Source organism: Cheilinus undulatus, linkage group 16, assembly GCF_018320785.1.
Source record: "Cheilinus undulatus linkage group 16, ASM1832078v1, whole genome shotgun sequence".
NCBI classification, from domain to species: Eukaryota; Metazoa; Chordata; class Actinopteri; order Labriformes; family Labridae; genus Cheilinus; species Cheilinus undulatus.
Window position 1 is genome coordinate 22,112,883 of NC_054880.1, and position 250,101 is coordinate 22,362,983.

The following is a 250,101-nucleotide window of genomic DNA, read 5'->3' on the forward strand; positions in this document are numbered from 1 at the left end:
AATCTCTATTGAAATAAAAATGGATTAGAAAAAATACAAGATTAGATAGCAGAGATCACTTCCGTTTTTAAAGTAAATAATTTATAAAAGGAATTCACATCTCTGACCCTACAAATCATAATGTTGGCCAGCTTTGTTAATGATAGTGAGGACTTTAAAAAATAGTCCCTATAAGTCACACAAGATGTTGTCTTGAAGGAACTAGGCCCGAATGTGAAAAGGAAAACCCAAGAGGTAATTTATTTATTAAAACATTATCTGTTTTTAGAGGGAAATCAGCATTTTATGCACTTCACAGTATATTCTAATGCAACAGTCATTCAAAAAACAAAGAAGTGCATCTTGCTTTAAAAAATAATCTCAGCTTATTTTATGAAATAAAATGAAATACCCTCACAAGGTTTCACACTGCACAGCAGGACTACAAAATGCCCACTGTCTTCCATATACACAATATTGATTGGATGTCAAGCTGAAGCCATCCACCGAAAATAAAAAAAAACATCTATAGTACAAAAAACATAATTAAATCATTTTTTATGCTGACATGCTGTGCTTTTGACAAACCCTGAGCCATCATTATAAGAAACAGTCAAACTCATAGAAACAAATTCCAGCATCTCAAGTTACTTCATAAACTGGCATTAATTTCCAGTGTTCCCACCACAAAGTAACAGCTAGGACTTGGCAACCTACACATCCTCTATTTCTCAATGTAAAGCCACATTACATATTTGGTAATAATATTATATATATATATATATATATATATATATATATATATATATATATATATATATATATATATATATATATATATTATTATTATTATTATTATTATTATTTATTATTTATTATTTATATTACATATATGGTATAATATATATATATATATATATATATATATATATATATATATATATATATATACTTCAGGCTGTCAGAATTTGATCTCAATTACACCCATTACTCAAAACAATAACTGAAAATCTACTCTGTTGGATGACATTATAATTTTCCATATTTGGCAGCTTACAGATACTTAGTTGAAATTATATTACTAGTCTTAAAAGTATAATTAATGCCCTCTTCACTATGAAGCCAACCCACCCTCACCTGGTTCAAATCAAATAATCACCAAATCTGGAAAAACAAGACACCAAGATCCAAAACCTACAGAAACACAAAAAAACAGGACTGTTCACACCAAGATTTTTCTGTATGTTTAAGCAAATTGTTCAAGCATATTCAAATGGATCTATCCTCATCAATTAGACAATATACATGGTGAAATATTAAATGAAAAACTTAAAATTGCCATCTCAAATTAACCATTTCTCAGTCAATCTATTAAACTCCATCCCTGTCTTAAAACAGTCAGCAATTCTGAAGTCCTGGTAAACCCTTAAAATCACAAACTCCACCCTGGTACCATTTTATCTGAAATAACTCCAGTTTTCTTAGCAACAAAAAAACATTTTCCTTCTGCTCATGGTTGAATAACAGCATAACACATTCACAACATATAGTTTCTATCAAAGTAAAACGCTGGTCTTAATGTCCAACCTGGTCCAAGAGCATGGCTCTAATCATCAAGTTCTGAAATATTTACAGCTAAAATCATCAATTCAAGTCACATGAAACATCACAACCCCATCTCCCCCCATCAAGCTCAGATTTTAATCTGATCAACAAAAATCCTTCCAAAATAAACAGAATAATTTCAAAATCTGATCAAATTCTGGTCTATTTGACCATAAAATGGGAAGAAGCTGCATGGAACCAAGTCTGCAAAGTGTTTACCTGATGTAAAAAATGCCGATCTAAAACTAAGACAATGCAGGATACTTCTAAGACCTTACCTGAGTAGTCAGAAAATGGGATTCTCCTCTTAAACTTCAACTACCTGAATTTGAAATTCACATTCGATGACACCAGCTGTCACCACGCATCTGTTCAGTCATTTTGGAATGAAGTCACAAAGTTACTCTCTGTTGTCACTTTTTGCTACACGCAACTACCCCCGTAGCTCTGTTTATGCCACATTGACAGCAAACTTGAGCAGATCATCACAAAACAATACAAACACTACACCATAGAACAAAATTAAGTGATGGAGCACTTCTTAATCCCAATACTTGTTAACCCACGTCCAACATTCTACAATAAAAACCCCTTTCCATGTGGTCCTCTTGCATTAATTTCCTACAAACCTCTCCTCATTTATTGTCTTTAACCGAACAACATCCCATCATCTCACTGTTTATTCATTCATTAGTCTGCTTTCTTTTCCCTTCTTGCTTTCCTTGTTGTCTGAGAACCGATAACATCCCCCTCCCCTCATGAAAATATATCCTTATAATATACACTAATATATGCAAACATACATGCATAAAATGGATCAAAACAAGAAAAAGTCATTTACAGCTTTATTACTGACAATGTATTTTTAACACATTTTTCTAACTTTTACCAACTATCCAGTTATGGTTGTTGTTACATGTATATGTCATAATTACTCAAATAAGTTGTCTGATAACGGCAGGGAAGTCTTATATGTCGTCTTGTATGAGGGCAGATCAGTTCATTATTAAAAAAATAATACATTAATAGAAGGAATTTTAACTTTGGTTCTCTTCTCTAACTTGTATGACCCTAATGATTCGCCAGATTTGTTAATGACAACGAGGACTTTAGAAAAAACAGTTCACACAAGTCAAACAAGATGTTAGTGTCTTAACAAAACTGGGCCCAAATGTAGAGGTGTAAAACCAGAGGTAACTTTATTTTCTAATAACATAACAAAACATTACACTTTAAAGTAGATTCTAATGTAACAGCTAATAAATAAAAACAAAGATGTGTTCTTCACATTAAAAATTTATGTCAGCTTGTTTTATATCCAAATTTGTTCACAGGCCAGTGATTTCATAATACAACGATCAGCTGAATAATCACAGAGATTATGGCAGATCCTAAGACTACACTGCAAAAACAAACAAACAGAGATGATAACTTGTTTTAAAAACTAACAGGTTAAAACTTACAACTACAGGGGGATTTCACTGTTATTTTGGTTTGATTTCATTGGGGATAGACTGGCCGTTCACTACAGCCACTGCGTTTTCCACCATCCTCTGAACCATCTTTTTTGTTGTTTTGTACGTGTTGGTGCCAACATGGGGAGTGATCAGCACATTAGGAAGATGGAGGAGAGGATGATCCCTGTACAAGAAGAAGAAGGGGAGCTGTTAGGAAGAAGTGAGATGTTTGTATGTTTCAAATTTGCCTTTTTAATACTTTACATAAAGCAGTGAAATTATCTTCAAATCTTCAGCTTCTTAGTTACACGGTCTCACTTTAACAAAATATATTATTCTGGTTGAAGAGTGTGCAAGAGACCTGGGTAAAGGTTCAGGGTGGGTCACGTCTAATGCTGCCGCTTTAATTGTTCCAGACTGTAGAGCTCCAACTAAAGCATCCTGGTCCACCACCAGACCTGAGGTATGAAGACAAATAAGATTGCAGATTCAGAATAACTACCTCACTTCTGTAGTTGTGTGAATGTTTTCTAACCTCTGCTGATGTTCACTAGTGTTGCTGTAGGTTTCATGAGGGACAGTTCTCTATGGCTGATCAGGTTTGTGGTTTCTGGGGTCAGGTTGACTGCCAGCATTACAAAGTCTGACTTTCGCAGCAGGTCGTCTATGTTCACACAGTAAGTTGCCTCGACTGCCTGCTCGTCTTCAATGCTCCTGAAAAGCACAGAGAAAACATAAAGCTGTAAATGTATATCTACGTTATCACTCCAAACTGCCCCCCAAATGTCTCCTCCTTCATGCAGCTGCCCTGAGTGAACCAGATGTTGTTTAACCAAGAGCTTCTCAAGCTCAAAATTATATTCAACCTCTAATGTGGTCAAACATTTACCTCCTGTTCCTGTTGTGATACAGGATCTTCATGTCAAACCCCCTGGCTCTCCGAGCAATTTTATAGCCGATGTCTCCCATTCCAATAATCCCCACAGTTGACCCTGTGACTTCAATTCCCATCAGGTCTTGTGGTATGTGAGTGGTCTGTGGATCTGTGGCTATTTGATGACCTAAAAACACAAAACCTTGTTCAGACAAAGATGGATTCAGTAGCATGGAGGGTAGTTAGTTAGCTGTTCAACTTGTTCTCTGTTGTATAAATCCCAGAAGTTTGGAATGACAAAACCCAAAAAACAACCCTTAAAATCTAAACATTAAGTTGACCACTTTGGTTATTTAATACCAGTTGGCTTGCAGAGTTACATCATCTATACCAGTGTTTGTCTTTGTGAAAAAAATCATCAAAGGCACTCTTATAAGTAATGGTAAAACTTGCTCATATTAGAAAAACTGTGGTGATTGGTTGACTTTACTCAGGCAAGACAGAAATTTGCTTGAAATAAAGGGGAACCAGACATATCTGCAAGATAAATACATATTAGAGATTCCAAGTTACACAGTAATGTGCACTTGATACTCAAATATTTTTAAATATGAAATGACAGTACTAATTACTATCATAGTGAACATAATATAGGCTGACACTGAGTGGTGAACCTACTGAAAGACTTTAAACAGGTTCTTCAACTCTTTTAGGAAAATTTAGCCACAGAAACAGAGCTGACTTAAGTTGACTCACCCTGAACAATTTTTCGTGCTGATCCCAGAAGCAGAGCCATTGCAATATCTGCAGTTGCATCGCTCACCACACCAGGTGTGTTGGTCACCTTCACTCCCAGGCTGTTTATATATGGCACATCCAGGTGGTCGATGCCCACTCCTCCATTGGCGACCACCTTCAGAGAGGGGAGCAAGCTGAGAAGAGAAGGCTCAGCTGTGGGGAGGGTGAACCACAAGAACATGGCCTGGATTTTAGGCCCATACAGCTGAGAGTTCTGGAGGAAGTCTTTGTGGCAGATGATGTTGAAGTGTTGTTTCATTTTGTCAGTCATTTCTTCCAGGTAACCATTTTCGCCCACCTCTGAGAACAGAGCCCATGGTTTGTTGTCCTCCATTGCCTGCAGATATAAATCAAGTTGACAAGGATGAACTCACCTAATATTGCTGCAATGAACATAAACGGTAATCATAAAAAATCTATAATCTAAATTTGTGGTAGTGTAATGCCGTTCTACACGGTGGTTGTCACACTCATATACACTGAAATATATGTAATATAATACATATTTGAGAAATAAGTTGGGACAATCAATATCACATTCATGTTTTTAGAATAAATCTAAGCCCGCAGGGCTAACCGACCCCTCTGTTTACATTATATCCTAAGCTAAGCTAGCATAAGTGGTTTGATTTCGCTTTATCTTTACAAAAGAGGAGCAGCAATTTAAAACACTCTTACAAACAGTAACGTCTGTTGCCAAAAAATGTCAGCTATTCATTTGAGGGTACAACTGCATAATTGCACCTGAATACGTTTTAGAGGCGCTAAATTATAATGTAAATTGACAGCTTTACTATTCATATTCTTACCGTCTACATTAGGTATTTCACTATATCAACATTTTATGCAACACGTGCTTGATATAGAAAAGGGGATCTACTCCATTTTGCAAAAACGGTGTCTGACATTTCAAAGATGACTTCGCCTGAATTGAATTGATATAACTGAAGTTTAAACAATAAATACCACTGGTATATTTCAAGTTAACACAATAATAGCTCGATAATGCAGCAAGAACTCTGCAGAGACTGGAAACCAACCGGGATCTACTTAAAAGTTTCTCTCCTTTCGAACCAGGAAGGACAACACAGCGGGTTGTCTGAGATTTCAAAATAAGAGCCTGTCTTTTCTTACAATAACATTGGCACTACCACGGCAACTTTAACTTCATTTTAGCAAAAAACAAACAAAAAACTGGCTATCAAATCCCGGGCTGCCCACAGGATTGGCGTGGCCCCTGATAAACTCAGAGAAGGGGCCTTCCCCAGTTGTGATACTGATGATAACAATGCATGTGTGTTGGATGTTTAGAATTGGTGCTAGCATCCAGGCTTAGAGCAGCCTCATTCTGGACATGAAAATGTGTCAAACTATTCTGGGTTCTGATGTTGAAATTATTTATCATTGTGATACTACCCTTTACCCCTTTTCAACAATGTTAATGCTAATTTTTGCAACTTTTTTTTTTGCCATTTCTAACCCATTTAGCCTGTCTTTTGCCCTTTTTGTGACTTTTAAACCAATTTTTGATGCTATTTGCCCATTTTTGCCGTTTAATCAATTTCCCCCTGTATTTTACCATTTATTTTCGCTCTTTTAATAATAATAATAATAATAATATCTTGAATTTATATAGCACCTTTCAAGAAACCCAAGGACACTTTACAGGAACACATATACATGGACAAACTATGTGAGGGGTAGGATGAGTGTAAGGGGTGGTTTAGTAAAGACTGTAGGCTGTGGTGAACAGCGTATACCCATTTTTGCCACTTTTTGCCCATTTTAGTTGCTATTTAGTCATTTTTGCCATTCTTTGACATTTTTTGACAGTTTTTCCCCCCATTTTTGCTGCTTTTTGGCCAGTTTCACCACTTTTCCCACCATTTTTGTTGCCATACTTACCTGTTTTTCTTCTTTCATCTATTTTACTATCATGTAATTTTTTTCTGTGAAAGTTGTCACAGCTTTCTCTGATTTCTTTTTCGGGCATCCTGACGTTTAAGTGCACATGGCCTATAGCTTCAAGATCTTGCATTACTTTTCAAATGTTTTCATTCAGTGAGCTCATCCACATTGTTAACTTTCCTCGTAAAAGTTTTTTTTTATTAAGAAAAGGGGTTTATACTTTGAAAATGGTGTATTTCTACCACAGCATAAATCCATAAAATTCGTGTTTTCTTTCTTCAATCACAGACGTCATTATTCAGGTTGAAAATAAGAAATAGTTATCACAGCTTAACTTAACAGTGAACTGTTATTTTGCTGACTTCCATGAGCCCTCAGTTTGACTATGCCCCAGAAAGCTCTCCCTTTTATACCCTCTTTTGGGTCAGTCTTGATCAAATCATTTTTTCTTAATACAAGCTTTTATTAATAGTTTGCTTTGTTTCAGTTTTTCACATCTGTTGTACTTAGCCTGTTTATGTGAAAAAAAAGTCAAGCCAACTAAAATCCAGAAATCCAGAAGAAGGGACAGATTTGGATGAACCTTTTGCCCCTCTGTATGCTGGGAGGCCTTTACTACATATTTACAGATATGTAGGTCAGGCAGGTAAGCAAGACCATCCTGTTTAATAGCTAACCTACAGTGTTTGAAATTTATGCTCAACCCAAACAGAAGGCTGGGAAAATGTGAACTTTGGACTCTAAACCATGTCCTAATCCAAGGTTTTCTCTATTCTCTATGTATTATCAATTGTCTGAAAAATTGACTGTATATTTATGTATGTTTTAATGTAATGTGCTTATCTCTCCTCATATTTGACATTTTTCATTTGATCCTTACAGATTGTAAAATGCTATTAGTTGTCATTGCATGGGTCAAAATCCTTAAACACTGAAACTCACACTTCTCTCAGCTGGGTTCTCAGAAGTCCAGGAGGAATCGTTTCCGCATAGGAAAATTTCTGTGATCAGTGCACCGTCGCTGATTTATTTGCACTACATAGATCATATTAATTGTATCTAGAATAAATCAGTTCATCAATAAAATATTAAACATTTAATATTACTTTTGTCCTTAACACTTTCCCTTTAACTTTGTAATGTTCAACTTGAAATTCATCTGCAGCCCAGCGGTACTATCCCCTCCTTTGTCAGCAGCTTTTTAAGTTTTTGCAATTAATTTCCTTTAACAAGTTACACAAATACCTTTTTGTGTTGCATTTGAAATGCAGATCTGTGAAGGTTAGCTGCTCTCAGAAGTCTGTTTGCTTTTGTTGGATCCCATGGTCTCTTCAGATTTTGGACATAGCAGAGACCTCTCATTCTGCCCTGCAAATAAGACTACGTTAACCATTTTAAAAGTCTTTCTAATGTTACTCAAAAAAACACAATTAAAATCAGAATGAAAGTAAGTCAAATAGCCATAAACAAATGATTGGAATGAAACTTGCTTGTCAGCTAAGGAGTATAGATTCAAGTGTGCTCAGAGAGCGAGAGAGAGAGAGCATTAAATCTTTACTTACAGCTGGTTAAGTTCTTCCTGGTAGCTGAAAGTTGAGGAGTGTCCTGACTGTCAACTATTGGTAGAATCTTAAGAGGAAGTCATTTAGCCGCTCTTAGTGCTATCTGACCTCCTGTTTTACTTTAGATTAAGTTTAAGCACTAACTGTTGTCTGCTCTGCAGCAAGTAGCTAAAACAGGAGGAAGACAAGTCCATTCACCCACAGTGACTGGGCTGGCAGAACTTCAGGCTGGTGATTGCGCAAGACTGAACTAAGCGACCAATAGTCACACAGGCTCCTTCTACTCATAAAGAGTCAGTAGGCTAGGAGAGGTCTAAGCCTAGAGGCCTAGCCCTAAATATGTAAGTTCATGTTATCTTATATTTTTCCCTGCTATTTTACTCCATTTATTTGTTTGTAAGTGTTATCATGTTCTCTGTCCTGATTCTGATTGGATTTGAGAAAACTAATTATCCCCACAGGGGAAGTCAAGCAATTGTAACAGCAAATAATTATTGGAATTGCAGGAGCATGTAATTGGATTTGAATGCATCTCACTGGAAGCTAAGCAACAAAATATATATCCAACTAAAAAATCTTTTCCTAAGTACTAATGCAAATTGTATTAACTGGAAAAATAGGATTGTAAACAAAGGGCTAAAATACATATGAGGGAAAATGTGTTCAGATTTAAATATTCAGTTGTATTAGAAGATTTGTATCAAAGACCCAACTACTGCCTCTTTGTGCATTGTACACTTGCAAGATGTGTCTTCTGGATTCTTTGAGACTCTACAGGAAGCATGATTTTGTCATTTTGCCATTTTGGAACAAGTGCCCTCCCAGTGGAAAATTTTTGAAGAGAGATTATCTAACATCCCCATAAAGGCAAACAAAAAGGCAGACAAAAATGTACAAAGTTAAAAATACCCTTGACAACCCATGGATGAAGCAGACTCCCAGAATGTGGAAAACTATCATGAGAAATTAGTAACTAGAGAGATATTGCAGTGCTCAGTGGTGTGCTTAAGATTTGGACTTTACACAGAATTAAACAGGGTGTTGGATTCAAGGAATGGACAGTTTAAAGCAGGGGTGTCCAAACTGTGGCCTGGGGGCCAAATGCGGTCCATGGTCCATTTTTGATCGGCCCACAGCAAATTTGAGAAATAAAATGAAATATGGCCATGCCTTGATCTGAAAGCTTATGCTTGACTGTACAAAAGCACAAAGTGGTGATACTGTTCTGATTTTGTCAGAGTTTGTTTTTTTCGTGACTAATTGAGACAACACTGTAAATAGCAAACATACTGGCAAGCAAAAAAATTACTATAACTTGATTTATAAAGCTATTCTTGATTACGGCAGCTAATAGCAGTACCACTATCATTCCAGAGGTGGAGCCAGTGGCCCCCTGAAATCTGACTGGCACCCCCAAAATCCATTAAACGATTGGCTATTTGCCTTGTCAGCCATTATAGCCATTTAGGCATACCCAATCACTTAGCATATCTTATCCTACATTGGCTTTACTAACTTTGATATCCTCAAGGCGAGGTATGTGAGTGCACACCATCCTTACATATTTCTGTATGTGGCCCTCCGTGGGAAAAGTTTGGACACTCCTGGGTTAAGGGGGTTACAGTTCTGTGAACCATATTGGAAAGCTTAGTAATGAAATGCAAAAAAATAAACATCCAAGACTTTTACTGATACCTCCAGATGGGAAATTACTTTGAAATGCTTATGGGAGAGTTACCTAACACAAATACATATCTAGAAGAGCTGATTCAAAATCCTACAGCTCAGATCCAGGATGTAGAATCACCTTATTTCATATCTAAAAACACATTTGGCTTCTAACATAAGAACAAAAAAGAAAGGCAGATGAGTGTTTCAGAGGAGGAATGGATAAGAAAACTGATTTTTAAATGAAGGTACTTGATTACACCATCTAAGAAGTCTCTTTATCATCATAATCTCCCTGATGCTGGAGGAAATGTGGAAATTAAAATGCAAACCATTACCATATTCTGACTCTAATTTTATCAAGGACTACTGGATAAGAAAACAAGGCAAGAAATTTTTAACGTAAAATTATTTTTTACTGTAGACCATTTACCTCAAATGTAGAACTGTGAAAAAAGCAAATAGCCTCTGAATGTTCTCCTTGTAGCTGGTAAAGTTATTTTAACTATGGCTATCACAGGAGAGCTAACTCTAAATACATGGATGGAAATTATGATGGGACTATTTCAAATGGAAATGATTACCACATTTGTCAATCATTAACTGGAACAATTGACTTCATTTCAAGGGGAAATGCATATGTAACCTATTGTAGGCCTGAATTATAGAAATTGGTAACTGTGTTGTAAAGGATCTCTCCCTATTTGAAATTTTTTTAATCCTTATTGTTTTCCTGCCCTACATATATACCTCTGTTAGATATTTCTGAGACTTCAACTGAATGTGACCTAGTTTGTTATGATGTTTGCCAAACATCAATAAATAGATACCTTGACAAGTATTCTCCAGATGGATTGGACTGTCCTGTAGGTGTATGATGTTGTAAACAAGTCATTTTGTGCAGACTATTCCCGGATAAAACAAGGGAAGAAAAAATCCTTTAAAGTCACTCAGAGTTTCAAGAACAGATATGCCTTTTATACAAACAACCACTAGATGGCAGTAATGGAATAAGATGTGCCTGTTTTGAAGCTCTAGTTGATGCAGCTGCTGGTACTAATTCTTGAAAACTGTGGCTCTCCCTGCAGAATTGCTGCTTACATATCAAAAAAACACATATGCAGACAACACTGTGTAGGACAACTTTTTACAACATGCCATGTCTCTTTTCCTTGTGATGCATTAGAATAAAACATATGTGCAGGTATTTCATTTATTTGGAGATGGGAGTTACTTAAAGTTCACATGATGTTAGATCATAGGAGGTTTTACAGAAAAGGACGATAAATATTAATTTTAATAGATCAAGCAGAGTAAAAGACAGTTTTAAACAAACAAAATAATCTTGCCTTGTAACACAGCATGATCTTATCTGTCAAAAGTCTTATTTAGGCATTAATTTATCACTCTGCTATAAATGATGCAACTTGTAAGAATGGAGAAGTATTCTTTCCGCAAACAGTTTTGGGTGTGATGTATTTTTTAAGATGTCTACAGGAGTTTGAATGTAACTTCTTTAAATCTTGGAGCAAGAAACAGCCAGTTTTTAAAATCCTTTACTTTTCTCAAAATATGCCATATTAAAATGATTTTTATTGCATCATTTTTGCAGAATCTAGATAGTATGCATACAATTTTCAATTCAGATGCATGCATTTATTCATAAGTCTGTCATTAGAGATTTTCTACTGTGGTTTCTTTTGTGATACTTCACTTGAATATTATGCCGAACACTGGATTTTTATACTGCAGGCTCCTCTGGCACTTGATAAAAATTGTTGACAATTAGTCAGAGGTCATGTTATTGTCTATGTATGCATGTTACTGTGGTGTGGGTGCGTGTGTACTTGTGCCTGAGTGTTCCTGCAGCAATACAGAGCATCAGTGAAAGCCATGTGTGCAAGGCAGCTGCAGATCAGCAGCTTACCTACTCTTCACTATTGCATAACTTCACCACCTTATTTAATCTGCAACGCCTCTCCTCCCTCCTACTCCTCACTCCTCCCTCTGTCTTCTCACTCCCCCCACACCTGAATCTATCGTTTCTCTTCACCTCTCTTCATCCCTCTTCATCCCTCCTGTCAACCATCCCAAACGTTAAGGATCAGGATTCATCAAGGCGTCTATTAAGCCAGTTAAGATCACCAGACAGTCTCTAGTTACTGTTCATCTGCAGCAACAACCAACAGCAGGAGCATTTTAAACATATTGCTGATTCACAAAGAGGATGATTTTTTTTTATTGCAACTTGATTCATTATATTCACACGAGGACTACTTCCCTTAGATATTACGCTCAGTTTGGAAAGCTCAAATACAATTTTAATGTCATACTACTGTGTTTAAGGTTTCAAATTTCCATCCTTCCTAGGTCAACCATCAACTTAAAAGAGAGCAGTGAAAAAAATACAAGAAGTTAAAACAAAAATTTGATGATCCCAACAGTATAAGCAAACATTAGCATTAACTGCCTCCTGTACTTTATATTTGAATGTTACGCAAAAGGAATACAGCAAATTCTTTAGCATTATTTGCCTACCTAATATAACAATTTGAGGCATACATTTTAGCTAACATTGCCTCCTATAGCTTAATTAACTATTTGAGCATTACACAAAAAGAGCAGATTCCTAGTTAACACAATCATCAACTGTTCATGGCGCTGTTAATAGGCTATTCCACAAATTACTGAAGTCTTAGCTAACATTAGCATAAGCCACCTCCTATACCATTTTCGTGTTACACAGGTGTTAATTTTTTTTTAGCTAACAATGCCTGACCTGGCATAATTTACTGTTTGATGGTTAGACTGGAGAAGCTTTCTTGCTAACATTAGCACCCTCTGCATAGCTAATGTTACCATTTGAGGCTTAGATTTCTTGCTAACACTACAAAAAGATTGAATTCCTAGCCAACATTAGTGTGAGCTGCCTCTTATACTTCACTGTTTGTTTGCTACACAAAAAGGTGTCAGTTTCTTGCTAAGACTGGCTCATATTTTACTGTTTGATAGTTACACTAAAGAAATCAATTCTTAGCTTACATTAGCATCAACTACCTCCTATAGCTTAATTTACTGTACGAGTGTCACACCAAACATATGAATTTCTTGCTAATATGAACAGTACCCAACACCTATAGCTTATGCTACACTTTAAAGTTGCACAAAAGGTGTAAAATTTTAGCTAACATTAGTGCAGCTTACTTATCAGGTAAGTTATTACAGTTTTATTTTTAAAATAAATGATGAGGCAATTAGATTAAACTCAACCAACATTTCTATTGTTTTGAAACCTGAAATCTTGTGTAACATTTTATGAATGTCTTGCGCAGAAGGAGTTGAACATTTAGGTGTTTTCTTATTGTAGCTAACAATTGTCAAATATGTTTTGAACTTAAAAATGATAGTGATTATTGCTTTTGTCTTTTATGAATCGAAAGTGGCTATCAATTCTTAGCTAGCGTTAGCATTAGCATGGTCTATAGCAGTGTTAGTGTGTTGGCTTGTTAATTTGGTAGGCTACGTTATGCTTCCCCTGTCAGAAATATTAGATGAGTCATTGAGATAATTAAATAAATAGGTAGATAACATTTTATGGAAACATTTTTGTAGCCGCTCATACTTTGTGTGATGCTTTTAACTGTCAAAGATTTAGTGTTTGAATGCTAATGCTAGCTGTTGTCTTATGGTAGCTAGATATTCACCCTCCCTCACACATCCTTAATATACCAGAGGAAGCTATGTTTGTGAAGGCAAACAGCTGAATTTTTTTTTAACTCAGACTTTACCCTGAGTTTTCCCCTCCTCCACACCTCAATTCATTGAGAGGCAAACCCAGGAAAATTTCCTGCTGTAAAGAAAAGTGTAACAGAGAACAAACAAGGGAGCATATAAGGGAAACCTAGCCATAATGTCAGCATCTGTTGTCTTTCAGTGTAGTGGTGAAATAAACAACATTCATCCGAATCTGCAGGGACTGTGGGACAGAGCAATTCATTACAGCAGCATTTGAGCTCTGCATGAATTTGACATCAGTGGAAACTTGCTTTTGTGTGAGTATGGTCAAATCTAAGCCTTTGGGTGTTGTTAATCATACCATTCTCTAATTAAAAGAGATCCTCACATGAGGTCAAAGGATAGGTTGTTTGTATATTAAGTTAAATGTATCCACAAGACATTTGCTCAAAATATACAGCTCAATACCTACCTTACTTTCATTTCCTTTTCAATAAGATGAGGACATTATATTGCATGTCCTGGTGTCATGTTTGCAAACAGGTGAGGAATCCCTGTGAGGAATCCCTGTGTACCTGAACCAGCGGTGTCACACTTGTCACGGTACAGCATGTAGGAGACACTAAGTGAAAAAGTACTTAAGTAAACTCGGCCTCTCCATAATAGATTGCTGACGTGAGTCCACAGCCTGACTCAGCTTATCAGTGCTACAGAGCTGTTTGAAGTCAAGGTGTAGCTGCTACTCACTCGGCCTCCTCCAGGCAGATAAAAATAAAACTCCAAACAATGAAGATGACTAGGCTGTACCTTTTATAAATGGTGTCTGTGTTGCTCTGTCAAGTCTGCTTCCTTGTATTTTCTGGCAGAAAAAAAACAGAGAGACAAGACCGTGCAAAAATTCAGTTTATTCCAGAAGAAGTTTATATATACTTCTTTCTTTATTTCTAACAGTCAAGGACAATACAAAAAGTGAACTGTAAAAATTAGAAATGAAGCAGATTAAAGCCAAAAGTTACAGCCATGATTACCGAGAATAAACAAACCAAATGAGTCATTCAGCAGAATGGCTATTAACATAAATCATTTGGGGTTTTTACGTAGAAATACGTTACTTTTAAATCATTATATTTCATCAATTTGTTAGCTATTGCAATGTGCTTTAATGAGTGTTCACTTCATCTCAACTCATTTGTTAAAGTTTTTGTCATTGCTGCAGTAATATTTTACTCTACTCATTTAACAATGAGGAAGTATTCTGACAATAAGCCTTTTTTATTCACAAAATCTAAGTTTTAAAATGCATTCAGGTACCACTTGTCCCTTTGCGTACAAAACAATGCTTTATGATTGAATCTGAGCACACTTGTCATGCTAAAGGCAGTTTATCTATTATGTAATATGTCTGTAATGTAATGTAATGTCAAACAATGACTTAAACACTTGAGTGCTGCCAATTGCTGAGTAACAGAGAACCGTATTGAAAGGGACATTGGGCTGTAATTCATAGTAAATGACCCATAGCTGTTAAGCAAAAAGTAATGTTAGCAACCATTCTCTTTTAAACTAGCATTATGTTAGATAGTATCCATCTACCAATCCAGTAGCAAGAAATTAAGATATTTGTTTAGTAATGTAACACTACCAATGCTAATATAAACATTCAGCCACTTTCTGGCTACCAAGGGTACAAAAGAGTTAGCGTTTCCTGAGGAGCTCCAGGAGAGGTACAACTTCCTCCAGAAAGTAACCAGGCAATACCTTGCGTTTTGCACAAGCTGTAGGTGTCCATTTTCACTGGCCTATGGTGGAAAAGCCAACTACAAACCCATATTTAATTCAAGCAAACACCAACAGTGGATACAGTACTGTAAGTAGTAACATTAGGACCCACTTTGGGGCGGTATGATTGTGGGAGACATGTTTCACCCACTGAGGCACTTTCCATGGGTATGGAGAATCCAGTCATATTTGGCAAAATAAATTTGTCCCTATTTGGAGGTTTGAAAATATATTCAATCTAGGATCACAATCTAGGAACAGTGTGTTATCCAAACATATTTATTTATTAATGTTGTGAGTCCACCTAAGACAAGGTTATATGATTCACTTATTTCCATACATGTAAAGAAAAACAATAATGGTTTTGCATTGTTGTGTCTGTTTTGTACAAGTAACTGAGAAATGTCCTAAACAGTGCTCCAATGCTGAACCATTTAAAGCCTTCTGCAACTGATAGTGGGTGTTGGCAGGACAATTCATCAGTGACTCAGTCCCCCTTCCCCCCCAGGGGTTTCTTCCCTGGGCTTTTCTCGGATGTGTTCAGAGGATTCCCCTCCTGCAGGTGCCTGTTATCTTGCAGGAATACAGTGGGGACCACAAACACACAGAGACACAGTTCACACCTATGTCTGTCTAATTATTCTGGAGACGCAGAACACGCAACCCTCAGCATGTCCTGGTTGAGAATAAATTCACCTGCTGGGTAATCCAGTGAGCCTGAGCATTAGTGTGCTGCTCATGACGCACAGCAACGAAGTCATAGGTCGACTCATAAGGGCTGGCCTTGTTTTCTGACTCCTGGGGGATCACTTGCTTCTCTCTGGTGTCCAGTAGTCCATACTTTTACCCATTTTTAATGCAAGAGATCCCTCTAACATACACTGTAGAATAACCTATTATCACACTGGATTATGATGCTTTATACATTTTTAAGTTATTTCCCAGTCAGTAGATAATCATTAAACATTAGGGCAGGAACAGAAAGTGTGAAAAAGTCATTTTTGTTTCAGTCTGACAGGGGAATTTCAAAGTGGAGGACTTCTGAATGGGTTACCTTCAGTAGCATTTTCTCAATAAGATCATATCCCTCTGCCAAGAAACCATTGCCAGTAAACTAAGCTCACCTCAACACATTGGCCACACTCCCTGGCAAGTTCAGAACAACACAAGGTTAGCTCTACAGGTTAGGTAACAGATAATCAGTGAGAAGAGGCTGCTGCTCCTCTACTTTGCAGCTCAGTGACTCCTCCATCCAGCACCAGCTTCTTAGCCTCGTCTCGTCTCTAAAGCCTCTGTTACCTAATGACGAAGCCCGTGTAGAGCCATGGGGCTGGCTGATTTCAAAGTTGGCTCTGTAGTTCAAAGCCTCTCACTGATGTGCATATAGGTACTTTATGTTTGTGTGTATGGAGGGGGTGAGTGTGGAGTTGCTCTTCAGTGGAGAACCAGTCAGATCAATGTTATGCAAACCTATTAGTCAGAGGTTGCAGAGCTAGCTCAACAGCACTCAGAAACTCTCTCTCAGGGTCAAACCCACTGATGAGCTCTCACTTTTCTAAAAGGTGAATAAAAATGTGTGTTTACTGGTTTTAAACCAAAGGCAGACTCAAAGCCTTGCTATGAAGCAGGATGTTCAGCCTGGGTCTGCATCAGTACAAGCCACAGAGGTTAATGATCTTTGTTTGAGCACTTAACACCGATCAAAGAAATGTTTCACTATCTTTTGCATGGACTATTTTAGGCATGCAGTATTGTTTAAAATCTGCAAATTTGTTGCTTTGCTTAATTTATACAGAGCATCCATACATTTTCTGTACCGCTTATCCCATTAAGGGTCTCTTGGGGCTGTAGCCTATCCCAGCTGAGACATGGGGTACAGTCTGGACTGGTCACCAGTCTAATGCAGGGCTGACATGTAGAGACAAACAACCAGGCACACTCACACCTATGGGGAATTTGGAGCCACCAATTCACCTAACAGACATGCTTTTTGGTGGTGAGAAGAGAACCCATTCATGCACAGGGGGAGAATGTAAACTCTGCTCAGGCCCTGTGACTAGGATTCAAATGAAGAACCTTCTTGCTGTGAGGCAACAGCACTAACCCCTGTACCTTATGCAGAGCAAAAAACAGGGGGCACAAGCTGGCTTTGTATGTTGAAAGCTTTCAGCACTTTGGACCATTATGACCACAGAATGAAAACATTTATTGCTTTTACATTATTGTCTTAGAAGTCTTGATTTTTTTCCTAATGTGAGAAAAGTTCTAGGGATTATTTATGAAATATTGTATTTTAGATGTTGACAAAAGATCCTCTGCTTATAACTAGCCAGGGATCATTGCTGCAACTTGCTCTTTATGTTCCCATTCATCCCTCTTTCTCTCATTATTTTTTCAGAATGAACCCCTCCAATTTAATAATGCAATTTCAAAAGACATTGGTTCTGAGTGCCTCCTTGCACCCCTGAGATATAACCTTTTTATAGCTATTAGAAATTGTTAGACATTAACTTGTGCAACAAACAAAGAGGCTGTGATGATACCTGCATGCATTTATCATGCATTTTGTTTCTAACATTTAAACTTTAATATTTTACCTTATAAATGCAGTGAAAATATCTATCTGTCTGTGCAGGATTTTGCTGACTCAACAGCTAGTAGAAGTTCTCAATGTACTCCATAAGGCCATTAAGAAAATGCACCCTGGAACATCGACTGAATAAGCACTGTGGCTTTGACTTCCACTAATCATCTTAGGCAAAGCATGGCTCCCAATGTGCCTGCATGAGAACACTTGTACTGGGCCCCAGCAAATGCATGGTGGGTTATCATCACCATAATCCCTCTCATCATCATCATCATCAGCATGCAATACTCAGAAATATGTAAGCGCATTATGTTGTAGGGTATATGGAATGGAGAAAATATAATGGAATGCAAGAGATGATACTCTAAAGGAAATGTGCAACTGTTGACCTATGTTATTTAAATTCCTGCAGAGGATTAAGTTGCATATGTCCATCACTGGGGAAAACAGCAAGGCAAATGAGATGCACATAAAGCATGCAAATCTATAGGCAGAAAATGCATTTGCATGACATAACATTTGCATTTAACCTCATCATAAAAGACAGACATTTAGTTTGTTGTTACCTTGGGACACTTGAAGTAAATTGCTGCATTTTATGCATCATTTGTGCATTATAGAAATCACCACACAAGTAAAGACAAGCACTAAATGATCTGTAAGTGGCAGAAACCTAATAAAAGCAGGATTAAGAAAACTTAAATCTGTGAAATCAGCCAAGAAAATTTAAAATTGATAATGATTGGTATGATTGGTGCAGATAAAATTAATGCAGGAATGTAGCCTGTTCAGTGACAAGAAATGGGAATGATATCGGTAATATGTACTCAAGGCTACTGTACTTCTTAAAAACAGCAACTTTACAGTTATTTTCTTGATTTTCCACCTATATTTAGAAAGATGACATCAAACACATCACCTTTAAGTATTATAACTAAATCTAAGTGATCATTTCTAATTTACTCTGTGTTGGATCATTTATTGGTTAGGAATTAGCTAATGTCTGTTCAATTTTGTACATGCCAATAATTTCTTTGCCGGACTCTGGTTGCCAGGACAACGTGGCTTCCCATTGGCCGCTGCTGAGCCATGTGACGCTCTTTCTTGACGTCACGACGAGAGGTTGTGGGAGCTAACCGGAGTCTGTGCAGCGGCTCAGGGAAAAAGCTTGGCAGAGTTTGGACAGAGAACAGCCGGGAAACTCCAGCTCCTGTGTGGCTCCTGCAACCTGTTGTCCCGCCAGTTGCTGTCACTGAACATTTCACCGTTCACTCCAGGTTATGGACTACTAGAGAGACTTTTTAACAGGACCTCCACAGCAACTTTATAGCGAGGTAAGTTGTCGCTAACGTTGTGTCCGTCCCTCCCTCACAGTTTGTCCGCTTCCTGTTACTTCTGTTTTTTTTTTTTTGTTGTTGCCTGCCGTTCAGGTGCTGTGGCTTCACAGGTTGAAGCTGTTACCCGAAAGCTTAAAACTCTTACTGACATCCGCATTTGTATCTAAGATTTAACAGGAATAAGCGTTGTCACTCATTTCTCCCATAACTTTGCAGCGCAGCAGCGTTACAAGATGCTAGCAGCGGATAAAGCTTTACCTACATGTCTAATCGGATGAGGCTGTTTTTCCTGTCCTAAATGGACCCCCAGGGGAGCCGTGAAGACGGCTTCTTGTCTTCTTATGTGCTTTTTGGCTTTGCACATGCTCATTATTAAATTGTTAAAGGGTTGGGGACAGGAAGTGAAAAGGAGTCCTGCTTCCAGCCATGGCTGAGTGAGTTAGGGGGATCTTATTTCAGCAAATACACATCAGTCAGTCAGTGGATTAAAGCAGGAGAGAGTAGACAGCACTATTGTACTGTGAGGAGGTGAGTTAAAATTGTGGTTTTACTCTGAGAGTACACTTTGCTACACTTTTCAGCATATACCCCAAAAGTCCACAATAGCAGTGCAGCATCTGTCAGATAACGCAGGATATATTCACTCAGATGGACTGACAGTGTTACAGATTTTAGTCTTTACAGGTTATACAAAAGCTGTCAGAGAGATGGAAGAAGATCAGACAGTTGGCAGTGCATAATCTTCTTTTTACTTTGCATTTAAGTCTTAAAACCCTCTGCAGTTTCTCAGATAAACGTACACATATATAAATTAAGTTTAACTTTTTACTCACATTTCATCATTCTCTAATGTGCAAATTATCCATCATTTGTTTTAAAAAAATAGAAACATTAGATTCCCCTGTTTACTTGATGTATTTGCAAAAAAAAGTGACATTTCCTCATTCTTAAATGTTAGCACAATATCAGAATTACTGTAATCTTGTAAATTGTACATTATTTTTAAAATTCCGGTCTATAAGCATTGAAATCAGAGACAGGTAAGTCATTTGCCGTCTAACAAACATTTGCCTAAACTAACACATTCTTACATTAACATTTGTTAGTGTAAGGATATGCTGGTTTTACATAGGCAACTCTTGTTTTGCAGTTAACTGACCAAAAATATGGAAGTAGTCATCAGTTGGAGCCCTGTGTAAATAGCTTTAAATATGTTTTTGACTAAGAATTAAACAATCCAAATAAAAGCTTCGACTTGTGGAGTAAAGAGACCTCACTGTTCAAATTTACTTTCTTTGTCCGGTGCCGAGAGGACCTCACTGATAAACACACACGCTAAAACCCTCTAAGCTTTCTCCGTTTTTGAAGCTTTGCAGCTTTCAAGCATTTGACATCTTTTTAAACAACCAAAACTTGCATTGAAAAAACTCCTCAATGCTTCAGAAAGCCAAGACAAGAAGATTTAAAGACCTGTGGAGGTGCTGACCGAAGGGTGGAGTCAAGATAATAGCCCCCTTGCTGTCAAAAGCATCCCTCCAAACATTTCAAGATGCTGAACCCGTACAAGTATGCGCTAAATTTGAACAGATGTTCTATTTTCATCTGCGTGGGTGTATTGTGGGTTTGTTTTGGGCCAGACTGACCGCAGCGGCAGCATCCTTTGTAGTTGTTCACGTCTGGGCAGCAGCAGTTTTTGAATTGAATTAGATCTTTTTAGAGGAAGCAGAGGGGAGAGTGACTGGGAGAAAGCAATGATAAGTGGAAGATAAAACAGAATACAAGGAGGAGTTTAAAAAAAAAAGTTAGATGCTGAGATGAATGCTGCTGCAAAAATGCAGAGATTCCGGCCTGTTTCAAAGAAATTTTTTGGATAGAAAGCTTCATTTTCATGCTGTGCAGTAGAAATGCCTTGCAGAGATGGGATGGGGTGGGAGGTGTTTAGTCATCAGACAGATTGACATTTCCATTTCTGCAGCCTTTTGTCTTTAAAACAGGCTGTTTCAGAGTGAGGCGCAGTTAGATATTCAGTGCAAAGTAAACAGCAGCCCCCCTCATGCAATCAGTGACAGTTTCCTGTGAGAATGTGTGAGAGAGAGTGTTTGTCCAATCCAGAGTCTGTTTTGCAGCCCTGCCTGCCTCTTTGCAGTTGTTTTCAGTGACATGTTTTTATCTTGTTCTCATTCGCTGCCTCATAATGGCTTCTCTGTCATGATTGTGGTTTTCTGCAGCGTCTTGACGCACAAGGCTCTTGGGCTGACAATGGGAGCTCATGTGTGCTGCATTATGATGAAGTTGCTGCCTCAGGTTTCTCACGATGGAGTAGGATGTTAACCAACATTTAGAGAAGACATTTTAAGGGAAAATGATTTGAAGAGTTGTTTCAACTTGTAGTATTGCTGCCACTTTTACCTGTATTTGATTCAGTGTAACTTTTGTTGCAGCATTTAGACTCCATTGAAGAAATATGCACTAGCAGTTTGAGGCTGTAATAAAGGCTGTATTGCAATTAAGACAAACATTAGTTCAAGGGATGTTGTGGCTATTTTTGGTCTGAAAAAAGGTCCTATGTTTGCACTCTTCTGCAGGATGCTGTAAAAGTAGAGTGAGTTGAAATTGCAGATTTAACTGTTAAGCTGAATATTGTATTCTTGAATAATAAATTCTCCAAAAATGTCAAGATATTGTGAAAATTAAGACAAAGGTGATGTCTTCATTTTGATTTCTTGTCTGATCAGCAGTAAAAGACCCAAAGATGGTCAATTCTGTATGCTGTATTATATTATAAAAAGAAGATATTAGTAGCAGAATAATCTTATTTCATTGTTTCTTTATAACTTTCTAAAGTTTCTTCCCATACTTCATGATAAAAATGCCGCTGTTAATTGCTCTAACCACCATCCATTACTGGTGGTTTTTGAGTCCTGTTTTCACAGACAGCATCAGAACAAACCTTCTGCAGCAGAGGAGCAACTCCAACCTCAAACCAAATATCACCAGAGATAGAATTGCAGTCAGATATTCAAGGAGCCACTAAAACATCCTACACATAACAGCACTCGCTCGTCACGATACTTGTAATGTGAGCACAAGTGCTCCCAAAGCTATGCCTTGCTGCTGCAGCAACTTTGATGGTGCTTTGAAATGTGCTGCAGATCAGCCATGGGATCATAAACATGACTGCCAGGAGATGTTTGGAGATGGTTTCAGATAGATAGATACTTCTTCCAAACTGGAAGAAGTCGGAGACCAGGACGTCACTTCATGTTTTGTTCATTTTTAGCGAGTTTAGAGGCCAGGTTTAGGCTGTAAGAGTAATGGCTTTTCCATGACTTTTATATGCTAGTGTTTGATTGGTTCAGCTTTTCATACAGCAGCAGATCTTTATCTCGACTTTGGACTCTGGCATGCTGCAATATCCGAGTGGTGCTAGAGTTGCTACCATTACAGGAACATCCAACTTGACTTTTATGTCACTGATTTTGATCTTTTACAAGGTTTCACTTGTGTGTATAGAGGATCTGCTGCTCTGCTGATTTGTATGGTAGTACATTTCCATGAACAGTTCAGTTATTAGAAATAAAATGTTGGCAGTGGGGATGAGATGCACTGAAATGTGTGCAGGTCTGCAGGACTTGTCACTTATTTGAGCTGCTCCATTTGAGTGGATGCAGTAGCTATTGAGAAACTCACCACAAACCTTTAAAAAAGCCAGTTCCCATTATTTATTACAGATTTTTTTTTAAGTAGATTCAATCATTTTAATATTAAATATTTGTGACAAATGATAACTGGAAATTACTTCCATAATGAAACAAATTTGGCAGTTGCAGATGTGTCAAGGGCTCACAGTGTGCACAGAAACCTTTTTCATCTGTTATTTATTTGAACTTTAAATAATTGACACACTTCAGTGTCAAATAAAACGCATTGAGAGTAATTTCTTTTCTTCTTTTTTAGTGCCTTAGCTAGAAAACTGGAAATATCTCTTAATTAGCAGACACGAGAAAAATAGTAAAGATCCGTCTTAAATAATAGCCATTAAAATAAATTAAACATTGGTTGTCACCCCAGAAAACTTTATAAGCTATGTACAGAAATCTTCAAAGAGATAGATGAAGTGAGTAGGGCTGACTGATTTAGGAAAAAAAATCTAATTGCATTTTTTTTTCCAATTTTATGATTACAATTTCATATGTGATTATTCTTTAAGTTCCTTACTTTATGTGTTCAACTGACACAATAAATAAAACATTGTATATTGTTACTGAAATGGGATTGGATAGATCAAAGTAGTGCTGAAGGATTTTGACAATGTACCTCATTGTGATTATTATGACTCGTATTGCAAATTCAATATGAATTGCACTGAAGGGAATGATCATTTTCATTTAAATTAAGAAAAACAGATATCAAAACAAAGACAGTATCATAAAAAATGTATTAAACTGGTATTTTGTCACACTTCTTAGGTTTAATGAATATTGAACCGTCTGTGTCTTGACAGTTGTAGAGGGATATGCTGCAATTTGATCTAAATTTTGATTAATTGTTCAGCCGAAGAAGTGAAACACAAATACATACATACTGCACTTAACCAAACCAAGCCAGACAGCTTGTTAGAAGGACATCTATAGAGGACAAAAACATAGTTTAAATATGTTTTGTGTCATTTCCTCACACAGATGTCAGGCTGTCAGCATTAATCTATTAATCTTGATGTGATTAAGGTCTATAATCAGTGCATTCCTTTTTTTTAAAATTTGTATTTACCAAATGCTTTATTTTCCCTTTCAGCAATCTTTGGTTAAGACACTGCAGCATCTCCCTGCAGCAACAGTGATATAAAATAAAGACACCACTGCTCTTTTATTTCCTTTTCAAGCCATAACAAGTTCCTTCTTATGTGATAAAGTTCATGTCACAATCTCAGATCTACCTGGAGTTAATTTAAAGCAGGTCTGTTTGCAAACAGGAAGTCAGTTATGCTCAGTTTAAGACAACAGTACTACAACATGGTAGAATTTTAAAATGTGTCAAGACAGTAAATTAATTGATATTAACTACAGAAATTCTGAGATTAATCGCAATGAAAAATATGTATATTTTCAATCCTTTTATTAAATAAAATGAACAGATCAAAAAATTGACATAATAAATTGATCAACCTAACAAAAGTTAGTTATTTTGTTCCTATTTTAAACTCTTTTCAACCTAAGTGTGAAATGCTGAACAGAGATAGTGATTAATAACAGAGAAGAGCGATGGTGGCCATAGTGTGTCTTAGGTTCCCTCTCTAATTTGTGAAAGCCTAGTTTTTGTTTTGCTATATTATCACACATTAGGTTAAATATAATTATCTAATTTTCACCTGTGTGTAAGTATCATATTCCATCTTATAAGGTCCTATAATTACTCTCATGTTAGACAGAGGGATGCTGCCCTCAGCTCTGCAGGCTGGTCACAGAAGGATCATATTTCATTATGAATGTATCATTCATAAACTCACTACTTGACATGGACTCTCTTTCATTCACTCTGGATCTCAGCGGGCCTCCCTCCTGCTTTCTCCTGCTCTCCCTGTCTCTGGATTATCCGTGGGACTCTTGAGTTAAGATTTACCTGCAGGATATAAATGGAGACTGCTGCTTGTTACGTAAACAGACAACAAGATGTTCTAGGATGAACGTCTCGTGGAGGGCCTCTGATTCAAGCAGCAAACATGAGTCCATGTTCAGATGCTGCAGGATTATTTGAGCATGTCCAGTGATGAGCATACAGGTGTGTTGGAGTTTGTCTTCTTGATGCTTCATGCATGGAGGAAAACAAAAGGAGGACTATATTTTGAAAATTAAATAGTCATGTTCAGTGAATGCAAAGGCTGAATATCAGACATCATCATTTATGGTTTACATGTGACTACAACACTTAATATGGACAATTGTCATGCCTTAATCAGATACTTAGATTCTCAGAGTGGTTTATTCACAAGTTTTTTTATTTTTTGACCAGTTTTTCCTCTGGATTTCTTGCTTGATCCAAGCCCAATTTTGTATTTCATTTTCTGTCACTAAAGGTAAGAAAATACAAGAAAGAAAACATGTCAGCATTTTTAAAATTCCTGCAGTCTGCTTATTGACTGATGGATCCTTTAACCAGTTTTCAAGGTTTTCTCATGAGCTTGACGAAGAAAAAACCTTTGCTTTTTTCTCCTTGGACCTGGAATAATTTGCAGAAGCATCTAGTCCCACTGCATCATGTTAAAGCCATGTTAGCTAGTATTTCCCACAGAAAGACACCATACTTGTGTGGTTGTGGGGGTCATCCCACCTGCCTCATTTTATAGGCTTATTTTTTGTGTATTTTTTCTCTTTTGACAGTTTTCATCATCAGGAGTATTTATATAAGGACCCTAAAAATATCACTCACCATTTTAAATGTTTTACTTGATATTACTTGATATATGTCTAAATGCTTATGGATGATGAGGTATCATGTGGCAGCCATCATCCTAGGACGCAGTAGTACCCGATGATACCAACAGCAAACAGCTGGAGAAAAATGTTAAAATGATAGTATTAGAAGCTAGATGCCTCTCTCTCATGCATGAAAAGTGATTGTATATAGATTTTAGAAGAATAAGAAAAACTGGTCAACAAATATGCCTGGGTGGCTGTAAATATACTTGGGTGGCCCACGTCAGTATGGTTTATGAGTGAGAAACACTTTTATAACAGTCAGTTTAACTGAAATATTAGATTTCCTTGTTGTAGGGATGCACAGATACAGATGTTTAAGTACTCATGCTGTATTAGATGTTATTTCACATCATAATGTTTCCTTCATTATTGGAGCAGGTTGGCAAAGTTGGAGCCATGTGTGTGGTTTGGTGATATTTTATCATAAATGAGGATGACAAAAGTAAAGCAGACTGTGAACTATGAATGACTAGATTGTCGAGAGAAGGTTTCAGGAGCGTCAGATGAAAATAAAGAACACTTTTAAGATAATTTTGAGAACTGTTATGATATTATTCATATTTGTACTCAGTTTGTTCTTATATTTGGTCTGGAAAAAGTGTTACTGGTGCATCCCTTCCTTGTTTTGTCCATATTTGCGTGTCCTGTTCTTGAATGATTATGTTTCACTGTCTTGGCTCAATCTTTCTCTAAAATGGATACCTGTGCAAAAAAGATTGAATAAATGATTTTTGATAAAGATTAGATTTTGGGCTTGTTGCCTCTATACAGATAGGAGAGCTTAAAAGGGACTGGAAATATTGGGAGAGAAAATGGGGGAAGACATGCACCAAACAGGGTAGAGACTGGGAATCGATCCCTCGACGAGTGCAATGAGAACTCAAAACTCTGCATATGAGTGCCCACTCTAACAACTGGGCTAAACTGGTGCCCACAAATAAAAAATAAAAATAAAGACACCTTTTTACTAATTAACTCCAAATTTATTGTAAAATATATGGCATCTTATATTTTTGTGCACAACTCCAAATGATTTTTACAAGAAATTTTCGAACCAAATATTTAATTTGGGCAGCATTTTTGAACACTTACATCCTAAGCAGTTTTGTAGGGTTAAAGCAAAAATATAGGATGTTCCAGGTCACATGCATTTTTATAATAACAGCAATGCACCAACTCATTGGTTTAACAGCAGATATTAGCCATGTAACAAACATCAGAAAATAATGCGACATGGAAGTGATATCTGATTTGTACAATCAGTTTATTGCTGACATCTAGCACAGGGATTCTCACTGGCAGGATGAAGTCACTTGTTGGACAAACTTCGATCTGTTTTTAAGGTGAAACATGACAGAAAATGTTTACATACTGGTAGTCATAAACTGAAGAATCAGGGTGCACCATATTGTATTTTTACAAATATCTAATATGCCAGTATTTCCAAACTCATTTTAGCCAATATTGATACACACATCTCTAACTTTAAAGAACACTAAGTGTTTCCTGTCCAAAGAGAGGCTGAGCCAAGCAGACATGAACGAGATATAGGGGAGTAGTCAGTCTGGTAGTTGATGTATGTTTGGGGCCTTAGTTTAAAATATTAAGAGCTCACGGTGGACCTAAGACACCACCTGTATGTGATTGTTGACTGGTATATTTTACCCTTGATATTTGAAACAGAATCAGCTTTATTTTCCAAGTTTACTTTTACAAATTTGACTCTGGTTAGCTTTGCTCTCAGTGTACAGGAATTAAACATTAGATAAAAAATAATTAAATGTTGTTTTGTTTAATAAAGAGATAAATATGTACAGGATCTTGTTAGGTATATATTTCTCTTTTATAAAAGTCCATGTGCATTGATAGTATGGTTGCAAGATGTGCAAAAAGTGCAAGGATATACATGGTCAGAAGTATAAAATATGCATGGGTCTAAAGACCGAATATGATTTATAAGGCCGATATACAGTATTTAACTTTTTAAGCTAATACCTGCTGATTCCAATATCATGCCAATAATATTGTGAATTTTTTTGAAAAAGTATTAAAAACATTGGTATCGTCATCAGAATCGGTGAAATTGTAAATGTAAATACCTTAATCAGTATCTGCCCTGAATTTTATAATTGTTGCATCTCTGAATTATAACAGTTCATCCATTAAAAATAAAAGACTGGATATGATAGTTTCAGAAAGAATGGACAGAAAAATATTTAGTGCTTTGATACCATTCTAATATTTTCTGAGTAAAACTGCCTGAAAGGGACTGCCTCTACATGCTTTCTCTTGACTGTAAATTCAGGCCTGCGTATAGTTATTTAGGTTTTGGGGTGTTGCTGCATCATAACTATGCATTTGAGGACTACATCTTAAAAACTTGTTTTTAAGTATTGTTTCAGCTAGTGTGCCGTAAAGCATGCAGTCATCAGTGATATGATAATAATCCTCCAAAAAGTCTTCTATGAAGACAATAATTTGCCGCGGGTTTGCATATTTTAGCAAATGAAATGCTCATGTTTAATCCAAACAAAGATATTGGATATTTTTTCCCAAGTATGTACTAGTGATGCACGAGAAGTATTTTTTTGAACCAATAATTTACTACTCCTGATGGCCGCTAACCGATAATAACCAATAATTTTTTTCAATTGTTGATTAAACAAAAGAAGTTTATTTGATGTGTTTATGCACATCTGGGGGTAAGAAGGGGTTAATATGTAGTGAGCAAAGATATTTATAGCTAATTCTTACCAATATCACTCATGTTTTTCAAAAAACAAAGAACTACTCTAACTTCACAACTGCTATTATAGTTACCTTTTTTTTTTAGTTAAACATTTGTGTACCAAGTACAACATACACAAACAACTGACATAGGTTTCCCCCTTTTCTCTTGAATTTAATCTAAGTATCTTGGCAAGAGGTCAAATCTGACATTTCAGTAAACTAAACAAGAATTCAGCAGACTTATGTCAAATCAGACACGAAACCAAATGGTAACAGGCTGTCATGCTTAACAAATGCTGGGGATTGGCCGATAATTTATCAATACCGATAATTATCGGCCGATCCCTAATATGTACCAAAACTTATGTGGCACCAAAAAGGACATATTTAAACCAAGCCTTTCTTTTTTGTATTGCATTATTTGTCAAGACTGCAGAGCTGTTTGGATGTTGTGTTTTTTATTATGATAGAAATTTTCTATCTGACTCTTGGGTTAGACCTCAGGTTTGTTGGTGAGTAATCTTGTTGTCTGCTGGTTATTCGTATGATGCTGAGGAGCACACTGTTGGTTGTAGGTGTTAATTCTGTCACAGGTCGAGCTTTTGTGTACCATTAGTGTCTTTAGAAAGTGAAAGTGACAGCCTGTTCTCCTCTCACTAATACCTGCACACCGACTCTCAGGCCTGTTCTTTCAGACGCTCTCAGAGGGTTAAAACAGTCGGTGCCCGGTGCTCATTTGCTCACTTGTCTTGACCTTAGAAGTTGGTTCAAGGAGGTAGAAAGTTGGCTCATCGTGTGACCTGTCCACTAGTCCAAGCCTGGGTTATGTAACAGAGCCATCGGAGGTCTGGCAGCAGCAGCAGGTAAGAGCCTTAGCGGTTAATTGTAGGCTGTGATCTGTGAGAGACAAAAATAGACGCTTCTTAGGGTGACTATTTGAAGGGGATGTTCACTGGAGGTCTGAGCTCTCATCTCATCAATTCTTCTCTAAAAATATACACTGAAACCGTCATCCAGAAGAGAGAGGAAGGAGGGGTTCCAGTGTTGGCATTCAATACATTCTGTCACACAAATGAGTCTGAAACATCTTATCCTAACATAAACTACATATGGAGCAGTTTGAATTTCTGCCATGGAACTTTTTTATGTGTTTGATTAAATAGAAAATAAAAGAAGTTGGAAACACTTAATTTTACCCCTCCTATGGAGCATTTACTCGTACTACATGAAGATTTCATGTTTGTTTTTATAGCTCACTGTCATGCAGCTGAGTACACTTGGTAAGTGAAGAGATATCCTGCATGACTTAGGCATGTCCTATCATTATTGTCTATTATATTTATGATGCACAAAGAAACACATTAGACTGGTAGCTACCCAGTGTGCAATGCACACTTTGTAGTGATGTCAAAAGGCTGCATTGCTCATTTTTCTCTATTGGTATCATTAAATCTGAATATTTCTGTTTATACTCACAGCTTATCTATCAGCAGTAAATGTCAGAATGGATTAATGTGCCACATTGCTTCACTTTTTAAGGTGCATGCTTCCTCATCTTAAGTATTTTTCTTTTTCAACATCATACCTTGAAGAATGCTTTCAGGACTAAAGTAATTTTGTGCACCTGAGAAGAAAGGTGTTTTTTCTCAGTTATCTTAAGCACTTTGTCTGGATTGCCTCAGGCAACCACCCACTGTTAAACCTGTTAAATTAAGATAAGTGAAGTGGTTTAATGTGAAAGAATAAGCCCCTTAAAGGGTCATATTGTTTTTTAAAGCTTGACAGATTTCACATTCAGTCAACAGGTTGTTTCAGTGCTGTTTGTAGTGCTCAGAAAGGCAGATGAGGCTTGGTTTTGCTATTACTTTAAAAATACAATTTGCATTTATTGTACTTGTAGTCAGAGATGCACGATATTGTTTTTTTTGCCAATATGCGATGTGCCAATTTTTACAAAATGATTTAACCGATACCCATATCAGCTCTAATTTAAAAATACATCAGACCTAACACTTCAGTCTTTAAAACACACTTTTTAGAGCTTGAGGAAGAACAAATACATACAATTCAGTCCTTAAAACAGACTTGAAAGTGTAAGGAATGATAATGAATAAAGAAAAATACTAATACCTTTAACTTGTGTGTTCATACTGCCAATATTTACAGCTGATGTCGATTTTTAGAGTCCAATTTTGGTTGTAAATATCATAAACATTTTTATATCTGCCAACATTGACTTTTTAGGCAAATATCTGCCAGTATATCATACTGATAATTATGGTTACTGAAAAACATCTTTGCTTTTTACTAGCCAGGATCTGTGTTTGACAAAGATAACGCTTATCATTTGTTGGTTTGTCTTGTTTTATGTCTGCTTCTTCAACAAATAGACTGTCAAAATAAGATTTCTAGTAAGGGAGAGACCAGGTGATCTTTAAAATTAAAATATGTTTAATTGGTATCAGCTGAAATGAGTTTGGAAATGTCAGCATCCTTACCCTCCATGTCTAAAAGTTGCTTTGTTGAAAGCTGAAATTTTAAAAGATTATAACAATTAAAACATGTCTGCTAATGAGAACCTGTAGTATTGAAAGTTACTTTTAATTCAGAAACACTTAAAATGTCTCTTAATGGCCTCACCACTTCTTCTTTAGACAAATGTAAAAAAATATATATGATAACCACTCTGCTTTTAAGAGTTAAAAAGAAAAGGTTACAATTTTGCCAGGCTAAATTGAGAAAGGCAGACATTTACTCTTATAGGCCTCCTGTTATGGACGAGAGTCATCAACAGTGAAATTTTTTACTCACCTGCATGTCTGCGGTCTGTGGGAGGAAACAAAAACCCACAGGGAGCGTCATGCAAAAATGACATTACCTACAACCAGCAGCAGTGCTGCTTTAAAAACATGAAAAATGAATGACACCTTCTCTTTAATTATATATTGTTTTGAATGGATTTATTTAACTAACAGGCATCACAGCTGCCAAAGAGATGGTTGGTTTATACCAAAATTAGTGAATGAGGCTCAGTGGACCGACATATGTACTGTGATTAATGATTTGTTGCTGCATCGAGTAGGAAAGAAGTGAGGAATGTAGCTGCTAGTTAATGTGATGAAATATTGGTGATTCAAACATTTTGCCACAATGTCGTGTACCCCTTGTTTTCAGTGATTGTTGTTTGCATCGCGTTTTGTCTGCTTGTACCTAAATTGAAGCGTTACCTTGAAGGCCTAGCATTCAATGCATTGCTAGTATTTTTTTGTTAAACTTTTGAATGCAATGACATGCTTCTTACCAGGGGTGTGCAGGGAAAATTAGCCCTAAAAGACACTGGCAATTATTTGAAGATAGTTCAGAGATGTTAATGGATGGACTGGGATGTACACCTAAATTTGTTAGCTTGATACTAACACATGTTGCCTTAAATTGGCTTACAAATTTAGCATTGCTTTTTGCTTTATTTAACTAAAGGAAATTATTTTTTCTCTTAAAAATATTTGGATAAACTGAGCCGTGGATCACTAACATGAAAGTGTTTGGTAAGAAAGATAGTTTATTTTTTTAAGAAATTAATTTGTGTCACGAGACATTACTGCTTTCTTCTTTTGTTGTTTAATGCAGGGGTTCTTAAACTTTTCAGCCTGCGACACCCCAAAATAAAGCCATATGACTTTAACATTTAACTTATTTATACATGTATTTTTATTTTAAAAATCAGTAAAATATACCATTTGAAATCGTTTTAAATTTTTTTAATGCATCTGGTGACCCTGTCTTAGTGTCTTGTGACCCTTAAGGAAGACCTGAACCTCAGGCTGAGAACAACTTTAAGACATGCTACAGCCAACATCTGGTGGTGTGCTGCTATAGAACCATGAATCACTGAAAATATCCCCAAAAATCAAACCCCAGAAGGACGTGATCAGTATCCAGTGTGGGTGCTTGGGCAAGGTCCTTAATGCCATTAACACTTGTCCTTTATGTACGTCCCTTTGGACAAAGTGTCTGCTAAATGACATTGTAACGTTGCAGTTAAATTAAGGTAAAAGTCACATTAAATATTAGATTTTTTTTTTAGGTAAATTAATGCTTGTTTTAATATTTAAAAATCATTTCCTATCCCTGCAACTTACCTGTTTTAGGATATCAGAGCACTGCATTAATATTTTTAGTGCCTTGGTTCTGGCGGTTTGGGACCCAGAAGTGAGATGAAAACTATTTTCCATGAGTTTTACATTTGTGCCTGGAAAAGAAAAACTTGGCAGAAAGGCAATGATGTGCTTTTATTTTGAAGGGCATGTCTCACATGTTTTATTCCATCTCAAGTCCAAACTGCTATATTTTGTTCATTAAAAACATTTAGTTATGATTGAGAATTTCAAGAAATGTTGATTTGCTAGAGCTGGGTCCTAAAGTTTGACTAGTTTAGAACCGCTGTTTTAGTGTGTCAGTAAGAAGAAAGACATTGACTTTGTTGTGATCTTGGAGCTTCACTTGTCAATCTGATAAAACTGAATCAATGAATACAGAAAATAATTTAAATGACATTTACAGATGCATCAAACTGATGACAAGAAATAAAATTTCTTTTAATTCATGATGTATTGTGTTAAACAAGTAAAAACATGAGTAAGTCCTCTCTTTTGAATTTATTGAAACAGTAAGAAAAAAATTAATTTTGCTCTATTCTCCCAGAACAAAGCTAAATAAGCCTACATTAAAGGAGCCAGTGTTACTCAGAGAGCAGCTAAATGAACCCATTAAATACATGAAGGTTCATTATGCCTTATTGTGAATCAGAGATGCTGTATTAAGGAAAATGTTTTTGGCAGCGTTTGACAAAAACAAGATGGAAGAAAAAAAGAGCAGTTGTGCAGGCCCGTTGTCATGACAACAGAGCCTTGGTAATTACAGGAACGCTCCACAAATCCATTAAGAAATTAAAATTCAGACCGCAAACTGCAGTGTGTGTGCAGATCACAAAAACACAACAGAGTTTATGAATGAAGAGAGGAAGTGGGGACGGCGTGGGCTTGTTGATTAGCAGAATGACAGCGTGTGAGGACATGCATAGTGTAATTTGAGTCGACCTCCAACATGATTTATTTATTAATAGTAGTGAGGCAGGCTTATAATGAGATGAGGAGAGTTTTTAATGCTGTATATCACATAGGAGATGGTTAATTGGAAGGGATGTTTAGCCAACTTTGTTGTAATGCTCATGTTAAATAAGTCTATGAGAGAATCAAAATAACCTGAAGATAGCTACATGAATATGTTTGTTATAAACTACTGAAGAAAAGTTCTGTAGCAGAAAACCAAATTAAATTTGCTCTTCCTAGTGAACAACTTCCTATCTGCACTCCTTTGAGTAAAAAAAAAAGACTAACTAAATGAAGAAATTCAGATGTTTGTAGTGGTAGGCATGGTGGTGCACTTTGATTTGCATGTATTTAACGTAAACATGTCTTAATTCAGACTGCATTTCAATACAGAAAATCTTAAATTGCATGCCAAAGCAGTGTTGTCCTGTACTTTTGTTTGTTGAAAATGAAAACAACCTGTTGAATCTTTCCTGAAAATGTCCCTTTGGGAAGTTTTTGATGTTCATGAAAGAAGACGCACAAAAAAGAGACAAAGATAATGTGACAAAGAAAAGCTTGTTAAAGAGTAAGATTATAAATGTTTGACTAAATGAAGATTGGTTGTTTTAGTGCTTTTCCACCTGTGAGTACTGGTAAACCACATTATGCAGATTGTGTACAACCAACAATATCAACAAGATTTAGTTTTCTCTCAGTAGGATTACATGCACTGTTAAGTTGAGCTTCAGTTATGGCTTGGTTAGACCCTTATACATGCACATGATAATTGATTTATTGACTGAAACATATCTGCCTTTGCTACAGTAGATGGTGATATTCCCCCTTTCAGCTAGCTACTACAGACCTTCTTCTGGGTTACAATGTTAGCAAGTTAATGTTCATACTCCAGGCCATACTTTTGGAGTAAATGCAATGTAGGTACTTAATCTCTCTAGCGCCCAAGATCTCAGGAGGGGTGCAAGGTTTTGTCTGCTCTGTGTTTGTCAAAAGTAGATTGGCATATATTAACTAAGATCCTGTCCAAACACTACCTGAATAGTTTATACAAATGTCTTTTGGTATGATAAACATATATTGACCTATTTTCGTAGGATTTTGTCCACGAAACAATTGAAATTGATGTTGATTTTTGACAGCAGTCTATAACTTTTTAATCCCTGTGGGCTGGGGGCTCTGGTCTGTTACACTTGTTATGGGCCTCCAGGTAAAAGCAAAGTGTGGAAACCCATAGTCCAGCCTAGTTCAGTCCTTGTCCAGAGTAAATCGAGCTCCTACTACATTTTCTGTGTTAGTCAGACTTTTAAAAGGTTGATTTAGTATGCTTTCAGTCTTCCATGAATTTTAGTTGGACCAACACAATAATCTGACTCATACTGACTATATGCTTTGACTTGTTTGTTTTATGTATTTTTATCTTATATTTAAAGTATTTGATTATGTTTTGGAGTATTTTTTGTTTGGATGTGTGAGCTTTAAGCTGGCTGTGAGATAGATTCCCCTCATGGGTAGGTAAAGTCTAAGCTTAATAATCTTTGGCATATAAATGAACCTTTGTGTAATCTTATATTATTTGAAATGTGCACAAAGCTTCTATTGTGATCATTCAGAAATGAACTGAACACATAATTATTTCAGTTGTTAAATCTGCTTGCTCACTCTTGTTGTTTTAAAAACTGACTAAAAGAACAACAAAGACCCGTGGCCAGGGTCTTGATGCTGTTCATGATGACGGCTGATTTAAATAAACACGTTCAGCTGAACACTGCACTGAAAAATCAGCACATTATGTGATTTTTTTTTGTAGTGAATAGTTAACGTGTTTTGCTGAGCCCTGGTTAGATATCATGCTAAACCAAAGTTGGTATTTTAAAAACAGCTGTATTGTAGTGACCCACTTGCACTGAAAAAGGAGTCATTTTTGATTAAAGTGTGCATTACAATTGAAGCAGCATTTCAGATGTAAATTTGCAGAAACAACCCATCAGGACAAGGTGGTGTTGTTAAAAGAGATTTATTTTGGCGCTGCTATGCCTTATTTCACAGGACAGCGGGTAGATTAAGAAATTGAGGGGGGAAAGAGTGAGCAATGGCTAAGTAGCAACCTCTGGAGTTAAAAAAAGGAAGCGTCCGCTCTAGGCTGGCTGAAGATGCACTACAAGTTACAAACACACCTGTGTTAAAATGTCTGTTTTAACTTTTTATGTTTTTACATAACCATTTTTGAAGCCTGGTTCAAAAAATGATTTTGGTCAGAATAGTTTTTTATTGGCACACAGGGGTCTGATGATTTTATACCGTTTACATTTTGGTTTTAAGAAAGATATGAGTTATAGTAACAAGTCAGCCCATTGTAGCTGTACGTCATGAGGCTTAAGTTTAATGTTTTTATTGAGTTTTAGGTAGAACAATGTGAACAATGTCATGACTGTAATACAAAGGGAAAAATAAATAAAGTACAGAAAACAAACAGGAAGAAAGAAAAGCTCTACTGTGTGCTGCACTTGAGTATAACACTTCTGTGAGAATATGTTGCATGCTTACTTGCTTAATATTTGTATTTGCAGTTACAACAATATGAATAAATATGACAAGATCAGGACGCTTAAGGACTGCCTCATCTCTACCTCTATGTCTGTTTGTAGATTGACTGAAAGCCAGTTTGAGTCAGCCTTATAAATATGGTAGCTGCTGTGGTATGACTTTAAAAGCCCCCGTCTTTGACCAAATGGATGACGACACTCGGGTTTCATCTTAACTTTTCTGCATTTTATGTGCTGATTTTTTTTAGTATGCCTTGATTTAGTTGGAGAAACAGAATTGCAGAATTGTACCTGTAAAAACCCCACCAACACATGAGCAAGAAGATTAAAAGATGACTTTCTACAATCAATATAATTGACTGGCAGGAAAGAGTGTGACCTAAACGCTGCAGCACCTCAGTGCTCAAATGTTTTATGTGCCACTGTTGATTTATCTCTCCTTCAATAATCAAAAGAAAAAGAAACATAAAAAAAAGTCACATTTAAGAACCTACTTTTGTTTGAAAAGTATTGCTGAATGTAATTGATCAATTAATTAACTTTTTTAAAATATATGGATTTTAAAGGCAAACAAAACAAATAGCACTGATAACAAATCATACTATATTGTGTCTTACTTTTGATTATTTTCTCTGCTGCAGCTCTGACACACACAGTATTGTGAAAATAGTTGATTATAAGCATGTGATCACTTGTTGGTTATTAGTTGAGGTTTTATTGTCGTAATGTAAACACTCTCTACACCCCTCTCTGCTTTGGGCTGTTTGCATTTGATGATAATAAAAGCAGACACACTTCTCTCATCAGACGCCCGCTGTGTGTCTTTGCTGCTGTGTTTTGTTCCAGTTGTATGATTGTGTAAACAGGTGCTAATAACTTCTCGTGCCGCTCCAGCATTCACACTCTCATTGAGGTGAAATAAAGGCAGCAGCAGGGGAGGCTTTTTAGACGTTGATGCCCCATTGCCAGTGTGTAGTGTTTACTCTGAGTTAGTTAAAGGATTATAGCTGGCTGTTTATGAAACGTGTGAGTGTGAAATACAGACAAAGGCTGAGTCTTTGCATTAGCTGTTAGCAACTTTAATGGAAGCTGAAATGGCAAACTAATTATTTCAAACAATTTCAGTGTAAAAGCCTAAATTGCTGAATTGATTAGTGTAGACTAGTCCTGTATGTGCGTGCTTTCCTCTGCAGAAACACCTCCATTCATGATCAGTTCATTCACTGAAGCAGCCACTTCATGGTTAATGATGGAAGCTACATTTTAATCCTCATTGATTATTTAATGGATTAGTGGAGGTGGTGACGTCAGACTACTCAAGTAGGGTCATAAAGTCTACATTTCTAAACACTGCTAAATTAATCATTTCAGATTCATTAAGTAGTTAATTAATCAATAAATAGGATTACACCAGCTCTTGGCCTATTTGTTCTTCTTTTTGATTCATCCTTTTCATATTTGATCTCTGTAGAAAATAAGAGACCACCAGCATTACCTGGAAACACAGATTTAACAGATCACTCCTCCCTTTACTGGAACAAACTACCTGTACAGTAATTTTCTTTGCCCTGACCTGACATGGCTGATTTATATCTGTCATTATCCTCACCTAGGCTTAGAATAGCCTACCTCTTGTATTTAGCAGAGTGAGCAGCTAGTGAAGAAAGTGCCAAATGCATTATCTGCAGGGTTAGATGATGAACCACATCCTCTGTTGACTGTTAGAGCTCCCTGCTCACTTTCTGCAAAATAAAATTTGTTCTCAAGGAACGTGATTATACACTTGGAAACCATAAAGCTAATTAGACTTGGCAACATTATTGTCCATCTTTTGTGCAGCTTTTATTTCAAAGGGATCGTCAAAACCCAAATGAGCTCAATAAAACAGCTCAATCTGTAATATGAAGAGCATGTTTGTGAGTTTAGAGGCCTCAGTGCTGAAGCTGCTGCAGGAAATGGAAGATGCATCTGCAGTGATGCGCTCTGATATATCAGCATGCATTCAGCTTATCAGCAGAACTTGTTTTACTTTGAAAGGGTGGGTCTGGCTGTGCATGAAAACATTCGTCGGTCTTGTATTGCAGGTGCAGAGGAAACTTGCTTTATTGTCCTCCACTTTAGTGTGCTTGTGTTCAGGCTTTTATGATAACATTCATCGGTAAGCCATAAACCTGAATGAAAAAGGTCACTGTGGTCAGCCAGAACCATTATTGAAGCTTACACCACACTCTCATATCAGTTATTGCCTCAGAAGGCACAAAGTGAAAGGAAAAATACAGATTTAATTGCTTCTAAGGAGGTTTGCAGCTCCTTGTGATGTTAACAGCCAGAGTAGATCCTAAAACTTCTAAAAGCCAGAAAATTAATAAATACTGATTGGGAGCCAAGCAGACCCTGTCCCTTCTTGTGTTGTGACCCAGTTTATTCTGCAATACTATTAACCATTCAGGAAATTTGCTGTGTTGCATAGTCCTTTTTAAAAAGTTAAAGCTGCTATAATTTCTTCAAATATTTCTTAAATTAACAGAGTGAAATAATCCTCAGACAATAATAACCTGTCTTTGTGTCTAGATGGAGAGTTCAAGCACCTCTCAACTACTGCTGCTTTAATTTTCTACTCTAAACCACATTATTAATCTTGTTTAAAGCTAAAAAGGAACATTTTACAGGTATATCTTCACCTGTTGCAGGTTAAAAATTGTCTTAAAGGGGACATATCATGAATACATTTTACAACACATCCCCCTAAATATAATGTTGGTGCCTTGTTTTGGTCAAATATAATATGAATCAAACACCAGAGGAGAGTTTTGACCCTGTATAAACCAGCTCTGAATGCTCTGTTATGGTGTTTGTCTCTTTTAATACAAGTGAGCTCCTCCTATTTCCACCCCTCTCTTCTTCTGTGGGGTATGCTCACACCTCTGTGTGAGCTTCCATGGCTGTGGGACCGTGAACAAATATTGGTTTGACTTTTTTCACATTTTTGAATCAGTTAATACTCCAGAAATTGAGATATATGCACAAAAATACAAAAAAGTGTTTTTTTTATCATGATATTTTTCCTTAAAAGTCTGTTTCTATGCCCCAAAGAACTGAATGTCATCCTTTAAAATTAATTAAAAAAATGCCTTGTAAGTGCATTTATCACTGTGTATTATAAGGAAAGCAATAATGTTGGATTTAAATGCCTCAAAATTGCTTCTTCTTTTGAGTTGCATCCTTATGAGAGAATGAAAGTGAAGTAAGATTATATAGATATTTTTCCTCTTTAGACCAATATTTGACTTCGACTTCCTTTCTCTTCCTTCTACTTCTTGAAAACGTCTAGAAGATTCCAGGACAGCCTGCTCTTAAAATCTTATTGAGTTGCGTGAACCTCAAACAAAAAAAAGGCCAAGCAGGAAGGCTCAGATGGAAAGGCTTGATGTTAAAAGGATGCAGAGGAAATCTAATGTGATAAAAGAGGCAACTAAGTTACACAAAATGACTTATTTTGTCTTTATATCAACGCTTCTTATAAGAAAAACTCACAGTATCAACAAAGAAAAGATTAAGATGTAAAAGAAGATACTCGTTAGCAGCATTCTGCCCTCTCGCATACATGTACAGCTCACCCTTTTAAATTTTGGCCCATTTAGATTATTTCTAACAACCTTTTCCTCTCTCTTTTTCCTCCACAGTCTAAATCGCAGCGGTCCGTTACCTACAGCCTCCACACGAACAGCAACCATGGGTAAACAGAACAGCAAGCTCCGTCCTGACGTCATGCAAGACTTGATGGAGAACACAGACTTCACCGAGCATGAGATCACCGAGTGGTACAAGGGCTTCTTGCGGGACTGCCCCAGCGGTGCACTCTCCATGGAGGAGTTCAAGAAGATCTACGCCAACTTCTTCCCGTATGGAGACGCCTCCAAGTTCGCCGAGCATGTCTTCCGTACGTTTGACGCCAACGGAGACGGGACTATAGACTTCAGGGAGTTCATCATCGCCTTGAGTGTGACCTCTCGCGGTCGGCTGGACCAGAAGTTGAAGTGGGCGTTCAGTATGTATGATCTGGACGGGAACGGATACATTAGCAAGGCAGAGATGCTGGAGATTGTAACGGTGGGTTTGATGTTTTGTTTTGTATTCCCATTACACGCCATCATTGTAACATTATTTTCTGCAGTGTTGTAACATTTGCTCAGCCATCCACAGCAGTTGCTGCATCATGTATCCATCTGTCTCCAAGTTATGTTTGATTCAACTGCAGGAAAACCAGCTGCTGTGTAATTTTAGAAACCAGCAGCTCCTCTCTGATGTCTAAAAAAGAGCCGTCTGTGGTGACTCCTCTGATCGTCATGTTGACTCAGCACTGCATCCAATAACTGCAGGTTTAGAAAAAAGCAGCTCAGCTCTCACTGATCCCTCAGCAGCGTCAGTGTTTTTTCACAACAAACAGCCTCTCACAGATTTGTTGTCTTATTGGATAAATGGTTCAGGAGCTTCACACACACACAGGCAACGCAATCCTCCACACATGTTGTTACATCACACATCATGGTGCTAAAGTGAGATAAGTGCCAAAGACTCTAATCCTATTGTCAAAGTCAGACTTCTTTAGCTTTTTTAGTCTTTTTTGAGACTTTTTGTATGCCTGTTATGGAGTTACATCAATTTCTTTTATTTATTCATGTTTCAGCTCTTATTTCCATTATCTTGGATATTTTTGAAGTAGCAATGTTTGAAGTGGATCAGAGAGCGGACTGACAGGGATGCCCTGATAGGGTTTATTGCTCATCGTTCACCCACGAGTGAGATCAGCCAGTACCTGTCATATTATGTGTTTTGTAAAAGCAGCTGGTTCAGTGGTTAGTCAGTCTTATTTTAGCTTTGGTGTGTACTGTGAGCTCATACAGGTGACAGTGTAACTACACCACAATGCTGATGTGCTTAATCCTTATTGGCTGATGGTTAAATCATCTAATTACGCTACAGCGCACACACACTGCTGATCTCAGTCTAAATTTGAACCACAGAGCAAGGGATCAAGGCTGTAACCACTGAATCAGATGTATATTTTCAATAAAAATCAGATGATAGTGATTGGTTACCATTGAGTCATGGTATCTCTAATACAGTGACTTTATACTGAATTCTTGGCTGCTTTCTGTTTTGCATTCATTAAATTATCTGTGTTTTTAAAATATAAAATTCACATTTAGACATTTATAAAAGGCATATCTCCTATAGTTATTATTGTTAAATTCCTATTTCAAAGACATTTTACACCACATGAAGAGCAAACAATCCCCAAGAGGCCCTGCCAGAAGTGACAGAAAATCTTAAGTGAAAAATTAAGGAAAAAAGAGGAAATACGATTATTAAACCTGTGACATGCTCATCATAAGTAGTTCATAGTGATGCAGAGCAGTTATGCTAAAAATCTTTCAAAGGGCAAACATATATGCATATGAACAACAAACTAATAAACCTTTTTGTTCTCTCTGTATCTGACTAGATTAAATTTTAATTTGTCTATCTGACAGGGGGTCAGTCCGTTTAATGTACAAAGTTTGGGAAGCATCACTTTGAGGAGATACTGATGATCATTTAGATTACTGGATAACAAAACAGCTTTTTACTGCAACACCTCATCTAAATTTCAATGTTAAAACAAAAACAACAAACATGAATTAAATGTTTTATTTTAACCCATGGTTTTTATTTTGCCTGGTTGTCACATTGAAATGTATTTCCCAGATTTTTTTCTAGATTTCAGGAAGATAAATGTCTTTGGTTTGTTTGTAGAGGTAAACAATCCAGTAATCAGTTGTTATTTGGTCAGACCTTTAATTTTCAATTTTTTTGAAGCCTTGTCTTTGCTGTGACATGGTATTATTGCTTCCTGAACTGCTAAAACGCTTTTCTTTGTTCTGCAAGTTCATTTGATCTACTCATCATTGTAGCTGTTAATCTGATTGTTCATAGGACTGTAGGAGCTGGGGAAATAGTCTGATGCAATTTTTTTGTCCAATATTGCAATTGCGATTTAATATGCAATTGTTTTTATAAGTTTCTCATTGTATTTGTTTTTCAACAAACACAATAAATCATGATATATTATAACCAACACACTATTTGATAGATTAAAACACTGGTCTCTATGTTAAGATGATGCATGAATCAATATGATTTACATATTTTATTTACTTCAATCACGAGAATAAATTGAATTATTTGTTTAACTTGCAGTCTTTAAGACAATCATCATGACAACTAGGGCTGAACAGTTAATAAATAATAAATAAACAACTGCTACATTTTTGTAGCATACAAAAATGAGAAGAGTTTTCTAGAAAAAAATGACACCTCAGTATTTGCATGATGTGTAGAGCATAACATCTCTGCAGCAAAATAATGTATTAAACTGGTATTTTGTCACTCATTTCAGGTTAAAGCAAGCTTCCGTGGTAGGCCATTTAGGCAATTTAATCTAAATTTTTAGGAACTGCCCAGCCTTAATTGTTAATTTTGTTGACTTTTGCCAGTGTTATTGTCATAAACATAGCTGTCAGGACTGCAAAAGGACAACAAAACATGCTCTAAAAATCATGATTGTGTATGACTCCTGCCCTCACATATGGGTCCCTTTTATGCCAATAACTGACACATTTATTTACTGTTCAACAGAAGCCCTATTAATTATTATGACCCCTTCCTTCATCTACTAAAGTACAAAACATTTCCTTTCTCAAAGGCTATGTTCTGCTCATTCAATTTCTTGACATGCTTTTATATACCTTAAGCCTTTGTAGTTGTCTTTTAGATTTGATTAGTTCAGTATCTTGCTCCATGTGTGACTGATGCATAAACTTGCACTCCTCTCAATTCGAACATCTTCTTCATGACATTTCTCGAGCATGAATGCTTTCTGTTTCCAAAACAGGGGCACCAAAGTCTTTATCTCCCTCCCTCTTAGAGGAGATAACACGGTTGATGGGTAGTGCATTTATTTACTTCCTTCACTTTGCTAAAACTGATGCAACATTTCATTGCATAACCTTACAGCTCTTCTGCTTTTGGTCACTATATCTGATGAAGTGCCTTATCGAATTAACCAATCTTCATAGCTGTTCTTATCACTTTTACACTTAGCAATGACGGGACGATGCGATAACATTTTTTACTGAGCGAACTACTTTTTCAAGCCTTTTTAGACAAATTAAACAATCAGGAAGTATAATAACTTGAAATGTATCTCCAAACAAAGGTTTTTGCAGATGTTTAATTTTGCACTAATTTCTCTCATTGTCCTCTTCATCTTCAGGCTATTTACAAGATGGTTTCCTCTGTGATGAAGATGCCTGAGGATGAGTCAACACCTGAGAAGCGCACAGATAAGATCTTCAGGCAGATGGACACAAATAGAGATGGTGAGCTAAACTTTGTAATTTGTAAAATCTAGTATTTAAAACAGTGATGCATGGGATATCTCTCTGTTCATGGTTGCTAGTTCTGCACTTTTTAACAGTATTAGTGTAGTGGCATTTGATATAAAGGACCTTGAATGAGCCCACTTTGTCCAACCCACTTTAAACAGATAGAATCTTTTGAACCACTTTAGAAATGTTTAGACAAATAACTTGGATTAGCTAGTTATTAAACTGTGCTGTAAAGTTACACACTAAAAATAAGAAATTAACTTTTAAAACAAGATACAATATCTAACACTTCAAATTACGTTTGTGGGCAGTTTTTCCATTTGAAGGTGTTACAAACCCTCTGCTCCTGTCTTTTTCTACCTTTCAAAACAATAGTCCATGACAGCTGAATTATACAGAGGAATTAACACCTACTAGGAGGTAGTTTGTAAGATTTAAGTTAAAACATATGCCAATGTCAGAACTATAATTTGAATGTTAATATATCGTAAACTTTGTGGTTAATTAAAAATAACATCAAACTCCTGGTTGGTGAATAATAAACATCATTTTCTACACGGTGAGCCGAGTGACTGCATGCAAATCTCAGTAATGCCAAATAGTTTGAATTCAGGTTGATTTGTTGTATTAAAGCCAAGTTTTTCTTTATGATTAAAACCCCCATGATCACGAGAGTCATGAAGCCTCCAAACTTTATAAAAAACCCCTGAATTAACTAATGTGGCTGAAGAAGTAAAGACAAACAAAACAAATAAACTCTCATCTCTGTTTGTGTGTGTCTCAGGTAAACTGTCCCTGGAGGAATTTGTGGAGGGAGCAAAGAATGACCCGTCCATCGTGCGACTGCTTCAGTGTGATCCTAGCAGTGCTGGGCAGTAGAAAACTGGACTTTTCTTCCCCATCGCAGTTTAATTGAACGCATCTTCATAAGCCCTTCCCATCTGACCCATCTGAGATTATTGACATTTGATCACTTGAGCTATAGAGGCACATGCACACAAACACATACACACATACATATTTTTAATTATAGACATCATGCAACTGTACATGCTACAAATACCACATCTAGTCTTTCAGACACCCACAAGCACACACTGTACATGTGCCTCTATGTCTGGTGAAAAGCTCCAGACAACTCGGGTCTTGTATACGGTACAAATATAACCCAAAGGACTGAAATCCCATCAAAGACTTGTTAAACACTGAATGAAAGCTGTGCTGTCTCTGTCTGAGGAGGACGGCCAACATGGATAATCCAACAGATTTGTGAGGTACACCGAGCCGCATCCAAGTTTGCTGTTTCTTCCTGTTCTTTTCTTTGTTGTTTTTAATAGCATTATTCCGTTTTTAAAGGGAATCATGCTCATTTTATGTTTTGCTTTAACCATCTCGGGTTGTGTGTCAGAACTTCACAGAGTATTGCCGTCAAATTCCAAACCTGCACTGAATGAAGTAAAGTATGTGAGTCTGGGACGAGTGTTCAAAGCTGACAGTATGGCTCATGTAGACGGGAGTTCTGGGAAATGTAGTTTTTAACTTTTGAAGACTTTTAGAGAGGATTTTTTTAGTGTGTATATCGGAGGATTGTTACATCAAACCAAAACTGACTCAGATGTCTTACTGAAGGGGATTATTTTGACTACAAATTACAATCATCTGTTCTTTTGAAAGTGACTTTTTCTGCCAAGTTCTGTGTCCACACACACACACAAATCCACACATTTATTTTTAGTGATGACACATGAACTTGACATATGATTTAAACTGAGCTGTGATTCTTTTTCTTCAACTTTTATTTAACAAGCGTATCAGTAAAAGAAAAAAAGAGAAGTTAGATATTATATGAATATATAGTATGTGCTTATATATTCTTTTACTCTGTGATAACATTGTGGCGATTTGCCACAATCGAAGATTTCATTTAAAATTTTGACATATAAATTATTGGAATGTGATGATAAACATTTTATTTTGTTTTACTTGACAAATATGAAAGAAAGATGTATATTCACTTATATTTATGCTAGAGAGGTTAGAAAGGAGAGGACCACACATATTGCTATTGCTTTTTTCATCTTAAGAGACGATTTAGCTTCAGATCTCAGAAATCATTGGCAGTCATTGCTTTTTACCTTGAATCGAGTGCTGCAGGGATGTTTTATTTTGTAGGCTCACTTCTGAGTTAGGAATGCCTGACTTCCCTAGACAAAAGTCTGTGGGAATTTTCCTTTTATTTAAATTTTTCTAGAAAATAAGCTCCCCAGCAAACTGAAATTTATATTTCCTGCTTTGCAAGATTAGCTTCACAAGCAGACACCACCTTAAATATTTTTAAGCTTTCCTTTCCCTCCACTGAGCCTCAAGCTGGTCTTGGATTGAAGGAAAATACACCAGACCAACTCTGTGGTCATTGAGATGTTTGTTGGCAACTAATGATGACAGCAAGCAGATAATAGTTTACGTATAATATATACTCATACACAACTGATAAATCCCACTGGCTTTCAGACTAAGGGACTAATAATACAAAAACCTAGCTAGTTTCCAGGTTTTAGGATCATTCCCTTCAGCATTCTTCTCGAAACAGTGCAAGCGTCATTTACGTGCAATGCTAACATCTGCAATACTCAAATGTGACTTCACATCCAAGCGTAGGCCTCAAGCACAGCTGCAATTGTAGGACAGTTTGAGTGCTACTGTGACTATATTTGATATTTCTGATCTTTACATGACTCTATCACAGACTCTTAAACTGACCAAACAAAGCTCTGACCTTGTAGTGAGTTTCAGCAGCCTCCACCTGATCTCAATTTGTTTTTGCAGGAAAACTTCAATTCTCCTTTATTTTTACGTACTTGGCCCTCCTGCTTCGAAGACATCATAATATAACCCGGCTATCTTCTCGCGCAGATGTACGATGACTTTTTGAGAGAAAACACTGATGCTTAAATTCTCTGGGCTTCTGCATCCGGTACTTCAGTCCCACATTTCACTTCAATAGCATCTTGTGGTCAAGTGCCAAATATAGATGAATAAAATAAAGAAGAAAACAGTATTGCATCCATTTATACTGTACAGTTGTTACCTGTCGAACAAAAACAACTTTGTCACTGTATCATTTTGTAGATTTTGTATTGTTAACTTGCATAATGTGTACTGTGTAGGATGTCCATTTTGTTATTCAAATAAATGCAAAATGGGAAAAATGGCTTGTTACAGTTACTTTTTCCCAACCATAAAATTTGGTATATCTTTACATTTTTCTATGACACTGACAATCCCTTGACCCTTTATCAAGCCCTCCTTAGTTACACTTTCTAGATTAGACAAAGTCTTTCCTCTTTAAAGCAACTGAAATTACCTCACAGTTTGAATACATTTTACTTCTATTTTAGATGTATTATTTTTATAAACTTGGATTTGATGAAAGAATAAAGACATACAGTGGGGTATATGAGGAGAACTCGAACTCTTCAAAAACTTAAAAACTGTTGAAAATGTAATTGATGTCTGATGCTAGTGGTGAAAAAATGAATAGACCTAAGACTGTTGGGCTGGTAGACTCCTACATTATTGCAGCTTTGTGAGATCTTGTAGCGTACTTCACTTTGTCTAACAGGTTCTTTTTAAGTGATTTCTTGATTCCACAAATCTGGCAGTAATCAGGCTTGGGTGTGGTCAGTGAGATTAAACTCAGCTTTCCAAGAACTGTGGTTAAGCACAGTTAACTCATGATTTAACAAGGGTGGGGGGGGGGCATGTTAGTTTTTCACATAGGGCCAGATAGGTTTGGATTTTTCCCCTTAATAAATAAAATCATCATTTAGAAACTGCATTTTGTATTTGCTTTGGTTGTCTTTGTGAGATATCAAAATTGGTTTGACGATCTGAAAAATTTAAGTGTGATAAATATGCAAAAAACTCAGGAATCAGAAAGGGGGCAAATACTTTTATTACAGCACTGTAAATACTGATTTGCCATTTTTTGGCTCCTTGCAGCCCATTTTTGCCTCTTCTTTTTGCCACTTTTAACCCATTACTGACATGTTTCACTCCTCTTTTTGGCCTATTTTCCCAAATATTATTATTTTCCATTTAAGTTGTCTCAGTTGTCTCTACTTTATTTCCTGGCATCCTGATGTTTGTGCACCTTATGGCTAAGCTACACTAAATTGCCAAAAGTATTTGCTCACCTGCCTTGACTCATATATGACCTTAAGTGACATCCCATTCTTAATCCATAGGGTTTAATATGACGTCGGTCCACCCTTTGCTGCTATAACAGCTTCAACTCTTCTGGGAAGGTTTTCCACAAGGTTTAGAAGCGTGTTTATGGGAATTTTTGACCATTCTTCCAAAAGCACATTTGTGAGGTCACACACTGATGTTGGACGAGAAGGCCTGGCTCTCAGTCTCCGCTCAAATTCATCCCAAAGGTGTTCTATCAGGTTGAGGTCAGGACTCTGTGCAGGCCAGTCAAGTTCATCCACACCAAACCCTCTCATCCATGTCTTTATGGACCTTGCTTTGTGCACTGGTGCACAGTCATGTTGGAACAGGAAGGGGCCATCCCCAAACTGTTCCCACAAAGTTGGGAACATGGAATTGTCCAAAACCTCTTGGTATGCTGAAGCATTCAGAGTTCCTTTCACTGGAACTAAGGGGCCCAGCCCAGCTCCTGAAAAACAACCCCACACCATAATCCCTCCTCCACCAAACGTTACACTTTGTACAGTGCAGTCAGACAAGTTCCGTTCTCCTGGCAACTGCCAAACCCAGACTCGTCCATCAGATTGCCAGATGGAGAAGCGCGATTCGTCACTCCAGAGAATGTGTTTCCACTGCTCTAGAGTCCAGTGGCAGCATGCTTTATACCACTGCATCCGACGCTTTGCATTGCACTTGGTGATGTATGGCTTGGATGCAGCTGCTCGGCCATGGAAACCCGTTCCAGGAAGCTCTCTACGCACTGTTCTTGAGCTAATCTAAAGGCCATGTAAAGTTTGAAGGTCTGTAGCAATTGACTCTGCAGAAAGTTGGCCACCTCGGCGCTCTATGCGCCTCATCATCCGCTAACCCCACTCCATTATTTTACGTGGCCTACCACTTCTTGGCTGAGTTGCTGTCGTTTCCAATTGCTTTCACCTTGTTACAATACCACTGACAGTTGACTGTGGAATATTTAGGAGCGAGAAAATTTCACGACTGGACTGCACAGGTGGCATCCTATCACAGTACTACACTGGAATTCACTGAGCTCCTGAGAGTGACCCATTCTTTCACAAATGTTTGTAGAAACAGTCTGCATGCCTTGGTGCTTGATTTTATACACCTGTGGCCATGGAAGTGATTGGAGCACCTGGTTTCAATTATTTGGATGGTGAGTGAATACCTTTGGCAATGTAGTGTATCAAGTCTGACATTACTTTCCTAATGGTTTAGTACAGTGCCAACTCACATAGTTGATAATACATAAAAATGCTGTTTTATGAAAAGGGGTTTACAATTTGAAAAATGTTATTAACCACAGCATAAATACATAGAATTCATTTTTGTTGCTTTGATAAGATTGGTTATTATTCAGGCTAAATATAAAATATAGTTATCACAACTTAAGTTTATAATGGATCATGATTTTGCTGACCTCCATGGGCCCTCAATTTGGCTGGACTCCAGAGAGCTCTCCCCTTTATAGGTGGCCTTGCCCCCAGGTCATCCAGACGCCACTTTGGGAAGCATCATGCTTACTAACTCTTCAGCTTTGTAGGATAGTCGACCTCTGCAACACTGTGTTGTACGCACATTAGCACGTATGCTTTGAGGACAGTACAGGACTTGTTGAAGACTCATACTTTAAAAAAATAACATTTCTGTGTTTACATCTTTATTCCCTTTTTCAACAGCCAAGCACATGAGCGCTACACAACCAAGTGCCATTTGTCAACCCTCAGAAGTTGTTTACAGCATTTATCATCTCATTTAAGGTCCTAAATAAAACACTTGAGCTATATGTTGACTTGTTAATAGAACAAAACGGCTGTGAATAGAGCCATTTAAAAACTCCTTGAGTACTCATAAAGAGGGTGACTGTGAGAAAGTCACTGAAATGTAAAGTACTTGAAATCCTTGGATAAAGAAATGCAAAACATGGACATAGATAATAAATAAAAACACAACTAACAAAAACAAGCTGGTATGCAGAGACGATGCTATGCCACTTAGGACCGACTAATTCAAGCTACATACAAAACATCAGCTATTTCACAAGGCTACACCTGATGTGTCATTTGGCAAAAACACAGGACTGTACATACTGAGGATAAAAGTCCAAATTCTTTTATACAATAAAAGTATTCTGGAAAAGTGGAAGATGTTGGTCCATTTTTTTCACCTCATAATAAAGAGGATGGGTACAACAAGCAGTTATATATGACCAGTTTCAGATTATTTCTACAATATCCATATTTATATTTATCCTCCTGCACAGAGGATGCAGCTGTCTTCAGAGTAACGGTGTCAGAGTAGGATCAGTGAGAGCATCAGACCAGACATTGACAGACTGTCTTCAATACTGTCAATCAGCTTAACAGCCAATCGGTAGCAGCCTTTGCGTATTTCAGCCAACCAGCAGTCACAGCTTCTCTCTTTGTGTCAGCCTTCAGTCCTTAAGGTCGTCTGAGGAGCTGTCAGATCTCCGTCAGTGTGATCTTGTAGGCCTCTGCGTAGCTCTCAATGTTTAGGATGAAGGTGTCCTCATTGGAGTAATGCTCAATGATGTTGTCGTCCATGTTCACCAGGATCCTGACAACAAAAACAGTTCAATATTTACATTTACATGTCAGGAACATGAAGCTTGATAAAGGCAGAAAATTACAATCTCCCTCCTCACTCACCCTTTTTTACTTTTCTTGTACACTTTGGCTATCCTCTCTGTGGGCACGCCGTACTTCTCAGATATCTACAAGTGACAAATAAAAGCAGGTTTATAAAGGAAAAATTAGAGCTCCTTTGACTCTCCCTCAAACATATAATCAGAGAGGCATCACTCACAGCATCCATCAGGCCTCGGAGCGTGGGAGACTTCAGCATCAGAGCATCAAACACCTCGTCTGCCTCCTTTCTTACATACAAAAGCACTGAACAGAGAGGGGGAAGAAAAAGCATTAAGAGAGAGATTTAACAGCCACACTGGCAGGAAGACTTCTTTACATGTTTGTCAGATTCACTTTATGAGGACTGCGTCTTATGTCTGTAATGTTGTTACTTATGATCATTTTAGTTTTATCATCCAAGTCCACACAATGCAATAGAAAATACACACAATGAAATATGTAGGATTATTATACAACAGAGACAAACACCAGGGCAAATTTCAGTAATGAAAAAGTGCAAAGTGAATCAAATCCAGTCCAAATCATAAAAAACTGAGCAGTAATCTCTGCTCTGGGAGGCTGTGGATGTGCTGATTAAAGGACCTGAAATGATGCCTACAAGCAGAAAAGATGTGCTTCCCTCATCTGTCAAAAAATGCTAAAACCTGACAATGGAGGCGGGTTCATCTGGCTGTTTGATTGGACATGTCCGAGGCGTAGTTTACTAACAAATTGTCATATTGAAACTTCTAGAAAGTCACGAACGAGTGTCAGAACCAAAGATTTTAGACTGCTAAGTGCTGTTGCATAACTGTAAAGTTAAGGGAGTGGGTTTGGTACATTTCTAGACCAATTTCTGATTTGCTTTATAGACTTTTACTAATTTGTTTTAACACTCCAGCATATTAATTAAGGGAAGCTGTGGATTAATGGTAGAGTTGGTTGTTTCTCAAATAAGAGGTCAAGGGTCCAATCCCCAGCTAATGCAGCCAAGTGAGAAGTGCTCCGAACTCAGGTTGTGGATGTTGCCAGCACAGATGTAAAAAAAAAAAAAAAACACCTGAATGACTGCTTGATATCAAATGAGGAGGATTTTGTCACATAATCAAAAACATGATTTAAATGTCTCTCCTTGCCAAATATTAAGGTAAAAAAATGAACCGTCAACCTCATCGTTTAGGATGACATAAATGAATGAAAGTCCCTAAAGTACAGGGAAAAATGTAGTTTCAAACTAAAACCATTAAATGATGACCTGGCAAACTCTGCCTGCGACTACAGATGATGTGACAATAACTAGAGCTTCACATGACACAGCCATCTCCTACCTCTTTTGTGTGTCTCCTCTTTGATCTGCTTGTGAGGTGACGGACACAGATCTTCATCTGACGCCCTGAACATCCTCTTCACCAGCACGCTCCTGAAAGAACAGACAAAAGCATGTGTCATGTACCTTACACATACATAGTCTGCACTGTGTTTGCCTTTGTGGCAACCCTCTTCCATACAGCTCACATATGACCCTGCTAACATTTCCATCTTTTATTCTTCAGTACATAGACGTAGATGAGTAAAAGCTCTTTTCCTGTTGATGCACTCACCCCTCTCTCTCGATCTCCTCTGTGTTGAAGGTAAAGACCTGGAAATTAATCATAAGGTTTCATGTTATTTTAAGACATTATGCATGAGTTTAAAAAAGGAAACTGTATGAAGTTGGTGTACCTGTCCTGCTCTCTGCAGGTTTCCAAAATGAACGTCCGGGATGAAGAGGACAGGCTGAGCCTCCAGGTCGGTCATGGTCTTGAAAAAAGTGGTGTCAGACCTCTTGGGGACAGTTATCACACCTACGCCATCTTTTCCTGAACATTAAAAAAGAGGATTTAATGACAAAAAGCAAGAATCGTGATGCTCAAATGTCAGTTAAATTCTTAAAGAACTAAATACTGTAGTGTATTTTTTGTACAGCTGAGCATAGATGGTGCGATTTCAAGCTGGCTCTGACACCATTTTTGAGCCCTATGACTGGTTTTAAAGCCTGGCATTTGTCGTGCGGTGTACAAAAGGCCACGATGGACAATCAGGGTTTGGCAGGATTTTACATGCATAGAAAACCATAGAAAAATACCTGCTCCCTTTATAATGGTTTCAGTCTCAAGGTCAGAGAAGTAAAGGAAAATTACATTTGTTGTTAAAAAGTGCCATTAAAGGGAATTAGAAACACTGTGTATGGAAGGAAGTCACAGCTGTGTTTAACAGTGATCTTGCAGACAAATCAACTCCAGCTGATATTAGAATATCCGCAAAGCGAGTCCACACTGAGTTTTCGTATCACATGCTCATGTTCAGATTGATAAATGCTGATCTGTGCAGGGAAATGACCACACATACTTTTGATAAATGAGGGCAGCACCACGACCTGATTCCCTATCTTCAGGTCTTCTTTTCCTGACTGTGTCTACCAAGGTTGACAGCATCTGTAAGCACCACTGCAGCAGCAGCATGCCTGTTTGATGTGTCTTCCCCTGCTATCATGAAAGAATGAATGAGCAGGAAATATCTTCAGACCTCCAGCTGACAGAGAATACTTGTTATGATTTAGCCTAGTTGTGTTTGTTGGGGAAGCTGTGTGTGATCGATGAAAGATAGAAAGTGTTTTTTTGTCTGTGTTTTAAGCTATTTGAGTGGTGCACGGCACTTTAGAAATGGTCTACAAATAGACTTGACTTCGACTTCTCAGGTCGTGGCTGACCATCAGACTGTAGTGTGAGCACATAAATCGTGACTGCTGGCCATGCATTGTAAATTAATCAGTCACACATGTAAGCTTAGGTCCCAACACGACTGTAGTAGAATCAGCTTGAAACTATGTAGAGCACACCAGGCTTATGGGAACTAAATTCTTATCAAGACAATTATTTATATTTATTTTAATATAACTCAAACCTTTTGACTTTTTGCGAAACAGTTTTCTCTCCTCATCTCTTATTTTTCTCTCCGCTCCCTGAAAAAAACACAACAACAGAGAAACAGTCACCGTCCAGTTTACTGAAATGTTGCAAACCTCCTTTGGATACACTCAAAGATGAGCAGGTGTTCCTGCAGGCTCAGTGTGCAGGTGAGACCACTAGAGGGAGAACTGATCTCACTATTTCACTCCCTCTCTCCACCTACCAGGAACTTTGTGCAGTTCGGCTTAAAGTGTTTTATTAACATGGTAACTGCAGATGAATAAGTTCCTGGTGTGTGAAGAGGAAGAAATAAGGCAGCATACAACACTTTGGTGTGATGAAACACTGCAAATGGGATCAAAATAGACAAACATAATGACCTCAGGGAGCTCAGCAGTCTGGGAACTACTAAATTTGTCCAAAAGGAATGCAAATTGGTCCTTGTTTACAGCATATTGCTGCATCTATTTGTTATATATCTGTAAGAAAACAAAGTTAAAATACTGAACAAACAGATGAATAACACCAGCAGTTTTCATTCATTTTGCTTCTAAGTAAATTTGAACATTTGAGGATGAATAAATGATCTAATTAAGAAGATAGGAATAAATCATAAATAATTATAAATGATTAGCTACAGATTTATTGTAGTGAAAAATTATGATTATTTTTCAGAAATGACAATAAGGATAATCCAGCACCACTCAAGTGTTAATCCACATCCACACGTTTTCACTGAACGATGAACAGACAGTCCTTGGATTCTCACCTTGTCACAGAAGACCTTGATCTCTGAGTACGCTCTGTGCAATGGTTTGTTGCTGCGGTTGTTGTAGCTGTACGTGTCAATCTGGATCATCAGAGGAAGACCCTTCACCCCCTTCTGAGAGGAGAAGTCTGTGCTCAGACAGTTCACTGTGATGAAGATCTGCCAGGGACAGAGATGAACATAAACGAGTGTTACACAGCACAGTTGGACAGATGTTTTTACTCAGAGACATACAGCTGCATTTTATAGCGCATTTCCACCAAGTAGTCTACTTCAGTGAAGTGTGGTACTGCTGGGTACAGTAAACTCTCATCCTGGTTGTATTTCCACAGCTAATGTTGGACAGGTCATTCGGCTCAGTTCAGGATAAGAGCCCATCCTTCAGGTCTCAAACAGCTCTTTATTTGGTACCATTTTGGCTTATTTATGTCTATTTAACAACAAAAAAATGGAAAAAGGGGACATGAGGGCTCCAGCTCCTGTCATTCATATAATGCACAAATGACAAATCACTATCCCTAATATTTTATCGTCTTAAGTTGAGCTGTCATTTCAATCTAGCCAGTACCCCACAATATTTATTTGTTAAATGGTACAAGTAATTACTGTTTTTTTTCAATGCATGTTTATGACAAAATGAGGTAGAAAAGCTAAACATGGCATATTTTGTGTTTGTCAGTAAGTGAAGATTCTTTCGACCGATCAGTGAACTGCATGAGTCTGTCTCCCAACAGAAAGGTGCCAAAAAGTGAAAAGCTGTCACAAACCGAACCAACTTTAACCAGACTGTTTGGTGGTATAAACAAATGCGGTACTTTACATATCCACCAAAGAATTCAAGAAAACACTGGAACTATGCTGTATAATTTGTGGAGTTTTGAATGTTTCTATAAAATATTCAGAAATCTCAAAATCCCAAAGGATGAAAATCTAAAACACATGTCACAGCATATTTACATAAAAGATGATTGTGTAACCAAAGATCAATTAACACAGCTGACATTATCTGCATAGAGCAGTGAGTGTGTTTCTGTTTTCGCTCAATAAATCTGACTGATTCAACTTTGGCAAACTTTGGCAGTGTCTCATCGATGCATCCTGAGACGATTTATATATTGTATCATAATAAATATTATTATACCAGATTTTAAGACTTCACAATGATTCTAGCAGAGATAAAATTATATTAATACCTGTTTTGACACCAGAGCAACAACAGCTGAAGTCCTTGGCAACTTCTATTGTTATTCATTTTTAATTTCTAAAGAAAAATAATCAAACTCCTGTCTGTCTAAAAGACAGAAATGCATTAGCAAGGGTGCAGATGGCCTAGTGCTTAGGGTACACCCCATGTACATGGTGGCCCGGGTTTAGGTATGACCTTACATTACAACGCCTGGTGGTATAATGTGGAGCCTTAAGGCTCATTTATGCTCTACGCATGTAAGAAAATAGATTTGTGTGTTTAAGATATTACCACCATCTCTCATGGAGCTACACAACTACTTTGAAGCTGCCTTATCCATCCCGTAGACTGAAGAAATAACGGTCTGTCCTCTGCTCAGCTGTGCTCGTGTAGCTGTCTGCCTTTGTGCTCAGGTGAGCTAACATCATTGACATGTTTGTAATTTCAAACAACTTGCTCAATAATCATATATTTCCTAAAAAAATGATTCTTCTTCATTGTGTTTTACTTCTCTGGGCTGAACTGTTTGCTGCATTGCTCAGCAAAACTAGTGGTGGTGTTGCCATGTTTGGTCCTTATCCGTATGCCTAGAGAGAATGGGCGAAGTGCAGGCAGAATACAGACAGAAAGGTCTGTCCGTATCCACATGCGTTTCAATCAAGAGCATAAATAAGGCTTTACTTCTGAGCAATATCTACAACTCATTCAACTCAGTAAGATCCACACTCAAATATCCCTGATGAAGAAGAATATTCAGTATGTTTTGTCTTTCTTTTGACACTAATACAACATTTTGAAGAAAATAATTTTAGTTGCTACTTTTGATGGAAACCTCTCAGTGTGAGTTTTTTTCATGCCACAAACTTCTCCAGTGCCTGATAGAAAAACAAAGGCAATGTCATTTTAAAAATGAACACCACAGTGCAATTGTGCTGAACAGTCTCTGCTTTGTCTGCACTCCATTGGGTTCAATTATCAAATGTTTTCTTGTGTTTCATTCCTGAAAACCAGACAAAAAATTAAAAGGTCTAGATATCTCCTCCAAGGATTTAGAGCTACTATTTTTCAGGTGACATTAATTACCCATTTGCACATTAACCGCTCATAGAAATGGATACTGATTTTAAGAAAGACTCCATCACATCCTTTAAAGACCTAGAACCGTAGACTCTGTAGTCTTCAGTAAACCACCTGAACATTACACCTGCTCCTGACATACTGAGGCTCAATAATCTCACATGTGAAGGGAAAGAGAGGCAGAGATGTAGAGGGAGAGAAAAAGTCAATATTGGCCCAGAGAAGTGTTCTTGGATCTCCTCCAGCATCTTTGTCCCCGGAGCTGTCATGACAATGAAAAGAGCCACACATGTAGAGACTGACTCACTCACACATCGTCTCATTCACACAGAAATGAGGGCAAAACAAACAGCAGTGGGTGTGGACAAGAATTGGTGTGTGTTGGCCCTTGGGGGCCTCTGGAGTTCAAACAGTGTCGTGGCTCAATTTAAGGAGTGGTCACAAAGGAGTGGGCTTCACAAAGACAAAGAGGAAAAACTGAGCAAAAGTACACAACTCTGTTAAACAGCTCTGGGACAACAACTGCTTTCAGGTTTAAATTCTAGCATTTTAAACACATTTTGATTATTTAATTTGCCTATTTCTTCAGAGCTTTTGAGAGTCGTTCATCTTCACATAAGAAACTTTCATCACAGTCGATTAATTTGCCGAGTGCAGTTGTTTGCCAACACTTGAATCAGCACTAAAAAAACCTGTCCCACTGCTTTTCAACATCTACACACCTCCAGCGAGAGTAAATACAGGCGACCGGTTTCTGTGAAAATTACAGTGACATTTAAACGGCTGTAGTATTTTGGTTAGTACCTTTGCCTCTTCATTTACATCCCATGTGAAGGAAATGGCGTTGTAGGCGATTTCCTCAATGTTTCCAATCGTGTTGAAGCTCTCCTTGTAATCAGCTGTGAGGACAGAAAAAAACATTGTTATTCATGAAAAAAAAATAAAATGACAAAAGCACAATCTTAAAATGTCCCTTCATTTTTCAATCTGCCAAGCTTCCTTGCATTTACTAAATTTGCTTCATGAAAACCCCCTCATATCAGCTTCTATACAAGCCTGAATTGGTTAATAAATGACAAAAGCAAGTAGCTATTGTAAGTTGAGATAAGCAATCAGATGGCACGCTTCAGTTTTATAAGATAAACCCTTATCTGCTTGAGCAAACAAGCTTTTAAAGGCTTCAAAGTGAGCCGGGGGGACATAGGAGGCAATCTGGCTGGAAAGAGGGTATTAAAAGCCAGTCAGGTGAGTGCATCAGCCGTATTTGTTGACCTGTGTGACTACACACTGGAGAGGTTTTAAATGTGGGAAAAAAGCTTTCAGTATGTTTTGTATAAAAGCACAAGCTACAACTGATGTAAGTCATCTAGAAGGGATAAAATCATATCACAACTGTGGGCGTGAAATTTCGTTTGTTAAGATTTTGGAGATAAGCAGTTCTCAAGAAGAAAAAAGTCGTGTATGTTTTGAGCAGTGTTTGCTCACAAGAATGAACCGGTACAGAGTTGATAGAGATCAAACTCAAGTCTGTTGGTTTTTAAAACTTATTTAAAGAATCAGGCTTCTGATAATCTAATCATTTACAAAACCCCATGAAGAACAAAAGTAACAATTATCTGATATTACAAGCCAGAGCCTGGTTTACCTCGGTTGCCTGTGCACATAACTCTACTGTTGTCCACATACTTTAAACACACAAAAGATAATTGCACTGGCTGGTCTGACTCTTTACTAAATCTTTTTTTTTTTCCACATGAAACTCAAGAAACACTCTCCCCTCACTGTGGGTGTCCTGCTGCACCAATTATTGAATTATTGGCTTGCAACCAATCACTACCAATCAAGGCAATGCATTTAAACATGACATCTCTGTCAGTGATCTCTGCTTCACCAACACTGAGCTACAGCTGACAAATCTTTACCTTCTCAACTGCTGTCTCCTCGTTTTTAGCCCAAAGCTTTTGTTGCACCGCTATTATCACTTTTATGCTACTAAGCAGTGTATTGCTGCCAAACTAAATTCCCTTGTATTTCTATCTGGCATGCAATGAAATTCATGTGTCTATCTATGTATATGGGATTTCTAGCACTGTGCTCACTGTAAAGTCAAAGCATGCTGATTCGCTAACCCAGGCAGCATCTTTCAAGCTGAACATGCATCAAAAAGCAAAAATGTATGTCCATTTTGCAATAAATGTCATAAATATATGACAACGTGTCCCTGACTTTAGTATGAGCCCCAGTTGCAAGAAAAACTTTATTGACCCTTCATGTAATGAAAGTAACATCTAAAATTACAAGCCAGCTGTTTTATATTAAACTGGACCTGTACATGGTTGTAAAATGGGCTCGTATTGCAGGAATAAGGACTAACACATCATTTACCTCTTTTTTGTCTTTTAATGACAGTTTTTTGGCCTTTTTGCCCATATTAGAGGACAGCTAGACAGACAGGAAATTTCTCCAAAGACAGGCTGGCTGCGGGCTGTTCATCTGAGATGTCGAATATCTCAGAATGGAAATACAAGCTAAAACTTTCAAAATAAAATTAGATTCAACTTCTGTTTAGAGTTAGGGTGAGAGCTAAGGTCACAGATAAGATAAAAGTTAAAAACCTGACCCGGGAAACCTGATCACAAGACATTTGCTAAATAAACAGTCTGCGTACAGGAAAAAGCTCAACCTCTATGAAAACATTCCAGGGCAGTAAATCTAGTTTACATAGCTGTGTAAGCTGCGTAAGCTATGTAGAAAACAGAGCTACTCAGATAACGCAGCTAAAGCTAGGCTCACAAAGTAGCCATGTAAGCTACCTAGACATATTATCTATGTGGCTACGTTAGCCTTAGCTATGTTTGCTAAAGCTCATGATGCTAAATGTAACTTAGCTTTAGAAAATGGAGCTTAATGTAGTTAAAATAACGCTCACAAAGCAACTATGTAAGCTATGTACTGTAGCTAAATAGCTACATAGGTACGTTAGCTTAGCCATATTTGCTAATGCTCATGATGCTAAAGGTAACTTAGCTTTAGAAAATGGAGCTTGATGTTGCAAAAACTAAGCCCACAAAGCAGCCATGTAAGCTACCCAGATTATCTGCGTAGCTATGTTAGTTTTAGCCACATTTTTAATGCTCATGTTGCTAAAGCTATCTTAGCTATAGATAATGGAGCTTAATGGGGCGCAGGTGGCCGAGTGATTGAGGCGTGCCCCATATGCGCGGATGGCCTGGGTTCGGGTCCGGCCTGGGGCCCTTTGCTGCATGTCTCTCCCCCGCTCTTGTCCCTGTTTCTGACTCTGTCCACTGTCCTCCTCTATCAAATGAAGGCACAAAAATGGCCAAAATAAACCTTCAAAAAAGAAAAAAAAAAAGATAATTGAGCTTAATGGGGCTAAAGCTAACGGAGAAGCTATGTAAGCTATGTAGATACATTGATACATGTATGGTCTGCAGCCAGACCCCTTTTGTATTGGTCAACGTTACTGAAAAATGATACCTTTACTGTCAAGTTATGAACAATGCTGGCAAGGACCGAGTTGGAAAAAAAAGAAAGAAAAAACAAGCTTAATGGAGCACAACTGACCAGAAATGGACGTGTAAGCTACATGCCCCTCTAATTTAACAATGTAAAGATGAATCAGGGAGTTTTTTTGTAAATCATTCAACCATCCAGCAAGTCTTTTAAAGTTGTCTGCTGGCAGCTGTACCTTCTTCTACTTGAAGTTTTTATAAAGAAAATTAAAGTTTGCCCCAAATGACGACACAAAAGCATTTATTAGTCCACTCTACAACCTGTCAGCTGTTCATGTCTCAGAGCATCATCGTTTAACCTCCTCCATCATCCTAACCCACCGTTACAGCGACACTTATTGGTTCCTTGATTAGCAGGTGCACAAAGCAGCAGGACAAGCAGCAACATGTCCCCCTGCCAGTACTCCGTCATTAAACAGCCCCACTGAAATGATCCATTCTGTGACATGGCCCAGGGGCACGATAACCCCCACCCCCAAAACACACAGACACACACAGGAACCCTCCACCGCTATTCAAATCAGCTCTCAGGACAGCATCAGGTTACAGGCTGCATCCAGCGACAGCCTGACCTGGATATGAGGAGCTGGGTGGAGGGGTCTGCCACCTGACCTGCAGAGCTCTTTGTGATGAGATTTACCACCGACACATAGCCATGCACGCATAAAGAGAGGATTTGTCAATAAAACGAGGACTGTCTATGTTAGCCTTCTAAGATTTGATTCTTCGTTTTTAATGCTATTGAACTAAACACCTGTCCATTTTTGTCTGTCTTGGAATAGGAAATAATAAACTGAGAAAAAAAAAACATCACAAATTAAGTCCTAAGTGACAGAATTATCAGTTGCAGGATGAATTAAAAGGAATTAACCCCTTTTTCTTTAGCCTTTTTTGTATTCCCACATCCTCTGTACTTGCAAACTATAACTTCATGTTTATCATTACACAGATAGAGATCTACAAGTTCACCTGTATGTATCAGTGTGATGGAAAATAACTTTTATCTATTTCTGGATCAAGTGCACAAACAAATCTGCCAAACAGGATGCAAAGGGAAATGCTAATAATAATAATAATTCTAGATACTCACTTATTTACATCTTTAAATCATGTAAATAGTATCAAAACTAAGACTATTTTGGAGAAAAGAAGTAAACTTAGTTTGAGTATTGCCATTCTTGATTATGTTGCCCGGTGGGACCAAAAAGTGGGTGGCGAAGCTACTTCCAGTGGGTCAGGAATATGTGCTTGGGTAACAATTATCAGAGTTTATAAAACATTTAAAAAATTCTCTGCAGTTTCAGATTTTGATAAGAGAAAACAAACAAAGTGTTTGGCAAATTTTCTTTTTATCATGTATGAATTTCCATCATGAATTTTCCTGAAATCTTTTGGGAAGGTTCCCTGTAGACATTTCCTCAATATTGGGGGGTTTTCTGTCGAAATTTTTCCCATAAATTTTTGGTACATTTTTATGGGACTTGTCCTGTAAATGTAAAGAAATTTTACAGGAAACTTGTAACCTTCAACACTGATTACAAAGACTTTTCAAAGAGCCTTTCAGCCATCTACTCCAGGATGTCTACAGGAAAATTTAAATTTTAACTTGAAACATCAGGGAATTTTTGGGGACCTTCCTGAAACCTGGAATTTTATCTGTCTCAGACGCTTTCAGGAATCTTCTTCAATGCTTTCCCAGAAACTTTGGGGTGTTTTCTTCAGTCTCTATGTGCCAACATGCAAACAGGAAAGAAAGGAAAAACAGTGCGCATGCTTCTTTTTTCTCTCTCTTTTTGTGGCCACAAGAGAAAGAATTTGGTTAGGCTATAAAAATGTAACTGATATTGGATTACTTGAATTAGCTAAAGTAACTTGTTACAAGAAAAAGCAATCCACTGCAATCCACTCCAACGGATTACTTTGTATTGCATTTCCACCCATCACTGCCCAAAAGTGGGTCCCAGGTGTGTACCTAAAAACCATGGGGCAAAAAATCACTGAGATTTTATTTTGAAGGATACTGTATGTATTCTTTATCTAACCTTTATCTAACAAGGAAAAACCTCATTGAGATTAATCATTTCTTTTTCAAGAGTGGTAGTGGCACAGTTAACAAATAAACAGACAAACAATAAGGAGCCGTACATACAAACATAACAGCATACTAGAAGCACTAAATAAATAAGTAAATATTTGTCAAGATTGGACAACCATCATAAAAACCCCTACTGACCAGTCCTTTTAGAAGAGTCCAATGAGACCGAGTAATTGAGCTAAAGGTTCTTTTGTAATTCAAAAGATGAATATGTCTCCATCTCTTTGTTCTGTCACATATTTTATTTTGTTAAAAACCGCCTGATTTCTAATTGAAGACATTTGGTTATGATAGAAAAATTGAAGGAATCTGGATTTTAAATATATGGATGAAGTCCTAAATATGGTAATTCTATGTTACATTTAAATATTTCATCAACTCATATGTTTTATCCATCCATTATCTATACTGCTTACCCCATTTGGGTTCACACCTCTTGCCCACTCCCAGCTTTCATTGGACGAGAGGCGGGGTACACCCTGAACCAACCACAGGGCTGAGAGATAAACAACAAGTCACACCCACACTCACACCTATGGGCAATTTAGATTCCCTATTCAGCATGTTAGGACTGTGGGAGGAGGCCTAAGCACCTGCAGAGAACCTGCATGCACAGGGGCAACAAACTTCACACAGAGAGCCCTGTTCGATGGGGATTCAAACCAGGAACCATGCTGTGAGACAGCAACACTAACCACTGCACCATGCGCAACCAAATTTGTATTAGAATATACATTCGTTTTAATCAAATGCTGTTTTAATTATTCTTTTTTTATTTTCTTTGGCAATATGTGGCAGAACACTTCAATGAAAAAGCGCAAGAGGAAAAGAGAAGCTTAATCGGTGCTGCTAAATGTTGTATTTCCCTTATTCCTGTCACTGTGCCCTACTCATAACTGCTTGACATGATCTTACAGTGCCCAGGGTACTTTAGTTGTAGCAGATACAAAGATCTGTGAGTATAATAGATGATTAGGATTTGTCTCGGTTCGCGTAAATACAGGATTTAAGAAGATCTAAATTGAGCGAGAATTACTTTCAACGGACCAAAACAGGCCGAGCTAACAGTGTGACTAGCATTCCTCTCCCTGTCCCAACAAGCTGTGTATAGGTGTGTATATAGGTGTGTGTTTGTGTGTGACTCCCATCCACCTCCACTCTCCCACATACCTCTGACTCTCCACCTAGGCTAGCAGGCCTGAGCTTGTCAAACATAAACCGCCTACAAGCTTCTCACACACTCATTCAACATTGTGTAAAAAAGCTTGGTTCACATTCAAATCCATCAACTGACAACACCACAACGGACTAAAGGTTGAAGGTTTAAGGTACAAGCGTGACACTTCAGTCTACAGTCTACACCTGTGGGAAATACTGACAGGAAAAGTGAAAGCTGTCACGTTGTTTCGGATAATAGGGTTTTTCTAGTATGACTGTTTTGCTCAATCTCACAGGCAATGTCGCAGAGATTATGGGATTTAGGCTGTGTGTCTCAGCAACACCTAGACATTAAGAGATTCAGGTGTGTGTGTGTGGGGGGGTGTGTGGGTGTGTGTGTGTGTGTGTGTGAGAGGGTGATGGTGGGCAGCTGAACAGCCTTGGGGCAGACGGTTGGGTGGGGGCTTGTTTGCTCTCAGTTTGGTCATGCCTTGTTTATTAGCTGAGTGCATTCCAGTGTTTGGAATAACATAAATCTGTCATTGTCTTTTTGTTTGTGTTTTTAAACCATTAATTCGACCACTGAAGAATTCAGTGCTGGTCACATTCAAGGCAGGTTTTGAAAGCTGTAATTCTTACCGATGTCTAAGACTCTCTGTTTGGCCGTGTGCTGTCGAGAGTGCCAGTACTTCCAATATTTGAGTTGCTCATCTCGGTTCTTGTCTTGGCTGAACACCACCATGATTACACTCTGAAAAAGAAATGAAAGGATTAACCTCTGCCACATGATGGTGAGCTAGGGACAGAGCCATTTATAGTTCAATAATATAACACTACATTCCTTTGAGGTTGTTTATTAGTGTTAACTATAGAAAGTAATGGATGATGCCTGAGTAACATCAGCTATTTTGGTTCCTAAAGGCCCATCTACAGTAAACTGTGTCACAAACTAACTTAGTAACAAGACAAAGAGGTGGAGCTGAGGTGGTCTTAAGCCTCCTGACAAACAGCTTCAATGCCCTGTCTTGCAGTTATATTAGCCATGCACCCTTTACTCATAACTTCTATCCTTCTTAAGACCAAAATGGATGGGTAATAACAAAAAAATGCCCCCCACAGTATGTGTCTAAGGCTATATTCACACTGCGGTTAAAAGTGACTTAGTGACAATCTTGACATCGAGAGTGGATGCCACAGACAAAGCCCTGAAGAAGAAAGACAGTGCACCCGCTGCAGCCAACAGGAGGTGGAAACAGAGCTGCTCTTTCTAACCACCTGTCTTTTATACGTGGACTTCAGAGACAAGTTCTTCCAACTTTTCACCAGCAGACAAAAACAATTCACCAGGCATTGAAACTGTTTGTTTCCAAGCCAACAAAGCAAACTGAAGTGAACTGAGTTAAAAGTGACTCAAATCAGATTTTTTTTCTGACAGTGTAAACAGCACAAGTCACAGTGAATCAGATCTTTTTTATATAAGATTCAGGCCTCCTTCGCATGTGGTACTAAATCAGATACACATCTGATCTTTAGAAACTTGACCGCAGCCTGAATGGCCAGGTCACACCGACTGCAACTTTGGCGTCATCCGAAAGCATCACATATCACAATCCTTCGTTTGCCAGGCAACAGAATCAGCGGAGGTGGGAGTCTCATGCTCAATTCAAACTAACACTGGAGACGTTTTTTAATTAATTTCTTAAATGAAACAAACGTTGAAGTTCACAGACTGCCTCCATGTCAGTGGAGGGACCTTGAGGTGTTAGACCTCACAAGTGTTTGGGCTTCTGTACAAACACAACTTGAGAGGTTGTAAAGCATTAAAGCTAAATTTAAAGAGGCTAAAGACTCTAATCAATGTGGAAGTCAGATCACAGGTCTGTCTTAAAAGCTGGACTGTGTTTTGGTGAATAAACCCAGCTGTTCATCTTTTTAAGACCTTGGCCTGCTTACATGGCAGTCAGTAAATAGGCTATAATCAAAATGTAAGTAGACAAACAAAAATCAGATCAGAGTAAAACAATCAGAACTGAGCATTAACTGAGCATCTTTGAACTACGCTGTAATTGAAACCAATGTTGAACTGATGCATTGGTGCATCAACATGTCTGGCTACCTATATAAATAAGCAACTAGGTCGTTTAGGTATCCAGCTTGATAAATGCAATCCAGTGTTCACTCTTCTTAGCTTTGTTTCTGGTCTTTATCAGCTAGCTGGAGATAAGCTCTATCTTCTGCTCACTGATAGGACACATGAGATGAAAAATGTCAATGCACACGTGTTTGCTTGGGAGTCAAGGTCAAGCTTGGCAGCATCTCTTTAGTCTGGGCCTTTTCACTCCTGGTGACAGGCCTGGAGACTGTTGGTGGTTTTCAGGCCCTTGGGACAACCATAGCACAATCAGGGGCTTGTGGCAGCCTTAGGTACCCTAGGTCGTGCTTACTCGCCAATTCCAACCCTTACTCTACCCTTAAGGTGTGGACTTTGTTATATTTTTAAAAGATTATTTTACCATGCCCCTCTTAATATGCAAGGACATCCAGAGCATGACTGGGGTTGTGTCAGTTCTCCTTTCTGCCTAATGGTGCCCTCAGGCAACTTACCTCAGATTCAATTTTTGACCCAAACATACCTTAAAGTTCTGCACAGGACTGTATATACTTCATATGAGTTAGAAAATAATTCAGTTGGAAATTCAATGATTACAGCTGGTAATAGAATTATAGCTAAATAAAGAGCAACTGGTATCATGCCATTTCATTAAAAATCATTTAAGGGCCACTTTAAGGGCAGTGATAATGAAGAAAAAGTCATGTACTGATTGGCTTACCCGGACTTTGCTGATTGGGTGACGGAGGCGTTTGTTGGCACTGAGCTCATTGAGAGTCACAGCGTAAAACTGGCCTTTGTTCAGGTACGTCATGGGTCCCTCACCTTGTTTCTGACGCAGCGAGCGAGTGGCATCCAGTGTGTACTGGAAACTGTCACTATACACACATAAAAACACACAATAAGAATAGCATGTGATTAGACACAACACTGAGGGATGGGGGAGTCAAACTCTAATAATTTTTTTTTAATTATGGATCATCTTAAGTCAGGTTTTTACTTTTAAATAGCAGATATTTGTCACATTTATACAGATAAATGTATTTAAGTAACTTACATTCCCTCCTGGTGAAATAAAAAGTCATCTGTAGACAGAGAGGAAGGTGTGTGATACTTCTGTTGAGTTCGCTGAAAGTACACAGAAAGAGGAAATTATTTACCAAGAAAATGAAGTTTGAGAGGAACTGATTAAACAATGCTGTAAATGAGAACAAAAAACAACAGTTCAGCAACAGACATGAAAAATTAGGGGAAAATTTGACAACATGATGATCACAACCCAGAGCACGTAAACTCTTGTTCAGGTGACCTTTGTAGTATCAGTAAATCATAATTAAACACTTATCTGTCTTCTCAGATATTTACACAGCAACTCCACCCTTACATGAGCTGTTAGAGATCATCAATGTGTGGCATTAAGTCTTCTAGTGCTGTAATTTTCCTCCATTGTATTTACATTATCAGCCTTTGATTTTACTACATTTCCCAGAATGCATCTAAACAACCCCTGAGATGACTCTGATCACTCATTTACTCACAGAGGAGGAAAGGGTAATACATTACTAAAAAGACTCCCTACATAAGCAGATGATATTTGACCTCACAGAATCTGCAACATTATAAATATGCACCGCGTACCATGCACCAAAAAAACTGGTCTAATCAACAATTTATGCACAAAATAGAGCAATTGATATATTTTTTTTCAGTGTTTTCCTAGGGCTGTTGTGCTGCCCATCACTCCATTTTGATGTAAACATGCTGTGTTCTGATTGGTGGAAAATCTGTGCAGGAAACAGGTGTTTGGTGTTTATTTTTATTCATTGATATTGTACTCGTAAAGACTCTGATGTAGAAAGTTGATGCAAAAATGGCTGATTTAATCAAAATAGCTGAATTGTATTGGTTTATCATGAATAATGTTTATCAGTGGCCGACAGGTAACCTTGCAAAGCAGATGGATATGCCCGTTTTTGTGTTTCTCGCTGGCGAATCCATCTTGCAAAGCTCCCATCTTGGGCCCGGTTAGAAAGTGACAGGACCAATCAGCATCGAGGGGCAGTACTTTTGGGTGAGACGGAGACGTGACATAAGCAAGCAGCAACAAAAGGCTGGTGCAATTATGGCGGAAGACATTAGCATGGATGCTGCTAAAGCGCCAGTTTTATCAGAACTTGATGACTTTTCTTCATTAAAATAGGAACAAAGAACAGCCTTGAGTTGTTTTCTTTTCAAAAACGAAAAAAATCATGTACTAGCATGTCTACAGTCGTCATGGTTCGCGTTACAACAGCTCTCTATAGAGTTTACTCCCTCGGTTGGGGCGCAGCTTGGTAGCGGCTACATCACGTGTTTTGTTGCTCTGATTGGCCCGTAAAGATGTGACAGACAGAACGTTCATCCAATCACGCTCCAAGTTTTTTTTCAAAGGCTCTGCCCTTTCCCAAACGCTGTCTATGAGTGGTTTACCAGATGGATGTGCGAAACAAATCCATCTGACGTGCCAGGTTAGCCTGACAGGTGGATTTATGTAACATATCAAACACTGAGTCATTCCTGATAAAACTGTTCCAATTTCAACATTTTTGGGGCTGCTTTAATAGCTGTGGGGATATAAAAAAGGATGGCGGGCAGTGTTAGGGGGCCTCATACCAGAGTCTGCTTAGGGCCTCACTTGGGCCAGGGGCGGCCCTGACTGATCCAGTACTGTTACTGATTTCAGTGTTAAAGATGCCAGTGGATTGGTCTGCATAGCCCTGGATTATTAACAACGTAGTAATGATGATGGCCCAATTCTAAAGCCATGATTTAGTTCAATGAGGTTATTCTGCTTTTCTCTTCAATCTCATGAGATTCTAAAATAAGAGCAACATTAGCTTCACTGGCTTACCCATGACAACATGTTAAAACTGCAACATATGATTTAGATTTCTCCACCTTAGAAATCAATCATGTAGAATTGAAATGAAGTAAAGAAAACCTCTAAAGTCTGCTAGTCTGGATGCACTGTAGAGAAGATTAGTACAACGGCAGAAGGTCAAATCTCATTTGGTGAGACACCATGAGGAAACCTGTGCTAGGAATACTAGAATTAGCAATCAGTAGCACAAGCAGACTAAACTATTAAACACTTCAAGTAACAACTTAAAGAAAAATGTTTAACATGGCATTTTAAGCCTGTTTTATTTCTAAGGTGAATGAACTGAATTGTTTTATATTCAGAAAATCCTCCTTAAACTGAGATTAGATTCTCTCATAAAAGTGAAATGCACACCCCAAGAGTAAATGTTTAAATGTCTTTCCTTTATCCTTGTAGCTTTTCAATTTTCTATACAGTGCAGTTTTTCTCACCGCTTCTCTCTCCTCATCGTACGGGCTGTCAGGTGGACTCTGCTGGTCTTCTTTCACATACGAGCTGTGGCTGACAGTGGTCACCTCATATGGACTCTGCTCATAAATCACCCTCGCTGGCTCTTCCCCCTCCACCCTGTAGTGAAGCCCCACCCCTGTCATGAACACCGGCGCGTACATCTCGGCCTTCACCACAGCAACAGCCGGTGAGGCTCCGTCTCCTGAAGCTGATGTTGCTGTCGCCCCGGTCGAGCTGCTGAACTGCTCCCGTTTGGCCTCCTGGTGCTCCGTGTTCAGTGACAGGTTAACAGGGACGGATTTGAGGACCTGGACTCGGTTGTCCACCGTCTCTGCCTCACTCTGGCTGCTGGGATTGTTCGGCAAAGTAGACCTGAAAAATACATGGACACGTGGATTTTATGTCTCAGAGAGACACATGGAGAAGCAAAAGCAATACCAAAAAGGAGTCCGCATTAAAGCACTTCATGATGCTGGATGGTCTTTGAGACAAATAGGGAAAGACATAAAGTGTTCTCACAGTGTGGTCAAGTATGTTTTGGAGTCAATTGCAGAGACTGGTTACAAAATGCACCAAGGAAGAGGCAGGAAACCAAAGTTAACTGAAGCAGATGTCAGACACCTCAAGATTTGAAGTACTAGAGACAGAGGGAAGACCACGATGATCTTCAGGCAGAGATGAATGCTTCTAGATCAGAGTCTGAGAAAGTCTCCAGCATGAATATAAGCAGACGACTGACAGAACAAGGCTTAAAGGGAAGAATAGCTGCTAAGAAGCCATTATTGAGGCCTGCAAACATCCAGAAATGCCTCAGATTTGCCAGGGAGCACAAACACTCGACTGTTGATGACTGGAAGAAGGTACTTTGGACGGACAAGTCCAAGTTTGAACTCTTTGGTCAGCATCGTCATGTTTATGTCCGCAGAAAAGCTGGAGAACGTTTTGATGCCAGATGCATTGCACCCACAGTGAAACACGGTTGAGATTCCATTATGGTATGGGGTTCCATTTATGGATACGGCGTGGGCAAATGAATGAAAATGGACGGTATCATGAACAAGAACGTCTACCACAACATCTTAGTGCATCATGGAATCCCTTCTGGACTGAATCTGATTGGTCGTGGGTTCATATACCAACAAGACAATGACCCCAAGCATACTTCAAAGCTGTGCAGACACTATTTGACCAAGAAAAAGGAATCTGGAGTACTGGAACTGATGGACTGGCCAAGTCAAAGTCCGGATTTGAATCCTATTGAACAAATTTGGGATTTAGTAGATTCAAAGGCACAAAAGTTTCATCTAAAGCAAGTCTGTGGGAACAGCTAGAAACTATTTGGAACTCAATAATAAAAGAGACTGTGGAAAAGTACATAAAAACAATGCCAGCAAGAACGCAAGCTGTTATCAAGGCCAAAGGAGGCCATACAAAATATGAAGTTTTTTGGTTGTTATGTGTGAAAAAGGACTATTTAGTTGTTTCAGTTTGTTATTTTCCAAGTAAATAACAATTACATTTTTAGTTTTAAACAAGTTTTTGAAAGATTTCTCAAATATTTATGTTTTCTCGTTTTTATGACAGGTAGTCTAATAAATTTGTTAAGCACTGTATCTTCCTCAAAAATAGTCAAATGTAATCTTTTTTGAGTGTTGTTTTTTTTTTTTTTTTTTTACCAGCTGCCAGAGTTGGAGCAAAAACACAAATGACATTTTTCTGGAGTAAAACTTTAACCAAATCCACTTCTTAAATGTCAGTTCAGCTGCCATCACACAACTTTCATACTGGAAGGAGTTGGCTGAGAAACAACACAGGTTGATGACTTTTCTTAATATAATTTGTAATAAAACGTTATTTTAGTGAATCATATAACGCAGACATGGGAGCGCAGATGGTCGAGTGGTTTAAGGCACTACCCTTGTACATGGGCAACCCGGGTTCGAATCCAGCCTGTGTCTCTCCCCACTCTGTTCCCTGTTTCTGAATCTATCCACTGTCCTTCCTCTGTCAAATAAAGGTATGAAAGAGCCCAAAAATAAATCGTTAAAAAAAGTATATATATAATGCAGACATAAGGTGTTGACTTTACATTAAGCCTGAGCTAAAAAGCTGAAAGTTTAATCTATTTCAGAGCACTGTTGCCATGGTTGATCTTCTGTGTTCTTCTGTTTAGGTGATTCTCCATGTTTATATTGTTGTTTTTGTGTTAGAGAGATGTCTTACTGTCTCTGACTGTAGGCTCATTAGTGAGGGAGAGAGCACTGGGCAGTTAAAATGGCAGCTAGTCCTTGGAAATCAAGATCTCTTTTTAATTTCCTTGTGTTGAACCCTTAGACACCAGAGGATACTACAGCTTCCAGTGTGGTAACCTGGCCCCTCATTAACCTTGAAATTTAGGGAATTTTCAGTGAGTTATTTGCCTTATCTAACACCTTTTTGTCCTCCTCTTTTGCAGTGCCTCCATCTCTCTGCTAGTGCTTCTGCCAACCACCAGCCACTACACTCACCATTGTTTGCAAAATTGTTGTTGTGGAATAAACTTGTTTATCTTTGTTACCTCATCTCACCCATTCATTGATGATGGTAGATGCTGTGTAAAGGGTCCATTTAAAAAAAAAATCATTTAAACATATTCTTACTCCACTGATGCAGCAGTGGGAGAAAACTGAAGTTAAGTGTCTTGCTCAAGGACACTTTGATGTATGATTGCAGGAGCTGGAGATCAAACCCCTGACCTTCCAGTGAAGAGATGACCAACTCTACCACTGATCCACTGCTGACTCATGGACATATTTACAAATAAGCAACTAAAAAAATACTAAGACACATTATATTATGGCGCTGTTAACTGACCTTAGAGCGACCTCTGAATCATCAGTTTAAGTGAAATAAGATTCACTTGTCTGTGCTTTGCACACATGCAAGCTAAATTTACTTTTCTAACCTTTCTAATCACGTTCAACCTTACAAGTTTATTCTCACTACAAAAGCTGCAAATATCTAACACTAACTCATTTCCAACACTACCAATCACTGGGAAAGGTGTGCTAACATTTACATTTCTGGCATTCTTCCTTGTCTTTTGTCCGTACATGTACAACTTGAATTTGACACTGTGAGACTAAAATTCACTGACCTCTTCTCCTGCTCCTCTGTCATTTCAGGGACTTTGGGGACCGGCAAAAGTCTCTTCTCTTTAGGTACCTAAAAAAAAGATGAGAATTGAATGTGCCATTGAACTATAGGTTTGATGTATAGCTGAGGTCAGTCAGCAACAAAATAAGTAACTCTATAGAAAAGACCTAAAATATCAAGACTTGTTGAAATTTTTTTAAATCTAACCTCAGCGCACAGTCCACTTTACATAAGTAAATTCTTCCAAAGTTTAAAGCTATAGAAAATTTCTGTTTCTAAAAAGTGACAGAAAGTAGCTCAAGACTCTAATAAATTATTTCTATTTCATTATTCATGAAGTCTTAAAGCTCTTAGATGAGAAAGAAAATTTTATAAAATTATGATGTACAATTTCCCTTAGCCAAAGGAGAAGTTTGTTTGTCCAACGCATGCAATTATTCATTTAATTATCATAAAACAAAAAAGGAACATAAGACGCTCCCATTAGGAAGTGGTAAACAGCATATAGGGTAGATATTAAAAAGAGGAAAGCTATAATTAATTCATCTTTTTATCTTTTGACTGATAAGATAATTAAGTGATAAAATCAGCTAAATTCACATCTGTTTTTCTGTGAGGCATATATGGACCTGGTCATTAACAGCACTCTCTTCTTCTAATGTCTACAAATTTAAATGGGGATATTTTATGTCAGACCTTGTAGTAGTCATAGAGCAGGCCGAGGGCGTTGGCACTGTCCTCGTCCCCATTGATGCTCATCATGGCCTTGGTGGCAGCTGTGAGTGGATTCTCCAGGTACGACCTCCATGCTTCGTCCTCACTGGTGTAAGAACGCCGCACTGCAGGGAAGGAGCTCTCGTTTGGAACGACCACAACCAGACGCTTACTGATGGACACAGAGACATTGAAATGTGGGAGATCTGTTAACTTATAATGCTGATTTTTGCCTTCTAATTGATCTATACAGCTTAAAAATCTACATACTTATTGCATTAAAAAAGGCCATTGCCATTACTCGAACATTTTTCTAATATCAGGTGATAACATTGACACTAAGGACTTATTTACAGCTGTAAGGTGTGTGTTCAGGGTTTTGTCTCTATTCTCTTTAGGCCCACTTAAGTCGAGATCACAGACCAGTTAAACTCCCTCTGTTGTGACAACATCTCTTTGAACTCGATCTCTGAGAGGCTCTGAACGTCTCAGCTCACTGTACTTTCTCCAACTTCATGCAAAGTTTTGATATTGCAGCCTTGTGACAGTTTGTGTTTACTTCGTTGTACTTAATGATTGTGTTACTAAGACTGCTCATGTAGTGACACACTATTTTGATAGTCAATTATTTGGTTTGATTCCCTTTCAAGAAAAAGTGACAAAAAAAATCTCAGATTGTACAGTAAGCAGAATTGGGATTCTTGTGAGAAGCTTTTAAGCTAATGGACTGCACATTTTTTGACTGTGGAACAAACAAGAGGGGATCATTTTTTATTCTAGGAAACACTGTTAAAACTTACTTTTTATTTTAGACAATTTATAACCACAGACATAGTGTGGATTCATTACTAATAATAAAACCCTGAAAAAGTGCTTTATATCAGTAGGTAAGGATATTCAAAGATTTTTGACATTTAATAATAGTTTGTTTCTCAAATTGTAATAAACTTCTGTCTGCTGAATTGAACACACATGTTTATCCTGCTATTCTGTGATGTACAAACATTTCTGTAACAATGTGTGATGGTGGAAAATGCAGAAACAAGTGAGAAGAAGCTGCATAAATGCTACAGCAAAATACATTTTTGGCATTGCTTTTGCAATTTTTAATAAAGTATATTTTCAGACAGCTTCTTAATGGGAGCTGTGCCTCTTGGTAGGTAATTGACATGCAGGGATATATGATTTCTACATTTGATGATGTTTAATTAAAAGCTTTTCTCTGATTGTTTTCAGTCCATACTGAAGCTGCCTTTAGTTAAAGTGTTTATTTATGTCTCTACTGCAGTGCAGCAGATTGACCAACGTTACAAATCACCAAATTTATTGGCCATAGACATTAGGCTACTTTATAAATTAGACACAAACTACTCACAACTTTATACGATGTAAACCACAACTAGATACTGTATAGTAGTATCCTATACTACTATATAGTACTGTATATAGTGTGTAATATAGCAGTGTACTATTAGCTACTATGTCTACTACACTACTACTACTACTACTACCAATATTATTATTATTATTATTATTAATAATAATAGTAATGATAATAACAACAATAATAATAAGTGGAACAATGCCCTAATTCAAAATAATCCACTGAAGAAGCATCAGAAATGAAGAATTCAGATCAGTAAAAGTCTGCAGCTATTCCCAGAAATATTTAGATAATATACATTTTTGCTCATACGAAAAAATACAGATTTTGCAATATCTTGACATGTGTTTAACATAAAAAAGCTGAGTAAAAAGCTTTCAAAAAAACTCAGTCCGTTTAAAAAATGATGATAGCGGAGTAACAGAGCGTTTCTGGTTCTCGTAAAAATTTGGCTAGTTCATTTAGCCTGTTTATACCGTCATGTTTTATTTCTTTACATTAAATAAAGGAGTTCCTGGAACTTAATAACAAAAGACCAACAAGAACCGCCAACAGTCCTAGTTCACAGGAACACCCTCTCTGTCTGAAGGCCTTAAAACATCAAAAGCCATCCCAGAGTAAAGCTAAAACTTCAAAATTCATTCAGAGACATCAAAGTGTTTGAGGTATCCAGTCGGTGCACTTTGAAGACTTTTCCATCATCAAGTCAAAAATGGCGAATTCAGCTCCACCGCGCCAAGACGTTTACCAGACAACTTTCGTCCAAGAAAAGTTTTCAAAATATCAGAAATTTCCCAATAAAGTTAAAGAATCTACGAATTGCACCATTTGCTACAGCTTATACCGAACTGTCTTAATTTATTGAGTAAGCAGAAAATGTTCAAAATAAAAAATGTGTTTCTCCTTGGAGTGAAATGATCAAAGATCGCCTCCGCTGGCTCGATTACTTACTTGTCTGTCTCCTGTGACATATTTTGCTTCCTCTCCGGTTCTTCCTTGTGAAACTGGACTTTCAAGTCGGAGCAGGTAATAGAGTGCGCGAGCTGCCAGAAGTTGGGCTACAGGTAAGTCAACTTTTCTCGCCCCGCTTCTTTTCCTCCCTTCTCCTCTGACTGTCTCTCCTCCGCCTCACTCACCTGGCAGGTGAGGCCTCCTTTGTCTCAAGCAGCCAATCACTCTGCCTTTCTCTTGCACGCTGAGCACACAGATTGTCACATACATCAACATATCCTGCTCCCACGAATTACTATATTTGCCTTGGGTTTTGCTTTGATAATGGCAGCGGGTCAACTTTGGCTGAAATTCTTTCACTGAAGAAGAACTGAGGGTGAGGGCGAGACGGCCGGTGATTGGCTGCTGCAGAGCGGAGCAGGGCTCTAATTGGCTGGACGATCGGCAAGGCAGGTAGAGGCCCACCTCACCTGCTAGGGAAGGAAAAGACGGGATTGAGGACATCATTGTGACACAGAGAACAGGGAAACACATGCAAATAGTGAGTGCATACGTTTGGAGAACTTTAAACATGTAGGTTGTATTAGCCTATAAGAAAACGAGTCGCTTTTGTTTCGTGCTAAATGTTATCACACACTTGAAGGTCCTCCACAGATTAGATCTGTCCCCTCTAAATGTTCATAATGAGTCGTCTGTGCGTGTGTCTCAGGTAATCTCAGAGCAGACAGAAGGCAGGGAGGAGCCCCGTCGTTAAAGGACACAATACTATTGTCCCTTTAATGAAGCCATTGTATGAGGAGATCCCAGTGTTTGGGATTACCCTGCCAGAGCAAACAATGTGTGTGTTTGTGTGTCACACAATACTGAAGCACTGCTGAGGTGGGGCACAGTTTGTGACTACTGACCCTAAATAGCCAAGATGTTTTTCTTCACTGTTGTTGAAAACTTCAGAGGTAATTTGACACAACTCTATTAGTCTTAAGGGTTTTCCTCAAAGGATTTACATGGTCAGCTGTAGACACACAAAAAAAAAACTAAATAAACTTTTGAATAATAAACTTGCTTATATATGACTTGGATTTGAACTGCTTTAAGTCACTGTGGATCATTTGATTCTATAACTTAATGTGTAATAAACATTAATTAAGGGATTCCTTCAAACTGACAGGAAACAACATTATTTTTTGCCAAAAAGTGCAGAACAACAGTAACCCACAGTAGCAGAAAAAGGACAGCGGCATTTTGGATTCATTTTTTAAAAGAAATACAGCACGCCATTCATAATTAACTAAAAGACTAACTGTAGGGAGGCATAATGAGTTAATAGATTAGGGTTTGAGTCGTGATTTATTCAGAGAAAACAGGCCAATTTATGTAAAAAAAAGTAGTCATTAAACACTCCCCTATAGCTGAGATGGAATAATTCTTGTCTCATAAACATGTTTGACTATGAGATTGACAGTAGAATAAGGCCTGTCCAAACAAATTGTCGGAAGTTTGACTGTTTGGGGTCACTTATTATTATTCTCTAAAGGAAAATTGTAAAGAGATTGAGTAATGAAGAAAGGAATAAAATAAGACAAATAGGCTCTACAATCTGATGTAGAAATTTAACCCAAACTAAAAATACGACTACATTTTAAGTGTCAGTAATTTTCTGTTTATGATTATTTGGAGAAATATTATTCCATTTTCTTCCGGTCATCAGGACTGTAATGCCATTGTATTCAAATGCATGTACTTTAATATGGAGTTGCCCCTCATTTGCAGCTATAACAGCCTCCTCTCATCTCAGAAGGCTTTCCATAAAACTTGGAGCGTTTCTGAGGGAATTTGTGCTCATTCATTCTGTAGAGCATTTATGAGATCAGGCACTGATATTGGATGAGAAGGCCTGGCTCGCAATCTCCATTCAGCTCATCCCAGTGGTGCTCAGTGAGGTTGAGGTCAGGGCTGTCCCAGCATCCGTCAAACCCAGACTCCCCCATCTGACTGCTAAACACAGAAGCATGACAGCAGTGGCATGCACAGAAGTTCTCAAGGGCAGGGGCGAAAAGAAAAAAATGGGCACATACAGCGCGTTCTCGCCACTGAAGAGGGAACTAAGTTTTGTGTGTTCTCGAGGGCAATTTAGACATATGTTATACAAATAGCACATTATATAGCCTTAAAACAGACTAACTAGACAGACTAGTTAGTTTGTAGGTTTGATCAGCATCCACAAGAACTGTGTAGATTCAACACTGGACTGTGAAGGACACACAGAAATAAATCAATAAATCCCTAGGGGTATGAGGGTCTTCCCCTAGAACATTTTCAATTAAGTAGATGCCATTTCCTGTATTCTAGTGCATTTTAACACCATATTAGCACCAGATAATCCAAACTGGTTCGGTGATATAGTTTTGGCTCAATGTAGATCAAAAAAGGGTCCAACATAAAAGTCATTGCAACAGTAATGATTCATATTTCTTGGTCCTAATGGTCTTCTGGAGTTTAGTGTGTTTTTTCCACCCAAGAGGGCAGTTAAGTGTGTTTTGCCAACCAGGAGGGCACTTCAGCATGTGTTTTGGCTCTCAAGGACACTTTAGCACGTGTTTTGGCTCTTGAGGGCACTTTAGCATGTGTTTTGGCTCTCGAGGGCACTTTAGCCCTCATTTTGGCTTTAGAGGGCACTTTGGCACGTGTTTTGCTCTTGAGGGCACTTTAGCACGTGTTTTGGCTCTCGAGGGCACTTTAGCACGTGTTTTGGCTCTTGGAGGCACTTTAGCACACATTTTGGCTCTTGAGGGCACTTTAGCATGTATTTTGGCTCCGGAGGGCACTTTAGCACGCATTTTGGCTCTCGGGGGCACTCTAGCATGTGTTTTGGCTCTCGAGGGCACTTTAGCGTGCATTTTGGCTCTCGAGGGCACTTTAGCACATGTTTTGGCCCTCGAGGGCACTTTAGCACATGTTTTGGCTCTCGAGGGCACTTTAGCATGTGTTTTGGCTCACAAGAGGGCACTTTTACATGCGTTTTGCCTCCCAAAAGGGCAATTTAGCGCACGTTTTGGCTCTAGAGGGCACTTTAGCACATTTTTTGGCTCTCGAGGGCACTTAAGCACGTGTTTTGGCTCTCGAGGGCACTTTAGCATGTGTTTTGGCTCTCAAGGCCACCTTAGCATGCATTTTGGCCCTTGAGGGCACTTTAGCACGCATTTTGGCTCTCGAAGGTACTTTAGCGCGCGTTTTGCCTCCCAAGAGGGCAGTTTAGCGTGCGTTTTGCCTCCTAAGAGGGTACTTTAGCTCGTGTTTTTCAACAATTGGACCACGAGGGGGGGCGACCACTCCCCCTGCCCCCCCTTGTGCACACCACTGCTCCACAGAACATATATCCACTGCTCTACAGGCCAGTGATGGTGTCCTTTGCACCACTCCATCCAATGCTTGGCATTAGACTTGGCGATGTAAGGCATGAATGTAGCTTTTCGGCCAAGGAAACCCCATTCCATGGCGCTCCTGCTACACAGTTTCTCTGGTTACATTAATGCCAGTGGAAGTTCAGAACCCTTCAGCTCTGGAATCAGCTGGCTGTTGGAGACTTTGATGCAGCATGCACCTCAGCAGACATTGACCCAGCTCTGTGATTTGATATGGTCTTCCTCTTTGTGGCTTAGCTAACTGCTTTATCATGGTTTTAGTCGATATTTGCAATAATAATTTTGGCAGCTTTAGAACAGACAAAGTTTGGGACCCCCCCATAAGATCTTTGGATGCTGGTAGCCTGGCGGTTATGCCCACACCTCATGTCCAGCCTATGGCTCTTTTCCTGCATGTCATTTCCCATTCTTTCCATTTTCCTATTAGAATAAAGGCATACAAGCTCAAAAATATAATCGGAAAATAGTTACAACTTAATTTTCCTGATAATGTCATGTATTAAAAAATGTATAAACATGGTGCTGTATGCAGTTGTACAGTACAAATTGAATACATCTTCAGCCCCAGTACGACTATGAAAAGTCAAACTCCCCCTGAGTTGTATTTTCAAAACCACTCAGCTGCAGTTTCCAAACTAGTTTGATGTCTTGTGAAGATGTTTGCATGACACAATGCGGGCCTTTTGCTTATGAATGCCTTCAGGCACTCGTGTATGGAAATCTAAAAATTACGTTAGAAGTTCAGTTTAACCGTCAGTGGGGCTGTGTGTGTGCTTGTTTGTGTGTCTGTGCCTACCTGTGATAATGAGTGTATTGCATACTCTATGGATGATCATTGTTGTCCTCTCCATTATGATCCTCCCTTGTCTAATTTGCTTTACAGAGCACCTGTACCTTTGCCGATCTCTGTGTATGTTTGTGTGTAAATGGGATTGGTAGATAAATACAGGTGGAGTCCTTTTCTTCCAACAGCACACAGACAGAGAAATGAACAAAAGGGACAGAGAGAAGGTAAAACAAACAATAATGATGGAAAAGAGGAAAAAGGCAAAAAAAAAAAAAATAACAGAAAAATCTTGTGACTGCAAGTTAGGCGCCTGTTTAAAATACAAGTTAAGATTTCTAATAGGAATTTTAAAGGCAAACAAACAATCATTCAGAGAGACAAAACTACCATAAGTCGCAAAAACACCACAAAGGGAATAAAAGATAGCATTTTGAGAGAAATATGCAACAAATAGACACCAAGATAACAGACAGTGACTACTGTTCAGGTACAAAGAACAACAGAAAAGAGACAAACTACTATTAAGAGACATGTCTTGGCACAGGGGCCTGCTGTCTAAAACAAAGTAAGAAGTATGTTTGGATTGTGTTAATCATGATAATGGTTGTATATAATCTTTTCTCTTATTTTCCCTGAATGACTTCTCCGTGCAGGAATGTCTGCCATGTGAAGGTCTGACAGCTGAAACAGTGAGGAGGCTACTGTACAAGCTGCCACAAGCAGGCGTGGGCAAGACTGGAAAGTCAGGGGCCACAGAATACCTCTGTTTTTGAGAGAGAGTGTGTATGTGTCCCATTCAGGTGAGCAATGTCTCCTACATACCTGGAGTTTTTTCACAGGGAGAAGCAGCTTGTCTGGACTTGGCCGGGATTAAGAGTCTGAGTTTACCTGTGTCAGTACAGAAACTTACAGCTGAGAGTCTGAGAGGGGTGGGAGAGGGGTGTGTTGTCCAGGTGGGAAAACTGTGAGTAAAAGGAGAATATGGGGGAGGAAGATGAGAAAGGAAAGCTATAACAGGAGTAAACTAGCATGGAAACATAAAACAGCAGGTTAATATTATATCTTCTTTCTAATTCATCAAAAATAAGTTCACTCAACTGGAATCATGTCATTTTCATACTCATCCAACTATGAGTGTGAACATGATGTCATCTATGAACACATCTGCATCCTTTGCACAGTCTTATATTCAAGTTTTCCCTTAATTTTTTTAAATCTCTTTTGAGTGCATTGACTTGCATTGCTGAAGTGTAAATGGTCACCTTAGTTTTGCATTTTTCACAATAATCCAGTGCAGTGCTGCAAGAAAATCCTCCTTACCCAACTCATACATAAACACATTGCACACATTTGCAAGAAAAACCTTTAAATCTTTGGATAAATTAAGTTATATACATGAGATTTTGTAAAACAAACAAATGCATGCATGGCTTGGCCCTGCTTTTCTAAAGAAAGCATCAGAAAAAAATAATGTTTTTTTCTTTTAAGATTTTTAAATTATTTTGTAGCATTTACTATGGAAGAGGACAGTGGATAGAGTCAGATGCAGTATGAGAGCATGGTGCCCAAGTTTAGAGCCAAATCTCATCCACTCACCTGGAGCAGTGGTACCCAAAGTGTGGGTTGGGACCTCTTAGAGCAGGGGTTTCAAACTAAATCACAGCAGGGGCCTGATTCTGGATTCAGGACTAACCTGAGGGCCTAAAAGTGTCACCTTTTTAATCATAAACTGTCAGCCTTGTGTCACCGGTAATGAAATATAAAAGTTAAAAACTTAACACTGATGATGAACAATTTTGACATTTAAAAAGTTAAAAAGATAAGTTCAAAGGCTCACAATCTGAGAAAAGTAAATTCATTAGTTCAAAAAGGTCAAAACATGAAATTGAAATTGAAAAATAATGGTTTTTAATGGCAAATATATTAGAGTGAAAGTCAAAATCATGAGTTTAAAAGGTCAAAATATGAAATAAAATTTGTAATCCTGAAATTAAAAGTCAAAATATGCTTCAAAATTTTAAATTGTGAGTCTAAAAGGTCAAACTATGGGACTATGGGATGGGATCAAAGTTCGGAGTTGAAAATATGAGGTAAAATACAAAATAATTAGTTAAAAAGGGGAAAATATCACTTAAAAATTAGAATGATGAACCTTAAAGTTGAAAATATTCTATGAGAACTTAAAATTATGAGTTGAAATGCTCAAAGTATGAAATAAAAAGTCCAGATCCTAAGTTTGAGTCCAAATTGTGAGATGCTAAATTGAAAATGTGAAATTAAAAGACAAATTAATTTCTTTTCCCACATTCCTGACTTCTTATCTAAACTTTTTTACTCCTATTTTTTCAGATTTTGTAACTTAACAAGGATATCTTAAATCATCAAGGATAAAATCACACTTCTGCAGACCTCATACTGATGGGCGAGTTATAACAGAAATATGAGATCATCTTGCGGGCCTGGATTTAACTGTTCCACGGGCCGGATTTGGCCCCCGGGCCTTGAGTTTGACACCTGTGTCTTGGAGGGTCCATAGATACTAAGGGGGTTGCAGGATGCTTTAAAAAAAAAAAAAAGAAAGAAAGACATTAAAAATGACCTAAAGTGATAGATTTTCTCAATTATTGTAAAAAAAAAAAAATCCTTAACTTCAATTTAGATATGAGGACGAGGACTACACTATCGCTTCTGTGCACGGGACACGCCACTTAACCTAGTCAGAGCCCCATTTGTTATGCCTCTGTGCTGGTGATAGCTGAGGCCGAAGACATTATGTGCTCGAGTTGTCCTTCCAAAGTATTCCTGTGAGCTCAGTTTTCCAAGAATCATTCAAGCTATTTCTTCAAACTTTGGCTCAAGTATGAACTGTTTTGATGCTCAAAGGTCAAGGTCATTTGAACAAATGTTCAAGCCTCTGCTTGTGAACACGTTGAAGGAAGGTTTCTTCACACTTGGCACAAAAGTCCACTCTGATACAAAGACTGTCCAACTCTACGTCTGAAAAGTTTACGCCCATGCAGCTTGGTGTGAATGTCGCACATGAATATACAGTGCATTCAGAAAGTATTCAGACCCCATTCATTTTTCCCTCATTAACCTCCTAAGACCCTGTGTACACATATGAGTACATCACATTCTGGCTCTCCTAAAACATAGTAAAAATTAATAAGATTAGAATTTTTGAGAAAACTATTCAGACTGTCCACTGAAGTTTAAGTAAATCCCTCAAATACTGAGAGACTTTACTATGAAATTTTCAGGAGTTTTCCTTGATATTTTTTTGATATATGTGGGACATTTTCAAGAATTTTCATGGAAATTTTGGTATGTTATTGTATATAAAAGAGAGGTTCATTAGAGTTTTTTAGTATGGGCATGAACAAGTTGGGATTTTTTTTACATTTGGGGGATGTTTTGTGAATTTAAGTAATTTTGTGTTAGTTTGGGAAAAGTATTTGTGATTTTTGGGAAATTTTATTTGATTTTTTTTTGGATGGAAAAATGCATCAGAATTTTTAGGTATGCTCATGGAAATTTATCTTTTAATTTTGGGAACTGATTGTGCGGTACCCTTTGGATTTTTTTTTTCCATTTTTCATGGAACCTTGAGGGATATATTTGTATGTTTTAGGGAATTTGTTTTGTAATTTTTGGGAATTATTTGAAATTTTCCTGAAGTTTAAATAGGACTTTTTAGGGATTTTGAAAAATAAAGATTCTGGCAATATGATAAAGTTTCATTTAAATTTTTGAAGAAAGTTTGGGGTACTTTTTTTGGGAAACTTTGAAAAAGTGTTTAAGAATTTTTCACAGAAATTTTAGGTAGTTTCTTTTCAATTTTAGGGAAATTGTGTTGATAAGATTTCATTTTTGGTCAAAATTAATTCCTGTTCAAAGACAACGCTGATCTTTTAAACTTAGCAGGTCCTACTAGTTTCAAACAGTGAATAAATACAGGTTGACTTAAAATGAAACATACCTTAAATTACATAACACTTGTCTCTGTATTCAGTGCATTCAGTTAGAGCCACTGTAACTGAGCGCTGTCACCACCTTCACAATCAACCTCTGTCTGCCCAACAACACACCTCACCTCTACCTCAGTCACACTCTACATGTACAACTGTGTCACTGTGTGGGAGTGTGGAAGTAAGAAATTAACTTTTTCCTCCCTGAAGGCATGGTTTGCCTTCTTGATGGGATTTCTTCTGGCATCTCAGGGTCAGATTTAATAAAACAAAGAACGTGTGCTTATGTTTGATTTGACTTATTCTCCCTTTAAAGATTAAATAATACACACATCAAGTTGAATTTATTTTCCATGTAATTAGATTTTCCTCTCCCAAATACATTGTAAAAACTCTGCTGTTTACTGCTTCAATAAACACTGCAGGTGCATGCATATGTACAGGGCTGCCCACAGAATTTCTCCGGGCCCCTGAAAAACACAGAGAACAGGCCCTCCCCAGAGGGATTTATGTGATGATATCAATACATGTGTGCTGGATCAGTAGCATTGGTGCTAGCGTCCTGGCTGACTGTTAAACCATTTTGGAGCTGAAAATTGTGTCAAGCCATTATAAGGTTCTGATGTTCAAATTATTTATTTGTGCCACTTTTTAAGCCCTTTTCATCGCTGTTTCTGCCCATTTTACCGTCTTTGTTTTCACATTACACACATTTTTGCCGCTTACAACTCTTTTCACTACGTTAACTACCCATTTCTGCCACTTTATATTCACTTTTCAACATTTTTACTGCCCATTTTTTGCCCCTTAAGCCAAATTTTGCCATTTTTTAAACTCTTTACCCATTTTTACTGCCTACTTTGCCACTTTTTTCCTTTTACCCAAAATTGCTGTTTTATCCCCCTTTTGCTTCTTTTTCCACCAATTTTTGTGTTCATATTCAACCCAATTTTACCACTTCAGCCAAATCTTGCGACCCTCACCCAGTTTGCCTCTTTTTTACCATTTTTTTCCACTTAAAACCACTTTTCACTATTTTTACTGCCCATTTTTGCCACCCTAAGATATTTTCCTTGTGATTTTAGACCCATTTTTGCCCGTTTACCCAATATTTGCCACTTTGCACCAATTTTTCTGCCTCTTTTCTGTCACTTTGAACCCATTGTGCCACTTTTAAACCTCATTATACCATTTTTACCCCCCATTTTTGCTGCTTTTTTCTTTTTACCTATATTTGCTGCTCGCTCTCTCTTTTTTTAATCTATTTTGATCTATTTTTGCCTATTTCATCCAATTTTTGCCACTCTTTCCCCACTTTTAATCTCTCAGTTCTTCCAATGTTTGCCACAAATTCTTGCCTCTGTTAGGCACTTGTTTGATTTTTTTTCTCGTTAAGTTTTTTCAAATCCTTCTACTTTATTTTCAGGTGTCCTGATATTTGTTCACATCTTGGCTTAGCTAAGCAGTCTGATAGTAATTTCCAAATAGTTTAGTTAAGTGTGGCTCTCCACATTGTCAACATTACAAATAAATAGGTAATTATGAGAAAAGGCGTTTACATTTTGAACATGCTATATTGTACTAGAGAAAAAAAAATAAAAGTAATTTTGTCACTTTGATAGAAGTAGTGGTTATTCGGGTTAAATATAAAATTTGGTTACCACAGATTAACTTTATAATGGACCATGATTTTGCTGACCACCATGCCCGCCCCAATTTGACTGGGCCTTTGAAAGCCTTCCCCTTTGACAGCCTTGTGTATGTATGCATTGTGGGCTGTATGTCAATCATCTCATGTAGTGCGAGGCCTCTTAAGGCAGCAGGGAAAGTTACCAGCATGTGGGGTTTGTTGTGACCGTGTCACGGCTCGTGTGTTTACAGTCCGACTGGTCTGGCAGCATTGTGGCAGCGTGTCACTGTGGTGCAGCAGCAGCAGTGGACTGTGGCAAAACCTGTTTGGAAAAAAAACAGGAAAGCGTAAAGGAGGGCGATGGAGGAAGTGGCCGATGAGGAAGATGAAATCCAACTTCCTCTTCCTTCAACAGCTCACTCATCTCTCTGACAGATACTTTTTCTCACTTTTTAGTCAATTTTTTTTTAGAACCAAGTAATATACTTGGATTTGACCTCTTGAAAGGAATTTCTCTCTCTTTCTTGACAGTTTAAAGATAATTTACAACAAAAAAGATCTGTCAGAAACAACCTTCCTGAGTCAACCTGAGAGCCCTCGTAGTCAGAGGAAAAGACTCAAATGGGGGAAAAAAATCTCAGGCTGTCTGCGGCAAACCCCTGCTCATTCATTCACACAATACCCAGCCATATAATATTCTCCTCCACTATTGAATAGCTGACACCTGGAAGATTTGCTTTCACACAGACCCCTCAGGCTGCACAACCTCACCCCAAAAACCTAAAGCTAACAAGTCCCTGCACAACATCCTGTAGGGTGGGGGAACTTGAGCAATGTGTGGCTTTTGTCATCCCACCCCTCTCTTTTCCTTTCTTTCTTTTTTTAAAAACTTTTTTGCCCCTCCACTGAAAGTATAATCACACCCTTCTCCCCTGAGAGATATTTCCCCCTGCTCACAAAAGACTGAAAGGCTTTTCTCTTTTTTATGATGAGGAGAAAAAGAGGAGGAAGGTGCAGTGGGGGCGATACAATGGCCAACAGGAGACTTTTCTCACAATGATAATATTTCTCTTAAGGAAGTCATGACACCTTACTGTCAGGATGCCTTCCAATAAATACAACAGAAATAAATACTTATGCATTGCTTCCTGGACCTTTTTCATACTTCTTCTTACTACTGTTCTCTTATAAAGACTGACTAAACAATGCAACTTATATGTTTTTATTATATATTCTAAGACTGATTGATATTTCATATAGGACACTGTATTTTTATCATCTGATAACAAAAGTTGCATTTCATTTGCATATTAGCTGAATGTAGTCAAATACAGAGACAAGATGAACAGCATCACTGTTCTCAGCTGACAGCAACACCACAGTTACAGACAGAAAAGATAAATGCTGTCCCATAATTCACTGAGGCCACAGAAGATCATGATGTGTTTGTGCAGCTGTAATTGCAATGAGAATAAGAGCTAAAAATCACAACAAATTACAGCAAGCCTTACATTTGTTATCAAGATCATACAGCTGTTTTAGTATCAATTCTTGAATTGATGTATATTGAAAAAAACTGCTCTAGTTCATATCAACATGGGCCGAATGCCACACAGACACTTAAGTAAACAGCCAGCTGCACAATAACAACACATATATGGAAAATAATACAAGAATAAACAGATTTCTGATAGATTTTCTTGTAGTCGACAAACTAGAGTAAGTGGTTATTACTGTAAACAATGTTTTTAGCTTGTTTGTTTATGTCCAAATTAAAATCATTATGAAAAAAAATCAACATAAATATTGTAACCCACTGGTGGACCTAGAGGGCTACTTTTGGAGCCTCCTGAAAGGACTGAATTTGACATAGTGCCTTCTTTAATGCCCTCTTAAACTTAAAATGCCCTCTTTGGTGTCTTCCATGTGGACAAAATTCAACAGTGGTCAATGTGGTGCCCCATTGAAGGTCTAAATTTGACATAGTGCCCTCCTTGGAGCCTTCTAAGTCCTTCCTGAGTTCTGCCGAAGTGCACAGAGCAATGCACTGAGCCCCCAACAGCTCCTGAGAGGGGCAAGGCCATCACTCTGGCATCTCTTCAATTGTGCATGTCCATAGGGATCCTGTTTTCACATGTGTATTTGCATGTAATTCAGCCTATGTGTGTGTAGCATGTTCAACAATAGAGTGTAAAACTGTGCATTTCCCTTCAGGGATTAATAAAGTATGTCTTCTTCTTAAAAAAGACACATTCAGCCAAAGTGTCCTCATTATTGTACTAAACTATACTATTAAAATAATTCTCACTTCAGACACAGGCGCCATCGTGAGGAGGAATGCAGGCAGTGAATAAGCCTGCCACTAGAGGGCAGGCGTTCCAATATCATATCTGCAACCTAGCCATGGCTATGTTCAGGGGCTCCTCCGTGATCGTAAATCCCGGATATCCTCGGATATTTCTATGGTTAATTAAACTATTAAATTACTTATTGATACATTAAATTTCAGTGATTTTGATGATGAAAACTATTTCTTCAACAAAACGTCTGTCATTAGTTATCAATGCAATCGTTTAATTCTGCTGTTATCTGCTTTTTTGTCAATCGCAGAAAGCGCCGTTTGAATCCACGAACCTCAATGAGAGCCGCTAAAGCCAACTCCTCCGACTGTCAATGAACGCACCAGTCGCCTTCAGCTGTCTGAGAACTGAGCAGCTGTCACTCGATTTTGTGTACCCAGCTAACAGACACGTACTATTAGTTCAAGTGGTAAGTGTTCTTAATTTTAAAGTGTTAAAAGCTTTGACGTGTAAGTGATACTTCTCATGGATTAGCTTTAACCACTGTCGGTAAGAATTAACCCGCTGCTAAGTTAGCCGGTTAGCTAACGGTTTAGCCTAGTAAGCTGTAGCTAGGCTAACCCACGTTATTTACCGTTATTGTCACCTGCTGTTCAGCTCCGGGTTAAAACTGGATTAATCTCCCAGAAAATGACCCAGATGTGTTTTAAAACAACTGCTCTCAGGTTTTGTCTCAAGGAACCGAGCATGAATTTCTTGTAGCACTACATGTGCAGGCTGAAATGATAGTACAGAAGTTAAAGTTAGCTCATTGTTTACTAGATTATTGGTCTTATTTTATCGTTTTCATATATCTGAAGACTGTTAGCAGCTACATTACTTGAAACCCTTATGAAATGGTATTTCTCTTGCTCTAAGAACTAGTAAAACCGGTGTGTGGATGGGCAAAGCATAAGAATGCTGTCGACATCTGCTTACCTATGAATGACAGTGAATTAACCAGATTTCAGAAAGGTAATCAACGCCAGTAATCTGACGATATTGTACAGCTGACTTACCCTTTACTATTTATAGAGGTTGCTGGTAAAGCAAGTCCAGATTAACAGGAGGGCAAAGGTGTCCCCAGACCCACAGGGGCCTCGAAAGCCTCAGGATCACTCTCTTAAACAGAGATGGATAGTTTTGGTTTACTCCAGTGTAGTGTAGAAACTGACGAGTAAGGTACCTCAGGCTATTTGTACTCATTGCCTATTTGTCCCCCTGGATAACACATCTTTTACTACAAACTGCTACCCAAAAGTGGTTAACAAAACAAGCTCCAACATGTCTGTTTCAAAGTATGTGTGCTTAATGAGATGACATCCCTCAAGGACCAAATGTGGGATCATCACACTCACAATACGGTAATTATGGGGTGAAAAGGTAGCAAAAATAGAAGTGGGAAAAATGGGTGACAAAGATACCAAAATGTCTTATTTGTGGAAAACATTTGGCTGAAATGGTCAGAAACAGTGATAAAAATGTGTTAAAAGTGGCAAGGATAAGGAAATCTAAAGTCAAAGTCAATAATAGCTTGACACTATTTTCAGCTCTAAAATAAAGTTAATGTTAGCCAGGATATTAGCACCAATGCCACTGATCCAACAAATCACAACTGGGTAGGTTCCTGGGCTTAGGCAATTCTTTGGGCAGGGCTGGTTGGTATCTTTTTTTTTTTTTTCCATTGTATTACAATTTGATGTCTGTGGTGGATCGCTTGTCTCCTTACTGCTACCTAAACCTATTTTAAAGGTGCAGTGTGTAATATTTAGCCTTGTAGCATTTAGCTGAACAAACTGGGTAAAATAAAGCAAAACATTTCTAAGACGGTCTATCTAAATAAGTGTTTAGTCATCTAAATTTAAAAATAGCTATTTTGAAAAAAAAAAAAACAACTCAGAATAAACCTTTAATTCATACATAGGGAGGGTCCTTTCCCTTCCCTTCCCTTGCATTTTTAAATGTTTCCATGGTAACAAAGAGGAAAAAAGGATAAATAAAGTTATTGTATTGTATTGTATTGTATTCATATTACAGCTACACATTAAATTCAACTGGTTCCAACAGTTTCCAGCAGAGAAATGCAATCTAGAACCCACTTCTGGATGTTGATATTCAGTTTTACACACTGCACCTTTAATTCTATGGTTCAGGACTCACATGAGATTTAACTATTCTCTTGAAATTTCTTTCACAGAGACTCTCTTTTAAATGCTTGTCTAATCAGGTGTTAACGTTAACACTTGGCCCCACTATTTACAACAGATAACCTGTCCCAAAACTCAAATTATAGTAGACTTTCCTTATTCATATATTTGTTGTGTTTTTTTTGTTTTGTTTTGTTTTGTTTTTTCCTGTTTTCTTCTTTCCTGTTGTTGCCCTTTGGATTCTAACCTAAGTACAGTTCTAGTGAAGATGACAATAACAAAGAAGTTACCGTGATATAAATTAAGTTGAACACAATCAGAATTATGCAGGAAGAAACAAATGCAGCCATCTGGCATCACTACTCAGTCTGTTGAACAACAATGGCCCTAATGTGAATCTCTATTTAAAATTTTCTCACAATGTAGAAGTATAATGTGTTCCTTAGTATGACATATAGAGACACTAATGTTAGCCCAGTAAGGTATTTTTGTCTTAATATGCAGGCCTCCCTTTGAATTTGAATTAAAAGACCTTTATCATGGTGGATCTTAAAGTGGAAAAAAGAAAACCACTTCCTCAGACCAGGACAAGGGAAAACTTGTACCCTTCCCTGGTACCACTCCCTTTAAAAAAATCTCAATTGCAAATAAATCTGTAACAACCTGTCAAACCTGGTCTTGTTCCAAGAAACAGACTCATTACTTTACCTGTCTAAGCCTGGAACTTGTCTCCTCCTTAAATGTCTTACATTAGATAACCCTTCTTCTGCTCTCATGTAAGTCAAGGTTTTACAGCACTGATTGTGTTTTACCTGAGGCACTTTAACACCAGTTTAAATGTGCAATATGTAACATTTACATACTGGAAAGTTTAAAATCTAGTCTCTGAACTGTTTGTTAGGTAAAGTTACTTCCACCTTTTACATTAGTATAAAACAATGTTGTTAATATGTTACATTGTAACATGTTAAAAAAAGCTTTTTGATATCAAATTAAAAACAAATTTTTACAAAGTAATGCCAATTAAATAAAAATTTGTAATGTAAAAAAAGTAACTGCAAAAGTATTCACCCCCTTCCAGTCAGTATTAAGTAGAAGCACCTTTGTCTGCAATCACAGCACTGAGTCTTTGTGGATAGGTCTCAGTCAGGTTTGCACATCTGGACACTGCAATTTTAATCCATGCTTCTTTACAAGACTGCTCAAGCTCTGTCAAGTTGCACAGAGATTGGGCGTGAACAGCCCTTTTCAAGTCCTGCCACAAATTCTCTATTGGTTTGACATCTGGGCCCTGACTCAGCCACTCCAGAACTGCTCTTGTTGTCTTTCAATCCTTTCTGTGTAGTTCTCACTGTGTGCTTTGGGTCATGTCTTGCCAGAAAATCAATAATTAATAAAAAAAAAATTCTTCCCACAAGCTGTAGTTCTCTTGCAGACTGATTAAGAGTCCTCCACGATTTTCCTATATTTTGTCACATTTATTTTGCCCTCTATCTTTACAAGGCTTCAGGGGCCGTCTGCTGAAAAGCATCCCCACATCATGATGCTGCCACCACCATGCTTCACAGTGGGGATGGTGTGTTTGTGCTGATGTGCAGTGTCTGCCACACATGGTGTCTTGTCTTATGGCCAAAAAATGCTATTTTGGTCTCATCAGACCAAGAAACTTTTTTTCCATTTGACCATGGAGTGTGGCACATGTATTTTGGTAAACTTCAGTCAAGATTTAATAAGAGAAACTCAGCATACAGCAGTTTTTTTATGCATAGTCTCTCCCATCTCAGCTGCTGAAGCTTGTACCTCCTTCAGAGTAGTCATAGGTGTCTTGGTGGACTCTCTCACTAGTTTTCTTCTTGCACAGTCATTCAGTTTGTAAGGATGCCCTGATCTAGGCAGATTTACACATGTGCCATATTCCAGGAATACTGATTAACCAGTGGCTGTACCTCCCAAACATGGGTGTCATTATACAACAATCACTTGATCCCCATTTCAGTTATTGTAACACTACTAGCACCAATTTGCTTGGGCCTCTGTTGAATTAGGTCAGTTACTTTAAAGGGGGTGAATATTTATGCAGTCATTTATTTGACATAACATATTTGTATTTAATTGTCATTACTTTGTAGAAATCTGTTTCACTTTGACATTAAAGAGGCTTTTTGGGAGGGGGGTTTGGTCAAAAAAAAAAAAAAAATCATATTGACCGTGATTGATTTATAAAATCAATGAAAGGGTAAATCATCCAAAGGGGTCTAAACTTTTTTAGGCACTGTATATCAATGATGAAAAAGGATAAAAAAGGATAGAAAGAAGAACTATGTCCACAACACTTGTGTACAGAAGTAAACATGAAGTAATTTCTTCTTTCTTCCTTCGCTTTAAGCTTTACTTCCACAATGGCACGTGGGCATCAGAAGATTCAGTCTCAGCAGAAAAATGCGAAGAAGCAGGCTGAGATGAAGAAGGCCAAGGGTCACGATCAGAAGACAGCGGCCAAGGCAGCTCTCGTCTTCACCTGTTCTGTCTGCAAGGTGAGCAGGAAGTCAGTAATGACTACTAAAAAACAAGGTTAACATTAGAAAGATTTTTACCCATTTTAACACGTAAATTATGCTGCCATTTAGTCCCTTTTTGTTTGAAAGTAAGAAGTTGCAACTGACTGATTTAATGTCAGACATTTATTTTATGTATCAATCCTTCCTGCAGTCCCAGATGCCTGACCCAAAAACCTTCAAGCAGCACTTCGAGAGCAAGCACCCGAAATCCCCTCTGCCTCCTGAGTTAGTGGATGTAGAGGCATAAACCACCACACTGGATACTGCTCTTCAAGGCCCTGCACCAACTCTGCACCTGTCTCAGTCAGGCAGCATAAGATGATTTAATATAACCAACACGAAGCTGTTATCTTCATTTAGGCTTTGAATGAGCCATGCTGCCTTTGATGCAATCCTCCCCTCCCATCAGGTCTGGTCTTAGCTTGTGTTTAAGAACGCCAGACACGAATTAAGGTTTCAGATCCTGGCTGACTTAAATCTGTACGACCCCGGAGCAATCCAGTCTCAGAATGGACTCCTAACTGCCCTACTGTGTTGTGCACATAGGAACATTTCTTGCTGCTAGTTCTTGCACTTTTTATCTGAAGTTTTGTTGGTCTGATGAAACTTTTACATCTAGCATACAGGAGGAATAACTTGTGCAGTGTCCTTAAACAGAGCTCACTTTGGCCTGGATGGGAGAATTCTAATTTGCAGGTGTCAAGGCAATGAATGAACTCGTCTGTTTTCGCTTTGAGTATTGAATCAAAATGAGGTGGTGAAATTTTTCTCTCTTAAATATGGTAAACCTCCACAGTGCTGTCTGCCCTGTTTTACTACCGTAATCTGTCATGAAGCTAATCCTAATTTCATGTTGGCTAATAAGAATGTGAAATTTTGCTATAGCCATTTCCAAGCTGCTACACAAGTTGTCGATTGATAAAATTTTATGGGAGCTTGTCAGCTAAATTTGTATGCTTGGAAATTGAATGTATACTCCAACTATGTAATATAGCATTTTATTAAATTTTACTTTGTTGTATATCTTGTTTTCTCATTTTTTATTATGTTTTAGCATTTTGTAGAAATTTCTATCATACACAGAACAATCCCAGTGATTGGATATAAAAATTTTACTCTGCAGTCTCTTAAACACTTAAATGTTTCAGATGTCAAGCAATTTTTAGTATTAGACGAAGTAGGGCTGGGCAATTATGGCAAAAATCAAAATCATGATTAATTGAACTTTTTACTTCGATTACAATTGATGAACGATTATTCCATCCCCAACCTCTGACTGTGTTTGTTCTGTAAATATTTGTATGATTTTTAAACAACTTAAAGGAACAGGCACAGATTAACAATTTATGGTTATTTATTGAAACATTTGAAATCAAAACACACATAAACTGAAATAAAAATGTTTTTTCTAAAAAGTCAAATTTTTCCAAGAAAAGGGGAAAAAATTTAAATAATTGACATGGCAGGTTTATGTTGGTTAGAGGCTCTAAATGTTGGTTTTGATTATTTTTCAATTAATTGCCCAGCTCTAAGACAAAGGTAACCTGAGTAAATAAGTAATACAATATGCAGCGTTAAATCTTGGGTTAACTGTGATTAACTTTTTTTTTGGAAAACTGAGCACAGTTTCATCAGCCACACCCAGGCTTGATTACTTGCCAGACCTATTGTATCAAGAAATCCCTTAACTAGAACCAGTCTGACAAAGTTGAGTAGGCTAAATGATGTGAAAAATCAACAAATTATGCCACAGTCTTAAGATATTCAAGAACAGATGAGAAACAAAGTCAGTGACAGCTCAGTCTGGAAAGGGGTATAAAGCCATAATAAGGCTTTTGGACTCAAGTGAACCACGGCGAGGGCCATCATCCACAAATTGAGAAAACTTGGAACAGCTGTGAACCTTCCCAGGAGTGGCTGGCCAACCAAAATTACTCCAAGAGCACATCAATTACTTATCCAGGTGGTCACAAAAAGAAAAAAAACAAAACAAAACAAAACAACAGAACATCTTGACCTCAAGGTCAAGCACACGGGTTATGCAGCAAGACAATGATTGAAAACACACCAGCAAGTCCACCTCTGAAGGACTTAAAAGGAACCCTACATGATCAGACAAGTTTATCTTGTTGGGTAGGTTTTTGTATCTCTCAAATGTATATTGAACTAAAAAACTCACTAAATATCTGCATTTTGAGTAATTTGAGTTTATAAACTCACCAGGAGGCTGCCATGTTTTAGTCCAAGCTGGCACTGTGATGTCACAGTTCTGCAGCGCTCCTTGCCATTTCTATGCATTAACCGCTGTTTCAGACTGGCAGCCAGTGTTAGGGCTGCATCTCAGAAAGGCCTGTCTCATGTGCGGAGAATATTAAAAATTGGAGGTCCCTTTTATTTTTTATTTCCATCTAGACAGGAAAATGATAAATACAGAGCCATAATAACCTTCTTGTTGCAAATATTTATGTCCACATCTGATACTCCAGATGAAGGCTATGAGCTAGAATACCTCTGTTTAATAAAGTTGTTCCCCAAACATCTACTCTTTATGAAGCTCTCTGTTTCCACATGGTTCAGGTAAAGAAAAACACAGTATAAAAAGCACCTCCGGTTTGCACTTTTCAAAGTAAAACAATTTCAATGACCTCTGTCCTGTTTCCAATTTGCCATTCCTCTCTAAAATCCTGGAAAAAACAATTGCATCTCAAGTTCACTCTCACCTCTCCAACAATAACCTTTATGAACAGTTCCAGTCGGGCTTCCGTCCCCACCACAGCACAGCAACATCCCTACTCAAAATAACCAACGACCTTCTAATGACAGCAGACTCCGGACTCTTATCCATTCTTATCCTCCTTGACCTGACTGCAGCTTTTGACATAATCTCCCATTCCATCGATTAGCATCCATTGGCTTATCTGGCACCCCACTTGACTGGTTCAAATCATATCTCCAGCCGTACTCAATTCATGAAAACATTTACATCCCAGCCATCTCCCATCTCCTCGGTGTCCCTCAGGGTTCAGTTCTTGGCCCTATCCTCTTCATCATCTATCTCCTTCCCCTTGGCCACATATTCCGTAAATATAACATTCAGTTTCATTGCTATGTAGACGACATCCAGCTCTACCTTTCCTCTCTGGTCTCCCCTTCGAATCCCTCCATAAACTACAACTGGTTCAGAATGCTGCAGGAACCCAACAGCTTCACTGGCTCCTAGTCACACACCGCATCACCTATAAAATCCTTCTCCTAACCTTCAAAGCCCTCCATAACCTCGCCCCTCCTTACCTGACTGAACTCCTCCACATAAACACACCCAGCCGGACTCTCAGACCATCATCCTCCATCAGCCTCACTATCGCTGCGGCACGCATGACCACCATGGGGTCCAGACCAACAATACAGCGCTTGTTATGCTTGCAGATTTGCTTTATGTGAATTTTTCAACACCAGATGTCAGCTGCTATTTCAGGAAAATTAAACTCACTATACAGACCATTATGAATTTAATATAAAAATCAGTCTTGCAATGTGATTTTACATTTTAATTTTTTTAAATATCTTAAAATATGTAAAGATGTTGATATGAGGTTACATATTTAGATGGCTATATTAAGATGATGTATTTCAAATAGAATGTAAAACATTCATAGTACGAGTTTGATGCAAATAACAGCACAAGGGCCAAATCCAAAACAAAATTAAAATTCTAATTTAATGGGGTGTGATGCCTAATATGATACCAGTATCATAGAATTCAAACTGCTGTCAACAGGAAATGACTCCAACTTGAGCACAGTGTATGTCTCATTAAAAAAGACAATAAATCCTGTCTGAACCTATTAGTCACTAGTCCAGCTGTAAATCTGACAATAATCTCTCATTTCCTGTGACCTCTTTTGCCCGTTATGACAAATGCATCAAATAATCTCAGAGTCTGACTCAGTGACAGAGGAGATGTGTTGCCCTGTCAAACAGAGAAGTTACCATGGCACTGTTTACTGGTGCTACAAGCTTGCCTTGAATCATCACAGAAACATACTTTGTGTGTCAGTGATTTGCTAAATGCAAGCAGTAGTCTGACAAGGAAAAAAGATGGCATAAAATGGTTAAGGTTACATGTAAGGAGTCAGTTAGATTCACAAAGGCAATAAATCATCCATTTCCAGGCTCTTATCTCACTTTGATGAGAAGGTAATAAAGGCAGGGGCTGTTTTAAATTTCAGTGGTGATGCAGTAAAACTAACTTAAAATGGTTGATTTAAACCAAATCAGAAAAAAATTACACAATTTTTTTTTTTTTTTCCAGCTTTAGTAAAAATAAAACCCCACCCAAACAATCAAAGGATTAAAGCAGACCACTGCTAGATCAGTCATGTATTTTTGGGATTTAGTAAAAAAGTTTTTCCAGTGTAAGCATCACTTTCACTCCTGTTGCATCTAGGCTATCTCATCTCTAGGTTTTTATTACTATTTGCCTAAAGTTAAGATATAGATTTTAAAAATCCATTGAGTAATAAAAGTTTTTTTAAAACAACATTGTGATTTTTTTGGAAACATAAAATTGGCTTTAAGAAAGACTTTTGAGCCTATCAGGCATCATGGGCCTAGACCAGTTTTGGCTTGATTGTAACAGATACTTTTCTACACTTGTAATAAAACAGTTTTCTTTATTAAGAAAACGGAGTGACATTATTAATGTAAAGGGAAAAACTAGTGGCTAATTTAAAGACCTGTGAAACAAGATGAACAGGGTTGGTGGCCTTCTACTGGGGGCAATGGAACCCAACTGAACCTGCCTAAAGTAGTCTAGGCTATAAGACTGTTAGCACAGTATAGATTAGCAGTATTTTAGAGGTAGAGGTAGAGGAGTTAAAAAAAACAGAAACTTAAATTTACCTGGGTCATTCTGAATTATCCCTTCATTTACGCTTTATGAAAACATTTGTTTGTATTTTTACACACAAAGACATAATTTGAACAATCTTGACTTCAAAAACTATATCCAAAAGTCTGTAAGAAAGTTCAATTCTGCTTAGCTAATTTCACTTTTCTCAGAAATTCCCTATCAACTGCTGCAGCTAGGATGTACTTAATGATTCTATCTCACATCACCTAATAGGCTACATACACTAGAGCCCTAAAACCACTGGAATCATTATATAAACAAGCACTCAAAAATTTAAACAAGAAACCATTCAGGTTTTATCATTGACACACCCATAAGAAGTATAGCTAGTCTGTTCAGTTGAGGAATCCTGATTAAATACAAAAATGTCTGTCTAGTGCATAGGATTCTACACAGCTTAGCACCCCCACTTCTGTCTTGCTTTATTAACTTTATAAATGATGCAAACAGAACCACTAGAGGGTCAGCTAGGAGGGACTGCATAATTACACTCAGAAAAATCACATATGGCCAGACTGTCTCTTCCTTCAGAGCATCACATCAGTGGAATTTAATACCACAACCAATTAGAGAGTCACCATCCTATCATCCATTTAATCATAATGTTAAGAAATGGTTGATTGGGAACCAACAATATCAACACTGATGCTGTGGTTACCCATATTAACATTAACTGTACCATTACTGTTGTGACATAATAAAAGTTCTTATGAATCATGCTGTAAATGTTCATATCATCACAATTATTTTTTTTTTACTGTTGTATAAATTTTAAAAGTGATAGATTCTTTAACATTTTTTATTTTAAAAAGTTACAAAGATGGCAAGCGTCACATAAGTGCCTGTCCCCATGGCTACGTCTATATGGTAAGTACAGTATTATGAGATCAAAACATGATTTTTTTTTTTTTTGCCAGTCATAAACAATAATAGGCTATACATATATGCCCTTCAGATATATAGTGTAAATGTCATTCAACAAAAAAGTCAAAGAAATATTATAAATATTATGAAAGTAATTGAGTCATGTCACTAATGTTACCCTAGGGCAGGGGTGTCAAACTCAATCACAGCAGGGGCCGGATTCTGGATTCAGGACTAACCAGAGGCCCTAACAGGGTAACCTTTTTAACCATAAACTGTCAATCTTGCTTCACCAGTAATAAAATATATATATATATAAAAAAACAAACAAACAAACTTAGCACTGATGATAAACGATTTTCACTAAAAAGTTAAAAAGACAAGTTTAAAGGCTCACAATCGGAGAAAAGTAAATTTATTAGTTCAAAAACATCAAAACATAAAATTGAAATTGAAAAATAAAATTGAAATTGAAAAAAATATATTTTTAATGGCAAATAGATTAGAAAGAAGTCTTGACCGTGAGTTTAAAAGGTCAAATATGAAATAAAATTTGTAATCATGAAATTAAAAGTCAAAATATAATTCAAAATTTTAAATTGTGAGTCTAAAAGGTCAAATTATTGGATTATGAAATCAAAGTTTATATATGAAAATATGAGGTAAAATACAAAATAATTGGTTATAAATGTCAAAACATCACTTAAAAATTTGAATGATGAATCTTAAAGCTCAAAATATTATATGAGAAGTCCACATTATGAGTTGAAATGCGCAGAGTATGAAATTAAAAGTCAAAATCCTAAGTTTGAGTCCTAATTGTGAGATGCTAAATTCAAAATGTGAAATTAAAAGACAAATTAATTTCTTTTTCCACATTCCTGGTTTCTTATAAAAACTTTTTTACTCCTTACTTTTTCAGATTTTATGACTTAAGGATATCTTAAATCATCAGAGATACATTTACATTTTTGTACCTGAGGAAATCTGCAGATCTCATATTGATGGGCCAGTTATAACAGAAATATGCAGGGTTGGCTGGAGTGAGATTTTGTTCATTAAACATGCGCGCACTCAATGATGGCGACGTATTCAGACTCATTTCACCATTAGGGTTTAAAAAGTATGTGTCTTACACAGGCCCTAACACACACACAGACACACACACCTATACACACATAATAGCAACAACTATTGAAGGATATGAGTGTGATAAACAACAGTTTACTGTGCTTCGTCATTTGCTAGCAAACCTTGAATAAAATAGATATGGACCACAGAGGCCATGCTCATAATGCCATAAATTTAATTGGGGGAAAAAACACTTGCTAGGTCAGCCACTTATGAAACCTTAGATGGTAATGTGAGCTTAGTTCAACTGCGATGGTCTCATTTCTGAAGACTGTACCTGAGTCTCATCATCTTTATTTTCCTCTCTTCTGATGATGTACCATTCCTGCTGCCTCTGTCTTCTGCTAGCGCCGGTCCCTCGTCTCTTTCCCTCTCTCTCACCTTCTTAAAGTATTTCAGTATGCTCATCTTCAGTAACACAGTTGGTAAGTCTTTCTTCAAAACATACATTGTGGCTACATTATCAATTGTACAGAAAAACATACTACTACCCGAGCAAAAGAAGACATTTGGTCACATTAACGTAGGCTAGCTAATGGTTAACTGTTAGCCCGTTCAGCTATTATCCTTTGTACCTTACAGAGCATTTATTCCAGTGGTACTCAACCTTAATCTACCCAGGAGCCACATTGTCTTAAAAATACTATTGCAAGAGCCACAATCCAAAACCAGGCATTTGATGATCAATCTATCCACAATGAATTGGTGGATTATTGTGTTGTTCAATGGGGTGAAATACATAAAAATGTCTTTATAGTGTCAGAAGAAAAGATATTTCACTGATAATAAGCATATGTTTTTATTTATATAAGCTCCACCTGGACTAAAGTCTTTTAAAATGTCAGAATGTGCTGACTTAGAGTTATAAGGAGCTTTTCAACGTGCTGATGAGTCATGGGTGTCTGTTTGGGTATTTATATTCCATATTTTGACCTTTACTTTTCTGTGACTCTGTTAACTTAAAGTTATGTTTTCTATTTTTTTCCCCTCTCATTATTATCGCTTTTAGCTAAAGGGGGAAGGTCCCCATATTGGTCTTTGCCCTGGGCTTCCAAATGTATAAAACCGGCCCTGCCTCACACCTACAGCTCCCCCTCACAGATCGCTCTGTCCTGCCAGTTTGTTGCTTTCATTTTTCTGTGTCTGCCCTTTTGACTGTATTTATCATTAGTACGTTTAAGATCAAATAAACTATCCACTTTTGGAAAAGTCTTACTCAGTTTTACATTGTTTTAAGATATGATATGTGTGTGTTTGGCTCGTTGGTGATGATGCGCATCGCAAAAGTCATCATCAAATACGAGTATGGGAGAGCATCGCAGGGAGTGAATGAAGAAATATGTTAAAACGAGGGCATTAGAAGCTTCACCTTGAACACAAGACAGGACAGCACACCTCTATTAACTTACGGAAGAGACGCGCCACCAGCGGACTTCCTCTGGGCTCTTTTACGCACGGTCCGCCGTCCTGGGCGCACCCGACGGTAATAAAACACAAGTTTTCATTTGAATTTGGAAGTTAAAGTCTGTCTTCTTTCTGTGGACTTAAATTTATTTATATGACTTATTGCAATGAGTCTTTACTGCTGACAGTTTTCATATTTAAAGAGGATTTCAGGAGGATTTTCTTAAAGGAAGCCTTAAAAGAGCTGCAACTGGTCACTAAAGAGCCACATGCGCTGGAGAGCCGCGGGTTGAGTATCACTGATTTATTCAAAACAATTATCATATAGTTTGTTAAGCCCTGGGTCCCCTTGTATAATTACACCATGACATAAGACGCCGACTAATTGTTTACCTTGGTATAATTGCTGCTGCACTCTGTCGCTGTTCTGCAGTGGCAGGAAGTCAACTCCCGCCCCACTGTGCTGTGATTGGCTAGCTATTCACAGGCTTAGGGCCGTCACCTTGCGCTGCCGTCCAATCAACACAGGGATAAACATTGCACACCAATCAGAGAGTAATTTGAGAGCGTCAAAGCATTTGATTCTCCGTGAGAATAGTTTGAGTGGAGTGTGAGCGTGAGACAGCAGGTGAAAGGTGTGTCACACACCAGAAGAGTGAGAGTTGGCAAGCCTGACACATGAGATCATCTTGTGGGCCGGATTTAACTGTTCCACGGGCCGGATTTGGCCCCCGGGCCTTGAGTTTGACACCTGTGCCATTGGTCATTTATTTTGAAAATAAAATCATGCTAAGAATACCAGTTGAGTATATAAATAAATAAATAAATATACGTGTGTGTATGTATGTATACTAGTACAAACGCATCTATTATAAATATTTTAAGAGTGAAACCGAACTAAAACGTTGATTATACGCTATGTCCATCAGCGTCTGCCACTCCAATACTAAGTTTCCATAGCAACTATTATTTAGGTAACCTTCGCTGTAGATGTGAGCATAGGGATGTGAGTAGATCGATAGCCCCGTCCCACTTCCGGGTTGGATTTCCTTCTCTTGCTACCACACTTGGTTTATTTCTTGTTTGATTATGTTTCATACAAAACAGGTTGGAGTTTCTTTTCTTCGTTTGTAAAATGTCTTTACGTAAATCTGGCATTATCATTAACATTTAGTATCAACCTTAAACCTTTAAAGTCAAAGCATGCATGAACTACATCCCCCATGAGCCTTTGCTTTTACTGTTGGACAGACCCTTCATACATTAACAACTAAACGCGATATTCAACAAACAGAATCAAACATTATGTCGATTGTAAATCCTGAAACAGAAAGCTTTAAAAATGTTTTAACATTATTTACTGTCGAAGCGTTAAAAAAATGTACCTGAAAACGTGGTTGTCATAGCAACCAATGTCTGACGTCATTCGTCCCGGTGTGACCCTGCTGCTGTGTCTTTGATTGTAGGGAAACCCCGTGGATGAGCGGGAGAGATCATCAGCTGTGTGGCCGGGAGTCAGGAACAGCATCGTCTAAGGACACTCACAGGCTAGTACAAACTTACCTTTTGCTTATAATCGAAGCCATTCTCAATGGTTTACTGCTAAAATGACGCTGTGTGCCCCTAGAACCTCTTATTCGACGTGAATCTTTGCGACTGAGACCGTAAGAGGAGTCCAGTGGTGCGCCGCTGCTCAGTCATTGTTCGGCTCGGACTGAATGAGAAACGGTGCTGTACTTTATATATTTCTTTAACTCGCTCTGTTCAGAAGGTCGTTTTTGCTGGGTAGGACATGATTTATGATGGAAGGAACCTAAGATATTATCTTAATGCCCGAAATACTACTATCTTTGGTTTGTGTTCCGGGAAGCGAAAAGGGCGTTCACTTTGAACAAAACTAAGCTAGGCTCCTTTTATTCTGGCGACACTATTGCAAGGTTTTATCGGCTATCTTCAGCTTCATGTAACATCTTCCCCATAGTGTAATACAAATATAAAGGACATTTCATATAGCAAGCTGTTCTTTGACGGTTTTGTGAATCCCTCCTGTACACAGTAGGAGCCCAGTGGGCAGGTGTGTGCGTGCGCGTGCGTGCTTGTGTGACGTGAAACTGGGTGGCCGACATTCCTCAGAAGGGTGCAGGTGTCTGAGTGCTGGCAAATCTGACTCACTGATCGTGGGATTTTTGAAATGCTGGTTTCATAGGCTTGGTAACGCTACTACTTCATTTGTCAAGGCAGCTGGTAAGCAGCAATTTCTTTATTCTGTTTTATGTATATATACCGATATGCTCCTGCAGCTTAGCTAGTTAAAGAGAGGTAAAATCTTTGAGATCGGAAGTAGAGTTTTAAAGGTTTCACCTGAGATGAGATCAATATTGAACATATTTGATGTTTTATGATTGATACACTTAGTTGCCTCACCTGAATCTTCTTAAGTGAGTATCTGAAACATGGAATTACTGCTCTGCTTTAAAATTGATTTGGATCCAGTATTTTCATGTTTTTTTTTTACAATTATGTAACAAATGAATAAAATAAGTAATTGACATAAATTACAAAACAAACTATGCTTGAACATCTTCACATGCAAATACTCCATGTTCAAAGATTCAATCTGCCTCTAAAACACAAATATCTGATTAGTTTGACTCTTTTTGACTCTTCTACTGATAATCAATGAATTCAAGGCAATGGCTTTTACTCTGAGGTATTTCGACAGCCTTTCCCTTTTAATCGTGGGATTTTAAAAACAGAAGATAAACTGAATTTTTGAAAACTGCATCGCAAGAGGATTATAATCAGAGTTGTCGGTCTGGTGTGTGGATATTGTGCTATTTTTTTATATTGCAACCCCCTCTGCCTTAACCTTACATTTCATATTTTATGTCCTTTACATTTATCCTAGGAAAAGTCTATCATTATCTCTATCTTTTGAGTTGTTTAATAATTTAGTAAACCCAGAAGTAAAGAATAGGATTTGTGAATGGTTACTGGCTCCATATTTTTCTTGTCAGTATTGTGGTTTTATCACAGGCATTTGCTATTTGTTAAATATGTTAAAATGAGTATATTTAAGATGCTTACCTGTAAATTGATTTCATGATTTTAGGGGGACTATGGATAAAGCCCTCCATGTAGTTATACCACTTTCTCCCGTTGTATTACTTAAGATATGCTTGCCAAGTGAATTTAGTCACCAGTATGAATCAAGTCTGTGCCAGTCTGAGAGTGCCGATGAGCCAAGCTGGTTGAAATCCAAAAAACACAAAGCTTGGGTGGACACACCCAAGACACATTCAGTGGTGGTGGTGGGGGGGGGGGCAGAACCACTGATGAAATTTAGCATAAAATTAAGTAATGACTAATGTAGTACGTCATGATTTCAGATAAATTGACAAATTTACCATGTTTTGTGTGCTAATGCGTTTGAGCATACATGTATACTTATTTTGAAATGTATATATAGTATGTATGTGTGCACATACCAGAAGAAACCAGGTTTCTCTGAGAAATCAGGTTAGACAGGAAGTTGAGCAGGAAGGACAAGGCGTTAACCTGTACGGCTGTACTCCTCCTCTCAGGTTAAATGTTCAAGGAGAGGAGCGACATGATGGTAGAGAGAGGAGGGCCCTCGTCCTAGCTTCATGCTGTTCCTCCCTGTCTCATCTTGATCCCTTGCCCTCCCCCAATGCTGTCCCCTCTTTCTTCTTAATCCGACTCATCATTTCTCTTGTTCCTCCTGACTCCCTCTCCCCGTCTCTCCTTCCTCAGCACACACAGGAGTCATGGACTGCAGGGGGGAGCTGGTTGAGAAGGCCAAACTGGCTGAGCAGGCTGAGCGCTATGATGACATGGCTGAGGCCATGAAGAAAGTGGTGGAGAGTGACCCAGTGCTCACTAATGAAGAGCGCAACCTTTTCTCTGTTGCCTACAAGAATGTGGTGGGGTGTAGGAGGTCTTCCTGGAGGGTGATCTCCTGCATGGAGCAGAAGTCGGATGATCAAATCAAGCAGCAGTTCATAAAGGACTACAGGGAAGAGATTGAGAAGGAGCTGAAGAAGATCTGCGATGAAGTCCTGGTAAGAAGGCAGACTATGGATGGATGTTATATATGAATGACTTGAAGGACATAAATGTTTGTTTTTATTTCAGTGCATTGTAAGAGTAACTATAATCATGTGTAATGTCTCTTTTGAAGATTTTGCAAATCAATATAATAAGTTATAGGCTAATACTACGCCATTACTGAGAACAATTTTACCAGGGGTAATACAACAGTCTACATTGTCTATGCCATACTGTACATTCAGGTATGTTTGTAGTAGGGCTGCATGTAACATGTCAAGTGACCTTTGTTCATCAATTTAAAAACAGTTTGAGCAAACGTAAAATACCTGAGGAAATGTTTGCATTGGGCACTGCTCTGAGGTCTGTATCTTCAGTAGCTTACAAAGTATATTGTCATGTAAATATTTAATATCTTTGCAAATAATTATCTTCAGAAAAGAAGCATTGTACAAATTCACAAATGTCTTTATGGTAACAACCTAGAGTGTTCACAGTAATTAGAAACAAGATAAATTCAAGCAATTTAAATCAATTTAAGAGCTTGAATAATTAGGATACATCTATATTTTCACATTTCCCTTAAAAATATTCATCCCTTTGAAAAATGCACCACTGTCACTTTCCTACTCTTCAGGACTGTACTATGAAACAAATCCAATATACCAAGGGTACATTGTCCTCTCAAACCTAAAATGAAAAATTACACTAAGCAGTCATACACATTTGGTCGTCAGTGTTGTAAGCCAACCAAAGGTTTCTATGTGCACAAAAAAGGGGCCTGTGCTCGCAGCATTTAATGAATCGATTTTATAAAAATTCTAGTATCAGCAGATTTTCATAAATAATGACATTAAAAAGGAAAACTAGGAAACTGATCAAATTAATCAACACTCTTGCAGGGACAGATGCAAGAAGAACGGGCAGAAAACAGATCGCCTGCTGTGTAAATGCAAGATTGAGGCTTGTGCCTTTTTCCCATCATTAGTGCACATATATCTAACGTTAGCAGTGTTGTGTCTTCAGTCTGTGGTGGTTTGATAAGTGTAAAGTGCTCTCTCTCTTCTTCCCTCTTGGGATTTGCTAACAGCTCCTTGATCAAGTGACTTGATTGGGCAGTTTGCTGTGATTTTTGGCAGTTGATCTCATATCCCAAACAACACATCTCAATTCCAAGAGTGGTTTTGTAGAGAAATACACATAAACATCACCAGATATAATATGGAAATGGCAAACATGTCTCTGAAATCCTAACTAGAAAAGTACTCAGAGAGTGTAGATCTCCGCCATTAGCCCTATCTCCCAATAGTAAAGAATCCTTCAAAAAAAATCCTGGATCCAGACGGTGATCTGGATCACTCCCAAAATCGAATCAGTTCTTCCTTATGACATTTTTGACATTTCCTGAAAATTTCATGAGAATCCGTCCATGACTTTTGAGTTATGCTGCTAATAAACAAACTAACAAACCCACTCAATCGCATAACCTCCTTGGCGGAGGTAATTAAGCTCTACACTATGAACAACAATGGCTTGAGGGATAAAATAACTCCTAACTTTTGCTTTTCCTATTGTTATGAGTTCTCATTTCAACACTTATACTGGAAATTAAAATGTCCACAGAAACTGCTGGACGACTATCTGATTCCCTCTGCAAAAGAAGCTGACAGCAAAGTCTTCTACCTGAAGATGAAGGGAGACTACAACCGCTACCTGGCTGAGGTGGCCTGTGGGGATGATAGGAAAAGTAAGTAAAGTAGACTTGAGGTTTTATAAATGTTAGATAAATAGAAAGGAAGATGCAGGGTTATTATGACAAATGGGGACAGAATTTATGCAGTTTTATTGGAGACTGTAGCACCCAAGCATGCATTTTGATTAAAAATAAAAGGTTCCCTCTTTAATTCTGTGTAATGCTTTGTGTCAGATTTTCCCAACTGCTCTGAAATGATTGTCTAGTTTTATTTGAAGCTGTAATTATGACTTTCTGTCAAATCAAATGTCTGTCATTTCAGAATTTTAGCAAGGTGGATTTTGGATTTTATATCTGTAAGTTTTCACCTGCCATGACAGTAAACTGATGTATTTGGTTTAGGACAAAACAAATTATTGATATATTGGAAAAAAAACAATGTTTTCTGACTTTTAATGAAAATGAAAGAAATATTTAATCCAGAAAAAATATCCAGAAACAGGGAGAAAAAAATTAGATACTTGCAGTGTAGCTGTAACTTTGTGTTCCTGGTAATGCTATTATAACTTACTTGTAGTTTTAAATGTGATTTGGCTATCCATAATAAATTTAGTGATTCAATACATCCAATTTAATAAATACTAGCTTTTTCTGGAGTGATCATCTTAACGTTGCTTATCTTAACTGGGTCATTTTCCCTCTATTTCTTTTTTTTGTACCTGCTTCATATAAACCCAGCATTACCTCACTGCATACAATACAATTTTCACTTTGGGGACAAACATTTCTCCTTGATATGGAAGGCAGGTAGTTATGTTTATATTTAAAGTGTCTTTATTGTTTCTGCAGTTTAGGGTTGTAGTGGATAAACTAAACTGGACTGATCCCAAAAATGAACCTAGGCATATAACTTGTTGAAATAGATTGAACTTGGGTATTGCTAAATTGATTACTCTGTAACATGAAGTTTTATTTTCTTGTAAAAATGCCAACATTCACACAGGTTCCAGGTTCTCTCTATGGGAGATCAGCCAGCTTATCTTCTGTTAAATTAGTGGACTGAATGGATTATGAGCAAACAATTGTTTTAGGAAACCTTAGGGCTTATGGAAGTTGTGAACTTTTCTTTTTGTCTGATTTGGCCAAAGGTATAGAAACATTTTTCATGAATTTAACTTAAATGTGGATATTCTACAAAGCTGATTGTGAATGTCAAAGAAGTCAAAGGCGACGTTCACACTGCAGTTAAAAGTGACCTGAATCTGATTTTTTTCTGACAGTGTGAACAGCACAAGTCACACTGAATCTCACCTTTTCAAATCAGATTCAGGCCACTTTTTGTATGTGGTTCTGAATCAGATACGTATCCGATCTTTTGGAAGCTGACTGCAGTGTGAACAGGCAAACCAAAAAATCAGATCTGAGAAAAGATCAGAATTGAGCATTGTGTGAACGTAACCTAAGAAGCAGCAGCAATGACCATCAAGTTTATTAAATTCCGAACTTGTCTGTCTTGTTTGTAGCTGTCTGCGAGTGTTCAGAAAAAGCCTACTGTGACGCCTTGGATACCGCCAAAGAAAACATGCCGCCAACACATCCCATCCGTCTAGGCCTTGCTCTCAACTTCTCTGTCTTCTTCTATGAGATCACCAGCTCACCTGAGAAAGCCTGCTGTCTGGCGAAAAAGGTAACGCTTGTCTTCTTCTCCCATTACTGTTTACTCTGTGTTCATGTTCAAAAGATCTGAGTTTGGGACATGAGGGTGGTGTCAGACTGGTGAGGGTTATTTCAACTATCCTAACAGCGACTAGACACAGAATGACTGCAAAAGGCCTTTTTCTTTCACAGCTGGTGTTTCAACTTATGTGTTAACAAAAATCAGGCCAGCAGTTTTCTTCATTTGTGATTAAGCAAAACTTATACCCTTTCCTTATGAGAAGGCTTTAAAGAACATCATACTTCATGTCAAAGCATGTGTGTAAATGCACAAAGAATTGCCACCTTGTAATCTGTCCTCTTCCTCCTGACTTCTTCACACTTTAATGAAGCCTTTTGATGACGAAAGCCTTGGTGCACCAAAATTGTTTATATTCTTTGTGTTGCTGCCGCTTCTGTTTCCCCTCAAGACCCAGAACTTACACCAGGACCAAATCATGCCAAACTTAGTTCTTTCAAAGACTGGTTTCCAGGCATGTGTAGAAAGTAAAAAAGCTATAATATGCACTTGAAGGGTTGTAGCATTAGTTTCAATGATGAGTTGTGTTGCTAATTGCATAACTATTGTGTTTTTATTGAGCATTTTCTGCCACTCAGTTTACGTCTTAGTTGAAGTTCTGTATGTAAATACGATCAATCCTGTAAATTATTACACTCCTTTTTGTTCAAATTATCTTTTTTTTTTTTTTTTTTTAATTTAAATCTTTAAATGTCTGCTTTTTGTGTGTGTATTATTCAGGGTTGGTCTTTTTTCCCCTTGCCTGTGTCTTTAATAGATCTCACGCTAGAGTTTTTAGTTGATATTGGCGGTTGTCTCTGTCTCCACCAGGCCTTTGATGATGCCATCGCTGAGCTGGATTCCCTCAGCGGTGACTGCTACAAAGACAGCACCTTGATCATGCAGCTGCTCCGTGACAATCTTACTGTGAGTGCCTCTTCACCACCCCCATCTCTCTGTCCCTTTACTTTGTCCTTGATATTTGGGCTTTCTTTGGAAGCCCCTCTCCACAATCTAAAGACGTTAAAACTAGCCCTGTTTTTTAAAAATGTTATTATCCCCATGGTAATTTATAAAATATGACAATTGCTTTTATTGACAAAATAGTGATAGTATGAGGGTAATAGTCAAAAAAATATTTACTTACTTGGAATTTTGTAATAAAAAGTTGATAACATTACACATTTGATTAAAAAGATTTGTAGTATTCAGACCCTTTTCAAACTCGAAATTTAGCTCAGGTTTTTCCCATTTCTCTGGATCTCTGCTGAGATGTTTCTGCGCCTTGATTGGAGTCTACCTGTGATTAATTACATTGATCAGACATGATTTGGAAAGGCACACACCTTTCTATAGAGGGCTTCACAGCTGACAACACATATCAGAGCAAAAAAACAAGCCATGAGGTAAAAAAAAAGAACTGCCAGCAGAGCTTAGAGACAGGATTGTTGCGAGGCACAGATCTGGAGAAGGCTACCAAAATAATTCTGCTGCACCGAAGGTTCCCAAGAGCACAGTAGCCTCCATAATTCTCACATGGAAAAAGTTTAGCACAACCAGGACTCTTCCAAGTGCTGGTTACCCAGCCAAACTGAGCAGTCAAGGGAGAAGGGCCTCAGTAAGGGATGTAACCAAGAACCTGATGGCCATGGCTCTGACTGAGCTCCAGAGGTCCTGTGTGGAGATGCTGCAAAGTTCCAGAGGGACCACCATCACCGCAGCCCTCCAGTGATCTGGGCTTATGGCAGAGTGACTAGATGGGAGCTTGTCTTCAGAGCAAAACACACAAAAGCCCTGCTTTGAGGAGATCTTCTGTCCAGTCACTCTGCCATAAAGTCCAGAGTGGAGGACTGTATTGATGGTTATCTTTCTGGAACTTTGTGACATCTCCATACAGGATCTTTCGAGCTCAGTCAGTAACCATCAGGTTCTTGGTTCTTCAGCTGGACTCCAATCAAGGTGCAGAAACATCTCAGCAAAGATCAGGAGAAATGTGAGGAAGTTATTTATTTTTAATAAATTTGCAAAAATTTATAAAATCCAGTTTTCACTTCGTCATGATAGATTACTGAGTGTAGATTAATGAGTATATATATATATATGTTTATATATATATATATTTATATGTATAAATTTAATTTATGTATAAAATTTTTTACAAGTGAAGCATCAGACTGCAGCATAAAAAATTGCTAAAAAGTAAAGGGGGTCTGAATACTTTCTGAATGCACAGTGGCAGAAATGGGCCTCCAGAGATTCCCCATAACTTGTTTAAGCTTGACAAAGTTTTGGATCTGCAAAGTATGCACTAATCCTGGTTTCTCTGCTCCTTCAGCTCTGGACATCTGACAACCAGGGGGAGGCTGAATGTGAACAAGAGGAGACGGAGCAGGCAGCGGAGAAAAAGTGAACTTCAGGGGGAATTGAGAAAAAAATAAAGGAAAAAACAGAAACACACATTTTTTTTACCTTTCACCAGCCTAAGTTGTGTGTGTGTGTGTGGTTGTGTTTGCTCATACATGCACAGATATGTATGTTTACACGCCACTCACAATGTGTAAAGTACAGTATGTGTGCGCAGATACATAGAAGTATGTGTGTGTGTGTGAATCATATGGGCACCTCCACAAAAAAAAGAAAAAAAAACACAAATGGAATATATTTTTTTTTGTTTTGGAGCATTACTCATTTTTTTGAACCAATTGATGTTTATTTTTATTTATTTTCCTCTCTGTGGTCCAGTTCAGATTAAATCCCTCTTTTAGATCCAAATCAGCCCCATGCTCTATGACCTTAATCACTGTAGCAAACCACTGCTGTGCCAGGGGCGACAAAGTAAACTCGTTTTGGTCATTTGGATTTTTTTCTGGAGCTCAACAATTACAGTCTTTTCCACATTTAGGTCCCCATTGTTACATTAAATCATAATAAAATCAATCACAGCAGTGTTCAGCCACTAAATGTTTGGTCTAGTCTGACAGCAGGGATCATATAGATGGCAGAATTTCCCTTGGATCTATTACCATTATGTTTTTATCCATCCCGCCCTGTCCGCGTTGAATTTAGCAGGTAGTATTTATGGATGGTACATGTCATGGCTCATTGGGTTCAAATGTGCATTCAGGCTAAGAAAAGGTTTTCTGTGTGAATGTCCACTTGCAGAAGCAGTGGTTTAAGCTTTGGTTTAGAGGATCACATTCCATCATACGGACATCTTTTCACTCCCAGTGAAACGTGTAGACTGTAAAATTTCCTGCAATTTTTCATTACACACAACAAGGTATGGACAGCCTAAGATAAAGAGAGCAACTTGACAAAATGGCTCGATACTGTAACTTTTGATATTTTATCTTTTCAGCAGTGCAGAGGATACTTTTGTAACATGCACCTCCATGTGGCTTTCTACTCTTTTTCTATTCAGGTGTTTTGTATTTTCTTTTTGTGTATTTTATTCCCTTTGACTCCTAATTTGACTCCTGGAATGTAAGTGGTTCTCAGTAGTATGGTGTGGGGTTAGCTGTGCTTATAAACTGGCCTTTTTTCTTATTGTTTTTGCATAGGATTTAGCTTGAACCAGGTGGTTTACGGTAACTTGTACCTTTCTTGGAAGAAAATTGTGAAATTAATAACTGAAACAAATGCTAAACACAAACTATTAAAAGTGACTTGGTATAAAGCTATGTATTGACCATTTAGTAGTTACGAATAAGTGCTGGTTCCTTCTAAGCTACAGTATCTTGGTTTTCAAAAGGTGGGATGCAGGATCCAGAATTTGCAAGTTACATTGAGTACGTTATTTGGTTATGTGCTTTCATGTAATTGGAATTAAAACTTAAAAAAAAAAAATCAGTGTTCAGTGCTAAAATTGCTTGTTTCTTTAATGTATGTTATTCATAAAAACAAATGTACAAGATAATAGATTTTCCTACTTTGAGCTATCAGATATGGGCAAATGTGTGGGGCATCTGAAGCCTTGACAAAGGAGCATAATAGTGATACCTGATAATGGATTTTTGTCTATATTCACAAATTAATTTTAGCAAATACCAAAATCTTTACCCATATATAAATGTTATTTAGACCTTAAACTTCAGGCCTTGAAAACACTTTAAATTTAATGGAAGAGAATAAAGAAAAAGACCTTGGCTAAGGCCCCCCATCAGGCTGGATAAAGGGGAGAGCTTTCTGGGGCCCATGGAGGTCAGCTAAACCATGGTCCATTGTAAAGTTAAGAATGATAACTTTTTTTTTTTTTTTTACCTGAATAATAACCACACTTATGAAAGCAACAAAAAAATAATTTTATTTATTTATACTGTAGTACAATATTAACCTGACACGCCAGATGGATTTGTATCCATCTGCTTTGCAAGGTTAGTACAATATAGCATTTTTCAAAATGTAAACCCCTTTTCTTGAAACAGAATTACCTTTTCATTGGTAGTGAAAACAATGTGGATGAGTACATTGAAGTAAACCATTTGGAAAGTAAGGTCAGTCTTCAAAGCTGTTGAGCACAAACGTGAGGATGTCTGACAATAAAGCAGAACAAAATGAGAACTTTAATGGAGAATAATAGCATAGTTGTGAAAGAGACAAACAAATTTGGGGTTAAGTGGCCAAAAGTTGCAAAATGGATTAAAACTGGCCAAAAGAAGTGGCAAACGAGCAAAATGGGAGAAAAGGCACTAACAATGGGCTAAAAGTAGGGAAAATAGACAAAAGGTAGATAAAGTGGGTTATAAGTTGCAAAATTGACAAATAGAAGGAAAAATAGGTTGAAAAGGCAAAAAGAAGTGGAACGCATGAGTGAAAAGTAGCTACAATGGACTAATGTGGCAAACAAAATGGTCAAAAAGTGGAAAAAGCAACAATGGATTAAAGTGGCAAAAATTGCTACAAAAAAGTCGTTACAGTCAGTTGAAGGTTGCAAAAACAAGTTTTAAGTGGCAATAATTTGGTAGTTAAAATGAGGTGGCAAAAATTGACAATGTGGTAGAAATGGGCAAAAGTAGAAAAAAAATGGGTTAAAAGTGTCAAAAATAGGTTTGAACTGGCAAAAAAATTCATTGAAATTTTGAAGGGGTTAAAAAGTTACACAAATTAAATAATGCCAATATCAGAACCACATATTAGTTTGACACTTAAGCTCCAAAATGAGGAAACTGTCAACCAGGACACTAGCACAAACGCTACTGATCCAACACACATGCATTGATGCCAGCGATGATCACAACTGCAGAGGGCCCATTCACTGGGTTTTTCAGGTGCCAATTCTGTAGTCAGCTCTGCTTCAATTAATGCTTTATAGATCTTGAAGGAAATTACAGTTTCAGCTGATGTTGGTCTGTTGGCCGGCCTAAAATTCCACATACTTTTTCGTACACATGGTAGATATTTTCTGCCAGTAATTACAGCTGATAAATTGGTTGTTAATGTTGGCAGGAATTTTCATATCTATGGATACAATCATTGGCTTTTCAAGTTAGTATCTGCTGATACCAATATGCTGATAATATTGTGCATCTCTTGCATAGTTGTGTATCTCGCTCTAAAGGTTAAAATTTTAAAATTATCCAATCCAGTCTTAAAGAGCACATTTAAAAAGAAAAAAATGCTTGAAGGTCCACAAAACACGATGGTCAAACATTTAAACAAAATAAAAATGGATAAAGATGAAGCATAGAAGAGGATAAGACCATAAGAAGAACAAGGACCAAGACCATGCCGCTCTTGACCAGTGTTAGCCATAGAGATGAGTTTTAAAACAGACAGGAGGCAAGTCTGACATAGGGGGCAGCTCATTCCATAGTTCGGGGCAAAAGCTGAAAGAACACAGCCTTCTCTGGTCTTCAGCATTTGTCTTAGAAATGATGAAAACAATAGTAAATAGACCACTGTGACCAGCAAAAGGCAGGAAATGTGTGTTGGTGCCACTAACCCTGTTCACAATCTGAAAACTAGTCCACCTTTCAAGATTTACTTAACATGTAGTTTAGACCAAACTTTTAAAAAATTGTATCTACACAAATATTAATCTAAAAACATAAGCCTGTGCACAAATGCAAGGTTTTAAAAGCTGAGAGGAAGAGCTTGAAGGTCCTGTAAAAATCTGCTATATTCTCTCCTAATGGTGGGGAATTAAATGTATAAAATTTGGTGTGTAGACACCTTGAAGAAGACTGGGGTTTTAGGTTGAAGCAGCATTTGAGTGAAAACACTGCCCTCTGCAGATAGTTGACGGTTAAAAATGTATAAACCATGAGACCATCAGAAAATGGCAAACTAAATAGATACATGACAAAGAAACCTCCTCACATAAAGACCGAATGACTTGTCCAACACCTTTACTCAATACCAAGTCTCACTCTCATGAAAGATGACAAAAATCTTCCTGATTTGTGGTTAAATGTAAAACCTGGTCTCTTCATAGCCCACAATTCATAACCACACTGCTGTTAAGCAGATATAAGAGAGCCTTCACCCAGGTAGTTGGTAATCGTTGATATTTATCAGGAATCTTGGATTGATCATCGCCCATCGCAATACTTCATTGGTTTGAGTGAATCATCTGCCTCTAACTTACTCTGCACACAGCTTGAAAGGGCGGATATAAACACACATAATTTTGATTTCATCTTTTTTAAAAAGATATGTATTATGAAAATATTAGCTTTCGATTATGAATAGTACAGTAATTTGTATAGTAAATTGTCATACATGTGTTATGACCAGCCCATGGCATTACCTATACTGCATTAAACCTAGCTGCAGGAGTGGTTGTGTGACACTGGGCTCAAAATTGCCGAGCCCCCACTCTTAAGAAAAGAATTTGTCTCCATCCCATCAGATAAAGCTAATTTACTGCGTGACATGGTCAAAAACACATGCAGTTTATCCTTCAGCACTACAGTCCTACATGATTTCATCATTATGCGTACAGTACTGGTCAACGCCCCTTTGTTGACTTTTTTCAACTAAACTGGAAGCTTATTGGTGTATGTCCATGACGTATCCGGTGGTATATATTGAACAACTTCCTCTCTGTACCCTCCCCCTCAACCCCGGCTGTAGGTGCTGTGTGAGTGCGCGTGTGCTCCTGAGCTCGCTCGGCACACATTCTATAAAAAAATAAAAATACAAAAAAAATTCAAAACATAAAATACCAAAAAATCATTTATTTTTTCTTTTTGTAACAAGTCGGTGAAGCTGGAGTAGACATTCGTGGACTGGACGGTAACGTACAAGAAAGTGCAGCATAACGTTATATCGAACGGGAAATTTTCAGTCGACGTGTTACTGGTCCCGAGGCGACACCAAGTACCAATTTGCTTTTAACATTTTTGTCTAATTTTAACGCCTATTTTAATCCAGTTTCAGCCAAATTATTGTCATTTGAGTACATTAATTTTAGGGATTTTACTCAAAACACTGCAACTGACAAGACAACGGTTGCCAACGTTTACCATCAGCTAGTCCTTAACTGAAGCGACGTTAGAGCGGTTAACGTTACCAAGAATACGTAAACTTTTTTTCGGTTGAGAAATTTAGGCCTTGTCCGAGTACTTTGCTAGCCTCTACGGCCAACTAAAATGAATCCCAGTGCTCCAAGTTACCCCATGGCCTCCCTTTACGTCGGGGATCTTCATCAAGATGTGACTGAGGCCATGCTTTACGAGAAATTCAGCCCAGCCGGAGCTATCCTGTCGATACGAGTCTGCAGGGACATGATTACCCGACGTTCTCTTGGATACGCCTATGTCAACTTTCAACAGCCGGCGGATGGTAGGTGTTTTATCAAAATATTATGTAGAAATGTGTGAGAAATTATGACAGTTTGTAGACAAGTGAAAGCACCCTTCCAACTGCACGTGACTGCAGCCGACATGTTGTTGGTAGGATCTCCTCAGTTGAACCTCCCAGCAGTGCCGTAGCAGAAAATACCACGTCCGCTTGCCCACCCCACCCCACCCCACCCAGTAGCTAGTCTAGCAACTGACTGTTAGCTAGCTGCCACTGACCCTGTATGTTTTATCTTTCTATGAGGACAACACCCTTCTCAGCCTCCAAAGAGCAGGCACAGCACTCACACCTTATCAGAATTGCTTGCTGGGCAGTTTTACTGACTTATGAGCATTAAGGATAACAGCAATGTTAACTCCTATAAATGTTTTAAAATGCCAGGTATCATGCCCTTATGGACAAACATCCCCCTCACTAGATGCTTTCTGTGTTCCAGTGATAAGAGCTGAAGTCCGTTTCTGCCTCGTAATTCTCTTGGGTGTGTTATTGACTTTTAACGAAGATAATTTGTTGAGGTTTTTGCCTTAATGATGATATCAGGGCAGGGTTGTAATTATATACTACTTCATATATTATTTATGACATTTTTTATGGTATTATCAATGTATAATATCATGCATTTTCTAGCTATATGAAGACACTGTGGACTGTCAAGGGGACTATCCCCAGTAAAACACCTACTCCATTATACTGAGACTTTAATGTTATAATGTAAAGGTTACTTCATTTAGACATAAAAAAGCCAGTATTTAAACCTGAAGATTTAGACTTTTGAAAGGTATTTGAAGATGTTTAACCACCAAGATAGCATCTTTTTCATCAGGAAGGACTTTGAGAGAGTACAGCATCAAGGTTCTCTTGCTTTCAGTTAACTTACAGAAAATTTCTGATCAAGAGTCTTTTAAGACCACACCTTTTCAGGCCAGGTTGTACTGGTAAAAATGGCAGCGACAATGATACTGTAGTCACCATGAATGCTAGGGATAAAAATGTACAATGGATAGAACAGCTGAATAAAAACAAGAAGGTTTTCTGACTTTGGCTCATCTTTCTCTTTTCAAAATGGCATAAAGAGAAACTTGAAGTTCCTGTTTTTCTGACATTATTTGGTCCCCCACCCCCAAAAGCCCTCCAGCCAAGGTTACCCCCTCAAGATTAACAACCCCACCCTTAGCAAATACTGCAAAGCTTGAAATTTTAATGTCCTCAGTAACCCAGGCGCTGTTTTTGTGTCCCCCCACCCCCACAGCTGAGCGTGCACTGGACACCATGAATTTTGATGTGATCAAGGGGCGGCCTGTGCGCATCATGTGGTCACAGCGTGATCCATCACTGAGAAAAAGTGGAGTAGGAAACATCTTTATTAAGAATCTTGACAAGTCTATCGACAACAAGGCTCTGTATGACACCTTCTCTGCCTTTGGAAACATCCTGTCCTGCAAGGTAAAAAAAAAAAAAGACCGTTGGCTGACTCCGCCTTGTTGTATTTGGCCCACAGCTGAGAGATGGTCAGCTGTTGTTGTTGTTGATGTATAGCATTGTGGGTAGAGTTACCAGTAGCATAAGTGTGCTTTAGAGTTTGGAACTAATCACCTAGCAAATTAGGTATATGAATTAACACAAGATTAAATTAATAAACTTTAATTGAAGAACGTAAAGAGTAAGACAGGTTTTTAAGCCACACTGAAGAAATTCTGAACTTGGCATGTATCTTAAAAGAAAGAAATATTGCAACAGTCACTATAGAAAATCCATTTAGAAGAGGATACAACAGCCAGCATGTTTACATGAACTTAGCCAAAGCATATTGTGTTAGTCGGACCAAAATTGACTGTTAAAATGCATGTAAACAAGTTTGTCAGACCTAAGTCATGCCAAGTAAAAATTTCAGAGTCCGACTAACACACCTAGATAATGTGGCTAGTAGGGGTGTGACGAGATCTCGTGCCACGAGATCTTGCAAGATCAAAACGCCACGAGATTTCTCGTCGCGGAAAAATCAATCTTTCTAGATCAATATTGCGCAGACACTTGGAGCAGCAGCTCTCCTTACAGAAAACAATACCAAACTACAAGTTATAAAAGATCACAAAGATGCCCTGGACACTTTAAAACAGTTGGTGAGAGCAAATGAGGAAACGGAGCTGATCCGGTATCCATTAAGATGACCCCCCCCACCCCGGTGCACTACTTGGGCTGTATATGATCCGCCTATGCATCATTATAATGGTGTAAATTGATGAAATGCTGCTGGTGAAAGCCTGTGCAGTCTCCATGAGGAGAAAACAGTGTTTATTTAGTTTGTTTATATGCACAGACTTGCTCGTAGTGCTGTTATTTGTGACTTTGTAACTTTGAGTTGCGGCTTTGTCATGGCTCCTTCTCGTCTCACTGTCTGCCAGTCACACATCCATCAGCTGTTGGCTGTGCGAATGATCAGTCAGAAGCTTAACATGTGTAGCACAACGGGTCTGTATACTGCAGCAGTAAACTTAGCTAAACTAACTCTGAGCGCCATAGAGTCCACTGTTAGCTCCAAAAAGCGAAGTTAAAGCTTCAGTTAAACGTGCCCTGTTTGTTGTATGACAGCAGACAGAGACACACACTCACTCATCAATGCACACACACATACGCTCATCTGTGCGTCGTGTCCAACATTGTTAAAGCTCATATGAAAAAAAAGACCACAACACGATAAAATAATGTATTTCTTTGAATTACAACGTGTTATTGACTTAAAGATTTATTTTGAGTGTTTTAAATATGGATGTCCTTGAAGGGGATGAAAAATAGTTTGATTTTACTAGTGTACCTCTTTATATTTCAGACTGTTGTAAACAGTGCTTACAGTACTCTTAAAATAATGTAAATGCTTTTATTATATATATTTAAGTATAATATTAAAAATAGGCTAGTTATTGTTATTGTAGCAATGAGTGCATAGTTTAGTAAATTAAAGATTTTGTAGACTGTTAAAATGAAAGATTTGATTTGAGGAGAATTAAAATGTACAGTTTGAGTCAAAGTTAGACAAAAACATACTCATTGATAGCCTATTCAGTACGTAGTTCAAACATTTGTGACTAGACCTGAATGTGCTGAATGTGTATTTAAAAAAAAAAAAAAAGTGTAAAATCTCGTCTCGTCTCTTGTCTCGTGGGCCCAAATCTTGTCTTGTCTTGTCTCGTCTCGTGAGATGTGTCTCGTCACACCCCTTGTGGCTAGTAATATTTCTAAAGTAAAGTTGGTCCATGTTTTTATGATTTGGAATACAACCAGTTTACTGATTGCTATCTTGTTTGCAAACTAGCTGAGAAGGGAGATATTGATATCTATTGTAGTGGAATCGGACAAATTCAGTGAATTAGTTCTTTCGCTGTACATGTACACTGGGACAAAAACACTTGTTCTGTTAAGTTGACTAATTGAGCTATAACTGGTGCTCGATATATCTGCATGTAAACGTACTGACCATGCTGATCAAATAAACTGTCACTGCATGCATGTGTTGGCTTAAAACAGCATGTGTCTTTCCTCTCAAAGGTGGTCTGTGACGAGAATGGCTCTAAAGGCTACGGCTTTGTGCATTTTGAAACTCAAGAGGCAGCCGAACGAGCCATTGAGAAAATGAATGGCATGCTTCTTAATGACAGAAAAGTGTAAGTGAACGTTTTGGCTAGTTTCGGGAGGTGTTGGTTTGTACTAAAACAATTTGTGAAATTTTGATCATATTATTTTCTGTCAAGATGATGTGGCACCTGGTTTTATTTAAGTTTGTATTGTGATGCTGAAGTTTTTTTGATTGGTGGCTGAAGAAAAAAACCTTGCCATTGCTTTTATGTAACTATTAATTGTCTGTTTCAATGTAGATTTGTTGGACGCTTTAAATCTCGCAAAGAGCGTGAGGCTGAGCTGGGTGCTCGTGCCAAGGAGTTCACAAATGTCTACGTTAAAAACTTTGGAGAAGACATGGATGATGAGAAGCTGAGGGAGCTCTTCAGTAAATATGGTTAGTATTTAGTCAGCACTTTTGAATATTTGCACAGGGTTTTGATCCTCTGCATTTAAATATAATGAGTCAAATTAGTCATTAAAGGTTATCTCTGTATTGCCTAGGAAATGCCATGAGTATCCGTGTGATGACGGATGACAGTGGAAAGTCTAGAGGGTTTGGATTTGTTAGCTTTGATAGGCATGAGGATGCTCAAAGGGTAAGGCTTATTCCATTGATCTTCTTGTGACTGCTTGGAGTGCTGGCCTTTACTTGAGCTTTCTTCATCACAACAGGCAGTGGATGAGATGAATGGGAAAGAGATGAACGGCAAGCTGATCTATGTTGGCAGAGCCCAGAAGAAGATTGAGCGGCAGGCTGAGCTCAAACGCAAGTTTGAGCAAATGAAACAAGACCGCATGACTCGCTACCAGGTACTTAACTTACTGAGCATATTCACAAAATGTTGTGCTTTTACTCTGTGTCATGTTTTTTGGTCAGGCTTATTGAAAAAAACTGCAGCTTTGTCAAATTCAGTGCTAAGCTCTCAGTACTTTGCACTGGCCAAAATGGCTGCAAAAGTGACTGTAGTTCATGGGCCCCACATTTCTTCTCTGTGGATTGAGGGGATAAATATGTACTACAGACAAAACAACAATAAAAGGGTTACTTTTTTGGTGGTCTATTGGGTTGGCCTTTCCTACCACGAGTATAAAACACAGTTAGATTATGTTTTGTCTTTTGTCAGGGTGTCAACTTGTACGTGAAAAACCTGGACGATGGAATTGATGATGAACGTCTTAGGAAGGAATTCTCCCCATTTGGCACCATCACCAGTGCCAAGGTAAGACCATAGTAATAGATTTCTCTGATACATGTTTTCAGTGACCTGGACTAAACTGCCATTTGTGTTCAGATGCATTTAAGTTTGATTTCTGACTCTCAGGTCATGATGGAGGGCGGACGCAGCAAAGGATTTGGATTTGTCTGTTTCTCGTCCCCAGAGGAGGCCACCAAAGCGGTAACAGAAATGAATGGACGTATTGTAGCCACAAAGCCACTATATGTTGCCCTGGCTCAGCGCAAAGAAGAACGACAAGCCCATCTGACCAACCAGTATATGCAGCGCATGGCCAGTGTGCGTGCAGTGCCAAACCCAGTCATCAACCCTTACCAACCAGCCCCACCCTCTGGATACTTCATGGCAGCCATACCTCAGGCCCAGAACCGTGCTGCTTACTACCCAGCTGCAGGGCAGATGGCCCAGCTCCGACCTGGCCCACGCTGGGCCACTCAAGGTGTTAGGCCACAACGTGAGTACTGATTTGTTTTCACTGCTTTAATTAGTGTGTTTCTTTCTTTCTTTATATTTTTTTTCCAAAGAACTTTAAAGGTACAATGTGTAATACTTAGCCATGTAGCACTTAACTGAAAAAACCTTGGTAAAAATGTAGTATAATATGTACAAGTAGGTCTATCATAACTACTACTTAATCAGCTGAAAATATAAAATTGTTTTATTTTTGTTCACTTAAGCTTGCCACACACAAAGATTTTTGAAACCCCATATATGGTGACAAATAATCACTGATTTTTTTGCAACAGTCACCGCCAGAATTAAGCAGTTTCTAATAAAGCTTTTTTTTTTGGTTTAGATTTCCAGAACATGCCAGGTGCCATGCGTCCCTCAGCACCTCGCCCTCAGACCTTCGGGGCCATGCGACCTGCCTCCCAGGTGCCCCGCATGATGTCCACTCAGCGTGTCGGTCAGTCACCTTCATCTTTTTGTCATTTTAGTCTGTCTAGCTGAGGTTATTTCATCTATTGTAAATCTGTTTAGTTGCCTGTGCTACTTGTGTTGATGTTTCTATATTGATTCCATTTGCAGCCACTCAGACAATGGGCCCCCGACCAGCCACTGCAGCTGCTGCAGCAGCCACCCCTGTGCGTGGAGTCCCTCAGTACAAGTACGCTGCGGGTGTCCGCAATCCCACCCAGCATATGACTGCTCAGCCACAAGTCAACATGCAGCAGGTAGGCATGCACATGCCTGGACCTTCTTGTGCCTTGAATATTAGAAGGAAATTGTCTGACTTTTTGTTTTCTCCTCTTTTAGCCTGCTGTTCATGTGCAAGGACAGGAGCCTCTGACTGCTTCCATGCTTGCTGCTGCTCCACCACAGGAACAGAAGCAGATGCTGGGTAAGCATCAGTGACTAATCTTGTCACTAAATCCAATATATACAGTATCTTTAATACCACTACTGAAGATCACACCACATTCATTGTATTTTGTGTATTAACGGGTAATTTTCATAGTGTTGTCACAGAAGCTGGCACTTACAGAGTGTTAACGTCCTGTGTACTTGTCATACATGCGTCTCCTGTAGGTGAGCGTCTGTTCCCACTGATTCAGAACATGCACCCCAGCCTAGCAGGAAAGATCACTGGCATGCTCCTCGAGATTGACAACTCAGAGCTGCTCCACATGCTGGAGTCCCCAGAGTCTCTCCGCTCAAAGGTGGGTACTTTGGTGCGATAATGCTGACAACTTCCTTTTTGTTGTTTATCTGATAAGTTCACAGGACTGATGGAGAAAGGAAGAGGAAGTGTATAGAGTGCATCTCAGTCTTATTTTAGGTCACAGGAAATGTGCCTCTGCAATAGAGTGAGGTTTGAAGAGAGAATATCTTCACTGGTTTCAGTTTTGTCAGACAAACTAAATGGATCTAGAGAGCACACTGAGAGGATTTCATATTGTTGGATTGCTCGCTTTAACAACTCTCGCTCTAGGTGGATGAGGCAGTGGCTGTGCTTCAGGCCCACCAGGCCAAGGAGGCCGCCCAGAAGACGGTAACAAATTCAGCTGGTGTCCCAAGTGTCTAAATCCAAGGTATGCACTGTTCTCATGAGCTGTTCTTACAAGGAGACAAAAGTGTTTTCAGAAGATCTGCTCTTAAAGTCAACTCATAGAAGCTATATTATTATCCACGCCAAGGAGGTTATGTGATCGGGTGGGTTCGTTTGTTCGTTTGTTTGTTAGTTTGTTAGCAACATAACTCAAAAAGTCATGGACGGATTTTCATGACATTTTCAGGAAATGTCAGAAATGGCATAAGGAAGAACTGATTAGATTTTGGGACTGATCCAGGTCACCGTCTGGATCCAGGAATTTTTTTAAAGGATTCTGTACTATTGGGAGATAGGGCTGCGCTGTTACCACTTTACACCAGGAGATGGCAGACATGAGTAACTTAGCCAAAGTTTTAGAGTTTATAGAGTTTGAAAGATGCACGCCCGATCAAGGAGACAAGTCGGAGTGAAACAGAGAGAAAGACAGCGAATTGTAGCGAGGATACTCACAATGCTGGGAGGAATAGAGGAATATTCATCCTCTGCCATGACTTTCACACGTAGAGAAGCCAATGCTTTTCCTCACCATGTCTCCAGGGAGTAATCGGCGAATTAGATTTTGCGAGTGGTTTGGATCACCATCTGGATCCAGGAGTGTTTTTAAAGGATTCTTCACTATTGGGAGAAAGGGCAAATGGCGGCGGTCTGCGCTTTCCGAGTGCTTTTCTAGTTCCAACTGTAACCTTTTACACACAAATGTTTTGTTTCTGAAATACAAGAGCTCAAGTGGATATTCTCATAATTTCTCATACATTGTTTTTGCGATAACGATAAAGATTTGTTTTTTTTTTCCACAGGAGTGGGGAACCTTGAGAGTCTAGCTTCACCGATGGAGAAAATAATTTAGCAGTGAAAAAGTTAAAAACACATAAAACAAAGTAAAAAGAAGTCAAATAATATAATAAAAAAATCAATTTAAATATGTCTCCAGTCAGGTCTGCAGTGAACAGAAATGCCAGGCCTGGTCTGTTGGGTTAAGTTAAAAATACACAAAAAAACAGAAAAAGTTAAAATAGAAAATGATCAATATATGAGGGGTTTTAAATGAGAATTCTGTGAGCAAAATAAGACTGAAAGCATTCCTTTCTTCCATTTTATCCCTTTTAAATGTTTGAATGTTTGGGCTGTTGTGGCCTGTTGTGAAATTTCCTGGCCTTTGCTTGCTTGAATAAAAATTTAAAAAATAGTTGCTGGCTGTTGTGGAATTTGTTTCTAAAGGCAAGATTTAAAAAAGTACAAGTCAAAGATAATCATTCATCATACATCCCACAAAGTCACATATATAACAGACACTGGGAAGTTGTGTTGCAAGTTTTAATCATGCTTTTGGACAGTGAATGACAAAGCCAATGCAAACAATCACTGAAACACATCTTAGGCTGTAGATCTCCTGCCTGCTCTTGGAGGCCAGCCATCAAGTGCAAGTAACCCTGAAAAGATGGTGGGGTTGAGGCACTTCTGCATCTCACTGTGATAAGGGTAAGTTTAGTTTCTAAGGGCCTGGGTCTGATCCATGAACCTATTCAAAAGTTCCTGCACCTGGCTCTGGAACTCGTCCATCATAGGCTGGGCCTGAGCCTGTACATTCTCAGCCAGGGGTCTGATCTGGTCTTGGGCGCTAGCAAAGGTGGCTCTCAGCTGCTCCTTGATCTGAGTGACCGTAGGCTCCATCGCGGCACTCCTTTCGCTGAGGAATGACCTGTGATGTAGAACACGAAGAAACGTATCAAAAATATAGCCTTTGACATTATCATTATTACAGTCTGTTGTCATGTGAAATGGACTACGGCAAAACTGGGCCCATTTGAAAGTCCTTCTGCAATCAAGTCAGCAATATGACTGCTTCAAGGATATAACCTAAATCCGGCTGAGTTTCAGTATTTGCGTGTTTACTTGACATGTTTATTGTTCTGTTGTGGTATGGTAAGAAAACCATGTTTTAATCGGCTTACTGATGCAATAGATATTTTAATATTTAAGTAAAATTAGCAATTAAACGCATTGTTTGCATATAAAGGTCCTATACTTCTGATTACCCTTGTAGTTGTGATGCAACAATACATTAAAATCGATATAAATATAAACATTTAAGGTGGTTTTACAGAATGCAAAAGTCTTTAACCAGCAGAGAGTTGACTATTTTATAGTGTATTTTTTTCAATGAATAAATGTGCACAGTTCTATTGGTAATGGTGCAACCTAAAAATTGAAAAAGTTTTACTTGTTTTCATAAAGAAAAAAAATCTTTATAGTGTAAATAAAGGTTTAATGAACACCGGCTTCAGAAGAATAAGGAAAAGGGATATTTCAGTTTTTCTGGCAGAGAATTGAAATAAACATGTTTTTTAATTATAATTTGAAAAAATTAAAACAATAATTTGAGCAAATAATATTGTGAAGCCAGTATTTCTATGCACATGCCATTGTGAGTTGATGTAATCTTTATATCTCTATGTAGAAGTAAAAATAAGAGCAACAAATGGTCTTAAAGTATAAAACTAGAAGTACTTGTGCATGTATTTATTCCAGTTAATCCTATGCCATTGTATATTACATTATTATTTAACACTGAGCCAGTCTTACCACTACTTTTGTCATAGTTTGATAAAATAAAAACTGACCACATTTAATAAACTGATCAGTGATAAAATAATGCTGAAGTATGCATAAATTGTTGCCATACTCAGGTATAAGGGTCAGAGTCAGAAGTCTTGAAGTTGTTCAGTCATGTGCAACGTCCAAAACTTTAATCAGCAGCCAGCAGATTTTAATCATCCTAGACATGACTCATGACTGAATGCCTTGACTTAACAAGTGAAAAGAGGAAGTGTCAGATGGCTGCTGTACTCACTGAGCCTGGTCTGCCAATTGGTGGTTGTTGATAAATTCAGTGAGTTGGGTCTTCATGGTCTCAAAGTACTGGGTGAGCTTCTCAAGATCTGTAGCTTCTTGAGCGAAGCTTCCTGTGGGTATAAATAATAAACAAGTGGTTCAGGTTAAACATCAATAAAACCTGGACATTCTGATTTAAAGCTCAAATGTGAGGGTCATACCCTGTGCCAGGGCAAGGAGGGCGACGGCTGCAATGAGGATGTATTTCATGGCTGCTGAGTGAACAGGACCTAAAGAAACAAACATTATTTAATTCTTGTGCAGTCAGAGCAGTTTTTAAAACTTTTTTTATTGGTATGTTGTTTACTCCATCTTGTTTTGAAGATGTTTTGATCAAGTTTTTCAGTCATCAAGTGCAAAAGGCTGTTGCTCAATCAGATGAGTCACTAACCTACTTCTAGTAGTCCCTCATATGAAAGGGATTAAATAAACTTTACATAATTGCTTATGCAGTGTGTTTCTTAAACACCACATTAGCGTAAAATCATTATGAATAAAACCTTTCTAGGAAGAGGCTGATCTATGGAAAGAAAATATCCTGATATGCAATTCAAAATCTTGAGAACTGAAAAAACCTAGTTATAGTATATATATGACAAGAAAAAGTGAAAAAAGGAAACTTCATGAAAGGAATCACTCATAATACACAATAGTGTCCATGTTAAGTTTAGTTGAACTTTGATGTTACCAAAGCTTTGTTTTATTACCACAAAATGTCATGAAAAAAGTTGAATATGCCTTAAAAACGCTTCAAAATATGAAATGTAAAGAGCTTATGTCTATCATATCTATTTACAGCTTTCAATAAGTACGTGTTGTCCTTTAAGATCTCCTTATGCAGAGGATACATGAATCACGTCTAAACCAACGAGACAATAAAGAGTCAAACTCACCTGTACGGCAGGAGAATGTGGACCGGATGGTGCCTTCCTGCAGTGCTCTCACTCCTCTTATAGTCCTGTGTGGTGATGCATCCCCCCTGATATGTCAACCTGATTGGATAAGATAAAGAAAGAAAACTTTATCGGATGTTTTTGCCAGTAAGTGACTCATCGTGTTGACCCTTGCTGCTTACTCTTCCACCTGGGCGAACTCAGCCAAAGTCCAACAGTCCTACTGCTGACTGTCCCAAATGCGTGGGCATCTTATCTGATGATTAAATAAAACGCTTAATCACTGTCAACAACATCACTGCTGGGGCAGTTAGGTGATGTTGAAATGCCACATCAGCTTCAACACAAGATTACAAACAAGATAACAGGCAGGAGGCCTTGTTTTTTCAGGTTGTTATTCTTTAGAAGTATATTAATTTGATTCAAAGCACCTTGTAACTCATGTCAATTAATCCGCAGAAAGTATCAGTCATAACTGATAAAGAGTCAGTTTCACATACACAGTACCTTGTTTTGTTCTATAGCTTTATGGCACTGTTGAACTCTGATATAATCATTGATATAATGTGTTCAGCATGTTACATAAGCCTTCTGATGTTAGCATTTAGCGTTTATAAAGTCTATTACTGATAGTTTATGTAGCATTGGTGGGCTCTGACTGCTTAGTTTTTTAGGTGGAAATTTTTCTCATAAAGAGAAATCGTTACTTTTTTAAAAATGAATTTAAATAGCAGAAGACAGCTTGAAAGAATATGTCACTCACGTTTATGTTCTCATCAGGAGCTGAACTCTTTATGATTATTATATGACCTTTGATGCAGATCCATCAACGATATATCAGTTACTGCAACTCAAAATGTTGGCAAAGTTAGCTTTCAAGTACACACAAACCTGAAAACAATTCATATTTATCTGTAGTGTTATTCTGATTAACAGAGGTGGAAAAGTATATGATTAACATATTTAAGTAAAAGTAAATTCATTCTGGTTAGACAAGTACAGGTAAAAAGTATTAAGTTTAAAGTTTACTTTAAGTACTGAGTAGATTCCGAGGAGTTGTATAGTAAAATATGATCTTTCCTTATTTGCAATAACAAGAGAATAGATCTCCAACCAAGTTGTTCCGGTTCACACCTCCACAGTAAAGTTAAATACACAGCAACATGACAGTCTTAACTGAACTCATGTAGAGTTAAATAATTAAAAAGTGTACATATTGGTCCACAGTTCATATAGTTTAACTACATTTTTGAAACTGTTAGAAGTTTTACCATATGACAGAAGTGCAACAACTCTTGAAAATCTGTGACAAGGTGGGTCTCCTCTGGAACAAATCAGAGCGTCAACCTCATAGCAGGGCAGTGCGTACTGATGAAGAGTAGGCACTATGCGTCCTTTAGTTACATTTAAAGTCACGGGGCAGAAACTCTAACTTGGTGGATAACTTCACTCATGATGCAAATTTGTTTCACATCAAAAGCAACAATCTACCAGAAACATGGAAAAGAACTCAGCAGGGGTAGCTGTAAAACAGGCAACATCTAAGCACAACTAAACACATAAAACATCTTAACACTCTGCCCAAGGGCATGGGGGACCCCATCCACACATCCCCCCAGATTTGAAATCACCATGGGCAGAGACTAGATCAATTAACCTTAACAGAGTTGAACTTATGCTGGTGGATCAACAGTGTCAAATAACTCTTTTTTTAATTTCAAATTTCGTTGTTGAGTTTTCATCATGTAAATATATACAAAGTGCAAACAAAAATACAAAAACAGGGTTGGGCAGTAATTTTCCACATTGCCACAAATGATTTAGTAATGTGCAGAACAGGTAAGACAAACATGTGTCATAGAATTTTCTGTTTGAGCTACTGATAGAGAAACGTAAAATCTCAAGTTTGAGACAGGACATTACATCCTGACACCACTGGCCAAGCATGGGCAGGGCAGCACCCCTCCACTTAAGCAGAATTGCATGTCTGGCCAAGAGCAAGGCAAAAGCGACCATGCGGTGTTCTGTAGAGCTCAGGTGGGGGTTATCTCCACCAGCAATACCAAACAGGGCAAGAGTAGGGCTAAGGCTTAGATTCTTCTTTAATATAATAGATAAAGTATGGAAAACGTCATGCCAGAATTTCTGCAATTTAGGACACAGCCAGTACATATGTATCAGTGTTAACATCACAATGGTTGCATTTGTCACAGGTGGGAGTTATATCGGGGTAAATACTGGACAGCTTAACTTTGGACACGTGAGCCCTGTGGACCACCTTGAATCGAATTAGGCAGTGTCTAGCACAGATTGAGGATTTATGTATTGATAAAAGAATGAAGTCCCATTGGTCGTCAGAGATGTGTCCCAAGTCCTGTTCCCAGGCCGCCTTAATCTTGTCCAGAGGTGAACATATCAGCATCGAAATGTTATTGTGTAACTTGGACAATGTACCTCTAGACAATGGGTCAAAGGAAAGAAAGGTATCGAGTGGATTAGCTTTGGGTACCGAGGGGAAACAAGGCACATTTGAGTGGACATACTGTCTGACCTGTAAATACCGAAAAAAAAGTGCATTTTGGGTAGATTGCATTTCTCAGTCAATTGATTAAAGGAAACAAAACATCCATCTTCAAACATGCTCGCAAAAGATCTGATGCCCCTTTCATGCCAAGTTTGAAAAGTTGAATCAGAGCGTGAGGGGGTGAAAAGGTGGTTGGAGGCAATCGGACTCAAAAGAGAAAAGAGTTTGTATCCAAAGGATCTCCTAAATTGGGTCCACACCCAAAGGGTATGACGTACCACTGGATTATCCAGTGATTTTGGTAATGGGCAGTCAAGCGGTGCACCAAAGAGTGCAGGGAGGGAGATGTCTCGGCATGAATTTAACTCCAGAGACGTCCAGTCTGGACCATTGGGCTGGAGATAAAAGCGAGTCCAAAAAGCAATACAACAAATATTGGCAGCCCAACAGTAGTAACGGAAATCAGGGAGCCCCATACCCCTATCTCTTTTGGGTCTCTGAAGCAGGGCTCTGCTAATTCGAGGCCTCTTGCCCTGCCATATGTATGAGGAAATAATGGAATCCAGTGAAACTAAAAATGACTTTGGAATGAGTACTGGGATACACTGAAACAAATATGTCAATTTTGGGAGTATATTCATTTTTATGGAGTTTATTTGTCCGGCGAGTGATAATGCGAGAGGGGACCACTGTGATAATGATGTTCTGACCTGGTTTAACAAAGTAATAAAATTTTCTTTCAAAAGATTCTTAAATTAGCGGGTAACAACCACTCCCAAACAGTTAAATTTTCTCCCCTTAATTTGAAGTGGAATGTCGCTGTAGTCTAAGTCAAACGCCTCTCTGTTAATTTGAAACAATTCGCTCTTGTGCATATTGATCTTGTATCCACATACAGATCCAAATTGCTCAAGCAAGGAGAGAGCTGCTGGAAGAGAGGTATTTGGGTCTGAAACATAGTAGAAGATTGTCCGTATATAAAGACACCCTATGCTCTATACCCCCTCTCCAAATACCAGAGACACCCTGGCTGTTCCAAAGAGCCACTGCCAGCGGTTCAATCGCTAAATCAAAGAGAATTGAGCTCAGTGGGCAACCCTGACAGGTTCTGCAACCTAGTGTGAAGGGCTGAGAGATTGTGCTGTTTGTTTGAACTTTAGAGATGGGAGAAGCATACAATAATTTAATCGAGGCTATGAATAGTGGACCTAATCCAAAATTTTGCAGAACTTTAAACAAATATGTCCACTCAACGCAATCGAACGCCTTCTCGGCATCTAGTGACATAACACATTCGGGAACATTACTAGAGCTTGAAAATATAATGTTAGATAAGGGTCAAAAATTAAAGAAGGAGTGTTGGTTCTTTATAAAGCCAGTTTGATCCTGCGCTATTATTAAGGGAACAGCTTCCTTCAACCTGTGTGCTAGTGCCTTAGCGAGGACTTTCACATCTGTGTTCAGCAGAGAGATTGGCCTGTACGAGGCACATTGTGTAGGATCCTTACCCTTTTTAACTATAAGAGTTATACGAGCCTCGTTCATCGACTGAAGGAGTGAGCTTTGCCTAAGAGACTTCGAAAAGACAGTAGCAAGGCGTGGAGAGAGGAGTGCTGAAAATGTCTTTAAAAATTCAGCTGGGAAGCCATCAGGGCCAGGGGATTTCCCGAATTGCATGGAAGATATAGCCAGGGCTATCTCTGCCTGGGACAGAGAAGCCTCCATTTTCTCCACCAACTCTGGCGGAATGGTTGGGGTGGGCAAAGGGTCAAGAAAGGCCTTAATAGCTGCATTGTCACCATTAAACTGTGAAGTATATAATTGGGAGTAAAAACTTCTAAAGGTATCATTTATCTTAATGGGGTCTAGGGTACTTCAAATAACTCTGACACTGACCTAAAGACCATTTCACTCAGGATGGAGTAAAATTACACTTTGGGAGAAATGTTTAACCCTGAACCCCCAACACTTCGGTTTTTGCTATGTACAGTAAAACAGCTGTTTTTGGGTGTGAATTGGGATCATTCTCTCTACTATGTAGTCAACAGTGGTGGGAAAGGTACAAGAGTATTGTACTCAAGCTAAAGTACAGTTATTCTGGATAAAAGTTACTTAAAATTAAAGGTACTGATTTCAAAATGTAGTCAAATAAGAACATGTACTGTACATGAAATAAATAAATAAATTCCATTATTTTGAGTAACTGTAACCAGTTGCTTTCCACCCCTGCTGATTAACAATAAATGTTTAATAACTCAGGGTGGTTTGAATATAATGTATTTAGCTAGTGCTAAACACTGGCATTTTGGGGTTTATGGTGCATTCAAGTTTTTGTCAGAACTTGGAAATCCTGAGATGCAGTCAGACAAGTCATCTCATAAACCCCTATAGATATCTGCTCATAGATATTTACATGTACATGCACCTTTAGTTCCTCAGAGAAACCTCAGTATTTAGATTTACCACCTCGTATTAACTGGAATGCAATCAACTACTGTGGGATGGTATTCCAAGCTCCAGATTCCATGGTACATGAAACGTAGCATATCGGAGGCCTTTTAGCATGCATATATTTGAAATTAGCATTTAGCACTGCCATAAATACAACCAGGCCTTAATCTGTAATGTGTAATTGTGTAATTAAATGTTAAAGTAGGCTATATCAATGTTTTATTTTAATTTTTATCCTGATTATTACTGACGCACAGTCAGAACATCCGCTTCACAGAGTAAATAGCACAGCTAACACCAGTATAGTCCTAAGAAGTAGAGCATGATTTTTATTATCAACACTGTTTATGTGGATGTAAACCTTCTACCTTTGGTATTCATACAACACCTTGTTTCTGCTGCCAGTTTATCTTTATGGCTGTTGTAAAGTAATTAATTCTCAACTCAGCTTCACCCCATCAGTAATAAACTCTTGAGGACAGGAAAGAAAAACAAAAAGTGTGTAAGCAGTGGGCTTTAAAAAAAACTAGAAGTTTAATAAGACGTGTACTGCAGTTCAATGAGTCTCTGTTCATGTATTGGGAAAGCCCCCGCACCAGAGTTTTAAAATGTGAGTTTGACATAAACCTTAAATTAAAACCAGATGTGGGAATGTTTTCGACCAGAGATTATTCTCTCAGTCCAGAGTCTGTTCAGCATCAGCCTAGACTTCCCTGTTGGAAAGAGTTTCTATTTTTATGTCTCTCAAGCCCATCTTCTAAAAGTGAAGATAAGAAGGGTATCTCCAGACATGGAGCCAACTTTGTCTTTCCATTAAAAGATGCCACAGACCTGTGTACTCAAAAACAAACTAACAAACAAAAGCGGCTCCCTAGCTGCTACAGATTCTCTTTCTTTTATTTATGGCATAAATACTCCTCATTCTATTCAGGGTCAAAGAGAGCTGGAACAGATTCCAGCTCAGATTTCCAGTGGGCGAGCGGCAGGGTACACCCTGGATTGGTCACCAGTCAATCACAGGGCTGACACAGACAAACAAGCACTCACTCTCAATCTCACATAGAGGGAATTCGGGGTTACTTATTCACCCATGATAAGCATGTCTTTGGACATTTTGGAGGAATTTCTTTTTTTTTTTCTGTTGTTTTTGGTTGCCCTGTGGACAAAGTGATCTGTGTTGATCTTGCCCTACATGCTGTTTACAACAGGAATCTCTTCATGTCTTTTATAAAGTCTTACCAATCCAGGAGTGGTTTTGGAGGTTGCAGGCAAAGCCCATGATGAGCCCCGTCCACATCTACAGTGCCTGTGCCTACCTTGGATTTTTTAACCCATTTATTGATTTTGTAAATCAATCATGGTCAATATATTTTTTGACAAACAAACAAACAAAAACTCTTTAATGTTGAAGTGAAATCAGATTTCTATCAAGTATTGCCAATTAAATAAAAAAATATGTCAGATAAAATGAGTGATTGCATATATATTCACCCCCTTTAAAGTGACTGACCTAATTCAACTGAGGTTCAGCCAATTGGTGCTAGTAGTCACACAGTTAGTTAAATGTTGATCACCTGAGGACAGTGAATGTGTCTCAAGTGATTGTAATATAAAGACACCTGTGTCTGGAAGGTCCAGTCGCTGGTTTGTCAATATTCATGGTTACCATTACACCATGAAGACAAAACTCCAAGCAACTCAGAAAAAAAGGTTATTGAAAAGTATAAGTCAGGGGATGGATACAAAAAAATCCCATGGCACTGAACATCCCCCAAAGTTCAGTTAAATCCATCATCAAGAAATGGAGAGACTCTTCGCACAACAACTATTGACCAGGTTCACCACTGTTGAAGAAAACTCACTAATTCTCAACAAGAATTCACCAAAAAGCATGTGGGAGACTCTATGGTCAGGTGAAAGAAAGTCTGTTGGTCTGATGAGACCAAAATGTTTCTTTTAGGCCATCAGATTAGACAATACGTTTTGCGGACACCAAACACAACACAACAGCATAAACACACCATCTTCACTGTAAAAGACGGTGGTGACAGCATCATGATGTGGGGATACTTCTCTGCAGTCGGCCCTGGAAGGCTTGTAAAAGTAGAGGATTAAATGAATGTGATATTTTAACATCTCAAGGCCAAGTTTAACTTTTATTCATTGCAGCCGTATTAGTTCACAGTAACCAACCAACTTACTGGTTCAGTATATCTACAGAGATCTACCTACTTAAACTACTACTACTTCGGATAATCAAAATTTATTTTGATGTAATTTTTCCTTCTCTTGGCTCCTTGTTAATGATGAAAACACATTTCTTAATCATCAAAAGTAAGTAGATGTATACCTCATATTTCATGCTCATATATTGACTATATCTCCAGTCTCCAGTCTCAGTCTCCTCATTAATAATCTTGACTTACTGTAAAAAGTAGAAACCACTTTATCTAAAACCTACCCTGCATCAGAGGTTTTTGACACTGCAATAGCTACTCTAAGAAATACTCAGTCTTTATGCTGATGATCTCATTTGGTTTTGAAGGTCATAAAGAGGCATCAGTTTTAATTTCACCCTGTGAAAACTCTAAGTAAAATAACTAAACAGCTCAGCTCACTGTGGGAAACAAACATATTCAAGCTGTTGCTCATGGTAAATGTAATTAATCAAAAACAAGATGGAAAAAGGTTCTGCTGATCAGTGCACATTCAATAGTTTATGCAAACTAAGCAACAAAATCAGTGTCCACATGTCAGTGAGCTGCATAGCTGAGATTATAAACTGATATAGGAAATGAGAGCACGCCCTCCAGTGAGCCAAACACTCATTACAATGGTGATAAATGACTTTCCTGTTGTGTGTGTAAACCATGCTAACAGGCCACACTGAATTTGGTGGATTTGTTGGATTGTGTATTTTTCTGTTAGATTTTCACAGACTTAGTGGAGTTTGAAACAAAACCTTGAAAAAAAGATAAATTAAAAAATGCTCTGTTGTCTCTCCTCCAAGCTCCTCTGGCCTCAAACCAGACCACAGCAAGAATGAAAAATCACACAAGTTCCAGAAAGTCATAAAAAAAACAGTTAGGAAGCAGAAGAGGAGGTTCCATTTCCTCTAAAGAGTCTTTGTTCTTTACAGAGTTGGTGGTCCACCCACTCAAAGTTAAACCCCACTTTCCTGTGGAGGATCTCTTTTAGTGTCACAAAGCAGGATCATACATTTTTCCTCTTTTTTGTCATCTTATCAAGTGAAATGACTGTGCTTCCAAGTTTTAATCACATGCTTCAGGCTGCAGAGCTGGAGCTGTAAAGCCTCACTGTGGCTGCTCTGTTGGTGCCAGGGGAGAACAGAGGAGGCTCAGATTTCCTGTCTTGATATTTCTCTGACTTTCCCCTGCTGCCTTCATGTGCAGGAGAAAAAATGGGAAATAAAAACATCATCCATGTTCGAAAACTATGTGCAATTAAAGGCAGGGCAATTATCACCACATTGGTAGAATTCAATATCCATGAATTTTATTGTGACTGCAGCTTCCTGAGTATATCAGCCTCTGTGCTTCTTTTGTCAAATACTAAACCATGGAGGTCAGTAAAATCATGATCTCATGTAAAGCTAACACGTGATAACTATATTTCAGTTTTAACCTGAATAATACACCACGTTCCACATTATTATGCAAATTACATTTTTCCTCTTATTTCCTAAATATTAATGCAAATGACAGTCAGAATATTTTTCAAGTCATCAGCAGTTAGAGCATGATTCAAATGTTTTTGAACAAACTTCATTATGATAACAATCTTTTTTTTAAAATAAAAACCTAAAAAATGCACTGTCCCACATTATTATGCACAACAGAGTTTTAAAATATTTTATAGGTTGTAAAGAACTGAAAATTGTAATTTGTTGATTTGCAGTATTAGGAGGTCATATTTACTGGAATCAAAGCTATTTCAATCAAAAACATCTCAATAGGCAAACTTACATGGTTACAAAGGACCCCTTCTTTATTATCACCTTCACAATTCTTGCATCCACTGAACATGTGAGTTTTTGGAGAGTTTCTGCTTAAATTTCTTTGCAAGATGTCAGAATATCCTCCCAGAGCTGCTGTTTTGATGTGAACTGCCTCCCACCCTCATAGATCTTTAGCTTGAGGATGCTCCAAAGATTCTCTGTAGGGTTGAGGTCAGGGGAGGATGGGGGCCACACCATGAGTTTCTCTCCTTTTATGCTCATAGCAGCCAATGACACAGAGCTATTCTTTGCAGCATGAGATGGTGCATTATCATGCATGAAGATCATGTTGCTACAGAAGGCACGGTTCTTCTTTTTGTACCATGGAAGAAAGTGGTCAGTCAGAAACTCTAAATACTTTGCCGAGATCATTTTCACACCTTCAGGGACCCTAAAGGGGCCTACCAGCTCTCCCTTCATGATTCTGGCCCTGAACATGATGCCGCCCCCTCCTTGCTGACATCACAGCCTTGTTGGGACATGGTGGTCATCCATTAACCATCCACTACTCCTCCATCTGAACCATCCAGGGTTGCATGGCACTCATCAATCAACAAGACTGTGTGTAAATGAGTCTTCATGTATTTCTGGGCCCACTACAACCGTTTCTGCTTGTGAGCATTGGATAGGGTGGCCGAATAGTAGGTTTATACACTACCGCAAGCCTCTGTAGGATCCTACACCTTGAGGTTGGTGGGACTTCAGAGGCACCAGCAGCTTCAAATACCTGTTTGCTGCTTTGTAATGGTATTTTAGCAGCTGCTCTCTTAATCTAATGAAATGTCAGAAACCTTTGTCATTATGCCTTTATCTGCACGAACCCATCTGGGCTCTGAATCAGCCACAAATTTCTTCACAGTATGATGATCACGCTTAATTTTTTATGAAATATCTAATGTTTTCATTCCTTGTCCAAGGCATTGCACTATTTGACACTTTTTGGCAGCAGAGATCCTTTTTCTTTCCCATATTGCTTGAAACCTGTGGCCTGCTTAATAATATGGAACAGTGCATTTTGAGGTTTTTATTTTTCTTTTTAAATAATGGTTATCATTATGAAGTTTGTTCAAAAACATTTGAATTATGCTCTAATGGCTGTTGACTTGAAAAATATTCTGACTGTCATTTGCATTCATATTTAGGAAAATAAGAGAAAAATATCATTTGCATAATAATGTGGAACACTGTGTAATCACTCTTATCAGAGCAACAAAAATATAATTCATCTATTAAGGCTGTTGTACAAATGGCCCTTTTAAAGATGTAAACCGTGTTTCTTCAAACAGTATAACATTTTTAAGGAAATGTTAAGAATAGGGATGAGGAAATTAAACTAAACCCATATGGGAGGTAATGCCAGACTCCAGGATGCCAGAAAATAAAGTAGAAGAAACTGTGAAGATTTTGGGGGAAAATTACATCATTGCAAAATGATACAAAATTGTAAAAAGCTGTAAAAAATGTTTCAATAAAGTTGCGAAAATATGTCAAAAATGGGTAAAGAGTGGCAAAAAATTGTTAAAAATGACAATAGATGACAAAAAATGTTAAAAGTTGCAATAAGTGGGAAAAGAAAGTGGGACCATTTGATAAAAATTAACAAAAACATGTTAAAAGTAGCAAAATGTGGTGTAAATAGGTTGTTAGTGGCAGAGGTGTTTGGAAAAAAGTGTGGAAGTTGTGTTTAGAAGTGGCACGACTGAACAGTTTTAACATTGGACCCATTATTGGTTGAGATACACTTTTCCAAAATGAAGAAACTGTTAGCCTGAATGCTAGCACTAATGCTACGGATCCAACACATATACATTGACATCGAAAATAAATCACTACTGGATTTACAGGGGTAGAACCAATTCTGTGCGTAGGCCTGATTGTGCACAGCAAACACTATTTGCGCAGCGGCCCCCTGAATCTCTAAAATACGAGTCGTAATGAAAGGCATCACTTGACTGACAATCCCGCAGCCTAATCCAGAGAGTGGGGATGCATAGCAGCAGTGATATGTGTCGAATCAACATCGGATAACTACTTCTTAAAGCTCTGATTGACAAAAGCCTGCTAATACTTTGTCCATTCAGCTCCCGAAGACCGTTTTTGAACCTGAAGTCGTCGGCTTTTAGTCTCATCCGGACCGGGACTTTACAGACGTTACGTTGGGACAATGGAATCTAACGTTCACAGTATCCGCCCTCAGAGACTACAGCCGGGGATTGGATTCAGCTCAGGACCGACCGGGACCCTCCGCTCCTCTCTCCGGCCCGGGGTAACCGTCCCCATCGCACCGCTCCTTCCCTCCCCAGCGTCGCTAGCCGCTTCGTCCGGGCCTCCTCCTCCACCGCCTCCGCTGCAGCTCCACAGTCTGTACGGAGGGGTGGGAGCCGGGCTTGGGCCGGGGGCTGCTGGCCACTGTAACCCTGGGAACCCGGCGGTGCTGAAGGAGGCGGTGGAGGCTGTGGTCCGTAGCTTCGCCAAGCACACACAAGGTTATGGCAGAGGTAACGTCCAATGGTGATAAATGACGTGTTAACATACCACTACCCAGTGTCATATTGCTCAGTTTAGTTGAGTTTACTGGAGCAGAAATCCACTTTTTTTCTGCGCCATTTGTCAGGACGTTGATTTACAACGGTAGAGCGCGAGCCACATATCTGCTTTATTCATGTTTGACTGTATCGTGAACTATGTCACGCGTTTTCCCCACTTTACAGCTTACTGTATTCATGTATACTATTATACTCACTAGTAGATTAAATACTACTATACTATAACTTTACAGATATAGTAACCCTGACTACATTCACTTCATTGAAGGATTAAATACCACAGCTCTGGGGGATTACATTTTAGAACAATGGGCTTTTATACCTATCAGTCACGTTTAAGTCACCTTTTTAACACTGTACAGCAAACAACATTGCACCTACATTTTCATCTAAAAAAATAAACATGATAAAAGTGATGTAGAGACTTGACATGGCACCAAGACATATGTTCAAACATCCCAGGCTTTAATGCCCAAAATAGAGTCCAACTTTTAGTGATAGCATGAACATTTATTTTCCCTTTCAGACTTAAGCACCTAATACCATTTGCTGTGTGTTAATTTTATGCTTTTAAACACAAAATGGCCTAAAAAGTTTAAAATATTACATTTTTATGCTTTTACAAAATGCTGTATGCCACTTGATGATCAGATGACGTTCATAGTTAACCAACCTTTTCTGTTTTTAGGTATTTCAGCACAAAGAAAGCAATGTTAAAAACTTACATCAGCCCAAAATGTGCTGTAACACCAGCAGTAGCAGCTTATACTTTGTGTTCCTGTTTGGCGCTAATAGGATTTATTTCCAAAAGATTGTCCCCTCATGCTCCGGCTAACAGTCTCTTCCTTCCTTTATCTTATTTAGGAGACTTAACACCTTCCACACTGGCAGCTGAATTAAGACTATTTGTCAGGGCTTTATTTTTGTCTTAATGTTGCTTCAGTTCTGCCATTTACTCCTGGAAGGAATAGCATGTCTGACAAAATATCATATTTTGTACTTGGTAGTATTTCACCCAGACACTTTTTTTTTAGTTTCCCACTTCCCTCTTTTACTATAATCAATGTAACGACATCACTAGGGAAATTAAACACTATTTTACAGTTTAAACATCAGTAACACTAGTGAGACCCAGTGAAGTTATTCTGGTAGTTAATCATATGTTTTTTATTCCCTTTGTTGCTTTTGTTATAAACTGACTGATGTCATGCAACAGCTGAATTATGGGTTAGAGTTGAGGCCATCACCATTGTTACATGCCATCCTCTTCAATCTCTGAATATTTCCTGCCTATTTCTGCCAAATTTTCCAGGACATCCTTCAGACTTGATAGCAAAATATATATAGATTCAGTATCTTATCATTAGTCCTGGACCTTGTACACTAAAATTACCTTTATTTGGATGGTTGAATGCTGTTTTTCAGCCCCTTAAGTAGGTCTCTGTTTTGGGAAAATTAAAATTACACTTCAGTTTAATCCATATACTGCAAAACCAAATGTTTATGTTTACTTTTTTACAGTGCAGTTCAGGTTGTCAAAATCTCTGATACTTTGTTACTTTTAGATACTAAATGCTTTACAGCAGGGGTTCTCAACTGGAGGGTTGAGACCCAAAATGGGGGTTGCAAAGCTCTTTCAAGTGGGTCGCAAGTGTGTGTCAGGAAAAAAATGTGGGGAAAACCCAATGAACAGGACATACAGTAAATTTATACATGTATTTTTTTTAGGTTTTCCCATGTTAACAAGTAAATCTCAGTTTTTGTCTTAAGATTTCTACTTAATTATCTCTTTTTCTTTGGATTACACAGCTGTGGGTTTCAAGTTAATGAGGAAAGTCCTTGAGAAATTAACAAGTTTCCATGCTGTCTCTGGAAAAAAATGTAGTGAAACAAGTTAAACGTATGTACATCCTCCTGTAATGATGTTCATTTTAAACATGATTGTTTTGACCTGTCCATTTGTTAAATTTAATTTTTTCCCTCATTTAGGGTTTAAACTACATTTTTTTTTTATTAGATAAATTTGAGGGGTTCAACATTTTCAAAAGCTTGGGTCGTGATTTCTCTCTAGGAGGTGGTGGTGGGTCCTGATGCCAGACAAGTTGAGAACCACTATGTTCAATAGTACTGAGAGTACACAAGTTTTGAAGAACAAATACATCTTTAATTCAACTTAAAGAGAGATTGGCGATCAGATGAGAGTGAGTGCCAGTGTCCAGTTGCTCAGAAGAGATATACATGCGAAAACTTTAGAATTAAAATTGGATAAACTCCTGTTTAGGGTCAGGGTTAGGATACCAAAGTTAAAAGTCAAGAACCTGACCTACAAAACCTAAAAATGAAAATTTAACAAAACTATGTAAACAGTCTGCACACTGTAAAAAAAGCTCATCCTCAATGAAACATGCCAACGCAGCCAGCATAGCTTAGTGCTTACTGCATCAGGGTTACATACCTAACATAGCTACTTAGCTAATGCTGCTTTCCATAAACCTTGGAAGTTGGATGTTGCCGCTGGGAATTACATCTCACCAGAGTTGAAAGTGTTGCATTTGCCAGGAGGTCATAATTGGGGGTACTGGGGGAGTCAGAACTCTGAGTTCAGGGTGCATTTTTGATGACGTATCCATCTGGTAGGTCAGAATTTATGAGTTCAGAGATGTTAATGGGAAGCACCATAAAGCTTACAAAGCAGCTATGTAAGTTAAGTATCTACATTATCTGCATAGCTAAGTTATTTTTAGTTATGTTTGCTAAAGCTCATGTTGCTAAAGCTAACTTAGCTACATTGGCTTATGATGTAACTTTAATTACTAGCTAATTGCCAGTTAATTTCCATAAGATAGCATGTAAACATAGTTGTTAATAGTGCTTAATGGTGCTGTGTTCAACGTTGTTGCTTTGCAAATGAGTAACAAGAGATCAATTTAGAGCTAGCAGTATTACTTCGCACACATTGAGAGCTATAAAAACAAATATTTGGATTGCTGTTCAGGGAATAATATATCTCATGCCAGGATATATCTCGACTAGTTTACAGAGGCCTCGATAGTCCCAAAGCTGTAGCCTTAAAGCGCTCTGATCGTGCTCCAGGCTCTGTTCAGAGCGAGAAGCAGGCTGTCTGCTCAGCCTGGTCTCGAATCAAACAGTGAGAGCTCAGCAGGAAAGAGCTGAGAGGCAACAGAAGTCAAATAGCTCTGGATAATGTTGGCTGCAGCTGCACTCTCTTCTCACCACAGACCCTGAGCCAAATAATAATTTCTGACTCAGCCGCAAATTTTCCTGCTTGCTCTTGTTGTTGTTCCCTTTAGAAGACAGGGATGAAACTTTCTCCCACGGAGACATGAAGAGAACAGTTGAGGGGGCTGAATTTCCTCTCAACGTCAATACAAATATGTACAGGAAAAGCCTTTGGCGGCCTTGAAATGACCTTCCCACCTTTCAGAGAGGACAATGTAGCAAAGTCTTTAACTAGCTGCTTATGTAAATATGTTAATGATAAAAGAAAGAGTGGATATAGCATTATTTGACATGTCTTCTTCTATCTCTGTGCCCTTTAGTAAATGTGGTGGAGGCTTTACAGGAGTTTTGGCAGATGAAGCTGACCAGAGGGGCTGACTTGAGGAACGGAGCTCTTGTTGTTTATGAAATGGTCCCATCCAACAGCCCTCCTTACGTTTGTTATGTTAGTCTTCCTGGAGGAAGCTGCTTTGGAAGTTTCCAGGTACGGTAACCTCATTGTTTTCAATGTGACAGTTGTTGGAAAATGTGAGAGGGATATACATAAATCAATGTGCTGCACTTTCAAAGACCTCTCACACAGTAGAGCTGATGTAAGGAAAAATAAGGTCATTCAAGTGCCCTGCTATGAGCTTAAAACATTCCTGCACACTTGCAAATGCTGCATTCCAAATATGGTTTCAAACTCAAGACCACAAGCCAGCAAGTGAAGGTCTCTGCACTCTCATGCAGTCTTCACTCCATATAAACATCAGCTATCTTCAGCTTTTGGATAGTTTATACGTGCTCGTTATTGAATCTGAGTGCTAATGCATGTCTTCGTCACTGTTTGACAGTTCTGTCCCACCAAAGCAGAGGCCAGACGCAGCGCTGCCAAGATTGCCCTAATGAACTCTGTTTTCAATGAACATCCCTCCCGCCGCATCACAGACGAATTCATCGAGAAGAGTGTTAGTGAGGCGCTTGCCTCCTTCAATGTACGTTAAGTGTGATTTATGGAAGAATTTGTGTGCTTTAGTCCTCAACAGTAAGCAACATCCTTAAACAGCTGCAGAGAAAATGCCAGAAAGTAACTAAAATGTAACATACATGAGCAAGTTTTGTATTTGTAGCTTGCACCATAAGCATGAATCTTTAAAAAGTACATCAGATGTTGTAAAAGTATGTCCAATGGCTTATTTATGACTTATTTATGCTTTGAAAAACTATAAAGAAAGATCAGATTAGAGAGTTGCCTTGTCTCAGATTTAATGTAAACAACCTCATAAAGTCTGGTTCTACTTTCTCATGCACCTCATTGTATCATCATTCTGTTTTTTCCAATAAATTTACCCAGAAATCTTTTTATCTTTAACTGATGTCTAAGATAACACAGCCCTTTGATATTAACTTATCTCTGTTGTTATTTGTAGGGTAACAGAGAAGAGGCTGATAATCCCAACACAGGAATAGGAGCCTTTCGCTTCATGCTTGAGTCCAACAAAGGGAAATCCATGCTGGAGTTTCAGGTGCATTAACGTAGGAATTTCTTTAACATTTTAACAGGCATTTGATGCTACTCAGACACAGTGGGAGAGGGTGGAAATAGCATTTGCATGGTCTGAGCCCAGGTGCTGTTGAGCCAGACTGTGTATATATATTCAGAGTAATATCTACCTGTTTATGTTCTCCTAACAGCACAAAGCTAGAGCATCTTAACTACATCTTAACCCCGTATTGACCTCATCTGTAACTGAATGTAGGAAAACTTGAAAGAAGCGCGCATGCTTCACATTACTAAATTGCTACATATTGAGTTAATCTCTTAACTCTGCTGGACTGGCTGTGTTTATTTTCAGGAGCTGATGACCGTGTTCCAGCTGCTGCATTGGAATGGGAGTCTGAAAGCCATGAGAGAACGACAGTGTTCCCGACAGGTACTGAGAGACTTTCACTGCTTCAGCAGATGGGCTCAATTTACAGTTTATAGTTTTCACAATTTTTCACAAACTGTCCAAACAGAATGTCAGACCTTTCCTCACGAGATATGACTGGTGCAGACAGATTAGATCACACATTTGAAAACACAGGCTGTCTAGATGTATCACAGTTCATACTCTTGGTTCTACAGACTGCATGTAGAGGATCATTGAAGTAGCTTCAAATTAGGGGAGCTAAACTTGTACGACTATAGTACAACTACAGCTACTCATTTGTACAAACAATAGGCATGGTGCCCATGTTAGTATTAATGGTTCTCACTTGGATGGCCTTTAACTTTGATCTTTGGCTACAGTAAACACTAATTGCTGATTTCCAAAGAAAAAAAAAGCTCATTAGAAAAGATGATATGATGACCTAACGTTACGAAGCTGAAGTTAGCCATAACTTTACCAGCGAGGTAACATTGCGTAGCAAAGATTGCTGTAAAGTTATGTCAAACATGATGTAACAGACATAATATATGAGGTTATATACACTTGTTACTTTGCAACAAACTTTCCCAACACTATGTTGCCCTATCTCAGAACAAAGGCATTTTTGTTGTTCCTAACTTTCAGCTGACTGTGTGGCCCGCCATGTCTAATCTGAAAGAGACACTTTGCTGTGTTTATGTGAGGTTTAGGAATTGAAAGCTGTTATTTGCCTTAAAGAGCTGACTCTTGTGGTTGAATAACAGAAGCTGGCTCCCGTTTAAGAGCTGGTTTACTCTTTTTCCATTTTTGTTGTTTAATAGACATATAAATGAAAAATGGTACCAAATGAAGAGATAGGCCAACTGTTTTTGATGGTTAAAAATGACTCAGAATTCCCTACAAGCAGGCCTGCCAACAGAATGAGCTGGGCCCCTGATAAACCCAGTGAATGGGCCCTCCCCAGTTTTGATTTGATATGTGTTAGATCAATACCATTGGTGCTAGCATCCTGCCTAACAGTTCTGTCATTTTTGAACTAAAAAGAGTGTCAAACTATTGTTGGGTTCTGATGTGGGAAATGTTTATTCCTGCTACCTTTCCACCTTTTCACTACTTTTTCCACCCATGTTGACATTTCTTTTGCCACTTTTAACCCATTTTTGCCACTTCTTTTTGCCACTTGAAAACCAGTTTGTGCTACTTTTTCCTCTTTTTCCAACTTTTAAACCATTCTGCAGCTTTTTGCTGCTTTAGGCTACTTTTTACTTTTTTTGTCTTTTTACTTGCCACGTCTATTTCTTTTCCCTCTTTTTTGGGTTTTAGCCAGTGTAATCCATTTTTGCCGCTTTTCACCCTTTTGTCTCTACTCGTAATTATTCAGTTCTTTTCATTAAAGATGTCTCAGTTTCTTCAAATTTTTTTCTGGCATCCAGACATTTGTGCACACCATAGGTTAGCTATGAAGTCTGACATTGCTTTCCAAATGTTTTAGTCCCCTGTGCCCATTTTTTTTATATAAAAATAAAATCTGGTTTCCACAGCCTAATTTTACAATGGACCATGATTTTGCTAACCTCCATGGGCCCCAGTTTGGCTGATGTTTTATGTCCTTTGTAAAAAAAACAAACAAACAATAAAAATATGTTTAAAAAAGATATCTTTTATACCTGTTAAACAAGAGGCTTAAACTCACCTCAGTTAAAGCTTTCGCTTGGCTCTGTAAGTGCAGATAGCATTTCCAACATGGCAACCACCCTAGCTAGACTTCAAAAGTTCTTCATAAAAACAGTGGGTGGCATCATTAAGACTTAATCCATGTTTTATATATTCTATGACGCACATACCTTAAAGTAAAGATCAGTGATATGCTGACAATTTAGTCAAACCTCTTACCCTGCAGACCCATAATTTCCTTATGGCTATCCCTATTTTTATGCTAAGTGGTTTCCACTGATTATGACCAAAGGGCTAGTGTCAGTTGCCATTTTCTCCACATTGTTCTCCATCAGGTCAGTTTATTTATAGAGCACCGTCCAAACACAGATCACTTCAATTTGATTTGCAGATTTGAAAACAGAACGTTGATAAATTTAATGATAAAACATAGCAGAAAGGCATCAAATTGAAACACAAGATGATTAAAAAAAATGACAATCAGTAAAAATAAAAAAAAAATCATATCACTTTCAAAGTTGATTAAAATAATCGTTCATTAACAAATTAACAATTTAAAGGAAGCTTAGAGGAGCTTGAACTTATGGGAGCTAATTGCATCCTAACAACAGTCAAGCCCTGCCTAACACATCTCATTTAATTTTCAGGAAGTGCTGGCTCACTATTCCCACCGGGCTCTGGACGATGACATGCGTACACAGATGGCTGCCGACTGGGTGAACCGAGAGCAGGGCATAGCAGGTACTATTGCGCAGGAGGTGGCATCAACAGAGAGAGAACTGGAGGACGCCAGGCTGGCGGGCAGAGAACTGCGTTTTTACAAAGAGAAGAAAGACATCCTGATGTTAGCGATGGGTCAGCTCAGTGCAGCCAACACAGCCACCCTGCCCTCGCACTAAAACCTACAGCATTTCATCATGAAAGAACAAGACTTCATACCCCGAAGGATTTCTGGTAACAGTAATGATCACTGCATAGATATAAAGGTGATCTGCCTGAGCTTTTAGGTGATCAGGCCTTTGCTTATAGGATGCTCATCAACAAAACCATAAAACTCAAACTTACAACACTGCTATAGCTGTTACCTCTTCGTGCCTAGTGATTACAGGATAACCATGCTTTTTACCTACAAGTGAACATGGCTGACATACCAGCAGACTAAGGTTTACATTTTCTTTTTTCAATATTTCACACTTTATTTACTCAAAGAAGCCTGCAGACATAAATCTTGCCTTTCATCAGTGAATGTATGGAACGGAAAGTTCTAAACCAAACACGTTTAATCAAAGTTTGGATCATTCTGAAGTTTATACTGGCTCATTTTATATTTGCTTATAGTATTTCAGACTTTAGATAATGAAAGTGTAATAGCAAGTACCCTGCGTGTGTTAATGTACAACTTATTTCTAAAGCATTGAGACAAAAACAACACAAAAAACTGTAAAAAAGATCCCAAATTGATAACCATTCCACAACAGAATTTCCTATTCTGCTTTTTGCAGTATATGGAAATAGTAATCTCAAATACCACCAGCTTCTAGTAGGCATTTATTAGTATTTTGGCTCATGTCATATATTAAGGGTACTTTGCAAAATACCAACAGGTGACCAATTGTTCTGACAGCAGCTCAGGTTAAAAAAAAAAATCCCATTCAAACCGTCGCTATCCTTTATTTTTTGTGTTTTTTCGTCTGTGAAGGCTGATTTTAGCGTTTGTTGTGTACTCTGTGATTGTGACACTAGCTGAATGTATATTTTTCTTCAGTGTGCTTTCAACTAAAGGATCTGCAAAGCGTTAAACGTTTAGACTGTTGAGTTACTCTTGTGAAACAGATTGTGTTTGTTGTGTGCTTTGTCTGGCAGAAACAAGGTTAAACCACATGGCGGTGATTGAAGGGGAAATGCAAAAGCCAAAAAAATGAGTGGAGGGCTCTTTTGTTGAGATGATTCATCATGTGTGAGTCACAATACAAAACAGTACCAGCACAATAATTAGTTTGTTAGCAGTGAGCTAAAAACAATGTAGTTTTTCCGCACTTATCACCTTTCAAATATCTTAATGTTGAATGACCTAATTATGTCTATATTGTAAATGTGATACCTTTATTTTTTGCTATCTAAAATGTATTGAATACATTATAGGAATTAAGTACTTTCAGCTTGTAGCCTTTCGAAGACCCCATATAATAGAAGTGAGAGTTTAATTGGTAATACGTTTCACTGTTTGGAAGGAATTGTGGGCACAGAGTTATGTGAGTTAAACAGCAGGAGGTCCCGTCTCTCTGCTGAATGATGGATTATCAACAACAGCAGGAACTGATTACCCTAAATCTGAGGAGACAGAAAATGGGAAACAAAGAAGCCTAGATGGAGTATGATTAAAACCAGAGCCAGTTTTTATTATTTTATTACTCTATATCTTGCCTGGGATCATTGTGCCTTTATGGAAAACAGCTTCACATGTAAAAGCTACAAAACCGTGTTCTGAGGAGGTTTAAAAAGGAGTGTTACACTCTGTTTTTTTGGTAGTTTTGTTATGATGTTAAAGTCTGTTAAACCAGTGGTTCCCAACCTTTTCCTTGGAGCAGCCCCTCAAGCAGAGGTCCAGTAGGAAAAAGCGGTACATTATTTATCAAAAAAATAACAAATTAAGACTGTTTTGATTGTTAAAAATCCCAACAGAGCGGGCCAAGTGAACCTAGTCCTGCCTCATGCCCCCCGAAGATCTTTGGTGGGGGGCAGTTTGGGAACAAATGTGTTAGAGTATCAAGAAAATGCTTTTTAACTGCCACAAAACCTTAAAGCTCCTGTAAAGATTTTTATCTGCTTTTGAAGCAAACTGAAAATAATAGTTATGCCTCTTCATGACTTACAAAAACATACAAAACCATCCTAAACAATACTATTTCTATATACAGTAGTTATTTGTAATCTTTTAAAATGCCATGTCAGGAAAAATGTTTTTTTGGCATCCTACCAAAAAGGCGTTTTCAAACATTCCACTGTAAACATTTCCAATAAGAGAGATATTTAAGTTTTAAAAGAATGCAGAGAGATTAGATGTATGGCTTTGTCCACAGGGGGTGCCAAAATCAACACAAATTAAAAGTTCTTCACAGGAGCTTTAAAGGAATATGTTAACCTTTTTGGAATTGTTGCTTTCCATAGAGGATGATAGGAGATTACAGATACTACTTCTTTATCCATTCAGTAAATAAAAGCCTACATCTCATAGATACATGCAAGTAGATGCTGCTTTTTGAAATCTGATATGCTTCTACACAGGTGACATTTTATATTAGTTGCAGCTATGAATGTAAGTCTAAATCAGCAGATCTATCCACAATTAAAGCATTTTTAAGATGCTGAATTGTGATTATTGGTTGTCAAAATCCAGAGATTGACAGCTTTTGTATTAAATAAAAACCTTTTTTCTTTGTGTTTTTTTTCCAAAATCCGCTTACATCCTTGAATAAATCATAAATCATAATTGCATAGACTGGCTTATTTATGGTACAGGCCTGAGAGAGGTATCAATCATGATCCATCCTTTCAAAAGAAAGCAAGTTTCCAAAGATGTCTTCTCACAACATGCATATGTTACATGATGATAATGAGAGATATACAACATTTAACTACCTTTGATGTACATGTGTAACCATTATATGCTGTTTGTATGTCTGCAGCACAAATAGAAAAATGTTTGTCCCTGCAGCTCTCTGTTAATTCAGTATTGTAAATATAAACTTAACCCTTTACAATAAACAACAAAGCTTATACAATAAACACTCTATTCCTACAGGTTTGCAGCTTGAATACAACCCTTTTAATGCCAATTTTCCTTTTTATTCTTACCCCATCTTAACTGCAAATACACTTTAGAATACATAAGCAACTAAAGCACCCTCCATTTTATTGTCAGTCAAGTCAAACTCATGCCACAGCGGAAGTTTATTATAATAAACTAAACAAGTGTATTGAATTTGATTTGTGAATGAGGTCTGACATCATGAATTGTGTCTTTGTAGCATTTTTTTTTTAAGTAGGTGCTTATGATGTGTGTAATTTTTGACAAAAAGCCATTAATTTCAGAGCTCTCTTCTTACAATGCCTTTGACTTTCTTTGTGATCATTCTCAGTAGAGGCTCTCTTAAAACTTTTTTTGCTATACATTTTATAAGAAAAGACCAATAATTGGGCTTTCATTATAAAGCTTTTATGCATGGTGTGTTTTTTTTCTGGTTTTTATGTGTTTCATTTTCTATATAGTATTGTTTTACAAAAGTGTTTTCAAAGCCCTTGTTGTTTGTATTTTCTATGAGCGTTTTGTATCCAGTGTTTATACTTTTAGTAGATTTATATGATGTAATAAAATGTCTTATAAAACACGGTTTTAGGTTTTATGTTTTGCATTTGTTACATGACGTGTTTTACTTCTTGTAAAGGGGGCGCTAGCAGAACTAACAAGTATTCATAGGATCCGGTTGTCTAATGAACAGTACATTATTTTTTATCAGTGCTTGTAAATCTTGGTTTAAAACAATATAGCTTTTCCTCCTGCCTCCAACTTTTTTAAAACATGAATTTCACTGACTAACACTGTTAAACTGCAAAAAGGGGTAGTACAACTAATGTGTATCATGGAGCTACTAGCTAAAGATATGATGGTCATAGTTTGAAAATAGATTCTCACTATTAAGTAAATAAATCATTAAAATGTGGGATGGAGACAAAATAGCTGTTCAAATAAGGCAATTGTCATGACATGAAAATGTGTTATTGCTTGTATAAAAACACTCAAAGGGAAGACTCTTCTCTAGGACCCAATCATATGGGGGAAATCATGGTCCATTGAAAAGTTAATCTGTGAACCATATTCTATGTTAAACCTGAATAATAACCACTCTTATCAAAGAAACAAAAAAGGATTTTGTTATGCTGGAGAATAATTTTGCCTTTTTTGCTTATGCTACCATTGTGGGTAGGCACATTCACAGAAAAAACACTTGGAAACAAATTTCAGACTTCATAGCAAAGCCAGGATCTGCACAAACGAAAGTAGAAGACACTGGAAAAACTGAGATAAAAAAACTTTGAAATCACTTCAAGAAGTGAAAAGGGCAAAAACTGACGAAAATAGATGGAAAGTGGCAAAATATGTGGACAAAAAAAGTGGTGAAAAGTGGTTTTAAAGCGGCAAAAATGGGTTGAAAGAGGCAAACGGGATAAACTGAAAAAATAAGTTAGGAAAGGTAAAAAGGGTATGGTGATAAGCAGTATAAGGGTGGCAAAAATGGATGAGTGGAAAAATGTGTGTGTGGGGGGGGCATGGGTACCACAAAAGTAGCCTTCAAAGTACTGTTGTTTTGACGTAAGGCAATATTCACAACAGAAAACTTTTTTTTTTTCATTTTATTTTATTTTATTTTATTAAACTTCCGCCTCTGCGTCACACTCAGGCAGGAAGAGGCGCGGCCTTGTTCAGAACGCCTGCCGATCGTTGTTCATTCAACATGGCAGCGGGACCAATTTCAGAAAGAAATCAAGGTAAAAACGTCATTTTTATATCTGTTTTTTAAGCATATTTGTGTACTGACACCAGCCCCTTGCTAGTATAATTTTAGACTCATTGTGATGTGCGTACCTGCATCGCCTGTTGCTCAGTTAGCTCAGAGTTGGAGGTAAACAACCGGTCACATGGAAGTGTTGAGTTTGTTAGCCTAGCTTGCTGCTTTTAAAGCTGTTCATATTAGGTGCCGATAAACCTGCTCTTGTTTACTATCTGACTTTATTTACACGTGTGACTGTGAAGCGTTAACCATTGATTTTTTTACACTATGGCGTCTGTTGTTAGCACGCTGCAAGCTGAGCTACATCCTGAATGCTAGCAGCTAAAGTTAGCCTTGAAAGCCAACCTAAGAATCTACAGCAAAACGACTTACTACTACAACTACTAACAGTGATCTAACCCTTGATCGTTTTTCTTTTCTGACATATTTATCGTGTGTGTACGGAACAAATGATTCGAACGAATTTGGGACGTAGTATAATGAAAAGCTTCTTAATTACATAGTAGCGTACAATAATTGAGGGGTGGTAAACAAAAAACATATCGCCCCATCTTAGAAAAAAATGCCAGTTCCTTATTTGGTTCCAGAATATATCTATTTATTTCATTGAATTTATGTATCTTGACGCATTCGGTCTATGTATCCATATTGCGTCGTAATAGGACCTTACTTTACATCGTATCGGTGAAAATTTTTCTAAATAAAAGTTGTTTCTTTTTTTTTTTTCAGATGCCACAGTGTATGTTGGTGGCTTGGACGAGAAGGTGTCAGAACCGCTGCTATGGGAGCTCTTCCTGCAGGCTGGTCCTGTTGTCAACACACACATGCCTAAAGACAGGGTCACTGGACAACATCAGGGTAAGTAGTATCGACTAATATTGTCCATACTCCTCAGCTGCAATCACCAAGATCGATATCTGTTAATCAAGGAAGGAAAGTATGGTTTCTTGGATTAAATAGTCCCTATAGTAAGTATTTTTGCTCTCTATTTCAGGTTATGGCTTTGTAGAGTTCCTCAGTGAGGAGGATGCAGACTACGCCATCAAAATTATGAATATGATAAAGCTCTATGGCAAACCAATTAGGGTCAACAAGGCGTCTGCCCACAATAAAAACCTTGATGTCGGTGCCAACATCTTCATCGGTAATCTAGATCCTGAGATTGATGAGAAACTCCTTTATGACACGTTCAGCGCCTTTGGTGTGATCCTCCAAACACCAAAGATCATGAGAGACCCAGACACCGGCAACTCCAAGGGTTACGCCTTCATCAATTTTGCCAGCTTTGACGCATCGGATGCCGCCATTGAAGCAATGAATGGGCAGTACCTCTGCAACAGGCCCATCACAGTGTCGTATGCCTTCAAGAAGGATTCCAAAGGAGAGCGACATGGCTCGGCAGCAGAGCGACTCTTGGCTGCACAGAACCCTCTCTCACAGGCCGACAGGCCTCATCAGCTGTTTGCAGATGCTCCGCCACCACCAAGTGCTCCAACACCAGTCCTTACAGCTCTTGGAAGCGCAATGCCCATGCCAGGTATGACTTAAATACTGTTGATACTAAATATAGTGTTGGGTGGATTTTACCATACTCATTACAAATACTTATGGGAAATAATTTGTGATTGTTTGTCTAGTAACATTGTCAAAGTTCTCAGTACTTTTGCAATACCCCTAAGTTCATACAGCAGTTCTGTGTTTTGATAAACAATAGTGTAAAGTGCTGAAGCTTAAAGAAAGAGTACAATTTTGTAAACGTAAGCTTCTGTGTACAGTTGAGACAGTGTGCAAAAGTTATCTGGCAATGTTTTTGTAATTAAAACAACAAAATCACCCAATACTGGGTGTCTATGGCTTCTATTTTCACTGTTGTAATGTCTAATCAGGTATCATTTTCTTTGATAGTCTGATAGAGGCGTATTAAAGTGCAAAATCTGCCATTGGTTTTACACAAGAGTTGCAAAGACATGCTTTTAGATTTGTTTGCTCAATTTTCATATGTTTATCCCCTGTCATTAATACCTGATTTACTCTACATTGCAGCTATAAACTTAAAATCTGGTTTTTATAGGAATTGCACAAATTATACAGTAAAACGCTCAGATTAGCTGGTAAAGCTCCCTACTATCCATCTAGTCGTGCATCTAAAAGTTTATTATTTCTAGCTTTTCTTAAACTTCATCTGCTAAAGCTTTCTTACAGTCACATATCTCCTGTAGCATTTCTTAATTATCAGAATATATGAGCTGTCGCTGAAAAAGGGTCACAGCTTGAATTGTTGAATCAGGCTGGCACCATTGCAGCCAATAACTTGTTCTATCAGCTGCAATGAGGAGAAAGAAGATCCTGGAGAGAATGTGCACTGTGGTATGCATCTTTAATTTGTTATTGATTATGACATAGATTTGATTTACTCTAAAAAAGTAGATGTGAGCGCTTACAGCTGAACTCCTTGGACAAGACACTTGTGACATTTTCAAAGCAATTTATTGGCTGAGGATGATGAGATTTTACAGTCAGTTAGATTTTTGTGTGCTTCTAGAACATAAGATAATTTGAGTAAAACTTGTTTTGGTGCAGGTATGCCACCCCCTGGTTTCCCTCCTGTTCCTCCTCCTGGGTCTATGCCTCCAGCTATGCCTCCTGCTATGCCCATGCCTCCAAATGCAGGAGGACCGGGTCCACAGCCTGGCGGTGGTGGGCCTCCACCTGCACCACCCCCCTTCCCTCCTGGTAGCATGCATCCAGGTAAATTGTTTCCACAGTGGAGACATTATAGATGTTGTTACTTTTAAAGCACAATTGTGAGACAGTGCAGTATATGGGAGTGGTTTTTGCTTCAGTGCCTGTAAACTTTATTGTTCATGTTCCGCAGGAATGCCTCAGATGCCCATGCCCCCTCCAGCTCCTCCCGGCATGGTGCCTCCGCCTCCTGCTCCTCCAGGATCAAATCAAGCACGAGCACCACCACCCCCTGGCATGCCCCCACCTCCACCTATGGGCATGCCACCCAGAGCTCCATATGGACCTCCCACGGGTGAGTGCTGTTGCACCTTGTCAAATCTTTGTTGTGAAATAAAACACCTTTGCTCACAAGTGTAGCTTCTGTCATCAAAGGGAAAATATCCAAAGAGCAGAATTTTCTGTTACACATACAGTCAATATCTTTACCTTTTTGTATCTGTTATTCTGTAATCTTGTTTATTGATTTTTTGCATTGATGCATACCCACGTTTCCATGAATACATTGACATTTGCCACTATGGACATTTGCAAGTCAAATTTTTAAAGGGTTGTCTTTGAACAGTGAATTTTGTCACCGGTATATCTAATACTAAATTGAAGAAATCTTCCGTTCTAAGTCTGATATCAAATTGAGTTTTAACATCTTAATCATGGTCAGACAACTATATTATATATGCCATATTATATATTCCTTTCATTTTGATTTGAATTTAGCACATTGATGTATCAGACAACAGAAGCACAATTCTACATGCCGTGAAATAGTTAATTAGACCCATTTTCACTGTCCGCTATGCTAATGATGTTATTACACTGGTGGTATTGCTAAATGCACAAGTACTCTTACACACTTTTGTATAATGTAAGTGATAAATACAGCATCTGGTTTTACAGAACAAATGGGGCAAAAGCTTAGATATGAAAATAATATCTGTTTATCCAAAGACGTTTTTGTTTGGAGAAAAATTCTTGTCTTCATGAAATTATCTTTTTTTCCTTTAACTCTGGATTCCTTAGTATGATTCCTTTTTGAAATCTGAACAAGATTATGATCTGAGTTTGATGTTTTAGCTCAATATGACCATCCCTCTCTCTCTCTTAGGTCCACCTGTGCCTCCAGGTATAAGAGGTCCCCCTCCCCCTATGCCTCCACCTGGTTATGGTGCTGGTCCTCCTCGTCCTCCTCCGTTTGGTTTCCAGAGAGGTCCTCCAATGCCTCCAAGGCCCCCCGGTATCCCTCCGCGTGTTCCCGTGAGAGCACCAATGCCCCCTTAATCCACCTTCGACTGCAGACACTCGTTTAGCTTTTCTTTTCTTTTTTACATCTTAAAATCAGCTTGTGTTTGTTTAAAGTTTTTTTTGTCAATGTACAGATAAAGACAAATAAAATTTTTAGTACAAAGTACTGACTTTTGATTTTCTGATGAAAAGTATTACTTTTATTTATTTCAAAGTTTTTATTTTTAGTTGCATCTCAAAAACTAGAATATCATGAAAAAGGATGTTTTGGAAAACTTTGATATATTGTTGATTGATTTCATACGATGTGAAATATTTTAAGACTTTTTTTGTTTTGATGTTGATGATTATGGCTTACTGCTCACAAAAATCCACAATCTCATAATATTAGAATATCTCAAAATACCACCCCAGAAAAGATTTATAATACAAAAATGTTGATCCTTTCAGAAAATCATGCTCATTCATGCACTCAGTTATTGGTTGGAGCTCATTTACTGCATCTGTGCGATATGGCATGGAGCCCATCAGTCCGTAGCACTGCTGGGGTGTTTATAAAGCACAGGCTGCTTTGATGCCAGCCTTCATATCATCTGTATTTTTGAGTCTGGTGTCTCATCTTCCTCTTGACATTTCTCCAGGGATTTTCTATGGGGTTCAAGTCAGATGCTAACTTGCTGGCCAATCGAACAATAACACCATGGTCAGAAAACCAATTTCAGGTAGTTTTGGCTTGACTGTGGTCAGGTGTCAAAGTCCTGTTGAAAAAGAAAATCAAAATCTCCATAAAATTTATAGCAAATGGAAGCAAGAAGTGCTAAGTAAAATATATATATAGTGAATATATATATATATATATACATATATATATTATTATTACAAAATGCATTCTGCTTTAAAAATACAATTCAGAACAGTGTATAGAAAGTTTATAATAAGCTTTTTTGTAACCCAGTAAAAACTGCTGCTTGAACACTTAAATTTAGGGGAAAACCCTGTTAATTATGAGAGAAAATAATACTCTTACTGTACATCTTTTTTTGAATGGCGCAGATGATGACATCACACTGTGTGAGAAAAAAACTCACGTTTCTTCATCTTGATGCGGCAGAAAGGATCAAGAAAATGGCATGTGGTTGGCATAGCAACAGGAGTCAGGTGTGCTTGCACGTGTGAGTTGTGTATGCACACATTTGGGTTTTCGTGTTAAATGAGAAAAATCTGTTAAAGTAAATGGCTTGGAATAAGTTGATTTTTGCATGCGGGGATGCACATGTAGGCTTGTGTGTGAATGTATTGTTTCTAAACATATGCACAAATCTACTCACCAGCCAAACTGTATTAGAATCTCATAAAGTATAAAATACGCGATAAAGGAACAGAGCAGGAGGAATCGAAGGAAAATGCGCCAAATATCCGTCCAGAGAAGAAGGCGTTAATGTGTTCGTGCGCTCCGGAGGGTTTTCATGGGGGGAGGGGACCCCTGCACATCACTGAGTGTGTGTGAATAGCGTGGGCTTCTCTCCTCCAAACCGCACAGCATCACCATCATCACTCGGTTCACAGCGACAGCCGCGTACGCATCACCATCCTCATCCTCGTTCTCATCCTCCTCATCACCATCTCTGAAGAGGAAGCACCGCGCGCGAGGAAAGGTGAGCTTTCGGAATAACGTGAATATCAATTAGCTAGTTTCCTGGCAAGTGATGGCTTGGTAGAGCGTATTTTTTTAAGCATTATAAGACATCAAGGAGAGGCGATGGGCGTGTTCTGCAACCGTTTGCTTCACACAGCAATTAGGATCGATTTTGTGAATCGAGACGATGCCTATCTGTAATCTCGTCCAGGTCGTGACAAACTGCTGGCAGTGAGATTTCTAAGAATGAGCGCAGATGTCAAGAAGCAGACGAGGAAACACAGTCGGCTGCTATTTGTGACAGATTAATATTTTAATCCGGTCGTATTTGTGGGACGTGTAAATTGGCCTGTTAGCGACAGGGCCCTTTCCTTAGCATAAATGAAGACGATTAATCCTGCTAAGTCTTTTTTCCTCTTATTTTCAACCCGGGTTTGGAATTGTTGTGTTCAATAATTAAAATCACATAACAAAAATCACGAGCCGTGTTCAGAACATACATTTAAATACGTAAAAGTAATCTTACAGTGAGATTATTTCAGCATCTTGATGATTTTTATTGTTATAATACTAATTATTATCTGCAGGTGTCTACAATATTTATGCGAAAACCCACGATTGATCAAAAATCTCGTGATCACGCATGTGATGTGATGGTTATCAACTGGTCGGCCCCAAACGGAAGTGGTATAAGATGCTGATTGATTTTTGAATAGAGGGGGAGGGAAAAAAAAACCAAAAAACAAAAACAGAGCTCAAGCCAGGGAGCAATATTCCTCCTCTTCCTTCGCGGACCTGCCTGCTCTTCTTCACTCACAGGGATGTGTGTTACATACTGCAGAAAGCTGTGAAGTTGACAACAAAGAGGAAATGAGAAAAGTGGCTTTAAAGCCTTTGTTTGGATCTGACTCCTGTTGCCTCCATTTATTTGAAAAAAGGTATAAAATTAGGATGGATGACTTAATCTTTTTCTTAGCTGGTGCATAAAGGAGTCAATAAGTTCAGTCAGTAGTAGTCTATTTGTCTGTCTTGATGTAGGCTATGCCCACACCCACTCAGAGCTTCCCTTTTGGTTTTGCAAACATATTTTGACATACCATAGTAGGAAAACTGTCAGCAAAACAGAATTTACCATGGCTCACTCACTGACATACCTTTCAGCTTCTGTTTTTGCTAAATTTCAGACTAGCATACCACAAGGCTGTTGTATTTGTGTTCAGTAACATGTCTTTCTACAGGGACAGGTTTAATTTTAAAGTGAAAAGCTCTATCAGTGGTGAGTGGTTGTGTTTGGAGCTCTTGACATCTACATGGTAAAATAAGCACTTTTGGTGTGAACATTTACTCTTCACACCATTCACACAGCAGAAAGTTCAAATTCTGATGGTATATTTGTTATTTTAGGTTGATGGTTGAATGGAATATTATCTTTAGGCCATACTTCCAAATAGTAGCCTTAAACATGTTCAATAAACCCCCCAAAATTTGCAAATGCTAATGTTAGCATTCCACTACTTTCTGGCAAATACAGCAATTAGCAGCCAATAAAATGTTGTTAAAACCTACCATACCAAAGCATTCCTAGCACATGTTAATGTTGGCAATGAATTAAATATTTTCTTCAGTGAGCTGTTGTATGGGCTATTAATGGAATATCAATCATTAAAGTCTAGAGACTTCCTTGCTAATTATGTTTGCTAAGAAGCAGCTAAATGCCTAGCTACAGACAACAGTAGCTGAGCATTCATATTAATTCTGCGAGAACATTAAAGATAGGTAGCTGAATTTTATTTTTGTGGTAGTCTACTGTACAAAACAAGTAAATTTCTAGCTGGTTATGTTAGCGAATACGTAGATTGATAATGTTAACTGTTGAATTTGTTGCTTATGAGCAAACAAATATGTTGGTTTTAGAGTTAAAATGCCATTTTAAGACACAATACTTTCAAATGGTAGTATTAGAATTAAGCGTCCTTCTAGTTAACTGTGATGTTTGCTATAAAGTGACAAAATGTTGAGCTTGGCAACAGACAACAGCGAATGTCAGCATTCATTCACTACCTAGAAAATATTCCAGAAATGTAGCTAACCCCTTTTGGTTAGTTGTTGTTTACAATACAAAATGAGGGAATTCCTAGCTAATGGTAATGTTAGCAAGGAGCTACCTACTAACCACTTCGTAAAATTAGCTGTTGCATTTTTTGTTTGTGGCTTTTCAATAGCCTATGTTGTGTTCACAAAAGTACTTCCATATCTCTCCAGTCATATGACTTTCAAAAGGCTGTTAGCGTTCAGCAACTTCTTAACGCAACATTGCTAACGTCACATTTACTAAGAAGTGGCTAATGCCTTATAAACAACTGCTGTCTGACAGAAGCTAAATTTTTAATGTTGTTCTAGCTTGATATTCCCTCAACATTTCTCAGTTTGTTAGTGGCTGGTTAACAGGGACACATTAGAGTGATCATTATTTCTCAGTTCCCCAGATTTATACAATTTACAACCCGTAAAAGCAGGATTAGCCCGTACTACCCTTAGTGGGTGTGATGTCAGTGGAAAATGGCTGCAGTATGCCAATGCTGTTCTTTGTTTAGGTGAGCTCTGGGACCTGAATTCATCATTGCAGGTAAATCATGTATGTGTGCAGTAGCTTGAGAAAACTCTTGTCTTGTTGTGTATTCTCCATATTATTTTCTCCAGGCGTGTTTGTTTGTCAGAGGGTAGCATTTATAGGCCTGTAAGTGCTTGAGTCCAGGATATTATTAGGTTAGAGTCCCACAGTTTAGCCTTTCTGACCATGCCTGTGGGGTGTCTCTGATCAGTGCCAGTAAATCTGTTCAACTCCCTGACAGTGAAGAGTCTGTAGCCTTATGACGAGATATGATGTTTGCATTAAAATAAGCATTAATAAATCAATTAACGTACATATTTCACAGTAGAGATAATGGATTAGTAAACTGTAAATTAATCGACAACATTTTTCAACCAACTACACCTGGAGTATGCCTTAGACAAAACAGATGTTAACTGTACCCCTGAACAAATCAAATTAATCAGAGCATACTGTTTTAACAATATAAAGAGTTTGTTTCTGTTTATGGATTTTGTTGGGTTGGATTGAATCCTGTCCGTTAATGGGTTAGACTAGAGGCATGGTACACCCTGGACCAGTTGCCAGTAAATCATAAGACTCAAATTTCGATACAAACAATCAGCCTTACACTCAAACAAATCTCATAACCCATCAACAATCATCATCATCAGTACTTTGATGCAGATATCTGTTTACAGACACAGATAATTCATATGAATGCCGTTAATGGGAGCTGGTTTGAGCTGGTCTGTATCAACTGCTTCATCTACCAACGTTATCCGAATTTCTGTTGTCATTACTAGAACAGTTAAATTGAATCTAACAGCAATACTACTTTACTGCTATAATTAATATTTGTTCTCTCTATTTCATTATCACCTATTTTGCTAATGCTAATAATTTATTGTTCTGTTTTCTATGTGTAGTGCTTGTTATCGTTTATTCTTAACATATTGCTCCCATCATCATTAAAGACACCCTTAAGGGGGATTAAGTGGAGACCTTTCTGGGGCCCAGCCAAATAAGGGGCCAATGAGGAGGTCAGCAAAATCATTTTCCATTGTAAAGTTAACCATATTTTGTGTTCAGCCTTTTAAAGCAACCAAAATGAATGTTATCTAATTATGCAGTATCACATTATAGCCTTTTACAAAATGTTAACCCCTTCTCTTAAAACAGAATTACCTTTTTTGGTAATGTTAAAATGTGGATGGGTAAATTGACAAACCCACTTAAGTTATGTCAGACTTCAAGATGCCATAAAAAAGCAGACAACTTTAAGGTAAAAAAATCATTGAATAATTGAAAAAATAGGTAATAGTGGCCTAAATGGTGGCAAAAATCGGCAGTAAGAGTGGTGAAAGGGGGTTGTAGAGTGGCAAAAATGGGTTCAATGAGGCAAAATAGGTTAAAAGTATTAAAAATGGTGTCAACGTGGCAAAAATGGAATACAGGAGGCACAAATTAGAAGTGGCAATAAAGGGTTACTATAATGCAAAAGGGGCAAAATGGGTTGAAAAACATGAAAAGGGGAGAGAAAGTGGCTAAAATGTGTGAAAAGAGGCACAAATTATATTGAGTTGCAAAAATGAAATTATGTACTGCAAAGAATGGGTGGGAAAATGTAAAAATGTGCTAAAAGTGGCAGAAATATCAAAAGTGGGTTAAAAGTGACGAAAATGTTGCAAGAAAGGCCAGATAAATTAGTGAAAAGGTGTTGAAGAGTGGCCAAAAGTGGCAAGAAATTGGGCAAAAAGTATCAAAAATGGGTTAAAGGTGGACAAAAGTGGTAGAAATGAGAGAACAATAGCAAAAGGGGGTTTAAAAATTGGCAAAAATGATTAATTTCGACATCACAACCCAAATAAACCCTAAAACTCTTTTCAGCTCTAAAATGAGGTAACAGTTCGCCAGGACTCTTGCACCAATGCTACTGATACAGCACACATGCATTGATAGCATTAATATACCACAACTGTGAAAGGCCCAATCACTGGATTTTTCAGGGGCCTAACAAATTCTGTGGGCGGGCCTGATCATTACTGATTTTGTGGCCATAAAGGGCAACAGGGGAGATACGTATGTGGTCACGACTGCCATAAATGTGTCTTTTATCCATTTGTTCTTGTTGTTTCTCTTTTCCCTCTCCTTGTCCTGCTTTTCTCCCACCTCTGCTCCACCTACTAGCCCTTTAGCCCCAGTGTGGCTTCAGCAGAGGGCTGTCAATGTGAGTCTGGTTCTGCTCGACATTCCTGGTCGTTAGAGGGAAGGTTTTTGTTGCCACTGAAACAGGCTGACAACTGCTAGTGCTGTGATTAACACTAGTCTTTATTATAATTCGCCACAACAGAGAGTACAGGCTAGACCTGCCCTCTTTGTAAAGTGTCTTGAGATAACAATGATTATGAAACGGCGCTATACAAATAAAGATTGATTGATTGATTTTCATTAGCATAGAAAAAGTTCTGTGTGTTTGGTGGTTGTCAACATGGAACGTTTGCTCTGTAGAAAACAAAGTTGGCTGATACATTATTGGACTACAAATGTACTACAAAAAGATACCAGAAGACATAACATAGCAAGAATCTAGGTCCCTGTGTACAGCCCGTACATCACAGAATCTACACCTACTGGTAATTTAGACTCAGATTTACCTGACGAGCTTGTCTGTGGACTGTGGGAGGAAACCACAGAGAGAACCTACACATGCATAGAGAGAACATGCAAACTGCAGGTACTGAGCCATGAACCATTAACCCTCTTGCTGTGATTCGCTATCCACTGCACCCATATGCAGCCCAAGTTCCATATACCATGTACAGAAAAATACTTTAGGAAATACTAATTAAAACTTAAACAACTGAGGGACAAAGGGGAGGTAAAATATCACCAGATTTCCTTTTCTTACTTGTCAATAGTGTGTGACCCTTGGCTTTTACTTTGAAACCTTTTGTATCGTGTTTCTGGCAAACATTATAGCTCTGTTGGCCTGTTATTACCTGTCAGACTCTCAAATAGAGGTCAAGGTGAGCTTCACTGTGATGTCTCTCAATATGTCTGATGTTTGCGCTGCACCACAAAATCAAAACATCATCTTTTATTGCACATTGACCTGTGTGCCAGGATGTCTTAGTGCCAAAGCATATAGATTTGAGTATCATAACTGAGCTACACAAGCTGGTGGCTTATAAATGTTTCTCTCTTAAATGAAGATGTGATACTGCGACAGAAAGATAAAATGGACATCAATTTCCAAATGTTCTTTTTTCAATTTCAAGCCTCATTTATTTTTCGCTCACAGCTCCGATAAATCTTTTTTTTTTTTAATCAAGTAACATTTTACAGCTTTTCATGATGAATCCATATTGGTTTTATTTTATATTGTGAATCCTTTTTAAGAAGCATCACATTTAATCATTTAATCTCAGTATTAAGTAGTTAAAAGGAATAATAAAAAGGTGTTTGTGTGGGATATACACAGCTGAAGCTTCTCAGTCCTATTCACTTATTCTAAAATGTCTGGTCTTCTGAAGCGCTATCTCAGTCATGTTACATTTAAATCATGGTCACAGACCACAGCTCTTTACCAGGAACTTCAACCGAGGCATTCAGGGCATTTCCGCACCAAGAGACATCCATTAAAAATCCCTCTCACTCTTCCAGGCTTCATGTCTTGCCCTGTAATTACTCTTCAGCCCATCTGTGACTCAGCAGAGAGCGCACGCTGGGCTGAGATGGAGAAGCAACAGGTGTAGTTTGGAATAAGAAACATCATTAGGGTGAATGATAAGAGAAGAAGGATGAGTTCAAAGGGAAGAACGCATCAGAGAGTTTGGCACAGACAGACAATGAGATTAAAAGCTGCAAAGGCACCTTTGAAAGAAAACAAGATCACTGGGCACATATTTTGTTGTCTTTTTCTGACATTTTGTCTTTTTGAATCATGTTTTTTTTCCCCTTTTGATGTCAATTAGTTTTTATTTTAACTTTAACATGTTTGTTAAAGCTTTCTACGTCTTATCTCTTTCTTCATTGTCATTTTCTATCTTTTAGTAGTTACTTTTATTTTGAATTTGAAGTTTTTGATCTTTGCAGCCCTTTTCTTTCCCTTTGTGGTCATTTTTAAGCTTTTTGTTGTCCTTTTGCATCAAGTTGTGCTAGTTTCTTTTAAGTCCTCCTCTCTTCCTGAGCATATTTTTTCATATTTTTGTAGTCATTTGTGTCTTGTCTTTTTGGACTTGTGTGGTATTTTTTCCTATCTGTTGGTCATTTTTTTTAACCCTCATTTGATCTACTTTTCAAAAAAGTTCCACTCTTAGGTCAACTGTCCCATCAGGAGAACAAGCCATTAGGGTTGAAAAATAAAAGCTGCTGTAATGTGTCAACAGATGTATAATAATCTCTTTTAAGCTTCTATCAAATTTTTTTTTACAAAAACAGAAACTAACATTTAATGCAAAATATCTTATAAACAGATTTATTTGTCCAATCCAAACTAATCATCTTTATTTTTAGACCAACTGTAAACGTGCAAGGGAGCCCTTATTAACACCGACATTAAAAAAAAATGCATTACAGTAGTTGAAATGTATCAAAATGAAAGCCTGAATCACTCGCTCGCTCCCAGTCATTAAAAGATAAACCTGATTTGATCTTGGATAAAACATGATTCAACAACAGAGTTTATTTTTTTGACCTAATATAAAATCATTGTCAACCTTTACACCCAGATTTAAAACTGTGGGTTTAATATAAGGTAAAGGGGTCCAGGTCCCTGAGAGGTTTATCCTAGGCTCAATTTTCTTTTCATTGAATTCAGAAAGCTTCCTGTTATGTTAAATCCAACATTTGTCTATCAACACACTAGATATGTTGGAATAAGGTTACTGTAAGCATGTGAAAACACAGATCTATGTGTGACTGAAATTTGGATTTTAACTGTTATGAAGATGTTCACCTCTTTCCTGGCTTGGTTTTAATTTGAGCAGGGCAAATAGAGCAACCCCCCACATCATCAGTCACTGTGGGAATTACCCCACTGCCTTATATTAAATCACAGAGCAGTTCATTGGCAGCTACATGCTGTGTTTTTGTTCATTGTGAGGCAAATTTACCAAATTTATCAGCCATATTGATCTACGGGTCAATATAATTGGGAGAATTGTGCCAGAAAACAGAATGATCAACCCTCAACTTCTCCTCTCTGCTCTGGCACAGAGCCAGGCAGCTGTGCTCTGATCAGGGTTCCCCGTAAGCTCAGGGGGCAGGCTACTTGCTAGAGTGCTTGTCTATTTTTCACTTGGACCAGTTGCAGCAGGTACAAACATCTTGTTTGTTATGACATGAATTTGATTGTTTCTCTGGTGGCTTTAAAAGAGAGTTGTAACATAGCTGCATGATTCCTCCATTCTGGTTGTTGCAATTTTTTTTTTATTTCAAAGGATCGTATTTGGTTTTGAAGCTTAATTGCATAAATTTAGAGATTTTTTTTTCATGATTGAAATCTGACCTGGTATCGCTTAACAGGAACTTTAATGTCTTTAAGGCAGTCTAGCAGATTTGTGTTTCATCTGCACAAAGACGGAAAGACATTCCACGTTTTTTAAAAATCATCCCAAAATACAAGGAGCTAAAGGGAGAAAAGAATGGGACCAAGAATAGAACCTTGGGGAACTCCAGAGAGAGGGGGGCATAAAAATAGTTGCCAGTTTTCACTTTAAAACGACTCTCTGTCAAGTAGGACCTGAACCAATTTAGGGCTGTAGCTGTTAAACCTACAGTGGTGGAGGGGAGCAATGAGAGTTGTGCATTAACTGTGTTAAAAGCAGCTGTTAGATCTAAAAGCCTTAAAAAGGCTGAGTCACCATAGTTAGTAGTCAATAAAAGATAATCAAAAACCCTTCAAAGTGCAGACTCAATGCTGTGAAAGGCCTTCAAACCAGATGCCATGCTCGTCTAGAAAAATGGAATCAGCTGTTTTAAAAAGAACACGCGGTTTATGAAAATTATTTTTTATATGATATTGAAAAAGTGTCTTTCTTTTCTTCTTTAACAATTTTCTTTTTTTTTTTTTAATCTCTTCTCCACAGACAAAGGAAGAACCCATTTACAGTCAAGTCAGTCATCTGGTTGAATCTTTCAGGCACATCTTAATTAAACCACAGGATTTCTCTACTTAACCTTTGACCACCTTTGTATCTGCCAAACCTCTTTAAAATGGAGGACGGCTACCAAAACCGGACTGCCTTTATTAAAGGTGCCAAAGACATTGCCAAAGAAGTCAAGCGGCAAGCAAGTAAGAAGGTTGGTCGTTCGGTGGATCGGATGAGTGACGAGTACAGCAAGCGCTCCTACAGCCGCTTTGAAGAGGATGACGATGATGACTACCCCGTACAGGGGAGCCAGGATGGAGGCTATTACCGTGGAGACAGCCAAGCAGCCAATGATGATGAAGGTGGCCACAGCGACTCCACAGAGGGCCACGATGAAGATGATGAGATCTACGAGGGTGAGTACCAGGGAATTCCCAGGGCCGATTCAGGCAAAGGAAGCTTGGCCGGAGGTCCGGAATCGGTGAGGGCTGGCGCTCAGCAGTTCAGAGATATCAGCGCGTCTGAGGCTGAGAGAAGAAAGGACCAGGAGGAGCTAGCTCAACAGTATGAGACCATCTTACAGGAGTGTGGTCACGGGAAGTTCCAGTGGACCCTGTACTTTGTGCTGGGGCTTGCTCTCATGGCAGACGGTGTAGAGATCTTCGTCGTCGGGTTTGTGCTGCCGAGCGCTGAGAAGGACATGTGCCTGTCGGAACCAAACAAAAGCATGCTGGGTAAGACTCTCTGTGTTTTTATTTCTAGAAGTTTCTTCACTGGAAATAATTAACGGTATAGCTATCAGAAAGTAGGGTGTCATCGGCATACTGACAGAATAAACTTTAACCACACATTTTTGGCTACCTAGCTTGCTCATCCAGCCAGCTTCCATTTATTTAGGCTTTAGATGAACAAGCCCTCATTTAATTCTGCAGATATATTGCAAGTGACAGGAATATACATACAGTTGAAACAATAAGAAATTCAGGTCTAAATTCCTGAGCGTAACTGTGCACATAATGATCTCTGTCTTCTAGTGAGATTATACTTCACATAAGGCTCTACATCATAACTATTCTTCATAAGACAATACATTTATAGTTTTGGTTTACACCATATATCGACAGACCATTTTTGTCTGTACTTAGTAAACATAGCACTCTTAATGTCCTGGCTGTCACATAGTAACTTATTTTGAAAAATAAATTACATGTTATTGGCTTTGAAAACAGTTTTCAGTTCCTTGGCCCATGGATGACAATAAGAAACATTACAATTAAAAATCTTTTTAATGAGTCTCTGATCAGACATCCTTACAAGCCTATTCCACTGTTTCAAAAGCATGACAGAGCCTTGTCGTTTAGACACATTAAAACCTGGGCCACATTGTTCAAGTTCAGAAATTCAAAGTTCAAAATATGCTTTAATGGCATGAATGGTTGACACCTTTGTTGCCAAAGCCGAGTATATCAAAAACAGTAACTAATAAAGACAATCACAATAATAATACTGATAATAATAAAAAACTAAAAAACACAGTTATTGACTCTTACAAAACTTATTACTATCTCTAATGTGGTGACATTCAGAAACAAAACGTGCAGCTAGGTGTATATGTTGAGATTGTTCTGCTAGACATAGTCTCATTAGTTCTTCATGTGATCCTGCTCCTGTAATTTGGCTCAAAACGTTTTCTTCTTACAGCTTCATACAGTGGGCAGATGGGGAGAAAGTGGATTTCACCTTCAGTTTTTCCCAATTTACAATGTTTACAAATTCTTTGGTTTCTAGGTTTCCAGTTTTAATGACGACCTGTTTCAATTTCTAATTTATGGTCGCTGAGTCTGTACATTGTTAAAATTTTCCTTTGTTTGGGGTTTCTCACACGCATAAGATATTCAGCTAAAGAGTACTCTCTTCTCAGTAGACACTAACATTCTAATTTATCGTAGTATTTTATTTCATTTTGCCAATATTTAATGTATTTAGATTTGTTTTCTTTGTCAATCATTTTAATTTGTGTTTTGGAGAGATGATGAAGCTCTTGGTTCTTTAGCTGATAATTTGCTTTAATATTTTTAAGTTGGTCAGTCTCTGGACAGAGGCTGTTGCTCAGAAAGGCCAGGTGATTGTATGATTCAGGGTCAGCTTGTGCAAGGTGAACCTGGGACTTAATGGCTCTTTTAATCATGTGTAGAGAAAGAGGGAATTCCCCCAGTTCTGCTCTACATGCCAGGTTTGGACAGTTTCTGTGGACCTTTAGGGTCTCTTTACAGAACTGGAGATCAAATTTTTCTGTCAGAGTTAAGTCCCAGGATGTTTGCCACTGTTTAAGGACAGGGCCCCGCACTTCACTTCCATACATAAGAATAGGACTAATAACATTACTGAATAATTTTAGCCAAATTTTAATTGGGGGATTAAGTTTATTTTGAGATGTTTTAATGCCGTAGCAGGCTCTTCGTGCCTTATCAGTGAAAGAGCGTATAGCTTTGTCAAATCTCCCTGATGCACTGATGACTATGCCCGAGTAATTATACTCTATTGTATGTTGAAGTGTGCTTCCTCCGATTGTAAACTATGTTTTGATCTTTGGGATCTGGCCTTTTTCTAAAATATCATGGTTTCTGTTTTTTGTAAATTAATGTCAAGGGCCGAGTCTTGACAGAACCTCTCTAACAGTGAGGGGTTACATGACTGTTCTAAAGCAGTAGCATGATTGTTAATATAGATATTGAAAAAGGTATGGGATCATTTACATCCCTGATGTACTCCTCTTTCTCGTTTAAAGAATTCTGTTCTTTTATTTCCCAGTTTTACGCAGCATTTGTTGTTGGAGTATTTAGATTTAATTAGGTCATATACTTGGCCTCCAGTCCCACACTGAATAAGTTGATAGAAAAGGCCATTGTGCCAAATTGTGTCAAATGCTTTTTTGAGATCTACAAAACAGGCAAATAGTTTCCTTTTTTTGTTTATGAATGTAATTTTGGATGAGGGTGTGTAAGGTATAAATATGGTCAAAAGTTTGATAGTTGGGTAAAAAGCCAATTTGGCTTTTAGACAGGACATTATGCTCAATGAGGTATGACAGTATCCTAGAGTTCAAGATGCTACAGAAGAGTCTGTAGAGGTTACTGTTAACACAGATTCCTCTGTAATTACTGGGGTCGTATTTGTCCCCATTTTTAAAAAAGGAGAAACAAAACCTTCGTTCCAAGTCACAGGGAAGTGTCCACTAGTGAGCACCAAGTTAAAGAGCTTCAGCAAAGCACACTGAAGTTTAGCATGACTGTGTTTTAACATTTCTGAGCTAATACTGTCTATACCACAAGCCTTACCATTTTTAATGGCTTTAGGTTTGTCTTGTAATTCTTTCGATATGATAGGATAGTTAAAGGCACACTGGCCGTTTTTAACAGCCCTCTCTAATTCTTTAAGATAATCCAGTATTGAGGTCTGAGTGAGATTCAAGCCCTTACATTCTGGGTTTTTATACAGGCCTTCAAAGTAGTTTTTCCAGGTATTGCTGTCTTGAATTGCATTGGACTCTGTTAGACCTTTTTCTGAAATGCTTTCCACAGATTCCAGAGCTGTTATCATCTATGGCCTTCTTAATTCGGTCTGATTTTTCTTCCATGTTTCTTACTTATTTGTTATGGAGAAGCTTCCTGTGTTGTTTTAGGGCCAAGAGATATTCAAATCTAGCCTCTTGGTCGTTTGGGTTTCTGTGTTTTTTGTTTGACAGTGCTCTTCAGCTCTGTCTAGATTTAGCTCATTCTCTGTCAAACCAATGTTGCTTTCGTTTTACTTCATGTTTACATGTTTGTACTATTTTTAATTTAGATTCTTTTGTCAATTTAATGAATGTGTTCTGAAGATGTTGTGTGGCCAGATTTATGTTTTCCTCATTCAACTCATTCTGGGTATATAGAAAAGTATCCAACATGTTTTAGATTTGGTCATTTGTTTGTGCTGCAGTATAGGCAGTGGAGCTCTCCTCTGACCATTTATATCTTACTGGTAGAGGAAATAATCTGTTCTTCAAGTTTGGTCTCAGAGATGGAGTTAAGGACTTTTTAAGAAACAAGGTTATTTGACTATGGTCTGATAGGGGCAGTTGGGGCAACACTATAAACGCACTGATATATTCTGGGTTAATATCAGTCATGGCATAATCTACAACACTGCTACCTAGCGTAGAGCAGTATGTGAATCTGCTCAGAGAATCGCCCCTGATTCTACCACTAACAATGTACAGATTCCTGTCTTTACACAGCTGAAGTATCTCTTTGCCGGTTTTGTTGACCACACTGTCATAGCTTTGTCTTTGTTTAGTTACAGGAGTGTGGTACGAAGGGGATAGCCAAAGATATGTTTATTTCCTTCAGAGTTAAGGAAGTCTGGTTCTCTACCAGTTCTGGCATTAAGATCACCACATATTAGGACTGATCCTAAACTATCATTGTAAAATATCATGATCTAACCTTCCTTATTGGGGACATTGGAATCCTGTCTACACAGTCCTGCATCAGGACACAAACTTTACAGATCTAAATATGAATGAATATGAATAAAACAATAAAGTATAATAACTGATCTTGCAAAATGAGGAGGAGAGTTTTAATTTCTACTTGTTAAAGTTTTCACCATATCTTCAGATACCAGCTGTCAGCAGAGCAGGTTAAAACTTATAAAGTCAAAACTAATCAGTAACACTTTCAGCTTTCTGTAATACAGTCACTGCTAAATGTATTTTACGATTTCAGTTTGTACACAGTTCACATATCAGTCACTAACAAAGAAACCATAAATAAATGCATTTACAGAAGATACAAAGTTCTATTCACTGGATCATTGTCCTTTCATTTGTAATGGTATCTTTGTTGTCTCTTTGCACAGGTCTGATTGTATACTTCGGTATGATGGTGGGTGCGTTCCTCTGGGGGGCTCTGGCTGACCGGATAGGCCGTCGGCAGTCACTCCTCATCTCTCTCTCCATCAACAGCATCTTCTCCTTCTTTTCCTCCTTCGTCCAGGGATACAGCACCTTTCTGTTTTGCCGGCTCCTCTCAGGTGTTGGGTAAATTCAAAACTTTAAGAAGATACTAACATAGTTATCTAATTCTGCTCTGATTTGCTCCACCTTCCCATATATGTATTTGTTAGTTGTAGTTGAACTGGGAAATGAGTTTTACCCTCAATGCTCAATGTGGAGTTGGACTACAGAGCTATATATAAAATCAGAGATTTCCTGTCTTAATTATCCTCTGGTATAAAGAAAGTTTTGAACACGGGAGAGTCTTGTCATAATTTTAAGACTGTTGCTTCTCTGGGTAAGCCAAGTGGCAAACTGAGATGCTGAGAAAAATCCATTTGTGGTCCAATCAATCACTTCCCCATGGAAGTGCTGTTATCCTGTTGCACTAATGAAGCAGTGAAGGCAAATCATGTTTTTGCTTTATTCACAAAAGAAAAAAAAACAACCGGAGCAGTATATGAGTGATTGGAGGATGAAGATTTAGGGTATGCTCCCTGTCAGTCTAATTCGTAAGTATGTAATTCCAGCCCTGCTCTGAAACATAAGAAAAAGATTTTGTGTTTGTTTTTGATCTTTGTAGGATTGGTGGCTCCATTCCCATTGTGTTTTCCTTCTACTCTGAATTCCTGGCCCAAGAGAAACGTGGAGAGCACCTCAGCTGGCTCTGCATGTTCTGGATGATCGGGGGAATATACGCGTCTGCCATGGCCTGGGCTATAATCCCACATTACGGTGAGTACAGTGATCCAGCCTCAAAGTTAGAAAGTTATGGGTGGAACCCAAGACAGATAGTGATCTTCAGACACAGATATAGAAATATACTTTTAGTTTTTGAATGTGTTTTTATTGAATATAAAGTTTAATTTAATTAGCTTAGCCTATTTTATCTTGTCTAAGACTATGAAACTCTTAGCTCTCTGTTCAAAGGCAGTAAAAATTTTCTTCTGGATAAAAATAAATCGCACAAAATTGAATGAAAATGTTATTGTCTCTTAACTGGGACAGAAACTAACAAGGCTAGGTGAAAAAGTAGTCTGGTGCATATCCCCTGAAATCTGAGCTCTCTTCTAGTTTTTATGAAAGAAACAGGATGCCATGAGTTAATTAGTGAGCTTCGAGTCCACTGGTGGGCGATTAAGATTTTGTTGCCTTTTGAGCTGCTAGGCTATGTAGCTGGCATCTTTAGCTTCATATTAAAAAGACAAATACAAATGTGGTTTCATCCCTCTCATAAAAAATCATTGCTAGAAAGCAATAAGCACATTTCAGTGTACGCTTGTTATTGAAACCATGCAGGTCTGATCCTGTTAGCTAGCAAACATCTTCTCAGAGACACACTGCACCGTGGCCGACCTCTGACATCCCTGAAGGCAAAAAACAGAAGAACACAATTCAAGCTGTGTCACATCATTAGTGATTAAACTCCCAACTGATCTTATTGATCTGAAGATGTTTGTGAGGTTTAAAGTGTGAGCTCATTCCTTTGTGTTTTGTGTTTTTGGTCTCCACAGGATGGAGTTTCCAGATGGGTTCAGCGTATCAGTTCCACAGCTGGCGTGTGTTTGTGTTGGTGTGCGCGTTTCCTTCTGTTGCGGCCATCGCTGCCCTCAGTGCCATGCCAGAGAGCCCACGCTTCTACTTAGAGGTCAGCACTTGTCATTGTAGCATATTAGCTGCTCAAAGAGCTATAGAATATCATTAAAGCCTCTTTTACTCATGCAATTATGAAGTTTGTAGGAAAATTTCAGGGTAAGCATCCCTAAGTTTCCTAGCTGGTTCTTCACAGCAGTAGTTTTCCAGCAGTTTGCCTAGCAGTAAACAGAAGATGGGGAGGAAACACGGGGGTAGCAGGGAAATTCAAGGTCAATTTAGGGTGAATAACTCTGCTGTTTGCTTTCACATATTGCTGGCATCAGCCAAAACTTCATATCTACATTTTTATTTTTTTTATTAATCAGTGCTCTTGGTCTCCCTTTACATCTGTCAGTGGGCTTTACAAGTTTCAGACCATTAAAGACTGTCAAAAAGATGCAGACTATGACCAATTAGTGTTAGAATTCATTTTAAAATACAGCTTTTTTTAGTTTCCCAAAAAGTGGTGATTTTGGAGATAGGAGGTTTGTGCAGCAATATGCAGCTCACCCAGGTAAATCCAGGAACTTTTCAGGGGTTTTGTGCAGGTGAGAATGGAACATAGAATAAACCCTGAGGCTAAATATGCGTTGTCTCGAGTAAGACGAGAATTATTTTTCTATTTCTTTTAATATAGAAGGGAGAAAAATCATAAAAAATAGAATTGTTCACAGTTTGTGTTTTTTCAAACAGAATGGCAAACATGATGAAGGCTGGATGATTCTGAAGCAAGTTCACGACACCAACATGAGAGCGAAGGGGCACCCAGAGAGGGTTTTTACTGTGAGTATCTTTTTAAACTACTATTTTATATAGCTATCATTTTCTTTTTAAATTTATATTATTATTTGCAGAAATTTAAAAGAATGCATGAACATAGATTTATTTTATACTTAAAAATTCTCTTTAAGCTCCCAACATCTACCACCAAATTTTACTCATGTGTCTAAAACAATTTAAATCCTTGTGAAAAAAGTCACATGGTTTAAGGTACAACAAATAAAGAAGTCAGAAATAATGAAAACAACTCAAATTTGACCAAAAAGTTATGACCACAGACCAGTTGCAAATTTAAGTGAAAAAATCATCCACAGCAGAAATAATTCAAAATTTGACCAAAAGTGTCTGTCTTCAAATTTTAGTGATATCAGCCCTCGCTAAATTTTGACCTAATATGAACACACTCCTATTGCCAAGTTTGAGCGAAAAATCGTCCCTTGCAGAAGTGATTCAAAGTTTGACCAAAAAGAAAAACGTTGCTAAATCTGAGCACAAAGAAAAAAAAAAAAAAAAAAATCAGCCATGGCAGAAATCTGTCAAAAGAGTATTAGCCTTTGGAGTTAATCAGTGTCTGTCTCCTATCCCCTAGCAGCAGGTTCAGGCATTTCTAAGTATAGAAGTATAGAAAAAAACATCATGCTGTTGGTCTCATTGGCCTAATTTGTTGGTCATAGATGGACATCACTCTGTTTTATAACCAGTTAATGATTCCTCCCGGGAGCTTTAATGGCATAAACATTAAAAATGGCATTAAAAATGGAAGGGGATTTCTCTTTAGTTGATTCAAAGCAACAGGAAGAAGAGTTTCCGAAATAACCCTTTGTGATTATCATGAAATTCCTCTCCTGACATCTGGCTGAAGTCCTTCCTGAACCACCTGTGTCTCTTTCATCCAAGGTCACCACCATCAAGACGGTGAAACAGATGGATGAGCTGGTGGACATTGGCACTGACACCCCCACCTGGCAGCGTTACAAGATGAAGATCATGAGCCTCTCCCAACAGGTGGGTGAAGGGAAAAATTTATTTTTTGAGTGAAATTGTGATTGTTTTCTCTTTTGGTGGAGAGTCGGAGCATAAAAAAGATGAAACAGGCCAAAACAACCCAGCGATCTGATTGGAGATGATGCATTTTTAAACAGTTACTGTACCAAACTCTGACTTTGGAGTCCTTTAAAGCTTGCAGGCATACTTACAAAAGGTCTCAGTGGAGTTTGACTCTTTATGGATGAGCACTGTGGATTGTAGCATGGGTGAGAGCAAGGCCAAGAGTTTAAAACACCAGCTTTTCCCCTAATAATTGCTTTGGCCTTTTGACCTTTATTTGATTTCATGAGAATAAAATGGAAATCAGTGCATTATTTTTTCAACACATCAGCATGAAGTCTTTCTCTGGTGAAGCTAAAAACTGAATTTGATGACACAAATAAATGCTTATTTTCAGGGGGATTTTCAACCCAGAGATGTTAACCTTTTTAGGAATAAAGCTGCACTTTTGTTTGTGTTGAACATTTTTGCAGCATCAGTGGAACTTTACCAACTTTTGCTGAATTTTAGATTTTCATTAAGCCTACGTCCTTCTACACGCCTCCACCCTCCATTTCTTCTGAATGCATGACTGCAGCGCCCGCCTGTCTAATACCTACTGAAGAATCTCTCTAAATGTTAAAGCTATAAAGATGAAATTTCCAGTATTGGCCGACAGAGGTGATTTAAGAATCAGACCTTCAGGACCTTAAAAAATTGTGACATGTAAAGGCCTCTCTAAGTGTTCAATCCCCTTGCAAAACCACTCTTTCATATAAGACAACAAGTGTTTTCCTCCTACCAAACTATATGTCTGCTCATCATTGTGGATGTTGTTTTAAAGTTTAAACCATTATACTTTTAGACCTACAGTGTATTCAGAAAGAACTTGAAACCCCTTTCACTTTTTTCATTTTGTTATGTTGCGATCTGATGCTACAATCTTATATTCTCACCGATCTACACTCAGTACCCCATGATAGCAAAGTGAAAACTTTTTTTCCATAGTATCTTTATTGATTTTTATAAACAGATACAAAAAAACAATTTAACAACAAAAACGGTTACCTTTACCTCTGAAAACAATTTTTTAATTGTTTAGTTTGATTGAAAATAAAAAAAACAGAAATATCACATTTACTTAATAATTCAGACCATGTACAAAAACACTTCAAATTTCGCTCAGCTTCCTCCCATTTCTTTTGATTTTTGCTGAGATGTTTGTACACCCTGATTGGAGTCCACCTGTGGTAAACTGAATTCATTGAACATGATTTGGAAAGGCACATCTCTCTGTAGAGGGCCTCACAGCTGTCTATCAGAGCAACAAACCTTAGAGAGGTAAGAGAGGTGACCAAGAATCCAATGATCACTCTGACTGAGCTCCAGAGATCCTGTGTGGAGATGGGACGAAGGTCCTGAAGGACAAACATCACTGCAGCCCTCCACTGATCTGAGCTTTATTGCAGAGTGACTAGATGGAAGCATCTCCTCAGTTTAAAACACATGAAAACCCCTTTGGAGTTTGCAAAAAAGCACCTGAAGTACTTTCTGATTGTAAGAAACAAGATTCAATGATCTGAGAAAACCAGGATTGAACGGTTTGCCCTCAAGTTTAAATGTTATGTCTGGAGGAAACCAGACACTGCTCATCACCTGCCTAATACCATCCCAACAGTGAAGTATGGTGGCAGCATCATGCTGTGGGGGTGTTTTTCAGCAGCAGAGACAGGGAGACTGGTCAGGGTTGTGGGAAAGCTGAATGGAGCAAAGTGCAGAGGTATCCTAAATGAAAACCTGTTCTGCACTCTGCACTCTGGACCTCACTGGACTGAAGGTTCACCTTCCATCATGACAATAACGCTACGCACACACAGGAGTGGTTTAAGGTGGCCCAGCCAGAGTCCTGACTTGAACCCCATTGAGCATCTCTGGGGAAACTTGAAAATGGCTGTCCACTGACAGTGCCTATCCAACCTGACTGAGCTTGAGAGGATTTGAAAAACAGAGCCGCAGAAAATCTCCCAATCCAGGTGTGCACCACTTGTTGCGTCATATTCAAAAAAGTTTGAGGCTTTAACTGCTGCCTAAAGTGCTTCAACAAAATACTGAAGTGTCAGTTAAGAGTTTTTTTCAGCAACAAACTTCCCAGGCAAATCTTGGGACCTCTGAGACCAATATAAGCTTGTCTTTAAAGGGTTAAATATGTCCCCTTGGCTCATTTTGACAAGAGTCCATTCTTAGTTTGAAAAGAGGAATGTTGTTAGAAAGCAGCAAGGAAAACAGTTTTTTAAAAAAAGCATAAATTCTAAATAGTCAAAAGGTTTGATTTAAGTGGACTTGGTTAAGGTCTTGGTTTACAACTCAACCAGGTCAGTTTCCCCTTGAATCAAACCTTAGGGTAAATATGACCTGGATGAATGGACCTACACAGAACTTTTATATCAATAAAGTTAGGCGTAAGGAGCTTTTAATTATAGCACCTCATATAGATACTCCAGTGTGTCTTAGCTATTTGCTGATTTTGCCCTGTAAATGTCCTTCTGTCTTTCAACAGTCAAAAATATAAAATATTGCTTACAGGAACCTCCCTCTGGAAAATGCAATATATCCTGTTTCTCCCATGTACTGAGAATAGTCCCCTGGCACCTACCCTTTTTCAAAGTTTTCAAACTTTGAAATTTAAAATAAAGTAATAATAGGTCTTGTAAGTGATGGTCTTGTATGCTTTAGTGGCTCACAAACAGGTGACAGTAATAATTTCAGCTGCATAGTTTAGAACTCCTACAGGGGCTTTAAAAGTAGGTCTTTGTGCTTCTGCTGAAAAAATTGAATAGAAATGTTTGATTAAAAGCAGGAGCCAATCCATTTTTTTCACATTTTAAATATGTCTGATGAGTTTAAATTTGGTCTTTCTTGCTTTAATTTTAAAAAAAGTCTTGTTGTTGCAGATCAGGAACAACATTCTTGCCTGTTTCCGCCCAGAGTATAAACGGACAACTTTCATGCTCATGGCTGTTTGGTTCTCTATGTCTTTCAGGTAAAGTAAAACTCTTACTCAACCTCTGGGTACTGAGGAATAACGTGAACATTTGAGGCTAATTTTATCTCTCCTTACCTTGAAAACTTTGCAGTTATTACGGTCTGACGGTGTGGTTCCCAGACATGATCAAGTACATCCAGAGACAGGAGTATGAATCACGCACAAGGACCTTCATTGATGAGAAAATGGAGCATGTCACCTTTAATTTCACCCTGGAAAACCAAATCCATCGCCAAGGACACTTCTTCAACGACAAGTATGAGCTCTGTTTGAAGAATATAAAAGTTCTACATAGGAGATGATGTGTTTTTTATATTAAATGATTTGTATTTTTATTAAAACTGCCAAGCTAAACCTGAAAACTTGCTACCTATTTCCAGGTTCCTGAACCTGAAGCTGAAGTCCATGGTGTTTGAAGACTCTGTGTTTGAGGAGTGCTACTTTGAGGACATCACCTCCACACACACCTTCTTCAGAAACTGCACCTTTATTGCAAGTTTGTTCTACAACACAGGTAAACATGAACACAGCACTGCATGTGTGCTCAGAATGAGCAGTGAAGCAACATAAAAATGTTAAATGTCTCTTCTCCAGAAGAGTTAACTGAATGGTGACTAAACCATAGCATTTGCAGTATTTTTTCTCATTATGACACTGTTTGTTGAGTCAAAATCCTCCAGGGAACATTTGAAGTGTTTCACATCACCCATCAGCTGGTGAGACACCAAAGAGAGAAGAAAGAAGCAGTGTACCGTTTTTTCCTCCTTCTGCCAGTTTTCCTGTTAACGGTTACTATGGTTAAACAAAGAAGAGACTGATAACTGTAGGTGATGAAACTTCAGGACACACACTGATCCGTTCAGATTATTTTTTGATGGGGTCCAAACCCATCTTCCTTTAGCGCCCAACGCTGAAGACCCTGCCAAAGATGAATAAAGTGACATGTTTGAGGTTGCCGCTCTTAAAAAAGATTTATATTTTTACAGGTAGTACTGCAGTGTTTGGTTTGGATCCATAAGCTTAGACAGAGTTTGTTTGCAATCATGTGATCTCCAATGTCTTTTCATGGTCAGGAAGTGGGGACAGCTGTTAGGAATGAATGGGAGTGGAGGAAAGTTGGCACTTTAAATCTCTAAAAGGACCTAAATACTGCGCTTATTAGAAAATTTCTATATACATTGAATATGATCCCTGCATTTTACAAAAAAGTGATTTTTACTACAGTTTAACAGATTTACCTGGTGTGGAGGCAATCAATATCGCAAAATACTCACTCCTGCAGACCTCTTTGCGTTGTCTGGCTCAATGAACGGAGTCTTGGAGAGTCTTATTCTGAGCTAAGAAGCTAGCTGTGCCATTTGAACATTTAAGAAATTTCTCATTTTGTCACAAACATGCTTGTAATTGGTGACATACGATTAACTGAATAAACCTTGTAGGGTAAGTGAGTGATTATGTACAGTTCTCTAACGAGTTTGTTCTACAAAACGGCTCTTTAATGTGAGCCATGGTGGCTAACTCACGTCTGAGTGCCAGTTCACTTCAGTCCATCCTTTTTCATCATTCAACCCACATTTTAAAAGCCAAATTGGCACCAAATGAAGAGCTGTTTAGGAGCCAAACAACCATCTCAACTGGGCTGAGCCAAATAATCTTAATCTCTTAAAAGAGATGGATTTCCTGTCACATCAAGTGAGACTGGCACCTCATTAGCTGAAGAAACATGGACAAGGTTGGGGTTTAATGACTTTAACCATGGCAAACTGTACTGAAACAAACCAGATGCTTTGTCCAGGCTCATCCAGGCTTTAATGCCTGCTGCCATTTCATTGTGAGGTTTTTTTTTGCCTGAATATTTCACTACTTTCAGGGCACAGAAATAGCCTAAGAATAAAGAATGCTCTTGTTTTTGCACTTTGAATGTTTTTCAGAGCTGTAAACAGCTCAAAACATGGCCTTTTAGGAAGCATTTCTCTATGCAGAAATCACTACTTGCCCCCCAAAGAAGTGTGAATATCACAGCCTGATACAGCACTGTGAATCAGCCTGTTAAAGGAGACATATTATGCAAAGCTCACTTTTTCAGGCTTTTCTAGCAAAAATATGTGCCCCTGGTCTGTCCACAATCCCCTCAAATACCAGAGAAATCAATTCCTTCCACCCTCTCTCTCTCCACCTTTCAGAAAATGGGTGCTGAAACAAGCTTTTCTCAGATCTTCCCCTCATAACCTCATATGGGGAGTAAGCACCGCCCCCAGGTTTGGTTGCCCCTCCCTGCTTGGAAGAAAGTTCCACTCTCCTATCCTGATCCTCCTCTCAGCTGCCAGCTGACATGCTGGATAGCTCAGTGGGTTAGCCTGCTGACTATGGGCAGTGAGATTGATGGTTCAAATCCCAGTCAGGTCTTAACTTTGGATAAAAGTGTCTGTAACATGGTAAGATCAGGAGTGCAACATCCATTTCCCGAAAGCGGTGTAGTCAGACAGTTATTTACCATTTAAAGCCACAGACTCAGAAACAGCTTGTTCTGAGAAAGGCTGGAACAGAGGGCTTTTTAGACATGCAAAAATCCTATTCTAGAGTGTTTTTTTCAGCAACAAACTTCACAGGCATGTTTTGGGGACCTCTGAAACCAATTTAAACTTGTCTTTAAAGGGTAAAATATGTCCCCTTTAAGATGAAATCCTGTTTCTGACAGCCTCACCACTGTCAGGCTTATTTTTTTTTAGCCTTATTTAGTTTTCAACCATCCTCAGTTCTGTTTTTTAGCTGCATGCTGCTTAACTTTGTGCGCTACTACCTCTGTCTGTCTGCTATTAGACTTGCCCACAGTAGGGATTATTGGATGAAAACAAATGCAGCTGAACATCGAAACAACACTTCTGGGTAAAATGGGTAAAAACAGTTAAGCTGTAAGCCATGAGACTGGGGCAAAAGCACTTTAAATGGTCTTTGTGGTGCTGAGCAGAGCTGATGCTGAGGCTGGTGATAATTGTTTATCTCAAAAAATGATTCATGGCTTTTAAAGTGTTAGAGAAAAACAGCAAATCATCATACTTCTGCACAGCTGCTTAAAAAAACAAAGCATGAGTCATTAGATATAGAGAATGAGTTTCAATCCATTTTTTTCAGTCTAAAGTGAAAATAGAGGGAAGATTAAACACATTTGTTGAGCCATACTGCAACCACAGAAACGATCTGTTGCCAGTATCCCTGGGTTACCATGCTGCAGAGGGGTTACCCTGGCAACGTAAACAAGGTCCAGACGAGGCTGTCTGACTAGAGGGAAAGCAGAGCTCCATCATTAAGAAAAAAAAAAAAAGAAACAGATGAAGGGATGACACGACCTGACCCAAGACTAGCTCATGTGGCAGCATTCATGTCATTTTTAGTATCAGAAAAATCACAAAAAGGAGGAAAAAGTATGTATGTGTTGGAGTTTAAGTCCATGGCTTTGGTTTCAGCATGTCTCTGACTGCCAACACAAGGCTTTAATCTAAACTTCTTACTGTATTTTCCTCATCCTTTATTTAAGCCCCACATTCCTCCATCTACATGTCATCTTTTGCATTTCAAATTTAATGATCATTCAGCTCTTTCAAAGCCTGACTCCCTCTCATGAAGCTGTTATTAGTTATTGGTATGGATGTGTTTCAGCAGTGTCATCAGAAAGCTGAGCAAGCTGTTTGAGCGGCTGCAGAAAGTTAGAACAGAAAAAATAACAGCAGGGTTGTACCTCAGTGAAAGCTGGTGTTGAGAGACTGATAAACCACTGCTGACCTTTTTCTATATTTTTCCTGTTATTCATTTTCAAAAGCTCTTGTAGACAAATGTACTTTAAATGATAAATGGACTTGAGCTTGGATAGTGCTTTTCTAGTCCTCTGTTCACTCAAAGTCCTGTTTATACTGCAGGTCACACTCACCCATTCACATTGCATTGCACTTTTGTACATGTGTCCACACTATGCTTCAACAATATGTCTTCAATGACAACCTGATGTCAAAAGTCCCTTGCCTGCCTCTTATGAAAACAACAGCTCATACATCATTTCTGTGGGTTTCTTGACCTGGCTTACTGTCCCTGAATGCTGAGTGCAGTGAGGCTGCTGGCAATAAAAATGAATGAAAGAGAATTACCCACAGACGAAGAGGTTAGCAGTGCTTTTTTAACAGCTTTTCTCCCTCATGTTGTCATAAACAGTGGTTAAAGATAACAAAAATTAAGGACATTTGTTTTTTGCAGATTTTTTTTTTTTTGTTGTAACCATATCTCTTGGCAGTAAATCTTGTACCGCTGGAAAGCCTGTTTTTTTCCTGTTAAATGGTGCCACATTTGTAAGGAACATGCATTTGAGGGATGAGCTGCAGAGCTGAGTATGTGGGTTGCACCCATAAAAAAAATTGCCAAATCTTTTCTGCCAATGCCAAGCGGCTTATTCTGCCATTGACTCTTGTTCGGTAGATTGGATGATTGAAGTCTAAAAAAAATAAGACATGTTGGTATTTTAACAATTTATTCATGTAACAAACAGGAGCCTCAGTAGCATGTGAGAGAACCATACACAGCTACAACCTGGCACCTCCTCCTTATGCTGGTCCCCAGCCTGGTCCCCACTGCTGTGGGATGGTATCCCATTCTTCAACCAGCATTTCTCACAAGTCAGCTAATGTGGATGTTTTTCTGGCACGAACAGCACGCCCAAGCTGATCGCTCAAGTGTTCAGTGGGGTTGAGGTCAGGACTGCTGGCAGGCCATTCCATCCTCACCACTCCCAAATTCTGGAGGTAGTCTCTGATAAACCCCACTCTTGTGGGGCGAGTGTTGTCATATGGAGGATAGAGTTTGGTCCCAGACTATGGAGATATGGGATTGCAACTGGCAGAATCTCATCTCAATATTTCTCTGCATTGAGATTCTTTCAATGATGACAAGCCTTGATTTTCCAGGGAGGGAGATGCCGCCCCACACTATCACACTGCCTCCACCAAAAGATGTTACTCTATCAGTGCAACAGTCAGCATAGTATTCTCCACGTCTTTTCCACTCTTTGACCCTACAATCATATACTGCCATAGGCAGGATCCGGTATCATTGCTGAACGTAACATCCCTTCACACATTCAGGTTCCAATGCATGTGCTGGCACAAGCCTAAACGGACCTGACAAAGAAGGGCAATCAAGGCAGGCCTCCTAGCAGCCCTATGAGACTGCAGATTGACTGCATGTAGTTAGTGGAAGACAGCCTACATTCCTTCCAGATACTGCCGCAACTTGGTCTTGTAGAACACCATCTTGAAGTTGCCCTACTGCACTGTAGCAGGGCCCATGTTCACCAGGGGATGCCAGAAGCTCAAAAGAAGAGTTAATAGCAACAGCAAAATACATCTGTTTGGAAATGGAAGAAAAGATTTGGCAAATTCATGGGTGCAACCCACATACTCAGCTCTGCTGCTCATCCCTCAAATGCATGTTCCTCACAAATGTGGCACCATTCAAAAGGGAAATAAAAAGGCTTTCCAGCAGTATATATTTTATTGCCAAGAAGCATTGCTACAATAAAGAAATAATCTACAAAACACAAGTTTCCTTATGTTTTGTGCCAAATTTATTTAGCAAATACATCTTGTGGGTTATTCAACTCAATTCCGGACAACAAGCTAGGTGGGAGTCATGATAAGCTCGTTCTAAAAGCTGGATCTTTTAGTGAGTGATAGGAGCCAGCTTTTGTTTGATAGGTGGTGTCCCTTTCCCATTTTGTTAGGTTTTAAAGGCAGGAAAAGGCTAAATTGTACCAATGGAGAGTTGTTCGGTTGATCTTTGAACTGAGATGAGCCAGTAGATCTTGCTCTCTAAAGAGAGCTTCAATTTTCATCACTCTGAGTGAGGCTGGACAGAGATAAATAAAGCCATGCTTTTTCTTTACTAGTGGGTAATGCCAAATAATTGGGAGGTTTTAATGTGTGCCAGTAAATGTTGTGTCTACACAACCATTCCAGTTGAGATAGAGACATCCGAGACCACCTCCACATGAAGTTTGAGCTATCGGATACCAAATTCGGTTCAATATACATTAAGGTACACCCACACAAAGCATCAAGGATTACCACTTGGTATCTGAATGCCATACCATTTAAATCCCATTTTGGTGTTTGCCTAAAACAAATTTTGACGAACAGCTGCTTTGTAAATGTCCTGTTTCATTGAACGAGGAGCTCAAAGCTCATTTCATGTTTTGGGAAAACTAATGATTTACGAAGAAAAGTTGGTTTGGCAGAAATCATGCCAGATACAAAGATGCTCATCATGCTAGAAAAGCTGTACTCTTTTTTAATATAGTATTCCTGCTGAGTCATTTTAAGTAATATGATTGATTATCTGTTTTAAAGTCTATATCACATTACTGCCTTATCTCACATTCACTTTAAGGTTCTTGTGAAGAGTTTCTAGCTGGTTAGAAACAGACTGAAAGGAGTTCTGACATCTCAGTATGACCCACAAATGCAAAACAGACCATCAGACACAAGAATGATTTCTTCTATAAAGTTATTTCAGCATTTATTAGTGCTTCTTGTCACTTGACCCAGACGCTGATGAGATGACTTAGAGGTGGCAATGAAGGGATGCATGAAAGAGCTGGACCTGAACACTGATTAGATTTAGTGGAGGTGGCTGGGGTAGAGGAGTGTTGCAGTGGTTGCACTGAAACAACAGACCAGCTGTGGAGGAGAGAAGAACAGATTTATGTGGCAGAAAGCGATTTACTCAGAATGTAAGAGAGTAGACACTGATACCAGCAAGATACTAGAGCAGGAAACAGAGAGGGAAAAGGGAGACTCGCGAGTGATTATTTATAAATGAAAGAATGGAAATGAAACAGTCGTCCTGCTTGAACAAGCTTTGTTTGAATAGCCTTTCAAAATAAGAGTTTACAAAGTACTACAAACAAAAGACAAGGAGAAAAGGCACCTAATCAATATCACCAGAACCCCAACAGTACAAGAACCCAACCAATGTATTCAACCCAAACAACACAAGAATCTGGATATCAAAAGACAGCATAAGAACTAAGATATCATTTGACATAGGAACCTATAACATTACAGGAACCCAGCTACTTACGTAAGTCTAGACCAAAGGATCAAAGATGTATAAAGATGTGAGCAATTAAAAGTGAAAAACTGACAAAAACACCCCAAAAAGGGAGGAGGAGGGTAGAAGCAGTTGAACAGGATAAGAGCAATAATACGAGAAACAATAAAATACATTATTATGAAAAAAAACAATTGAAAAAAAAATCACTAGAAACATGTAAACAGTGAATTAAGCCAATGCAATATCAGAAGCATAAGAAAGGAAAACAATAAAAAGGATAAAAGCATTAAATAGAGAAGGTGATAACATAAAAACAGCCAAAATAGCAGTTTTTTCTCTTAATAAGTGGAAGAAAATTATGGTTCATCCGCTTATTAATTTATCCAGTTCATTTACCCAATGCTTGTATGGGGCCATGGTCACCTTGGGACATTGAAATGTAGATCTGTGTGTCATCTGTATAGTTAGGGTCATTTATTTTGTGTTTTTTATGATCCGAGAGAGTGGAAGCATGTCCTGTATTAAGGATGCAGTCTAGTACCGTCAGAAAGAAGATAAAAGCAGTGAGAAGGTAAAAAAGGGAATCAGAAGGAAATATGATGACATAAAGCAAATCTGTAAATGTAAGTTTTAAGAAGTAATCAAGGAGATGTCTTTTGTCCTTATTTCCTTAGGCAGGTTGTTCCAGGTTGCACTAAAAAGTGATGTGATTTGATTGGCCCGGGGCTGAACTGCAGCCATACTGTATTTCTAAATACTAAACCTTTGTGAAATAAAAAAGTTAACATAGGATCAACAATAACAGAAAACTTGAAGTAAAATTTTTCTCCCTCTTGTCAGTCAAGTATTCATGTCAAATATTTCAGTATTTCAACAAAGCAGTGAAACCCTTTCCTCTCTTTCTTTTCTTTCAGATTTATTTAAATACAGGTTTGTCAACTGTAAACTCATCAACAGCACCTTCCTTCACAACAAGGAGGGCTGCATACTCGACTTCAGTGATGACTTCAACAATGCCTACATGATTTACTTTGTCAGCTTCCTCGGCACATTGGCTGTGTTGCCTGGCAACATCGTTTCAGCTCTATTAATGGACAAAATTGGGCGCCTAAGGATGCTGGGTAGGAAAATGTAAAGATCTTATTCGGTGCCATTAAGGTCACAGAAGGGTTAAATGTAATGTTGTCCTTTTTGTGTCCAAACAGCGGGATCCAGTGTCATATCTTGTGTGAGCTGTTTCTTCCTGATGTTTGGAAACAGTGAGTCAGGGATGATTGCCCTCTTGTGTCTGTTTGGAGGAATCAGCATCGCCTCGTGGAACGCCCTGGATGTGATCACAGTGGAGCTCTACCCGTCAGATAAAAGGTAACAGACTCCACGCTGTTTAACTGTATTTTATTATGGGTCTCTTTTTTTTGTCCTTGCTGTAAATACATGTATTTTGAAGTTTGATATGTCTTTCTTTCTTTACCCAGACTCAACTGGTCAGATGTTTTATAAGCACTTTTTTGTGTACACTTTTAATGAAGAGCAGAGAAAGAGCTTTACTAACACAGAAAATCAGTGAAATTATTCTTTTTTGCCCCCAATTCATTAAAAGGTTAAACATGAGCAGATGGGATGAGAAAATTGAAATATGATGAAACACAGGAGGTAGGATTAAAATGTTAAAATAAAAAGAGGGTGACAGTTGGGATCAATTGTTGAGTGGACACCCACAAAGGTTACAGACCCAAACATACTGGTTTATCCTGATCCTGGTGCTGTTTGGTGAATGTCTTCTCTTGCTCTCTTCCCCCATATTTTCCATTTCTTTGAAGCTGTCCTGACTAACAAAGGCAAAAAGACTTAAAAAACATGACAAAAAAAAAGATAGAAAAATGAGGCTAATAAAACACTAGAATATTTTCCAGAGGAATAGACAGTGAGAGAGGAAAATAAGTAGGAAACTAAAAGATGATCCAGTAAAATAAAAGTAAAAAAAACAGGAAACAAAGCTTGAAACACTTAGAATAAATAATTAAAATGAGCTAGATTAAGATGATAAAGGGCTCAGGGATAATATGATAATAATATAGTATAACACCACTTAAATGAACAATTAGAAAAACACTTCCCCTGTATAACATAAAATTCAGTTAAGAGCTGGAATATAAACATATTTCTTCATTTTGCTTTTAAAATACAGAGAACTGGAGATTCTACCTGTAGGTTTATAACTGCATGTTTTCTGTTGATTGGGGATAATTAGCGGTTCATTCATGCTCACATATTATATACCCTCACATTTATTATCCTATTAATTGTTTTAGACATAAACTTACGCACAAGCATACCAAATGTATCAACACAGACATTGATTTGTGTTGTAAAGATGAAAAGTGTCCGCTTTTTTACTCACTTGCCTTTTCCCGAGACAGATCTCCTGAATTCATTTTAGTACAGAAGTGCAGCTTTCCTCTTTCACTGCCCTTTAAAATTAAAAATATTTTTCATTCAACAAAAGCATTCCTTTTGAGATCACCATTTAAAATTATAATCGATAATTCTCATACAACATTGCACACATTTGAGGACACTTAAAGAGAAAATGACTATAATAAGAACTGAAGAAGAAAAAGAGGAGGATGATGTGACCAAAGCTAACGGATACTAGAAAATAACAAAAAGACAAAACATGGTTTTCCCATTCATTTACCTCATGCCCAGAGGAAAAGATCAGAATCAGCTTTACTGGCCAAGTAGTTAACTGGTTTGTTTTAAATGCACAGGAATTAAACATTAAATACAAAACATTACAAATCAAATTTTGAATTAAACATGCACATACTCTAATTAAACATTTTACTAATATCAACAAGTCTGTGTGCATTAATAATATAGCTGTGAGGAGTGCAAAGGTGCTGCACAAAAATGATCAGGCAGGATAAAATATGTCGCAGTGGCATAGAAGGAAAAATGCAGCCCTGCTTCAAGAATGATTTTTTTATCCTTTCTATTAAAAAAACGGGTAAAATAAAGTAGGACTCTACTGATCATCATTGTTTGTACTCTGAATGCCTTCATTTTGATCGTGTTTCTCCTCTTGTCTTCAGGACCACAGCGTTTGGTTTCCTGAATGCTCTCTGCAAGCTGGCTGCCGTCCTGGGCATCAGCATCTTCCAGTCATTTGTGGGCATCACCAAAGCCGTACCCATCTTATTCGCTGCCGGCGCGCTCGCTGCAGGTAGTTTCCTCGCAACAAAGTTGCCTGAAACACGAGGCCAAGTCCTGCAGTAAAACCCCACGACCATCAGTGGGCAGCAGAGCACAGCTGGTGTGTGTTGTTTAACAACTCAAGCCCGAACATCCCTGAGAGCTTCAGCGCTGCCCGTCACACACCAACAGAACAGACTGCCACCCCCATTGTTAGCCCAGAATCCTTTGAAATATTGACTGCTTGTTCAAAGTCTTCACAGAGCCACATTGATGAGATTGAGGGATTTTTTTAAGTGTGTTAAAACAGGCTGATGCAGTGCAAATTGTGGTGTGAAGAAAGGATAGCATGCTATTTTTTGGAGTTTTTTTTATGGTCCAACAGTTTCAAACATAATTAAGAGAAAAGAGATGTCAACTGAAGCGGCAGAAAAAAAGCCATTTAAGGGGGAAAAGGAAAAGATTAGGTCTTCATTTTTTGATTCAGTTTTAATATAACTGCAGTATGTTTTATCTAGTCTGTCCTTGGCCTTGTTGACTGACTTTCAGTGCTTTTTAACTCAAGTGTGGTGTTTACAGTTCTCATTACATCTCCAGACAGACTGATATGTGTTTTTTTTTCTTTTGAAATCTATCAACTGAATTAATGAGGGGAACTATATTTTCTCTTAAACACCCCTGACTCTTGACCACTGCCTGCTACTGAAGTCAGACGTAAAGATAGCTCATATTTTCTACCAAATAGGATGTAAACATTCCAGTGAGGCTTGATTTATTCAGAATGAATGTTTTTTTTTCACATCCCTGCGTAAATCCAGTCTCCTCCTCTTCGACTTAAAACCTCAAACACTTGCACACAGACAGGTGAAGATGCGTTTCACAGGATTCTCTGTTGTAAATGGGACCAGTCCGATCCAGCTCCTCAGTGTTCAGTGTGAGTTTTATTCCCTCCCTGTTGTCCAATCAAATAGCTGCAGTGAACACAGGAACATCTGTGGGATGGATTTCGGTCGAGTGCAAAACATGAGATCAGAAACTGTAGGTGTAAAACTTGCCTGAAGTAGACGTGGTGTGTGTGTGGGACTGCATGCGTCTATCAGTGTTATGTGAGATTCTATCAGTGTTATGTGAGATTTTAAGAGAAAGTGTGTGGTTTATTCATTTCAGTGTGGTCATGTGAAGCATATTTGACTAATCCAACAAGGGAATGTACAGAGCAGCAGTCACACGTTTTTTTTTTTTTGTTTTTTTTTGAGAAATTATACCAAGTACATGGAGTAGCTCAGGTGTGATGAACTGTTTCGACCACGTTTACAGCGGATGTTATGTTTAAAGCACCACTCAACCAAAAAGTGGACATGCAGGATGGTTTTTCTTATCTAAGAGCTTAATTTATCAGCCTTAAGGTATAATATGTGACTTTCAGTAAATGCTGCTCCTCAGCACCAGTCTCCCTGTCCCAAAACAAACCACCTTTTCCTCACTAGTAAGCGTTCCTTTTGCTCCGTCCAACATCATGCATCCTTGCCCAGTTGGTCCATTTCTGAAGTAGAGCCCAGCTTAGCTCTGCCCAGCTTTAGGCAGCTGAAGAAAATAACAGAGAAAAGCAGGTTTCTTTGCCAGTACGAGCTTTATTTGCTGTTAATTTTCTCCTTTTTATTATCAGTATAGAGAGATTAGGTGGTAAAATATGATAAATAGGGACAAAAATTATGGTAATGGACAGAAAAGTGGTGATAAAAGGTTAAGAAGCGGCAAAAATTTGGGGGGAGGGGTGTAGTGAAATTGGACTTTAGAAGTAGCATACCTGCATTGAGAGTGGCAAAAAATGGGTTTGAAAAGTGGTACAAGAAATAATTTAAACATCAGACCCCATAATAGTTTCCCACACTTTTCAGCTCCAAAATGAAGCAATTGTTAGCCAGCAGAGCTAGCACCAATTCTACTGATCTAACACACATGCATTGATATAATTGATAAATCACAACTGGGGAGGGCCCGTTCTCTGGGTTTGTCAGGGACCTGGCCAGGTCTGTAGACAGGTTCTGGAGTGGTCATTTCAGACTGACCATGTCAAAATTGTCCTGATAAAGTGCAGCTGTTTGTAGGACTAATCTCCTCTTAGACACGCAGCTCATTGTGGTTCATATTTCTTTGAAATATTTTAGACCAAACAACGCCTTTCCCTTGATTTGGATTGTCTACTTGTTCTACCTGAATTCTCTTTCTCTTGCAACAAAACTGCATCAACAAACCAAATAACAGAGTGAGTGAGACTGCCTTTCTTACCACACAGGGTGGCAGGGCTGGTGGTTTGAGAGGGACACATTTGAGCCTTTGAATACCAGCATAAAATGGGCAGAGAGAAGCGTTGTCCTGTCAGTGTGAACGCAGAGCTGAGATCAACAAATGCAGAGGAAGTCTGAGTTCACTCTTTAGTTAAATTCAACATCTGCTATATTAACATTTAAAAAGTTGCATATTATACCTTTAACATGAAAACAAGCCACAGGTAAAAGTGTAATCCTAACCTAAGAAACAGAGCTCTGACAAAAACTGTTAAATTAACGCTCAGTTATCTGATTTTTTTATAGCTTTTCACTTCATCTCTCTGACTTTAAAAAAACATTTTAAGATTATTAGAGCACTTTTGTTGTTTTTGTCTCCTTGTATTTAAGATCGAATCTCTCAAACTACGTACTTTCCTTTTTTTGATTTTAGTTCACCCTTTACAAGTCATGATGTGACATCATCATAATCATAAGCACAAATGTAATGGGACCAAAAAGAGACATAATTGTAAAAACGAATCAGGCAGTGCAGCACAAAGAGATAAGATCGATTGCATATCATCCTGGTCTGGTTTGATTTCAAAGCCTCCGGCTCCTTTCATTCTTTTTTTGCACTGTTTGAGTAATTTTATCCCTTGATATGTTCATGCATGATTCTGCTGAATTTATCTGTAACTCACTGCCAATTCCAAACACAAAAAATGATCCTAAGACTTATCTCCTTATTTTCCACCACCCCTCTAAAAGGAGAGATAACCATTATCATTACTGAAACGTATCATTATTTGAGTATCACTTCTCCAAAGGTGTGCATCATTATGTGTGCTGACAATCAGTGAGTGACAACATGGCTGCTGCTGCTGCCAGGTCGAGTAAGTTGATTGACCTCAAGCCGTCCTCTGGATGTGTGATTACATGTGTGTGTGTGTGTGTGCGCTCTGAATGTTAGAGGCTTTGCTGTTGTGTGTTTGTGTGAACTAGAGTAGATGATAATGTAACTCAGACTCCACCAAGATAGTGGGGATTATACAAAACTAAGATTCTGTCTGTCCTGTTAGGCCATGTGTGTATGCTCATGAATGTGTTTGTATGAGTGTTACTTAAAAATAATTATTCAATATTTAGATATATTGTTTTATTGATTCAGTTTTCCAAAGCGACTGAAGATGATACAGGCTATTCACATGTCTGTGCCTTAAGTATGAAGGTAAAGCAAGATGATTAGCTTATATCAGCATGAGAACGAGTAACAAGGTGGTGACCTTTGTTGAAAATTAGGCAACTGTGTGCCCATGTTAAAGGCCTGGTTTAAAAACAAACCGGGCTGAGTATTCATGTCTGTATTATAACAAACTTCACAGGTGTGGACATTTGTTATTCCACCTATATTTATTTATATGAAGAGTTATGTAGAATTAGGCCCATCTGACTGACAGGTGCAGGTTGCAGTTATTTACTTGAAGGCCTAAGGCCTACCACAGCTTCACCTCTTTCACTTTTGCTGGATTAATCATAAATGACACCATGCTTTAGCCTAGCTGATTATTTTAAACATCTGTTCAGTGAAAAAAATCAGTAGTAACATCCCTTGTAACTTAATGATGCTCTGACATGATCTCATAGCTGACAGTTACCGTTATGTAACCAGAGCTATCCGTCACTTTGTTTACAACTAAGACCTAAATGAATGTAGCATATCCCATAATGCTAATCTCCTGATGGCAACTTCATATTTAGGGTACAGACATACTAAGTAACTAATTTCCTACAATTACTTTGATGCTGTCAAATGACATAAAGTGATCACGGCTTTCGCTTGCTGCTGGCGTATCAAGTCTTATGGGCAGATTATGAACACGTGTCCTGTATTCAGGCACATGTGTCAGTATGGATGTTAATGTATGTGTGGATGACTATCAGGTTACTCTCTAAATTGTCTGTTACATATTTTTCTACTTTTTTTTCTGTTCAGATGTTTTCATCTCTGTGATGAACACAGCTTAGTTGGGGACCACGGATATATATTTACACTTTGAGAAGATAAAAACAAACCTATTACAATATATGCAGTGCAGAATTTAATGTTTTTATGTTCTTCATATAAGACTTGGGTGCTCTTTTGCTGATACAGCTTGGTCTTTCCAGCGATCCCCATGAATGAAAGCCAGTCTCAGAGGTTTTTCTCTGTTTAGAAATGCAGTAAAGGACCACATCTCAAATTCACAATGACTTAACCCTCTAATCCTTCTGTATTCAACCGATCGTGACGCATGTTTGTATCGTATTGTCTAACTTCTTGGACGTCCTGTATGCCAGCCGTTTTTGTCAAAAGCAAGAACTAGTGTTTTCATTGTTGTATGATGACATAGATTTGTTGCTTGCAGTGATTGTTCTTAATCAAAGTGGGGTTAAAATTGGTGAAACTTGAGTATGTGTTCTGAAGGTAAGTTTGTGGTGACTGTACCCCTTGTTTACCTTTGACCCAGGTTACCTTTTTATATATATGTATAAACCTGAATATTTGAAGAGGACCTTTACAATTGTGCAATTCATCTTGTCACAGAGGTACAAGATTTGGCCGGAAAAGGCAATATACCAAGGTGAAAGAAGCCAAAAAGGTGTATAAATTATGTACAAAAAGTACAATTTGACATAAACTTGTTTGTCCATGTGAGTCTGTTTCAAAAAGGGAAGTGTGAGCAATAAAGTGGACACATCCCCTCATTCTGAGAAAAGTGAAAATCAGAGTTAAACCCAAAATGACTTTGGTTTAGTAACTCATCAAAAGAGCAGCCTTCGTCAAACTGATGCTCCTATCCAAAATGTAAAAGTTTACTATTAAATGTCACTACGTAAAGAAGTTTATTCTCTCTATATATATGTATAAACTACAGTAAGGGTCACTGATTTAAGTTTATATATGGGATGTGGTCCAAGCGATCACCAGCCTGAAGAAGGATCAGTCCTGAAGGGCCAAGATAACTACATCATCTGCAAAGAACTTTATGAATCCGTCATTGTACTTTGGACTCAAAGACTTTGTTTGCTTTTCTTCAGTTTGACTCTGACCTGTTTATTAAATGATAAAAGTTCTACTCTAAATGTGAGTTCAATTCAAAAATCAATGTGCCGTGTGTAGAAACTGTAGATGTTTGTACGTGCAAGTTTGGAAATTGTGGAACAAAAGAACAAGGAAAACAATTCCAAAAAACAGTTCAATATGACACAAAATCTATTGTGTGTTGTCTTTGTGTTTTGTAAATGACTGAATATCTTGGTAAATTCAGTATTTATTACTTCTGGATATTGAGACTATTTAAGTGATGCTGAAAAGGTGCTGTATTTATTTTATGTGAGAGTTGTTCATTATGATGGGAATCGCACTTTTGTGCTATTTATCCTATGAAGAAAATGAAAATCATTATGGAAATAAAACTTGAAGAAAGAAAACCAATGTCATGGTTTGCATTACAGCATAAGATAGTTTTGAGTTTTCTTCAAATTCTATGGGGTTTAAGCTGTTTAAATACAGTACTGGGCAGAACTTTTGGGCATGTTTTGGCCAAAAACTCAGGCTGCAGTAAGGCGTAGATGTGGAGAATAAGCTGCCTGAGGGAAGGAAGATTGGCACGAGCCAGGTCATGCTCTGGATGTCCTTGCATTCACCAGGGGCATGAGAATAAAATCTTTTGAAAAATAAAGTCTACACCTGTAGGGTGGAATACACGGTGGGTGAGGCAGGTAAGCATGGCCCAGGCCAAAACTTAATAGTTTATAGAGTATTCCTTTTGGTAAGAAAAAAACCCTGTAGAGCCATTTTCTAAGGGTTTTTATCAATGAAATAATAAAATGGATGTTGATTTTTGGCAACAATTTGTGATTTTTTTTTTTTTGTGTGGATCTTGGGGGCTCCAAGGAAAAATGGTTGGGAACCCCTGGCCTAGGGTACTGTTGTGGTGGGTAATAAGGTTGCTGTGAACCCCTGGTTGTGCTGAGGATATTTCAGGGGCTTGAAAAATGCTGAATGTCTCCAGAGGTATCACCAGGAGTGAAAAGGTCTGGAATGAGGAAAAGCTGTTGAACTTGACCTTGTGTGTGTGTCCACCCTCCCTCAGCCCCAGGTTGTCGAACCTGGGCCCCCTAGATGAATCCTGCATGCCCTACATACCTAAGACTTGTGCACATGACTGTATGTGAACCTAAACAAGTGCTATTTTATATGTTTTACTGCTATGCCTGTAATGTAATTTTACACAGATCTGTCATATCAAAACCAACTTCCTAGTATTGTGTAGATGCATCTCTTGCCAGATCAGAAGACATGCTATGCTAGATTTCTGAAGGTGCTCTGTGGTATCTGGCACCAGAATGTCAGCCAAGAGCCTTTAAGTCATGTTAGCTGTGACATAAGACCATTTTGATGAGATAGCCCATGATCTGCCCATTTGTGGTAATTCCTTGACACAACACTTTTTGAAGGCACTCTTGTTGAGAAAAGGCTGGTATAATGAACTGAAATATAGGAGATCTAAAGGCCAAGTAAATACTTTAATTTTTTGTTGCAGTCCTCCAGACAGCCGTCTTCCATTGCTCAGTGGTCTATCTGAAGCTGCACATTGTTGGCACTTAAATTGAGGGCAAATGTTTAACAATGACACACTGACTGGTATGCAACTGTACAGCTCTATATAAAACAAACTGAGGTGTGTGCTGAGACATTTCTATCAGAACCAGTATGACTTTCAGCAAATTTAGCCTTAGCTCTTCTGCTAGATCTGACCACACAAGCTGACCTTTGCGCAAAGGTGCTAGAGGCAGACAGGCACGTGAGGAGAGAGCCAATGGTGTTGATCTCTGGGATGGATTAAATGATAAAGATCACAGGACATTTTTAGCACATTTTCAATGTACAAAGCTACAGTGGACTGGTGTGTAATTCTGTCAGAGTGCAATTAATCAGACAGTTTTTCTTAAAACAAATTAAGGATCAAATTGTTTATTTCTTTTTGCCCAATCACATGATGGGGTAACAAGCATAAAGGGCGATGCCACACTGATTTCTTCTGTTGCGAGCCATCTTGATGTAGCCTCCATCTCCGTAGTTAACACCCCAACTACAAATGAGAATCATTGTTAAAACTTCAGACTTAAATGTTGAAAATGTTTATGCTGTGTAGTTAATGTAATCTTCACCTGTTTTTGACCAGCCAGTAATCACGTCCCCACTCAGTGCCGTAGCCCACAACCAGCACGCCATGGTTCACATTATGGGTGCATGTGTGGTCTCTGTATACACCTGAGGAGCCATATGAGCAGTAATTAAAAGCAATGCATAGAAACTCACTACAGCTGCATCTTTTCGATTTCTTAAATGTACAACGCCTCAGTTACTTACCATGACGGTAGAAGCTAAACTTCGGCCTTGAGGCGTCAATGGCTACAGAGATCGGACCAACATCAGCAAGGGCTGCCTTCAACGCATATTCATCTCCCTCTGGTAAGAAAGCATAGGCCGAGCAGTTTGCAGCACGATGCTTTGGGTCATACTTGCATTCACCACGCTGAAAAGAAAATGTCCAGGGTAGTTAGTGATGTAAAAAGTTGAGTTAGAATATCACTACAGATATACACATTTGTTTCTAAAGCTCACCCTAGCAACATAGGGGTAAGATGCATCAGAATCTATGCCTGGGTTAGTGATGACGTATTGGAAAGCGTTTGACATAAATCCACCGTAACAGCCATGGTTGCCATATTTTAAGGAGCAATCCACCAAATTCTGAGGGCTGAGAGACATCAGCATGCCTGTGGTCTTCTTGAGTTGCCCTTCAAGAGCTCCAACTGCACTGAAGGCCCAACAAGAGCCACACATACCCTTAAAAGATAGAAAAGTCACACATTCTAGTAGGCAGAACTTTCAGACAGTATGAGTTCAATTGTTACAGCCATGTTAGGGATTCTTTATGCACCCCACCTGCATTTTGACTTCTGTCACCAGGCCTTTTTCCCTCCAGTCCAGAGTTGGAGGTAGAGAGTTGTTGACCTTGATACTGCTGGAGGATTCTCTCTCCAGGTCTGAAGGCACAACTGTGCCCATTAGGGTGCTGATAATTTCATCATTGGTCTAAAAATGAAGCACACTGCTGTTAAATTCTCTCAGGCATGTGCCAGTTTTTCTTGTAAGGACACTTAATTCAGTCAGACATCTGAATCCAGACACTGGCAGAAACACAAGGCTTTTCTTAAGCTATTAAAGATTTAAAAAGGCAAACAACCCACTCACCAGGTCTCCTAGGTGGTTCATCGCCAGCTCATAGGTGTGTAAGCCCAGAGAGGCCTCGAGGTTATGGACATTAATCATTTCCAAGTTTTCTTCCCATATGTGCCTGCGACCAAGCTCCTCAAGCTGAGGGGAAAAAAAACCCATCACAGTGGAAGTTCAACTTTCAGCGTATCCAGACAGACTCTGAAAATGATTTATATTAAGGTTGTCACAATACCAGAATTTTAAAACTTTGATACAGTAAGAAAAAGGTACATTTTTCATTGCATGGCAAGAACAGCAGAAGTCATGAGCACCCAATATTGTATACTTTTTGCTTCCAATGATCAAATATTGCAAGCAAACTCCTGCACACTGACTGAACTGCAACAATACACTGGCAATAATTGGCAGTGAAACTTCGCAAACATTGTGCAATTTAGACAGTGGGAAGACCTGTGCTTGCTGTTGGTGGCAGATTCCTTCCTTTTCTTTTTTAAAGTTTCAACCTTTCCCATACTGACTTAAATAGATAATTTAAAGTTGAAAACTTGACTTTTGATCTCAAAATTAAAATCAACCATACATAACCTACTCCTTATTGCTTGTAGTTTAATTCAGGACCAAATTCTTCCACTAACTTAACTAAGATGGAGGACTTTACCTCTTGGGAATACACTTTATTATGCAGTTTCTTCCATAGCTGCCAGTGTCGATCCAGCTCTGAGTTAGACGAGGCTGCTGCATATCCACACAGCGCTGTCAGAAGCACGCTCCAAAACATTTCTGTGCCAAAGCAAAAACGTAAAACTTGTTAAGTCAGCAGAAACATTTTTTGGGGTCTCATGTAAAACTAATAGGGGCCAGCTGCAACAGCCCTCATTAAAACTCCAACAGCTGATTTGGACGAACACGGAGGGAGGAAAATTTTGACTAAAACCAATACATTAACGTGCTCTCATTAATTTAAGGTGATAAAAACTGATAGAAAATTTCCATTTCGCAGCAAGCTCCTCTCTCTATAAATATTTAGATCTTTGTTTTTAAATCACAAAAACACCTTTAACAAGTCCAGTACTACAAAGCAAGCTTCAGCAAATGTTAACAGCGCAGCTGAAACATGACCCACCTGAGCTAGTGAGGAGGAGAGAGTTCATTCAAAGCCTGTGAAGTCGCCTTATAATCAATATGCACACTGACTGCACACCTGCAAACCATAAAAGTCAATGACTGCCCCCCCGCCACCCTCTCTCTTTGGTCACTCGGGGGCGCTGTTAACGAGCTGTAAACACAGTGATGACAACGCTTTAACTGGTTACAAGTAGAATACAGCTGCTTATTTTCTACTGCTAAGAGGTAAAATTACCATATTTGTTTTTCCGCCAGCCTGGTAAATGTAAGTAGGCGTTCAACATTCATCTCTTGAGTCTTTTTATCGCGTGGAGTACTCCTAGTCTTTACAAGTTAGCAGTGTCATTCATTAGTTGTGTAAAGGTGTAACGCTTAAACTAGTAACCGTGTTAGGTTATTCGTTTCTTCTTGTCATCATGCAGTAGATGTTGTAAAAAACGGGTAAAGTGTCTTTCAAATATCTTGTTTCATTTTCTCGTCTTTTATTCTAAAATCAAACTATTAGTCAGGCATACCTGTAATCTAATGCTACCCATGAAATGAGTTAGGAACTTAACGTTTTCAACATCTACTGCTACCTGGCTACGCCACGCCAAAGATAAATTGGGCCACCAGGTAACACGGTCACTCAATTAACCAAAACACAGGTTAGCATTGAGCTTTTTTTCGCTCGATAGTACAAACTAAAAATAGTAAAGCTCGAGTCCAGGCAGCTATACAGAAAGCTAAAACTCACTATACTGATCCACAACGTCTTCTTTGACGATAAACTCCTATGAGAAAGAAGTAAAGAGCCCCTCTTGTTATTGTCTGTTCTCTTTGCTAGTTTATGACTTCAGCAAGTTAGTACAACTGCCACCCAATACTGTCACTGCTGCCACTTTTTGTTAGCTCCTATTAACACCAAACTAAACTGTTTACACACATGCACTTCTAAAAATTTCCAGAACATCTTAAGGAGTTCTGCCTCGGATAATTTCTGACATTTCTAAGATTATCTTTGATTACTCATATATATTAGGTTCTAGGCATAAAGCTACAGATGTAATTGGCTGTGGTAAGTGCTGTAAAGGTCTCTTAAATGCATCATTGAAAGCACTGCAAAAATGAAATACTATTTATTTTTCTAATCATTATCAAAATCATTTAATAGATAATAAGATAGCTCTACTACAACACTAACTTCTCTTTTACTCAAAATATTTACCATGAAATTTAATTCTAATTTGTCCTTCTGAATAATTGAATAGTAGAGTTTTAAAATATTTTATTTTACTTTCTTGACATAGACAAAGTTTTCAAAAACAAACATGAAAAGTAAACAACTGCAGGATGACAAAAAATCAAGCTCTCATCAAGCCCACAAACTCAACTGCAATATTTCTTTTCACCTGAGTAAAGTATAAGTACATGTCTTGCTTTATATACTACTCAAATACTGCTAGTTATAGTTTATATCCTTTATTCTTTCTTTCTTCCTTCCTACCTGTAGGCATAGAAAATTTCAAGTGTGCACTTCAACACACTGAAACTAAACTAAAATTTAATAATATTTAATCCAGTGCTGTAGAGCTCATGTACAATATAAAATGACCAAAACACATAAATGTACAAAGCAGGAAATCTTTACCCTCTATTTTTAAGACATTTTTTAAAGTTTATTAAAAATTCAAATGTATTTAGACTGGCTCTTCTAAATAAATAAATACTGTAACACTTTCAGTTGTATTTTTACCTTTAGAATACCATGTACATGTCTGTTAACAAATATGAAAACGGCTGGTCTCTGGCAAATAAAACAACCCAACTCCTGCTGTGATTGTTCAGGAGACATGCCACTTTTTCACAGCGAGGGGTAGACAGCAAAACTGGCGATGCCACAGAGATTATTCTTGTTTCTGGCAATTCGAATGAAGCCCCCCTCTCCCCATGCGGTCCCCCAACTGAAACGATTAAAACAGTCACAATAAATATTAATCACATATTTAAAATCATACATTTCTTTTCTAAAATATGAGGAAAAACTTGCCTGTTTTTCACAAGCCAAAAGTCTTCTCCTCTGTCTGTGCCATAGCCCACAACCAGCACAGCATGATTCGTGATACGGGGATTGCAGTTGGGAACATTGTATAAACCTGAAAGAGCCGTAAGTTAATGAGGATGCTTTGAGAGAAACTAGTTTATAAAAGCTCAAAGTTAAAGACAAATGTAACAGAAGTTCCTGAAGGATGTTTAGATAAATGAGGGCAAAACTATACTTTGGTCACATTAAGTATAACTATTTCTATATCCTACAGCGTACTTCACTGAGTAGCTATATTTGCATGCACACTTATACAATTTTTATCGAATGTCTAGAATTACCTGATCACTCAAATCATCATGTAATCATGGCATCAGATTATGAAAAACTGAATATCACACTGAGCTTTTTGACCAATATTTTGTTTATTCTGTGCATGTGTACCATGTAACCTCTTTCTTTTGTTTTATGTCATCTGTGCATGGGCGACATACATGAGCAGAAGCTGAGGAAGAAGCAGTCAACATGTGAGGCTGCAGCAAGAATGATGGAAAGCAGCGTTCTGGAAGGGCAGCTGAACAGATTTCATGTTCAGCGTAATCAAGGATATGAAGATCCTTCAACTCCAAGGTAGGGGGAAATGTAGAAATGGCAAAATACTTAAAAAAGTGGCTGAGATGGGTTAAAATGCAACATAGAACAGATTTACTGCTCGAAATCACCAGCTTAACACAAAGATAGGAGACAACACAAGCTGTACTGTGCTGTACTCAGACACTGAGAGCTGCACTGCTAACATGAGGCTGCATGGAAGAAAAAGAAGCCAGCAGCGGTTTTGCTGTTTTACATTATGCGCTTGTAGTAAAAACAAAAAAATCCAACTATTGACAGAATCATGCAAATTACTTATTTTTCAATAAATCATTGTTGAACTGCATATAAACCAGATTATTGCCTCTTACCAGTTTTCCCCAGCTATCAGATTTATTGATTCTGTAACTGTAATCATTAACTCTGAGCTAACAGCGACAGAGTCCTGCAGCCTTACCTCCCCTGTAGAGATGAAAAGATTTGAGCATGGCGTTCACAGCCACAGAGACGGGCCCCACTGACGCCACGACAGCCTGCAGAGTCTTCTCATCTCCATGTGGGAGGATATGGAAATCAGCACAGTAACCGGCTTTTCCACTGACAGAATAACGACATTTACCATTCTGCAAAAAAAGAGAAATGTTAAACAGTCAAAACTTTTTAATCAAAGTGGATAGTAATGTGCTTGTTAATTAAAGTTTGTAAATGTATTGTCTTAAAACACATTTAATGCAAGTTATGTATTCTGGTTGGATATGTAGCTGATTATACATTCAATCACAGTACTATATTATGGTATGAATAGTAATAATTATGCAAATAAAAATTCCCATATGACTTCAATTACAGTCTATACTATTATACATAGTGTCAAAGAAACTAATTTCAGCATTTATTATGTTGGGTTGTATAAGGTACTTGCTTTACATCAACAGAGCACAACACAAAAAGCAGAAAAAACAGAGCATAAGAAATGGCATAGTAATCACACCAGAACAATAGGAGAGATAAAGAGGGCACAGTGACCACTTTGCAAAAACAAGCAATGACCACGTACAATTACTGGCAAATCAAAGCAAAAGTCTTTTACAGTAAGTTGACAATTTGAATAAAATTATCCATAAATCTGTCTAAACATGTATGTTTTTAACTGTTTCTTAAAAGAGTCGATTGAGTCAGAACAACAGATCCACATGGGAAGACAGCCATACATCAATGCAGCTGAAACTTGAGAGTTGCATCGAAAAACAGTGCTAGACACAAAGGCTTTCTGGATGAAAACTAAAATGCCTCAAAATGTTTCTGTACAATCTAGATTTGAGTCAACAGTGTTTTTGGTCCATTTTTACCTAAACTCGCCAAATTGCGAAAGACAAACTGTACCTGTCTGCAGTGTCATATAGCCAACTTCCTTGCTTGTGCTCCCAGCATGCTCTTCCTTTAAAGGGGCAATGCTCACTGAAATCTCTGGAGGCTAATGCCACTACTATTACAAAGTACCTTATCTAATGCAACTTCAAAAATGCCAAAATATCCCTTTGAAATGTGATATTCTAAATTGTTGTAAGCCAACAATGAGAGAAAGAAACAACATAACTTTGAAAGAAAGTAATGGATGAAGTTGTCAATAAACTGACAGATTATCTAAAGATAATTTTGCCCTCATAATGCTGGTGACAACCTTATGTTCGTAGGGGTAGAATCTCTCAGAGTCGATGCCTCTGTTTCGGATGATGTATCTGAAGGCTTTAGAGATGAATCCCCCTCTGCAGCCATGGTTTCCATCCACAGTGCTACAGTCCACCAGGTTCTGTGGACTGAGAGGAACCAAGGCCCCCGTCTTCTTCTTCATCTGCCCCTCAAGAGCCCCCACAGAGCTGAAGGCCCAGCACGACCCACACATCCCCTGAAAAGATAAACAATGTGTTAGTTTTCATGGATTGTTATATTATTCTGACCTCTGTTTTTGTTGAGATGGAATTGAAACAGGTATTGATTTAATTTCAAAGTTGAAATATCTGTATTATAAAAACATTAATCTACCTGGTTCTGGACTGGACTAACCAAGCCGGATTTCCTCCAGTCCACACTTGGAGGTATTGATAAGCTGCTCAGTTCCTTCAAAGAGACGTTTCTGAAGTTCAAAGACTCCTCCAGCTTCAGACCATTCAGCTTCTCATTGATCTCCTCAGTGGTCTTCAAAGAAAACAGGACTTATTAACATATAAAAGACATGAGGGAATGGCTTAATAGTGTATTTGCAGCTCTTTAGGGACATAATGAACATATTTAAGTGTGCTATAAATTCAAATATACTCCTTTAAATGCTCTTCTTAAAGGGGTGACAGTAGTGTATCCTCTGTATACCCCTCATTTAGCACCAGGTTACTGCTTTCTTTAGAGGAGTTTACAATAATTGTCAGTTCTTTAAAAGACATTTTGTTTTGAACAAGATGTCCTCAGCAAAGTTAATCTGTTATTTTAATGATTAATAAAATTACAAGTATCAAAACAAACATCCACATGATATATGGGGGGTGATTAGGAGAGAAATGAATCTATCAAAATTTCAAGCATATTCTTGTGCAATGTCTTAACTGCTCCTAAGCACCAGCAGTAGGGATGCAGACCCCATGTTGGACCAGGTTCAAGTGTCATTCCCCACTCTCTCATCCCTGTTTCCAACTTTATCCACTGTCGCTATAATAAAGGCAAATCTAAGTAAACTAAGTCTTTATAAAAATAACACTTGCAGCATTTCAAAACATTGCTGGTGCTTTTTGTGGAACAAGGAACCTTTTAAGGAATTCTGTACTCTTTGACCACAGGAACCAGGCTCTAAATGTAGTTTTGGGGTAAAAACTCCCTGCTCAGGCGATAGTATTCTCCAAAGGCCCAGGAGTTATGAGGGTTGCAGCTGCAGTGCTGAATGTTTCTGACTGGTAACTGGGTCAACAATTCTCAGATGGCTACCCAGATCATTAGCCTTCTAATGGCCAACAAAGGCTTACATTTCTCTCTGGCCCCAGTCAGTTCAGAATTAAAGATGCCTTTCAGAGGAGAGAGAAAATCTCTTCAACAACCTCAACCAAGTCTATTTACCCCAACTGGATCAAGTTGACAATGGCCTGGATGCCTTGGCATCTATAAAGAAATTGTTATTTACAATAAATTTATAAATTATAGTCTTTTCTTAAAAGTTCCTGGTACTTTTGTTCAAAAGCACTTTTGACCCTTTAAGACCTGAGCCTCTGGACTCTTTTTTAAATTTTAACCATAAGGGGTTTAGAAAATGTCCTGTGAGTGCTTTTGCCCATTTTTCCAGAGAACAGAACTTTCAATATCTTTCAAATGGAGAAAAGCAAAAGAAGGAAGTTTAATGTTAGTTTTAGTGAGAAAAGGTTGAATTACCATAATAACCACATGCTGGCTGTGAAGCACAACTTCTCAGCTTTCAGAAACAGTTTGAATTTTTCCGAAGGTACCAACAGTGACGTTTATACGGTAATGCAAAATGTGCTTTCCAAGTACTGGGTTTTAAAGGGTTTAAAAAGTGTGCAGGAGTTTCCCTGCAATCGGTGATTATTTTAAAAAAAAAAAGAAAGTTTGTAATATTTAGTGCCTGTGACATTTTTGTTGCCATGGCATTAACACAGCGTAACAGGTGTCCCTGCTCAGAAATGCTCCAAAGAAAATTTCCTCTTTGTTGTCCCCACCAGTAGTAGAGTGAGATATCTGCCCTTGGTTTTGCTACTTTCAGACTTTTGGTACCTTTACAAAACTAGTGTTAACCACAAGTTCATCTGAGTGTTAAGTTAGAATCTTTTTCTTCAGCTAGAAAGACAAAAGGACCAAATATCAGGTTTTAATTATGAGTTAAGTTGAGCATGCCACTTTCAGCCTTTCCTGTACAATCCCACTCAGTCTGTGTTGAATTGGACTTTCATCACTGTTTTATAATTGCGATAAAAATAGAAGAGCATTTTATTCGTCCTCTTTCTTTATCTTTAGTGCAACATCACATTTTTGGATGTGCTGTACTTTTACTTCTTGCTTTTATTGTACATAAAATTGATTTTATAGAAAATCAGATACTTCCAACTGAAAATACATTAAAACCAGTTTGCACACAGTTCTGTAGTTATTCTGTATGTCCTAAACATTTTGTCCCAGCTTTCATGTACACAAACCTTTATGTAACTTTTTTTTTGGCATGCCCAGATGTACTTTATGTCCTTTTTGTCCAGATTGGCTGTGCCATCCTGGATTAAATCCATCAGATGGTAAAAGAGAAGATTAGAGCTGCTCTATAGGTTGTGGTCTAAATTAAGCAGCAGAGGGTGTACATGGGGTTTATGGGCAGATTAACTGGGATAGCCAGTGACATCCATCTTACACCAGAAGAGGTCAGTGAGTGTGATGCAGTGTTGTAATATAGGCGCAATATCTGATGTGATAATGATCCAGTTAGGTGGCATAATGAAGATTGGTGCCAGCACTTAAGCATCTGTAATTCATTTTTTATCCACCAGAGGGCCCTCTGATACATTTCTTTTTCATAGCATGGTCACTGAGCATTCCTCTTATTTGGATCCATTTTTATTGGAGTATTTGCGGCAGAGGATGAGTTTAGTTCCTTGTGAATTGAGGTTCGAGTCATGGTGTGTGCATCAGGCCAGTAGGGTTGACACCATACTGGAGTTTTAAACTTTGATATCACAGTTGTAAAAGTGAAACAAGGATTGATACCCGAGCAACAAAACAGACATCAGAGACTTTAAATATCGCATAATTCAGCCATTCTTAATTCCCAAATTGTACAGAGTTTTGTTGCAATTTAGATGTGAGCATGAGTTTGTCTGCATTTTTTGATAGTTCAATCCTCCCTTCTGAACATGTCTGATAACACAAAAACAGTTTTTTGAGTTTTGGTCCTTTTTAAAGATCAAATAAACCCCAGGACCACTTTTTTCAGCTGAAAACCTATGGAAGTTAGAAATTATCCATATTATTGATTCATAAGGGTCCAAATCTCAACATTTGAACTAAATTTGACATTTTGTGTTAGAAGTATTCGTAGTGACTGTGCTTTTCAGGTTGAAGCCTGGCTCATTTCATCACCAGAGAGCTCAAAAATGACTACCCACCTTTCCCACCTCTGTTAGCCTCAGAAGTAGCAGCTGATAGCCAAACTCTGTGGATAGCAGTGGGCTCCACCAATATAACATACACTATATGAAAAAATGTATTTGGCCACACCTGCTGATTATTATTGAGTTCAGGTGTCTCAATCAGACCTGTTGCTACAGGTGTAAAAAAATCAAGCACTTAGCCACGCAGTGTGTCGTACTGTGATGGATGCCACATCTGCAATAAGACGGCTTGGGAAATTTCATCCCTGTTTGATATTCAACTGTACATTTTAGGTGATATTTTTAGAAAGTGGAAGCATTTAGGAACAACAGCTATTAAGCCACGAAGCGAAATACCACGTAAAATCACAGAGCAGAGTTAACAACTGCTTAGGTGCATGGTGCATAAAAGTCCCCAGCGCGCTGCTGATAGCTTAGGTGAGGATCTGAACTTCCACGTCAATGTAAGCACAAAAACTTTGCAGCGGGAGCTTCATGGAAAGGGTTTCCATGGTTATGTGCATGTACATCTGTACAGAATAAGTGGGCATGAATTCCCACAAAAACATGTACAAATAATGTGGAGAGCCTTTCAAGAGAAGTGGAGGCTGTTGTAGCTGCAAAAGGGGGACCAACTCCATATTAACGTACATGTATTTGGATAAAATGTCATTAGAGTCCCTGTTGGTGCAACAGTCAGGCAGCTGAATACTTTTGTCAATATAGAGTACTAGCATGTGTCCCCTACATGACCATAAACCATAGTTTCCCTGTAGTTAGAGCCAGCTCTACTAGTTAGAGACTTTCCTGTGGCACTTTAGGATTGTGGGTACTAGTTATTTTCCCTGAGATCGCAAATAATCTCTAGCCTTTTTAAAACTCAAATAATCTTATTTGGCAGGGAGTCAAAGAATTAAATGAAGACAGTCATCCACTAAGGACTTAACTTAAATAAAAAGAGTATAAAAAGTTCCCCTTTTCAGTACACCTAGAAAAGAGGCAGTGTTGATGTGAATTTTGAGCTTGAGGGCAGCAGAGGTGGTTTTGTCTAGTGACCAGGAAAAACACTGATATCTTTTCTGACTTTTTGACCTTACTGCACTTTTAAAGGTTTTAACATTGAAGAGTTTACACCCACTGTGACCCACAGTCAAACTGCTGAAGTTTTCTACACACTGCTTTTCTCAATTGAAGTCTCACTGAATTAGTATTTATCATCTGAAATGGGATTCAAGAAAAAATAATTTATATTAAAGTGAGCTGAAAGGAATTAGTTTTTGGAGTTGTTGCTGTAGATTTATACTTTTAAAGAACTGAATTGCCTCACCTTATTTACATTAATGCTTTGATACAGTCCGGTGCAGGATTGTTAAAGTTCAGACTTTGATTTAAGACATTTTAAGAGAAGGGTTTTCAATATTGTAGGTTCCTTTGTACCACGTGTTTTTAAAGGATAAAATCTGTTGTTTTAATGAAAGATAGCATCAGAAACCCCACCTATTTCAAAATAAATGTGTGTGGGAGAGGAATGGATCCAACAAACTCCTATTACACTGTAGTGTCTACATTGCACTGGTAGGCTTGTTTTTTGTGTAACACAAGTAACATTTGCTATATTTGTTTCTGTGGTGTTAAAAAAGGTACTTTCATTATAAAATTGTTTCACTATCATATCAAAGTTCTGAATTCTGGTTGTGTGACACCCTATTTTAGACCAAATGTTTTTGGAAAAGGACACATCAGACACTTAATTGTTACTTCAGAGCAGATTTGTACCATGTCAGCCAGATGATTGAGTCCCATCTCGAAGCTGTGTTTCCCTGCTGAGGCTTCCTGATTGTGTCTCAGCACTGACTTCATGTTTTTCTCCCACACAGCTCTCCTGAAAATGACCTCAGTCTGCAACAAAAATACAGGCTCAGATATCTCGCTGTTTGTGTTTATAGATAGGATGACAAATAGAGAAATAATGTTTTCATTGTCTCACCTGATTATCATACACCTTGCTGTGTTTGATTGTCCACTCTTCCCACATTTTATTCAAGGCAGAAGAAACAGAAGAGTGGGAGTGATCCAGAGAGGCCAAAATCAACAAGGTACAGAGAAGGTGCATCCTGCAGGGGGAAAACACAGATAATCACACAGATAATTAAATGACCAGGCATATGAACAAATGGTAATAAGTCACTTAAGCACATGGCTCACATACTTTAGACTTCTGACTTTAATCTCATAATTCTAATTTGCATCTTAGAATTCTGAGCTCCTCAGTGACAGGCACGTGATTCTTGGGATGCTTTTCTGAGGACAACACCTGCACCGAACTATGCAAATGAATAATGAAATCAAATTGACTGCTTGTGGCCATTCTTCAATTTCAATATGCGTATCAAAAATCAACGAAACAAATTGTTTCTTGTTTAATTGATTTCATGTTTCAAACTGTTTTTGTCATTATTTGATTTGAATTTTAAAATGGGTAAATAGAAAAACAAGCAATTTTTCATTTATTTGTTATTCAATTATCAATCAAATATTAACTGAGCGAATGATACACAGATTAAAAATCCACCATTAAAGCCATTTAATTGTATTATTTATGAGGAGAATTCAACCTGCTGTGAACTTTTAGGAAGTCTTCCCTGACCTCTCCGTTACAACAAATGATCTCAATCTTGTTAGAAAATTAGAAAATCATTAAAAAGATTGCAGTAAAAACTTATCCTGAAATCACGTTTGTGTTATGAGTTCAGTGTGTTGTTACATCCCTACTTCTGCACCATCGAATTTAGATGACTATCTTGTGTATGTCCACACCCTTTCATTGAGTGATGAGGAAACTGACCTCGTGTTGCAGCAGTAATTCAGTGCAGTTCTTACAATACTACAAGTGAGGCTATGATGAAAAGTTTCATATCTTTACAAACCAGAGGATTTTAAACTCAGCTCTAACCCTAAATAAACTATGGTTAAACAGATCAAGCACAAGTACCCGCGCCCTCTCTTTTCTGATATTTTATCTGGAGTAAAGTAATTTTTTTCATATACTTTTGCTATAGAAACAACACAGTATCCTGCATCTCAGACTGAAAGAATGAGTGTATGCCTTAACATAAAGTGTGATCAAATGTAGGGAGTGAGGAGAAGCCTGTGAAGCATGAATCTGAATAAAATCCAAAATAAAAATGCACAAGGTAATTTTCTGGCAATGACGGTTTAAAGGATTTATTACACTTTAAAGCAGAACTTGTTTCACTGTAATCACTGAGCTTCTTGTTTTTCTTTCTTTGAAATCTTTGCCTCTGAAGGTCTTATTGCCTAACAGTACTCAGCTTTAGTTGTTGACAAGCATATGACGTAGATTCAGAATTTAAGCCTAACTTTGTAACTAAATTACTGTAGATGGAAGAAGAGTTGTAGCATTTACCTTGTTGCAGTTTGATCAGCAGAGTTTTGTTCCAGGCTGTGAAGTGCACACGTTTTTCACAGACCAGAGAACCTTCACACTAAAAAGAGGAAGTTTATGAAGTTTCCCCTCAGTGACACACACTGTTAGTTTGTACTCTTTTCAGAACTACGTCTTCTAGGCTTGTCATGTGAGTCGAATTTACGAACATCTGCGGAGGCCAGAAATACCCTTTACTGCCAGAGGTGGAAGAAAAGAAAGGGACATGACAGACTTGTACAAAAATGAAACTGATACTGGAGGAAATACGTGTGAAAAAAATTGGAGGACAATGTTTAGTGATAAATCTAAGATATAATTTTGCAAATCCAAAGGTTATTGATATAATGGGTTAAATTAAATATTTTATATAAGCCAATCTTATCTACAAAATGAAACATTTCCACAACCCCTTCTTCTATAATTGAGTTACAGTGTTTATAAATGGCCAAAATAGTGTTTTTAAGGATATGATAGTAAAGCTCTGATGCAGTCCTTTCATCTTTCTGATTTTGAATATCATCTCTTCATTTTTCTTTCTTATTATTCATGTGAGATTTTGTTATAAATTCATAACTAGTGGCCAAAAAACCCCCATTTTATGGGGAATTTTGACTATTGAAATCCACTCTTTAGCCCATGCAGATGCCAAATTCCCTCGATGATACTGCTGTCACAGCAGAAGTAAAACAAACAAAGGGACTGTCAATTTTGTGCCTCAGTGCCTCTGGTAACAGTTGTCTGTGTGAGGCTCTGTTTGTGAGCACAGCTGGCTGCAGGTATTTTTGACTTTATGAAGAACAGCAACTGTTCTCTACCAATCCTCTTCACGTCCAGAGAAACTGGATTCATAAATGAGAAGTATTTTTTGTTGTATTGAAAGTTGTGGCTGGATTTCTCATGGGTCACATACACTATGTCGCTGTTTGTGTGAGAACTTTTGGTGTTTAGTTTTCAGTATAAAAATGTTTTTTTCCCTCTCAGTTAAATTAAAATAGGCCAAACGCTCTCTAGCTGTCGTAAAGTATGATCAGTTTAATTTGGTAGGCTAGCTAATTTAATGTTGATCCAGGCTAACCATCTAGTGGCTGTAGCTATTAGGTAATCCTAGTTGGTCATTTTGTGACTGGAACTTAATGTTAATACAGGTTAACTGTAGGCTGTAGGAAGGTGCTTCTTTTAAAAACGTGTACCTGTTCCTGATGATCTGCCAGGCTAACTATCTGCCAGCTGTGGATTATTTTTGTAACATAACTCTTAAGGCTAATGGGCTTTTGTCTGCTTGCAAGAGCTAGATACAGTTTGGCTTATTTTAATTCTTGATGGTCCACGGGGGGGGCAAATTCTCAGCTTTGCTTTCTGTCTCCTTGCTGTGTGATTTTTATTGGCTAGTTAACTTTTTCTTGACTCTTAAGAATAAGCTAGGCTAACTGTCTGCTAACTGTAGCTCATTTCCTATCTGCTAATCTAATAGCTTTAGGATTAACATAGAGAAAGACCAGATATTTTTGAAACTTGAGTATTAATGCTAAGCTGGGTTAAATGTCAGAGGGACTTGAGCCCTGTGGTTAATTTTGTTCAGGTAAATCAGCTATGCTATCTGTTTAGTAAGGTTCTGGTTGGCTAATCCTACTACTTGATCATAAACATCAAGCTAGGCTAACTGTTTTTTGGCTGCAAGCACTAGTTTGTTAATTTTTGTTACGTGACTCTCTAGAAGGCTGTTTCCAGACAGTGTTTTAACTTTTGTTATCTTTAAAAGCTGCTCTTTTATTGATGAAGCCAGGTACTTGTTAGTTACGTCATTTAATTATGCTAGGCTAGGCTCACCGTTTGCTTGCTGTAGCTGATGTGCTGGTTGATTAATTTTCATACTTGATTCTTAATGGTAGACTAAGCTAACTGACTTACCTGTTGTATACTTTCATCTTTTGTTCTTACTCTTACCACAATGGACTAAGCTAATGGGCTAACTGCTGTATATCTTTAATTTTTGTTCCTATCCTTAATTATAAACGCTACGCTAGCTAACTGGTTATCTGCTATATACCTTCATGTTTTGTTTATATTCTCAGGTTTTGTAGTTGGGTTCCTGGGCACTCGTGGGTTCTTATAATAGCATGTGATGTCTAAGCTCTTACGACATCCTAGGATGTTGTGGTTCTTGTGATTTATCAGAATGTCTTGGTTCTTGAGACATCTTGGGGTGTCTTGGTTGTTATGGCATCTAAGATGCCTTTGTTTTTGAGATGTATTAGGATGTCTTAGTTCTTGTGATTTCTCAGGAAGTCATCGTTTTTGTGATGTCTCAGTCAGGGTGTCTTAGTTCTTGGGATGTCTTGGTATGCCTTAGGTCTTAGGACGTCCAATATGTCTTGGTTCTTCTGATATCTCAGGATGTCTTAGTTCTTGAGATGTCTGAGGATGTTTTAGTACTTAGAACGTCTTTGAAAGTCATATGTCTTGGGATGTCTTGGAATTTCTTAGTTCTTGAAATGTCCAAGATGTCATAGTTCTTTTGATGTCTGAGGATGTCTTAGTTCTTGGAACGTCTTTGGAAGTCATAGGTCCTTTGATGTCTTGGGATATCCTCGTTCCTGAGATGTCTCGACATTTCTTAGTACTTGAGACCTATGGGATTCTTAGTTCTGGGGATGTCTTGGGATGTTTTAGTACTAATGATGTCTCGTGATGTCTGGGTTATAGTTTTAGGGTTTTATTTGTTTTATTTGGGTTTTGATTTTGTTTAGGTCTTTCTACTTTGAGTGTTCTCTTGATGTTGTTTCTGGGTATCTGGTGTTGCCTTGCTGTCTTTTTCTTTTGTTTGGGTTCTGCTGCTTTTCTTTTCTACACGTCGTAGTACTTTGTAAACCTTTATTTTTACATGTGCTTTTCAAATATTGTTATTCTTCTTGCTCAATTATTAACACTGGAATAAGCTACCTGTTTTAAACCGTCATGTTTTGTTCTGACACTTACCTGCTAACACTGGGCTAAGCTGGCTGCCTGCTGTGTTCCTATATTTTTAGTATCATCGTTTAATGCATCTTTCTCAGCATGGTAGCAAATAAGAACATTAACAAAATGCTGAACCTTCAGATCCAAATTGGATTTTTTTAGAAAATATTTATTGATTTTTTTTATTATCTCACTTTTCATGTTCTCAGAAAAAACGTCCTAAAATAACCTAATAGAGAATCACTCAAACTCCCAACAGTCACCTCCACAGGGAGCAGGGATGATGAAACAATATGATGCTAATAACACAGGAGAGTATTATGTAATTAGGATCTTTAGTTTTTTCCGACTCTGTTTGGCATCAACACTGAGTTTCTCTCCCTGAATCCGGGTTTGGACGGAGATCTGCTGATGAATGCAGGTTTCCCTGAGGTAACAGATGGTGAGGTCCTGACTCAGCACAGGCTCTTCTTCTGTGGTGATCATGCACCTTTTCTGTCAACATACCTTTTGAAACTCTCTGCAGCTGAAATAGAGAGGCGGGTGGTACTCAAACACCTGATTGGTTTATCATAAAAGAACAGAAGCGAAGTCAGAAGTTACTGATAAATAAATTAATTGGTTTTTGAATGTGCAGCAGTATGGGTTTGGGTTGTCACAATGCCAGAACTTTTTACTTCCATATTACACTTATAAACATTAAACTATATACCATAAAATCTGGTGTATACGCTGCACTTTAATATCTATTTTTTAATCTAAACAGTTGGCTGTGGCTTATATATATCAGGTTGACTTATATACCGGTGTAAAATGAGACACATGATGTCATTAACACAAGTGTGTGCAGCTTCCTCTTTCACGCGTTGCATTAGACCTGACATGACTGAAAATTCACCCAATTCATGGTGTATTGCAAACAGCCCATTCACTGCTCAGAACATGTTGAAAAACATAACAATACATGAAGACCAAAAAGACAGCTTTTGGTGACACTTTGTAACAGCTTTTCTTCCTTGTTGGGTCCTAACTGTGCATTTACAGAAAATGGACAGTATCCTGTTAGTGTTGCCGTTGCCATTGAGTGCTGGTTTGACTGGAGAAACTCCTCAGTAAGGACGGATGATAGGCAGAGGAGGGCAGAATATCTCAAATATTGTGTCTGTTTTGATAAAACTGCTGCTATACTATTGCTACATCTGAGCTAATTGCTGCACTGGGGGCTGCCATTGCTATCGCCTTCCAGTACAACTTAACTCCGCCCCAGCTACTGCCTCGTTCTCCTCGAATGACACTTATTGGTCACCTTGGTAACCTTGCTAAGCAGATGGGTTCGCCCATTTCCGTGTTTCTCACTAGCGAATCCATCTTGCAAAGCTCCCTTCTGAACACATTGGGCCCTGTAAGACAGGGACAGGACCAATAGGGAGTAAGAGGCAGTACTTTCAGGCGCAGTGGAGTCGTGACATAAGCAAGCAGCAACAAGAGGCCAGTGCAATTATGGCAGAAGAGCGTGGATGCTGCTATAGTGTCAGTTTTATCAGAACTTGACAACATTTCTTCATTAAAGAGGACATATTGTGCAATTATCCCTTTTTCAGGCTTTTCTAACAAAAACATGTGCCCCTGGCCTGTCCACAATCCCCTCAAATACCAGAAAAATCCATCCCCTCCACCCTCTCTTTCTCCACCTTTCAGGAAATGTTTGCTAAAACAAGCCGTTCTTAGATTTTCCCCACATGATGTCACATGGGGAGTAAGCACCCGCCCCCAGGTTCGGTTGGCCCTCCCCGCTCAGAAGAAAGTTCCACAATCCTCTTGTGATCTTCCTCTCAGGTATCAGCTGAGATACTGGATAGCTCAGTGGGTTACCCTGCTGATTTTTGTCTGGAAGATTGATGGTTCGAATCCCAGTCAGGTCCTTAACTTTGTATAAAAATGTCTATAACATCAGGAGTGCCACATCTGTTTTCCTTAGAGCGGTGTGGTCAGGGGCGGAGTCAGACAGCTCAATAACATTTAAAGCCACCGACACAGATACGGCTCATTCTTAGAAGGGCTGGAACAGAGGGGTTTTCAGACATGCAGAAATACTATACTGGAGTGTTTTGTCAGCAACAAACTTCACAGGCATGTTTTGGGGACCTCTGAAACCAAAATAAACTTGTCTTAAAAGGGTAAAATATGTCCCCTTTAAAAGAAGAACAAAGAACAGCTCTGAGTTTTTTCTTTTCAAAAATGACAAAAGTCATGTACTGACGTGTCTACAGTCGCCATGGTTTGCGTTATGCAGCTCTCTATGGAGTTGACTCCTCTTCAACGGTGCACACCTACAGCGTCACATGTTAAGTTGCTCTGATTGGCCCGTAAAGATGTGATAGAATGTTCATCCAATCACCCTCCAGGTTTTTTTTCAAAGGCTCTGCCCTTTCCCCAACACCGTCTATGGGTGATTTTCCAGATGGATGTGTGAAACACATCTGTCTGGCGTGCCAGGTTATTAGATTGGAGGTTTACAAGATTTTGCCCGATGACAGAGGAGTGGAGTCTGGCAAGGTTATCTAATAACTACCCCTTGGAAAAAAAATTCAGACATTAAAATAACTTTAAATAAACTTTAAGTAAATAACCAATATTGTTGCTTGTATCTCACAAGGAATTATCAATATAGATTTTAGTCTGTTTTATAACTAGCTCAAAAATTCTTCAGAGGAGCTTTAAAGTAGAATTTCAGAGTAACAGGAGGTCTATAATCAGAGAAAGCCTCAGAGAGCCTGGTTGGCAGCACAACTAAGGCAGAGATCAGAGACAAAGTGACTGCAGTGAAATGTACAAAAAAGGCTTATAATTATCTGTGTTTGCAAACCAACATAATACATTAATGTAATGATGTGATTTATCATATGAAAAACAGAGCATACTCAGAGATCCTTTGATTGATATTTCGACCCTGTGGTCGAGACACAATCAAATCTGGTTGCATAATTTAAAAAATGCTTGTAAAGCTGAAAAATATCTTGACCTAACCTACAAGAATGGAAACCAGAAAAGTTGCACTTAGCAATAAAACCAGCACAGCTTGTCGTTACCGCTTGATGAAGGAGTATAAGAGGATGCAATTAAAGAGTGGAATAGAGAGAAAAAGCTAGCACATGTCAATAAAGGTGGTACTACAATATCTGATGATATTAAGTGGTTGAAATAATAAATGTGGTCATGTCTTTATCAAACATTCAAATATCTCTGACAGACTGCAGAGCTAAAAAGACATTCTGTTATCTTTAACTGGAAGTGCTTAAATTTGTTCCCATCTGTGTGTTGCTCCTCAGTCTCAGTGTTTGCTGACCCGTGCCTGCCTGCCTCCTGTCATCTAGTGCAGCGTGCTGGATACGGGCCAGGATCTGGTGCATATAATCCCCCAGCATGCAACGAGCTCCTGCACGTCCACAGGCAGGTTGTTGTTGTTGCCATGAGGACAGAGAAGCAACAGGGGAACTGAGCTTTAGAAAACATGAAAAACTCATAACGGGAGGATGAAGCTTTTTGTTTGGATGTTTCTCTTGTGTAACGAGTCTTATTTTGATTTATTTTTGAGCAACAGGAGCTTACAAGTTGGACCAGAAGTTAAAGTTGGAGAGACAGTCTAACGTCAGAATCATACAACTGTCAAAATGATTTTTTCCTGAATAACAAGATTGTAAAGTGAAGCTCTAACAATGACGAGCCTTCCGGACTGAAGAGACCGTGAGTAGAGATATTTATTTTTATTTTTCACATACGTACTCACCTTTTCAAAGCAGCATCCTTTATTTTTTCTATCTTAAGGCTCTTGTGTGACAGTTAATAACTGTGATTTCACCTTTGTGCATTATTTTCCCTCTTGAGCATGCAGGCTCCCACAGGAGTTTCAGGAGGAGTCTGGCTCTATCAGACACTGCTCCGGGGAGCTTCTGTCTTCTCCCGCTGGTAGATTATACAAGATTTCCCCGGCTCTATGCTATTACTGTCAAGACAAAATTACCTCCTTTGAAATATAATGCTGGATTACAGGAAAAGATTATATTTACCTTGATCAATCATGCATGCTTGTTTTCTGAAAACTTGAGCAAAAGTAAAAAAAATCAGATAATTAAAGTTTAAAGAAAGTAAAGATGATGAAAAAATTATCAGTGGTAGAAATATGCCTTGTAAAATCCTATACTTTTATACACATTAGACTTTTTAAATGTTTATTTAGAAACATAATTCCTCCTAATGAACAAATGTAAGAGGAATCTGCCCAGCTGTCGATCATTTCACATGCTCTGTGGTTTCACATGAGGAGAGCTGCCAGAACAGAGGGTGGCTTCACACTTCAAGGTGTTTTTAAAATCAGCACTCTGTGGACGACTTTAACAGCACATTTCAGTTTGTCATATATTTCTGATGAGCTGATGACAGACATTTTAAAGGTTTAAACCCTGTTTGCTACAACAAATTATTTCCTATCATTTTTATGTTTATAGATGTGAAAAAAAAATTGTAAAAACTGATCCATTTTGTAGTTATTAGAATACAATTTTTCTTAAGTGCAACTTGCCCCCTGTCTTTATTACTACTCATGCAGTGTTGAATACACTGGATTTGACTTTCTGTACACAAATATAGTTTTACGTTTGCCTCCCCCTAGTGGTCCATTTGAAACTATTCATATAATTTTGAAAAACCTCATCAATCCCCAGGGGAAATTTGGTCATTGCAGTTGCATTTTTACACAATATAAGCATTAATAATATAGAAATATGTATGGAATACTAAATAAATGAAGGATAAGCAATATCTACTAAAGAACAGAGTATCTTTAGAAATAATAATAAACAATTTACAAGCACAGGGAATTGAGAATACAAACAGTTTTTCATTATAATAAACAGTAAGGTGAAATTAGCTAGATCCTCTCTCCTTTGGCATCATTCCAGTGTTAACAGTATTTAATTTTTTTTTTTTTTTAATGACATTTATTATGATAATTACAGGCGTTTCTTTTTTATTTTCTTGCATATTCCTCTTTTCAAATCTAATACTATTTATCCATTAGTGTCAATCACAACAATAGGAAATTAACTTAATTGCCTTTATTATCTACATTCCTGTTGCTCTGTTTATGATTTTTATGCATAAGACGCATATGATTAATTTAACAATAAAATAAGACGTGCAATATTATAAAAAAATCTTGCGTTGTCTATGTTTTTTCTCGAAGAAAATTGTGTCTTTAGATAAAAATAAACAGCAAATCTTTTCACACAAATATTTATTGCTATATTGCAATTTATTACAATAATATTAAACAATATAACAATAATACAAAAAGATTTGGAGTAAAGTAGTTATACAAATGTCCGTCTTAGAAATTGGAAGTTTCATAAATTTTACTTTGTGGATGTGACAAAATGTAAGTTAGAAAAAAGGGTTTGATGCTCTAATGTTTGATAAATGTTGCAAAAGTTTCCTTTTGCTGCCTTTATGGTAGAAAAACACAATGATGTGTTGCGTATCATATTCAGAGACATGATTAGACAGTGCCCCCTTTGCTGCCCTCTAAATGAACAAAATTTGATGAATTGCCCTCATTGGTACCCTGTAAGAAGACAAAAAGTAACAAAGCAACCTGTATGTTGCCTTTCAGATGGAAAATCGACAACATTTTTTTTTTGGGTGTACTCCAAAACTCTTGTTCTCAACTGGTGGGTTGGGACCCAATAGTGGAATGCAGAAACTGTTGTCAGTGGGTTGCAAACTTTTTCTTTTTTTTTTTTTTTTTTTTTTTTTTTTAGATTTTTTTTTTTTTTTTTAGTTTTCTTCAGGAATTTCCTTAGAAACTTTTGGTACTCTTCTCTGGGACTTTTCCTCTAAATCTATGAAAATTTTACAAGAAACATTGGACTTTTAGGACTTTTCTCAGAAACTGTCAGAAATCTTCTGTCACACTTTCCCTTAAAAATGTTATTCTTTATTTTTTATGTTTTACATCTTATTTTCTTCAGTGTTTTTGTTCTGTCACATTTCTATCTGGGGTCCAAACAGCCCCATGTTGTAATTAATAAATCCAATGGATTGATAAATATATCAGAAATGTAGGTCATGATTTGTCATTATGAAACCTGTGGTGGGTCTCAAGGCAAGACCAGTTGAGAACCAGTGCTCTCAATAGACCAAATGTGTACCCTCTTTGGCATATGTTCAGTAGCGGAAAAAATCTAATATAAAAAAGTGGAATAAGCTCCTGCAGATTATTTTCGCTTAAGTTCTGCCTTGTGTATCTTTGTAAATAAAGGTTTAATTAGGTAATAATTCCTTATCTGTTTAATTAGCGTGGTGTTTTAGTTTTAATCACATAATAAAAAATGTTTAACCTCCCTCTTTATCATTTTTGCCCCTCAAACATCTTTGGTCCACCTCTGAATTATAGGATCCTTAAAGGTCAGGTGTTTATTCCCATAACCAATCCACATGAGCTTTAAATTGTCAATTGTTGTTCAAACTCACGTCTAGCGAGTTGCAAAAAATACTCCTCTAACCGCAGTACATTAATGAACACTATATTAAAGGTTGAATGTAACAAACACCCAGAGATATGTGTTTCTCCGACATATAATTTTCCCAGAGAGGAATGATGTTTACAATAATTGAGGTAGCAGGACAATTTAGTGGCTGAGTTGTTGATATAATGTTATGTTTTACAGGCTGACACATTCTCGCTATTTAATAAAACCAAAACAGCGTCAGTCCATAACCTGTTCTTGTTTTTAATATCCACTTATTCCTGGTTGAGTCGTCAGATTGATTAAAATGATCCACAGCACTGGATCGGCTGATGTTTAGTAAAACAATGAAATGAGACTTAAAACAGTTGGAGGGGGCTGTCAGTAGAGACAAGAGAGTCACTTTTGATACCAAGTATGTAAAACAGGAGTCCTCTTTGTTTCAGTGTAGATGGTATCAGGATAGTGAAAATTAATTGATTAATTAATTGATATCTGTGTAAGTTTTGGATCAGTAGCAATGGTGCTGACTTCCTTTTTAAAGAGTTGCATTACTGTGTAGCTAAAAAGTGCGCCAAACTTTTATTGGTTTCTAATGTTAAAAATATGGATTCATACCGTCTTTAAACCCATTTTCACCACTTTACAGGCCAATTTTGTCACTAAATGGGCACATTTTTACCTTTTAAATCAATTTTTGCCACTTTTCTCCCTGTTTTCCCCTTGGAACTCATTTTTGTCACTTTATGACCCCTTTTCGCCAATTTTCTGTGCCCATAACAGACACTTTTAATCGATTTTTGGCCACTTTTTTACTATCTTTTCACCACTTTTCTTGGCCATTTTACCTCTTTTTCCACTCTTTTTAACCCCTTTGGCATTTGATGAATTTTTTTCCAACGTTCCACCACTTTTTACCTCAACCATTTTTTTGCCACTTAACCCCCCCCCCCCCCTTTTTTTTACCACTTTTTCTGTTCATGTTTGCCACTTTTCACCTATTTTTATATCTTTTTTGCCACCACTTGCTTTTTCAGCAATTTTTCCCCCATTTATAAATCTTTAACCCATTTATTGCCACTTCTGGCCTCTTTTCACCACTTTTTCAGCCCATTTTTGTCAATTTCACAATTGATTAACATTTTTTTCCCTTTAAAATTGTCTCAGTTTCTTCTGCATTATTATCTGTCAGCCTGCATTTTGCACGTTTAACTATGAAGTCTGACTGTTCTTTTCCAAATGATTTATTTTAGTGTCGATAATATTAAAAAATTGATTCTGTTTTAAGAAAAGAAGTTTATATTTTTAAAAAGGGCTATATTAAACTACAGCATAAATATATAAAATTCCATAGTTTGTACTTTGATAAGCAATTTGACTGGACTACAGAAAGCTCTCCACTTTATCCCCACAGATGGGCCTTGTGAAAAAAATTACATCTTTTTCATGACACAGATGTGGCAGTTAAAGAGTTCAGGGCTAGGACGGTTATAAAGAAGATAATGAGCTCCGCTGATTGCACTTTAATTACTTGTAGTCTTTTAAAGGTCAAATGTGCCATTAAAGGTTAATAGTGCTTGCATAATGCATCCCACTCACAAATATAACAAGACACTACTCTGAATCAATATCTTTAACCAGTTTAAAATTAGAATTTAAAGTGAAAGTAATGAAAGTAACTGAGGCAGTTCAGGAGCAACTTGCAGGTTGAAGACCACAGTGGATGAATGTATGAAATGACTTAGAAGCTACAGTTATTGATGGTTTTCAGTAACACTGGAGAGAGTCGCTGTGTTTACAGTAGCCAGAGTCTGCACAGAAATACCTAGTTTGACTGGTGGTTATTTCCAGCACAGTTTGTGACCACTGAGGATAAAAGGTCCCATCTCTTCATCTGGGTAAAACACATTGATGCACATTCACACATTGATTCCTTTCCCTGTTGGGGAATAAACACAGTCCATGTCCCATCAAGCTAGACTTTTTACATCCAGCACAAACTCAACATTTAACCATTCCCAACAACTGGTGAAACAATGCAAAAAGTGGAAATAAGATACAATAAAAAACACAACCATTCAAAGTCATGACTGCTCACTAGCTATACTAGAGTCAAAGGACATAAGTCTCCTGTGTGACTCAATAGACACCATACAAAGGTAAAAGTGTTTGTAGCTGCTTTACTGAACATCAACTTGTTTTCTTCTACATTTGTGATCTTTTGTGTTAGAAATATCTAGGATGGACTACTTAACAGAAGATATTAGAGTTTATATTAGTATAAAAATGTAACCTGCAAGTTGATCTGTCTGGTAAATTGGATAATAAACAGTTTTTAAAATGGACCATGAGCAGACAAAATCATTAGTGTGATTGTTATCACTCCAACCTTGGAGCTGATACAGTTATCTAAACATAATAAAAATACCCACTTAGCATGTTCAGTAAGCTCTCCTCTCTTATGTGATGGGATCAGTAAACACGACCTATTAAGGTTTCAAAAAAATTTGTTCTATGAAAAATTAATTCAGCTGAGAGCTGCAAAAACAGTCAATACTGAACTCAGCCCAGTAAATAAAAGAGACTAGAGAGTAAACTTTTGTCTCTTCAAAAGCAAATTACAAAATGCTTTTCAAGAAAAAAAAAATATTCCAACAAAACAGATGAATGATTTTTCAAAACAAGCAGACAATGAAATGGTTAAACAACAAGTGAAAAGCAGCTTAATCTTCTCAAAATGATGGGTATTGATTTGACTTGTTTGCTAAAGACTTTTTGTGACACACAAGCTGTAACAAGCTGTTGCTTGTGTATCTTTGATAATGAAGAACTAAGATTGTCATGATACAGAACTTTAAACTTTGACAGAAGAGTAAAAAGTGATACTGATATTTGTTGTGATACCAGGGCAACATAAAGAGAAGTCAAACCCACCAAGTAGAAAGTAGATGATTCCTCGGATTACTTTATCAAAAATTGCAGTCAAACTCCTACAAACTAAACTTCATGAAAATTTCAGCAATATTCCACCAGTGTTTTCTTTATGAAATTTATAGACAGTGACTTTTGATAAAGTAATTTCTCTCATAGGCACCTGTATTATGAAATGGGCATACTTTCATTCTTTCCAATATCACTGATTGTTAGAATAATTGTTAAATGAAGATTGTTATAGTAAAATCTCCTGAGACCCACTCATTTAGGATCAGTATGACCTGATAAGTTTAAAAACCTCAGCTTTGTCTTTGAACAGGAAGTAGTTTCAACCAAAAATGATGTCCAAAAAATCTCATGAAGATCCTGCTCCCCTAGAAATAAACCCCTGGATTGGTTTTAGAGCAGATGTTTTAGCTGTGTGTCAGCCAGTTGCACAGTTGTTGGGCATCTTCAGTGGAGGAGTCAATTTTCTTCTTATTTTGATGATGGACCACATAAGGCCAAGTATGAACAAAAGTTGTACTAATTTCTTTGCAATTTCCCTTTCCAAAATCCACACAAATTCCCTGAACTTTAAAGGAAATTTCATAAAATTTCGATGAAAAATCTTAAACAATTTTTTTAAATATCCCATAATAATTACCCCAAAATATAACAATATCAAACATTTACCAAATGTTTCAGTGAAACCTTGTCCTCAAGCCTTAACATTCCAAGAAAAAAAAAAATCCATACAAATTCCAGAAAATGTCGAAAATACCTACAATTTCAAAGCAAACCTCAAAATTCCACAAAAAAAAAAAAAAAAAAAAACATGGGAAATTCCCCCAAACATCTTTAGAAATCCCCTGAAATGCCTGTGAAAAATCTTGTAAATGTTAAGGAAAATCTCCAAACAAATTACTTCAAACATTCAAACAAACTTCTTAAATTCTCATGAAAATGCCAAAAAGCAAACAAAATTCCAAGGAAATTCCAAACAATTATCCATGCATGTTTCCCAAAATTACCAGTAGAATTCCTGAACACTTTCAAATTCCCTCTAATGTCAAAGCAAACCCCAAAGCTCCACAAAAATGATGGGAATTTCCCCCAAACATCTCAAGAAATTTCCAGGAATTTCCCAGGAAAATACAAAAAAAAAAAAACAAAGCATTTTGCAAATTATATAATTAATATTTGTTTAATTAATTTTCATTTTGAAAATTATCAAAGCATTCAAACTTCTGTAATGACTTCCATTTACAGAAAATTCTGCACTAAAATTTGATGACTAAAATTCAACCAGCAGTATTTTGTGAGAATCCACTTCTTTATCCGTCCTTCCACCTCTGCCTTCTTGAATTAGTGTTGCAGAAAGTCCTGTTTCTGTCTTTCTCTGACATGATGCCAGTAGTTATCAGTGTTTTCTTTCTTTTTTCACAGCTCTCTCCATCTCTCATGTAGGCAAGTCTCCAGATGTTTGAGAAGACTGCAGTCAATGGATGGCTGTGCTGGGGAGCTCTGTACTTGTTAGCAGCAGGAGTGTCATTAACATCTGAAACCCGTCTGCTGTGTCCTCAGCCCTGCCGCTGTAACACTGTGCTGCTAGAGGTGAACTGCTCTGATCACCAACTCATCACTGTGCCGGAAAGTCTCCCAAAAGACACCAAACTGCTCAACTTAACACATAACAAGATCAAAACTCTAGTGCAGCAGCAGTTCAAGACTTTGACACAACTTTTACACCTAGATTTAAGTGACAATGATGTGGTTATGATTGAATTTAAAGCCTTTCTTGGCTTGCAGAATTTGATCAATCTGAATCTTGCCCGCAACCACCTCAAGATAATCCCTATTGGAGCATTTGCTGGGTTGCCAAAACTGAAATCGCTAGACATAAGCAGCAATGAGGTCCTAGTTTTTCTAGATTTTACTTTCAGAGACTTGCCCACCTTGCAGTTTCTTACAGCAGTAGATAATGACGTTGTTTTCATCTCTCATCAAGCTTTCACTGGGCTTACAAATTTACAAGAGCTGCACCTTGATGGCTGCAACCTCTCTGCTGTGCCGACAGAGGCGCTGACACAGCTCAGAGGGCTGAGGAGGCTCTCTTTTCAACGAGCCAGCCTTGCCACACTGCCAAACTACTCTTTCCAACATTTGGAGCATCTCAAAGAACTTGTGCTTTCTGATTGCCCCTGGCTCGAGACTCTTTCAGGAAAAAGTCTGTTTGGCCTGAACCTAACATCTCTTACTATACGACACTGTAACCTCAGTGCTGTCCCTTACATCCCTATGCATCATCTTGTGTATCTCGTATTTCTTGATCTTTCTTTTAATCCAATCACATACATTCACAAGAGCCAGCTTGGAGACTTGCTGCGCCTCCAAGAGCTCCATCTGGTAGGGGGATTGTTGCTTCGTATTGAAATTGGAGCATTCCGGGGTTTGTCGTATCTGAGATTGTTGAATGTAACCAGAAACCTTCTCACAACGCTAGAGATGGGAGTATTTCAGTCGGTGGACACCCTGAGGACTCTAGGACTTGACAACAACCCCTTTAAATGTGACTGCCGTTTGCTGTGGTTGGTACAGAAACGACCAAATCTGGATTTTGGAGGGAATTTACCAACTTGCACCACCTCAGTCCACCTCCAGGGTTTGAATTTTCTAGACCTGGAAGATGATGAACTTTCAGGTCTGCTTACATGTCGACCGCCTCGAATTCTGAACAGAAAACGTCAAGAAATGAGAGTAGATCAGGGACACACTGTGGTGTTTTACTGTGCTGCAGAAGGTGACCCAGCACCATCTGTCACCTGGCTGAACCCAAAGCTCAAACCAGTCTCACCCACCGGAAGAATATGGGCTCTCTCTAATGGCTCGTTAGAGATTCGGTTTGCTCAACCTCAAGACAGCGGCATGTATCTCTGCTTGGCATCCAACGCAGCAGGAAATACCAGCCTGCCTGTGAACCTATATGTCCGAGCCTTTCCAAAGTCTTCTAGAAACCCTTCAAGTCTCAAGGGTTGGTTTGTCCCTCCAGGTGTGAACGGAAATCAGAAACTTCCATTTGACTTTAAAACATTACTGGTAGCAGCAACCATTGGGTTTCTGTCATTCTTCAGCTCTGTGAGCGTTTGCTTTATTTTCATGTTCTTGTGGAGTAAGAGTAAGGGACAGATAAAGCACACAGCCACCATAGCATATGTGCCACGGAGCGCCATGTCAGGTGGTAGTGGAGACCAGCAGACCAGCAGGTTCACCATGAAACTGATATGACTGTAAGGACCCTGGCAGAACTTGGTTCATTCAGAATTTAAGAAAGATTTTAGTTCAGATTTCTGGGCCAATTTAAGTCAACTTCATAGCATGTTAACTTTTATTGAACAGAGGCTGAGTCTTTATTAGAGTCTGCTAATGGCATAGTTTTATTTGTTAAGGCTAAAGCTTTTAAAAAGATGAAAGATATGTTTGCAGAACTTATGAGATATCTTTAAGATAGAATTGATTGAGAAGCTTTAATTTTTTCTGTCTGTATTATGTCATGGTAGAAGCACAAGTGTAGAAAGGCAACCAAAGTAAGAAACAAGCACAACTGTTTAACTATGGTGCATGTTCTGATATCATTTCTAACTTTATTGCTTGTTGTTTAATGTTTTTCTTGAGTTTTACAAAAAGAATAAGAATATTATTTAATGTTCAAGGGACAAGTTAACTGATGTAGGGTAGATTTTTTTTAATAATTAATAATAATCTTGTATTAGCATTAAATACCACATCATGTTAATCTATATTGCATGTGGTTTGAAATCAATTTTTATTCCACTGAACATGTTTTGCCATGTATAATAATGTCTTATTAAATGTGTCACTCATTTTATTAGATATTTGATTTTTTTTTCCAGATAAAAAACATTTATGTTCTCCATATCTTGCATTTTGAATGAGCGCAAATAAAAAGATTGTTTATCCAAAATGTTATGTATTTTTAGTTGTCCTTGTTTATTGGTTCTTGGTCAAAGCAATAAATTATCAAACAGGAAGTGATTGTTTTGACTGTGCAGAACTCCCTGGGAGGCAAAAACACCCTTAAAATCTAACAATTTCAGCAGAACAGAAAATAAAACATTTGACCACATACCTTGAGAAGGATTTAAACATTAAATAACTTTGTAGCAATGATCTGGGACCACAAGCAGTTATCAGAGACAGCTGGTTTTATTCTAACAATTAAATAGTACATGTCAAATCTGTTGGTTTTCTTTTTTAGTTTCTAAATGACAGTTTAAATACTGATTAGTTCAAACACTGCACAACTATCCAACTACAACGAGTGAAGTGTAAAGAACAAACAGTGATTCCTTTGATTTTAGGGTAACCATATTACGTTTATATTGCCCACTTTAACTTTTATCTTGAAACTGCGGAGCCTGTGAAGAGATATGGATATTTTTTCCGCATTTAAGAAAACAATCACATTAAAGCTTCCACAGCTAATGGATAGACCATTGTGGAAAATGTGTCCTGGTAAGAAACTGTTAGGTAACTGAGATGCCACCTTTATAGCATAACTACAGTACAGGACACTCTAAGTCCAGGTTATGCAATACCCGGTCAGGCCCTCATGCCATGGGAGTTAAAATTACAATTTGGGAGTTGGCTCCTCTAAGTAACGTTGCCATGACAGCACAGAATTAGCTCGCATTTTGTCGACTTTATTCATTTACCTGATTTATTATTTGGAAGGTAGAATATCGATACATAATAACCCGTGTTCTGGGCCAAATGGCAACAAATTGTAACAAATAGTATTTTGAAAACAATAATATTTACAATCTCGCATTAGACCGTTACCCGGAAGTACACCCTTTTGCTCCGGATATGTTTAACGGCTACATGGGGCAGTCGCAAATTAGCAGTTAGCCGTATACGTATCTTGTGCGGGTATTTAGATGTGCTTATCTGAATTTTAGCGTAAAATTGAGTGTTATCCATTACCCTTGATAGAGTGGATGCGGAGAGATGAGTGGTTAATCACTAAGAGTAAAGAGACCTCATGATATTTTTAACGGTGTAGTTAGCAAAACATTAGCTCGCTAATCAACAGAACGACGGTTAGAATTGTTTAAAAAACAAAACAATGACTTTGGCAGTCGGTCGCGAGCCCAGAAAGACAGCGGGTAACCGCATGTCTAAACTGTTGGATGCTGAAGAAGAAGACGAATTCTACAAGACCACTTACGGAGGCTTCAACGATGTGAGTATCCAAGCGAACAGCAGCTAGCATCAGTTGCTTTTGTGCCTTTTGAATGAGTGACAGTATTGACTGTTTACTTTCAGGCGGATGCGTCTGCGGCTGTCCTAATAAATTACTCGTTTAAGTTTTCAGTACTGGCAATCATTCATCATGATAAGTACGTCTTGACATTATAAAACCAAACTAACAGGCAGGAGGATACTTTACATCTTCAAAATCTGTTAGAGCGACAATAGCAATAGCAACATCATGGTACAAGTAACCAATTAACACGGACACTCGTTTAACCGATACACCGGCTAGTTTTGTACTAGCTGTTTATTAATGAAGAAGATGTAAGAACCAGATGACTGCATTGAACCACACTGTATTCATTTTTATTGTAAGTAATGCAAGTAATTTATAGAAATGCATATATAAACATTGAAGAAACACAATTTTACAAGGTACAAAATCGTCCGCGATGTCGAGCTATAATCCAACAACCCCCTTCACAAATATACATATTTCTAACTTTATAAAGAGTGGAAACATGTATAAAACTAGTGGTAGACTGTTGGATGTCTGTGTTCACTGCACCTGCTATAATTGGCACGCTCCAAATGTTCATGTGTTATGATCAAGTGAATAAATATCCGGTTGATCACAAAGTTGATTTGACCAAGACAATGAGTTGGCTTATGTCTATTAACTCTTTACTTTATATAGATGACAGTCGACTCAGCATAGCTAAATACACCAAATCCACTCTAACATTGCTGATTTATGCTGTCAAAAACTGTCATATTTGCAGCGTGTTTTTGATTAAAAAGTTGTTTATTTTAAGGCTTACCTTAGTGTATCTGGTGGGAGTTGTCATTTGTTTTTGCCATATAGGAAACATATCAGTTTTATTTTCCTCATACCATTTTTTAATGCAGTTAATATAGGATTTTTACATAAACCCATGATGCTAATGTGAGTCATCAGTATCTGTGACAGACTCCAGCATATCAAGTCTCAGTTCTTTTTAACAGCTAGCAAATTGTGAAGGCCAGATAAAAGTTCAAGTTTTCCCTGCATCAGACTCTTGAAGAGTAGGAAAACAATGTTGTTAAAGCTTTAAGGTATATTGTGTCAGAAAATTACATGCTTTACTTGTTATTGCCACTTCTTCAAGGCTTACATTGAAAGATGATGATGAATCAGGCACCAATTTGTAGTCTGGCTAATTTCTTCAAACAGCTGCTGGTTCAAGGGTCAGCTTGTGTAGGAGGATTTGGCAGTCGCTGCTCAGGCAGTTCTGACGCTAGTCTCAGCTGAATTTGACAAGAGTGGCATGGAAAAAAACTCACAAACAAATCCTGCGATGCCTCAGCCATCTCTGCTGGCGTTCTGATAGAATCATGTACCCATGCCTTTGCATTTATTATAATTTGAGGGCTAGTCTGACGTGCTTATATCTCAATGTGTGTCCAGTGTTGGTCTTTAAAAGCCCCTTCCGTGTTTTCATTGTTTTCTGGTTACATTTACGTAGCATTGCAGGATTCTTAACAATCTGAGATCTTCCATCATAATATGCATATCACAGAAATCCACTTTTTTTACATTAACCAAATAGTCTTCTCATTACCTAAAAGCGGCTTGCAACCCTGTCTGTGATATAAAATGACAATTAAATAATATTGGTTCCTGAATTTGAAGTGTTGGCAGGACATCAACATAAACTTCATCAATTAGTCTGATTACAAGTATTTAATATTGTTTGACCAGGCTTACTCCAGGGAGTAATGTAAAGATTGTGGCATTAACTGATTAGCTTTTGGATATTTTCTTTGTTTTTTTATTTTTTTATTTATTTTTTACATACATTATTCCTCCTTTGTTTTTCTTCAGGAATCTGGGGATGATGAGTATCATGGTGAACATTCAGACACAGAGGATGAGGTGGACAGTGACTTTGACATCGATGAGGGTGATGAGCCTGACAGCGACCATGAGGAGGATGCACCCAAGAGGAAAAGTCGAGTCGTCACTAAAGCTTACAAGGTAGCAACAACAATTTCAGAAACTCTAAGACCTTTGAGTATGCTCTTCATCAATAATTGAATTCAATTTAAAATCATCTGTTTAAATTCATACCAGAGACCTTGTAAATGTTAATGCAGCAAAATGATGTCCTCTGACATTTTGGCTGCCAATTTGCCTTTATCCCATGGTGCTGCAAAGTATTTTCATGAGCAAATATTGACAATATAAAAGCCCCAATTTTATTCAGAAATTTGCATTTTTTGGCTTCTCTGCCATTTCACAGGAGGCATTTGTTTTTCAAATGCCAACCTCATAACAAAAGCAGGGAGAGAGCAAAATAACTGATCTATTCAACTTTAACCCCTCACTTGTATTTGTGTCACATTTCATTTTATGCTGGTCGATCAATAATGCATGAAAGAGATTTTCAGTTAATGGACCCTCTGTTCTGTTTCCATCAAAGGAACCCATAAAGGTGGCAAAACCAAAACCCAAAAAACCCTTGGAGGAACAGAAGAAGACAGAGAAAACTAAAGTGGAGCTCAAAAGGAGGATTCCACAAGAATTTCAAGATTTTGGCGAGAGTAAGTTCGCCACAAATACCCCACCCTGTACAAACATCCACACATTGTTTCATATACAAGACCTCTCTGTGAATAAAGGCTTATTTTTTCAGAATTTTCACCATTGTTCATGGTGGTGATTACATGAAAACTACAACATAAATGCCTGCAGGAGGTCTACATATTTTTCAGCATGTTAGAATGGTGACTTATATCTATTTTTGCCTGTATCGTTCTTAAGCTCGAAAGTCTGTACGACAGTCCACCAGCGAACACACCAGAAAGACCAACCTTCGTCTGCAGGAGCGTCAGGATGCCCCTAGGAGACGGAGAGGTGCTCACCGTGACCGGCCCCTAACGCAGGAAGAGCTGCTGGCTGAGGCCAAAATAACTGCTGAGCTCAATATTCGTTCTTTAGGTAAAAACACCTCAGTCATATTACTCAAATATGAAATGTTCTGTCCCTTACCAGAAACATTAGTGATGACCTGCTCGTACTAAATCACGTTTTTTGACTCCATTATTGAGAGGTTTAATATCGAACACAAATATTTCAGAGGGTTTTTTCTTTTAAATACAACAGTTATGATACAGATATTGCAGAATAAGGACATAAGATCAAATGAATTGTATACCAATAAATTCCCCTGTATTTGTACTTTCTGTGTGCAGAGAACTATGAACGTCTTGAAGCAGACAAGAAGAAACAAGTCCACAAAAAGCGGCGTTTCGAGGGACCAACCATCCGTTACCACTCTGTCCTGATGCCACTGGTCTCTCACTCAGTTCTAAAAGAAGAAAATGTGGACGTTGAAGGGTACGTTTAATCAACTGTGGACCTTAATCGGCTTCAGAAATAATTTGAAGGATAGAATGCTGACCTTGTTGAACTCTTGTTTAAATGTAATAATCTTTAATCTGCTTCAGCTGCATTGACCCAAGTATTTAATCCTTTTTAGACATTTATACACTGAAGTACAGTTTAAGGATTCTATCTTTTGGCAACTATTTAAATAAAACAAAGTAAAGAAATCATGATACAAATAGCATGTCATATGTTTTGAAAAAAATGATAATATTTTAAAAACTTGTCTGTTATTAAAGGTTGGATCAGGACGTACCCCAGACAACCCCACAGAATCCCACCACACCTTCCCAGCAGCCCACAGGAGGCCTGTGCTCCCGTACTTACATAACGTTCAGTGATGACGAAGCATTCGAGGCGGCCTTTCCAGACAGCAGCCAGCCGAGTCCTCAGCTGCCTGTCCAGGAGGTTTGTCCTGTTACCCACAAGGCTGCACTGTACAGAGACCCGGTCACTGATATACCATACGCCAATGCACGAGCCTTCCGCATCATCCGGGAAGCGTACCGTAAATACGTGGCAGCTCATGGGTTTCCAAACACATCAGGAGGGGTGACAGGATTGGACTCTTCTGCGGGGAAGGGCGCCCGCCAGAAAATGGTGGTGAAGCAGAGTGCTGTGGCGACATAGACAAAATTGACAGCAGCTCCTTTTTTATATGTACTCAATTAGGTAGAGGGACTTGTGTCAATGACAGGGGGAAAAATCACAACCAGTCACTTCTTAAACCTTGGGTTAAATACAACTTCTGCAAACAAGTGCTTACATTAAGTTTCATCTCCATCCAAAGCATTAGTGGCATCAGTGGTTTATCACAAGTTTCAAATCTTAAAATAATATTTTATTTATTGAAGTGATCAAAATGTAAATTTCATTTCAGTGCTGCTGTTGACAGAAAAGAGCAAGGTTAAAGAAACAAGCATCAGTATTTACAGGCAAGTTGCTGCATTTCCTCAAATAAAAGTCTTACTTGTGTTGTCTACTGGTACAGAGAAATTTTGTACATTAACACCCTACAAACCCAGGCTTAGTGAATGAAAAAATACAAGTCGTGTTGAAAAAAAAAAGCAGGTTTCCATCTGCTCAACACATGGGCAGCTCTTGATTTTTTTTCTTTTTACTTTGATTGAATTTTTACAACTGTCATGATGTCTTGTTTTCACAGATGTCAATATTTTCAGTAAAAAATAAACATTTAAACTCTAATCATTTGCATATTATTATGTTTGTATTGACTGCAGTGTGATACTTTAAAGATACTGTTTATTTTCTTTATTTAGCTGCATGCAAGAAAAAAATGTTCTCCCAACCTTCAGCAGTGTAACAGAAAAGAACAAATCTATAAAATACCTTTTAAAATAACCTCCCATCAGAAACAACACTGTTAAAGAAAAAGTTGCTTACAATTGGCATAACAGTTGTCAAGTAGTTATTTGTATCAAAGTGAAGTGTACAGTGGATGAAGTCCACACACCCATCACAAAATCACAAGTGATGTAACAAAACAAGGCTAAGACAAATCATTACAGAACTCTTATGACCTTTGATGTTACCTATAACCTATGAAATTTAATGAAGAACTCCCCTGGACTGATGCTTTATTGAAACACTTTTCAATTTCATTACAGTGTGCATTCGTTTTAGGTCGATTTCTATCAGTGTAGCCTCTCTGTTGACCGTTGTCCTTTCAAAATTATTCAAAATCTGTAGAACTGCGAGGACATTTCCTGTATACAGCCCTATGGCTTGGTCAAACAGAACGTAGCATCTTTTTCAGGCAAAACCATCCTTTTTTTTTTTTTTTTTTTACAGATTTAGATGTTGTGATTCTCTTATGCTGAAAGGTGAAAATATTCTTAATCTCCAGCTTTCTAGCAGACACCTGCAGGTTATTGTGCCATATTTGACTGGTATTTGGAACTGTGCATAATTTCCTTCACATCAACTAAAACCCCTTTTCCTGCCAAACAAAAACAGCTCCAAAGCATGCCCAACATGCGTCAGCGTGGATATGGTGATCTTTGTGGATTTAGTTGTCGTAGTTTGAAAGCAGGGGCCGCGCACTTGATTAAATTTTGAACACAATCACAATTTTTGCTTTCGAACGATCAAAGAAACATCCTCAATTGCCTTTATTTACATGTAAAATGTGTTCCAAAAGCAGCTGAATTAAGATTGAATATTAGGTACCATCTAATAAAATTAGAATCAGCTTTACTAGCCAAGTATGCTTACATGTCAGTGACTTTAGTGTACAGGAATTAAACAGTGGATTAAAAAAAAACTCAAAGTATGAAAAATCAAGTCTGATTGTGAAGTCATCAGTGACTCTGTGACTGTTGAGTGTTTATCAGAGTGAAATCCTGGGGGAAGAAACTGTTCATTGTGTTGGGTTGTTGGCATGCAGTGCCCTGTAATACTTACCAGAAGGATATTTTAAAATACTTTTTAGGGGAAGAATGAATCCCCAACACTGAGCTGTTTTTGACTTTCACCTCTGAAATATTTTGTTTTGAGTATGGTTGTTGTTGAACAGCAGGTCTATTTAGGGAGATGCTGCTGGGTTCTATTTGGCAAGTTGTTTGGGGCAGATGTGGGTCATGAGCAAAAGTAACGAATTGTTGATCAAACAAATTATTTTCATTTTGGCTGAAGTGGTACAGCCCTAGTTTGGTGCACATTTCATAAATCACTGAACAATCACCTACCCTGCTGGGTCCTCATTTATCAACAGTGAATAGAAAATGGCCAAGATTCTGTCTCATAAATAAAATGTAAAATGTGTGAAAGTACAATACAAATACATATTTATCAAACTTGCCCACACCAGTCATACATTGGGATAGGTAACCAGTGATAATGAATTCCACATGCTCTTAACCTGCAGGATTGTGCACGCTCTGGGATATTTGCATTCACAAATACCTCCAATAAACCATATTTGGTAACAATACACTTCTTTTTAAAATCATGTGAATCTTTTTAACTTTTCAGAATGATGGCAAAGAGAATGAAGAAAAGCAGCCTCATAGCAACCAAATTGAAACAGGATGAGGATGGTAAAAGCAGTCAAAAATGTTACCTTCACACTAAGTAAACCAAAGAAATTCTTTGTTCACTCAGTGGAGGAGTTACTTACAAAAGAAAACCAGCTGCATGGAGAAGATGCTTGAAATCTTTTGGGTCAGAGGAGAGAACACTTTCAGAAATCAAGAAGAAGAGGTTTGATATCAAGCTCATTGCAAAAAACAACAAATAACCCCATCATATTTATTTCTTTAAACATGATAATCATAGCAGGAAGTATGAAACAGATACGAAATCACAGTTTTTACCTGTGGATGCTGCATTTTCAGCATCATCAGCTCTCTTCCAACAGAACAAGCTGAACCAAAAAGATCAGCATGCTCTAGTCTGAAAACACTCCCCCTGCACAGCACGCACGGCTAGATGAGCCATTACACTTCATTCAAATCCACATCACAGCTGTCTTTCGAACCTTTTGACACCAATACAAGAAATAACTTAAGTATTTTCAAAAACCTGGTTACCATCTGCACCTGCTAGACATGAGCTAGTAAGTGCTTAGTGACATACAAAAACATCAATAGTTTGTTAAAAATCCTTCACGGAATGACATTTATCCACATTCAGCATGAGGCATTTGAAGTTTAGTGCAAGCTGTAGCTCAATAATCCAACATCTCACTTCACTAGAAAGATTATTCAACTTTTTTAGATGCAGCATGAGCAGTTCAGTGCAAGCTTTTCCACCATGGATGCTTCGGATTTCAGAACTTTGTGCATCCTTGTTTCCTCTCTCCTCAGTTTTCCCTCCAAACTGATGGCAAATCTTCTAATTCTTTGAATGTAACTGGAGGAGATGAAGAGAGAGGGGGCAGCAGTGTCTCCTCTGCAGAAGTCTTTAAACCAAAGCCGCGATATGATCCGGAAGCATAGCATCTGCAAAAAAAGCTGCACCTTCACACAGTTCATGACTTTTTTCACATTTTATTCCCACAGCTCTGATCTGCTAAAAACAAAGTTGTACACTCAGTGATAATGAAATAAATGTATAAAGTTCACAAGTTTATGCAGGATAATTTAATCTTAAAGTATCTAGCATCAATATAAGATTGTATTTGTCATATTTATTTCATGGAACAATAATATCAACAATCATCTAACAAATCTCCATGGTGGGTTATTGTGCAGATCACAAGAATATAAATGAAATAAAAGGCTTTTTTATCATGCCTCATTACAAAGATCTGTATAAAAATGAAGGAAATTAATCTCAAAGAAATTGGCATCAGTATAAGGTTGTTATTTTTTCCTTTTGTTGTTATTTTTAATCCTTTATGCTCCATGGCTGATTATTTTGCTGCCATTTAAATGAAATGAAATGTACCTTATAACACAGATCATTACAAATATGAAGGTAAGTCAAAGGAAGATTAAAGGATAAAATTTATCAACCAAAGTGTTACCACTTATAATCAGCTGATAGAATAAAAATGTCATACCATATTTATGTGTAATAATCTGAAAGGTCTTGAGAAAATTTGTCATCAAGGGTTCCCTGAACAATTGTGCAGTGGGATTTGAGATGAATCAGGCCGTCATAAGTACATGACATTGCTCACACTGATGCTGTGGAGTGAAGGATTCCTCATTTGGTTAATTATCCTCCTTTGTCCTCGGGTCTCTTCCTTGTATCTCTCTTTTAATCACCTTGCTGGGAGGAGCTGAATGTGAGGAAACAATGTGAGTGAGGGGCAATAAATGAACTGAGAAGCAGCCTGTGTACTCTGCTTGTTTCAGAGCTTATTATTATTCAGTGTTTTCAGATGCAGCATTAGCAGTGAAGCGTATTCAGGATGCAGCATTCACATCTTCCTGCAGCCACAGTGAAGTAAAGTTAGTCCACCATTGCTGCTGAATTTCTCCTTTTGCTTTTAAAATCTCAGACAGTGGACACGTAAAAGTCATCTGTGCATTGTATTTTATAACGTGTACCTTTTAAGCTTTCCTTTGTTCCTTTTTTTCTGTTAAGTTAATGTCAAAATCTTTTAAAAGTAGGTCTGTATCCAAACAAGAAGTCAATTAACCTTAGTTTAAGACCAGCAAAAAGTCCAACATAATACAAAAACAGTTACAAAAGCAAACTAGTGGAATTTTAAGATGTGATTAAAAAAGTATGCAGTTTATTGTGATTAACTAAATAAAATCTGAGATTAATTATGATTAAAAATTGTAAACTTTTTACAGCCCTAATATGTACATATCCTTTCGTAAGAGGGTCATTGAAGTTTACGGCCAACAGTCTTTTTTAATTTTGAAATGAGAAATCCTAAACAATTTGTGTCCCTATTACTGTTTTACAATAGGAAAACACTCTTTCAAGTACTCTTTCGGGCAGGTAAATATCAAATTAGGAATGAAAAGAAACAGCTTTTTTCTTAATTTTTGGATTTCTTATTTCACAATTAAAATTCGTAAAAATAAAAACCTAAAAGTACAAGTTGATAGATGCCACACTTTGCGTTGAAATGATCATACACACTCATTTTGCATGCATCTGTTGCACTGATGATAAATAAGGGTCCTGGAGAATCCCACTGAAAATAAAGACCTGTCTATTTGTTAAGGGTTAAACTTCTTTCATTTTAACAACTCTTTGTTCTCAGGCATTTATTTCACATTTAGTCCTTCCCATTACTGAACTTACAATAGAGTTCGAGAAAAAAATGGGCCCAGGAGTGTAATTTCCTGTCTCTACCTGCAAAGTCATCATGACATTTTAAGCTGATCTAAGCACTCAAAGCTAATATTTCTCCTTTTTTCTACTTATTGCTTGATTTGAAGAGGACAGGCATTTAAATATTTAACACTTTGTCTGGTTTGGTCTTTGCTTTTTCCACTTTTCCTTATTATCTTATCATTAGTCTGATACTTAATTTTCTAATTAAAAATGTCCACTAAATGCTCCATTCCTCACCATGCAGACCAGACATCCCATTAATTCCATCTACATATATCTCATAGCAGTATTCATAAAACCCAGACAGTCGATTTAGGAGCATTTTGAGTATGTTAAAGCTAATTTTCATGCTTTTATTTAAAAGTGTTATTTCTGCTCTGTGTTAATAACAGTAAATTGGAACTCTGGCAAACAATGCTGCTGTTTCAATCCTCTTGGGTCTTGAACAAGGTTTCCTATATTTGTTCTCTCGGGGTACAATAACAAATACGAGCTTGACTAGCAAAGTGATCACAGTGTCCTGTAGCTTTCAGCCATTTTTGTCCTGCATCTGTTACATAAGAGCCCTCTAGGGGAACAGAAATAATGCTAATTTCTCATCACTCAGGGGTCAAAATCACACTGATGAAATAAATCAGTACCTTTCATAATATGTGGAATAAAGGTTTAAAAATAGAGGCTTGTTTTCAGCCACTGATGACAGTTTTTGACTTTGGCACTTCAGTCAGGGACATGATCGATGAGGACAGTGGCATCATGGCTGAATGGTGGAACCGACCTTGAATTCCTTTGGAGTTTCTGGTGCAAATACTGCCTGCATGTCACTTTATCCTTCAGCAGATGGTTCAGGACAAAATTTTACCTCTGCATGAGATCGCCCGCAATTCTGTTTCTGATGCTGCTGCCAAAAGATTCATGTTGCACTCATGCGGATTTTCTCCTGCTGCTCCTGTAATGTCCTGATGATGTTGAGCAGAGCATCTCAATAAGCAGTCAACCACAGCTATGATCCTTACCACAGGCTTTGGGACTGTTGATGTGAAAAGACTCAACCATAGGATGGGTTTGACCTCTCAGAGGGAGCTGTAAATCACTGAAAGGAAGAATGAAGGAAATATACTTGGCAAAATACCATGTAGAATCCATATCCATAAGCAGATAGCCTTAAAAATAATGTGAACATTTTGGTGAAAAAATGCCACGTTTGTCAAAATTTTAAAGACTTAGATGCTCTTTGATAGCGTACATTTGTTGACAATAAATTCTCAGCTATTTTAATGAATTACAGTATTAAATAGAACCAAAGCTTTAAAAAACGAAATCTTTTTAATGAGATAAGTGTGTAGGAGAGGAAAAATCCATCAAATTGCAGACAAGCTCCCACACACTGTCTCAGTCACAACTTGCCATTCAGGCAGTGGGGATGATTTCACTTGTAATCTTTTGTAATTGAAAAAAGATTTCTTCATATCGGCTTCCTAGGACTTCTTTATTCTGTTGATGAAGTATCAAAAAAATGATTAAAATGTAATCTGATTTTACTAGTATATCAAAGCTCAAAGATTTTAGTATCACAACAACCTTTATTTTTATTTTTTCACTGTTGCCTGGTTTAAAAATCTTCCCTTTTTGATGGCTCCTTGTTTTTTTGGCATCCATATCTTTGTTTTTTTGACTTGAGGTGTTACAACTCAAGATGTTTAAAGGCTTCATTTTGGAAAATGTGACAGACACTATTCAGTACTTTTGGCGGATGAAAAAAAGAATTTGAAATAAATATAAACTTAAGCTATTACTTTTGAATTAACAAGTACTTTAAAATAGTTTAAATCTGCAGTCTTAAGAAAATTTAACATTTTTCCTAAATCATTGTAAAATGTCAAAATCTTTGTGTTTTTAAATGTGTACATTTTCAATAGACTTTTTGTTAAGGTTACACCTGTGCAAGTTGCAGCCTAAATCCAGGTTCACCAACATGTAGATCAGGATCTACCTGTAGCGCTTTAACACTAGTTGGTGAATGTCCATGAGTTCTCTTCACCCCTTCAGTTTTTTATTATGATCATACCTTTTTCAAATCTTATACTGATGTTTAATTTGAAAATAGTTGTTTGTATTTTGATTATTAGACCAGAAGCTCCCAAACTTTACTGAAAAATGCACAAGCATTGTTTCTTATGTGTCTAGTCCTATGAATATATTTATTTGACCCTTTTTGATTTTATTTAGTCCCACTAAGATCAGAGATCTGTTCTCAAGCGAAACCTGACCAAGAATGGCAGCAATACATAGTTTCAGGCATCAACCAAACGGACTCGTACAGTTCAAAATGAACACTAAGTACATTGTAAATAAAACCTAAGCTAAAACAGTGGCAAGCAAAAAGTTTGGTTTCAAGAGTTTTCACTAGGGATTTAAAAACGTTCAGACACCAAGTATAGCCATTTAAAAATCAGTCTGCAGACTTTTCAGAGCAAAAGGTGCAGAGAACCTGAAAGCCTTGTTTCCCTACTCAGTAGGGACTTTGGGAAGATCAAATTGCATATTGTCAAATGAACACAGGTTGTGCATTCTGTCCTTCAAGATTAGAAGAAAGGTAGTCCTGATTTTTGCCCAGAATTGCTTTGTGCTAATGTCCAGGTTGATGTGTACTTGAAGCAGTCCAGGTGGCTTTAGAATATAAAGAACAAAGATGAATAACAAATCCACAGTTTTGAATAAATCTCAGTGCACCATGATACACACTGTCCAACATACAGTGCTCGTCTAAAAAATTTTCACCCCCTTGGTGGCTTTACCCTGTTACTGGTTTTATACATTAATTATGGTCGATATAATTTGGCTTAAAAAAAAAAAAAAAAAAAAAAAAGAAATGACAAAAAAACCCTCTTTAATGCTAAAGTAAACACAGACTTCGACAAAGTAATGCCAACTAGAAAAGCACTCAGAGAGCGCAGACCTCCACTATTAGCCCTATCTCCCAATAGTAAAGAATCCTTTAAAAAAATTCCTGGATCCAGACGGTGATCCGGATCACTCCCAAAATCTAATCAGTTCTGCCTTTTGCCATTTCTGACACTCCTGAAAATTTCATCAAAATCCATCCATGACTTTTTGAGTTATGTTGCTAACAAACTAACAAACGCTGCTGATCACATAACCTCCTTGGCAGAGGTTATTACTCAAAAAATATGTTACTTAAAAAAAAGTGACTGCATGAATATTCCTCTGTTTCAAGTCAGTATTTAGTAGATGCACCTCTGCCTGCAACCACAGCACTGAGTCTGTGTGGATAGGTCTCAATCTGGCTTACACATCTGGACACTGCAATTTTACTCCATTCTTCTTTACAAAACTGCTCAAGCCCTTTTAGGTTGCACGGGGATCAGACGTGAACAGCTCTTTTCCAGTCCAGCTACAAATTCTCTATTGGATTGAGGTTTGGGATTTGACTTAGCCTCTCCAGAACATTCATTTTGTTGTCTTTAAACCATTTCTGTATAGTTTTCACTGTTTGCTTCAGGTTATTTTCTTGCTGGAAATTAAATCTTCCTCTGAGCTGTTGTTGTGTTGTATGTAGTCTCTCCCATCCCTGTAGCTGCAGCTTGTTACTCCTTCAGAATAGTCATAGGTGTTTTGGTGGCCTCTCACTAGTCCCTGTCTTGCACAGTCACTCTGTTGTGAGAACGGCCTGTTCTAGGCAGATTTTCACATGTGCCATCGTCCTTCCATTTCATTGGTAATGAATTCAACTGAATTTGGGGGAAATTCAGTACCTTTGGGATTTTTTGTATCCATCCTCTGACTTATACTTTTTAATATCCGTTCTCTGAGTTGCTTGGGGTGTTCTTTTGTCTTCATGGTGTAATAGTAGCCATGAATACTGATTAACCAGTGACTGGACCTTCCAGATACAGGTGTCTTCATACTGCAGTCACTTAAGACACATTCACTGCACTCAGATGATCACCATTTCACTTATTAAAAATAAACCATCCAAGGGGTTGAATAATTCTTATAGGCACTGTATAACAGAAATTCTAACAGATTTTTTTTTTTTTTTTTTTTTTTTTTGCTGTTCTACATATAAAAATGCTACATTTAAATGGACTTTCTGTCCAGTGCTGAGGCTAACGTTTCACCAACAAACAATGCTGAAATGACTTCTGGGAAAAGGCCAAAATCTCCTCTACTCCTCAGACAGTCAGATGTTCCCTGTCATGATGCAAAACAGCGGTGAAGTGACGAGCAGAGGAAGAGCGGCCATCTGGAAGTTTCTCCGCTTGTGCATCCAACCACCAATCTCCATGCTCATTACTTGCCATATGCAGACAGTGACAGCCTGCTTATACTCTGGTTTAATCAGGAGAATCTGACAAATTCACATCAAATGACTAAAAGAGCCTAATAAAGAAAGCCACCTTATGATTAGCCTAATCTAACTCTGCAAGTGTGGATGTAACAGCAAAATGAAGCATTGGCTATGCTAACAGCAGCATACTGTGGTGCTTTGGCATTAAAACAGGCGGTTTAAAGAAAAAGAGTCTAGAATAGAATAAAAGGCCCCTGGATGGACAGCTAAAAAAAGGATCGGTGGGTGTTGCAAGGACTCATTGTCTAAAATTACTTCCCTAGCCCTCTTTATTGTAAAGACATTAGATTTAGCACACATTGTACGCACACTTTGTGCAGTGTCAACAACACACTGTTGTCACATCCTTCTGCAACAACGCCTAAAGTCAGACTGTTTTCAGCAGCACACCGATACTGATTTTTAAGAGCATGCTGCGAAAAAGCATGTAGAACATTTTTCATTTGTTACACTGTCACTTTGATTTAAACCAGCAGTATCAGCAGGGACTAGATTTGTGAGGAATGCGTTTAATTTTTATCATGTATTTTCATTTCTCTCAACCTCAACACTTGTTCTTTGAAAGCAACTGCTGCCCACACAGCATGCCACTTGCTTTGGCGTTTAAAAAAACACCCCACATTAATGCAAAAATAACAAGTTATCCCTTAAAGCGATGGTGATGAATTCAGTGTCAGGCTAAGCCGACATCTCTGGTGGATAGACGGATGTAACGTATGCAGTCAAAATATTTATCCACTTAGGGTTTTCAGCAGCTAAACACATCTCCTCATATCATGTGAAACAACAGGATACTGATGGCTTTGTCTCCCACATACTGCACACTGCATATGGTACCAATTGAACAGTTTTCAGAATAGGAAGAGAGAGAGAGAGAGAGAGGAACTGCATTAGCACTCGTTCTAGTGTGGTAGTTGCCATGGAGACAAGTGTAGGTGGTGTACTGTGCTGTACTCCTTCCCTTATCCTCTCCCCTCTTCTGTTGCCCACCCTCTCTGTTCTGCTATCTGCAACATCCACGTAACTTTCATCCCTTCAAGTCTTTCTGTTTAGTTTCTATTCTGACACGTTTGCAGCTGCACTTTCAACTAATTGTCACTCCTAAGCGCTCTCTTTTCTGCAAAACAAGGCAAAAAATGTCAAAAGTTGGGAGTATTTTCAGCTTCTTTCATGAGGATTCGAAAGGTTTACATTCCTATCAAGCCTGAAGTTTCTTTTACATTATGTTTAATTCAACATTTCTCTCAGCCTGATGACCTTTTTGTCCTGAAATCCTCCTTCCTGATCCCATAAATTTCCTTCCTGCTGACCATCCAAGTTTTCTGCATGCATTGTCAGTCTTCTCTTTTTGCACACCAGCTATTCTTCTTATCAGTTTCCATGGAGATGTGTGTGTTTCTGTGTGCGAGTGAGCGAGAGTTGAGAGTGAAAGTGTGGGCATGTGTCATTTCCAGTTTATATTTTTTATGTGTGTGTGTATAATTTTTGAAGACTGCATGTGCCGTCCCAAGTTAGTCTTTGGCCTTCAGTTACATCATCGATGTTAGCTCCTCTATCCAGTTTTATCAAATATTTTCTTTCTCCTTCCTGTATGGCTTCGCTCTCGTGCAGTGCAGCTGGATAGGACATAAAACCCCATTTAAATGCCCACTGGAAACCTACACATCATCCAATCTGACATGAACATTCAAGAAGAATGCAGGGCTAACCACTATAAATAAGACTGTTTGCCCCTTTCATTGAAATCAAAGCTTTCATTATTCCAACAATTATAAAAAATTTAGCAACTGCATCATGTTTGTGAAAGAAAGATGGAGGGGAAAAAAAATAACCGGGTTAAACCTTCTTTATCGAGGGTTTATGTAACATCTCCTTTATGTATGTATATGCCCACGATGATCCATGACACATTCAGGATTTGACAATTAGCAATCCACATTTATGTAACATGTTTACATAGCAGATATCAAAATAACCCACCCTTGATGGAGACCAACAGCAAAAGCCTCCACATTTCTGCACCTTTACGGCCTGGCATATTTTCCATCCCTAAAATCAGATTTATATCAGTCTATTGAGATAAAAATGAGTCACAGGAAGATTTTGACTGCTCCTGTGTGTGGGTTATTGGGTTTCATTTTAAAATGACAAATTGTCTTAAGATGATACTCACTTACTCATATGTACAGTTGAAGACCTAATGGTATTGTTTTATCCCTCCTCCATAATGGCTGTGAACTTCAAATGTAATTTATATGTGGCAGTATAATTAAGTAATAGGCTCTTTAATGCCTCCATGCTGGTGATAGCGAAGGACAGAGGCATTGTGTTTTTTAGGATGTCCATTCTTTTGTTGGCAGTATTTCAGGAACACTTGAAGGGACTTTCTTCAAATTTACCAAAAAAAAAGTCTCTCTCAAGAATGAGAAGATTTGATTTTTCAGGGTTAAAATCATTGGGCTCTGTGACCATAGTTATTAAAGTCATTGGGCCCCATGATCACAAGTCATTAAGTCATTTAGCCTGACGATCACAACTTATCAAAATCATTGGGCCCTTTGATCATAAGTCATTACAGACATTGGTCCTATGATCACAAGTCATTAGAGACGTCGGGCCCTATGATCACAAGCCATTAACAGGGTTCCCGCAGGTTCTAAAAAGTTTTAAAAGTCTTGTATTTACAAATCTGCATTTAATACCTTAAAAAAAGTTTTAAATTTGAAAAAGATCTCAAAAGGTATTAAATTTCACATGGTAGGTCTTAAGTTATGGAGCAGCGCCAAGAGCAAAGTAGGAACCTTATCGCTAACTTTGCAGCCCCCAGCGAGAAATGATCGTCAAATATTCTGGTGCTGATTCAACACATCACGCACCCGTTGTATGAAAAAACTGTCTCTGGGAATGAAGCAAAGGAAAAGTTAGCATGGGGAAGTGCAAATTTAATAATGCGTGGTTGGAAAAAACATTCTTGACCTGGATGACACAAGTGGAGGTTAACGTGTTTGAAGCTCGCTGCACCTTGTGCAAAAAAATAATTCAACTGGGAACAATGGGAATCAAGGCGTTGGAGTCTCATGAGCAGTCATCAAAATACGTGGCCCAAGCAAACGCCAAACTTTATCCATCTCCGTGTTTGTGTCTGCACTGGGATCATCAGCTACCAAGTCAGCACCAGCAAGTGCGCCTGGCACAGCAGCGACAAAAATCGACCTTTGAACAACGTTTGGTTCTACACCAACCCTAAAAGCAAACCTTTTGTGGACTCTAAACACTACCTCAACACATGTCCTACAATGCCAACGACAGAGTTGCCGAGCTGTTTAGATGCATGCTCCCTGACTCAGATATAGCTAGCAGGTTTACCTGTGGCGCTGACATAACAGCTTACACAGCTAAATTTGGATTAACAGTGTACATTAAGTCAGAGCTAATTTCAAAAGTGAACAACGCGCCTTTCGTCCTTATGTTCGATGAGAGTTTGATCCCGACCATCACAACCAAGCAGTTGGAAGTGCACGTTTGTTTCTGGGATGAGGGACAAGTTGAGTCCAGGTACCCTCGCACTCTGTATACACACACACTTCTGTATAGCATCTATGTAATATTAAATTTCTGCAGATGTAAATAAATATATTTTCCTGAATTCTGGGACTCAGTTATTTTGCCAATATGGCAGATAAATAGCCGGTGAAATGGGCATTAAATTCTGTTCCAAGTGGTCTTAAAAAGGTCTTAAAAAGTCTTAAATTTAACTTGTAGAAACCTGTAGGAACCCTGCATTTAAGACTGTAGTGGATGCAGTCCAGGTTAAGACTGGGTGCCAGCAAGAGTGAACTCTAACAAAATAATTGTTTATGTTACCCAAATGCTCTACCACAAAGGGTTTGTGGTACAAGGACTTGATGCTAACTTTTTTTCCCAAGGAGCACATGTGCTCCTAAGTTGAAAAAGATAGGAGCACATAAAGAAATTTAGGGGCACAACGAAAATTGATCAAATAATGTGTTTTCCGTAATAAGCATTATACAAATAGACATTTACAAGCAAAATTATTTAATTAATTTGTATACGAAATGTACAGAAGGGTAAAATCATCAAGTCTTGAAAAAGTATTGCAATTTAATTTTGTCTTTAATGTTACTAATTTTGGTACTTTAAATTTACTTTGAATTTGGCAACTTCAGTCTACAAATAGGTTTCATCTTTGCGTGTTTTGTATAGTCCGGGGGACTCAGTCCTTTGGTTTGGTTTGCATTCACGCTGCTCTTGGCCAAACAGACCAAACGATCTGAACACCTACAACCTCTGCCTGTTAGGGGCACTCTCGTGACAAACAAACGGCGACCAAGAAGAAAAGCCGGCGTAGAAGAAGACGAAACGGGGAAATCCAGCTCCTTCCGCTGGTCTTTATTCCACATAAAAAATGAAAAAACACTGAATTACGCTGTCTTGGGGTTTCTGCTCTTGCATTGGGGCAATGTCGTTCTTAACATGAAACAAATAAATAAGCACGGACAACATGTTGCTATGGCTAAACAGACGCCAAGCGAGGCGTCTCTCCTCCATGGATCTCTCTGTCGGCTGCTTCGGCTGATTTTTTTCTATGCGCACACGTGCCCCTAAATATTTTTTACAGTTAGCACACACCTATTTTTAGGCGCAAATGCGAGTGAAACACTCGCACTGTCGAGCCCTGGGTACACACACAAACCCCACTGTTACCCAAACCCAGCACAACAACAAAAAAACAAGCATGCATAAAAAAAACACGCAACACAAAAGCAATTTCAATAATCCCCCCAGTGTATCCAACAGTTCGATGAAAAACCCACAGTTCAACCCAACACCAAACCGAAACAATTTCCAAAACCCCAGAGTCACTATTTCAGATGCCCTATTTACAAGTCAATACAGTCACTTTCTGCAACGGTTTTTCTCTCAGCACCCTCCCTCATTTCTCCGGGGAAACACCATTGTGAGGAGATGTGGTAAACTTCCAGGCGAACAGGACAGGAAAGGGAAACCAGGTCGAAGGAATCCAGAATAATCCAGAGTATGGACAGGAGAAAACGTGAAGGTTTAATGGACTAAACACACAAGCTGTCAAGGGCTGGCCGGGGAGACAGAAGCTGGATGCACTGAGGCACTTCCGGGATGCGCGCTCCCTGGTAAGGTTGCGCCATTTTTCTTCAGGTTTCTGGGGTTGTGTTCATCACACAGGGGAGCACGCAGGTATGGGTGCCAGTCGCCACAAGACATTTGGCCCTATGATCATAAGTCATTAAAGACATTGGGCCCTATGATCATAAGTCAATAAAGACATTGGGCCCTATGATCATAAGTCATTATAGTAATTGGGCCCTATGATCAGGGCTTGACATTGACACCCGCCAACTAACCAAATGCGGCTGGATTTCGGCCGTGGCGGGTAGCAGCGTGACTCTAACTAGCCACGATGGGGGGTTGAATTTATCAGTGTCACAACTTTTGCTTCACTCTGAAAGTGCTTGTCAGTTAGCCTTTATGATTTAGACTTGTTACAGAGAGGCCATTCGGCATATAAAAGCTCAACTTTCCCTCCAAAATAACAGAAAAGTGGCTGGTCTCTTCATCCATTCATGCGTATTTTACGCGCCAAGGGCTTTGATGCTGTATGACACACACAAACGCGACACTTACAGACACATACGGACACACACTCACACTGACGTGTTGGTTAGACTGAAGGCTTCTATCTGTTGAGGGAAAATGTTTCAGAATTTGCAGGATAAACTCAGACCTGAACTTTCTCTTTCTGCTTTAAAGTGCCTCTCTGTCCATGTGCGTCAGCGCCGTTTATGTGTGTGCGCTCCAGCTGTGTGTCTCTGTCGCTTTTGCGCGCCAGGGTCGGCGGTGTGTCTAAATATTGTTTAATTAATACTCCATCTATATTCTTTGTTTGTTGAGGGTGATCTAAATGATAAAAACCTCCAAAGGTGCGCATACTTTAAATGTCATTGAAACTTTTAAACGTTTGTATATTCAGGGTTAATTATAAATTTGCCATAAATCGATAATTAACGGTTATAAAAAATTAGAGAAACTCCAAAACTTTAAATCAGTTCACTGAGGCAGTGAGAAACAGAGGCAGAAGGATAAAAATCTGTAACTGATCACTTAGGAGTCCAAGAGAATTCAACTGAACGGTGAATTTTTTTTCTTCTATAATACATCCATTGTTTAATGTTCTCCAAATGTGAGCTTCACCACTAATTGTAAGTCATCTATTATTTGAAGAGATATTTTAATTAGTATTAGACACAGGTATGAAAACATTTCCTCCATACAGTATAGAGCAGAGGACAGGAGAAGTTGGACGAAGTTGGAAGAGTGAAAATTAGAGATGTTCTTGTAATCTGCTGTAGCTTTTTCTAATAAACAGCCAGTTAACAATATTTTAATTTTAGCATAAACTTAATACCCATTAAGAAAATAAAAATCTCAGAGTTTTGACTCTTAGATGACTGTCTCTAACAGTCTGACCCATATCTCAGTGGTGTGCTGTTTCATATGTACAGGGAGAAGTTCTTTATTAAGAGGAGAGCTGATATTGATCATATTGGTGAGGGAAAGTAGAGCACGTGTGTCATGTCATACCCTTTGTACCAAATTTGGCATATACCTCAGGTTTACCAAACACCAACTTTGTGGCTAGTGGAAATACTGAGTGGCTAGTAAGTTTGCAGAACCACTAGTCACCACGGCTGGTGAGCAAAAAAGTTAATGTCAAGCCCTGCCTATGATCATAAGTCATGAAAGACATTTGGCCCTATGATCATGAGTCATTAAAGACATTGGGCTCTATGATCATAGGTCATTAAATATGTTGGATCCTTAGATCAAAAGTCATTTATTACATTGGGCCCTATGATTGTATGTAATCAAAGACATTGGGTCCTTAGATCATAAGTCTTTAAAGACATTTGGCCCGATGATCATAGGTCATTAAAGACGTTGGGCCCTATGATCATAAGTCATTAAATACATTGGGCCCTATGATCATAAGTAATTAAATACATTGGGCTCTATGATCAAAAGTAATTAAAAACAATGGATCCTTAGATCATAAGTCTTTAAAGACATTTGGCCCTATAATCATAGGTCATTAAAGACGTTGGGCCCTATGATCATAAGTCATTAAATACATTCGGCCCTATGATCATAAATAGTGCAAGACATTGGATCCTTACATCATAAGTCATTAAAGACATTTGGCCCTATGAACATAAGTCATTAAGGACACTGGGCCCTATGATCATAATTCATGAAAGACATTGGGCCCTATGATCATAAGTAATCAAAGACATTCGGTCCTTAGATCATAAGTCATTAAAGTCATTGGGCCCTATCATCATAACTTTTTTGTGAACTCAATATCTCAAGAACCCTTTGAGGGATTTCTTCAAACTTTGCCCAAATAACCACTCTGACTGGGGGTGAACTGGTTAGATTGTTATGGTCAAGATCAAGGCCACTGAGGTAATGATGTTAATCCCTCATTTGTGAACTCAATAAATTTAGAATGCTTTGTAGGATTTGCTTCAAACTTTGCATGACTGTTCACTCTGACTTAATATCAACAAATTATAATTCTGATGTTTAACGTAAGAAGTCAAGGCCGATAGACAAGTCAAGGCTGGTGACATAATTTCTTGCTCATGAACTCAATATCTTATGAACATTTTGAGGGATTTTCCTTTCAATTGCTTTCATGACCAACCATGGCTTAAGAATGAATAGATTAGAATTTCTAGGTTATAGGGAAAAGTTTAAGGTAAGTGGGGCTTATTTTCACTACCCTAAGTGACTCAAGATCACATTATATAACTTGCCTTGAAATTTGCCCAACAGTCCGCCTTGTGAAGATCAAAATTAGGCCTTATGTTCATCCCTTGCTTATAGGATTTAAGGGAATTACACTCACACAGAAAATATCCCAGCCTTTCTTCTTTACCCACTATTGAACCTTCATTGTTTGTTATGGTACACTATCCTGTTGCTGTATACATTGTACCACCGGCAGTAGTTGTAGTTTCAACAAGCAGAGCTTTGGAAATTGCGATTTATAACATAAAAATTAGAAAATTAGAAAATATTACTCATATTTCTAAAGAAGGATGGCACGGTGGCGCAGGGGTTAGCGCTGTTGCCTCACAGCAAGAAGGTCGCTGGTTCGCTTCCCGGTCAGAGCCAGGGTCTTTCTGTGCAGAGTTTGCATGGTCTCCCGCGCACGCGTTGGTTCTCTCCGGGTACTCTGGCTTCCTGTCCCTATATGTCAGCCCTGCGATTACAGCTGAGATCCAATAACAGCTGGGATATGCAACCCATAATGGAATAAGCGGTATAGAAAATGGATGGATGGATTGCTAAAGAAAAATATCAAAGAGGATGTGAAAGAGTTTCATAGTTGAAGAATTTAATTGAATGAATCAGATTTATTCATAAATTGGCTGCATATCTTTTTAAGAGGAAAACTGTGAGAGACTTTGTTAAAGTTTTTCTGTGAACCCAGTACAGTGATATGTATTGTATCAAAGAAATATGCCACAAAATCAACAATCAAATTCTGAGCAAAAATGTTTCCCCGTAGCTGAACAGACTAATGCTTTTAAATTGCACAGTAGAATTTTTTTATACCAAAGATTTGTTTCTTAACCTAAAAATATCTGCATAATTTAACTGACAGACTGCTGATCCCTCAGACAACCTCTGAACTTGAGGATTGATGCTCTTATAATTGGGAGAACTATAGTTACATAATATCTTTTGTGGATTTGGTGGGGGCTTTCCATAGTTTGGGAAACTAATCTTGTTGATGTCATGCTATCATCAGGGTCATGGACAGTTTTGGCTTGTGGGTTGCTATTTCTTGATAGAGACATTGTGTTTCTAATTGTCATGGGATGGAGCTGCAGAGTAAATTAAAATTCCATCCTTGCCATGACAATTTACACATTGCAGAAGGAATAAGATTTGATGTAAACAACCAATGCTTTTTCATACTGCATGCATACATTTTACAAAAAATCAGGTGCTGGGGTGTATTGGCCATGCTTTCATAACATTTTGATGCATCCAGATTGAGCTCAGGGCAGCAACAGCTCCATAGGTAAACATTTAGTATAGAGAAATACATTTTATTATTTTTTTCCAGGACAAACGTGATGGAAATGCATGTATCATCAAAACAAGCAGATATGCAGAGAAAAGTGATCGCATGTTGCCTGCTTTTATCCTAGGGTACAGGCCTAAAATAAGATTTAAAAGACTTGGGTTATAATAATTGAGTGATATGTGGTTTATTTGTCAGACCAGCCTTAGCTCTGTTTGAATAGAAACCAACTCCTATTGCTGCTGTGGCCGGGTTGAAAAATAGCTGGCAATAATGTTGAATAACGCCCATTCCTGGTGGAATATCTTGTGATGTGAACGCTGTATTTCTCCAGTTTACCTTGTGATCATTGTGGTGTTATTACTTCTCAGCATCTGAGAACCTTCACACTGTGTTCTGTCACTCAGACTAGAATTATTTAACTGTAATAATATTTCCTAAATGTCACACTATACCTGAAGCCAAATGCCACACACCAAACAACACAGACACTTTGTTGCTGTTACTGTAGGGCTGATTTTGACCAGAAACTTTTTGAATGCACTTTTAGGGAATAAAATGTTACATCAAGGCTGTCTTTAGAAATTTTACCCTGTCCTTTAAAAAAAAAAAAAAAAATCTGGTGCTATTTCAAAATTAAAATCTTTTCAAGAATATGCTAGTGTGCAGGGCCAGTTTTTCTCCTGAAATATTACAAACTAATTGAGGAACCTTTTTGTGAACATGCTGAAATAAAACAGGTCTTACATTAGATACTGACCCTCAGCTTTGACAACCCTTGCAGACCTTCTGTTTTCAGTTCATGTACTACACACAGGCATCGTACTGGGGGCGGGACTGAGCACCCATGAAGAAAGGGGCCCTTAAAAAAATGTAGATTCTGTTCAGATTTGTTTTACATCTTGGGGTTTTGGGAGCCCTTTGGGATCTTTTTACGGTGAATGTTGTGCCACTGACATGCTGACAGGGATTATATTGTTTTCATTAGTCGCCGTTTGTTTACTACGGAGACCTTAAAAGGACAAGCATCCATACATTTCACTTCCCTCTGTTTTTTTAATGATAAGTCAATTTCTGTGTTTCTTTTTAAAAGATCTTGGATCATTAGCTTGTTATCTTGGGATAATAACTCTGGTTTTCATTTTTGCAATATCTAGAGAAAATAACTTGTTGCATGGGAAAAGCAACTGTATTATCCTGACAACCAAAGACATGAGCTGAGATGTCAAAAGGCAGGCAAAAGTTACTCTTTAAATGCATAGTCTGTAAATTCTACCTCCAGGGGCTCTTAATCAAACAATGACAAAAGATGACAAGTTGAGACTCACTGAAGCTCCACCTACCCTTGATGTTCACTACTTTTTGGAATTAAGAAGTAATTTTCAACAAAAAACTGCACTCATTAAGGTTTATTCACTGTCAGTAAACTGATGTTTTCGGATCACGTGGATTTCACAATGGGACTGAGGAGTGCTGTTTCATGCCGTGAGCTGTTTGAAGAACATCCTGGGATTGTTTGCAGCGTGTTTGAGAAAGGCCACGTTTAACAGCATTTCTCCTGTAATATGTGAATTTGTCTTTGAAATTAAAAAGGTGGTTTACAGCTAAGTAAACACACCATTGGAGTGCTTTTTTGTTTAACAGACTTCTCAGTTTAAAAGAGCTGAGTGGAGCTGACCAGCGTACCTCTACCTGTAAAAGTCTAGTGGGGCAACAATGTTATGAGGCTCTGGGGACCATGGGGCTGGAGGATAAAGTTATACATTACAGGGGGAGTTGGGTGACAGAAAATGCAGCTGATGACCGAGAATAGACATAGTCCATCACAAGTAAGCAGAAAAAAACATGAATGTGATACAGCAACAGGATGGCAGCTTCCAGTTGTTCCTGTTTCTTTATGTAGCAGTATGTAGCAAATGTAGCTAAAGCTAATGAAGCTACATTAGCTACAAAGGTAACATAGCTAGGTAGCTAACATAGTAAGTTATCTTCAGCAAACTTTTCTAGGAACAGACTTTATTAAAGATGAATATATCTACAAAACAAATTTGATAATTTTAAAAGGATATGTTTAACAGAGATGTTGCTTAAGAAACAGTATGTGAATGTTTATTCACTGATGAACAGTTAGTTGTAAACATCAAATTACAATTAATTTAAACTAATACAGAGACAAAGAGGAGGATGAAAGAAAATATGCAAACTGTCAGACTGAATATATCCAAACAGATGCGGTTAAAGAAAAGGCAGATAAAACATAACATAAATGTGCAAGGGATGTTTGTTTCAGTTGTTTCAGTTCAGCAAGTAAGTCTTTGAGGCTGTTGTAAAGCTTTTGTGCTTGGCTTCTTTCAGTAGTTTTAAGGATTTCAGGTGAGCTTTAGCAAACGAAGCATAACACTAACATAGCTTTGCTAGCTTTAGCTTTAGCTACATTAGCTGGGTTAGTGTTTCATAGAAGACAATGATTTTCTGTAAGCAGACTTAGTTGACTTGAATAAATATTTTAAATAAGGTCTTGTAAGTCAGGTTTTTAACTTTTAGCTTTGGATATCCCAGCCCTACTGTAACCCTAACTGGAGGTTTAATTCGACTTTATTTTGTAAGTTAGAGTGTATTCCCGTCTTGACAGAGGCGGGTCTCTCAGCAAGGGTCTGCAGGTGCAAATAGTGGTCTGAGAGTCTATAGCTAGACTTTCTTGGCATGTTTGAGGTAATGCAAGTGCTCAGGTAAAAATAATAACAGTTTAATGAGTATTTATCATGTTTAATTGGGCTGATGTAGACATTTCAGTGCA

At 38.1% G+C, this 250,101-nt stretch overlaps 14 protein-coding genes and 1 non-coding gene across 24 annotated transcripts; 10 read left to right on the forward strand and 5 right to left on the reverse strand.

The window, feature by feature from the left end:
• Nucleotides 1-2,758: 2,758 nt before the first annotated feature.
• zgc:136493 (uncharacterized protein LOC692276 homolog) lies at nt 2,759-8,371 on the reverse strand. Of its 3 annotated transcripts, XM_041808132.1 has the most exons (7): nt 8,184-8,371; nt 7,867-7,989; nt 4,672-5,050; nt 3,931-4,102; nt 3,577-3,755; nt 3,403-3,499; nt 2,759-3,225 (listed from the first exon to the last, which is right to left on the reverse strand). In XM_041808132.1, exons 2-7 carry the CDS (start codon nt 7,981-7,983, stop codon nt 3,069-3,071), a joined length of 1,101 nt encoding a protein of 366 aa, XP_041664066.1. In that variant the 5' UTR covers nt 7,984-7,989; nt 8,184-8,371; the 3' UTR covers nt 2,759-3,068. The 3 variants fall into 3 exon arrangements, with proteins under 3 accessions (XP_041664066.1, XP_041664068.1, XP_041664067.1); XM_041808134.1 differs by lacking the exons at nt 7,867-7,989; nt 8,184-8,371 and adding an exon at nt 5,754-5,836; XM_041808133.1 differs by lacking the exons at nt 7,867-7,989; nt 8,184-8,371 and adding an exon at nt 5,523-5,747.
• Nucleotides 8,372-19,071: 10,700 nt separating this feature from the next.
• Nucleotides 19,072-46,768, forward strand: LOC121524053 (neurocalcin-delta B). The gene is made up of 4 exons (XM_041809226.1): nt 19,072-19,286; nt 39,830-40,256; nt 43,462-43,567; nt 44,361-46,768. The coding sequence occupies exons 2-4, from the start codon at nt 39,879-39,881 to the stop codon at nt 44,453-44,455; spliced, it is 579 nt and encodes a 192-aa protein (XP_041665160.1). The 5' UTR covers nt 19,072-19,286; nt 39,830-39,878; the 3' UTR covers nt 44,456-46,768.
• Nucleotides 46,769-49,455: 2,687 nt separating this feature from the next.
• grhl2b (grainyhead-like transcription factor 2b) lies at nt 49,456-75,181 on the reverse strand. The gene is made up of 16 exons (XM_041809270.1): nt 74,882-75,181; nt 72,529-72,718; nt 71,834-71,901; nt 68,679-69,069; nt 66,385-66,455; nt 66,049-66,205; nt 63,857-63,968; nt 57,236-57,330; nt 54,169-54,327; nt 53,395-53,452; nt 52,174-52,310; nt 52,053-52,090; nt 51,780-51,871; nt 50,630-50,715; nt 50,473-50,537; nt 49,456-50,380 (listed from the first exon to the last, which is right to left on the reverse strand). Exons 1-16 carry the CDS (start codon nt 74,899-74,901, stop codon nt 50,266-50,268), a joined length of 1,854 nt encoding a protein of 617 aa, XP_041665204.1. The 5' UTR covers nt 74,902-75,181; the 3' UTR covers nt 49,456-50,265.
• Nucleotides 75,182-87,330: 12,149 nt separating this feature from the next.
• Nucleotides 87,331-92,753, forward strand: znf706 (zinc finger protein 706). The gene is made up of 3 exons (XM_041808107.1): nt 87,331-87,457; nt 91,561-91,708; nt 91,884-92,753. Exons 2-3 carry the CDS (start codon nt 91,574-91,576, stop codon nt 91,977-91,979), a joined length of 231 nt encoding a protein of 76 aa, XP_041664041.1. The 5' UTR covers nt 87,331-87,457; nt 91,561-91,573; the 3' UTR covers nt 91,980-92,753.
• Nucleotides 92,754-101,475: 8,722 nt separating this feature from the next.
• On the forward strand, nt 101,476-109,971 carry ywhaz (tyrosine 3-monooxygenase/tryptophan 5-monooxygenase activation protein, zeta polypeptide). Of its 2 annotated transcripts, none has more exons than XM_041808621.1 (6): nt 101,476-101,590; nt 103,818-104,125; nt 105,735-105,858; nt 107,328-107,491; nt 108,350-108,445; nt 109,854-109,971. In XM_041808621.1, exons 2-6 carry the CDS (start codon nt 103,832-103,834, stop codon nt 109,926-109,928), a joined length of 753 nt encoding a protein of 250 aa, XP_041664555.1. In that variant the 5' UTR covers nt 101,476-101,590; nt 103,818-103,831; the 3' UTR covers nt 109,929-109,971. The 2 variants fall into 2 exon arrangements, with proteins under 2 accessions (XP_041664555.1, XP_041664554.1); XM_041808620.1 differs by lacking the exon at nt 101,476-101,590 and adding an exon at nt 101,598-102,287.
• A 4,604-nt stretch (nt 109,972-114,575) lies between these two features.
• Nucleotides 114,576-123,410, forward strand: pabpc1b (poly A binding protein, cytoplasmic 1 b). Its single transcript, XM_041808989.1, has 14 exons — nt 114,576-115,303; nt 116,571-116,764; nt 118,865-118,980; nt 119,191-119,330; nt 119,438-119,532; nt 119,609-119,746; nt 120,061-120,156; nt 120,259-120,625; nt 120,968-121,078; nt 121,201-121,346; nt 121,429-121,513; nt 121,702-121,832; nt 122,105-122,204; nt 123,022-123,410. Exons 1-13 carry the CDS (start codon nt 115,111-115,113, stop codon nt 122,195-122,197), a joined length of 1,905 nt encoding a protein of 634 aa, XP_041664923.1. The 5' UTR covers nt 114,576-115,110; the 3' UTR covers nt 122,198-122,204; nt 123,022-123,410.
• Nucleotides 119,830-119,964, forward strand: LOC121524607. Its single transcript, XR_005993143.1, has one exon. It is a non-coding gene; the product is annotated as a small nucleolar RNA SNORA5 (small nucleolar RNA).
• A 114-nt stretch (nt 123,411-123,524) lies between the features above and the next one.
• On the reverse strand, nt 123,525-126,100 carry LOC121523919 (type-4 ice-structuring protein-like). The gene is made up of 4 exons (XM_041808991.1): nt 126,010-126,100; nt 125,278-125,346; nt 125,076-125,187; nt 123,525-123,923 (listed from the first exon to the last, which is right to left on the reverse strand). The coding sequence occupies exons 2-4, from the start codon at nt 125,324-125,326 to the stop codon at nt 123,710-123,712; spliced, it is 375 nt and encodes a 124-aa protein (XP_041664925.1). The 5' UTR covers nt 125,327-125,346; nt 126,010-126,100; the 3' UTR covers nt 123,525-123,709.
• A 10,819-nt stretch (nt 126,101-136,919) lies between these two features.
• lix1l (limb and CNS expressed 1 like) lies at nt 136,920-148,742 on the forward strand. Its single transcript, XM_041809408.1, has 6 exons — nt 136,920-137,500; nt 141,109-141,272; nt 141,625-141,765; nt 142,201-142,296; nt 142,627-142,704; nt 145,005-148,742. Exons 1-6 carry the CDS (start codon nt 137,167-137,169, stop codon nt 145,254-145,256), a joined length of 1,065 nt encoding a protein of 354 aa, XP_041665342.1. The 5' UTR covers nt 136,920-137,166; the 3' UTR covers nt 145,257-148,742.
• Nucleotides 148,743-149,823: 1,081 nt separating this feature from the next.
• sf3b4 (splicing factor 3b, subunit 4) lies at nt 149,824-154,057 on the forward strand. The gene is made up of 6 exons (XM_041809220.1): nt 149,824-149,904; nt 150,657-150,785; nt 150,922-151,464; nt 152,508-152,675; nt 152,803-152,964; nt 153,775-154,057. The coding sequence occupies exons 1-6, from the start codon at nt 149,871-149,873 to the stop codon at nt 153,945-153,947; spliced, it is 1,209 nt and encodes a 402-aa protein (XP_041665154.1). The 5' UTR covers nt 149,824-149,870; the 3' UTR covers nt 153,948-154,057.
• A 1,387-nt stretch (nt 154,058-155,444) lies between these two features.
• On the forward strand, nt 155,445-191,888 carry LOC121523183 (synaptic vesicle glycoprotein 2A-like). Its single transcript, XM_041807960.1, has 13 exons — nt 155,445-155,566; nt 164,230-164,966; nt 169,132-169,312; nt 169,851-170,002; nt 170,782-170,915; nt 171,596-171,685; nt 172,580-172,687; nt 175,660-175,748; nt 175,843-176,007; nt 176,132-176,265; nt 183,761-183,967; nt 184,052-184,211; nt 185,942-191,888. Exons 2-13 carry the CDS (start codon nt 164,357-164,359, stop codon nt 186,123-186,125), a joined length of 2,214 nt encoding a protein of 737 aa, XP_041663894.1. The 5' UTR covers nt 155,445-155,566; nt 164,230-164,356; the 3' UTR covers nt 186,126-191,888.
• Nucleotides 191,889-193,312: 1,424 nt separating this feature from the next.
• On the reverse strand, nt 193,313-195,839 carry LOC121523314 (cathepsin S-like). Its single transcript, XM_041808141.1, has 8 exons — nt 195,724-195,839; nt 195,259-195,380; nt 194,616-194,738; nt 194,307-194,456; nt 193,983-194,207; nt 193,728-193,893; nt 193,526-193,628; nt 193,313-193,446 (listed from the first exon to the last, which is right to left on the reverse strand). Exons 1-8 carry the CDS (start codon nt 195,749-195,751, stop codon nt 193,347-193,349), a joined length of 1,017 nt encoding a protein of 338 aa, XP_041664075.1. The 5' UTR covers nt 195,752-195,839; the 3' UTR covers nt 193,313-193,346.
• Nucleotides 195,840-195,845: 6 nt separating this feature from the next.
• On the forward strand, nt 195,846-223,154 carry LOC121523312 (leucine-rich repeat and immunoglobulin-like domain-containing nogo receptor-interacting protein 1). 7 transcript variants are annotated; one of them, XM_041808137.1, is made up of 7 exons: nt 195,864-195,950; nt 198,251-198,378; nt 205,517-205,567; nt 213,204-213,328; nt 213,476-213,618; nt 213,767-213,840; nt 220,761-223,154. In XM_041808137.1, exon 7 carries the CDS (start codon nt 220,794-220,796, stop codon nt 222,597-222,599), a length of 1,806 nt encoding a protein of 601 aa, XP_041664071.1. In that variant the 5' UTR covers nt 195,864-195,950; nt 198,251-198,378; nt 205,517-205,567; nt 213,204-213,328; nt 213,476-213,618; nt 213,767-213,840; nt 220,761-220,793; the 3' UTR covers nt 222,600-223,154. The 7 variants fall into 7 exon arrangements, 6 of the variants coding, with proteins under 6 accessions (XP_041664071.1, XP_041664069.1, XP_041664074.1 ...); XM_041808135.1 differs by having other exon boundaries at nt 213,204-213,618; XM_041808136.1 differs by having other exon boundaries at nt 195,874-195,990; nt 213,204-213,618.
• Nucleotides 196,978-207,027, reverse strand: LOC121523315 (procathepsin L-like). The gene is made up of 8 exons (XM_041808143.1): nt 206,899-207,027; nt 205,459-205,585; nt 205,248-205,370; nt 200,383-200,535; nt 200,021-200,245; nt 198,797-198,962; nt 197,755-197,860; nt 196,978-197,668 (listed from the first exon to the last, which is right to left on the reverse strand). The coding sequence occupies exons 2-8, from the start codon at nt 205,582-205,584 to the stop codon at nt 197,569-197,571; spliced, it is 999 nt and encodes a 332-aa protein (XP_041664077.1). The 5' UTR covers nt 205,585; nt 206,899-207,027; the 3' UTR covers nt 196,978-197,568.
• Nucleotides 223,155-224,202: 1,048 nt separating the features above from the next.
• On the forward strand, nt 224,203-229,221 carry vps72a (vacuolar protein sorting 72 homolog a). The gene is made up of 6 exons (XM_041808069.1): nt 224,203-224,577; nt 226,453-226,605; nt 227,051-227,171; nt 227,392-227,568; nt 227,823-227,967; nt 228,255-229,221. Exons 1-6 carry the CDS (start codon nt 224,461-224,463, stop codon nt 228,643-228,645), a joined length of 1,104 nt encoding a protein of 367 aa, XP_041664003.1. The 5' UTR covers nt 224,203-224,460; the 3' UTR covers nt 228,646-229,221.
• The last annotated feature ends 20,880 nt before the right edge of the window (nt 229,222-250,101 follow it).

Bases quoted from the DNA above. Each gene is read 5' to 3' on its own strand.
- zgc:136493 (XM_041808132.1), bottom strand. From the start codon at position 7,983: ATGAGAGGTCTCTGCTATGTCCAAAATCTGAAGAGACCATGGGATCCA. The intron at 4,103-4,671 runs GTGAGTCAACTT...TTGTGTTTTTAG, and splicing joins AGCACGAAAAATTGTTCAGG to GTCATCAAATAGCCACAGAT. The intron at 3,226-3,402 runs GTCTCTTGCACA...CTTCTTGTACAG, and splicing joins CACCCTGAACCTTTACCCAG to GGATCATCCTCTCCTCCATC.
- LOC121524053 (XM_041809226.1), top strand. From the start codon at position 39,879: ATGGGTAAACAGAACAGCAAGCTCCGTCCTGACGTCATGCAAGACTTG. The intron at 40,257-43,461 runs GTGGGTTTGATG...CTTCATCTTCAG, and splicing joins AGATGCTGGAGATTGTAACG to GCTATTTACAAGATGGTTTC. The intron at 43,568-44,360 runs GTGAGCTAAACT...TGTGTGTCTCAG, and splicing joins GATGGACACAAATAGAGATG to GTAAACTGTCCCTGGAGGAA.
- grhl2b (XM_041809270.1), bottom strand. From the start codon at position 74,901: ATGTCACAGGAGACAGACAA. The intron at 71,902-72,528 runs GTCTGACATAAA...TCTTTTTTTTAG, and splicing joins TGCTCTATGACTACTACAAG to GTACCTAAAGAGAAGAGACT. The intron at 51,872-52,052 runs GTGAGTGCATCA...CTGTTCTTTCAG, and splicing joins GAGGAGATCGAGAGAGAGGG to GAGCGTGCTGGTGAAGAGGA.
- znf706 (XM_041808107.1), top strand. From the start codon at position 91,574: ATGGCACGTGGGCATCAGAAGATTCAGTCTCAGCAGAAAAATGCGAAG. The intron at 91,709-91,883 runs GTGAGCAGGAAG...TCCTTCCTGCAG, and splicing joins TCACCTGTTCTGTCTGCAAG to TCCCAGATGCCTGACCCAAA.
- ywhaz (XM_041808621.1), top strand. From the start codon at position 103,832: ATGGACTGCAGGGGGGAGCTGGTTGAGAAGGCCAAACTGGCTGAGCAG. The intron at 105,859-107,327 runs GTAAGTAAAGTA...TCTTGTTTGTAG, and splicing joins CTGTGGGGATGATAGGAAAA to CTGTCTGCGAGTGTTCAGAA. The intron at 108,446-109,853 runs GTGAGTGCCTCT...CTGCTCCTTCAG, and splicing joins TGCTCCGTGACAATCTTACT to CTCTGGACATCTGACAACCA.
- pabpc1b (XM_041808989.1), top strand. From the start codon at position 115,111: ATGAATCCCAGTGCTCCAAGTTACCCCATGGCCTCCCTTTACGTCGGG. The intron at 119,331-119,437 runs GTTAGTATTTAG...TGTATTGCCTAG, and splicing joins GGAGCTCTTCAGTAAATATG to GAAATGCCATGAGTATCCGT. The intron at 121,079-121,200 runs GTCAGTCACCTT...TTCCATTTGCAG, and splicing joins GATGTCCACTCAGCGTGTCG to CCACTCAGACAATGGGCCCC.
- LOC121523919 (XM_041808991.1), bottom strand. From the start codon at position 125,326: ATGAAATACATCCTCATTGCAGCCGTCGCCCTCCTTGCCCTGGCACAG. The intron at 125,188-125,277 runs GTATGACCCTCA...TTATACCCACAG, and splicing joins CCTCCTTGCCCTGGCACAGG to GAAGCTTCGCTCAAGAAGCT. The intron at 123,924-125,075 runs GTGAGTACAGCA...TCTACATCACAG, and splicing joins CAATTGGCAGACCAGGCTCA to GTCATTCCTCAGCGAAAGGA.
- lix1l (XM_041809408.1), top strand. From the start codon at position 137,167: ATGGAATCTAACGTTCACAGTATCCGCCCTCAGAGACTACAGCCGGGG. The intron at 137,501-141,108 runs GTAACGTCCAAT...TGTGCCCTTTAG, and splicing joins CACACAAGGTTATGGCAGAG to TAAATGTGGTGGAGGCTTTA. The intron at 142,705-145,004 runs GTACTGAGAGAC...TTTAATTTTCAG, and splicing joins AACGACAGTGTTCCCGACAG to GAAGTGCTGGCTCACTATTC.
- sf3b4 (XM_041809220.1), top strand. From the start codon at position 149,871: ATGGCAGCGGGACCAATTTCAGAAAGAAATCAAG. The intron at 150,786-150,921 runs GTAAGTAGTATC...TCTCTATTTCAG, and splicing joins GGTCACTGGACAACATCAGG to GTTATGGCTTTGTAGAGTTC. The intron at 151,465-152,507 runs GTATGACTTAAA...GTTTTGGTGCAG, and splicing joins AAGCGCAATGCCCATGCCAG to GTATGCCACCCCCTGGTTTC.
- LOC121523183 (XM_041807960.1), top strand. From the start codon at position 164,357: ATGGAGGACGGCTACCAAAACCGGACTGCCTTTATTAAAGGTGCCAAA. The intron at 171,686-172,579 runs GTGAGTATCTTT...CTTTCATCCAAG, and splicing joins ACCCAGAGAGGGTTTTTACT to GTCACCACCATCAAGACGGT. The intron at 175,749-175,842 runs GTAAAGTAAAAC...AAAACTTTGCAG, and splicing joins TGGTTCTCTATGTCTTTCAG to TTATTACGGTCTGACGGTGT.
- LOC121523314 (XM_041808141.1), bottom strand. From the start codon at position 195,751: ATGAACTCTCTCCTCCTCACTAGCTCAG. The intron at 194,457-194,615 runs GTGAGTGGGTTG...CTTCATTTTTAG, and splicing joins TGAACCACCTAGGAGACCTG to ACCAATGATGAAATTATCAG. The intron at 193,447-193,525 runs GTGAAGATTACA...TCTCATTTGTAG, and splicing joins TACTGGCTGGTCAAAAACAG to TTGGGGTGTTAACTACGGAG.
- LOC121523315 (XM_041808143.1), bottom strand. From the start codon at position 205,584: ATGCACCTTCTCTGTACCTTGTTGATTTTGGCCTCTCTGGATCACTCC. The intron at 200,536-205,247 runs GTACAAATCTGC...TTTTCTTTGAAG, and splicing joins TCAATCATCTGGCTGACATG to ACCACTGAGGAGATCAATGA. The intron at 200,246-200,382 runs GTAGATTAATGT...TTATCTTTTCAG, and splicing joins TTAGTCCAGTCCAGAACCAG to GGGATGTGTGGGTCGTGCTG.
- LOC121523312 (XM_041808135.1), top strand. From the start codon at position 220,794: ATGTTTGAGAAGACTGCAGTCAATGGATGGCTGTGCTGGGGAGCTCTG.
- vps72a (XM_041808069.1), top strand. From the start codon at position 224,461: ATGACTTTGGCAGTCGGTCGCGAGCCCAGAAAGACAGCGGGTAACCGC. The intron at 224,578-226,452 runs GTGAGTATCCAA...GTTTTTCTTCAG, and splicing joins CTTACGGAGGCTTCAACGAT to GAATCTGGGGATGATGAGTA. The intron at 227,968-228,254 runs GTACGTTTAATC...CTGTTATTAAAG, and splicing joins GAAAATGTGGACGTTGAAGG to GTTGGATCAGGACGTACCCC.